The sequence below is a fragment of the Antechinus flavipes genome, chromosome 1 (genome assembly GCF_016432865.1).
Source record: "Antechinus flavipes isolate AdamAnt ecotype Samford, QLD, Australia chromosome 1, AdamAnt_v2, whole genome shotgun sequence".
NCBI classification, from domain to species: Eukaryota; Metazoa; Chordata; class Mammalia; order Dasyuromorphia; family Dasyuridae; genus Antechinus; species Antechinus flavipes.
In genome coordinates, this window is record NC_067398.1 from 162,207,219 (window position 1) to 162,464,326 (window position 257,108).

The 257,108-nt window shown below is 34.6% G+C and overlaps 1 protein-coding gene across 1 annotated transcript; it reads right to left on the reverse strand.

The window, feature by feature from the left end:
- Positions 1–1,472: 1,472 nt before the first annotated feature.
- Positions 1,473–189,933, reverse strand: LOC127558906 (rho guanine nucleotide exchange factor 28-like). The gene is made up of 11 exons (XM_051992288.1): positions 189,670–189,933; positions 188,556–188,642; positions 135,387–135,430; positions 73,653–73,800; positions 68,936–69,229; positions 41,233–41,416; positions 29,320–29,500; positions 21,816–21,888; positions 6,844–6,896; positions 6,223–6,274; positions 1,473–1,742 (listed from the first exon to the last, which is right to left on the reverse strand). Exons 3-11 carry the CDS (start codon positions 135,417–135,419, stop codon positions 1,645–1,647), a joined length of 1,116 nt encoding a protein of 371 aa, XP_051848248.1. The 5' UTR covers positions 135,420–135,430; positions 188,556–188,642; positions 189,670–189,933; the 3' UTR covers positions 1,473–1,644.
- Positions 189,934–257,108: the final 67,175 nt, after the last annotated feature.

The window sequence follows — 257,108 nt, forward strand, 5'->3', positions numbered from 1 at the left end:
TTCTAGCCCAGCCTGACCTGTGAAGTTTTATATGTTTATTTGATTCATCTACATCTGATATCCTTTCATATCATTGAGTAAATGTTTTCCAATATATCCCAAGCATCTAGTTCAAAGATGTTTTATAATTATTCCACAAGGAGGATTTTTCCCCAAACAATGAAGCCACAGTAACATAAAAAGGCAGTACACTTATGATAAGAGAACCAAATTATGTTTCATAATAACCAGAAAGATTCCAGTAAGTCAGCATGTTTTCGACCAAAAAAATTTTTTTAAGATCCTCACCAACCACAATAAGAAAATCAAATTAAAATGAACAAAAGGAAGAAAATTTGAGCAATAATTTACACATATTATACTGCATTTCCAGTGATCTTTAATGGGGAATCCCTCTTTTCACTTCAAAACTAGTTCTTGGTAAACTTTAATTTGCTAAATTGGGCAGACTGAAACCAAAAAATTAAGAATTCAGTGGAAGCTTCTATATAGCCTAGGGCACAAAGAAAAGATCTATGAACAATTCAAGATGAAAACATCTTCCAGGAAAATAAGATTTGAACCCTTGCTTTTTACACTGGACTTAAAATTTTTAAAATTAAAAAAAAAACCTATTAAGTGATGCTCTTTAGATTTCAGTCTTAGGTACATGGATAATTAAAGCCAAAACAGGGTGAATGGGACTTTGTCTCAGGACATCAATATAGATGAGTGAGTTCACCTTGAAATATTGTCACCACTATATATATATATATATATATATATATATATTTACTCCAAATGAAAAAACCCTAGTAATGTCTCTATGGGAAAGAGATAAAAACTAAAGCCTAAAACCCCAAGTCTTATAGGTTAAGGTTGAATAAGCTCCTAGGGTTCTGAATCATAATTAACAAAACAAAGAAACCAATATGGTTTTGAACCATGATAAAAGAAATAAGGAAGCCAATGTATGTGAGACACTTCAAAAGCTTCATTTTCACAGAAAATTGGAAAAAAAGACTTCTGTAGTCGTATAGTCTTCATTCCTTCTCCAAACATTATTTTGATACGAGGGGGGAAATAATGTTGTGACCTAATTAGGCTTGTTACTTGATTATATGCCAAATTATAAATTCTTTCAATTATCACCATTCCTCAGATTTTCTCTGAAGTTCATGCCCTTATATCACAACTGCAAGATAAATTTTATATAAATATATGTGTGTGTATGTGTGTGTGTATATATATATATAATTACTTGCTCAAACTTTCTCATATAGACCCAACATTCTAGACAGTGTGGGAGAAAATCGAATCACACTGGACCCTGAGTCAGGAGAAATATCAACCAAAATCTTAACTCTGACATTGATTAATCATGTGACCCTAAACAAGTAAAGTAAGTTCTCTGAATCTCAGTTTTCGCATCTGAAAATTGGAAGTAATAATATTACATGACTCTAACAGAATTATTAATAAAATTATTATGCTATAGAAATGTGAACTGTTTATTATTTTGTTGAATTTTTAAAGCATGTCCATATCATAGTATAATAAAGATTGCATTGAAGCTGCAAATCTCTTATTTACAAAGTGATTTGTTTATCATTATCATTATTTCTACTACCATTACTACATGGTCTTTTTCATTACATGGCTGTTTCACTTGGAGTTTTTCTTCCAATTATTTTCTACAAGCTTCCCTTTATTAAAAAAAAAAAATCCTTCCTGTTCAGAGGATATTTTTCTCTTGGTCTTACCTAAAACAAAAAAAAAGTTTGTATTTTTAAAATTATACAATCTGAAAAGCATCACATCCTGCTCTGTACTTCTGTCTCCTTTTCTTCCCTGTCAGTCTGGGAGCTTTTCTTGACAAGTGGTCAGGGTGTTTCCATCTCTCTAAATTTAGCTATATGTTCATCTTTGGCCTCAGTACCCCTAAAACCTAAACCCAAATAACTAAGAGAAGTTCTCTGCTTTATATTACCTATAATTAATTACATAAAGTTTCAGAGGCATAGGAAATAAAAAAGGAAGTTGGTGTGGTCTGATTCAAACCACATGTATAAACCAAAACACTCTATAAAATCCATTTATCATAAACATCATGAAAAAAAAATTTTTAATGTTAGATACTTGCAGTGATTCTCTGTAGATGGCGCTTTCATGTAACTTTAAAGCTTCAATTGGTACAATGCAATATGAGACATTTATAGTTTATGTATAGAGAACCCTATATGCCTCAGTTTATGAGGAGTTGTTTCAGGCATATTCATTTATGATAGTGTAATCTATCAAGGAATGAGACATTTGGAGTCAGGAACCCTGAGGTTGAAATTCTACCTCAGACACTAGCAATGTGACCCTAGACAAGTCACTACCCTGTAAAAACCTCAGTTTCCTCAGGTTTTTAACATGGTGACAATAATTAACCACCTCTTTCTCAGAGCTGTTATGAGGAAAGTATCTGTATTCACCAAGTATTCTAGAAATGTTATTATTACTTTAATCCCATATTGATGAATCATGTCATTTTTTCTCTTCTGGATCTAACTAAATACCCCTGGTATTGATCTCATTCAGCCCCAGTGGAAAAACTCAAACATATAAATGAGATTCTTCTGCTCTCCTTCTCTTTAGACCCCTACATGTTATCATGACTCATAATTCTTCTCCATCTTCAATTTTGCATACATTAAAGATGCCTGTGAGACAAACCAATGAACCAATAAAATTCATTCACGCAACAATTCTTACTTTACTGTATGTCTCTATTCTCCAGACCTCAGTAAATTAAAGACATTTTTTAGCCAATAAATTTGTGGCAGACAAATTATAATTGCAACAATTTTAGTTTATGCTTTCTAAAGTCAACTGTTCTACCTTGTTCTACCTACCCAAGATCCACTCTAAATAGCATTTCCTCATCATGTAGTAATTCAAATTGGCACACTATGATTATCTATGAGAACCACATTACACAAACTTTAGTTCACTCTAGATTTATTCTTCTTTATTCAATTAAATAAGTGCTTACTAATCAACTAATATGAGCATTGGACCTAGAGTCAGGAAGATCTAAGTTAAATAGTTAGATGACATTGGACATGTCACTTAACTTCTGTCTCAGATTAATTAGTTGAGTTGATCAGTTTATCAATTAGTTAAATATCAATTAGCTATCAGTTATCAATCAGTTTAATCAATATAATGGGGATAATAAAAGCAACTGACTACCATGTGGTAGATGCCTAAAAAAATGCCTAGTTCCTTCCTTTCTTCCTAAAAATGAAGAGTATCAGGAAAGGTTTCCCTTAAAAAATGGCACCTAAATTGGGACTTGAAGCTCAGGATTGCAAGGCATGGAGCCCAGGAAATAGAATGATGAGTTTATGGAACAAAGTAGGCTGTTTTCATTAGTTGGAACCAGCATGAAAGGACAATGCATACTTAGTCTAGAAAGGTAAACTTGAATCAGACTGTAAAGAATTTTAAATTCTCAATGCAGTATAGATTTTATCCTAGAGGTTACAGGAGTAAGAACACAATTAAGGTTAGATGACAAATTTATAGTGGACCAACTATAGCCCCAAGGTATGATTTCTCTAATGATCTTACTATATGAGTAAAAGGAGAAAAGGTGGGTAATAGGGTTAACTCAGGGGTGTGGTTTGGCACAGCATGAAGAGTGATAGAACAAGGGGACAAAAGATTCAAGGATGGAAGTTGGCATGTAATTAAACTAATTAAGAGAAGAAAACCATCACAATTATACTTCCTTTTATCTTTATTATTTTAAACCTCAAACCAAATATTAAGTTGGCTTTTTTAAGACTAAATATTTCAAAAGAAGAAATGATGTAATAGACACCTTCCTCCACAGAGATTGTTTACTTCAGAGATGAGGTATTTATCTTTGTTTACAACTAGGACTCGATTTGAATCAATAAGATTTCCAAATATTCCAATTAATTCCCTATGGCATATAGTGCTGTTTACTTTTTTTTTTTGAGTCTTAACCTTTGCCATACACTTTTTATCTTACTACCCTGTATTTTCTTCATTCATTATATCAGGTTGTCTCTTTACCTATTTAGGGGAGAGGGGGGAATTCTCAAAAATCAACAGTTTGAATTTGGCACCCCCAAAAAAGATGTCATCATAAGATATTGTACCTTTCTTATTGGAGACAGATAAATGGCACAGTGAATGGAGGCTACTCTTGGAGGCAAGAAATTCTGAGTTTAAATCTAGTCTCAGACAGTTTTGAGGTGTGTTACCCTGGATAAACCATTTAAATAATGTCTGCCTCAGTTTCCTCAACTGTAAAATGGGGGTAATGATAGTACCTACCTCCCAGAATTGCTGTGAGAATGAAATGAATTTAATATTTGTAAATCATAGCATAGTACCTGGCACATGGTATGTTCATTCTTGTTTCTTTCTTTTCCTTCCTTCTCTCACTAGTCAAAGGATTGATGTCTCATACATACACTATAGGCTCTTATCATCTCTCTTAAATCTTTCATTTCAGTTCTATCTTTGAGGTGCTGTTGCCAATGACAAAGAATCGAAAAATGAATAAGACAGCATTTTATTAGGCATTTACACTGTGGTAAGTACTGTGCTAAGTGTAGAACATCATAACAATTAGTTTCTAAAATATATCTCAGTTATTATTTAACATATGGAAACTTATGAAAACAACTTTTTAAGCCTTTTTTTAACAGATAAACATCACTCTCTCTCATATAACTTGGTAAACGCTCTATAAAATCAACATTCCTCAGCGCATGATGCAATTTATAGATTACCTATCTTGTATGTGTAAGAGTGATGCTTCAGGCACCAGTGACCCATGACAGACATATATGTTTGGGCTTCTTGTTTTCCTTGCCCTTTCTACTATATGCCCCCTATGAATAAATTATTTTTTTCATCCCAAAGAACAAAAATATTAAAATGCACTTTTTTTTTCTTTTGGTTTGTCTAATTTCTGTCATAGGAATTCTGCCTAATTCCTATGATACCTTAGGAAGAATGAAACATCCAGTCTACTTCTGGCTGAAGGCCAAGGACTAGCAGCTGACTGAACCACCACTGTGTGTACTTCCTTTCTGTTCTGTTTTGTACTTTATGATTTCCGAACACATTTTTTTACCAACACGTCTGCCAAATTCGCCAAGGGCCTTCACGCATTCATGTAGCTTGAAATGAACCTTCTTGTCTTGCTGTACTCTGAATGTTTCATCAGGGAGTTCCTCCAATCTTAGCTACTGACTCCTCCAGGTCACTACTCTCTACTCCCCTCTCTAGTTACTAGAAATGGACTGGAATAGGATGACTTTTGTTGTTTTTAATCAGCTCTTCATCTAGTCCAAATAAATTTATTGACTAAAAAAAGAAAGAATTTATCACATTTTTTCTTATTTATTTACAGATATTAGTCATATACAACCATATCTTCCAGGATTTGCTACTTTAAAGCTAACTATTCACACATTTTAGTACCCAAGCAATTAGGATTAGTTATTTGTCATTGCCTCCAATTCCTTAGACAGCTTCATAAGCCCTTTTCAGGCTCCTAAACAGAGCCCTGGCAAACAAGGGAAAAGAGTGGGGGAGAAAAACAGAAACTACTTTGAGGGAAGAAATAGCAACAAAAAGCCATGGGAAGTATTTAAACAGATTCTCCCGAACAGACTACAATCTGAGCAAGGACATGGCCCCAACCTTTAGGCATCATACCCATAGTGGCTCCAAATGTCCAATGTAGACATCTCAACTTATTTTGGAGTCCTTTGATGAAGGTCAGAGCATTTATGTCTCTGCTGCTTCTGCCTTCTGCTGTCAAAAAGAAGCACTAAACATACAGGAACTCAAGGAGAAAGCCCTGGCAATATTTCACTGCAAGTGAAAATAAACTAAGTTAGGGGTCAGAAGAAAAGATTATATGTTCCATAAGGAACCTATATCTACTCTACCTTCTTTTAATCTGATTTTCTGGATCGCAGACAAATCATTTAATCTTGTTTGCCTCAGTTTCCTCATCTGAAAAATGAATTGGAGAAAGAAATGGCAAACCAGTCCAGTATCTTTGCCAAGAAAATCTCAAATGGGTTATAAAAAGTCTGACATAACTGAAAAATTACCAAACAACAACAAAAATGGAATTATTATAATACAAAACTTCACGCCAACACTAGTTGAAACAATGGGAAATGATATTTAAATACCTACCAAAGTCGAGGTCTTCATTTTCAGTTGGCTGAACCACAGGATCTGTTAAGCACTAGGGAAAAAAAAAAGATTTTCCCCTATACCATTTACATATAAATTATTCCCATGTTGTATAACCTGGATAAGTCACTTTGGAAAATATTATTAGAGAACAGGTTACTAACATAACACAAAATCAGCCTGAAATACATTTGAATGGGTTAAATTTAAGGACTCGTGTTTAAAAGAAGAAAACATGAAAGGGATTGATTCCTAGGGGTGGTATTTTAAAGCTTCTCACAAATTATTGTGTTCTCAAAAAGGACTTTCATGATTTAAATTCATTTTCAATGATACTGCTAGCAATCATTTGCAAATAGCTAGTTTCAAGGGATAAATTTATTTGGGGATGATTTTCTGCATTATCTTCCATAGGAAACAATCTAGAAAGATAATTTGATTTGATCATGAAGGATCAAGATACCTATTTCCATGAAAAAAAAATTTCAAACCATTTTTAATGTAATTGTGGAAAGTTTCCAAATAATTGTTCATTATGACTGAGAATATTTTTCAAATGCCAATTTTCTTGTTTCAACTGTTCAGGCACTGGCAAAAGAGTACAAATGGAAAAATAATTACCTTCACATCTTCTCTTTCAGGTGGTGATTTGCCGGACACCAGATCCTCAGGCTCTGTAAAATGGATATTTCTCATTAGTGTCTGTTGAAAAATTATAATACGTGGCTGCTGATTTCTTGTCCTCTTTGAGAAAAAAGAAACTAAAAGGGAACTTAAATCAATTTCCTCCCAAAAATCTGACACTGAGTAGATTCTTAGTTTGTAATTTCTTGCAAGCCAACAAGCTAGAGAGCTGACTGACAAATAAACAGAGCTGCAGTGGTTATATTGTTAATACTGGGCAACCTGTAAACAAGCTCAAGAGCTTTCACAGGATATCCTGGAGGGAAAAATGAGCATTAAATAAATAAATGAACTTGATTCAGAAAGAAATCTTACAAAACAGTTTTCAAAATAATTCAGAATCAAAAGACATGACTCAGTACCCATAGAAGGAAATCCTAAATGTCCAGCTCCCCAGACACCAAAGATGTCATACATATATATGATAGATGATTCATTTTTAAAAATAGAGGTTTGTTCTCCCTGTGAATTACTTTATAATAATCTTCTTAGAATGAGCAATAAAGTCACAGGGAGAAGGAAAATACATTTAACCTTACTCCTAATGTTCAAATACCAAAAAGGTTCCAGTAGAACTCAGAAATTCAGATGCAGAATTCTGGGTATTAATAAGCAAGAGAACACACTCAGTATCTCCTTTCTGAGTACAGATTTTCCTAGAATTGTTGGTCATTTAGGATGTACAAACAGGGAGGAGCAGGTCCATTTCTTTTTTCCTCATTAAATTTATGACTTAGCTTGCTTCAGACTTGACCTGGTTCAAATCCTCATATCTGCCATTAATGCCATGGGATCATGAGTAAATCACCTCCCCCTCCAGGAACTCAGTTTCCTCATTTGTAAAATGAAGAAGTTGGGTGAAATGACCTCTAAGATTTCTTCTAGCTCCATAGTATTATTTTTGTTGTTCAATTGTTTTCAGCCAGGTCCAACTCTTTATGACTCTATTTGGGTGCTTTCTTGGCAGAGAGTCATTTCCTTCTCCAAATCATTTGCACATGAAGAAACTGAGGCAACTCAGGGTCACCCAGCCAGTAAGTGCCTGAAACCGGATTTGAACTCACAAGATGAGTCTTTCTCATTCTAATCTCAGTGCTTTATCCAATAGATTATGTAGCTGAGCTACAGAACTAGGATGATGATTATTTGTCTTATTTTGACCTGTCAAGACAACTGCTATATGTGATTATTGTTAAAACTAATTCATTGTTACATGTAAAGAACCATTGATCAAAATAATATGAGCAAAACATTCATTGCCTACTTTACTTTTCAACTATAGTCAGTATTAATTGACTTATATCTTAGATCTTAGCAAATGACTTTATTCATATATCCTTGTCTTCTGCCATGCTTAAGGTTTTTTTTTCCTAAATGAAAGTAGTTCTGCATTGTTCTATGATATATGGTAATTTGAATGCAAAGGTAATATAGATTGAAATAGTAAGAAATCTATTGAAAAGATGGGTCAAGGAAGAAGCAACGAGACAAAAATCTTATACCTTTATGTCATGAATACTTTCTTCACATATCAGTGTTTCACGATATGTGGCAAATTCAAAAAATTAAATTTACTATATTATAACAGACAGGAAAAGATGCATTATTGATGTGGAAGTCTCAAAATCAACTATCTGCATATACTCAGACCATGGCTTGTTAGAGTAAAGGTAAAAAAAAAAAAAAAAAAGTTTAAATGAATAATGAAAAAAGACTATGGCATGCAATTGAAACAAACCAATCCAGAATTTAACAAGTAATCATAAAAAATGGACAAAGGGCTAGCAAAAATGACATTGGCACTGATTACAAACTGTTATACAGAAATTTAACCAATGTGATTCAATTAATTACCATAGCTAAGAGATCAAAATAAGTATCACATTCAGCAAATACCTGACTTATTTGCTAAACAGAGAGATGGTAGCCAAAGGCAACACTGACTTATCTTATAAATTGATTTGTAAAATCTAACAAAAAAGCTGATGATTGCCTTAACAAGCAAAGCAGAAGAGTAGGAGGAAAAAAAACACATTTAAAGAAAAGTTATTATGATATTTATCTAGGCAATCCAACCCAAAAGCAATGAGGGTTAAAAAGGGAAAGATCCCAATAAACAAAGAAAAATGGAAAAAACTTACAAAGATTTTTGTTATAAACTATCCCTATCATCAAAGGACAACAAAGTCACCACCACTCTCAGGCTTGAATATCACAGTAGCAAATTTACTAAAAGATGGGATATAGATGGCATCAAAGACAACAATAACAATAAAAAACAAGAAAAATAACAGCACTGAACCAAATGTCCATAGAAGAAAGCACACTAAAGGTCAAATGACTTTTTATTTATGAGCTATCTAAAGGAAGTGAAGAAACCAAAGGCATGGGAAAAAAACATATCTCAAACTTTCTCAATTCCAATATCAATGACAACATCATATCAAGTACTGAAAGAACATCAACAACTATTTATATGTCTAATTTCCCATTTGTACAATATCCCTATATAATTTATTTTCACCTGCAACAAAATCATCCTTAGTAAGGTTATTAATAGGGAACAGAATAGCCATTTTTTTCATAAGCAATATTTTTAAATGGACAGCTTTATAAATTAGCAATTAACTAAAAGACATATAAAGAATACAAAATTATAGGATCACTGATTTGGCATTGGAAGGAAACCTTGGAAGTCATTGCTAGTTTCCTCATTTTTCAAAGAAGAAAACTGAGGCACAGGGAGGCAAAGTGATTTGCTCATATATCAGAGACAACATTTGAATTCAAGACTTTTAAGTCCTGAGGGAGTGTTCTTTCTACTGCACCATGCAGCTTCCCTTTTTTTGGCTTAATGCTTGTTATTAAAAAGCATGTGATTGTGTGTTCATGTACAATCCTAAAGGCTTCCTCCCACAAGGTATCTCCAGCTCATTACATCAGAATTATTTAAGATTCCTTGAAAGTCATAACAGAAATATAGCCTAGAGGCAGCTAAGTGAGCCTGGAGTCAGGCAAACCTAAATTCAGATTCTTACTTGCTGTATAACCTGGGGAAGTCATTTAAACTCCTATCTGGCTCAGTTTCTTTGATTGTAAAAGAGGAATGATAATAATCCTTTCAGAGCTGTTATGATGACTAAATGAAATAATATTTGTAAAGTACTTAGCACAATGCCTGGAACATGATAAATATTTAATAAATGCTTCTTTCCTTCCTTCCTTTCAGAAATAATCTTCAATGGTCCTCTTATTATAAACAACAGACACGTATAAAATAGGAAGATGCACATTCTCCAAAAGTACTTATCACTGTGATGGAAGAATTCTAGCACAGAGTTCAAGTTGAAAAGGGATTTCCAGTGAGTGTTGAGTTCCTTCTCCTCCAGATCAGAGGTGTCAAATTCATGTGCAGCCAACAACATTCCAAAGTGAAGCCTGAACCAGATTAAAAGGTGCTCGGGAAATATTTAACAAAATAAATAAAAATATAACAAAATATAAATAATGTTATTATATGGTCAAAATCCAGTCATGGGGTGGCTAATATGATTTAGTACTCCCTATTTCGTTTTGATTTGGGCACCACAGCTCCACACATTCTCCTTTGTGGATAACATTATATTGGCTACATTAAGCTCTAGAACTTGTCAGAAACTTCAAGAACTATTCAAAAGAATTTGGCCTGGCCATTCACATAGGAAAAATCAAGTGGGTGACCAACGTCCTAATTATGACATATGTACATTAATAGGTATTTCATGGACAGACAGTATAGAAGATAATGCTTTAGACCCAAAATTAGACAGAATGAGGCGGCTGCATTGAATTGCTTTTAGGAAATTGCAAAGTGTCTTTGTCACAAGCTTCACCCAGAAATAAAAGACCATCTTTTCAACCAATATTTTACCAGCATTTTTATATGGTAAACTCATTAGTCTTCAAAGAATTAAAAATGTCATATAATGGGCAATATAAAAGAACACAGTGAGTAAGATCAGGCTACAGTATAAAACCAATAAAGAACTTTGTTGAATATGAGTAAAAGATTTCCTGAGGGAAAGGTATGAAAGTATAGGCTAACTGAGTGACAGGGATGAGGGATGACCGGTGGAAAGCCCAAACATTACGCTGATATTCTTGGGATGTCCATAAGAAGAAGAAAGAGCCTCCAAAACCGTGGGGTAAACGTGACCCGCATTCACACAGCATGAGCAGGATGGATTTCAGTTTGTATTGTTGGAAAATTATATCCAAATTAAGGAGATCAAAGGTCCATTTGAGCCCTGTATTGTTGAATAAGGCAAGAAGCAGGCAAAACAATTACTGGTAGGTTGCAATTCTACTTAGTGTGTGCACGTTTGTTGACATTAACTTTAATGGATGCAATGTCTCAATTTTGTTACCAAAATTCACCAGAAGAATATACCAAGTATTCAACATCCATCCATAGATGCACATTATATAGAATGCCTCCAGATGGCGCCAAAGGGATGATATGAACTCCAATAGCATCAATAATTAGAGCTGGAAACTAGGTCAATATCAGACTTATAATGGCCACATAGGAAAAATTCTACAGCCTACAGAAGTTTGGAGAGACAGACAGACAGGCAGGCAAGCAGACAGATGGAGAGGCAGGAGTGCAGGCATTAAAAATGGTGGAATGTGGAGTAGAAATGAGAGAAACATCAAAGAAAAAGAGAAGAAATCAGAGTCTGGATAAATAATTCTGCATTTAACGTATACATAATCAGGGCAGATTTCTGCAGCAAGGGTTATGTAGAACACAAATTTCTTGAATTTGATAACCACAAAATTGAAATCATGATTTTAAATGATGAATTCCTCGAGGAACAGAGGCATCTTTTTTTTTTAAATAATATGATAGATAATATGCAGGATTATGTTCTATAATGGTACATGTTCTTGGGCATTGAGGAGAGAGATATCTCTTGTTAATTCAATATGCAAATACTGTCAAGAACAATAGCATAGGTAGCTCATGATTGAAAATAAGACTAATTTCTAGCCTTTCCCTACTCCCCCAAAATCGTTGTTTAGATAGTCTCTATAGTCATTTGTCCTCATGTGTTCCTTAGTGAAATGTTATTGACAATGGTGACTGATGGTTTCATCTAAGAAACCTACCAACTTAAAATAGCACTTTTGCTTTATTTTTGGTCACCACCTTTTCACAACATAGATATGTAAAATGATATATAAATGCTAACTATTAGCACAAAAACCTAAAATGTACTTTTTAAGCTGCACAAATTATTTTAAATTCAGTTCCAAAAACATTAAAAGCAATGATGTGTTATTAATTGAACCACCCTCTCCCCCCCCACTTGATTTTACAGGTTGGGAGATGTATTGTCTCTAAATAATCTGGTTCTCTTTCTACTGGAGCTTAATTAAATTACTCTAGCAGAGACTCTACTGAATTAACAGGATCCTTTTACACCAACCCACTGCACAACCTATTACAAAGTGCAACCAAACCACTTATTGCTATAGCAACCTTCTGGAGATAATGATATCAGTCACTCTGAGTTATTCAGTTTTAAAAGACCATTGATCTTGATTTCAAGAACAACCCAGCAAAAAAGATAATTCCCCTGAAACAAAATTTGTCAAACATGGTGAATATCTTATTGTGTAACCAAGGTTCTGTCAAACCCTAACAATTTATGTTAATAAATACTGGCAGCTAGGTGACGCAGTGGATACAGTGATGGGCTTGAAGTTAGGAAGACTCATCTTCATAAGGCTGAATCTAGCTTCCAACACTTATTAGCTGTATGACATTGGACAAGCCAGTTCACCCTGTTTGACTCAGTTTCCTCATCTGTAAAATGAGCTGGAGAAGGAAATGGAAAACTACTCTAGTATCCTTGCCAAGAAACTCCAAATGGGGTTATGAAGAATAGGACATGGCTAAAATGACTAAATAAAGGAGTAAATACAGTCCCTCAAAATCTAAAATCAGTAAAATATATATACATATATTAGATTAGATTAGAATCAAGTAGTCAATAAGAAAAAAAAGTTAAGCAAAGACCAATGATGTTCAACATCTTTCATTTCTGTAGGATTATGCTTTTCAGTTGCTCTGATGGAATAAAAAAGGATAACATATAGGCAGAACCAACAGGCTAACTTACAAGTTACACAGAACTGTCTTATTGATATTCAGTTTCGATTTTTGCCCATTCCTACTTGCATGCCTAGATCAAAATCCATGCACCCTTACATATTCATATCACCTTGAAATCACAACTGGAAATCCAATAGTTATAGGCCATTCATTCCTATCCCACAAAGTCTAAGTAATTGACTCCCCAAAATTTAAAAAGAAAATTTTAAAAAATCTTTGGACACAAAATGCAAGTCAGAATTATCAAGCTATGAGTTAAATTTATTCATGCATTTTATTTATGTATATATACATCACTAGTGTTATGTTTATCATAAGGAAAGAGATTAGACTGATTATATTAGTATAAGGAACTACCTCTCCCAGTGTAGGATAATAAACTTCTGAGAAACTTGCAGTCTTATAGAGTTGCCTAGGGCACTGCCCAGTCGTACCAACAAGAACATAAGATCTGAAAAGCCACTGCTGAATGGTCTTGAGTGCAGGGGCTAAGGACAAACAGTATATTTTGTTATCTAAGGATCGACCTAGATTTGAAGAGACTCAACCACAGCCTGGCCAACTTGGTGGATTGGGGGAGGGAAGGCACTGCAACTCTCAAAGATTACTTACTAAACCAAGGAGATACAGATTTAGGTTTCACTGGAAAAGGACACAGCTAGGCCCTGAATTATACAAATAATGAATCTTCTGAAGTGCTTACACACATTCAGATTGAAGTAATAATTACATAAAATATGATCATTAGTTCCAATTCAATGGAATAGGCAATACAAATTTGTAATGCAACCATTTCATGAGGATGTATTATTTGCACTAATCAGGACCTGGCAGTGCTCATTCCATCAAACTTGAAAAAGTCTTAAAATATTGAAAATGAAGCCATGTGATACAAAGGAAAGATCATTGGTTTTGTAGGCAGAAGTTTCTTTCACTTATGATCTGTGTCATCTTGGGAAAATCACTCAACCTCTCTCCACCTCAAGTTTTCTTGCCTATAAAATAAAAACATTTTTGGTATCTTCGATCCTTCCCATCTCTAAATCTATGAATCCTTAAGTATAATTTACCTCATTGTCTGCTTTTTTCTCTCCTCTTTAATGCTCAACCATGAAGCCCCAATCCTATGCTGCTCCAGCAACAAGCATTATTCCTACCTCTTACCCCATAAAATATAGTTTGAATTAAAATAACAAGCAGTCCTTTCAAAAATGGATTGTTTGCTTTTAATTTTTTGCTTAAAATCCCCAAATGACTCCCTTTTAAAACAAAGAAACAATAATAGGAAATGGCAATTCATCTTTGCTGTTATCACAGAACACCTTGTATTGTTTTACTTATCTGCGTACATGATGCATTCTCTCTGTTATTTTATAAGTTGCTAAAGGCCAATAATTCATTTTTTTGTATCTATCTCTCCACATTGTTAAGCTCAAGGTCTTGAACAAATTAAATGTTAATAAATATTTATTGGACTGTTTTTAAATATTCTAAAATTGAGATGAAGATAGGGAGATGCATATGATATTCAGTTTATTTTAGGTATTTATAAAAATATATCAAAGTTACCTAATAATTTTCATTTTATATATACAATCTTGATTCAGAAACTTGTTCTCTGAACGACTTAGAGAAGGTGGAAAGGGAAGACTCTGGGAACATAGTAGAGTAAGTCAGAAAACTTTCAAATTTCCTCCACAAAAAAAGAACAGAACAACAAAAACAACCAAAAAAAAAAACCCTTCAGAAGAATAGAAATAAATACAGTGTAAAGAAGTTGCCCTCCTAAGATAATTTGAGAAGATTCCAGGAAAAACCTAACTTGAGGAATGGAGGTGCAATGTACAGTGCAAATACCTCCAGACCAACTGCAGGATCAATAAACAACAAGGCTTGGGGGCAGCTAAGTGGAAAGGCAGCCTCAGCCTTAAAAATGTTCATCTCACAGTATGGAGGTCTGATGACTGAGTAGAAGATTGAAGGACTTTGTTCAACCATTCTGGAGGACAATTTGGAACTATGCCCAAAGGGCTATCAAACTGTATATGCCAAGTGCACCTCTGCTCCCTGGATGCATCCTGATCTGGGGCTAGCACATATATACTTAGTAAGTGCAGTAGCAGAGGATCAGGGAGTCTCCTGGCTCTGGGCACTTGCTGGAGAGCAGAGTACCTGGTTTCAGTTCCAGGGCAGAGAGGCCAGTTATAGTTTGCAGCCACTGGAGGGACAGGGAGGGCCCTAATTGTTGCTCAGGAGTAAAGAGAAGAACTCAAGACTGGGCCCTGAGACAAACCTCAGAAAATGATAGTAACAAGGACCTGAAGACTGAAGCATCATTGCCCATACCTCAGGACTAGAATTTGATTGTATTTATGGCTGCTAAAAACAAAATAAAGCCAATAAATAAATAAATCAAAATGAGTAAGCAAAGGGAAAGAACACAACCACTTATAGTTACTCTGGGAATAGAAAGGATCTGAGTTCATATGCTGAGGAAGATAATAGAGCTAATATAGCCACTCCTTTTTCAATGAGAAATGCCAAATGATTGCAAGAACAAGAGTTCTTGAAAGAACTTTAAAAGAACTTTTAAACACAAATAAGAGGCTAAGATGACAGGAAAAGATAATAACAATGTTGGAGGGGATGTAGGAAAACTGGGACACTGATACATTGTTGATGGACTGTGAATGGATCCAACCATTCTGGAGAACAATTTGGAACTATGCCCAAAGGGCTATCAAACTGTATATATCCTTTGCTCTAGCAGTGTTTCTACTTGGCTTGTATCTCAAAGAAATCATAAAGGAGGGAAAGGGACCCAGATGTGCAAAAATGTTTATGGCAGCCTTTTTTGTAGTGGCAAGAAACTTGAAACTGAGTGGATACCCATCAGTTGGGGAATGGCTGAATGAGTTATGACATATGAATGTTAGGGAATATTATTATATTAGAAGAAACAATCAGCAGGATGATTTCAGAGAGCCCTGAAGAGACTGACATGAACTGATGGTGAGTGAGAGAAGTGAGAAGAACCAGATCATTGTACATGGCAATATGATTATATGATGATCAGTACTGATGGCCCTGGCTCTTTTCAAATAACGAGATGATTCAGGCTAGTTTCAATGAAGTTGTGATAAAGAATCATCTATACCCAGAGAAAGGACTGGGAACTGAGTGTAGATCACAATATAGCATTTTCATTCTTTTTGTTGCTGTTTGCTCCAGCCTATTATTATTATTATTATATATTATTTGTACATACCTAGAATACAGTATGACTGCAACATTTTGGAGACCTTCATCTTGTCATGGACACAAAGTTAAAAGAAAAGTAGGTCCTTTCAATGTTAATCTCATAATCATAGAATGGTGCCATAATGGAGTCAAACAAGATTACCTTTGCCTAGGATTCTGCACTTCTAATTTTTGAATCATTTTTTAAATCTCCATTTTCATTTATCTTATGTAGCCCAAGCAGAGAATAAATCTTGTCATTTCACATCCCTTTCATTCCACTCACATGGCTATCATTACCTCTCACCCATTGCCTCCTTCATGGTCTCTCTGCCTCAAGTGTCTGTCTGTGTCTGTGTCTGTCTGTCTGTCTCTCTCTCTCTCTCTCTCTCTCTCTCTCTCTCTCTCTCTCTCTCTCTCTCTCTCTCTCTCTCTCTCTTCTCAAACAATTCTTCACACAGCCCTCAAAGTGATTTTTACTAAAGGGCAGATTTGACACTGTCATTCGCCTACTCAATAAACTCCACTGGCTCCCAAACAAACCTCTTTGTCTAGAATTCACTTTCTTCTTCTCATCACTGCTTTTTAGAATCACTAGTCTCTTTCTAATTTCTAAAGCCTTCTTGTTTCCCATCCATTCCACCTCTATTCCTATTTATTTCTTCTAAAAATCACTTTATCTCTAACTTTTATCTATCTTGTATATGCATATGTATATACCTGTTGTCTCCACTTCCTCATTATCTGACTTTTGTGTTGGTAGTCCCAGGACCTGACACAGTGCCTGCCACACAGAAGGAGCTTAATAAATGTTTATTGCTTAATTAAATGGAAAATTATTTCCATAATCAGAGGATGGCTTTAACAGTACATAGTAATCACAAGCTCTATATTCCTCTAGTTTGTTTAAGCTGAAAACCAAAAATCTCAATGCCTATTTTTAAATGGAAAATTCAGATCACAACTAGTTAATGCCACTAAATTGTATTATTATTCAAATATGGATGCTTACCAACTGAGTAATCTTCCCAGCAGAATGCCTTTCTTAATTACTAGTATAAATTATCATAATCTGGAGAAACGGCAACCCTTCAATTTATAAGAGCCTTTTGTATAGATGGAGCAGCTAAGTGGCACAGTATATATGTGCCAGGCCTAGGGTCAGAAAGACTCATCTTTCTAAGTTTGCATCTGACCTTAGACACTTACTATGTAATCCTGAGCAAGTCACTTCACCCAGTTTGCCTCCATTTCATCTCAATTGCAAAATAAACTAGAAACAAGCAAATTACTCAAGTATCTTTGCCAAGAAAACCCCAAATGGGTCATGAGGAGTTGGACATGACTGAAAAATGACTGAACAACAACTTGTGTAGATCAAACTCACTACATAGACTTGCATATCTGAAAATCCCTGGAGCCCTATATTTAAAGGAAAAAATTTTATAAAGATATCTTATGTGTATAAAAGCCCTTTCACCAAACATCTCATCATCCATTCTCAAAGAGAATCATTCTAATATACAACACACTACCCCCCAATTCACTCCTCTTCATTCCAACTGCTAGAGTATCCCTCTTCAACGTTTCCTCTATTTACTCTGAAGATAGTAGTTTTCTTGTATGTATGTACAAGAGAGTATGTACATAGTCTTCCCAACTATCTCTCCCCAACTTCCTTAAAGGCAAAGACTATTTTTGTTTTTTCTTTATATCTCTAGTGCTTAGTATAGTGTCTACGATATAGTGAATGTTTAATAAATGCTTTATTGATTGATTAACAATTTCTATTCAATTCTGGCCCACAATGCATACATGAGAACTGCTTTTTGTAACATAAAATATTCAACTTGATAGCAAAGAACTAAAAGAATCACTTAGGTGAAATGTGATAACAATATGAAGTTTGATTACTTAGAAAGTTGGTTCTATCAGTAATTCTGTATATACTCCTAATGCAATAGTCCACAAACCTCTCTGCTGTCGTACTTTCTATTAGCAATCAGTCATTAGGCACCATTAACTTTTTTAAGTCAGTCTAGGTAAAATGACTTGCCCAGGATCACCCAGATAATAAATGTTTAAGGCCATTTTTGAATTCAGGTCCTTATGATTATAGGGTTGGTATTTTATCCATTGTGCCACCTAGCTACCCAAAAATTAACTTTTAACAAAGGCATTTGCTAAGATGCCATAGTTAGAACAATAACTACAAGACAGTCCCTCATAACCCTAAAAAGCATGTCTACTTAATACACCCAAGGGCATGGCTTCTCTGCTTGAGATGAGCCTCAAACAGGCTCCCAAAGGCTTCTGTTCTTTATATTCCAACTCTTGATTGTCAGGATTAGATTTCTTGGAATTCACAATCAGCCTCCTCTGCTCCCAATTTCCACAAGTAATTGCCCCTCTGTATATGTGCCTGTGTCTAAATATAGTATGAGTTTCAACTGAAGGAGAGGGGTCTCCTAGGCAGCTCTTGGCTGTACTTCCCAGAACTACTAGAAGTACTACTTATGCAGGGCTTATCTATTTAAAGGTCTTCCAAAGGCATTTCCAATTTTTACTTGTCCAATGAAGTTGCTCCCTTTCATTCTAGCAGAAAAAGGTGTTTGCATTCATAAGAGAATCATTGTGTGCCAACACCTTGTTAACACATTAACACCTAATTATCTCTGTTATCTCCTCTTTGGTTACTGTGACATCAATTTTAGGAAAGACCAAATCCCAACTTCCTTATGTTTAAATATGCACATACTATATCCCAGCTTAATATATGCTAGAGGTGAGCCTGGAATGTTTCATTTCTGTCTGTGTGCCCCAGCATACAGCACTTACATTTAGTATATGGAGGGGCTTAACAAATGCTGATCAGTTGATTGGTTGCATACTAATCCCAAGAGATTGTTAGGTCATTTCTAAAATACTCAGTTTTTCAGGCTACAAAACAAGTGATGGTAGAAGAATTCAATGGTAAGATTTCACATAGTTCATCTAACAGTCTGAAGTAATATTACTCCTCCAATGGATTCCTCTCAGTTTCTGCCTCTGTCTCTCTGTCTCTGTCTCATTTTTTAATCTTTCTCCCTCTCCCTCTGACTCTCCTCCTTTTCCGTGTGTCTGTCTGTCTGTCTCTCTGTCTCTCTCTCTCTCTGTCCCTCCCTCCCTCTTTCTCTACTTCCCTCCTTTCCTTCCTTCCTTCCTTCCTTCCTCCCTTCCTCCCTCCCTCTCTCTCTCTTCTCTTCTCTTCTCTTCTCTCTCTCTCCTCATTTTTCTCTCCCCGCCCCCCTCACATCCATACATACACACAAACATAGAATGGATTATAAGAGACCGCAATAGCTAGACCGCAGCATCTTAAAGTTGAAAAAGACATTAGGATGCACACATTACCTCTACAATGTCTTCTGCAAGGGGCCAATGAGCCTTTGCTTAGACCTATTCAGTCTTCAACTGCTTCAATTGCTACACAAAGAGGTATTTATTCATTCAGACTCTGTAACCTCCCTAGGTGGCACAGTGGGCACTGGGCCTGGAGTCAGGAATAACTCAGTTCCAATCAGGCCTCAGATACTGTATGACCCTGGGCAAATAACTTAACCCTGTTTGCCTCTGTTTCTTCATCTGTAAAATGAGTTGAAAAAGGAAATGGCAAACTATTCCAGTATCTTTGCCAAGATTATCCCAAATGGGGTCATGAAGAGTTGGATATGGCAGAAACAAGTGAAAAACAATGTGCCTAATTACACAAAGGATTTGAATTGGCTATATGATGACTTTAAATAGAATAAGTCTAACCTGGTGGTCAAAAGAAACTCAATGAAACAATTCAGGCATAGTCTTCAGTATGAATAAGGGTGAGAGGTAGGGAGGGTGAAGGGGGAAAGAAATAAGCAACCAATCTAGTATGAAGCAATTAAGTCTTTCTTTTTAAGCAAAAGTCTTAAGTGGCAAATACAATCTACTTTGTATATGATGGCTGAAACAATAAACTTGAGGGTTTTATGGGTAGAAAGGTCTGCCAATTGCTACTAACTAGATCTATTTATTGCTTAACGCAATAGGTATTAGCTACACGATAGTCACCAGCCTATTAGGATGCAATTCAATCCCTCCCCCTTAAATACTCATAAAACCCTGAAAAGTATTATGGTGTTCTTTAATGGTTTTATGCATGCTCCCTAGCTAGCTTGTAGACTCATTGAAGGCAGAAATTATGTGCTATGTGTCTTCTTTCCCCCTCAATGCTAAGCACACTCTTTGGCACAAAGTAAATGTTTAACAGATAAATTAATTTTCCTTAACTGAAATAGTCTTTTTTCATAAGCAGAACTAACTCTCCCAAAACTTTGCCATCTTAAACTAATTGTGCCTCAGAAGAAGGATAGAAAGGCATAGCTCTCTCTCTTAATTGTGAATTCTTTATTTTCCTTAGAAGAAAGCTCTGAGTACAAAAACAAAAACAAAAAACCAATTCTTCCATCCTTCTCTCTCTCTTTCTTTTGTGATTACTGTTTAACCATCAGTTCCAACTTTCTATTTAAAAAATATATTTAAACACTTTTTAAAAATGAGAATAATGGTAGAGAAAAACCATATAGGATGTGTCAAAAGAAGAAATATGTACTTTAAAAGAAGGAGATAAGAGTGATAGTGAAAAAAAAAAAAGGGGGAAGATTAGGACAAAGCCAACCAGAGAGTAAAACATAGACTACAAGAAGAAAGACAAAATGAAAAATGGATCAATGCAAATGAGAGTCTGTGAGATCTTTATACAACAATTTGGAAAAGGGGGTTGGGGAGACAGGATAAATATCAGATGAAGGATGAGGACAAGTCAGGATGGAAGAGATGAGAACAGGGTAAAGACAAATATCAATGAGTGGGAGAAAGGGGAGGATGTTAGTCGGAGAAGCAGAGTTTAGTAATTAACTATATTTATAAATACACAGAGGGAGACCATTCCCTTGGCCACTTAATTCATTTGGGATAACCTGCTAGTATGTTAGGAATATAAATCAAACTACCGAAGCATGGATACAAGCCAGTTACTTCATGTACTACGGAGCCACTTCTTGACACAGTAACATAGACAGAAAAACCAATTACTGAAAGAGAGTTATAATTATATTATAATCAACAGCAGATGCAAATGAAAATTAGATCCAAGTTTTTCCCATCCCTCTTTTCCATCCCTACCCCTTAAAATACTCCTGAGCAATGCATCCTTGGCTGTTCTTTTGTTGTGAGGATTTTCTAATGTATCCCAAGGGCAATGTTTTCTTCCTGCTAAAAATGAGGGCTATTATCTCGTTTGTTTGGTTCTATGTTATTTTCCTCCTGTCTTTATAGGGGAAAAAAATGACCTTTAGGAATTATTTGAATGTTCCATTTTAGCTGAATGCTGCCCTCTGCTGGAAGACACAGAAAGTTTTCAACATTAGCCTCAGACTTTTTAACAATGTTCATAAAAATAGATGCCCTATACATTTCCTAAGTAAATCCTTACCTGCTTCAGTCGCCGTTACACTGGAGGGTACTGGTAATTGTTTCTCCATCTTGACTTCTTTTCTATTAAGAGTCTAAAAGTGAAAAATGCAAATCATTGAAACTTCTTTGAGACCTCAAACATAACAGAGAGTAAAAATCACAAACAAAATCATAAATGGAGTTAAGCTCTCACATTAGGATGTGAGCCTCTGGTAGTAGGGATGGTTTCATTTTTTGTATTTACATTACAGCACTTAGCACAATTGACTGACTGATTAGAGCTTTTACAAGTAAGTGATCAAAGGGGTTTTTAGCACAATTACTGGTATACTGTAAGCCCTTAATTTTTTTTTTGTTTTATTCATTAGCGGTGTCTTATCAAAGTCTACATTATTGAAAATGAAAGAAGAGTGTGAATAGCTAAAGATATTTGGGGGGTTATAGGATATAATGAAATGAACCTGCTCTATAGAAAATTACTAATATATTAGATTTTTTTGGCATCTAGGGGAGGGGGGAAGAAGGGGAAAATCTGAAACACAAGGCCATGCAAGGGTCAATGTTGAAAAATTACCCATGCATATGTTTTGAAAATAAAAAGCTTTTTTTTTTAAAGAAAATGACTGATATCATTATTGAATGCATAAATCAATAAATATTTATCACTCACTTATTATGTACTAGGCACGGTGCTAAGTGAAGGGTATAAAAAAAAAGACCCCCTACTCTCAAGGAGCTTATACTCTAAGGGTGAGACAACATACACATATATCCAAACAAACTATATACAGGAAAAATAAGAGGTAATTAATAGTAGGAAAGCAGTAGAATTAAGAGGAGTTGGGGAAAGCATACAATAAAAGGTGGGATTTTAGCTAAAACTTAAAGGAAGTCAGGGAGGAGAGCATTCCAAGCATAGGGGACAGGGCCCATACGCAGAGGATGGGATATCTTGTTTATAGAACTGCCAGGAAGCCAGTGTCTCTGGATCAAAGGACATGGAGTGGGAAGTAAGGAATAAGAAGACTGGAAAGGAAGGAAGGCTTTGAATGCTACAAAGAGGATTTTGTATCCATAGTATTGAAAATGGGTTTCTAAGTACAGTTGGCAGGGAGGCATTCAAAAAGGGAGAAGTATTCAGTGGATAACAGGTATAGAATGACGGATTCTGACAAATGATCATTATTTCATTTTAAGTTTTGTAATAGACAAGGGAGAGTTCTGTTGGAGTAGGTGATAGTCATTAGAAAGTAATAGTGACTTTTTTAAAAAAGAACATCAATACTTTTCAAAAAAAATATAAAAAAGCAGGTAAATGGAGCTAGTCAGACGAACCCTAGGAACAATGAGAATATTCATTGCGTATCTGCTGTCTCAGCTCTTCCAATAAGCTGGAAGGCAGAGACACGAGCAATGAATATATTGCTGGGGAGATTCCAGAGAGAGGCATTAATTTTAACACTAGAGAAGGTATTCAGGATTCCAAGTAGGTTGAGATTGTGGAACAGGAGGATTTAATCATAAGAAAGAAAGGTTCAGTGCTTTAAAATGGTACCCAAGTTAGAATGAAATATTAGCTAGTTCCTCAACTAAGAGAAAAAACACTCTCTGATCTTAAGAAATGTGCTATGCAATTTTCACCTTTTTTTGCTTGCTCTCCCTTTTCCCCTTTTGTTCTGATTTTTCTTTTACAATATGACAAATGTGAGAATATGTTTTAAATGACCATACATACATAACCTATATTGGATTGCTTGCTATTTTGAGGAAGGGGGGTGATAAGAGAGGGAAGGAGAAAAATTTGGAACTCAAAATCTTACAAAAATGAATGTTGAGAACTATCTTGACATGTAATTAACAAATAAAATACTATTAAGAAAAAATAGGAAATGTCTTAAGCTGCTGGCCTCAATGTCCAGTAGAAATTATTTAAATAATATAGGATATAGCTATATAGACAAACAAAATATTTATGGCAGCTGTTCTCTGGTGACAAAGAATTGGAAATTGAGGGGATGCCCATCTTTGGGGAATGGCTGATCAAGTTATAGTATATGATTACGATGGAATACTACTATGCTGTAAGAAATGATGAGCAGGCTCTCAGAAAAACCAGGAAGGACTTACATGAACTGATGCAAAGTAAAATGAGTAGAATCAGGAGAACATTGTACATAGTAGCAGTAAGACTTAGCAATTCTTAGGAATATAATGATCCAAAACAATTCTGAAATACTTATGATGAAAAATGTTAGCCATTCCCAGAGGAAAAATTGATTGATTCTAAATACAAATAGCAGCATTTTTTTTTACTTTATTTTTCTTGGGCTCTTTTTGGTCTGTTTTCTTTTACAACACAACTAATATGGAATTTTTTTATGATTACACATGTATAACCTAAATTATACCTAAATTAAATTGAATTGCTTGCCTTCTCAATTGGGGGGAGGAGAAGGATGAAGAAGGACTGAGAGAATTTGGACCTGAAATTTTTTAAAAGAACATTAAAAATTGTTTTTCCATGTAATTGAGGAAAATAAAATACAAAATAATTTTTAAAAGAATAACTTACATCATGTCTTCAATATTATAAAAATGAATAATTTTGAAGATACTGAATAAATTGATGAAGAATGGGGAGGGGGAACATCAAAAAATATGAGATAGTAGAAAAAGCCTAAGATGTGGAGTCAAAATATGAGATTCAAATCATGGTCCCACTACTTTCCATTTATATGATTTTGCCCTGGTTATTAAACCTCTTTGGGTCAATTTTCTTGGGCTCTTTTTGGTCTGTTTTCTTTTACAACACTGAAAGGACTGGGCCATTCCATCTCTAAATCATGTTTCTATGAACTCTGTTTCAGAGACAAAGTCAGCTGAGATTAGCTGAAGAATATTGCTAAACTTTTATAACTCAAGTTCTACATGTCTATCCCTTCTTTATTTTCTCCCTTAATTCCTTAGCAAAGCTTTAAGAAAAAAAATTAAACAAACAAACAAACAAAAAAAACCCACTCCTATCTCATGGGCAGCTACACTGTAGATAAAGTGGATAGAATAAGGAGGACTTGAGTTCAAATATGACCTCAGACACTTATACTTGTTAGCTGTGTGGCTCTGGGCAAGTCATTTAACCTCAATTGCCTCACCAAAAACAAACTATCTCAGATAGTAAGGAAAAATCTCCAGATTTCTGAAAGGTCACAGATCACAGTGTAGCAGGTAGAAGTTAGAAGAGGAAGTTAAAAACCATTTTGGGGAAGAGGGAACTTTAGGATTATTCTTTATTCCAGGGTCAATAGTAAAAACAGTAAAAGTTGAAAGAAAGTCCTTTGAGATGACAAAATTATCTGACTTTGACTTTACCATAGCTTTACATACTAGTTAAAACTAAAACCAAGAAAAATGTCCAGTGGAGGCACATTAAGAGAACAGGCTGTGACAGGTGCTTGAGGAGACAAGCTCAGGGAAATATATATACTGCTGCTCTATACATAGCTCTCGCTCTCTGTGTCTCTCTGTCTCTGTCTCTCTCTGTCTCTCTCTCTCTCTCTCTCTCTCTCTCTCTCTCTCTCTCTCTCTCTCTCTCTCTCTCTCTTTCTCCCTCTCTCCCTCCTCCCTCCTTCCCCTTCTCCCTTTCTTAGGGGTGAGGAAGACAGTTAGGGTTAAATGATTTGCCCAGTCACACACCTAACAAGAGTCTGAGGCTGGATTAGAATTCAAGTCCTCCTGATTTTAGAACAAGTCTTCTACCTACTGAATAATGTATCTGTCGCTTCCCTTACTTTCTCTAAACACTATCTCTTTCCTGAGATGAAACTAAGACAAAAGTTGTTTTACTTTTAGATCAAGAGCACTAGGTGAAATGAGTGCTCTGGTCCTATTATCTGAAATATGAAGTAAGGGGGTTAGAATAAGTTCTTGCTAAAAAAAAAAAAAAAAAACTTCCCATACATTACTAAATTCTATGAAATTACAAAATACTGACCTAAACTGGCTAAGGGCAGATCTTTCTGAACTGAAGACAAAGAGAGATTCAGTTGCCTTAACTATATTCTAATTAGTGATATTAGGTACATTCTAATGAAAATTAGCTATATTAGCTATATTCTAATGAAAAGAGATTCAAGAAATAAGAGTTGAGTTGTAAAAGATTACAAAATTAAGGCAATGCTGTTATTGAGGAAATAAAAGAAGACAGAAAAACACCCATATTACTTATATACCAACTAAATGACTCAAAAGTCATCAGGATGCTTTTACTGATTGTCATTAATAGAATAAAAGCATTTAAAACCACATAGACTCTGTCCTTGTGCCATTGTATATTTAATATTTAATAATCTCAGAACAAAGTGCCAAGAAGCAAGAAAAGTTACACAACTCACAATTAAATGAAATTGGTATCAACTTAGAGATTATTTTCATCTATAATGTTTTTCCAATGCCCTAATTTTAATGAGCTTGAATTCTTAGTTTGTTTCATCTTATTAGCAGAAAAGAAAAAGGGTAAGATTATAAATTTAGGAAAACATATGTATTACACTCAGCATTGTCAGAATAGCACCATGAAAACATGGGTTATGAAGTCAGAGGATGTCAAATCCAGGACTTAACATTTGTGTGATGTAAGGTGGGTCATTAACTTCCCTTAGCCTTAGTTTCCTCATCTGTAAAATGAAGGAGGTTGGCTCAAGGATTCCCAAGTTTCCTTCTAGCTCCAGTTATCATCCTGTACCTTATAGTTTCCCCAGGAGAGGCTTCATTATCATAGCGAGAACCAGTCAGAATGGGCAAGCTTTGACATGCTATCTTTTCAGGAATCCTAGCAGGTTCTATGTCCTTTAAAAAAAAAACTTTTCCTTGCACTGAGGGCTCAGATTCCATCTTCAGAATCTCATTCTTTATTTGAAGACTGACCTCTGTTAAAATATTATTTCTACCAGAGCCATTTACACTTCCAGAAGCTATTATTAGTCATTTATACCTTAGGGTGAATGAGAAATTAGAGCAGGTTTTAAGCAAAGAGAAAGAAAAGATAATTGTATACTTGAATATAAGGGAAGGACACATCAACAAGAAGAGAGAAAGATATAGAAAAGTGGAAAGAAGGAAGACTTGAAGGTAATTTTCTTTGGTTAATGGTTTCTCTGGTTAATGGAATTAAATAAGATCCATATAATCTTAAGAAGTCATGTGACTACTAATCATAATAGTAATTATGGTTGTTGTCATCTTGTTTTTAAATAGTATCTTTTGAAAGATACCCTGCGACATTGTAGGATATGATTCCATATATACATGCATGCATGTCTTGATGTAAAAATAATTGTGTGAATAGGTAAGAATGTTACTTTAGAGCCTGTGGAAAACCCTTCCCTAAATTGGCCAAAAAAATAAAGACTATTATTTTTCATGTAAAACAAGTGGAGATTCATTATAATCACAATAGTTCTAGATCTTTGTTCCTATAATCCTCTTATATTCATGATGCATCTCTCTTTTTTATAAATACAATGTTCTAGGATTTAAGCAATCTATTTCCATTTTTTGGTAAACTCTACAACATTCATAATGAATGAATCATTGGACAGAGTTTAAAGGAGAGCCAGAGAAGTCTAATATAAAAAATGCTGAATTTGGTACTTGGCTTTGCCATGTCCTAGCTTCAGGAACATAAAGAAGTCTCTTAAATTCCATTAGTTTCGAAGGAGCATTCTGGGAAAGTATTTTCTAAACCTTAGTGTTGCACAAAGTTTAGTTGTTGTTTTTTTCTTACAGAATTTTAAGTAAATAAATCATCAATATTCTATTAAACACAATATAAGACATCACAAGCATATAATAAATTTGAATGTTTTATAATGAAACAACATAATTTTTTTATCATAGCAGTAAATATGCAGTAACTTTTGATACAGAAGGCTTTTAAGGATTTTTAAAAAATATATTCTCATAATATATTGTTCCTTTTTTTCCCCTTCTTCTATTCTAAAAGATCTCATGGAGTTGAGCTATATCTCAATGAATCTTCAAATAACCAATAATATTGACAAAAAATGAATTGCTCAGTGGTCACACCCCTGTCATTCCAAAACAACCACTCAAAGAAACTCTGGAAGAAACCTAGAATGGCAAAGAACCACTAAAGTCTTTTACAAGATTAAATGTTCTCAACTAAGGACACAAGTCAAATAGGAAGAGGTTTGCGATTTAAAAATTATATGTCAACTTGCTACATCCCACATAAGATAAGGATATGTACGGATTTAACTATTTTAAAAAAACTATGTAGAATAAGGTAATAACATATCCTTTTTATATAAACAATTGTCTTAGGAATCTAACTTAAGTACAAGTTATATTCATAAATAAGATAAAAATAGAAATAAACTATAATCTCAAAGTCTGATTTTTCACTATAAATTCCATTGTGGTCACTGATTTCCTTAGTAAGATTCCCACAGATTAATGGAAACATGAAAGCTCAAATTGGGGTATCCATATAAATCTCTGGGCCTTGTAAGTCATTATTACTTAATTGCTCTTTACCAAAATCAGATTTCTGGTTAAGAATTGAATAGAAATTGAAAAGAAAAACATGCTTGCCACCTGTGATTTTCCAGATTCTCTGAGAAAAATAAACTATAAATAAAGTATTTTGTATAATCAAATCAACAAGCCCATATTAAGCATCTACTATGTGCCAGGCACTGTGCTAAGTGTTGGGTGTACAGTAGAGGTAAAACAAAATTCAAAATGTTTATTTGGTTTGAGCTTGAAAAAAAATCTGCTATAAAAAAGGACTAGATACATAAATAATCAATTAAGTTTTGAACAGTTTTTAGGATCATAGATTTGGTGATGAAAAGGACCTAAGATATCATTTAATTCAGACTTCTTTTTTATAGATGAATAAAAAGGAATTCAGAGATGATACTAATTTGCCTAAGTTCACACAGGAATTCTGTAGCATAGTTAGGTCCTCTAACTATAAATCGATTATGATGAATATATTTACATGTACTATAATTCTTATTATTCACTGCTAAGTCATGAGTCACCAGAAAATTGATATTGTATATTTGTGAGTATGTGTGTGTATACATACATATATACACTCACATAAAATATGTATATGTATATGTGAATGCATACACACATACAACAGGTTTTGGGTAAAGATAAAAGCATGCAGACAATGAGTTAATGGGAAATAAAGTCCAACTTAATAATTCTAGAGGTTTTTTTTTCTTTTTTAAAGAAGAAATGGTTCAGGAACTAATAAAAAGAAACAATAAAAGAGATGTTATGGTAGACTATTATTTTTCTATAGCTAAAATAACAATTCTTTATCTACTAGGCTAACATAATTCCTACTTAGCTACCCCTCTCAGGTTCACTTGAAGGAAAGTACCACCACTCCCTAGCCCCTAGGGTTACATTTTGCAAAAACACAGTATTGATGCATATCTCTTCATACACTATGCTACTGTTTACTAGAATAATCTGGCACTAACCTTGTGCAGAAGGGCTCTATCCAAAAAGTACTTCCTGAAGAGCTTAATGTCGGTCTCCAGTAAATGTTCTGCAGTGTGATTCAATGTCAGGGTCACTGTTTCTGATGAATGAACAAATCGTAAGAGGGCATGTTCATTGATCTGCACTCTGGAGAGGTCCGTCGAATGACTGCCCTGAAAACTGAAAGAGCACAAATCAAGACCCATAGATAGCTTTATAGAGAAGAGAGAGAAAAAGCACCAAGAGTCCTATGTTCCCATTGGTCCTTAGATTTTTTAAATGATTCAAGGGCAAAATTATGCTTTTAAAAGAGATCTACAATAAACATGATCTTGCCAGTATAATTACTAATAAAAATGGCTTTCTCTTTTCTCCTGGAGGTGGGGGTGGGGGGAGGCAGGGAATGCATTTCAAAGACATCTAGATACAAAACTACCACTTGTTTAAAAATACAACAGCTTTTAAAAAATAAAGCTTTACCTCAATGTTTAGTGCCTCATTCTTCTTTTTAATGTGAAATGGAAACCTCTCACTTTATCGTGGCCATATAGAGTAGATTGAGCAAGCTGGAGGCTAGCAGGTTTATTAAGCGGATTATAGTGGAAAACAGACACTGCCTCAAGGGAGCCTTGCACAGTTTAGATGTTGCAAACAAGTCAGACATTCATAACACACTGTACCATAGTTAGAAATCACTTTTCTAATGCAAATTAAAGTTATGCATAAATGTGGACAAAAATTGTATTCTTCTGTAGTCATAAACAAACAGAGAACATTCCCAAGACAAAGTATGACTGAATTCTTGCATATAATATATATTTTAGATTCATTTTTGGTAAAGAACAATTATACATTTTTAGTCACATAGTCTCCATAATCAATAGTACAATATTGCAGATTTGTCCTGTCACCAAGTGGACATTAAGGTGATGAGTTAAATATTAAATTATTATATATATACACATATATATGTGTGCATATATATAATATATATATAAATGTGGACAAATTATATATATAATAGGAATGCTGAGCTAACCCCATCTTGAGTCCAAAGAACTCACCTTTAAGTAAATCATGCCAATATAGTCATCACTTAAATTTCTTACATCGAATAAAGAAGGGAAAGGGTGAAAGTAATGATGAAAAGAAAAATTACTATTTAGTGCTCTTGGATCGGCCGAGCGAACATAATAAAGATGACAATACTCCCTAAACTAATCTATTTATTTAGTGCTATACCAATCAGACTTCCAAGAAAATATTTTATTGATCTACAAAAAATAACAACAAAATTCATATGGAACAATAAAAAGTCGAGAATCTCAAGGGAATTAATGAAAAAAAAAATCAAATGAAGGTGGCCTAGCTGTACCTGATCTAAAATTATATTATAAAGCAGCAGTCACCAAAACCATTTGGTATTGGCTAAGAAATAGATTAGTGGATCAGTGGAAAAGGCTAGGCTCACAAGACAGAATAGTCAATTATAGCAATCTAGTGTTTGACAAACCCAAAGCCCCTAACTTCTGGGAAAAGAATTCATTATTTGATAAAAACTGCTGGGATAATTGGAAATTAGTATGGCAGAAATTAGGCATGGACCCACACTTAACACCATATACCAAGATAAGATCAAAATGGGTCTATGACCTAGGCATAAAGAACGAGATTATAAATAAATTAGAGGAACATAGAATAGTTTATCTCTCAGACTTGTGGAGGAGAAAGAAATTTGTGACCAAAGATGAACTAGAGACCATTACTGATCACAGAATAGAAAATTTCGATTACATCAAATTAAAAAGCCTCTGTACAAATAAAACTAATGCAAACAAGATTAGAAGGGAAGCAACAAACTGGGAAAACATTTTCACAGTTAAAGGTTCTGATAAAGGCCTCATTTCCAAAATATATAGAGAACTGACTCAAATTTATAAGAAATCAAGCCATTCTCCAATTGATAAATGGTCAAAGGATATGAACAGACAATTTTCAGAGGATGAGATTGAAACTATTACCACTCATATGAAAGAGTGTTCCAAATCATTATTGATCAGAGAAATGCAAATTAAGACAACGCTGAGATACCACTACACACCTGTCAGATTGGCTAAGATGACAGGAAAAAATAATGATGAATGTTGGAGGGGATGCGGGAAAACTGGGACACTAATGCATTGTTGGTGGAGTTGTGAACGAATCCAACCATTCTGGAGAGCAATCTGGAATTATGCCCAAAAAATTATCAAATTATGCATACCCTTTGATCCAGCAGTGTTTCTATTGGGCTTATATCCCAAAGAAATACTAAAGAAGGGAAAGGGACCTGTATGTGCCAAAATGTTTGTAGCAGCCCTGTTTGTAGTGGCTAGAAACTGGAAAATGAATGGATGCCATCAATTGGAGAATGGCTGGGTAAATTGTGGTATATGAATGTTATGGAATATTATTGTTCTGTAAGAAATGACCAGCAGGATGAATACAGAGAGGACTGGCGAGACTTACATGAACTGATGCTAAGTGAAATGAGCAGAACCAGGAGATCATTATACACTTCGACAACGATGTTGTATGAGGACATATTTTGATGGAAGTGGATTTCTTTGACAAAGAGACCTGAGTTTCAATTGATAAATGATGGACAAAAGCAGCTACACCCAAAGAAAGAACACTGGGAAACGAATGTAAACTATCTGCATTTTTGTTTTTCTTCCCGGGTTATTTATACCTTCTGAATCCAATTCTCCCTAAGCAACAAGAGAACTGTTCGGTTCTGCAAACATATATTGTATCTAGGATATACTGCAACATATCCAACATATAAAGGACTGCTTGCCATCTAGGGGAGGGGGTGGAGGGAGGGAGAAGGAAAAAAAAAATCGGAACAGAAACTAGTGTCAATATAAAGTAATTATTAAATAAAAAAATTACTATTTCTCCTCCATCCCCCCAACTTCATTTTGCTAATCAATATTTATTTATGAAAATGAAATAAATTTTCTGAGAATTCTTATGTATAAAGGTAAGAAAAACATTTGTTTTAATGTAAAGATTTGGTCTAATACAATAATCATCAGTTTAGAACTGAAAGGGATCATCAAGTTCACCCAGTTTGACTACTTCATTAGACAGATGATAAAAGTAAGGAAAGCCAGAGAGATTAAATGACTTGTCCATAGCCACATAGGCAATAAATATAAGAACCTGGACTTGAACCCACTGGCTTTTCTGACTTCAAACAGCACTCATTCTCCTTTGCCCTAATACATCCACCATCAGTCAGGTATTAAGTTAGACCATCGATTTGTTATTGTTGTTGTTGTTGTTGTTGTTGTTGTTCAGTCATTTCAGAAGTTTCATAACTCCACCTGGGATTTTCTTGGTGAAGATACTAAAGTGGTTTGCCAGTTCCATCTCTAGCTTATTTTACAGATGAGGAAATGAGGAAAGGTTACATAATTTACCTAAGGTCAAATTTGAGACCAGATTTTTATAGGACCCTAGACATACAAACCAAACATTTACTGATAATAAATCATAAAAAAACATACTTTTAAACAATTCTTTGGCATACATATAATTTTACCATTTATTAAAGATGAAAACAAATTTGCCTCTTAATGTGTTTATTTAGATTAATATATCTGTTTATTTTTATATACAGATCTTAAATCTTGGCAGAATATTTGGTAGTGCAGGACACAGAAGGCTAAGAAAGCTTTTACTGTTTTCAAATTTTTCATGAACTGACGACAGCCTACTATTTAAGAAGCTTTGGTCTAAAAAAATTTTTTTTTACTTTTTTAAAGTAAATAAGTAATTTAAAAAGCAATATAAAAATCCAACTATGTAATCAATCCCCCTAACTCACAAGGAACATATCTTTTTATCTCTGTGTTCAATGTCAAAGTATTTATGATAGTACTCTTAAAAGATTTCTTTTTTGTTTGTTTGTTTTGCTTTGTTAGAAACCTACAGCTTCATAGGTCCATAGGACATTATATGACTCTGATATGAGGACCTCCTTCTACCCCTTCTGATCAGCAATTTATCACTAAAAGTCTTTAAATTATGTCAGAAGCTGATCTTTAAGGCAAACCTTCCCTATATTATATCATGATACTTCTGTTATGTATAATAAAAGTTTAATAAATATTTATTGAATTGAAATTGAAATTCATGCATCTATTGAAATTGCAAAATGACCAGATTATTATATCAATCACCAAATATGGGACATTTATTTATTATTGTCTAATATGTACAAGGCATTGTGCTAAGCCCTGGAGTTATAAAGAAAGGCATAAGAGAGAAAGGTATGAAAGAACTCCTGCCCTCAAGGAACTCACAGACCAATCAGGAAAAATAACACATTAAAAAAAAAAAAAACAACTAAGAAGAGGGGAAGGAGAGTGTAGTTCTCCATGTCCTAGTGGATAAGGAAGTCCTATAGCCAGGGTAGGAAATTACCTGAGAAGATAGAAATTAATTTCATTTTTCAGACTGGTGAATTTCTGGAGGTGTCAAAGTCCAGGAAAGCAGCCAGATAGGAAATTATATCATTGTCAGTCTGGCAATGTCATTTACTAGTTACTTTTTTCACTTAAGCTACAAAGTACAGGTATCACCTGATGGACTATTTACTGATTGTCTGCAATCTACTTCTTTGACTTACAGCTACTATCAAGCCTCTTCCTCATGGAAAAGAAGTCACAGCTCTTTTTCTACAATTAGCCCACAATCTAAGGGCTATCCTAGCTTGTTTATGACTTAGACTCACAACTGCAAATGGCAAAAACCTTAAATGAACCCTGATTTTGGAATTCCTTTATTTCCTCCCAGCTGCCACTCCTTTTGGTCTATCTGCTCTTTGCAATTAGGTAAAAAAATTATTATTCCCACCTTGCCCAAGACTGATACCACTAGGTTTACAGAAACTAGCAAAACTAGACAGATAGAGTAGACCTGATGACCATTGACCTACAATGCTGTTATCACTTAAATTATTGCTGTTCCTTTACTATAGTATACCACATCTTCACAGTCATACAACTGAATAAAAGATGCATAGAATACAAGAACCTATGGTATTTGTTTTTTGCTCAAATTTTAAAAGCATTTCACTTCATAGGGCAAGAAACAACTTTAAAGGCTTTCCTGCAACAAATTCTATCCCATGCATATGATTAAAATCAAATAGCATTTCTTGATGCCAATAAAAACCATTTTAAACATATTTCCTTATAAGTCATGTTGTGAATGAAAATTCAAAACAAAAGGCGAAAACTACAAGAAAAAAAAAGCAAGCAAATGAATGTTTAAATAATATGCTTTGATCCACATTGTCTCATAGTTCTTTCTCTGCATGCAGATGGCATTTTCCCTCCCAAATCTTTTGGAATCTTCTTGGATCAAAGTATTTCTGAGAAGAACTAGTTCTATCATAGTTGATCACCATATAATCTTGCTGTTCCTGTGTACAATGTTCTCCTGGTTCTGCTTACTTCACTCAGCATCAGTTCATTTAAGTCTTTTCAGGCTTTTCTGAAATCAGCCTGCTCATAAGATATATATTTTTTTAATGTCATTTAACTATGATGACAAGAAACTTAAAGTTTCTCAGTAAAAAATTACTCAAGAAATGCTTATTAAAATTATTGTGCATGTATAATTATATCAGATTGCTTGCTGTCTTCAGGAAAAGGAAGGCAAGGAAGGAAAGGAGAAAAAAATTTAGAATTCAAAATCTTACAAAAATGAATGTTAAAAATTATCTTTACATGTAATTGGAAAAATAAAATGTGTTGAATATACACACATACACACACACAGATACACATCAGCCACAAAATTATAGGGGCAAAATCTGGTAACTAAGTTAATATTTTATTCAATAAACAAAGAAGGAATCACCAAAATGTTTTGAACAGAGAATGATATAATCCAAATGATACTATAGGAAAATGAAACTAGAGACATTGAGCAGCATGGAGAAATGAGGAGCAAGGAGATCAGTAAAGAAGTTTAAAGAGTCCAAAATTGAGTTGATAAAGGGGCCTAAATTATAGTTGGAGGAAGAGAGATTGGACTAGATGAGGATTAGGCATTTAGGGAGCAAAAATATAAAGAGGGGCTGGAAAATAAAACAAAAAGAAGTGGTCCTGAAAATAAGAGGAACAGTGTGGAATAAGACACTAAGTAGAAAGCTTCAGACTTTATGAAGAATAAGGACTGAGAAAAGGGCAAAATATCTCAAATTTCATGTAAAGATGTAGTCTAATCTTCATACTTTAGTTGAAATGTCTTGTGCAAAATCATGCACTCAATCACCAAATATGTATTAAATATGCTACTATGTGCCAATGCTAAAGATTCGTTAAAATCTTGTGACTCTTGGTCTAGAGAGATTTCCATTATATACAGTACTGCTCGTTTGTTGCTGAATCATTTTTTCAGTTGTGGCAGATTCTTACTGACCCGATTTTTTGGGGGAGAGGAGAGGGGCAAGTCAAAGGACATTTTGTCAAAGGACAAAATGGAGTTGTTTGTTTTTTCCTTCTCCATCTTATTTCCACAGGAGGAACCCAAGACAAACAAAATTAAGTGATTTACCTAGAATCACACAGCTAATAAATGACTGAAGTCTGATTTGAACTTACAAAGATGAGTTTCTGACTCCAGGCCAGCCTTCTATTCACTGTGCCACCTCATTGTTCACTCCCTATTTAAAGTCAGCAAATTCTAACATTTCTTCCTTCATAGCATCTCACCCAATTTCTACTTCCTGACAATTCTTCCTCCAACTTCATAGCACGTTCGTAGAACAGTGCCAGGCACATTGTAGGTACTTAAATGCCTATTGATGGAGACTGAAGGAACAAAACAAAATCATGAAGACTGAAAATTTAAGCAAAATATGAGGATCAGATGAGTTTGTTTAAAAAAAACACACACACAAACAAGGAAAGAAGGAGAGAGAGAGAGAGAGAGAGAGAGAGAGAGAGAGAGAGAGAGAGAGAGAGAGAGAGAGAAACAGACAAAGACAGACACAGAAAGACAGAGACACACACACAGGAGGAGAGAGAAAGACAAACAGAGAGAGAAAAAGAGAGACAGAGAGAAAGAGAGAGACAGAGATAGACAGAGAGAGACAGAGACACAGAAAGAGAGAAGCAGAGAGAGACACACAGGAGGAGAGAAAGAGAAAGACAAACAGAGAGAAAAAGAGAGAGACAGAAAGAAAGACAGACAGAGATAGAGACAGAGAGGCAAAAACAAGATTGAGATTTGGCAAGCTGTTTAAGAGACAAAATGTATTGTTGCTCCAAACTAATGTGAATTTTTAACCTGTAATCAAGCCTGGCATTTTCATTTAATAACACTTTCCTGCCTCAGAAAAAAATCTGCCAGAGCTGAATGTTCTAGAGGTTGTCATTACAGAGTTCATTCATCTCCAGGCTATACTCTGCCATTAGCAGAAACTACCTGTGTGACCAATGTTGTTGTTCATTTCTATTAAATGTGACTACATTCTCTGTAATGTGATTTTTTTGTCCTAAAGCTTAAAAGGTTTTGTATGTGATCTTTGACAGCCAAATAAACATGTTTATATACTTACTTGGAAATAATCTATCTGGCACAGCATGAACCAGAAAGTATCCGACCTATTTCCAACCTCACTCTTTTAGATCTGCCCTGAGCTTAGAATCCTTCCTCAGTCAATATTTCATCAATAGGCATTTAAGTACCTACAATGTGCCTGGCACTGTGCTAATGATTAGAGAAACAAAGAAAGACCGCTCTCAACTAGTTCATTCTGGACCATCTTCAGTCATCTTGACCTTTGCCTTTTGTATTGCCATTTGTCTTTGATGACTCCGGAGGAGAAAGTAAAGTTAATAGCTTCCATCCTTCTGATATGAGTAGTTCTCTTCGAAAATGAAAGATTAAAATAACATCAGTCTAAACGAGGAGACAACATGTGGACAACCATTTACATACAAGCTACCTGCAGGATAAATTCAAAGTAATTAATGGAGGGAAGTCATTAGAATTAAGAGGGATTAGGAAAGGTTTCCTGTAGAAGGTGAGACTAGTTGGGACGTGCAGAAAATCAGAGAACATAGGAGACAGTGAAGATAGGAGACAAAGATTAGGAGGGAGCAAATTCCAGACATGAGAGACAGCTGATGAAAATGCTTACATTCAGGCACTGTCTCACTGAAGGAACAGCAAGGAGACCAGTATCACTAGATTGAAGAATACATGAGGGAGAAGAGAGAGAGAAGGTTATAAGAAGGCAGGAAGATATTCAAAAGTAGGGCAAAGTTATGAAGGAACTTGAATTCAAACACAGAATTTTATATTTGATTCTGGAGGAGATAGGGAGACAGTATAGTTTATTAAATAGGAAGGGGGGTGACATTGTTAGATCTACACTTTAAGAAAATCACTTTAGTTTAACATATATTGGATCACTTGTTGACTGAGGAGGGGGGAAGGGAAAGAAAAAAATTAGAACACAGAGTTTTGTAGGGATGAATGTCAAAAATTATCCACATATATATATTTTGAAAATAAAAAGTTATAATTTTAAAAATCACTTTATTGGATTTTTTCAAAGTTAATGGCTATAATTTCAAATAGTATTTTGGATAGCACAAGAAAGAACTCTTTCAGACATGAAAAAGTAAAGAATGAGTCTTGGTCAAGTATATTTTACATCTCAGATCAATTTCTATTCTCCCACCAAAAAATATGATTACTAATTTATATCATCTTCTCATCTCATATTATTGTTTTATCCAAACTCAAACTTTGTCAAATACCTTGCTGAGGTCCAAGAATACTATGTCCACAACTTTCAAAAAAGAAATGAAGCAAACTGGGTATGAATTGTTCTTGGCAAACTTGTGCTAGCTTCTGGGGATCACCATACTTCCTAAGAACTCACAAACCATCTGTTTAATGACTGAGGGAACAATGAAACAGTGTTTTCACTCTTCTTTGAAGAACTTTAAATTCATTCCATTGCTTACAAATGAATGAAAACTATTCCTTAACTACCCTCTGAACTGTTCCTCATTGCTTTGCTTCTTCCTCTCCTTCCCCACACTTCCCCTGGCTTGGTAGGATATGGGGAAAGAATTATTTATGTTATTTATTTATGTTCCTTTTTTTCCTTCCTTCTACCCACTTAAGTCAAACCACAAAGAAAGAAGTCTAGTAGTAGCAAATAGTTCATTCTTAAATTTTTTTCAAAGAACTGGCATAAAGCTCATTGGTCTTTATATTTTTGCTCATTTTAAAAATCTTTTTATGTATCTTTCTATGACCATGCTAATTATGTGTCATACCTCACCTTGCATAAAATTCAACTATTTCTTGAATATATCAAATCTTCCCAACTAGATTGGTAGAAAGGATTTCATTTTGCATGCCTTTTACTTTCCACCAATGCCTAAAACAGTAATCACCAAATTACTAGGTCAGAAGATGGCACTACCAGACCTGACATCAAGAAGATCTAAGTTCTAATCTGATCTCAGACACTGTATGAACCTGGGCAAGTAATTTCACTTCTCTTTGTCTTTTTCCTATAAAATGGCAATAATAATAGCACTTATATTGTGAAAATCAAATGAAATAAAAATTGTAAAGTATTTGGCATAGTGCCTGGCACATAATAGGTACTTAATAAATGCTTGCTTGCTTCCTTTCTACATACTTCATAGTAAGTATTTTCAATTAATGTAAATGAATGGATACTGAACATAAAAAGTAGATTAGAGATAAAAAAGTGGGTTTTGATTAGAAACAAATAGGATTGATATAAAAAAGTCTTTAATGATTTTAACTTTTAAGGTAGAAGATGATTCACTTAGAGGGGTAGAAAAAACAGAGATTGCCAATTTCTCTTAAAGAGAACAACATGCAAAATTACAAGAAGCAATTTATAGGAAATGGAATATTATCATTTATGATCTCTAGTGTTCATATACAAATGTATAGAATAGAATAATAAGCAAAATACAATGTGGTAAACAACTTATGAATATCACTGGGACTGGTGAGGTATGATACATAACTAGAACATGGTCATAAAAAGATACACCATATTTAAAAAGAGTATATTATATTTTTAAAACCACACAAATACATATGAATAAAATATACTCCTGTGTGGAAATCCATGAACCAACTAGGGAAAAGGCATAGTTGAGAATATTTAGATTAGAATTAGTGAAGGAAAAGCAGAAGAACTGCTATAGTGGAAGCATACCACAAACCACTTGGCCAGAAGGAAAAAAAAATATGAAATTATAGCAAACTGCACTGAAAGACAAACTGAAAAAAATTGGATTTAGTATGGTAAATAAGAGAAAGTATTGTTTGTATCTGAACAGAAGAGTAACATAGTGAAAGATCATTCTAGCAACTACATGTAGAATAAATAACACTAGAATAAAATTAAAGAGACAAAACAGTAGATTATAATAGTCAATGAGATAATAGATAGGAAGAAAGAGATTTTATGGACACTGGAGAGAAAATTAATGTGGCTTAATAATAGACAGTAGGAGGGGGAGATGAGAGGAAACCAAAAATGATTTTGCGCTCTGAAGTCCTGGGAACCATTCCTATAATAATAAAATAAGCCATACCCCAAATGAACAAACATAGTAACAGAGAAGACAGCAAGTGATATATGGTGAATATGAAAAGAATAAATAAAAAGTAGTTAGATGCAAGGTGGCTTGGAAAAAGGGTAATAGCAGTTGAGGAATCAGAAAAGGAACCTCAGTTTTATCTTGAAGAAAGAGAAGGATACTACAAAGTGGAGGTGAAGAAGGAATGAAAAAATTGGAAATGAATGCTTATTTGGAAGACAGGGAGCTAATTAACTTTTTGACATATTTCCTATCAGTGGAACTTGCAACTAGAAGTAACCTGTTAGTGAAATAAAAACTAGAGAGAAGTTGAAAGAACAAATCTGGAGATATAAAATTAACAATCATATAGATATAGATAATTTTTGTAATATATGATAGAGTGAACGTATCTAGAGAAGAAGTGACAGTCGGAGAATAGTGGAAGACCAAATCTACAGCTAAAGAGAAGTGGAAAGAAGAAAAAGGGAAGGAATCAGAAAAATAAAACATGAGAATTAGAAGAAAATAACATCATGAAAATCAAAGAAAGGTTTTGTGAATCATTTGGATTGGAGAGAATGGAAACCATATCACAGGTAATTGAGGAAGAAAGGTGTTTTCAATGTATAAACCATTAAAGATTTTATCCACCTCTATCACATTGAGAAGATAGTTTTTCCTCTACTCTGCTTTCCTCCCTTCCAATCTTCTACCATAGTGGCCACCATCAGTTTTTGTAACAAGGATTCAATAATTACTCTTGCTCCTCTATAGTAAAGATTTTTAAACTGTGGGTTGTGACCCTATATGGGGTAGTGTAACAGAATGTGGACATTGTGAAATTAGGATTATTATCAGTTAATGTTTAATTTGTATACCTATTATATAGATATAAATATACATATGTATATTTATTTTTATACCCTATATATATGTGGGGTTGCTCAAAAATTTCTTGGGCAAAAAGGGTCATGAGTAGAAAAAGTTTAAGACGTGTGCCCTACAATAGCAGCTAATAAATAGAATCAGGAAAAAGTAAAAACTAGAGAGATGAGGGCAACAGAATCACAAGCCCCTCTCCCTCCAAAAAGGCTTCCTATCAATAGCACCTTTGGTTGTTATTCCATAACATTGGCTCTTTGGCTGCCCAAATTAATGATAATATCAAACTCTGATTATATTAAAAGAATTTCATTTGTCAAGTACAATAATTAATGAATATTGAAAGAGAAAGTATCATTTCAAGCAGATACTCACTTGTTGATGATTTCTACCAATCTGCAGTGCCCAAGTTTCAAAGCCAAGTCTAATGGCATATCTCCCTCTTCATTACTCAAAGCTAGGGCCTGTCTTCCCCCCGGGAGACATAAGAGGAACTGTGAAAATTTAACCAAATCCCATCTCATCGCGATGTGAAGAAGAGACTCCTTATGTGCAATAACTAAAAAAGAAAAAGAAAATATTGGTTATTTTAGTGAAATATTTTTTCATACATTGGTTAGATATATGGTCAGATACCTTTGAAAAGGTATGGGAAAATACAATTTTTCCTTCAAGTTTTAATAAATGAGTAAAGATACTATCTCAAAATTTTATTCATTTGAGGAAGCCTTGTTTGGTCTCCTTTCCTTTAGCATTATTGCAGTGAAAAAGTAGGAATAAAATGAAGTTTTTCTGACAGCAAGTAAGACTAGAGTCTATCTCTAGCACCAGCTATATTGTTAACTTCCTTTTGGACTTGGGAAATAAATCCACAAATTTCCATGAAGCAAAAGTTGGTCTTGCTGGAAAGGGACATATGGTTCTCTATGCAGTCAATGACTGTATCAGCTCCTAGAGACAGGGAAAAGTTCTAGACCTGTGATTTTATTGGCAAAAAATTCCCAGAATAGTTAACTCCCTTTACTAATACAAGTTGGCACCTTCCCTGCAACTTCTAATTTTAAGGACTTGTCTGAAACATTAAGAAATTAAATGACTTGCCCAAGGTCACAGAGACAGAATGTGTCAGAGGATCCCTAGTCTTCATCATTTCAAGACCTAATTACTAGCCAGTATGCCTTTCTAGCCTTATTTTAGTACATTAAATATAAGAATATGAGTTTACCCATTAGCATTTTCTCCAAATATGATCATATATTTTAATAATTAAATTTCCACTTGGAAAATCACATACATATGTATTTATACTATATTGTAATATATACATGTATACATAAATTCACCCCAACAAACTAATTAAACAGGCATTTAATAAGCACCTACTAACTGCATGGCACTATAGAGCTTATATTCTGGAGCTGAGGATAAGGGAAAGACAGGGTTACAACATGTCATCAGATCAATCTAAACATGATTCTTTGAGAAAGGAAAGAACATTAACAAGTAGGGAGATCTGAAAAGATCTATGTACTAAGGTTTATATGATATGACATGAACTAAGCTTTAAAGGAAAATAAGGATTCTAAGAGACAGGAATGAGGAAGAAGTATGTCCCAGGTATGTGAGAAAATCTGTATAAATGCCAAGTTGGGGGAAGAGCAAGCTGGAAAATTAGATTAGAACATATAGTGTGTAAGAGAGAAAAGAATATTCAATGAACCTGGAGGCATTTCTGACAAGAGAGCTGAAAGAGATGAGTTTCCCAGCTCTTACCAATCTACTCCACCAAAACCTTGAAGTTCACATCAAAAAATAATAATAATAATAATGATGATGATGATCCAGAAATCCATCAAGAAGTATAGTAATTCATTTCTATCCATCCCAAAACTGCACAAAAAGTCATCCACAAGTCCAAGTGAAATGTGAAAGGCTTCCCACCCAGACAAAGTGAGTGCGAACAGGAGCACATAGAGCCAGAACACATGTCTGAAGTAACAAGAGCCAGCTTGTAGTTACATTTCCCTCCTCCAATCAAGAAATTACAAGCAAAAGGAGCAGAGACCTACTTTTCAGAGATGCTAACTATGAAGATTCATTTTGTTTGACTATGCTTGTTACAAGGAGTGTCCCCCTTTTCTCTTTATTAATGAAGGGAGAGGCTGGAAAAGGAGATTAGCAAAAGTGATGAAAACAAGAGATTAACACTTTTTTGTGCACAGAAAAGAACAGAAGAAAATTCAGAAGGAAATACAAATAAGTAAGGCAGTTTTGAAAGTAATGTGCAAAACAAATACATTTTTAATAAAAAACAAACACTCTGAAATGGGTATTCTGTTTCATATAAAATCCTTTTTTGGTTTTCTGATCTTTCTACAGAAATGCTCATTTTTTGGTATTTAGTTTAGAGGTTAAATAAAATAAACCTGGAGATATAGGATAAAACTAGACTAATAAAGGCTTTAAATGCCAACCTACATCTTCTAGATTAAGAGTTTAGGGAGTGACACAAAGACACATGCTTATGTATGTTATCTACCACATAATATGTAACTTATTTTATATACATATGGTATATTATAATGTACTTATAATCATAATCTAATATAATCATATAAAATATTTAATAACATGAATTAATATGTATAATATGTAATTTAGATATTGTCACAAAATACATATAATTATTTTATATAATTTAATAATATTGTTATTTATTACATACAATTTCATAACATTGTTACTTATTATCTATAGCAAATAGGTAACATAGTAAAGAAAGGCCTGGAATCAAAGAAGTCTGTATTTGAGTTTTCTCTCAAATATGCACTGGTTGTGGAAGCCTGGAAAAATTGTTTAACCTCTCTAAGACTGTTTAGTAATTATTAAAATGGAAAACTAATATATACAATTTACAGAGTTGTGAGAATCAACTGAGATAACTTGAAAAGTATTTTGCAAAACAAAGCACAGTATAAATGTCAGATATTATCTTATAGTTATTCATGAAAATTACTATTTTCACTGCATTCACTGTCCCTAGAACTGCTATTTGAGGAACTGTTTAATATTTTACTTCCATCGTATATTGGCTGGGGTTATGTGTATGCTATAGATATACACATTTATATCATAATGTTTGTAGTTGGACTTTTACCTAATCTCAAACCATTTTTTCCTGACTTCTCTGCTTGAAGTCGCTATGTTCAGTTTGTTGCCCAATAATGACCTCATTTCTTGCATTGGTCTAACACCATAGACCTCAGGGGTACTTGTTTTATGGCGTGGACTTTTCTGATATTCTGGGGACACCAAAGGACAATAGCTTGGGTTTTTTGTTTTGTTTTCTTTTTGATGAATAAAATAAAAGATACTGGATTACAAAGGAAACCAATTAATTATGTTAAAATAGTTATCAAAAAAATTCATGGAATTAAGAATCTTTGCCAAAGACTTGAGCTACAATGAGTATCTAGAGCAGCTAATTCTCAGAGTGAACACATCTAATCATAGAGTAACAGATATTTATAAACAGTGTTATTAATGCAAATGTCTCTAGTAAGATCTTTCAATTAATCTGTAATATAGATACAAGATTTCATGATCATATGGAAGGATTAGATAGTAACACTGTGCTATAGAGTAAAAATTAAAGATGGAACTTTCAGTCAACTAAATCACAACAGAACATGATTCCTTATGGAATTGATCAATTTTCAAATAAAGTTTGATATAAAATAATCAATTTGTATTTGTTCAATCAGGCAACAAGTTTTTATTAAGTAACTATTATTTGCTAGACATTATGCCAGGCATAGAAGATGCAAATGCAAACTGATCCAAAGTCCCCTATGCTCAAATGGACATACCAGGGAGGCTATAAGGACACAAATTCTATCATTCTTCTGGAAAAGATTAATATACATATAAATAAATATTTATATGAATACATATGCACCAAATAAATATAATAAAGTGATGGGGGAGGGGACATGAAGGAATATCAAATGGGAAAATCAAGAAAGTCTTTTGAAGGACTTGGCACTTGAGTCAAGCCTTGAAGGGAACAATAGTTCTAAGAGGTAGAGTTTTTTACCCATCTATTTTCCATCTTCTACTTCTACCTTTCTGCTATATATATTTAAAAATAGATATTCCATATCAAATGCTCACAGATAGGCTGAGCTAATATAATAAAAATGACAATTCTACTAAATTAATCTACTTATTCAGTGCCATACCAATCAAACTCCAAAGAAATTATTTTACAGGGCTAGAAAAAAATAACAAAGTTCATATGGAAGAACAAAAGGTCAAGAATTTCAAGGGGATTAAGGAAAAAAACATGCAAATTAAGGTAGCCTAACTGTAACAGACCTAAAACTATATTATAAAGGAGTAGTCATCAAAACTATTTGGTACTGGCTAAGAAATAGAGTAGTCAATCAGTGGAATAAGTTAGGTTCACAAGACACAATAGTCAATAACTATAGTAATCTATTGTTTGATAAACCCAAAGACCCCAGCTTCCGGGATAAAAAGTCACCATTTCACAAAAATTGCTGGGAAAATTGTAAATCAATATGGCAGAAACTAGGCATTGACCCGCACCTAACACCCTATACCAAGATAAGTTTGAGATGCATTCATGATTTAGACATAAAGAGTGATACTATAAGCAAAGTACAATATCTCGGATCTGTGTAGAAGGAAGGAATTTGTAGCCAAAATACATTGTAGCATGCAAAGTGGATCATTTTGATTGTATTAAGTTAAAAAGGTTTTGTGCAAATAAAACCAATGCAGAAAAGATTAGAAGGGAAGCAGTAAACTGGGAAAACATTTTTATATCCAAGGGTCCTGATAAAGGCCTCATTTCTAAAATATATAGAGAATTGAATCAAATTTATAAGAATATAAGCCATTCTCCAGTTGACAAATGGTCAAAGAATATGAATAGACAATTTTTAGATGAAGAAATTAAAACTATGTCTAGTCATATGAAAAATAATCTAAATCGCTATTGCTTAGAGAAATGCAAGTTAAGACAACTCCAGGTATCAATACCCTCTCAAATTGGTTAAAATGACAGGAAAAGATAATGATGAATGTTGGAGGGGAAGTGGGAAAATTGGGACACTGATACATTGTCGGTGGAATTGTAAACTGATAACAATTCTGGAGAGCAATCTGGAACTATGTGCAAATCCAACAGTATCTCTACTGGGCCTGTATCCCAAAGAGATCATAAAAAAGGGGAAAGGAGCCACATGTGCAAAAAATGTTTATACCAGCTTGTAGTGGCAAGAACTGGAAACTGAGTGGATGCCCATCAGTTGGGAAATGGCTAAATAACTTATGGTATGTGAGTGTTATTTAATATTATGAATATTGAATATATTCTATAAGAAATGATCAGCAAGATTCATTTCAGAAAGGCCTGGAGAGACTTACATAAACTGAATCTAAGTAAAGTGAGTAGAACCAAGAAAACATTGTACATAGCAACAAGAAGATGATTCAATGATCAATTCTGAGGGACTTGGTTCTTTTCAAACCGGTCATTCAGGTCAGTTTCAATGGACTTGTAATGGAGATAGCCAGGTGCACCCAGAGAGAAGACCATGGGGACTGAGTATGAATCACAACATAGTATTTTCACGTTTTTTAGTTATTGTTTGCTTGTTTCTTGTTTTCTTTCTCATTTTTTCCTTTTTGATCTGATTTTTCTTATGCAGCGTGATAACTGTGAAAATATGTATAGAAGAATTGCACATGTTTAACATATATTGGGCTATTTGCCATCTAAGGGAGGGGGGTAGGAAAAGAGGAAGAAAAAAATTGAATACAAGGTTTTACAAGGGTGAATGATGAAAACTATACATATGTTTAGAAAATAAAAAGCTGTTAAAAAAGAAAGAAAAAACAAAATCAACTCGTGGTATGGTGGTGGTGGTAGTAATGGTGATGGTGGTTTTCTAAGAACTGAGAAGAGAAAAAGTGGTGGAAGTGGGAGAAAAGAAAGAACTACAGGAAGAGAAGGAATCAGGATTTCTCGCTGAAAATCATCAAGCCTGCCACTCCAGCTCCAGGTTAGTCACAGGTACCACCATGTATGTTTCAAGGGACCCAGAGGAAGTGAACAGAATTCTGAGAAAGAATTCATTTTGCTTCCTTGGTCACCCCTAGTTTGTTCTGACATATTTGGAAGACAAGATTTTTGGGGATAGAGTACTGCTCTTGGCATCAGCCAGATTTCAGTATTGCCTCAGAGGCTGTAGCAGGCTGTGGAACTCAAGCAATTTGCTCAGCTTTTCCCAACTCCACATTGCCTTTTTCCCTCCTTGCTAAAGGATAGAATAGCACCTAGTTGAAAAGAGAGCTGTCCAATGCAAATGAAATCAGATGTTTCAAGGGTCATTAGCCAAACTGGGAATACTACATCTTTATGGATATAGGCCATTAGCAAAGGCAGACTATGTTTGGAGAAGCCTGAGAAAACTGAGGTGTGAATCTGGGAGAAGGGCTAGGAAGAACAAAATAATTTTTCTAGGGCTGACACTCATTAGGAAGATGTGAGTTCACCCCTTCTAAGATGTCCATGGGAATCCCTGCAGGGTGAAGGGCTGGGAGGAGGAAAGTTATAAAGGGCCAGCTCCAGCTCCTTTTCAGACATTCCTTCCTGGCAGCTAGGTTTGCCACAATCTCTGCCACAAACAAACGATGGAGAGAAGAGAAAAAGTGGTGGAAGTGGGAAAAAAGAAAGAACTACAGGAAGAGAAGGAATCAGGATTTCTGGCTGAAAATCATCAAGCCTGCCACTCCAGCTCTAGGTTAGTCACAGGTACCACCATGTATGTTTCAAGGGATCCAGAGGAAGTGAACAGAATTCTGAGAAAGAATTCATTTTGCTTCCTTGGTCACCCTTAGTTTGTTCTGGCATATTTGGAAGACTTAGAAGATGCCCTGCTATGTCCTGAACTCCTACCTACCCATCAGTCCAATGGCAGGAAAGGCAAGGGCAGTGATAACAAGGATGCAGACAGTTCTGATGACAGCAATAGTGAGCACCAAAGCAGCAGGGATCCCAGGGGCAATCACAGCCACAGTAATCATAGTAAGGATGCCTCCAGCAATAGTCATGTCCAACTGCAAGAACAAAGAATGCCCATTGGTTGTTGCCCTCTTCACAAGATGCAAAGGATATCGGAACACAACTGCAAAAAAGCTGTGAACTAGAAGGAGGTAGGAGGGCACTGAGAGTATGAAGCAAGATTTTCAAAGTTGGTGCGCCCATGTCAAGATCCAGTCACCCAGAGAGCAGTGGGCATGAAGTGATTTCTGAGGAAGCCTGTGTCTCTTTCCTCACCCCAATTGTCCCAAGACACTTGTAGTGGAAGATGCCCTTCTATGTCCAGAGCTCCCAGCTGACTGCGATGTAGAACATAAGGGATTCTAACTGGGCTGCATGAGTGGAGACAGCTGGGTCTCAGCTGCACTTCCTGTCCTTACCTTGGCCCTTATGGGTTGAGTTGGGGAACACCTGATGCCGAGCATACTGTAATCCGTCATTGTGCACTCAAATTCTAGAACCTGCCAGTGATCAAAGAGCACAGGGCAAAATTCTGCAGAACATCTTATTGTCCACAGAAGAGAGATAAGAGAAAACATGCCTACCCAAGAACTTGGGAGAAAAGGAAACTTTTTTGTTGATGATCTTTTGAGGTTTGCTTGAGAGATGGATCAGATTTTGTGACAATTCTCTTTCCCTTTCATGTTTTGCTTCACAAAAAAGTCATTGGTCATACGAGATGCTTTTTTGGAAGAGAGGGGAAGAATACTATGTGAAATTCTGATGATGGAAAAAAGCAACACCAATAAAATTTCATTTGAGAAAAAACACAGAAATTCTAATCTGCACTAGAAAGAAAAAATGATTTTTCCCCTGACGGAGAAAAATATTAATAGTAAGCATTTATATAACACTTTAAGGTTTGCAGAGTATTTTTACAAAAATATATTTGTTTGATCCTTACAAAAACTTTAGAGGTAGATGGTATTAATAGTTATTGTAATAAAGATTTGCAAAGTATTTTACAAACATAATCTCATTTGGTATTTCCAAGGACTTTGAGAGGCACTTGCTATTAATATCCTTATTTTACAGATGAAAAAACTGAGCTGGACAGAGGGGAACTGACTGGTTCAGGATCATAGTAAGTAGCAGAGGCTAGATTTGAATTCGGGTTTTCCTGGCTCCATTCCAGTGCTCTATCTATTTTGCTGCCTGCATGATCTTTTCAAAAGGAAATTGAATTTGTTTGTATGAATACCAAAAATTAACTAAAATCTTTTAAAATCACTTTCACTTTTATTTAAATTTGGGGGCAAATAAAGTCCATTTTGAAGTAGAATTTTTCATGTACCTCCATATAGCTGTGTGACCCTGGGCAAGTTTGAGTTTCCTCAACTATTAAATGAGGATTGAAAAGAATGGTGCTTATATGACTTTTGTTGTAGCTGCTTATGATTATAATCCATGTGTTTGCCACACAATAGACCCCTTCAAAATAAACAAACCCCTAAATTTCTAAAGAATATGAGCTGAACTAGTCAGTGTTCCAAAAAGTCAACTTGTACATCAAACACAATGATGCTTCGATTGAGTGTTTGCCCAAGATACCAAATTTCTTAATTTTCTCAGCAGAGTCCAAAGTTCTTTTAGCTATTAAAGCATTGACAAGGAATTATTATGTTTTTAAACCTGTAGTAGATTGATTTAGAGAACATTCTTTTCTGCATACCTTCCTACAGGGTATTTAAAATCATTCCCAAAACTTTTCTAGTTATAGACAACTGGTAAAATTCCAAGAAGAGGCTTTTATGGATTCAGTTAGAATTAGTGAATCCAATATCCATACAAACACAGAGGAGATACAACAAAGCAATGTTGTTACAGACTATAAATAATTCCCACATTTTGAGGCTGACTAAATATTTGGTGATGAAATACTTAGAAGCCATATACTTTCTCACAAGTCTGATCTTTTGCTACCTGCCACTGAACATAGTACACACCTTAACAAAACCTATATTATTGTTGACTGTCTCAGCAGAAGAGGAAGCTATACTGTATCCAAGTTTCCTATGGGGAGGATTCCTAACATTATTTATTCATATTTCACAAAATTGAAGCATCACTCAGAGCTGAAAAGTATCTTAAAGAGTACCATAGACTATTTTGGCAACTTGTGAATCTATGGACCCTTTCTCAGAATATGGGAAAAAAATTTCAGTTAGTTTTGTTAATGAGCAATGAACTCTCCCACCTTGTAAATGTTAGCTGGAATAGAATCAGCACCAGGTGCTTTGTCATACAAAAGTATCCTAGTAACTATTACTCTTCTTCAGAGGAAACTTCAGCTGGGAAGGTTTTGATTTCAACCTGAGGTAAATGGTCAGTGATTTCAGCACTGATTGATGATGGTCTGTTGAGAATATTATAGAAGACCATCTCCCTGGGATCATATCTTTATCACTAATCAACATGGCTCCATCAGCACTGAATGGTTGAGATGCATCGTTGGTCTTTGGCTCATAAATAGCTTTCAGTGAATCATAAAAAACACTTTAGATTGTTACATAAAACTTAATTTCATCTGCCTTCTTACCGAGCTAAGAATTCCACATGTCTCTAAGTTTCAATTGTACTTTACTTTTGATGGAATCGAATACTACTTTCTTAGATTCCTGCTGGTACACACTATGGAATTTTCATTTTTTATTTAACAGCTTCTGACTTTCCCCATCATTTTCATCAAACAAATTTTGATGTTTGCATATGTTCTGACCCAGATGAGCAAATGCAGTGCAGTTTACCAAATCTCTGAAAGCTTCCCATGCCTTTTCTGCTCCACTATTGCCAATTGTGTATTGTCTCATTTTACCCCCCAAGCTAATACAAACTGTCCCCTCTCAGAGAAGCACTCTAATCTGTAGACATTAATTTTTCTGATAGTCTTTTTGCCTTGGTTCCTCTGCTTTTGTTGAATGAGAATATTCAGTTAAGAGAAGGTAAGTCTACTATCGCCTTCATTACACTCACATTAAAATCACATAGTCTATTAAATGTCAATGTTTGCTGCAAGGATGAACTCATGAAGTTTTATTGTGTTGATTATACAAAGTTCACGAGATTCACAAGTTTTCAGTAGTAAGTGACCATTGCTGTTGCTGTTTCCAACTCAATTCCTTCCAAGGACTTCCTGTCATTTCTGCTAGTCTGAGCCTACTCTAGCATTAAAGTCACCCAGAGATATAAATAAGCTTGGACTCTTTTGGCACACTGATGAAAAGAGTTTCCAGGTCTTCCTAAAATTTTTTGTTGACTTCATCAAGGTTTTTTTAAATTTTGAGTTCCATATTTTCTCCCTTCCTTCAGCCCTTCCCTTCTGCATTGAGAAAACAAGCAATATGATGCCCATTATACATGTGAAATGTAGACATGTATAACGTACATTTATACATTTCCATATTTGAAAACTCATATTTGAAAAAATAAAGCAAGAAAAATAAGGAAAGTGAAAAATATAAGCTTCAATCTGTGTTAAGAGTTCATTGACTGTCCCTCTGGATAGCATTTTTCATTTGGCGCCCTTTGGAATTAATTGTCTTGGGTCATTGTCTTGATCAGAGTAGCCCCATATTTCACAGTTGATCATCATTATAATACTACTGTTACTATGTACAATATCCTCCTGGTTCTGCTCACTTCATTCTGTACCAGATCTTGTTTTTTCCAGTTTTTCTGAAACTATCTTTTCATCATTTCTTCCAGTACAATAATAGAATTATGTTTTAAAGGAATAAAATAATATAGAAGATAACAGGAAATCAAAGTTTAGAGAAATAAAAATATTTTTTTTCTTCTCCAAGGTCATAGACATGTAGATCTGCAGACTCTTACACTGTATCTGATAAGTGGCCATCTATTCTTTGCCTCAAAGCCTCCACCAAGGAAGTAGAAGCCAGGACTCAGAGGGAACTATTTCTCTCTGAGAGGATTCAATAAATAGGAAGGTATTCTTATATCAAGTTTAAACTTTCTTTTTTTATTACTCCCATTCACCATTCCTTTTACAATAGCTTCCTTAGCCTGTTCTAATTTATATCTTTGTTATACTTTCCATTTTCCCTCTCAAGTACCTTGATTAAAAAAAGAGGGCAACAAACACACTGAACTGAGTGACTTTCTCTTGACTCATCTTCTGGAATCTATCTATTTGTGAGAGAAGGGAGAGATTTAAGAAAAAATTAGACATTCTGATGTTTGAAGGAATAAAAATTCCAAGGAGGGGCAAAGTTTTCTTTTTTTTTCAAGTGAAAATTCAGGAAAGTGAACATGAATTAGACCACAGTGTGATGTTTGCTAAAAAGAATTCTGCTTATTAGATGCATTTCAAGTCCCTAACATGGTCAGGAGGGAGAAAAAAACAACAGAAGAGAAATCCAATTTGTTGCTGGTCATGCTTTCAAAATGAAATGTTTTCTCACTAACTAAATGTGCTTTTTTCTGTTTGGTTTGAGCTAAAAGTCATTCAGAACTCCTCTTACTGAAACAAAATTGCCAGTAATTGTTTTAAAGGCTACTGGGGAAAGGAAAGGTATGACCTGTTCAAGATCACCCAGACATAATTTCAAAAGATTAAACAAGCTATTATAATCATGAAATGATTTATATAAATGATTCAGATGCTGTAACTTTGGAACACTAAGAATCTCATTCTGCCTCAATTTCCTCATTTGAAAAAGCAAAGATAATTGTTACCTCAAAACCAGATTCAAGAATCTATCAAAAATGACCAACATCATCATTGTGACCCTATAGTAAGCACAGTTTAGCAAAATAAAATGCTCATTCTAATAAACTATAAAATTTGGGGATCATTTCACTTTCAACATAGAGGCATGAAAGAAGTAATTCATCAGATGGTACCTCAGTTACTAAGGAGAAGTCATTCTATTCACTAATTTGTGTAGTTTCAGGGCTGTTGGATTCCACCTACATCAAAAATACATTATGCTTCCAAATGAAATGCTAGGTATCCAAACATTCAGTTCTAACACTGGTTTACCAATTATATGTTCACATTGATCATCTATCTCTTTTTATGCATTAAATGAAATATTTTTAGTCATTTTTAGTAATGAAGAATAAAACAAAGAAATCCAATAAATATTCTCTGCAGTTTTTTTTTAACAATTTTGTCCTCTCCTTACTGTCCTATAACTATAAAAGAAAGGCTATGCCTTTAAAAATTGAACAAGATGTTATAGCCAAAATCTGGGAAATCTTTTGAACACATCAATTTCTCTCCAATACTTATTTATCTCAGATCTGTCTTCTTTTGTGAAAAATGTCATGACTTTTGGGTGGCTTTCTATCACCTCCAAAGAAATATTAAAAATTTTCTGTTTGGCATTCAAAGCCCTTCCTAACTTAGGTTCAGGAAGACCTGCATCCAATTGTAGTTTCTGACAAATTCTTGCCGTGTGACTATAGGCAAGTCATTAAATCTCTCCCAGCAGCTCTCAAATGGAGAGGATACTAAGGAGTTGCTGTTTTGCATGAGGAGTTTCTTCACAGAGATTTCCCTATACTAAATACAATAAACATTCAACCTATTCCACAGAAACCCCGATCTCAACTCCCAAAGGCTTTGAAAGTCGAGTAAATGTTCCCACTTTCATGTGATTTGGCTGATTTTTTTAAATATCAGACAACATTGAAAATCAAATATGTAGTGGAGATTTCACTGTTTCAATCAATCAAGTAACATTTATAAAGCACCTACTATGTCCCAGGCACTGTTAAGTCTTGGAGACGGTCCCTGCCCTCAATAAGCTCACAGCCTAATGGGAGAGACTGAAGACAAACAAATATGCAGAAATAGAGAGAAAGACAGAGGCAGACAGAGAGAGAAAATATTCAATTATTAATATCATTGAATCCCTACGTTACATTGTGATAAAACAGTGGTTTTAATAACTAATTAGGCTATTTAATTGCAGGTATATTGGTGCTCAACCTATGCCAATGACTCTTGATTTGGAGAGAACTACTTAATCATGATGATATGATAGTAATGATATTATTAAAGATTTATGCCATGTATAAGAAAGATATGTATTTGAGGATAACAGGATAGGATATGTTACATGAAAAGTTGTTAATATTTTGTAATACTGGAGAAAATGAGGCATGATAGAGATTAGGGAGTTTTTAATATTTTATTTAAGAGGGAGAGATTGTCTGGGACCAAAACAGGATCCATATTGACCCTAGCAGATTGAATGGGACTCGAGTCTCAAAGCATTCTGTAGTGAGTGAAGAATTCCAGGGGTTCTTTATAGGGCTCCAGCAATCAGGAGAGACAAAGAAGGGGATTAATGGTCCGGGGAGGCGAGAAATAGAACACTGGTGAGCAGACTATAAATTCGGTTCTGGCAGGTTGGGAGTGAGGACCATAAATTCTTGATAACTTAGGAGGACCTAGGAGCCAGGATATCTGATATAGAAGATCTCCCCCTTATCTGAGTTTAATCATTTACAATTTATGATCCTAGAATAGCCAGCTCTAAATTATATCAGTACTAATGGTGCAGAAGGGGGGGGGGGGGAGGGTTGCCACCAGGGGGGCTGAGGCAGAACAATTAAAGGAAACTGGCATAACAATTTCACTCTTCTTTCTTATTTCTATAAAAACCTTAATGAATATAATTTTAGCAATATATCAAGGTCATTCTTGGTGAAATTATGAGAGGGAAACAAGGAGGCTTTTTACACAGAAGATCTTCCAACAAACCATGTTTTTATATCCCTAGCACCTAACATAATGACTGGAACATAGGAGGTACTAAATAAATACCTATTGGTTGAGTTCCATCATCATACAATGGACTGCTAAAAAGTAAAAAGAGGCAGTTATGGGGTGAAATCCAGCTTTAGCCTGGAGTGATGAAGTCTCATTTACATGAGTTCAAATCCAGCCTCGGACACTTACTGATTGAGTGATTCTGGGCAAGTTATTTAATCCTCTTTACCTCATTTCCTCATCTTTAAAATGAGCTGGAAAAGAAAATGGCAAACCATTCCAGTATCTTTACCAAGAACATCCCAAACAGGGTCACAGAGAGTTGGACACAACAATAACAAAAGGTACAAATCTACTTCACTGTGCTTACTACTGATTTTTTTCCAAAAAAAAAAATTTCGGTTATTTACATTTAGTTTTAAAGAACCAAAATGGTGCTTCCCATACGTATGTGAAAACTATATAAGACTACACAAAAGACAGGACAAAAGATAAAACTGTCTCATTATAATATAAAGCAAGGCATAAAACATGTTTGCCATAAAGGTTTGCTGCTATCACAAATGCCTGAATAAATCAGCATCAAGTGCTGATTACTCTGTGCCAAAGACTTTGCTAATTATGGTGTAGCACAATATAGAAATTGATATAGATTGATATAGATAGATAGATATGTGTGTACATGAAATTTCCCAAATTTTCTTGTTTTCCCATAAAACTGTCCTGATTGTCTCAAGCCCCAGAACAATATAGAAGTTCCTAAATGTGATTCCCTATTAACTAAGAAGTTTTGTCCAATTATCCACACACAAAAAAAAAATCAAATAGATGAAGAAAGTCTGTTGCCCAAACTATGAAATAAAATTTGACAGAATGGTCACAGAGATGATCCATCACCAAATATATATAATGTATATAAATAGATAAAATCAACCTATCACAAAACACTATTAATGAACAATGAGATCAATGCAAAATTGAATAATTTTAGAATACTAGATTGTATTTGGGAAACTACAAAGTACTTTCAACAATTCCAAATCATTCCCCCAAATATAGACTTCTCTTTAACACCAATAACCTTTTGACAAAGCTACACATAACTATAAATCACAGAATATCACAGTTAATTAACTAACATTAATATTTTCTAAGTACTTGCTATGGCTCATGTTCTGTGCTAAAAGCTGGAGATAAAAGGACAAAAATTAAGCAATACTTCCACTTAAGAAATGGACAGCTAGATGGTGCAGTGGATAGAGCATTGGGCTTAGAATCAAGAAAATTGACCTGTACAAGTTCAATGAGTTATCTACATGAGTTCAAATTCATCTTTTAATTTTTATTAGCTATGTGATCCTGGACAAAATACACTCAAACTGTTTGCCTCAGTTTCTTCATCTGAAAAATGATCTGGAGAAGGAAATGGCAAACCACTCTGGTATCTTTGCCAAAAAAAAAGTCCCAATGGGGTCACAGAAAATTCCAAAGGGGGTCACAAAGGTTCAGACATAAATGGGTTTAGATTTCTAAATTAGATACAAAAGCTTTCATACATTAAGGAGTTTCTTTTGATAGAAATCAATTATTTGTCTTCATACCTCAAGTAATAATATCATTATTATAAGCATGCTATCAAAACATTTAAAAAATCTAGATCCAAATTCAAAGATGATAACCCAACTTTTCTGTTTTTATTCCAGGACATTTTGTTATGTTAACATAACATGACAGTAGGTAGTAGATGTCCTTGATATTTCTGGTTTAAAGGTTAAATTTTCTTTTTGTTACAAAGAACTACAAACTTAAGAATCATATTGTGCTGTAAGAATTTATGACTGGGGGAGAGGGGAAAAGAATAAAGTAAAAAGTACACAGCAGAGAACAAAAGAAAAACTACAAGAAAAAATGATGGACAGAGCTGGACCCAATGTATAATAATACTTATTATATAGTCTTTCTTGAAATGGAAATATATTGCTTTATATTTTTAATTCTCTCATGTTCTACTGTGCACATGGCAGTGTTTTTTTTTTTCTTTTTCTATTTTGTATTGAAGTTCTAAATTAATTAGCCAATTAATTTAGAATTTTTTTTAAAAAATACAGAAGGTCTTTTTACAGAAAGCTAAAACAAGCAGGAAATATTTGAAAACAATGAGTTGGATTTGTTACATATTTTTTTTAAAAGAAAGCAATAAGGGCCAAAAATTGATGGTTTCACATTTAATCTTTTTATGATCTATTTTGTATATGGAGATGCTCTTTTATTTTCTCTTTGTTAAGTTCATAACTTTAAAAAAAATTTAAAACAATGAAAATTTTTTTATGATCCAACATATGATAATTTTTTTTAAAGATTCCATAGAAAGAAGATAAATGTATGGATTTTTTTAATACTCCCGTTCAAAAGTAGCTTCAAGTGAATCAAATATACTTTTCCCAATAAACTGATCAGTCCCATACTTTCCATCTTGCTTAATTTTCCACTAGATTTATTTAACTCTAAAAAAGGAATATTAAAGTCTTCCTTTCTTATTGTGGTTTTAAAAAGAAAGAAATTATAAAAAGGATAGTTTTAAAAGACACTCTTTAAAAGACATGAGAAGATATAGACTAAGTGAAGAAAACCAGAACAATTCATACTATAACAACACTGTAAAAAATATACAACTTTTAGAGACTTCATATAATGATCAATCATAATTCCACAAGTGATGAACCATGCTACCCAACTCTTTACAGAAAGTTAATGATTTTAAGATGCATAATAAGACATGTCGTGTATGTTTTACCTATGGCCAACATGGGAATCTGTTTTTTCTTGATTCTGCATGTTTGAAATGAGGGTTTTGTTTTTCTTTTCCCCCTTCCACCCTCAATTAGGGAAGGAAGATAGCTAGAGGGAGAGAAAATATATTCTCATTAATTGAAAAAAATAAAATTTGACAAAACATAAAGGGTCACAGGTTCATTTATTATCAATCAGCCCTTTATGCTCATGATTTTTTTAATATTTGGATTGTCATCAACAAATATTAAGATAGGTGTCTACTACATTTAAACAATTTAGAAGCACCATTCTAGCTGCCTGCCTACAAGGTACTATAAATACTGTCATTGTAATTAAATCAATGTGGAGAAGCCAGATGTGCCAATTAAAACAAAAACAGCAACTGAAGCCTATGATTTCGGCAGCAGCCCAAACATTACAATACCATAATACCAGCAGTATTACTAGTCCCTCTTCCAAGTTATAGGTATGTAGGTTTATTTGTCTTACTTTGACATTTTCAAAGATCGTTTTCCTTCCTCACTCCCTACCTCTCCACACTGTCCACCACCTCCTTTCCCACATTGCACTATCCCTTGATTTTCTAGCAAAGTCACAGGAGCTAGGTAGCTTGGTAGGTAGAACACTGAGTCTGGAATTATGAAGTCCTGAGTTCAAATAAGTCCTTAAACACTTACTAGCTGTGTGACTCTGGACAAATCATTAAACCCAGTTTGCCTTAATTTATAGAAAAAAAAACAGAAAAACATTCCAATATTTTTCCCAAAAAAATCCCATAGATGGTGGCAGCATGTTATGCTATATGGGGATGTGAATTATTGGACAAGATGGAACAACCATGTAGTAACAAGTGAGCTGAGCTGCCATCCTTACCTATCCCTACAAAATAATCCTGGAGGAACTGATTTCACTTGTGAGACACAAGCGTACTTAGCACTATATAATCTGTTTTTATAATGCTGAGGAAGAAAAAAGATGTTTTCTTGACTTCTTAAAAATGACAAGAATTTTGAATTTAAGAACAACAAAAAAAGGTATCTTAGTGAACCACAGGCTCCATTAAATAGAAGCTGGCCAAGGGCAAGTAGTAAGTTTTATCCTGGTGTCACTGGATTGGGGAACATGGAGTTTTATAGGAATAATTTTTAGATGTTATAAGCTTCCTATTGCTCTTGTAAAGTTTAAAATGCTATGTAAACATGAATAATAATGATGATATGATAAATTAGTACTTCTATTATGTTAACATAAAAATGTTACAAATATTATTTGTAGTTAGGTATAAACCTATAATGATGTTCTAATATATTATGTTTATATTTATAATATATATTATCATGAACAATAACTTATGAACAATAATGATTCTTTTACCATTGTCCCTATCTTTAAGTAACAGAAAATGAGTAAGGTGAAGAAATTAAAATAACCAGAAAATGCAATTAACTAATATCCAAGTTCCAACTCATAACTAGTTTTCACTAATGGAAATTTTGGCTGCTTCCCTTTAGTTGGCCAATTGACATGTATTGAAACTGATTTCCCAGAAACTCTTCCAAAATACTGCAAAATGACCACCCCATTTTTTGCATTTAACACAAGTCACTAAGATAACTTCTAAGAAAGAATAATAGCCAGAGATTTTAATATTCTATATAAAGTAGTCAAGACTAACTTTAAAAAAATACAAGTAGAAATATTTGGCATGATCATGTATTTGAACTCAGGTCTTGTGAACTGTAGGGCCTCGAGGTCTATCTACTATATCACCAAGGTACCTCAAAGGCATAAGAAAAAAAAAACACAAAACACAAAAACCACAAAAACACAAAAAAAACACAAAACACACACAAAAAAAAAAAAAAGAAAAGAAAAGAAAAGAAAAGAAAGGGAGGGAAAAAAAAAAGAAGGGAAAGTATTGTGTTTTTTTTTCCTAAATTTCCCAAAGGCAACAAAAATGGAGAAGTTGGGCCTTATGCTGCTCAATGAAAAAGGAAGTAAGTCCAGAAATGTTCTAACACCCTTCAATTTACAACCTTAGCAGCTGAAGGAATATAGCACCAATATAATGTCAAGGTGGCAGAGGGGATGGGAAGGGGAAGAGGGATTGCCCTGACTGGTAAGATCATACCACAGCTTTTAAAATTCTAGAGAACTGTCACTTAAAGACCTATAACTGCTAGAAAAATGTGAAGGTTTCTAACAGAAACACACAAAATCTGAATCATTCTTTTCCTATAACTCATTAATTCAGTTCTAAACTCTCCAAACACGTCTGTCTTCTGTAAAATTCCTATCCCAGGGGTGTTTCAGATGGTGAGGTTTCAAGCTTGCTGTCTAGCAAGTGTCTGACTGCATTTAGATTAAATGAAGAAATGAAGCGGTAGGTTAGAAAAACAAAGATGACATTTAACACAGTCTGTGGGCTAGCCAGTAAACAGTATAATTTAATATGTCCACTGGCTAATAAGGTCTGGAACACAGATAAGGAAGGGAAAATGCACAGAAGGCCATGTTAAGCCTTCTTTTACCTTCTGTCTCAATTCAACAGCAGTAGAGTCTATTCAAGTGATAAAAATCTGAGCCAGGTCAATGCTACTTTAAATGTTAAGCAAATCTTACTTCTTTCTTGTAACTAATATCTCTACTTCATTCAAGATAAAGATAGATAAACTGCTCCTTCCCTCTCTCAAAAATTGCTGCTCCTCAGAAGGAAGGTAATAATTCTAGGTTTATAGCTGGAAGTACAAATGGAAATGTCACAAGGAGTCTGCAATTTATACTGAGTTTTTCTAACAGACTTTCAGTTTTCACTTGAACTATCTTTATAGTAGTTAAGAAGTAATAATAAAACTTCCACATAGTGAACTTTACCCAACCAGAATGGTCTTAAAATTTTCTGGAAAACTCCTATTCCTTTGAACTTTTTCTTATGAATTCCATTTCTAACCCCTTCATTTTTGTTATTTTTGAGTCCTCTTCATTTTTACCCTCTCCAACTGTAGAACACAAAATGCTAAAAAGCATCCTTAAAAAGAGAGACCTTACAAAATCTCTTTCCAGTCGTGATTTGCCATAATGGTAAATAGGAAGACTAAGAAGATATAGAACTGTTGTGTCAGGACTTTTGTAGATGGTAAATATGCATTATAAAGGCAGAAAATAGAACCTGCCAACTTTACGGAATCTCATTTGCATGCCACTCTAAGAGGATTCTGGGACTAGGGCTAATCTTAGAGCCTTAGCCAACACAGCATCTATGGGATTGCTGGGTGGGGAAGGCTACAGAGTTCCTGAATGGAATTTAAGAAACAAAGGTTAACAATCAAGAATTTAATGGGAGTTACAAAGAACTTCCTAACCCCAAGTCACACAGTTGTCTCTAGTCCAGGATCTCAGATTTGATACCAAACAAAAGCAGGCAAGAGAACAGATTTACTCTTGGGCTAAAGAAGTCTTCTGGTTTTTGTTACCCCCTAGATACATTGTCCAATAGCCTGAGTTATAGCTGCAGGAATATCAGTCTTCTCTTTTCAAAGAGGCTTTCTAGACACTGTACCTCAGAAGACTGAAAATAGAAAAAGCAAATTACTTTTAAGAGGTAAAGTCCAGCAGATGGAAGCAAAGAGCAGCTTGATGACCATGAAAACAACAGAGAAGCTGGGCAAAGAAAAGCTGAGTGGAGACTTGATGTCCTACTGAGATACCACGATGTAGAGTTGAGAATGTAGTTAAAACATTGAGGTGAACACAAATAGAAGAGTATAGCATCCCCAGAGGACAACAGCAACTTGGCAAAAGTACAATGCTCTGGCCACATGTGACCTCCATGTTCCTTGATCATATATGATGCTGAACATATAGTCTTCTCCACTGATGGCATGACAGAATAAAAAAGTATACCCAATATATGAATCTGAAGAGCTTTTCTTGTCATTTTATTTGATTAAGATATTGAATAATTGTCCTTTTTTGCTGTTTGAATTAATGTTTTCTCTGGTTGTCTGATAAAAGTAAAAATATCTGTGAAAGATAACGGTGGATGGTTTTGAATGGGCATTCACTCGCAAACTAGGGTAGATGTTTATACCTGAAGCCCCAATGTGTAAATTGTTGCCCTGGAGCTATAATTATAATAAATAAAGGGTGTACCGGGAGGAACCTTAATAGGCAGTCTAGAATCCTTCTTATCTCTCCTTAACAAGGTGTTAATCCTTTGACAAGATAAGCTCTTAAGAGGCTCCAGGATATCCTTTTGTCCCTTTAATGCTACATTAAGGATAATTGATTAAACTTGGCTACTTATACACCTGAGCTAACCCCTTCAACTTGATCTTTAAAAAAAAAGAGAGATTAAAGTGCTAAAACGAATGACTAAAAGCAGAGCTGAGAAAGACTTGTAGATAAAAGCCCTCCAAAGACCTGAACTTGAGCCATTCAAAATTTGACCTAGCAATGCTGTCCCATTCCTAACACATAGAGAACCTCATAGCTAGCAAGTCAGCTATGTTGCCTTTTCTATCATTAACTAACATTTTTTTCTTTCTTAGGATGCTACTTTGCCCTTATCTCTGCTGAATTTTAATCCATATTTTCTTCATGATTTCTCTAATTTTATAAGACATATTCTAGCGCTGACAAACTCATTCCACATGATAATCTGAAAATGTAATTGATATGTTCACAATCCCATCATTCAAACAGACGATTAAATAAAATTTAATAATTCCAGGATGGGAATTATCCCAGATAATTAATCAGATACCATCCAGTATGCCCTGCAATTTCAAGTTCCTTTTTTTAAAATAGTATTTTATTTTTTCAAATTCATACAAAAATAGTTTTCAACATTCATTTTCGCAAAACTTTGTGTTTTAAATTTTTCCTGATCTGACTCACCTCCCCTCTCCTCAAGACAACAAGCAATCTGATATAGGTTAAATATGGATAGTCCTTTCAAACATTTCTATATTTGTCATATTGTGCAAGAAAAAAAAGGGATAAAATGAGAAAGGAAAAAAACAATAAGATGAAAATACTATGCTTCAATAGTTCTCTCTCTGAATGCAGTTGACATTTTCCATCCCAAATCTATTGGGATTGTTCAAGTTGAATATTCTTACTTCCTTCAACAACAACAACAACACGAATGAGATGTATAATTCAAAGAGAAAGAACTTTGACTTAATGGCATTTTAGGAGTGAACCTGCTCGTTTTAAAATATATAGTTTTTTGTTTTGTTTTGTTTTGGTTTTTTACTGTAATTTTACTGGTAGAGGAGATTTCCAGGTAGAAAACTAACAATGTTGATCTCTAGTTGCTCACCGATTTTAGGTCTTAGAAAGTTCAATGAGGTAGTAGATGTTAAGAGAGATGACTGGTCATCGCAAGGATAAGAAAAAAGATAGAAATGAGTGCAGCTAATTCATCCTTCCATTTAGAACAAAAGTGTCAAACCAGAGTCTACTGATCTTGGAGCAAATCAAAATGTAATGGAAAATATTTAACAAAATAAATAAAAATACAATTAAAAAAAGATAACATTACACTTTAAAACTAAGTCAATATATGTGGCAGCATAGATCTTTACTTAGAGATTAGAGGCATGTTTTTACTTGAGTTTGACACTTATTGCATTACACAACTCTCCCTCTCAAGCACCTAATTTAGAAACACTATCTCTCTAAAATGAATACTTAGATGTAATATAGAGTAAAAACTGCAAAAACTTTATTATTTTTGAAGTAGCCTAATTAGGATATATTTTTTTCCTACTCAGAGGATTTTCCCTCTTCACACCCTGGTTTGCCAATTGGCTACTATATCAGTTCCTTCTCCGTCTCCCTTTCCCTCTCCTTCATTCTCTCTCACCTAGCTCACTAGCTCACCAGGCACTCAGTCCAGCTGGCACCTTAATTCTAGGGTTCAAATTTCAATTTTCTTATTAAGAGGCTGGCTTCTACTGTCTCTTCCTAGAGTCCCTAGGAGTAAAAAAATACAACTCAGATTTAGGTTCTGAAAAAAAAAAAGAGGTTTTTTTTTTTTTAAATCAAAAAGTCTATTAGAATAATCAAAATGAGAATTAATAGATTGTTTTTAACCTGAGCTTTCTAAATAGCTAAAAGGAATGCAGGATTGGATAACAGGATGAATTTCAATCTCTGAAAGCCAAAGTTATATTTACTGAAAAACAGCACAAATAATTTCAACGTTGCTAAAAAGACTAGTTCAAATCTGAAGGCTCTGGATTCCTAAGACAGCCTCTATTGCAAAAGCTGCTGCAAAGAGATTAATGTCATCTTTATGAAATAGAAATCCAATTTTACTTATGGCACAAAATTAAATAAAGACATAGATTATTTCCTTTCCTACAGTCTATAATTAAGTTTCATTTCTGAGTAATGATCTCTTCGATCCAGAGCCCAGCAAAGAAGGCTCTGTTTTTCTTATTGCCACAGAACCCCATTTTCCTTGGCTCTCTGAAGCTCTCCAGTATCTGATGCCTTCCTGATAAAACTGATCAAAAGACTAGATGTGAATTTTATTAAGACATCAAATGAAATACAATTCGGGTTTTACAGTAAGTCCTTAAGAATAAATCTCTCTTTTCCCAGAAAGTAATTCCTATTACTGTTTAATTAAATTAATTTCTATGACTACTTACTGAGCACCAACAAACATAAAGGACAAGTGAATAAACTGACAGAAGTAATAATCATTTTATCAGAACATTGGGGATTCTGAAACAATAGATATCATTCACAGAAATAATGAGTTATGATTCAAGACACTAATTTCCACTTGTCTTTTGTTGGCCAGTTGGCTGGTTGAAAGGTTGAGTCTGCCTATTACCAAGCTGGGACACAGGTTATTCACAGTCTAATCCCACTGTGTATGGCATGGGAACTTTGACCTGGTCAGAGAAGACAACTTGTTTCCAAGGGCTCACTATACGAATACCAAGTGTGGTGCAAACATTCAACTAGCATAACCCCTTACAAGCTCAGAACTTCCAAGCTCAACAGATGACTAGTATTAGTCATCTCAGAAACTTGGCTCACACTCCCATATCCAGTCTGTTTTTCATTTATCCTACCTCTGACAAATTTTGGTCCCTATGGCAGGTTCTACACGCCTTCTTTTATGTGTATATTTTTGATTCCTATTTGCCTCAAAAATAGGCAATCTTCAATACAAATGCTAGGTAATAAATGTATGGAGCACCTAAAATATTTTTAACTTCTTGGAATGAAAGCTCTCTTAAAAAAAAAAAAAACTAGATAAATATAATATTGAAACAATGGAGTATAGGTTATTAGAGTTGGAAGTGATATTTTAGAAGTTAATAAATGCATCTTAATTCCACAGATAAGTAAAAAGAAGCAGAAAGAAATTAAATAACATAGCCAAGGTTATATACTAGTTAGGAACAAAAATGGGAACAGAGCTCAGGTTGTCCTGTCACCCAGAAAATATTCTCTGAGAGCTATAACTAGCAATTGGAATACCAGGGCAAAAAGCACAAAGGGTAAACTCAAATTAATTTTAAGACAGATTAATTAAGCCAAAAATTGTCTTATGTCTATAATATTTCCTGTATACGATCATTAGTTTTAAAGATCTCTAGGTAAAGGGAAATATGACTCCCAGGACAACAGTCTAATGCTTTGGAATAATTCTATTAGAAAGTTATTTAGTATGTTTAACCTAAATCTGTCTCTTGTGAACTTTCAAGCAAAAAGTCATTGGCTTGATGGATTAAAAATAAATTAAAATTAAGATGCACCTATCTACAAATAAGCCACATTCTAGATTTAGACCAAAACATACAGATACAACAAAATTCTAGGAGATAGATTATTATATGGATATGCTGTGGATAAAAATTATATTCCCTGAAAAATAAAAAGAAAGTATGGCAAAAACTTGACAACTTCTTCCAACTACCAGTACTAATATTAGCTCCATCCCTCAAAAGTGACATTGTAAAAGATTTTCATGTTATGTGTTTATAGAATAAAATCTATAAATAAAATCATTTCAGCTAAAATAAAGTATATTTATATTATACTTTATATTGTGCAAATAATATAAAGTATAATATGTCTACAAAGAAATATGAATGTATAGGGCTCTGATAGAGAGAAAGAGAAATTCACTTACACATATTTCGATATCTCACTGTGTAGGCAGACCTATGTAGCACCTTTCTCATGTAAATATATATACTTCTATACTCAACCTCTGAGTGCATGAAGATGGGTTCTTTCTCCAATGGTGAACAGAACAACCTATCCATACTTCCTCCTTTTGTTTGTCTTTAGTAAATTCTCATCTCAGAGTTCACCTACTATTCTGTAAGTCTTTTTTAAAGTCTCAGAATTAATAGAAGTAGCTTTGCACCATATTGGATATCCAAATATTAAATTTGTTCCTATTACATGACTAACCCATCTCCTCTTCTGATTATAACATCTTAAAGTAAATCTCTTTTTCCACTGACTACTAGAAGACCAAAATTTTTATTATTTAGAAATTGTGGTATTCCATCTAAATGTCATTGTCTGAATAATAGTTGTACTTCATCTTCTTGGGTTGGGGGTTTTTATGTGAAAATAATTAAAATGAATTTTTGAATGTTATTCTAATTTAGGAAACTGAAATATTTTGGAGTTTGATACAAATAGGATGATATTATCTAAAAATAGGTACACCTTACAATTTCTAGGAATTCCTCATATAATTTAACTTTGTGATAAAACAGTTTTCACAACAGTAGAATTTTCCCACTTCTAGCATTAGAAATGCTTAGATTTTTTTGCTCCCTCTCCTTTCCAATTTTGCTTCAAATCTGAACTAAAATCCACTTCTTACTAATACATAATTGTTTGTATATGATTTATTTCATATTATTTCCCACTCCCCAACCCCAATCCCATTTAGAGTGTGAACTCCTCCAGAATAGCAGATTAGTTTTTGCTTTTCTTTGTATCTTTAGTGCTTAATACAATTCTTGGAACAAAAGAGGTGCTTAATAAATGCTTGTTGATTGGCTATATGAAATATTTAGACAGAGTCACAGATAGAGACTTGTGAATTAATGCTGAAGGAATTCATCCTTCAGTTAGTGGTTAGGGTAGATGAACATAAGAGTTCATAACTCTGAAACAGTTTTTTGCTTGTTTTCTTCCTGTCTAGAGTTACACTGATTTGCATAGTCCTTCTCCTTCTTATTCTATTATAAAAATTTTGTTAAAAGGACCGTGTTTTTTATTCAACAGTGAATAACTCAAAGGTGTGGACATATAAGATTGCACATTATAATAGCCAAGACAAATCACAGTGGATATAGGCAAAGGGACTGGGTAAGTATAATTTTATTTACTAAGGATGACTAATTTCATTTCTATTATATTATAAATGAAAATATATTGGATATATCCTGAGACTAGAAAAAAAGAAGCTATGAATCATGGTCTTTCAGCACATAATAAATACATAAGATACCAAGTTTCCAGTTTATACATATATTTTTGAAATCAAACATTTATTAACTCCCAATAATATTCTGCCACATTAATATAGCACAACTTTTTATGTGTAATAATAAATAGTTTTCTAGGATGGTTGTACCAATTCATGGGTCCACCTACAGTGTCTGTTTTTCTACACTCCTTCCAACATTGATTTCCTTTTTCTGTCATTTTTGCCACTCTGATGGGTATGAAGTAAAATCTCAAAATTCTTTTTAATGTGCATTGTTCTGGTAGTCATTTGGAGTATTTTTTTTCAAATAGCTATAGATAGCTTGAGTTTCTTCCCTTGAGAACTTACTGTTCACATTCTTAGACAAAAAGTTACTAAACAGTACATGCCCTTTGACCCAGTTTTGCTAAAGTTAGTCTTACAGCTAAAAGAGATCAAAGAAAAAAGAAAAGATCCTTTATGTGTAAAAATATTTATAGCAACTTTTTGTTGTAGCAACAAAACTGAAACTAAAAATGGAGAAATTATTAAATAAGTTGTGGTATATAAATATGATGGAATACTGTTACAAAGAAATAGATGATTTTAAAAGGACATGAAAAGATTTATATGAACTGATGCTTAATATAGTAAGCAGAATCAGAACAATTTCACTTCAACATCAATGTTATAAAAAACCACAATTTTGAGGACTTTTATAAACTGATTTAGAATGAAATTAGCAAAACCAGAAGAATAATTAATATACTAACAGTTCTGTAAAAAAACAAATAACTATGAAAGCTATAAGAACTAGGATGCTAGAATGACCCTTCATGATGGTCCAATAAAGTATAGTACTGATTATAGCAATGTAACAAATTTAAGGTGCAAAATAAAATTTTAATTTGTCTACAACCACTGAGGGAATTGGTTTTGACTAATAGTGCATATTTGGTACCAAAAAACTATATTTTTCTTTTTTTCCTGAAGGAGTAGGGAATGGGAGGGAGAGGGGAAAAAAGGCTTATTTAAACAAATTTTTAATGGAGAGGTGAAGAGTTTGCTACAGATGTGAAATGTTACGTGCACTTTCAGATGAGGTCATTATATTATTGGTTTTACTTAACCATTTTATTTTGCTCCAAGTCCTCTTATGAAGAGGATTTAATCTATAAATGTGGGTAATATAAAAACAAGACATAAATAAAACTTAGTTTTTGAAAAAAAAAAAAGATCTATGCTTTTAGTGGACATTAGGCTCAATATAAGGCAACCGTGTGACACAGCAGCCAAAAATGCTTGAGTTCATGTATGGCATTAAGAATGTGAGAACTTCCAGAAAAAAAAGGCAAGGCTCCCTCTTTATTCTCCCCCCTCAGACCACAGTTGGAGTACTGGGCTCAGTTCTAGTACCATAGTTTAAGAAAGCTATTGAGAAGATGGAAAGCTTATAGTAGTGGGCAAACAGGATGGTCAATTCCAGGAGTCTATGCCATGAGAACTGGTTGCATGAACTGGAGAGAAGACTCAAGGATACAGGACAAGTATGTTCACATATTTGAAGGGTTATTATGTAGAAAGATTAGACTGCCTCACTTTTTTTTACCCCAAAGGACAGAATCAGCAAGAAACAAAAGGGGGAAGATGTAGATATTAATACTTTGTGTGATTTACTAATATCAGCATATAAAGATCCATTCAAAAGAATATACAACTTTACGCTAAGGATAACTGAAATTGTAAAAGTTAACTTATGCTTGTCATAAGAAAAACAACATCCCAAGAATCAGTGCTGTCCAAAAGTGGAAGAATTTAAGCAAGGCTAAATGACCACTTAATAATCATCACTAGATATATATTTTCCAGGTCTCAAATTCTGTGATTCTGTGATGGTTTTGAACTCTTGCTTGGAGAGGCAAATATTCTTCCAGTGAAAACTTACCTTCTTCTGAAGAATTTCCCAAGACATTCCAACCAAGTGGCAACTCCAAGTGAGCCATAGCCAATACAAGGTCTTCATCCAAAGCATGAAGCTCTTTCACTTTGAGACCAAATTGATCAAGTAGAGTCTGATGACTGCTACAAGTGAAAGCGCCAACTTGGCTAACAAGACAACGGGAGAGTCTGCAAGCCACATTGTCCATGTACATAATAGAACAACAGCCCATGGTTACTGGGGAATAACCTTCCGAGTACAGACATGTGGACACCGACACGGTTTCTTCAAATCCATGGCCTGGAATGCAAAAGAAGAATCAATGTACCTTGAATCTTTAAAAAAGCTGTAAGAAGACATTTTCCACTTCCATAAGGAAAACTTGATTATGATTTAAGAAAATTTATTAAGAATGTATCTGAAATTGCATGACCTTTCCAAAGTTCCAGTAAGTTCCAGCTTCATTACAAAGGCCAACAATGCCCTTGGAATAGCTCCAGGAGATTACATATTAGCCCAATAAAGAAGAGCAAGCTAGGAATTTGGCTGGCTATCTTTCTAACTGTTCTTAAGGAGATTTGATAGAGCCAGTGAGACCAAATTTAAAATGGCATCTCCTTTGAGTTCTTCATGGTTTTTTAAATTATTTTTTTTTGCATAGGAGTCAAGGACCCTCCTTTTCCGTGGACCCTAGCATGATCTGAACCAGATTGAAATGTAATTGGGAAATGTTTAACAAAAGATATAAAAACATACAGCATTGATCATGTTAATTTGTAGCTTTCTAATATAGAGGTCCATTTCTTTTTGAGTTTGAAACAATCACTTTTCAGTACTTAAGTTCAGTCTTCACTTAATATTATTCTATCAGTGTTATTATTTTGAACAGATATTTGAAATTTATTCAATTAATGTTTGAAAAACATACAATCATCATCACATTATGATTACAATTATAAATGTCCATCAAAATAAATAAATGACCTCTGCTACTTTCCTGTCTGCCATGTGTTACTGAGTACAGTTATTATTTTCATACATTAATTTTCTTATCTTTATGTGGACATTTAATCACTTATGCAAAAATAAATAAATAAGGTTTCCCACAATGGCATGTCCCTATAAACTGCCCCTTTCTCACCCAAACTGAGGCTTAATATTAAAGAGGAAAAAGGAGGCACAAACTTACTAGGCATATGTAGGTCTTGTCATTTCTCTGGCATTCCTGACACTAATTACCTATAATCTCAAAAGTATCTTCACAAGGTTACAGAATCCCCAATTTGAATGGGATAACTCAGTGATCAGGATAACTCGGCCTATGCCCAAATAGGAACCCCCTACTGTGCCATCTAATTTAAGTATTATAAATAATATAAATACCCAAATTAGCTACAAAGGACATCTGAAGGAAGATATTATCTGTATATAGAGAAAGAACTGATAAAAAAGTATGCATAATATGATTTTACTATCGAGTTAGATAGACATATATACACATATACATATTTGTGTCTAATGGTAGCCATTTCTAGAAAAGGGAGGAGGGAAAATCAGAGGAACAAAAGAAATATACATGATGATTATATATTAAATTGTCCATTTGCAATCATCTTTTTAAATTATATATTATAGAAATGATTGTTTTGTTCTAGAAATTAAAAATAAAATAAATAAAACTTAAAAAAAAAAGTGGTCATCCAGCTTTTGATTGAAGAATTCCAGCGATAGGACTAACTATTTCATGAAGTAGCTTATTTCACTTTGCAAAAGCTCTTAATTATTGGGAAGTTTTTCCTTATATTAAATAAAACCTGCCTTTGTCATTTCTATCCACTGTTCTTAGTTCTTCCCTCTGGAGCCAAACAAAACAAGCCTAAACCAGCTTCCCCATGACAGCCCTTCAAATAACTGAATAAAGAACCTGTCTCTCCTACCCCATCTCCAAGTTTTCTCTTCTTGGCCTTTCTGCCTTTTGTAATAGTAGAATCCCTAGGGAGGATATTTTCCTTCTTACATTTTCTAGCTCTACCTTCATTTTGACACCCCAACATATCATTTCTCCAAGGTAAAACTATATCTGCCCAGCAATACAAGTAATTTTTTAAAGGACAATAGGATGGAGAATTATAGATGCTCTCTGTGAATATCTTGGTTAATTCCCTTTTTTTACAGAGGAGGAAATGGAGATCAGAAAAGCTGTGACTTACTAAAGCTCAAAATACCTATAATAAATAGCTGAGATAGGATTTGAATTCATATCTTAGGACTCCAAATTCAGTATTTCTTCCTCTATGCCAGCCTGTCTTTCTTCTTAATTCATAACCACTTAGCTTTAAACATTCAGAGACTGCAGAATTTCTAGAAATTAATAATATACTATACAAATGTACAGAATGAGAGTAAGAGTAAGAAATGAACTTCTCCAATCTCTATAGGATTCCTTCTACCCTCCAGCAAAGGATTAGAACTATTGGGCAATATACAAATAAATTCTGAAGAACTTCACCACCATTTCTATCCAGGGTTTACTCACTAAAGGTTAAACAACGGACACCCTAAGAACCCTAACGAAAGAACCCAGAGGTAAGTATTCAATGAACTTATTAAGAAAGGATGTGACACAATTGCTCATATTGTCTTTTTGGAAGGTTGTTCCTCCTAGAAAGTGGGTATAGTATACAGGACACAGCAAATATCCTGCATCTGAGAAATGGAATAACTGCTGATCACACATCTGGGATCAACAGTGAGCCAAACAAAATGGTCTCTCCTCTCAAAGTCTGCGACATAATGAATGGTGTTTCTATTGAAGCACCAAGCAGGGAAAGAGGAGAAAAGAAGGAGAAAAGCAAAATCATAAAAATGAAACAAAAATTCAGAATTTTTGCTAATTTGCTGTTTTCTTTTGTTTTCTTTCTCATAGAAGATTATCAGGAGACATAAGATAGGACACTATAGAGCAGAAAGGAAATTAAAAATGCTGGGGGATGGGAGAATAAAAGGGAAAGAAGGACAAGAGAAGACAGTTAACAAAGATAGAAAGGGAAAAGCCAATAGAGTACAGAGAAAATATCATTTTGGAATCATCCATTTATTTAGATTCTATTTAAGGAACTCTGAAGCCAGGCAGGAAAGAGTTAAGAGTTGCTTTAAGTTACAACAAAAATCCTAAAAGAATCAGATAACAAGTTTCAGATCACTAAACCCAAATGGAGTTGTGAGCTTCCTATGAATCTCTTTACAATGGTCAGAGTCACTGCACAATGCCATGTTTATGTTCTGCTCTCCTTCTAGGTAACACAGGTTGCCAAAAAAAATTTGGCAATGAACATGTTTTCAGAAGGTGAGTCAGTTGGTTTATAGACTGAAAAGGTGGACACATATATGGTGTGATTTAAAGAGCTGTCCAAAAATATCACAGAATCACGGAATCTCCAATTTAGAAAGGAACAGAGTGTATATAGGTCTGGCCCATTGGGAGAGCTTAATAATTCCTAATTGACTGAGTGACTTAAATCTGTCCCTAATCCAAATGCCCTCTGTAACATTCCTGACAAGTGAGCTTCCATCTTTTGCTGGAAGACTGTGCTCATCCTTTGTTTTTTAAAAAAAAAAGGACCAATAAGATCATGGGTGATGTCTTGACTTGCACATGAATTGGATTTCAGTGAGGCAGAATTGTGCAAAGTGGTTAGCTTTACTCTCCTAGAACCATCAAAGTCCAGTGAAAAGACAAAAGTCCAGGCATCTTTAGGGAGGTAAATATCTTCACTAAACTTTGCATATATCAAGTATATTCCAATGTCTGACAAAGTTATAGGCACTCCACAGGGTCCACTTCAGCTGCCTTTATGGCCACCAGAACAAATTGTTCTCATCCCCCCATTCTGCTAGGGGAAGTCTTTGTATGCTTATGGTAGACATCCACCTACCTCCCAAAATAGGAAATCTGGGGGATTTTTTTAAGGAAATTTGTTCTTGTCTCAAATCTAAATCTGCTTTTCCCCCACCATACCAGATTTACTATTTTGGACAAATGCCATAACTGTCCTCTTAAAATGCAAAAAAAAAAAAAATGTCAACTGAGAAGAATAATACTTTAAGCCATTAGCAGCCACTTGCATATTAGAATGGATTAAATTCTCAGCTTAACTAACTAGCTGTCACCTTGAAAAGGGGAGAACAGGTCCATGAGGAATGGGACACAGGCCATATGCAATGTGATGAAAAGCAGGAAGAGGAGAAAGGTCTAAAGCATATTACCCTGCCCAGAGAACATAAACTCAAATATGATGTCAACAGTGGAAAGCCCTGGGCAACTGAGGGTCAGCATTTGATGGAAGTGGGGCTAAAAGAGCTGCTAAACAGAAAAATAGGAGGTCACAAAAGACAAACTATTTCATAGTCTTGTCTTCTCTGTCATGAAACTCTGAAAAGGTAGCATTTTTGTTGCATATTCTGGCAATACCACAAAAAACTAAATTCTGGTATAGTGATCTCAGACACTATGGTAATTCTAAAAGAAAAAGTCCCATAGTGTTTGAAAGCAATCTGGCTTTTCCAAAGTTATACCTGCCTCTCACTCAGGACACTTTGTTTTCCTTTTCTCCTAGTTTGCTTCCTGTTTAAAATGCTGCACAGCAAATAATAATAATAATAAAATAAAATAAAATGTACAAACACATTTCCCAAGGGGATACTCAAAAAAAGAAATGCTTACCTGGGATGTTAGACTGGAGAATATTATCTCCAATGCGTTGGGCAAATGTCACATGTCTTTGATGAGATCCATTATAAATGAAATAAAATTCAGCATCTTTAGGGAGATAAACATTTTCATCAAACTTTGCATATACCATCACCTGCCCCTGGAAAATGAACAAGACAAACCATAAGCTTTGATTTTCATAAAGAAGAACAAAATGTTCTCAAGTAAAAATATATCATATTAACAATATATTATATGCTGTTAATTAATTGCATGTAGTTTACCTCAAATGCCCATAATAAACTAAAAATAATATATATTTTTTAAATTGGCAAAAGATATTCATGTATTATACGCATATCCACATACATGGTAACAACTATCTATATGGATGCATGACACTTTGTTTCTATTCCTTACCATGAAATTTCCTGGATGGCAAACACATTTTTGTCTACCATTTATACTGTAGATCCAATATTATCCTGAACATGAATGTTCCTTAACTAATACTTGATGATGGTATTGGTAAACTTTTGCCCTATACTGGACTCTAACAGAATTTTTCTAAGCACCTTAAGTGCTTACAAGGCCATCAAATGAATTAACTTTCTCTTCCTCACTTCATCTTTCCCATATCATTTCCAAGAATTGCACACACCATAAATGTTCTCTTTCTTTGAATTGCTAAAGTTCCCTCATACCTTCTTCACTGTTGAATCTGAAGACTGCTAAATATTCAAGATTCTTAACCTGGAGCCCTATAGACAAAGTTTTTTTGTTTTTGTTTTTTGATAAATGGACTCCAATGTAATTAGTTTCCTTTATAATTCTATCCATTTAAAATATTATTGTGAGAATGGCTCCATATACATTCACCAAAAGAGTCTAGGACACAAAAAAAGTGAAGAATATTAAAATAGAAGCTACCATCCTAGAAAATTCATAGACATTATAGAAATGACTATGAAAAAAACCTCTCTCTTTTCTAATAAATGTCACTAAGATAACTCATTTGGCAGGTGGGAGGGAGAGGGGGAAAGAGGGTGATTAGTAATAAAATTAAACTACACCTTAAAAAAAGTAAAGACATGGATTAGCCTTCCCAGATGGCTCCCAGAAGAAACACTAAAAAGACATCATGTTTTCTGGATACTCCCTAACCCAAGAACAAAACACAATACAAATAGGGCATTGAAAGAGTGGGAGAAGACTCTAGGGGCCTAGGGGAGTGTCAAGGAAAGGGAAACCTGGAGGTGGAAAGGGTCACACGTTTCTGGAGAGCCTCCAAAACTTAGTCTATGCTTTAACAAGGCGTCTAAGCACTTGGATACTTGCCTGGACCAAGTACAAGCTAGCATTCAGAGAGATTTCCTCATCTCTCAATACCATTTTTTGGGGGGGAGGGGGGAGAATAAAACAAAAGGGAAAAATGTAGGCATTATTTTAAATTGTGATTTACTAATATCATCATATATAGATTCATTCAAAAGGATATGCAAACTTTATACTAAGGATAACAGTATTCATAGGATGAAAAAAATAAAATTAAATTCAAAATTTCTGTTTACAAAAGACAAGTAGCAATTAATCCTCTAAAACAAAGCATTTTACCAGCATAAAAATAGTACATATTCTATTTTGCTTTATAATTCTATACTCAAAATTATTTGCTTTAAAAACACCATATATCACAATAATTTAATTCTGGTTGTAGCATTCTAAAGAAACCCTAGTTTCCAATGAAATCATGTAAATATATTTCTATATGAAAATATATAATATACTTTTTCATACAAATGTACATGCACATGCATTTATATAAACATGTGTACATATATGTATATGTATGCATGTGGGTATCTACATAAAATCTATAGGCAGTAGCATGCCAAGAAAAAATCATCATGCAATAGCTTCAAAACCACAGGAAAATGACCTGAAAATTAAAAAAAAAAGTCCAACATAACTGAAAAATTTAAATGAAATTCCATTTCTAAGAAAAAAAGAACAGCTTGCTTTAGTCAAGTTCCTGGTTGCTGAGTGAATTAATTATCTACAGAGAGAATTGTCCTGACCTGCTGCTGAATGGTTTTGTATTTTTCTATGGAAAACAAATTGTACAAAAAGATCACAGTCTTTCAGAGTCCACAAGGATATCTAATCTGCATCTATTCAAAATACCTATCATATTACTGTTTTACTTGATCGGGTGAACAAGGACTATGGCTTACAAAAGAGTTTAATTACAGCCTACTTTGAAAAAAATACAACACACACAGCACAACTCAATTCTTTCAAAAGCCCTACCACATTTTACAATCACTAGTAAAAGAAGACACTGGGATGTCCTTTTTTAGAAACATAAGGATGGTACTGAAAAGCAGGCCCAGAAATCCAAGCAAGTAAGAATAATTAGTAGAGAAATGATATTCACCAATGACTAGTAGTCTCTGATTAGACAAATCACAAGAGGCACCTGAAAACTGATCTTCTGAGAGGAAAGGAAGAGGAAGGGAGCTTCTCCACTTGAAAAATACCATAATTGTTCAGATAAGACCGTAAGAGGAAGAAAAATTAACATCTCTAAGAAACAGGGAAAATGGCTTTGGAACCACAAAGAATTGAGTATATATTCTAAAAAGAAAAACCGTATAGAAGAGAGATTTAAATTTCATAAGAAATTCTCTTTTTTCTATTCCTTGTATATAGAAATGTTCATGTTTGCTAATATTAGTAATGTTTACAATAACAGAAAATTAAACATTTTTATAAGTAAGAACGAATATCATTCAGGCAGCTTTCACCTGTATCATCATAAACTTATTTTATCATCCATTTAGGAAATAAAAAACCAAAAACAATAATTTAAGCTTTTCAAAATTATAGGATTTTCGGTCCAGACTCTAGAATCTTGCTGGAGCTGAATCATTCTTGCAAACAAATGCCAAAGCTGCATCAACCCACTTGCTTCTTTTTTTTCATAAATGGTTACAATTTTTTAATGTTCTAGTAGAAACCTAATTTTGAGTATTCTAATCTGCCTACATCCCCATATGGATTCAAGTGGCTATTTTGTTTAAGTTCAAAACTTTGCTGAGTAAATCTTTTAAAATCTGCATCAAAATCTCTTCTTCTAATCACAAATATCTTTTCCCCTTAACTGTGATTTACAAAATAGAAAACACTCATATATATTCCACTGGCCCTCCTAGAAGGCTAGTATTACCTACAAATAGACAAAAGAAAAGAAAGGAAAGAAAATTAAATTAAACATAAACTAAGAAAGGCAAAAGCAGTAAGTGAAATAAATATTTTTACTATCAATCATTTTAGGTGAGCTCCCTCACTGAGGGAAAATCCTATTTATAAAGTTGAGCTAAGATTCCTCAGGACAAAGCCTTCTTCTTAGACATTATTTCATTCAACTCAATTGATTTAAATAATCATTAATGAAACAATTAGATGCCAGCTACTGTGCTAAATCCTGGGAATAGACATAGACAAAAGTGAGGTATTTCCTGCCCTCTAGAAGCTTACATTCACTTGGGGAAACACATTATGCGTCCAGACAATAAAAATATAAATGTAGAGTAATAGGGAGAGAAGAAATGGAAAGCCTTGGAAAGAGGAAGGATTGGGAGACTGTTCCTCAGAGACAGTTTAGGGATTCCAAGAAGCAGTGAAAAGGAAAGAAAATATCTGAGAAATTGTGGGGAGAATCTATCAAACAGAAGAGGAGACAAATAGAATAAGTTTTTGTGAAATGAGAGTAGAGAAGGAGACTAAAGTCAGATTATGAAGTGCTTTGAATATCAGAGGAATTATTAAGAGTATTTAGGTCTTCTCAAAGAACCAATGAATTATGGTAACCTCTGCTCATGACTTCCACTGACATGTTGAATGAAAACAATTTGCACATTACCTATCAAAGATAATCAGTGGAACTGAGATATCTAATCCCTCCAGCAATTCAGTTGGCTTAGCCACATTTTATTTCAGTGGTATATGATGTCTTTTACTTACATCATTTTATGTATTTAATTACACCTTGCTACTAGTGCATGACTGCAACATGCTCATCTGTTGGGCTAAAGTCATTTGAATTTAATAAGCTTCATTTAGTATCTAAACTATGACTGTATAAAGGCAGGTAATTGAAATTTTAACTTTGATTATGAAAGCACAATATTACATATGGAGAGATACAGCATGGATAGTTAGGGGCCAGCCTTAGAGTCAGGAAGCCTTAAGATCATAGATGACAGTTTTAGAGCTGGAAGGAATTTTAGAGTTCATCTAATCCAACTCATTCATTTTACAGCTGAGGAAAAATGTTAAACACTGTAATGAAATTATATTAGCAAGTATCACTGACTACATAGTGCTAATATAAATAAGGTGTCCTCTTAGAAAACAGCCACGTGAGATTTTCTTTCTCATAGCATATAAACAATCTATATTGAAAGAATCTTGAATATTGCAATGCAAAGACTTCTTTCAGTTTATTTCATCAACAAATATTTAGCACCTAACTCAGTAAAAACCACCATTAATACTAAAGATATAATGACAGAAGTCAAGAATTCTTAGTTAAGTTCTCAGTAGCACAAGATATAGATAGAATCTCATTGAGGCTTTCAACATTTCTGTGAAAGAGATGGATTATGGGTTGTTATTTTTTCTTACAAACTCAGAAATTAAGAGATTTGTCTGATATCATAAAGCCAAATAGATAGTATCAATACTAACGTCTAGTTTTCTCAACTTATTTCTAGGGCTTAACTCACAAAGGTAGGGTATCCTTTTAACCTTCTTAAAGATTATGATTATATTCTGTCAAGCAAAATAACACATCCTCAATGGCACTGGTATATTATTTGATTGGGTGGTCATTTTATATAATAGGAACTGTTTTGGAAAGATCAACATTATAGATAATAGCACATCTAGACTAGATTAGATATATCTGTTTCTTAGTTACTTTCATTTTCACTCTCACAATTAATTAGCAGCTTATAAGCCCAAGGCATTATCTTTAAAATTTTGATTCAGGGTTACTTAAACTCAATATCATCCCAAGCAAAACTTCCAGACTGGTAAATCCACAAAACAACGAGGGATACAATAATTTACACTAAAATAGTCATTTTTACATACATTTTCTTATGTGATAAAAATAAATGACATCAAGGAAAAAGATCAAAATATCATTAAAGGAAGGAAATCAATTAAAATGGGGAATCTGCATACGAGTAATTGTGATAATATAACCTTGAAATAACTTGCATATTAATAAAATGTTTTCAATAAACACATATTTTAACATTAATTTTAGATACCATGTAAACTTTTGCATTCAACTTACTGTTGCTCTCAAATAAATAACAGAAGTGCATATCATAAATACTCTGTGACTTTAATGTTTGGTAGAATGATTAACCATAACAAAATCTTTATTATATAACTGACCTGAATAATAAAGCATTGCAAATTATTTACAATACAATAGCAGGAGCAAGATTAAAGAAAGTTTTTTAAATTTACTGCTCAGTTACTAACTTGATTTAGAGAATCCATAAATATGCAGTACTCCTAAAAAAATGACACTTTTTCCTTTGGTCACAATAGTGTAGTGGAAAGGGCTCAGAACAGGCAATTGATTTTTAGATTTTATCCTATTTTTGCTATTTTCTTCATGTATGACAATGAAGCCATTTAATTTCTCTGGGCCTCCAATTCCTCTTTGGCAAAAAGACTGAAATTGGCTAAATAACTTCCAAGGTCCCTGTTGTCTTTCAAAATTTATGTTCTAAGATTATTTTAGAAAGGCCTGGAAAGATTTATATGAACTGATGCAGAGTGAAACAAGCAGAACAAGGAATACATTGTACACAATAACAGAAAGAATGTGTGATGATCAACTATGATGCTTGGTTCTTCTCAGTAGTTCAGTGATCCAAAGCAATCCCAATAGACTTTGGACAGAAAATGCCATCTGCATCCAGGAAAAAGAACTAAGGAGACTAACTATAAAACATGCTATGTTCACTTCTTTTTTTCTGTTTTTTTTTCTCTTCCACGGTTTTTCCTTTTGCTCTCACTTTTCTCTCCCAACAGGATTCGTAAAACAATGTGTATTAAAAATTAATTAGAAAAATAAATAAAATAAAATACAATTTTATATTCTATAAATTTATTTGTGATTTTGTATATGAGACTATAATAAGTCAGATAGGAAAGTAGGTAAGAGCACCAGGCCTGGAGTTAGGAAGATTCATCTTCTGGAGTTCAAATTTAGCCTCAGAAACTTACTAACTATGTAACTCTAGGCAAGTCACTTACCCTAGTTATCTCATCTGTAAAATGGGGATAATAATGACATCTACTTTCCACAGTTCTTTTGAGTATAAACTGAGATAATATCTGTAAAGTGCTTTGCAAATCCCATATCACTATAAAAGCTATCTTTTCATTTATATTGTGAGCTCCATAAGGGCAGAGGCTATCTTTTGCCTCTTTTTATATCTCCAGTGCCTGGCACTTAATAGGTGCTTAGAAAAAAATTGATAGACTGATTCTTTTTGTCATCCTAGATATTTCATGTTATGGATTTGAGGGCATTATTGTGAGCAGTGGTCCATAGGTTTGACTAGACTATCAAAAAGATCCATGATAGCAAAAAAAAGTGAAGAACCTTTAGTCTTAAGTAGCTTAGTGGCTGGGATAATGAGGAAAAGAAGGAAGTAAACATAAAAACAGGTAGCAATGCAGTTTTCTCACTTGTAAAAAGAGGGAGTTGGAATAAATTGTCTTTAAGGTCTTTTCCACCTTAGCTCTAAACCGAAGGAATCATTTTGTTTCAGGAATCAGACATCCAGAGGTCTCTGGGCCAAGAGAGAGAATTCAGTCATCAGTGGAGTTTTAGAAAATAGAAGGCAATAGCCCTCAGGCCAAATGCCAAGAGCCTCTGAACTGATTCCAAAAAAAAAAGGAATCAGGATCCTAAACCTTTTTTTTTTTCCATCTTCTTTGCCAGTACTTTTTGACACCTCAATGGGGCTTCATTTTTTCTTTCTTCCCAGGATGCCTAACGCCTGGGACAGCAGAGATTCTGAATACGTAAGAACATAAGCCTGGGTTTTCAGAAAGAACACTGGGAAAAAGAAGAAGAGGAGGTTATCCTCCAAGAAGAATAACATTGCAACCCACACCGTGCAATACAATCTATTTGGGATTCATCTATGGAATGTCTCATACACTATCTCTGGTCATAATTGTCTAGGACCAAAATTTTGCTAGTCATATGATAGAAGACAGTGTGCTGAAATAGTGACAATCTTATACTGATTATGAATGACACTTGATATTGCCATGATTTTCAATTTTGTTTTCCATCATGTTGAAAAGTCTAACTGGTTTGTAGCAATGGTTAACTGGATTTAGAAAGTAGGAATTTCCTGAAGTGAGATGATGACTGAGTCAATGAGTTAATTAAGGTAATAAGCTGGGAAAAGCACAGTCCCTAAGATCATATAACATGCTTATTACATGGCCTAAGAATAAGGTTTGCATTTTTCATGAAGGCAGCATAGTCCTATCATCTACCAAAATTATTAATATAATCCATAAAAAAATTTTCCACATATTTATTTTAAATGTCTTGTCCCAGACAAGTTTTATATTTATAATATTTTAGTGAAATATTTAAACAACTGACTCAAAAGAGGCAAAGAAATTTTCAACTTTAAGCCACTAGTTCAAATTTAATACATTGTTGGTCCTACAACAGGTTTATATAAAACTAGTTGTCATTCTGGACCATTCATGAACAGCAGACAATGGTGTGAATAACTACAACCAAAAGAAAAAAGAGGGACTGCTCATTTTACAGATGGGGAAACTGAGGCCAAATGGGTGAAGTAACTTGCCCAGGGTCACCCAGATAGTGTCTGAGTCCAGATTTAAGCTCAGAAAACTTGAGTTTCCCTGACTCTAGACTCAATGCTCAATTATCCACTGTGTTTCCTCGATGTCCTCTGGTCTCACTACATCAGTTTCTTAAACTGTTCATCATGACTCCATGTGGGTTCACATAATGAATGTGAAGATCGCAAAAAATTTGGTAACAATAATAGGTATCAAGAATTTTGCCAAGATTCAATTCTTTATGTAAAAAGAAACACATCCATCTCATTAGAAAACGTAAGTTTCTTTTCATTTTTAACAAATGGTAAAATTATGTGTATGTATGTTAAAGAATTTTTTAAATACATTTATGATTTTTGATTTATGATTTATGACTTTGTGATGTATCTGATTTGTATGCTTATTATACGTATTTATGTGCCTGGATCATGGAAAAATTTCTTAGGAGAAAAAGGGTTACACATGGAAAAAATTTAAGAAGCCTTGGGTTACATGATCTTAGGCATATCTTATAAAATTGCTAGACCTGTTGCCTATCTATAAAAGGAAGGCACTGGACAAGATAAGGACTAGATAAGTCCTTTTTAGCTCTCAAATTCTATAATCATGTTTTGTCATTAAGAGATGAGTCCCAAACATATGGCAATGAGTAGAATGACAAGCAAGAAGAGCGTGATGCAAATAAAAATTGAGATATAAGGAGAAAAATAAAAGAGTTGACAAAGAGGAAACAGACATAGAGGGGAGGGTTAAGTAGAAGAAATGTGTCATAATGACAGGTAACCAGACTGAAGAGTGATGGCAGTGATAAGAGAATGTGAAAACAAAACAAAGCAACATATGGTTAATTGAAGAAGAATAATTCATATTTATTTGGTGTTAAAGCATTTCTCACACAAACCCCCTACGATATAAGTGCTATCATTTCTGTGCTACAAATGAGGAAAATTAAAGTGCAGAAGGGTTAAATAATTTCCCCAAGATCACATGGCTGGTAAATAACAAACCTAAGTCTCCTACCTCCAAATCATTCATCCCATGATACCAGCAATCCAGGAAAACAATACGAGAAAAACACAGAAGAGACTAAAATATAAAAATGCAAAACATGATAAGGACTGAAGGGTGGGGGAGAGCCAACAAACAAGAAATTGTCATTGCTATTTAGAAAAGAAAAAAAAAAAACAACATGAATTCAGGTCCTGAGAAAGGATATAATTTATTTTATACAAATTGAGGGGGAAAAAAAAGGACAAGAAGTGTGTGAAAGATGCAACACCATGATGGACTTTTCATTCCTCACTATACTGGTTACATTGAAGGGCCTTCATGAAACAAATTTATTGAACACTCCTGATCTTTTTTTTCCTGATTCTCATTCTTAATCCTTCCCTTCTTCATCTCACTTCAGTCTGACCTGTTCTCAGAATAGGATGCACAGGAGCATTTTTCCCTAGCAAGTCCCCAAAACTTCTTTACAATGTCTTTTGCTTCCTTTTATCAAAGGCCCATCCTGTGCATTCAAATGACTCATGGACATCCTGTTTTGGGCCTAAGGCCAGCTGGAAGCTGGAAACTGATCCCAATAGAGGTGCCAGTTTTTGGCTTTCCTAAAGGCACTGTTTGGTCTCAAATCAGTTTTGGTTCATTCCCCTTTCCTAGTTCTCCACAAAGCCAACTGGTCACAGAACAATGCTTGTAGCAACAAATAGAGGTAGCCAAGACCAAAAGCCTAATGAGTATTTTGTTCTCCAGAGCTAGGCAGACACTTCACCTTCAATTTGATGTTCTCTCTTCCAAAATGGGGAGGGATTAAAAGTGGGGATCATGAGGCTTAGATCCTTCTTCCAAGTCTGTTACTCATTGGTTACATAAGCTTATATGGGTTATTTTCTCCAATAAGATTATATCTTAGCGACGTGTTTTATTATGGAGAAAACAAGGCAGTTTCATGAGAATGGTCCTCCACACACAAATGTACACAGAGAACCAGAAGATCATAAAGGAAAGGCCTTATTTTCTTTGTTTGTTGGTTTTTCAAGGCAAATATATGTTTATCTGGCTCAGCAACAAATGACAAATTCAAATGATCAAACCCAGTGTTCACAGGGCTTGATAATAATATTTGAAAAACTTTTTTTTAGCACAGAAATCTGTCTGTAATGGCCATAAATTGATCTGGCAAACAATCTTTTTCCCCACAATGAAATTAATCAAAAATTTGCATGACACAAACAAAATCCCTTAAATCCCTCAGATCCTTCTATAATAAATGCTAATTATATCAGCCTAATTATTCTTGAATGACAATGGAGATTTAATATAAATATTTATTAATATAAATATCATAGTGCATGTGTTTTTTTTATATAATAATACCATACAGAAAAACAAAAAGGAGCCCTTAGCTAAAATAAAAAATAAAATAAAATAAAATAAAAGGCTGTCTAAGATCCCACTGATGAGTAAGACAGCTCTAAAAGGGGCCACAAGGACCATATCATGCTAATTTAATCAACTTATAATTTACTGAGCACCTATTCTGCACAAGGAGTTTTATATTATCAGAGAAATTGAATTCAGACACTACTTCTTCCTTTTACTATTTGCATATCAAGTCATTAAACCTCCTTGGGTTTCTGTTCCTTCATATGAAAAAAAAGAAGATTTTATTAAATGGTATTTGAGGTCCCTTCCAAATCTCAACAGATGATTCCACAATGTTATGATTGCTATGAAAACAGATTCCTGAGTAAATATCAACTGACTAAACGGTATATCCCCAAGATGCATAAAACAAATGTTACAACATATATGCCTATGCATGTATAAGGGGCTTGTTAAAGATAAATATGGGAGTATTCTGAGTACTCTGGGTGAGAATGTCAAGTATCTACATCAAGAATTTTTATCATTTTTCTCTTTTCTTCATGTTTTCACTTTTTTCTTCCCTTCTTTGGATTAACGCCTCTGAGATTCTGGAAGTATTGCCAAGAAGAATAAACATCTATTCTTGGAAGGTGGGAAAACAGAGGTCATGGTGAAAAAGCTGAAATACAGCAGCTGGTACCTGGGAAGTGGAGAATAATGAAGGTGTTCTCCCAAGTTCATGTATGACTAACTTTCCCCCAAAGTGGTGTTCAATTAGAACAACTGAGACAAAATCTAAAGCACATAGAAGATGAAAGGATCATTTTTACATTAAAACAGGTTTCTTCAAACTGTTCCAAATTCCTGCAGAAGATACAGTCAAAGGTCCTATTTTTACTACTCATTAGCACACCATTGCTAAGAGAGAATTTTCACTTTCAGGATGTTATTCTACCTCAACTGTACATCCAAAAGAAAAAATTTATTTGGAGAAATGGTTGGAGAGGAAATTATGCCATGTGTCACAGGGGAAAACAACATCTGTCTATACCACTGTCTAAATTTTTTTTCCCCAAGATCACAACTGACTCCATGCTTTCTCATTTAAATGTGTCATACTGTAAAAAGAAAATAATCTCATCTAAAGATTGGGATATAAAAGATTCAGGCTTTTTCCCTTCATTTTCCTTATTAAGCACTTAAGACCAACAGTTCTCAAATTGGTTAGTAGACAGTTCCCCAACTGTTTTCAAGAAGTCCACTAGATCAAAACTATTTTCATATTAATATTAAGACATTGTCTAATAAAAATATTCCTTTTTTCTATCTACACATCTGTGTGAAACCAAATTTTCTTCATATAATTATACCAAAACAGCACTACAACAGATTAAATGAAGAAACAGATTGGAAAATTCCCCTCTCTTTTATTAAAGCAAAAATTAAAAAGATTTGCAAAAAAATGTACAACTGCCACTCTTTTATAAGTTTTTTTTAATTTGGAAAAAATAGTTATTTTCATTAAAATATGTGCTTTTTAACATAAGATGCATTTTTGTTGTAAATATTTTAAGTGAAAAAATTTTTAATTTCAAATATGGCAAATATCAATAGATATAACCTAAAATTTCCTTGAGGTGCTCAATAATTTTTAAATTATATAAAGGATGCTAAGACCTAGCTTCTTTAAAGGTTACATAAGGTGGCCTTGCTGTTACTGCATTTCTGATTCATTTATGTGTATAAATGTTTTATTTCCCAAGAAAAAAATAAAATCCTTAAAGAGTAAGGACTATTTTTTCTTGTTTTCCTTTTGTCCTCTATGCCTTAAATAATCGTTTATAGGCACTTCATAAAAGCTTACTGAATGGAATTGAATTGTCAAGCAAAAAACAAAAATAATTTCACATTTAGTGATATTCTGGGTCCCTTGCATTAAAAACAATAAATTATCTTAACTCATATTTTAAAAGAATGAGTAATACAGACTTGCAATTGCTTTTACCTGAATCTTAAAGCCTTCTATATTCTTTTTTTAAAAAATTCTGTACACATAATCAGAGCATATATAACATTCTCAAAGCCAATAAAACCATTCTTCCAATAACCCTGAAAACTCAGACATACTGTACCATGCTGGTACCAAAGTCATCTTTGCCAAGCAGACTAAAAATTGATTTTTCCCAAAGAGTACATCAAGGGCTTCCTCAATTCTGAACAAACGATTTACATAGTTTAAGCTGGAAAAACTCAAAAGAAACATTATGTTCCCTGAAAATAAATTTAAAATTGAACCAACAAATAACAATAGTCTAGCTTACAGGACACACACTGTCCTGAAGACTTAATACATGTTGAATTTTGGCTATTTAATCCAAAACTTGTCACTACAGTTCAAGCAGATTGTCAGAGAGAAATGAGGAGGGCAATCAACAATGTCAACAGATGGCTTAGAGAAACAAAGAAACTAAAAACTTCTAATAGGACGCTTTATTTTTAAGATAAACTCTATCTCACCCAAATTAAACCTCAATAGCAGAGGTTTTTATCCCTTCCAAAATAAATTTTAAAACATTTAGATTTCATTAAACAAATGTAACATGTTTTGTGTTTATGTTTTAGTATTCTTTTTACAGCACACCTTTTCATATATATTAATATACAGATCACTAATGCCTATTTAGTAGATGTCTAAACCTGAAGTTTATAGGTTGGAAACATATAGGACTCACAATCTCTTCTCCCTATTCTTGCCTGATTCCACTTCTTCCTACTCTTTCAGAAAACTTCCATGATCCTTGCTCAGGTACTTAGCTGTGTGGCCATGGGCAAATCATCTAATTCTTTTTGCTTGAAGTTTCTCATCTTCAAATAAATTGCTAAAGGAAATGGCCAATCATTCCAGTATTTTTGCCAAAAAAATTCAAAAAATGGGTCATGAAGAGTCAGATCTGACTGAAAAATAGCTAACAACAACAAATATTCCCTATTTGCTTCAAACAGTCCTCTCTGATAGAAATGTATTATCTCTTTACCTGCATCATACTCTCACTTAAACTACATATCAATAAAAAGAGTAAGCCTATAAAGTCTTATAAAAAATAGCATAACTACCATATACCATGCCTTCTTCTATCACCTATCACCCATCACTAATCAATAAAAAGGTTCCAAACTTAAGTCAACATCATTAACTAAGCACCTAGTAGGGGCCAACCAATTGCCAGATATCTGACACATACCTCCACAACACGTCTCAGATATAACATTCTCTCTCCTGACTGAACCCCAACATTTGTGAGGGTCTTATCCTGGACCACTGCAATAACCTCCTAATTATCCTCCGTGGCTCATTTCCATCAATTCCAATCTATCCTTCACATTCTTGCCAAAGTGATTTTCTTAAAGTACAAGTTTAATCATGTTACTCCCCTATTCAATAAACTCTGTTGGCTCCCTGTTATCTCTGGAATCAAATATAAATTCCTCTTTTAGTATTTTAAAGCACTTTACAACCTATCCTCAACCTATCTTTCCAGATTTATTGCACTATCTTCTTCTACATTTACACTTTGGTCCAACCAAACTGGCTTTCTAGCTGTGCTTCATATACAGCACTCTATCTCCTGTCTGTGCCTTTGTAAAGGTTGTCATGAGAGATTCCCATGATGAATATACCTCACATGTACATCTTAGAACTCCTACTTTCTTTCCAAGATTTGCTCAAGAACTGCCTTATACATTAAGCTATTCTTAATGCATCCCACTCCATGTACCTATTCCTTAAAATTACTTTGAATTTCTGCATATTCATATATGGATACAGATAGATAGATAGATAGATGTGTGTGTGTGTGTGTATACACACACACATATATATAAACATGTGTGTATATATAATTATGTGTTTATGCATGTATGTGTATATTTATATATGTGTATATATTCATATTAGATTGTGAGCTCCTCAAAGTCTAGAATTGTTTCCTTTTTATCTCTGTATCCCTATAAGCCTTGCCAGATTGCTAAAAGGGGCTATGATACATATTAAAAAAAGGCTAAAGACCCCTGAAAATGTAGCTATTTCACTATCTGATACACAGTATCTGGACACACAATATGCATTAATAAATATTTATTAATCAGGCAATTAATTGGTTCATTTAGATATTCATTGAGTTTTACTGAGTGTAAGTCTTTTCAAGAAGGAAAATCTATTTGGGAAACCAAATCCAGAAACTTATTTGTTGAGGACAAAATTCAAGCAAAGGGTATTAGATAATTTAACTGATGCTGTTATTGAACTGTATTGTTCTGATGCCCCATATCTTAACAGGTATCTCCCTAAAGTGGAGGGAACATGTCTGCCAAGCAGAGTGGACTACTCAGCACCTTGACTGGTCACCATTGTCTCTGGTTGGCACAGCACCTAGCACTATATCTGACTTAACAGATGTATGTTGATTGATGGACTGATGGGAGGGAGAAAATTATCCCTGAAGGGGAACCTGTCCCAGCTGATATAACTCATGACTTTCCGTCATCTAAATGAACTTCCCTGGTATGAAGGTGAGTGCAAGTCAGGAATATTACCAATCAAATAAGTAGGGGTGACCTTAACTCAGCTGGGAGTACCCAGTCAATGTATCACCTCTCTCAAGGACCATTACCATCCATCTTTTTCCTCCTGACAGACTGTCTCTCCAGGGACTCCAGCAATCAATCCCTCTTAATATTCTTTGCCCTAAATGCTTCTCCCCACCCTCCATCCCATTCTTCTGCAACGAAGTGTGGTGTTTTTTTTTTTTTTGGTTTTATGTCCTCAGCCTCTCCTTTTACATGTTAAAAAAGCACCATAATAAAGCACTATTACTTAATGCATTATTAGTTTAATTTTATTGCAAAACTTTCCTTAAAGTGCCATATTTGTAGTTAAGAAAGGACTAAGATAGCAGATCACTACATAAAGTTTTTAGAGAAAATATTTTCAGTGCCATGATTTGATCCTGAGAGTTCCTGTGTGGCTTAGTGATCATGGGTTGAGGAACAATGGGGCAGGACCTCTGTCAATCATTCTTCTAGCCAGGGCAAGCCAGGCTCTCCCTCATCTCACTAGCACATGGTGTGAGCAGGAGGCAGATGCATGTTCCATGCTGGCACCTACTCTGAGTCTGCCTGGGTGACATTTACTGCTTTAAAAATACTGAGCTTGAATACTATTTTAGCAGGCTGAACCAATTAACTGACTTTGCTTTACTTTGCATATTTAGAGTTAAAGCCTCAGGGGGTTAACATAACATATAAAGCTACTCAGAATAATACTCGTGTTGGTGTTTCATTTTTGAGCCAAAACTCTTGGCCCATTTTATGTTTAAACAAGAATACAGCACACTGCCTTACACCCACTATTTCAAGAGAAAAGAAGTAGTGGAGACTAGTAAATATAAACAATATAAACCATGTAAATAAAAATATAAAAATATAAAAGATTAAGCTAAATCCCCAAACCCATGGTCAAAATTTTATATTACCAGAGGAAGATCATTGAACCTCTTCTAAATCTCTCAGGTGTTCATCTATAAATGAAGTGGTTGAATTAAAGACATCTAAGGGCTGTCCTTTATCAGAATGCTATTTTTAAATGAATAAAAGAAAATAACATACAATTACAAAGGAAAACTATTATTTTGAGATAGTTATAAAAAAAAAAAAACTTTACAAAGGTCCAGTTTAGGAGCCCTTAATCTAAATAAATTATAGGAAAATCAGACTGCTAGAAAAGTGAAATTTCTGGATAGAAATCTGAGTTGTGATCTTTTATGCCGAGGTGATGAATGATATAAATTATAGTAGTCCACAGGATAAAACATTTAGCTCTGGAAGGGTCATTAGAAATCATTACTCAAACATTTTCTTTGTAAACATGAGTAAACTAAGGCAAAAAGAGATGATGATAACCAAATACTCGAAAGAGTACTAGAAGCAATATTCAAACTTAGGTCTTCTGATTTTAAATCTCACCATCTCATTTTATTCACTGTTCCACATTTCCCATGTGGATTAATTTCATTAAGGCTATGACTAACTAGGATAAGTATTGCGTATATTTTGAAATTTTTCACTATTTAGCACAACCAGTCTAAACTATAAAAACAGCATTGCTGTTCAGTAATTTTTTCAACTGTGTCCATGTAGTTTTCTTGGCAAAAGAATTGTTTGCCATTTCCTTTTTTAGCTCATTTTACAGGTGAGAAAACTGAGACAAACAGAGTTAACTCTTTTACCAAGGGTCACAGAGCTAGGAAGTATCTGAGGTAAGATTTGAACTCAGCTCCTCCTGAGTCAAGGTCCAGTGCTCTATCCACTGAACCATCTAGCTGCTCCATAATAAGGGTAGCTAGTACCTAATAATTGGAGCAGCCAAGTAATTTGATAAAGCACTGACTCTGAAATCAAAAAGACTTTTCTTCAAGATAATCTTCAAAGCTAGCCTCAGATGCTTCCTAGATGTGTGATCTTCCTATCTGGCAAGTCACTTAACCCAGTTTGCCTTGATTTCCTTATCTGTCTGGTGAGCTGGAGAAGGAAATGGCAAAACCCTCCAGTATCTTTGTCAAGAAAATCCCAAATAGGATAACAAAGAATCAGAGATGACTAAACAACAACAACACAATAAAAGCTACTATTATAAAACACCTGTTCTGTGCTAGGCACTATGCTAAGCATTTTACAATTATTATCTCACAACAACCCAAGGAAGCTATTATTATCCCCATTTTATAGATCGGGCCACTGAGACAAACTGAGTTAAGTGACTTGCCCAAGGTCACACATCTAGTCAGTATCTGAGAATTTTTAAATTTAATTTCTTGTCTCTCTGACTCCAGGCCTGGCCTTCTCAAAATAATAATAATAATAATTTAATTAATTAAATTAAAATAAAGACTGCCGGCTACAACTATAAGAACCAAAGAAGACTGAGAGATATTTTATTTCCTCCAAGTTACGCCTCCTCAGGCATGTTTGTGCTATATAAAAATATAACAACTGAAACTCAATAACTAAGGACAAATGCCCCCAAATTATTCTACAGTTTAAAAAGGCTAACACTATTTCTGGAAAGTCTTTTTAATCTATTGTGATTCAAGAGTACTCTTCCTTTGTAAAAGTACCAGACACCAAACTCAATAAAACATGCTGATCTCTGTTCTCTGTAAGAACTGGACACACTGCCCAAATACAAAACACCCTCAGAACACTGAGAGAGCCCAGAACATTGCTTGGCCTTTTTTCAGGGAACTTACATAGTGCTTATTAGTAAATTGATCACATACTCTGTTGATATCCTTTTTTAGCAAATCAACTTGCCTATTGTTGATTCAACCTATTTCCCTTTAAACATGTCCTATTTCTCATTAACTAAAAAGACTAGGCTAAATTTTCATCAAGAAAGTTCTCTAGCGAGGAAAAAACAAAACCATGAACCAAAGCACTTCGTGTAAAAGTCTGACAGCTCTGTGTATGTATGTGCTTTAATGCCACAGTATTAATGACATTACATATATTGACATTTTCAAAAACTCTTCTGCCAACTAGGACCATGAAAACAAGAGTGCTGAGAAATGTACTTTGTTCCTCAGAACTGAGTTTAAATTTCTTCCTATGATGACAATTCATTTTATCTTTCTGTTTATGAGATGAACCTCTTCTCTCATATTTTAAAAATGTGCTTTAAAATAGAAACACTTTAAAAATACTCAGCAACAGATTCTGTGGCTTCTATCCCCTTGTTACCAAGCTGACTGGTCCAAACACTATGGCCCATTAATAAAAGTTATTCACTTCTACCATAAATCCAATTATTCTTCTTACCACTTACCAACAGATTCTCAGTCTAATTATATTTTGCATTTTGATAATTAAGAAATTATCTGTACTTAAACCACAAGGATCTTGAAGTGGGAAAATAGTGACCTAATTATATATTAGGAAGGACTACTACTCTCCTTCAAAAGGTAGCTATATAAAAAAAATTTTTTCTCATCCTCTTCAAACATGTTCTTTCTAAATAAAAATAATCTGGTCAAATTTTGTTAGATTATTCAACACTAAAGAACCAAATGAACTACTAAGAAAAAATGAAGTTGACATGAAAGAAAAGAGAATAACCAAAAATTTATGAGGGATAAATAAAGAAATAAAATAATAAATTTATCTGCTCCCCTAAGCTTTCTTGATAAAGCTTGTTATCAAGAGGTAACAAACTTTTTGGCAGCTTCATAGAACAAAACTCACTTTACTTCCTGAATTCTCTATAGCCTTAAGAACAGAGACTGCCTTTTCTCTTTCTCTATATTCTAAGTGCTTAACAAAGTATGGGCACAAAGTAGGTGTTTAATAAATAATTATTTATTGACTGATCAATCAATAAACTGACTGATCAATCAAGTTGGGTATCCACTTGGAAAAAAATTACACAAAGAATGAAAAGAGAGTTAGAGCAGTTGTCTAGACATTTAATAAAGAAAAATATGGCTAATAAATTTGTATCTGAAAAAAAAATCTAATTACCTTGCCAGGACTATTTGAGTAGTAGTTAAGAGCTATTCAACTTTCCCAATGGACAAAATTAATTCAGATTAAGTAGTCTAAAATTCCAACTCCATCTACGTGCCACAAATCTGAAGGGCACATTCAGACAAACACTCAGAAAAGTCAATCAAAGGAAGCTCCATTAGCTTCCAAATTTTTAAAAAATGTACATTTAGGCAAAGGTCAATCTCATGCAGTTACAACAAATGGCCACTTTCAGGTTGTCTCAAGAACTCCTGGCCCATTTTCACTAGTCTATCTTTTCAAGGGCCTGAAATTCCCCAATAAAGTATTTACTAAATACTTAGTAGAGCAAGGGGACAGCTAAGTGGATAAAGCACCTGGCCTAGGGGCAAGAGACTCATCTTCCTGAGTTCTACTGCAGCCTCCGACATTTACTAGCTTGTGATCCTGGGCAAGGCATTTGCCCTGTTTGCCTCAGTGTCCTTAGCTGTAAAACGAAATGGAGAAATGCCAAAAAAAACTCCAGTATTTTTGAAAAACAAAACAAAACAAACAATAACAACAACAAAGACAAACACAAGAAAGGGCCATAAAAGTCAGACACAACTGAAAAATGAGTATACAACAGAGTAATAATGAGATTGTTTTGGATCACTAAAGGCTAGACTGATATGTCCTACATAGAAAAGGCATCCATAATCTAGAATTGTTTTTCAGATTGACTACCTGTCACTTAAAACTCACCCATTCATATAACATGACTAATGTGTGTATAAAGAACTATGCTAGTGACTGGAGAAGATCTAATTTTAAATAAAATAGTCCCTGCCTTCAAATAATTTACATTCTAGTAAAGGAATATGACAAAGGCACCTGACATGAAAATAGCATCGAAGAATTCTCAAATAAGTTTCTCTAAGGATCAGACCAACCTTAAATCCAGGAGAGAGCGAGCAGGTAGGGAGAGATTGGGCAGTAGTTGGACACCACTAGAAGTAATTTTCCTTGTGCCTTCAGGATAGTAAGAGCAAAAGATAGCTAGAGAGACAGACAGACAAAATGACAGATAGAGAAATGTGTGTGTGTGTGTGTGTGTGTGTGTGTGTGTACACGCATTTGTAGAGCTACTAAATGCATGACTGAGTAATCACCAGACCAATTTGATTTGCTCAATTTTGAGCTTAAGCTCTGCACACCTTTGTGACGCTAGAGAGTGTCTCTTAGAGCTGGTTCAAGAGATTTAGAGCAACTGAGCTTCTTAACTGGATTTGCAGAGCAAGACCTTCAAATTGTTGGAGGAACAGGTTTTGCACTAGACAGACTTTATAAATAAAGTTTATCTGATCCTTGTGAGGAGCTTAATAGGGTGTAGTTAGAGCAGGGAAGGGCAAACTGGTTTTTTATAGAGTAAAACATTGCTTGATACAGAGACCTATTTCTCAAGTGAATGGTCGCTTTCACCACATAGAAGATATTGATCTCTGACTTGTTCTTCATGTCATCAGAAGAAAGGAAATGGGATAGACAAAGGAAGAATTTCTTTATAATGACTACTGTTGCAGCCAGGTGATGCAGTAGATAAAGCCAGTTGGTAAACCTGAAATCAGGAAAACTAGAGTTCAAATGTGACCTCAGACACTTATTAGCTGTGTGACCCTGGACAAGTCCCTTCATGTCTGCCTACCTTTGTTTCCTCACCTGTAAAAAACTTATAATAGTATGCAGGTAATAATAGCACCTACTTCCCAGGGCTGTCAGGATTAAATGAGATAACATTTTTTGCTTTGCAAACTATAAATGCTCACTATTAGAAATGGGTATTACTAAGAAAGATTCTTTTTATTACTTTTTTAAACAAAGAATCCTATTTTTATTAAGATCTCTTGTTTTTATGCCACTTTAAATTCTGAATATATATATATCCCTTAAAAAATATCTAATATGTTTTACAAATATTACCTTAGTTTGTCCTCACAACAATCCTGGGAGGTAATAGCACTTACCTCCCATCTTATAGAATCCTACAGACTCCAAAGTCTTTTTTTATAAAAAGCATATTTAAAATACACAGATTTAAAATGAGAAGTTGAAATAAAATTTACCATATCTCAGTTCATTCAACCAAATTAAGTCACAATGTCAGAAAATGATAAATTTGAATCAGAAATAAGTGAGATAAATATTTTTTGTCACAAGCTTAAAAATGATATCAATAGTCAAATAATAGCAATATTATTTATTAATGTAAATTCAGCCATCAATAAATCATTCAAATAAACACAAAATAAAGGGTAAAATATTATCCCATATCCCTAAATCTTAACACTGGAGAACCAAATTAATTAAATAATAAAAGTAAGGAAAATTGTTTATCCCTTTGGCTTTTTGTCAGTCAATAAATATTTTAATTAAATTCCTACTTATAATGTGCTGGGCACTTGTCTAAGTACTAGTGATACAAAAACATGTAAACAACATGTAAATGACTATATAAACAAACCATATACGGGATAAATTGGAAAAATAGCAGAGAAATAAATGAATGTAAAGAAATCTGGAAAAAGGTCCCCATAAGTGACATTTTTACCTTGGGGTCTAAATGGAGCCAAGGAAACTAGAGGATGAAGATAAGGAATGAGAGTTCTCCATACATGGGGGACAGCCAGAAATAAGGCCAAGAGTCAGAAAAAAAGGTAAGTAAATTGTCACTAGGATCGTGAATGGGGGAGCAGAGCAATAAAATGTATAAGAAGATTAAAAAAGTAGAAGGGCCTTGGATGCTAAAAAGAGAATTTTAGTCTTCTTTTAGCACCTGAATATCTACCACATTTGCATCTATTTTCGTGTGTGTATATGTGTGCGCGTGCGCATGTGTGTATGTGTATGTGATAGGGTGAATGGACCCCAGCAAAATACTATCCAGAGTCTGAGTGGGCCCCAGTGAGGAGTAATCTAACCTCATAGAATTATCTTTCACTGACATTATCATGTACAAATAGAGCTAGTCTATACTGATCCCCAATATTGTGCCCTGGTAACCAACACCCTACAAGTTACCAAACATTGACCTGAGTTTCTCCCTGATTCTTGTAATATTTCTTCCCCACTGTCCACTGTATTCCACTTCTAGATTCTAGAATCTAGATTTGGCATTAAAGCATTCTCCAAGACCCCTTCCTATTTAGGGACAACCCCCACCCACTTTCTGAAAGATTTATTTAACAGTTAAAAGAGAAGGAAATGATGTTGTATAGTCATTGTCAGGAATGATGTGAACTCAACTGAGTCTATCCTGTTTCCAATGACAACCTTATCATACATTTAAAGGAAGGCCAAATTCCTGGAACTGTTATCTTGTCAGCATGACCAAGGCTTGCTCAGCCCAAAGGATCCTGTAGATAAGGGACCCTTCCTTCCTTGAGCAGGTGCACTAGAGACATTTTCACCCTACAAATAATTTTTTGTGACCAAAGCACCTTCATTATCCTGTATTAACATATCCCCACTTCCTGGTATCTATCCCATCAAACAATTGCTGACATAGACAGACCCCACCTTAACCCTTTCATTCACAGCCTGCTGCTAAATCATTTTGATTAGCCTTGCACTTTTTTTATAACAATAAAGGGCTCCTTGTGATTATGATAATATTTTTTGTGAATTTTTCACATTCCAAATCACCCTCCCAGAATGAGGGGTTAGTCATGTGTGTGTAATACACAAAACATATACATTTATATACATATATGCATATTGTATATGTAGTCAGTATATATAAAGTTGTGGTCCTGCTTATTTGCTTCTATCACTTAAATAGATCTTTTCATATTTCTTTATACACTTCGTAGATATCACTTCTGGTGGCCACACAATATACCATTACATTAGTTTGCCATACTGAATGTAGCAATTCTCTAACTACTGGATACAAAGGTAGCATGCTACTTTTTCCTATAAAAATGTAGCAGCTATGAATATTTTTTGTAAAATATGTCCCTTTCCCCTTGGTATTGTATTTTTAGAATGGAGTCCTAGAAAAGTTGAATTGAAATTTGCCAAACAGATTTAAGGTGGCAATTTAAGATTTATCTTGCTTTGAATTTGATTATTGTTGATTTTACTGAATAATATAATAGATTTAGAACTGGAAAAGAGTTTCAAAGTTCTAGTCCAACCCTTTCATCTTTTAAATGAAGAAACTGAGGTCCAGAGAGGTTAAAGTTCAAGGTCCTATAATTAATAGAGTTAAAAATCAAAATCAAACTGAGAAGTCAGCTTCCAACCCAATAATCCATCTTTTCACATGATTAACAACAGTTTGCATTTCCTCCTTTGCAAATAGAGTGTTCCGATTCTTTGACTTTTAATCCACTAGGGAATGTATTTCATCTTACAAATATGTGTTAGTTCCTAATAGAGACTCAATGTTAGAATGTAATCTGAGAGATTTACTTCAAATATATTTCCACAGTCTATTTCTTTTCTTTTAATCTTTGAGGAGTTGCTTTTGGTTCTGCAAAAAAATCCTTTAATCATTATATAATCATATTTCCCATAGCAGATCAAAGAATGTGATATTAAAATCCATATCTAGTATAATTTATGAAAAAAAAGTTTATTATAAAAATCTTTACAACTCTTACAATTTTCTTTTTTTTGTCTTTCACAATTTTCATCTATTATCATCATTCCTGTCACATTAATAAACACAAAAACTTTTTGTATGGTAGTTCACCTTGTTATTTTACAAAACAAAGCTGTTCTTAATTTTCCATCATTTTCTTTCATAAGAATTTACAAGTAAGAATTTAATTCCAGCATTGTCTTCATAGCTGCCATATATCTTTGAAAGGGAGACAAATCTTGGATTGTATTATTATAGTAGGAGATAAATTTTTTTTAAAAGCATTTCAGTAAATCCAATGTTCATTTGATAAAACATTAAAATTCACAAAAATGGAAGTATTTTTTTCCCTTAGGAAGATGAAAAGCATTCATCTGAATCTAACATCCAATATTACATGGAATTTAAAAATATTAAAAATTCTCATTAAAAACAAGTTTGTAAAATAAAATTTTGTTTTCTAACTTATTGTTCATTAAAATCCCATAAATTCTGTGTGTAGCAACAAAGCAAAAAAAAAAAAAAAGTAAAGGAACAAGCATTTGAAGTTAAGATATCTCCATTTTGAGTTGATATTATATTTAGAACATTTTAAAATAATAGCAAAAATTTGTAATGAACATTAAAATGCTTTTGAAAAAAATGATTTAATATAAAGCAAATCCATAAATAATTTAGCATTAAGCTTATAGAAAGAAATATAATTTAAAAGAATGACATTAATGTATTAAACATGGGAATTAGACTACTGAAACTACATAGTACTTATACAAAGACAAATATAAGAAATTTTTATATAAAGAAGAAGCAAAATAACTGGAAAGCTATTCAGTATTAATGATTACATTAAGCTAACATAGCAAAGATCATTTGGTCTTTGTTGTTCAGTTGTGTCTGATTTTTCATGAGAGATACCATTTGAGGTTATGTTAGCTATACTAAAGTAGTTTGCTATTTCCTTCTCCAGTTCATTTTCATAAATGGGGAAACATAGGCACACAAGGTTAAGTGACTTGTCCAAGGTCACACAGTTAGGAAGTGTCTGAGGCCAGATCTGAACTTAAGACAATGAGTTTTTCTGACTCCAGATCCAGCACTCTATCCACTGGGCCATCTAGCTACACAGTAAAGATCATGCCATTCTCAAAATTAATCTATAGAGCAAAACAAATCAAATATACAAGTTAGGTTCATAGAGTCAGATAAATAACTAGAAAATTCATTATAGGAAAAGAAAAACATGAGAACATAAAGAGAAAGTATGTAAGAAGGAAGCAGGGAAGATTTTGTACCACTAGATCTCAAATTATACTATAAAATATTAATTATTTGACAAACATCTTTTTTATCTCATGTTGATTAAAAAGAGAAAAATAAGATAAACAAAAAAATTAAATAATCATGATGTAAAACAAAATGTATGTTGTTCAACAGAACAAAATTCACAAAAATTATAAAGAAACAAAATACTCAATTTAAAAAATAGGATAAATGGGATAGCAGCATCAAGACTAATGGAATAGAGTCTAAATTTCATGCCACAATAAATTAAAAATGGATTGTCAGCTTTAATATAAATATATATATTTATATAAAATATATAATATAAATATAAAATACAATATAAACATATATATTCAATATAAAATATATAAATTTTCAATATAAAAACAAGACATTGAGAAAAATTAGAAGAGTATATACTAGAGGAGAGCATTCTTAACCTATATCTTAGAAGAAATTATAATGAGTGTGGTAGAACTATGAAATAAAGTAAATGATTCAATTGTAAAAAATATCTTTACACAGCAAAAAGAAAAAAAAATCAATGTAAAGGAAAGATACAAATGGCAGCAAGGAAGAAGAAAATCCCAATAAACATTCTTTTAAAAAATCTGATATCCAAAATCTATATGCAATGTAATTCAAGAAAAAAAGAAGTGCCTACTACATTCAGGGCACACATTTATTTATAAACATAAAGTCAATGACTCAGTTCACTGGAGGAAAACTGCAAATAGTTTTTAAAAGAAAGAATCATAATTTATTGCTAGATCCAGGAAAAAAGCGTTCAAAGCAATGAATCAAAAAATATTTATTAAGCACCTACTGTGTTAGATAGTGGAGACAGAAATACAAAGAATAAAACATCACTGCCAAGAAGCTTATATTCTAATGGTTGAGTCAATAGGTACACATACAAGTATACACAACATAAATATAAAGAGGATAAATGAGTATAAACTAAGGAGGGAGGATATTAGCAGTTGTAGAGGTGAGGAGCATGAAGAGTGGGAGGCAGAAAAACCTTCATTTGGAAAGTAGTGCTTAAGCTGAAAATGATAGATTCTTTCTTTGAGGCTGAGGATGCCAAAATAAAGTCACTGAGATTGCAGTATGGTGTTTTCACTTTATGTATGTTTCCATTTTCTCTTCCAGGCAATCCAAACCACTAGAGTTATTAAGAGGGGAGTGAAATACTCAGTAATGGAGTCAAAGAAGCACAAATTAGAATAACTTTTAGATAAATGACCTTAGTCCTGCTATGTTGGCAAAGAAAATAAAATTAAATGCCAGCAAAACAGAAATTTCTCAAATACACTGCCCGTTTTCTTTTTGACTTTGTAGCCCCATAGTGACTATATATATATATATATGTATGTATGTATGTAAGAAAGTCCTTAATAAATATTGAATTGAAAGGAATGCTGGTAGGAAAAATAGGGATGTTATTGCTAGTAGAGCTGTGAAGTCAGAATTCTTGGAAAGCAATGGGGAACCCTGCAACGAGAGTTATAAATATACTTATGCCTAGTGTTCCCACTACTAGATTCCCACTACTAAGATAATGTAGGTTGTTATGTGTAGACCAAAGAAGGAGACTTACTTAAACAAAAACATTGTGAGCAGAATTATTACTAAAGAAAATAAAATGAAAATAATAGAAACAAAAGATACACCCCAAAATGAGAAAACGGCTGGATAAATTATTGTTTAAAAATAATTTAAAAATATTATTATTATAAATCTATAATATATAAATATTATTATATTGTTAATATAATTAGTCAATACTAATGAACATATTATTATAAATACATAATATATAAATATAATAAAATATTATCACACCAAGAGAAATTGCAGAGAGGAGGTTAATTGAAATAATACAGATTGGGGGCGGGGGGAAGGAACTAAAATAACAGTATACACACTTGTTACAACTATTTAAAAACAACCAGAATAGCAACAAAAGCTAATTCTATACACAGAAAAGAAATTGAAATTGAGACAGAAGATTTGGAACCAATAGGATTACTTTGTTACTAACTTTGTTAAAATTAATATATACACTTGGAGAAGGGGAAGGGAGGGATGTGATGGTTTGTTGATCTGTATAATCATTGCTTTCAATCTCTTTAAATAATTTTGCAAATCTTTATACATATATATACACTATATTTTTTAGTGTACAACTTGGACAGAGCATGTATCTCTTTTCAGCAGAATGTAAACTGTCTGACAGTGTACAGAACAGGCACTTTTAAAACTGTTAAACTGAATACACTGTGTAAGTAATATAAATTTATGGTTTCATGTACAACAATTCATATTCAACTTTTCAACTTGGTTTTCAATTTTTTCTTTTTCTTTTGTTCTGTTTATATATCTCAATACTTACATTTGTCAATGGAAATCAAAACAAAATATACTTTAAGAGAAAAATTAAAATAAAGTTCTATGACAGACTTGATGCATAATTTTAATACCTTAGGTAATTATACAGTTTTATAATTAAATGTCTGCCTTGTCTACATGTTGTTGGCCAATATATGATTTATGTTGAGTTCTTCGTCAGGAATGTAACCTTCAATTATAAAACTCTTTTGATGAAAAAATACAGCTTTACTTTCACAGTGATACTTTTATGCCTATCTGGGTTATAACATGATTTCCAAGAATGCCCCAAGGCTTGGAGATGGCTTGTGTGTACATGTTCACACTAAAGAAAACATCGGAGAACCTGTCCCTACTCATTTCGTAGACCCACTCACATGACTACATAGCACAGTGGGAAGTACAATGTTCTGCTTTTGGCAGTAGTGTCTTTGATTCTAAAAGACAAATGGTATATTAATTGTATAGTGGTTTTTATCCAGGATAATCTCTTTATCTTATTCAACTGTGCTTCTAAACAGTTACATTAGCAGTGTTCCCTCCCTCATATGCTCACAGTTCTTCAGAGAAAAGTTTTTTTAAGAGAAATTAATATTTTACCTACAGGTAGATCAGTATTTTAATGAATGGCTTTATAACATTTTCCTATAAAACTGAAGTTTCATTTCTCCACAGATGTTTGATAACAAGATGGCTTTGCCATCAAAAATTTCTAAATAAGATTTCTGCACTAGACTATGTACATATAGGAATTAAACACTATAATAAAGGCTTAACTCTTCTAGCAATTGACCATAGTGGCACAGCCCAACTCTAAAATATTCTGATAATTTTATACACAAAATGTATTGGCACATTTCTAGTTTTGTTCTGTGGTATGTTCTGCTACTGTTGGAAAAAAGCAGTGGCTATTAGAAAATTGAAGGGTCCTAAGGGAGTTGTCTCTTTCTAGTATTGGTAGTTGCCAATGAAGAAGAGAAGTTGAGGGAATAAAAATAAAATTCTGGTTAAGGTTCTGAACCAGAGAATCAATGTCTGGAAAGGATGATCTGTATATTGTGGGCAGCAAGGATAAAGAGAAAAGGAATGGTGAAAGGGAGACAAGTCTGATATAAGCAAAAGAAAATGGACAAAAAGAAGACTAACAAAATCAAGAAAGAAGACAGAGATAGAAAAATATATTGAGGTCTTGAGTGAGGTCTGCTAGAAAACAAACCAATTAATTTACCCCATTAGTAATTATCATACCAATCCTCAAGTAAAATGAAATTCAAGTATAATAAGAACAATCTTGGTGACCCATCATATATGTTCCTTAAAGCAGAATTCTAAGCATAGGTTATATACTAGCAGCTAGGTGACTCAGTGGATAGAACATTAGACTTAGAGCATCTTTGTTTGAATGTAACCTCTGACATATCCCAGCTGGGTGATCCTGGGCAAGTCACTTAATTCTGTCTGCCTCAGTTTTTCATCTATAAAATGAAATGGAGAAGGAAATAGCAAACTACTATAGTATCTTTGCCAAGAAAACCCCAACGTGGGGTCACAGAAAGTCAGACCCAACTTAAAAAGAAAAAAACAAACAACTCAACAAAAACAAAAGCATGTATTTTGGCTAAAATTTTAAGGGTCCTGATTTTATAAGCAAAAAAATTTCTTTACAATACTTTTATCTCCATAAATGTTCTATTCACCAAATAGGTAACTCATTACCTAATTAAAAAATAACTTTTATGTCAAATGTAGTTATCAAATACCTTTGCAATGAAGAGGCCTGGTTAATTGACCCAAAAAAAAAGGAATTTTTCAGCAATAAACATCAATAGTCTGAGCTTTAGATTTTTTTTAAATCTATGTAAATGATGAACCATATGTTTTCTAAAAAATCATATACAAGTGTTTTATCTATAGATTTTAAAGCCAAATTCATTCAGTTAAATAATTGTTTCAAAGAATATGCTTTTAAGTATACACAAAAATGTGTCCTTTAGGAGCAAAAAGCTTTTCAAATGACTTTTATAATCCCTAGAGTAACTTATCTGTTACTATAGATGACACTGAACCTTCTGAAAAGATGTCCTCTGCAAAAGTCTTAAAAAGGTAAGGAATAACCTGATTTGGGTGAGAGGAAGAAAAGAATGTCACTGACAATAGTTGGCCAGACACAAAAGATTAGTGATGTTTCCATAACAAGCTCTCATAAATGAAACAAACAGAAGCCAATCACTCTGCATTTGCACTTCGTAGAGAATGCTCTGCTTAGTACCAGAACTGTCCAGTTAACACCTGTTGATGTTTTCCTCCCCAAACACATGATGATACTTGGTGTGAATAGTTTGAAACTGGATATATCAAGACAAAGCAAGGATTGGTATAGGACTGTTCCTATACACAATGTGTGTATGTGTTTATGTGTATGTGCACGAGAGAAAAAGAGAGAATACTTAAGACTTCTTTCACACAAACACTACCTGAAAAGAGTGTTTGTCAGAAACTTCTTTACAAAAACTAATATTAACATACAAAATAGACTGACATATTGAGAAGGTATAGCACCTAGGAATCAAAGGAGGATTGGGTTCAAATCCTGTTCTGACACTTGATCTAGCATGAGCTAGTGAGGCACTACCCTTATCTGGACTTTAGTTTCTTTATACTTCAACTGAGGATATTGGATTTCAAAGTCTCTCTTCAGCTCCAGATTCAGAGATCTGATCAAAGTTTTCCACCTTTAAACTACAGCCCATGGGCAAAGGTATTACCGAACATCCACATCAACTATCATGCCCTCTCCAGATAAAAAAAGCAGCAAGATTGGGGTTTGGAGAATCATAATTTGCAAAATCGTTAGTTGGAGGGTAAATGCAAGGATTTGCTGCAACTCTTGACACTGTCCCATGACTTTTGAAAAGCAAATTGTTCAGATAAAGACTAATTTGGTTCCAAAACAGCCTGGAGTTCAAATGAAAAGAGGCTATTATCCCCTTTGTTCTAATGTGCATCAGCCTTTTTTAAATAATTTAAGCACTGTAATTAATAAATATATTAATAGGGAAAATTTATTGACACTATTGTTAATGCAATGCAATATGGGATAAGGTCACTGTGCTTTGAAATGTCAATATCTTTATGTGGAAAATGATCACTAGCACTATGCTTTTAAAAAACATTTTTGCTTATGAAACAAAGGCAGCTGACTTTGACCAATTGACTGGGATTTTTACTATGAGACACAATAGCAGATAAAGGAAGGGTGCTAGGTCATTGCATAACACAAAAGTGTATTTGGGAATATTGAACAGCCAACATTATCAACTTCTAATAGTTGGTATATATTATATATTACATTTGATATATTGATATAATATTGATATATTATAGTTGATAATAACTCCAAGACAACATTAAAATATGTATTTTTATGGTACAATGTGTCTGTGTGTTAAGTGGCCAATAAACTAGTGAATCATTACTCATTTTCTATGAGCAGTACTGACAGATGTGTTGGTGAAAACATCACAAACTTCTTACTATTAACTCATTTTATTTTCTATCTTTCAAACACTCATGTAAAAATCATCATCATCTTTTGAACATAAACTTTTCCAGTGAGATGTTACATATGCTCTTATTTGCCTTTAGGAATAGGGACTATACCTTTAATTGCATTAGTATCAGAAACTCTAGGATGAGGAAAGTCTTTTCACCAACGTAGGCTTGGTACCTTCTTTGCAATTTAGCAACTTTAAGAGAGTAGTCCAGAGTAAAGAAAAGTTTAGTAACAACCAATATATTCCAGGGATAAAACTTGAATCCAGGTCTTCATGACTAAGAGATTGGCTCTCTATCCACTCACTACACCATATTGTTAGTCTTTTCAGACTGTTCTTATTAATAATAAAATATTCTTTATACTATTCCTACAAAAGAGTCGCTGACTGCCAGATGGAAAAGAATAGTTTGTGGCTAATAAAAACAAGGTACAATAGAAGAAAATATAAAACATTGCTATACAAATACAAACACATTCCTTGACTAATTCTTTTCTTAGGCTAATATGAACTGATTTGTATTATTTAAATATACACTAGTTACAAAGCAAAGGACAACTTTTATAAAATAACTAGGCTGAAATGAGGGAGGACTATATATATATATATGTATATATATATACACACATATATTCAGAGAGAGAAATGCAAATTAAAACATTTCTTTAGTTCTACATTATGACAATAAAATTGGCAGAGTTTTTTAAAAGGGACAATGACAAGTTCTGTAAGGGTTGTGGTAAAAACAAGTTCATGTAACTTCAAAACAAGTTCGTGTAACTGCAAACTGGTTTAGCCATTCTGAAAAGCAATTAGAAATTATACATCTCAAATTATTAAACTATGACTTTTTGAGCCTGTAAATACTACTTCCAGATCAATAACCCCAAAGATCCAAAAAAAAAAAAGGACATGTATATAAATATACTTGTAGCTATTTTTTTTGTAAAAGAATAGAACTGGAAAATGAAAGACTGACCATCAATTGGGGAATAGTTGAACATATTATGTATATAAATGTGATCGAATTCTATCATGATGTTAGAAATGATGAAGAGAAAACTGGAAAGATTTGTTATCAACTGATGAAGAATGAAGTGAGCAGAATCAGAAGAACTTATATATTAACAACAGTATTGTGTAAACAACTTTGAAAGATTTAATAACTCTGATCAAAGCAATAATCAACTGCCATTTTAGAGATAAAAATAGGTTTCCTATTCCTAACCTGACATAGAGATGAATTCATAGCATAAATTGAGATATATACAGCCTTGAGATATTGAGAAATTGAGATACACACACACACACACACACACACACACACACACACACACATATATACATATATTCGTATATGAGTGTGTGTATGTGATGGCTAATATGCGAATCTGTTTTTGTTTATCTAGGTGGAAGAGTACATAGAATGCTGAGCCTGGAGTCAGAAAGATTCATCTTCCTGAGCTCAAATCTGGCCTTAGACATAGCTATGTGATCCTGATCAAGTCATTTAACTCTGTTTGCCTCAGTTCTTCATCTATCAAATGAGCTGAAGAAGGAAATGCCAAATTACAACAGTATTTTTGCCTAGAATACTCCAAATGGACACTAAAGAGGTGGACGCAACTTAAAAAACAACTAACAAACAAAATACACATTTAGTATAAAGTCTTTGTTTTTCTTTCTTTTGAAATGGAGAGATAGTAGGAAGAAAAAAATAAGTAAATTTTGATTGACTTTTTAAAAGAGAAAATAAACAATGCTTAACAAGATAAGGAAAAGAAGGAATAGTTGGATGAGAACACAGATTGCAAAGTTCACAAGGAACATGAGTACTTTGAGTGGAAACTTGTTCATTTTTGCCTTGAATCCCAAGCACCTAACACAATGCCTGGCACATCTTAGGCACTTTATGAGTACTTAGTGATTGTCTGGCTTATCTAGCTATGTACAGAATCCTCTGTAAGCCCCTTGTAAGAAACTTCTGGAGATTATAGGATCATATATTTGGAGCCCTGAAGGAACCTAGACATAATCTTGTTCAGCTGTACAATTATTCAAACTTAGGTCCCTAGAATCTAAGACCAGAACATTTTCCCCTGGATACTACAGACCAACACTAGGGTAGGAATTCAAAGAAGAAAAATAAAAGACCATTTCTCCCACCATACCACATACATTCTCTTTTCTTACCTGTAGGCAAAGTAGGAGCTATTGCTTCCTAATTTTCTTTGTCCAGACCCTATTCTTCAGAGGAAATTGTATCTATGAAGCTCAATTCAATAAGCATGAAAATGCTGGAAGTTCTTCCATCTCTCAGCAATACCCACCCCTCTGAAAGCCTCTTACCTGAGATAACATCACTGCTACATCCTTTTCAACCACTAGCACCACAGGGGCCAATGTTGAGAAGATCAGAACTTCCCAGCCCCTTCCTTGTCCCTGTGGACTTTGCAAGAAGGAGTCGATTTATTTGCCAGAGAAGTTTTTTTAAACTGAGTATCACTACATTGATAATGACAGAAATGATATCATCAATGATGGTATTAATGATGGATGAGACAAGGAAAAAAAAGTGCTGGTCACAGCATCTGATATATAGCAGGCACTTAACTTAATAAACATTTACTAATGGAGAGACATTGGATGAGCAGGCCAAGTAGGATATAGGTACCTTCTAGAGATTGAAAAACTAACAAGTTATGTAGGAGTTCATTCTGAGAATAAGAATCAGTGTGTAATTAATTCACAGAGATAGGGAAAAAAATAAGATCAGATTGATGGGGAAGTAAAGGATGAATAGTGCAACTACACCAAACTGTCATGAAGGGAAATAGCATGAAAGAAGGCTGGAAAGATAAATAGGGACCAAATTATAAAAAGGTTTGAATGTTAAGGCAAGGAGTTTGAACTTTATTCATTAGACAAAGGGAGGGAAAGAAGGAAAGAGGCGGGGGAAAGAGAAAAGGATGGAGAAAAGAAAGAATAGGAGAAGGGAAGAGAAGGAGAGAAGAAAATAAGCAATTTAAGGTCAGGGAATCCCATGTTTCATTTAATTCTCTAACATCTGTTGTCTCCAAATCTTGGGTACACTTCAAACTATATCCAGCTTTCCCTTTCTTATCAGTCCATCATTAACTCTCAAATGGCATGATTCTTCCCAATATATCTGTCAAATTTATTTCAACAACCACATCCTACTTATTAGCCTGAATCAGGTCCAGCATAGGAATTTCCCTGTCTCTTCCTCTATGTTTTAAAGAAGAAAATCATCAACAAGAAAAGGAAAGAATGCATGTGCTACTCTATTTTTGGCAGAAAGAAGTTCAAGAGATATTCAGATATTTAAATCCCTTCTCACTACTTTCTCTTCCCTTCCCTTCCTTTCCTTTCTCTTTTCTTTCTCAATAAATAGATACAAATATAGATATTTGAGGGAAAGAGAAAGAGAGAATCATAGTCATACACCTACATACATGCATATCAAATCTACAGTGCTTTTCTGACTCATTATTCCTTTCCATTTTTTCTATTCAGATTTACTTCTATCACAATTTCACTTCTATTACTTCTTCCATCGATTTTCAATCAAATCTCTTCACCATGTTCTTTCTCCCTACCTCCCCACTTCGCCTGCCATATGACTATCCTTACATGAGTGAGCAGAAAGAAACTGGACCTGTGGTCCATTGGTACAGAGTACACCCACATGAGGAAATGTCCTCCACTAATGCAATCTGTAAAATGAGCTGAAAAAGGCAATGGCAGACCACTACAGTACCTTTAACAAAAAAATACAAAAAGACAAAAAAAAAAACCCACAAACCAAACTCAAATGAGGGCCTGAAAAATCAGATGCAATCTAAACAAACTTTAAAGTCCTATATGAATGCCAAGTTGGTACTAAATTTATCATGGATATGGTGAAGGAGGAAATAAATAGTGCAGAAGATAGAGCTCCAAGTCTAGAATCAGGAAAACATGACTTCAAATACCAGTTGTGACCCTGGGCAAATCACTTACTACCTCTGTCTCACTTTCCTTGTCTATAAAATGAACTGGAGAAGGAAATGGCAAATCACTCCAGTATCTTAGCCAAGAAAACCTCAAATGAGACAACAAAAAGTCAACAACAACAACAGCTGAATACATGGAATATTTAAGGAGAGAAATATAATAATACTACCTAATGTCTAATATTTGCCATCTTTGTGTTGATTTGGATCATCCCTCATTGGGCAAGGTATCAGCTCAGGTAGTGCATGGGAGGAAGATTGCACCATTCCAATGGGAATACAGTCCTTGAGAGGGCATCTAACTGTTAAATCCTTGAATGGAAAACATGGCTCCATTCTTCCTTTCACTCCTAGCATGCTCATTATTACATAAGCAGAACAGAAAAAACCTTACCACTCAATCTTATAACATAAGGGATCTCTCATTTCAAGGAGCCCATCTCCTAACTAGGGAGCTAGGAAGGCAACTAGGTGATACGGAGGATAGGATACTCATCTTCCTGAATTCAAAACTGGCCTCAGACATTTACTAGCTATGTTACCCTGGGCAAGTCATTTAACTCTATCTGCCTCAAATTTCAAATTTCTAATACAAACTGGAGAAGGAAATGGCATATCATTCCAGTATCTTTGCCAAGAAAACCTTTAATGGGGTCACAGAGAGTAGGAAATGAGTGAACAACAACAAAAAGCTCCTAGCTATTCAAATTCCTCCCTATTATTTGTTCCTGTTCTTTGCTTGTTAGTTTATAAGTTCAAGTCTAGGTCCTTATTGAGGAATAATAAGAAAAACTTTGAAATTTAGATAATTTTCTGTTTTTCAGCCTGCAAATATGTTAAAATTGGGATCTGGATAAATTTTGATGATCCATATGCAGATTATTCACTCTGTAGTGTTTGAAATTTTATCTACAATAAAACTGGGGAGATGGTTGTGTCCCAGATAAGAAAATGGCTTAGAGAGAGATAACAAAGGGGATGACTAAATGAACACATCTTTGAAGTCCCCTAGAGCTGGAGTTCTTAACCTTTTTTATATGTCATGGACTTCTTTAGTAGTCTACTGAAACCTATGAACCTCTTCTCAGAAATATTTTTATATTGTTATTGTTGAGTCATTTTTCTTAAAAGCTATTGTCTATCAAGAAGGTAATAATATTAAAGACTTTAAATGTCTATGAATAATGGCTAGAATATGACAAGTAAAAAAAAAAAAAAACTAGATTCACTCTTAGTGAGGAATAGCTGGAACTTTTCCAGATGCCAATATTGAGTGAAGGGAACACACATCTCTTGCCACCCTCATTAGAGCACAGCCATCCTTTCCCAGGATCCCATAGCTATTATATTGCATTCTCAGGTCTGGTATTCCTTTTGGAACAATGTAGCCTTCCTTTTCCCTCCTTCCCATGCACCACCTGGCCTAATAACTTCTCCCATAGGGGATTCTCTGAATCAGCACAAAGATGGCAAATGCTAGATACTAGCAAGTGCTACTACATTTCTCACCTTAAATATTCCATGTATTCAGTTGTAGTTGACTTTTTGTGACCTCATTTGAAGTTTCCTTGGCAGAAATACTGGAATGGTTTGCCATTTCCTTCTCCAGCTCATTTTAGAGATAAGGAAATTGAGGTATACGGGGTTAAGTGACTTGCCCATGGTAATACAACTAGTTAGTGTCTGAGGTCACATTTGAACTCAGGAAGATGAATCTTCTATTCTATCCTCTGCACAACCTAGCTCCCCTTCTAGCTCCCTAGTTAAGAGATAAGCTCCTTGAAATGAGAGGTCCTTGATGCTATAAGATTGAGTGGTAGGATCTTTTCTCTTCTGCTTATGCAACAGTGAGCATGCTAGGAATGAAAGGAATAATGGAGCCATGTTTCCAGTTCAGGGACTTAACAACCAGTTAGATTTCCCTGTCATCACCTTTAGAATAGTGAAACAAAACATCAGGATGACAACCCAGGGTTTCTAGAATAGTAGCACAAAGTTGGACAGGTCCCCCTCTCAAGCTTGAAAGACTTCAAATACATGAGCCCTATATGCCTGTTCTGTGAGGTCCAGCAGCTTAGTCATAAGCTGATGAGTACTTTGGCTCCAGAAACCCTTCTAGACTATCTATCAAATCATAAAGAAGTTGTGATATGTCAGTTATGGTAACTCATAGCCTTGACTCATATCCCTACTCTGCATTTAATAGCCATAGCACACATTAAGGAAAAACTGATATCTAAATGTCCAAATGTAAAAGAAAGGGGGAAAAGTGCATTAGGATACCATGATTCACCTACTACTCTTAATTACAGGAGCTAATTAAATGCTTGTAATGGTAAAGTATGAGAAATATGGATTATTGTTAAAACATACAACTTTTAAAATTTGACTTACACAAAAATTTTCATGGATATAGCAATAATACAGAGTGAGGTAAACCTATTACTTCACAGTTAATGAATTAAATATTAGCAAATAGTGGCTAACATTTAACAGCAAATGCAAATTCTGCATTGCCTTAAAGCAATTAGTAAAACTGCTTTATTAAAAGTAATGCATTTGTTGTAAAGTTAATTTAGCTTACTCTAATATAATTTAGTTTACATCTAGAAATGTGTTCCTAAGAATTAGTGGATGAATGGTTTTTGTATTGAACATGACATTGACTTTGCCTTCTATTTTAATTTCAAAATACCTTTACCTTTATTTTTAATTAGCAATAGCTGCTTACAGTTTAGTTAGAAGTGTGTCCGTATTTACTTATTAACTACTGTTCCCAGATTTTCAGAGGTTTTAATCTTTAAAGCCTCAGAAGTGAACAGCTAGTACAAAACAGTGTCCCTTGGAAAACCTTTGGTATGTAATAGCAGGAAGAAAGGTATAACCTTAATTCAAGCATGCTAACGGCCAGCTTTGCCCAAATCTAATTGAATTCAACAAATATTCTCAAAATAATGTGAAAGAACCTTTTTAGAAAGGTCAAGAAAATTTCTATAATGAGAATCAGCACTCATTTATCTCTTTATAAATTTTCATTCCATTCCCTTAGGGTTATCCCATTTCTCCTTTTCCCCACCTCATCCCAAATTGAAATTATAGCTTTGAGAGAAAATAATAAGTGAATAGTCATTGAAATACTTATCATGTTTCTGCAAAAAAATCACACTCAGTATAACAGTAAGTAAATAATAGTTTCCAGATAAAGAATACAGCTTACATTTCTTTACAAATCATTTCTTTCTCTCCTTTTTACTTCTAAAGAAGACTTAAAAAAAAAAAGGCATTTCATAAACCAAGCTAAAAGTCTGGAAAACAAAGCCATGAGAATTTGCTCATGTTCTCTGAGCTTAATGAGGGCTTTTCCATTGTTCTCAGTATATAATAGAAACATGCTGATTATTTCCAGGGAAAAGTTCAGTGAACTTTGTCATCATTGTCGACTTTTGTTTTAAGCTATCTCCTCACTTCGAAACATGCCCGCAGCATGTGTGTAAAATTCAATGCAAATTGTATTTGCTTTGCTAGGTCTTTTCAGATTCCAATCTCTGGGGTCACTGTGCAACCTTCCAACCACAGCAATGCACTCCCACCCCAAACATGGACAGGTTGGCATGAGGCCAGCAGAAAACAAAAACTGGCAAGATTGTCAGTCTGACATAAGGTACTGCCAAGATGTATAACACCAACAAGCTCTGAACAAGCCATGACTGATGAAAAGTCAGTTACTCTCTCATCCAAAAGGACTGCTGGTAATACACTATCATTGTCTCCCATCCCATTTCACATGCATAAAAAAATAATCTTTGCATGTTTTAAGTTTCATAGTGCTATTTCTTTGCAGCTGCAAAATGTTGAACTTGGAAATCTGAAAGCCCTGAATTCAAATTCTACTCCAAGCCTTTATTAGCTGTGTAAATCATTCAACCTCAGTTTCCTCAATTGTAAAACAGAGATATTAATAATGCCTATTTTTCACAGGATTATTGTGAGGATCAGACATTCCACATAGGCAAAGTGCTTGGCAAACCTTAAGATGCTATGTAAATGTTAGCTACTTTTTTTAAGCACAAAAGGTTTGCTACATTCTGATAAAAAGAATCCCATATGAAAACCACACTACCTAATGTTTCATTTTGGGGTAAAGGGGATTCTGGGTTCTCAAACACAAGCTGACAAACTGAAAAGGCTTAGAGGAAAGGATAGGCAAGCCTCCAAATGTCTGCTGACTAAGAACCAGCCCTGCTAAATTAGGTAAACCCTTAAGGAACGAATTTTGGAGCCCTAGCATATTTAGAGTTAGAAAAGACCTTCACAGCAGGGAACCCTTTCATTTTACAAATGAGGAAATTGAGATCCCTGGAGACTCGGGATCATAAAATTATAGATATGGAGTTTGTAAGAACCTCAAAAAACCATCTTGTTCAACCCCCTATTTTTACAGGTAATGAAACTGAGGTCCAAAGAAGGTGTATCTTTTCCAAAATCACACAGATAGTGTCAAAAGTGATTCTTGAACCCAGATCCTCTGAGTCAGAGATGATATTTTTTCTACTGTCCCTTGGCTTTTATTATCAACTTCTAAGTCATAAAGGTATTAGGTGTCCATGGAGGCAGTACCTACCTATATTGACAGAGTCACAGATTCTTGAAATAAGGAAAAGAAAAGAAAGTGAACAAACAAATATTCCAGGCATTGTGTTAAGCACTTTAAAAATATTATCTCATTTGATTCTCATAACAACCCTGGAAAACAGGTGCTATTATTACTACTATTTGACATTTGAAGAAACTGAAGCAGACAGAAGTTAAAAGATTTGCCCACAGTCACATAGCTAATAGTGAGGTTAAATCTGAACACAGATCTTCCTGACTCCAAATCTATCCAATACTCCATCTACTGTGTCAAATAATTGCTTCTAGGAGTTAAAATAATTAAGATATATGGTACCATCAAAAGAATACAAGTTAGTAAGTCAGAGTTCAAGTCCTGATTCTTACTATCTTATATGTTTTGGGGCAAGTCATTTGACCTGCCTAGTCCTCAGTTTTCCCATCTGTAAAATGCATTAGCCTAAATAGCCTCTGAGCCTCTTCAAGCTCTTGACCTCCTGTATTGCTATAAATTATATGTGACAGACTCATCCTACAAAATTAATCTGGTCTACTGCAAAACTAATGTAATAGGGAGAACTTTTTTTAGATTATACATGTATAATCATATAAACATGTTTCCATATTAGTCATAGTATGAAATAAGAATCAGAACAAAAGAGAAAAAACATGAAAAAGAAAAAAACAACAAAAAAGATGAACATAGCATGTTCATCTGCTTTCAGATTCTATAGTTCTTTCTCTGGATATGGATAGCATTTTCCATCATGAGTCTTTTAGAATCATCTTAGATTACTGAATTGGTAAGAGCTAAATCTATCAAAGTTGATCATCACACAATATTGCTGTTACTATACACAATCTTCTCCTGGTTCTACTCACTTCACTCAGCATCAGTTCATATAAGTCTCCAGGTTTTTTTCTGAAATCTGCCTGCTTATCATTTCTTATAAAACAATATTCTCAGTAATATTAAGAAGACTTCCCAAAATGGAGTATGCATCCCAAAGAATGTAACTTGGTTCTCCCCTTCAAGTACATAGCTCTCAAGGAAGAGCAGAGCTGAAGTAATAACAATAATAATAATAATAATCATTATTATTATGAGTGTTTTTCTTTCAGCCAAACTTTGCATAATGCTTTAAGGTTTGTAAAGCATTGTCTCTTGTTGTCTCTTGATCCTCAAAAGCACAGAGCTATTATTATTTTTATTTATAAATGAGGAAACTGAGGCACACCAGTTGTGCAGGGACACAAAGCTAGTATTTGCCTTATGTAAAGTAATTGTTGCCCTAAGTTCTCTTACCACCTGCTACAAAGACAACTTCTAGAGCAGGAAGATGAGGGTCCAGGAAATATGCTCTGCTTTTAAGGCAGTAATTCCTAAACCTGATCTTACAACGACATCACAACTAATTCACTTGGAGAGGTGTTCTCAAATCTTCAAATTAAAATAAATTTTAATAGGCTTTAACTGAAAAGTAAATGTACCTTGGTACATTTGGAAGAAAGAAACCCCTAAAGAAAAAGGGAAGGAAGGGCTTCAGGAATTTATGTTTAAATTGAAAACTATGGAATGGAAAAATATAATAATATTATGAAGATTATGATAAAATCAATGGTTTCAATAAAAGTAATATGGGTGCTAAAAATACTGAAAAAGTTAAAATTTGGAGAATTTTTTTCAGAGAAAAGACAGAACAATACTCTTCAGAGGTATAAAATCAATAAGGGTCATATTTCTTTAAAAGCAAATGAGTTTGGAAATTTTTCATTGTTCTATACTTGTTTTCTATTGGATACTGTTGAAATAAAAATTGTCATTAATTCAGACTTGGAAATTTTCTTGTTATAATATTTTGATTGAGTGGTAGGTGTTTTGACAGGATTTGGTCTGAATACACATACAAACATTCGTATACTCACTCACTCAATCATACCAGCTCTCCTTTCTACTTCACTAGGGATAGAATAGGAAATGGGTTTATTCTGCAGCATGAGAAATGTAGACTAGGTTTTAATAAAATAAAATTTAAATGAACTTTCCTTCTCTGGAAGTCTATAACAACAATAATAATATTTGAAGATTTAGAAAGCACTTTAAGCATGCCATTTTATTTTATACTCAAAACAATCATGGGAGACAGGTGCTTATTTTATAAATGAGGTAAACTGAGACTGATAGAGATTGTGACTTGCCAAGAGATAGTAAATGTCTAGTATTTATTAAATATAGTTGTGTTTACTTCTCGATTCTTATTTTTTATAAAGAGTGAATGGGACTTTTCCCTTAATATTCTATTTAATTCTCCCCTTTTCCCACACTGTAAAAAAAATCATGAAAAATAAATTGCCAAGAGACCCTAAATAAAAAAGGAATCCATGAGCAGAATTTAAACTCAGGGCTTCCTAACTTCAACTCCTACACTCTATCTACTGTACCACCTAGTTGCCTCATCTATCCAAAATGCTTTAACTCTTTGCCTACAGGGCAGAAGGATGACTTTTGTTAAGCCAGTGACTATTACTTAATGCACTGTATGACTACTGAAGCAGGACAGAGTCAGGCCTAGTCAGAAAGACTTGGGTTCAACTCTTGCTTCTGATATATCCTGCCTGTGAGATTCTGGACAAATCACCAAACTTCTCTGTGCCCTAGACAACTCTTTAAGACTAGACATTTTAGAGTAGTTGCTGATCTGTATTGGTAGAAGGAGTTTTCTCTTGAAGAATTCCCTATATCAATGAAATCAGAGGTCTAATCAAAATAAATTCACAACTATTGCAACAGTCCTTAACTAATTTAGGTTTTTAAAAATCTTTCATTCTGTACAAACAAGGGCAAATTGTTTTTCATTTGGAACCCCTGTGTCGGTCTCCCCCAGATGATGATGTGCATAACGTACTCGAGTAAGTAGATTGCAGAAGCATGATTTCTTTTTCTATTTAGGATCACTTCAGTTTATTTGTATTATTTTACAATGGGAGAAAAGTTAAGATTAAAGGAAAATATCATTCACTCTTTTAAAAAATTAAGAATAGAGAAGGAAACAAAACAAAACAAAAATAAATACATCTATAAATAGTTAAGATTTGCAGGTTTTAAATGATCTGTTATGGTCAGTTAAAAAAGAGATTATTAAAGAGAGGGAGGAATGGGAAAAAATAATAAGAATGAAATGTAGAATAAGAAAGGGAGGAAGCCTGATACATGAGAGGAAGAAAATCAAGGGGGAAAGCTATTCTAGTCCTTCGACATTGCACAAAAATCTCTGCTATTTTAACCTTGAAGGCCTTCTCACAATCATCCATGCCAAATCCAAATCCTGGGCACCCAAGCTCTAATTATTTCCTCCCTAGCCTTGTCCAGTGACATTATTCCATGGAGAATCTATCAGCCCCACAAACTCTGATTTCCTTTTCTTAAATCTCAAGTCAACTCACTATGACTTCAGATCTCTGGTGTGAGGCCTATCCCAAAGCACATCTGGCAACTCTTTCCTATCAGCTCCTCCACACACTCTCTTCCTGCCAGTCCCATTCTATCTGATAATCCAGGAAAAACCAGCTCTGGAAACCTCAAAAGTTGGTCATAGCTATTACTGTGCTACATGTGCTTCTTAAATCGAATAAAACTATGAGCTAGACCAAAGATTTTCAAAATGTGGTCTGATAGCCACTGGAGGTTTCTGAGATCCTTTCAAGAGATCCCAGAGTTCAAAACTCTTTTCATTATAATACTAAGATGTTTTAATTTTTAATGTAGTAAATATCACTCTATTTAACCCATGTAAATAAAAATCCTTTACACACACACACACACACACACACCCTCTTCTTTCTGTAGAACTTTGGAATTGATTGTGAAACATGGGAGACACTGGCACAGGACCTCCCAATATGGTGTACCCCCATCAGAGAAGGCGTTGTGTTATATGAACATAGTAGAGTTGTGGTGGCTCAAAAGTAAAATGAGATTAGCAAATTTAGAGCCATTTCCACTCTAACTGTCCATAAGGACTATTTGTGCCCATTTTATGGTCTCATATTGGTCTGATCTACCATAGTTGGACACACTAACCACAACACAATGACGTCATTTTGGTCTTTTTTGAGCGGGAAGAACAATAACTAATAATTTCTAAAAATGTAAAGAGATCTGGAGACCAAAAAGTTTGAGAACTAGTGTGCTGGTCAATTTTTAGGATCATATTATTTGGAGCTGGAAAGAAACTTAGTGACAATTTAGTCTTAAACTATGGTTCTCAATCCCAAATGGGATCTCTAACTGAATGTGGATGTTGCAAAATTATGATTTATTATCAGTATTTGTGTGATTTGTATACCTTTTTTATATCCCTATATACCCAGAGTCACATAAAAATTTCTCAGGAGAAAAGGGATCACAAGTGGAAAAAGCTTAAGAAGCCCTGATCTAATCCAGCCCTCTCATTTTACAGCCAAGGAGAACAGATTACCAGAGATGTGCCATTTGTCCAAAGCCACAATTTGAACCCAGGACCTCTGGCTTTTCAATCCAGACCTCTGTGCCTTACAGCATGCTGCCTCTTCTGAGCTGACACCTTTAAAGCACAGATAGCCACAAAGCTGGACTGGCCAGGAATCAGATTCTTTTTTTTTTTTTTAATTAATTAATTTATTTTTTTAAAATAACTTTTTATTGATAGAACCCATGCCAAGGTAATTTTTTACAGCATTATCCCTTGCATTCACTTCTGTTCCGATTTTTCCCCTCCCTCCCTCCACCCTCTCCCCCAGATGGCAAGCAGTCCTTTACATGTTGAGTAGGTTACAGTATATCCTAGATACAATATGTGTGCAGAACTGAACAGTTTTCTTGTTGCACAGGGAGAATTTGAATTCAGAAGGTATAAATAACCCGGGAAGAAAAACAAAAATGCAAGCAATTTACATTCATTTCCCAGTGTAGCTGCTTCTGTCCATCTTTGATCAACTGAAACTGAGTTATATCTCTTTATCGAAGAGATCCACTTCCATCAGAATACATCCTCAAACAGTATCATTGTTGAGGTATATAATGATCTCCTGGTTCTGCTCATTTCACTTAGCATCAGTTCATGTAAGTCTCACCAGTCCTCTCTGTATTCATCCCACTGGTCATTCCAGGAATCAGATTCTCCCAGTGCTCCAACTAGGTTAAGAGCATGGGTAGTCTATGGATGACCAGTCTTGTGGTATCCACTACCAAGTGTCCAAAGAGAAATGCATACAAATTTGGCTGCTGGATTCACCATCCTAAACCTGCACTAAGAGATACTCATATTTTAAATATAACACCTGAAGGTATGATACAGGCAAAGGGGTCTCTCCCAGCAAGTTGAGTTACTATAAAAAGGGATGGGTATGAAAATATATGCAACTGGTCAAGAACCAAGAGAAAGGAAATTAAAAGTAAACAAGTAAGGATCAGGCCAGTCAGACAGAAGTTGCTGGGAAAGGGAGAAAGTTCATGACTAGGAGTCCAGGGAGAGTGTCCCAGGTCTAGCCCCAATAAGCAGGACTGCCATAGAGTTAGGATATCTGACGCCAAGGGATCTGCTGGCAGAGACTAGCTGGACACTGCCATGGCTTTGTAGGAATGGCTGGGTGTGAGATGGGCAGATCTGGGTGGGAACCAGAGCAAGGGAAGGCTGATTTGGCTGTGGCCCAGTGGTCAGCTCAGCCGACGGCTGCAAAGGAGCTGGACTTACCAAACACTACCAGCCTTTCAATAAAGTGCTGAACAAGGCGGAGGTGACATATCACATAACCCTGCATATGCTGGTGTGTGCATGGGGGATGGGGAGATGCAACAAAGAGCAAGGAAAGCAAACAAAAGATGTTTTTTAAGAAAACAGATTAGACCTAGTGGCTCCCTGTCTCTGGCTTTCACCTCTTATGAGTTATATAATGAGTTACATTATAAAAGGCCTTTTTCTATATATTCTCCTTTTAGTAAAAGCACACTTGTAGCTCCAGTTTTTTTATGTGTAAAGTCTGTGTCCAAAACAAGATATGCTAACATATTTTGTACCTTTGTATCAATCAAGGAAATTGCAATATTAACTTTGGGAGGCCATGAACTAACAGAGACTCTTCCTCTTTTAAAATAATTTCCCCATTTTTTCTCCTGAGATTCTCAGATCTGTCTAGCATTTGAGAACTGCAACAGTGATGTGTTTGCAGAAACAGCTACAACAACAGCAGAGAGGATCATTTCAGTCACCTTTTAGCTGTGATGGCATTCATGTGCTTTTTATCCTGGATACTTTAGGATCTGATCAAGGCCTCTGCTCTCTTAGTGGCTTGCCAGAGTATATTTGAGAGGAACCAGATACATAGAGACCACATCTTCTCAGAGCTTTGCTTCTGACAGCAACCTTTTGCTGAACCACAAATGGATAAATAACTTGTTCTTAAAAGTCAAGTTAGTCATCAGCAGGAAAGTAGCAATTCACATCTCAATTCAGAAAAACACAATAATAGACTGGTTTTTGATTAGTGTGAACAGCTCCACATGGCCTCAGCTCCACATGGCCTCACCTGGCAATTTGGAGCTGGAGTAGTCTATCAATAATCAATCGTGTCCACTCATTAATCTATTAATGTCACTCCATTCCACCAGAAGTCATCTATATAATTGCAGTTGATGGATTTGAGCACCTGGGTTTTTAAGAAAGTTAGAAAATCCATCTTTAATCTAGAAGCTATAAAGAAAGGGGCAGGATGTAGAAATGACGTAAATTAAAGATAAGAAATTGAGGGCCCAACAGCAGGATTGAGTAGATTCATTTCACCAGCTCACTAAGACTTCTAAAAATGCATCTCTCTCAACTGCCCTCATCTCCCTCCCTCCCTATCTCTTCAGGAGAATACAATATACTTTTTAAAATAACATAAATGTGTGCTCAGTTTTTCTTTCAGAGAAGGACCAACTGAGAAAATAGAGGAAAGGAGAGGAAGAGAAGCTAGAAAATAGCTTGACAAACCTATGTCACTGATCTGTTATTTATGCTCCTATTACAGACAAGTAGTTGAATCTATCTTTCTTTCTTTCTTTTTTCTTTCTTTCTTTTTTTCTCTCTTTATTTCTTCCCTTTCTTTCTTTTTACTCTATCTATAGTAGATAGAGGATGACTTCTGGGACCTAAGTTCAAGTCTGAGCTCAAACATTTACTAGCTGTGTGATCCTTAAAAGTCTATTCATTCTATTTGCCTCTGTTCCTCATCTGTGAAATGAGCTAGAGAAGAACAGCAAACCACTTTGGTATCTTTGCCAAGAAAACCCAAAATGGAGTCACAAAGTTGGACAAGACAGAAATGACTATGCAACAACAAAAGGAATTAAGTTCACAGTACATGCTTATTTATTTGAAGGAAAGGGGAGACATTGGAGAGGAATGTTTTAAAAATAAAAATAATGATCAGACACAAATTGCAAAAAGTTGGTAAAAATATTGTACCTACCATATTCAAAACACAGGGAGTGTAGATCAGAGTTATTAAGCAGGGAAAATAAGGGGGAAATCAGCAGAGCAGAAGGAAAAAGCAAAAGCTAAGATCTGGTGGTATTCGATTTGAGGTGCCATTTTAAGCATCTTGTCTGAACATCCAACTACCAACTTTGAGCCATTGTCTGGTTCAGCATTTTCCTGACTTTAAATGGCACTCCTGGAGTCTGACCTTCTCCTTGACATAATCTTTATCATCTATGGTACCCAGATTTCTGCTTGGCCTGGTCTGGCCAATTTCTGAAGTTTCTTTGCCTGAGTTCTTAATCCTTGCCCATTAGGCCTTCCAGGATTCGATTCTTTTGTCTTTGCCATCTGGTTGATCCCTCACTTGGCACTAATTCTAACCCGGGCTACCAATCTCCTAACTACTTTCAGTTATTAATTTTCATATATCCTCCCATCCTTCATTTTTGTTAGAAGTCTATCATGGCTCTTATCCAAAAAGAGCCAGACAAGAGTAACTATGATCAGGGGTCTAATTCAGTGGAGAAACAGAATGAATAACAAGATCAGCAAGAAATGGACTTCAGGCCAAAAAGTCAATAAGCCCAGGGACAGATGTAGATACTGCAAATCCAAGCAGTGAGGAGACCCTACTCCAAGTCCAGGCATTTTGTGGCAACAGGAATGGGGCAAAGTATAAATAAGAAGTTTGGGGTCTGGATCAGGATATCCATTCTGAATGGGAAGGGACCAGAAATAAAGGCTAAGTAGGCAGAATGATTTAAATTAAATGTAGAAAGGATGTTAGCAAGTGTGGAACAATTCAAGGAATCAACACCATACCACCATCAGAACAAGGTTATATCTATGATTCAAGGACAAAAGTTAAGCTATCCTCTAACCTCATCTCATATTCTTTAGACTTAATGGGAAATAAGCTATCACATGCAAACTATGAGCCACAAAGCTGCCCATGTAGTCAAAACAAACAATTATGGCAAAGAAGCTAAGCTGGCTAAAGCATCCAGCCAATGTGGCACAGTGGATCAAGTGCTGGATTTGAAGTCAGGAAATTCTGAATTCAAATACTATCTGGAATGTGGAAATATGTTTGGAAGAATTGTACATGTTTAATCTATATTGTATTACTAGTAGTCTAGGGTGGAATACAAGATTTTGCAAGAATGATGTTGAAAACTATCCTTGCATGTATTTTTGAAAAATAAAAAGCTATTATTAAAAAAAATATTATCTGGCTTTGTGACCCTGGGTAAGACCCTTAGCTTCTCATCCTTAGTTTCCTTATCTGTGAAATTAGCATCTACCTCCCAGGATTGTGATGAGGATCAAATGAGAATACATATGTAAAGTACTTGACAAATCATAAAAGTGTTATATTAAGTGCTAGCTATTACTATAATACATATACATATTAGTATGATATGTACTATGATATACATATGATATACTTATGATATCAGAAGCTGATTTTAAGCTTCTCGGTCACACCTCTTCACAACAAACCTCCAGAAAAATCGCAGAATCCAGCCCTTTTCTATGTTTCCCCACCATTCTGCCTTTTCAAACTTGTCTTAGCCTTTCTAGTACAAATCTATGTCACTGATCTGTTATTTGTGCTCCTATTACAGACAAATAGTTGAATCTTTCTCTTTTCTTTCTTCCTTTCTTTCTTTTTTCTTTCTTCCTTCCTTCCTTCCTTCCTTTGCTTCTTTTTACTTTTCCTTTTTTGTTTGCTTGACACTGGCCACATATGGTACACATATTAAAAAGGCAGGAATGTAACTATGCAGAAGACAATAACCTAGACCTTTCTTTGGACTTAGCTTTTGTGATAACTCAAATTTATTTATGTGGCAGACCTAAGGCATTTTAGGATTCTAAGAAGCACAGAGGCAGCATGGGCCAATAGATAGAATGATAGCCTCAGTTCTAAAGACATGCATTCTATCCCATCTGTAACATATTCTGGCTGGGTGACCTTGTTGTTGTTTAGTCATTTTTAAGCTGTGTCCAACTCTTCATGACCCTATTTGAGTTTTTCCTCAGCAAAGATATTGGAATGATTTGCCATTTCCTTTGCCATCTCATTTTACAGATCAGGAAACTGAAGCAGAGTTGAGTGACTCACCCAGGGTCATATAGCTAGTAAGTATCTGAAGCCAGATTTGAGCTCAGGAAGATGATTCTTCCTGACTTCAGGCCTGGCACTCTGTCTACTGTGTCACTTAGCTGCCCTTATGTGACTTTAGGGAAGTCACTTAACTTCTCAATGTCCCAGGCAATTCACTAAGACCATAAATTTAGCAGAGTAGGTACTCACTGATCAATATTGGTGTAGGACATTTTAGCAATGTGAGTTCCAAAAGCAACTGAAATCAGAGTTCAAGTACCAAAAAAAAATCCATGATGTTGCAGTAAGTCAGATTCACATAGGCCTGCAGAGTGTCTTTCAAAGAATCCCCATGAAATGGGTTTGAGAGCATAGGCTCCCTCTAAGGAAATGAAACTGCAAATTGTAAGGATTTTCTGACTTTAAGGTAGACAAAAACTTATGATAGATTCCCTGCCCTTAGTGATGTACAACTCAGGTAGAAAAAGAGATGGAGAGAAAGAGATGGAGACAGAGACAAAGAGAGACAGAGGGAAAAAGAGACAGAGACAGACAGACAGAAAGACAGAGAGAGATGGAAAGACAGAGACAGACAGAGAAGAGAGGAGAGGAGAAAGGAAGAGACAGATACAGAGACAGAGAGAAACTTCCAGATACTCATTAACTGGAACTGATTTGTGTTCTAAAGAACTAGGGAAAGAGAGAAAGGGAAGAAACTTCTTTCAGAGGGGAAATGTCTTTTATTAGGGAAGACTATGAAAACTGATAAACTTTCCTCATGAAAAGAACAGCTACTAGTTGTTGACTTTTTTCTCCTAGTCCAGTTTGAAACACTTACCTTTCTATAAGAACTATAAGAAAACAAACAAAACCTCAGAGTTTTAAGCTAAAAGAAAAATAGCAAAACCATTGCTTCCTATATGGAGGAGAGGCACCTCATCAATCTCAGGACACCAGCTGCAGCCCTAAGCTGGAAGCTGAGAAAAAGTTCTTAAAGTTGTTTTCAAGCTTGAGTTACTGACTTTCAGTAACTAAAGAGACGAGACAAACATCATGAAATAGTGGTCGTGGAAAACCAACAGAGAGCAAGCTCCATCAGAGAACCATTATTCTAGCCTTTTGTACTTACAAAAACACTTATTAAGCTACAGTCACTGTATTAAAGGATATGGATTTTAAAAAGAAGGCAAAAGAATGTTCCTGCCCTCAAGGAGCTTCCACTCTAATTGGAGAAACAATTTATTTTTATTTTTATTTTTAATAGCTTTTTATTTACAAGTTATATGCAAGAGTAATTTTACAGCATTGACAATTGCTAAACCTTTTGTTCCAATTTTTCCCCTCCTTCCCTCCACCCCCTCTCCTAGATGGCAGGATGACTAATACATGTTAAATAAAAGTATAAATTAAATACAAAATAAGTATACATGACCAAACCGTTATTTTGCTGTACAAAAAGAATCGGACTCTGAAATATTGTACAATTAGCCTATGAAGGAAATAAAAAATGCATCAGGCAAAAATATAGGGATTGGGAATTCAATGTAATGGGTTGGAGAGACAATTTCAATGAAGTTCTTATATACAACATATATAGAGTGTAAATGCAGGTTTATACCTGAGGGAAGGCACTGGGTCGGGGCAGCTGAAGAGACCGAAGGGGAATAGGAAAGGTCATTTGCAGAAACTGGAATTTGAGCTGAGACTTAAAGGAAGTTAAGGAAGCCACGAGATGAAGAGAGAGAACATTCTAGGTTTGAGAGACCATCAGTAAAAAAACAAGGAGTTGAGATTTGGAGTACCGTATCCAAGGAGCACCCAAAAAGCTTGTGTTGCTCAATCATAAAATTCATGAACAGGAGCAAAGTGTAAGATGATCGGAAAGGCAGAAAAGGGCAGGGATGTGAAGGTTCTTTAGATGCTAGGCAGATTTTCTAGAAGTAATAAGGCACCCTTTAAAGTTTATTCTACAAGCAGTGTGGCTTTGGTGAATTGGAGGATTGAGGATGAACACTTAAACAAACCAGTGTTTGTTTTGCTTAGGATTTGTATACATGCTGACAGAAAAATAAAAGGTTTACATTTTAATTCTTTTTTTTGTAAATGCTTAATTTACTTTGATATTTAGACACAATGCAGAGATAGATAACATGATAAATAGGGAAATCAAGGAATTTCCATTTTATTAGTTTAGTATAATCCTTTACTCAGTCTAAGGGTCCCTGGATAGTACATTGAATAGCATGCACCAGGCCAAAAGTAAGAATTCATCTTTCTGAGTTCAAATCTAGCCTCAAACACTTACTCTATGATCCTGGACAAGTCACTTAATCCTGTTTACCTCAGTTTCCTCATCTGTAAAATGAACTGGAGAAGGAAATGGCAAATTATTCTACTATCTTTGTCAAGATAACCTTAAACAGATCACAAATATAACTGAAAAAGAACCAAACAGCAAATTATCTAATCTGAAGTGCTCAACTGACTCAGCATTTCCAGGGCATGTCCTGTCTACCACACATCAAAACTTCTGAAAAGCAAGAGGGGATTAAATTCTTTTCCTGGGGTGGTATCAAAGTATCCCCTTTCCTTTCAGGAAAAGAAAGAAAGGAAATAGCCTGAATGGAACAGACAGACATCAGGAGAGAGAAAGTGGTAATGAGGAAGAGAGGCCCAACCCCCAGACACCATACAGCTGCATAAATAAAGAAATGTTCCCTAGGATTTGAATGGGTAGCTACAGCCCAACAGAGTTCATGGATCATAAGATACAGCATCAATTGTTCAATCTAAAATCTAAAATGTTTTAGGAATTCATTGATTGTGGGTGGGCTGGGGGGAGAACCTCATAGCATTAAATGCATCACAGACCCCTGATTTATTAGATTAGATCTCTATATAATTGTTTTTTGAAGAGTCATACTTATCTCAATGTCCATATTTTATAGATATTAAAGAAAGGCTTCCTGAGAAACAGACAGCATAATACATAGAAAGTTCATCTGACAGTCTGCAACGTCTGGGGTCAGATACTCTATTGTCTACTACCTGTTTCACTACAGGCAAATTACTTGACTGTTCTGAACTCTAATAAGCTTTCAGGGACTCTAAGTCACAGTTGAAATTTCCACACCAGGAGTTCCTACCACAAAACACTCAGAGATTCAGATAATAATAATAATGATGATCGTAACATGATTGGGGTACTCTACCATTCATTTCTCTTTGACAAGTACAACAGCAATTTCATCAAAACTTCACTGACAATAAATTCATGTATACTATATAATTTATAATTTAACAGTTTTCCCTCTCACCTTTAACTAGGGGAAAAATTGCTCCAATATCCAAGCATTGGTTTTAATATAATGTACCCAATTTTCCTATTTATTTTTAAACCACCAGTGAAAGGGAGTTACTTGGAGTTATGAAAATCTTTTTTATATATATATTAAGAAAGAAAAGCATACACTTTTGACCCAGCAATTTTCAAATAGTAGATAAATAACTCTAAGGAAATCAATGACGAAAAGATCCAATTTATGCTGAAACATTCAGAGCAGCACTCTTGTGGCAGCAAAGGACTGAAAACAAAGTGGGGAAAAACCCATGGTATATTAATGGCATGGAAAGAAATTACAATTATGAGGGATTCAGAGAAATTTAATGAGCTCTGCATGGAGTGCTGGAGAGTAAAATAAGTAGAATCAAGAGAACAATATACACAGTGACTATAACAATGTAAATGAAATAATCACTAAGGGGAAGTTTAACTGTGTAATGGAAAACCAATGAAGGTCGCAGAAAAGAAAAAATGAAACATATCCCCTAATTCAGAGAGATAGGGGCCACTCTGACATGGTTTCTGTTTGATGTTCTACTTGTTTTCCTTTATCACAAGGAAGGGTTCAACCTGGTGAGGGATAGGAAATGCCTTTGATTTAAAGACAAAAGACATCAATAAAAAAGTTTTAAAATAAACTGATAAACAAAACACACCTTTGAAGCAAAAGGGAGAGGGGGAAAATAGAAAAAAATAGGAAAAAACCCACAAAAATCCAGATAGCCATAAACAATAAAATTGACACAGGAAAATTCATATTTACCAAACAAGCAACTCAGGTAATGATGACTCACTTTAAAAGACAATTCTTTAAATAGTGAGTTCCCAAAAATGATTGGATTAGCACATAGCTCTTCAGAAATACATTTACTGCACAAAGAGATGGCACCCTGGAAATCTAACAACAAACAAAACCAGGATGTCAACATCCCAAAGAGTGAATGGTTTAGTTAATGTCTTTTTTAGTCTATGAAATGCATATATTTTAAACTCTGTCAATTAGGGTGGGGATGGGGGTTGGAAATTTACAACTTTAAGGATATTTAAAACAATTCATCATTCCTAACTTCTACTTAGCTTCTGGGTGTTTCTAGACAAAAGTACAGTATCTTCAAATATATGTAAATGCTATTGTTGTTTGTTTTAGGTTCTTGAAGAGGAGCAATTACGACAGGAGGATGATGTCTTAACTTTCAAGCGAACTGGATTTAAGTGAGGCGGGAATGTGCAAAATCATCAGCTTCACTCTTTCTTTTGGCGTTATTAGAGTCCAGTGGAAGAGAGAGGTTAAGATGACTGGAGATGACCCAAGATGTAGTGGGAGACTTTGTCTTTTTTAAGCTAAGATCTTTCCCGGGTTAGTTTGTCTGAGTCAAAGCCCATTCAGTAATTCAGTAATTAAAAAGAATTAAGACAAAACATGGTCTAATTTGCCTTCACAAAAAAATCAGTCTGGGAATGAAAGATCCTCAGAGTTCCTTACCATAATACTTAAGTGAATTAACACTTTTATGATGCAGCTTTATTAAGGAATCTCATTGTTGCTGCGAGCAAATGCTGGTGTGATTTCTCTCTCTTTTTCTATGTACAACATGTACTTATATTCTCCTGAGACCCAAGAAAGGGTTCTTTCCCTCTCTGACAACCCAGGTTCAGTATCAAGAGCCTTGTTTTAAACAAAAAATGTTTGTGATGGCTGCTAAAATATCTTGCCTCTATCACCCAGTTTCAATTACTGCAATAATGAGTAAATATCCTCAGCCCATGCCTCTTCAACTGGAGTCAAGATTTTGGCAAAATGGCACAGGAAAGCTTGGTAGACCCATGGATCTGGAGGTAGAAAGTACTTCAAAGGCCATCTAAGTATTTTTTCAAAGCAGGAAATATCGAGACCAAGGACAGGGGAGTTGTCCAAATTCTTTCCAAAAATCCAACAAATAAATATATATTTAATTGAGAATATAATTTCTCCGTTGTTGTGGATATCACTGAAGAAGTTTTGAGTACTTTATGACAGCCTTTGAGTAGCATGATATTTTCTAACAATATGGACATTTGAAGAACCATACGATCAACATTTGTATGAAAAACCATATGATCAACAAAATATTAGTTTTGACCTTATGTGGAACATCTTGCAGAACACTTTATTGTTTTACCCACAGTAATACAAGAGATTGAGGTACCTTAGAATTACTTTCCACATTGGGACAATGACAAGAAACAAAAATACGCACTGCCCAGATTATGATAGGTAATTTAATAAAGAAATCCATCAAATTAAAAAAAAAATAATAACATATAAGTACTTCAAATGGATAATGAACTGAAGACGACATTAAGTAGGTCAAAGCCAGAGCATATTTGGAAAATATTACAGTGTATTCTATTCAATGCTTCCAAGTTGTTCACTGCTATAATTTGTGGGCATCATTTTTTCCTTAGCTACTGGCTACTTTCAAAAAAAAAAAAGTGCTGCTATCAGTATTTTGATGTTGCTGGGATTTTTTCTCTTTGACCTTCTTAAGGTACATGTCTAATCAGTGGGATTTCTGGATCAAAGTAGTTCTTTTTAGTTACTTTCTTAGCATATTTCCAAATTGCTTTCCAAAATAATTATACCAATTACAATGAGCAATTCTCCTTGAAAATTTTTCTTTTGGGGGAAGTTAGGTGGTGCAGTGGATAGAGCACCAGGCCTGAAGTCAAGAGGACCTGAGTTCAAATGTGTCCTCAGACACTTAATACTTCCTAGCTGTGTGACCCTGGGCAAGTCACTTAACTCCAATTCCCTCAGCAAAAAAAAAAAAAAAAAAAAAAAAAAAAAAATCTTTTTGGTAGTTTTATTTTCTCCTCCCTTACTTAAAAGTTTAGTTAAAAGTTTCTCCAAAGAATCAGCTTTTAGTTTTGTCAGTTTTATAATCTTGATAATATACTTTTAAAAAAAGAATCTACTACATGCCTACCAACTGGTAGCCTGACAATTCCAATTGAAAATAGAAGAGAAATATAGGAAAAAGAGGTTGCTTTAAATGAACTTATAATCTCACAGGAGTAAAACCTCATTCTATGCATGCAACTCTCAGAGAATACAAAAATATATGTATACAAATGCCAAAATATGTAGAATTAAGTTCATGGAGAGGGTAGAATTTGAAGTGGGCATTGAAAAAGGGCAAGGATTTGGAAAAACTACTACAGGCCAATCTAGGTAGAGGTGAATTCAAAAAGAGAAAATACTATAGCTATTCCTCCCAACTTCAGAAACAGAGATGGGACCAAAATTGGTTCAATACTTATTTTTGATAGTTTATCTGTGCTACCATAGAATAGTGACTTAACACCTCACCTTTACCTACGACCTTCTAGCACATATATATAAGTTATACATGTACATAAGGTATATACAGTGTTTTGTAAATGTTGGTTATTGTCATTATTTATATGACCTAAAATTTGCACAAACATGTTATGTTCCACATCTAATTTTGCACAACAGATTCTAGTGAAATTAAAATAGCTAAATTTGAACTCTGAATTCTGGCTCTAGCACTAACTGACTGCATAATCAGAGACAAGTCACTTAACTGAGTCTCAGTATTTTCCAATTGTAAAAAAGTGAATAAGTATTACCTACTGCCTAGGATGATTGTGAAGAAAGCGTTTTGTAAAGAATCATGAAAATCATCTACTATAATACCAGAAAGTATTTTAGTCAAAAAAAGAAAGCAAATTATTTGGGTATGATTTATTCTTTGGTGCTAAATGAATCTCCTTTCCAAGTGCCCAGGAACCACCATTTTAACAGTATATTCTAGAATCAACAAATATATTTTTGAGCTGTGAAGAGTAGATTTAATTTTTACAAATCATTTGAAATAATAGTATGAGCCAATGAAGCCTGATTCAACTAATCAGTCTTACGCCCCCCACCCATTTAGCATGTATGTGTGTTGTGCTTTAACTGACCCAGGAAGCATAGTGTCTCCCTTTTACAGTCACTTTCTCACTGTGACACAAGTAGCGTTCAGTTTCTTAGATCCCTGCCCCTCATTCCTTATTGGGTGATTTGGAGATCACCATCATTTTAGTGTTTTATCTCACTAGTGACAGCTTAGTCCCCTATTCATGCCATGTCAATTCTTTGTCTAAAAACTCTATTTAAACTTGAGCTCTGGATAATTCTTGGGGTGCCTAGGATCAGAATGTCTATTCTACAGCCCAGATGATCAATTAGCCTATCTGTGGAACTTTGAACAGTGGGGGCCGCAAACCAATCCTACTCCCCATCAATATCTGTTTTCATTCCATAAGTGTCCTCCACCGACAGTAGTGTTTAAAAACAGCTCCCTCCCCTTTTACACTGTACATATTTAACTGAAAAATATTAATTTAAAGAAATTTTAGCTAAATATTAAAAATATAGATTATTAAATACTACCCCCCCAAAAAAATTTCATAATATCCAAAACTATAGCCTGTTATAGAATTAGGAAGTGAAAACTCATTTTGCTGAAAGAATATATGCACATACATACTCATATTATGTATATTTATCCTATATACTTGAGTATTTGCGTATGTATCCAATAAATCCTCACACATTCAAAGATAGATTTTTTTTCTCCTTATCCAAATCCTTAACACTATAAATATCTTTTACTGATCTCTTTTCAGACATCTTTTAATTCAGGTTGTGAAAAAATAGTGGAAATAAAATGACCTCCATTGGTACTGGCAGCAAATAACGTACTATTTCAGAGCTTAGGCAAAGACAGAATTAGCAAAGAATTTTTGAAGTTTGTACACATGCCAGAATTTTGTTGTTTAGTCATGTTCAATTCTTCATGATTTGTGATTTTTCTTGGTAAAGATGCCAAAACAGTTTGACGTTTCCTTCTCCAGCTCATTTTACAGATAAGGAAGCTGAGGCAAAAAGGGTTATGTGATTTGTTCAAGTTATATGACTCACAGAGGTAGTAAATATCTGAGGCCAGATTTGAATTCATGAAGATGAGAGATTCCAGGCTCCATCTACTGTACTCTATGGACGCACCACCTACCAGAATCACAGGATGAATTTTTATAGAACATAGGGTCAGGAATTAGCTCATTTTTTGTCTTTATCCCCAGCCCCTGACACATAGTATTCACTTTATAAATGCTTGTTGATAACTGAGTATAGGAACTGCTTTAGCAAAAGTGTTAATCTTTTGATTGCTGGCCAGGAAGATTAAACAGCCAATTGTTTCTCTTTGTTCTATTTGACTTAATAACTGTTGCTTATAAGAGAAAAGGGAAACAAGAAAGAGAAGAGAAAGATAGGACTAACATCAAAACTTGAAGATAGGACTCAAAATGTTTTTCTAAACAATCGGCTGAATCAAAGCCTGCTCAAAACGAATCGTATCAGGCAGGATTGATTCCAGTGGATATTGAGAATTTTCTGTAAATCAAGACACATTAAGCATATGCTAAGGGTATCACGAAAGATGTTTCTATTCTTAGTGGTTAATTACAAAATTCAGAATTGGAAGGGATCTTCAAGGTGACCTACCAGGACTTTTTACACTTTTCTACTCATGATACCATTTTGTCCAAGAAATTTTATGTGACACCAGGTATATGGGTGTATAAAATAGGTATATACATCAAACATTTACTGATAACAGATCATAATTTTAAATTGTTATGCAACCCCATATGGAGTCAAGACTTAGAGTTTAAGAAGTTTTGACCTAGTCCAAATTCATACCATATAACTTATTCAACATCTCTGATCCTCCAAGTCATGCACTATGTGGAAAGGCTTTGGCAGATTTTCTATTCATTAACACTTCACAGGATATTCTATAACTTTCTTTAGGCAGATAGAAATTTTCATTAATGAAAGATGATTTCCATCCCACGCTCTATTAATGTGACTCATATATCTAAAATCCAATAAAGTTTCTAATTTGTACATCATTTGGTCCCCCAAACTACCACATCTAGCTCTTTAACTACACCTGGGGGCCTCACCTATTAGCATATTTCTGATGCCCAGCATCTGTTACTGCAAGAACAAAGGACAGCATGCTAAGAGAAACTCTTCACCAGAAAGAAGATGGTCCTGAGTTCCAGTCACAGGGCATAAACATCTCTCCTTAATGAAAGACTAATGTGGGGTACAATTGGGGATTTGGAAGAATATGGGGAGAAAACAGTTTCTCCTTTTTTCTTTCTCTGAATGAACACAGAAGCAGAAATTGGACCAAATGCAGGTTATATTACGGCTATCCCCTATGCACTCCTTCTTTATCATCACTCCTAAAGTCTTTCTCTTCTTTTAAAATGCATCTCAAGTACCACTTTGTGAATGAAACTTTCTCTAATATTAGTCTGTCAACAAAATGTAGGATACCAGATCCTGAGTTGCAGTAAGAAGAGATGGAGGTAAGGAAGCTCATGAGCAATAGTAAAGGTAAATTAGAATAAAAGGAAATTATTGGTACTGAAATCAAAAGAGTTCTCACTGTGACTCTGTCTCTGACAGACTAATTATATAGCTTCAAGAAAGCTACAATTTCTCAATCACAAATTAATCTCTCAAATGGGCTTAATAATAACTGTACTATCTGACTCAGCACAAGGCCAGCAGTGAGGAAAATAATCTTTCTGAGTTCAAATCTGGCCCAAACACTTATTAGCTGGGTGACCACTTGACCTAGGTTTCCGCATTTGTAAATATCAATATTTTTGAAATCACTGAAAATCAAAAGAATGTTGAGTTGAATTAATAATTAATTCAAAATTAGAGATACACTTTGGCAGTCCTTCTACTCTGAAACCTGAAAAGCACAAAATTTCAGAACCCAACTCCGTAAACTGATGGATCATTGTTTGTACAACAAACAAACCAAAGGCACCTTGTACATTCAATTTCAGTGTCTAGTAAATTACCTCTACTATGATGACTCTGTTAATATACAAATAAACAAAGTATCTACTTTATGGACTTAGCCATCCTTTTCCCCCCTTGGTTCCAGGCAGATTCCCTGCTGTTTCCCATTGCTTAATTCTCTTTATTAAAAAATGTGTAAGTAGCTCATTCAATAAAGTAGACAAAAAGAAACTATTTTAGATCTCATAAGAAAACAGGCGCTCTTATTCCTGAAAACTCTTTTTTCAAAAGACCAAACTCTGTTGATTTAAGGTAAACAAATTTGCATTGGAGAAAACTACATTTTTTAACCATAGCAGTCAGTTATTACGTTGATGAACAAGAGAATTGAAAGAACAACCTGAGCTCCAACCTCAGCTAGTACAGAAAATATCAAAGGCAGAGATGACTAAGCCTGAAATACTTTGTTGAGCCCACAGAGTCCAGTGGCTATAATAGTAGTTCACATTTGATTCACATATTTTATTTAATTTGAGCCTAAGAAAACAACTTTGTGACATAAGGAGGCAGAATTGTAAATGAGAAATCAGAAAGGCTGACAGACATCCAAGTTCCCATGGGTAATCAGTGGAAAGACCAAGATGAAAAAAAAAAAAAATAGTGATAGATAGGCAAGTAGACACATACATATGCACACATACACACATTCACAGGTGTGTACAGGTGTGTACATGTATGTACACATGCACGTGCATGTGTTCTTTAAAAGATAATGGAGAACTACACTTCCACAAAGAACAGAATAGAAAGAAACTGTTTAAACTAACTTAGGTTCCAAAGACCTTGTGTACCATTTCAGGGATAATAAAAAGGGGCTCTTCCACATAAACCAATCTCTTCTTCCATTAATGCCTCAAGTTCTTCTAAGAAAGACAAACAAAACCTTTCAGGTTAGAACTAAGGCAAAGTACCAGTTCCAGAGCAGATGTAAGCAAATTGAAATTGATTTCAAGGTGAAATCTCTATGTCCTTACAGTGGGGAAAATATCTAATAGAAAAGTGAGCACAGGTAACTTATAAAGCAGAGTTTTAAAAGTACAGAAAATTTACATTTCATTAGGGTGACATAAGACAAACGAACACTACAATAATTTTGGATTTTCTTAGCAAATATACTGGAGTGTTTTGCCATTTCCTTCTCTGACTTTTCAGATGAATAAACTAAAGCAGAGTTAAGTGACCTGTCCAGGGTCACACAACAAAGAAGTATCTGAGGCTGGATTTAAACTTGTCAAGTTAAATCTTTCTGATTCCAAGCCCTGTGCTCTATCCACTGTACCACCCAGCTGCCCAAGGCTTAGGCTACACTCCTCCATTTAACATAAGGTGAAGAATGTTATGGACAAAGAACAAAATATTCTATGAAATTTTGATGTGTGTTATATTTAGAATAAATAGTTGAGGTGAGGGCAGTGTTATGATATGATTCCTACATCTCCCAAACAAGGTATTAAAAAAGTGAAAGGTGAAGAGAGGTTAAAAAAAAAAAGGACAAAATTTTAAGAATACTACTGATAAGTGGTAGAGGGAAGTGGGGAGACATAAATGAATTACGACTTAATCAGTGAAAAGCAATGAATATTATCTGGCCACCAAAATGTGCTTATATAGAGATGCTGTCTATGCATGAAAAGTAGAGAGAGCAAGCCCACGTTTATGTTCTATTATTTAGCCCTCTCAGTGAGACCTGTGAGAATAGATTGGGGCCTGCTTTTCCTAGAAGTTTCTTCTCATACTATCAAATACTCTCCTGGAATACATTTTTCATGGGCTAGATCCACAGCTATCATAGGCAGATATTCATTGGTCTACAAACCACCCCACCTCCATCAGCTGTCAAATAACTACAGCCTATCCCTTAGCAAAACAGTTAAGCCTTTTGAGTAAAACATATTTTCAGATTTCTTGAACTCTTAAGGAACCTTTATATTTTGCTTATCTCCAATACCCATAAATTACCTATATGTGTCAAGAAGACATGTCAAAATATTAGTCTAGTTATACATCTTAAATTACCTAAACTCCCACTTTGTTTTGTCTGTTTCACCAAAACCTTTCTTTGGATGTTTTACAAATAAAATAAGGTTCAATAAGCCCTAAGCCTTACACACACACACACACACACACACACACACACACACACACACACACACACAGAGTTCTCTTATTAGCAATGTGTTGCACCTTGAAGATAAATACAGGATCAATCTTATATATCTTAAAACAAACTTTTAGAAAATTCATACACATCATGTTTTTTTAATTGACTTAAAATTACACTGACAGGGATAAATAGTTAAAACTCAGCACCTAATACTAGGCATCATACACTAAAAAGTGTATGTAAGTACGTGAATTAGATGGTTGATGATGGCTTAGTGTTTTTTTAAGGATCTCAATTCACCAGACAAAAAGACCTTTTATTTTTCCAGTTTCATTCATCAAGATTTTGAATATACTGTTAGGAGAGAGAAAAGGCCCCTTAGGCCGAGGCTTACTGCTGGAAGACTTACATAAAGAGGCACTTCACGGGAGCTCAACTCCATTATTTCAGCATCTGCAACAAAAACAAGTCAAAGGAATTACTTAACAAGGTATCATAGAACAGGTCAGCAAAGTCTCTTTCAATTTACTCCCTTAAAATATTACAGTTGTATATATTGGATTATTTACTGTCTAGGGAAGGAGATGGAGGTTTTACAAGGATGAATGTTGAAAATTATCTTTGCATATATTTTGAAAATAAAAAGCTATTATTTTGATAAGAAATGAATTTGATAAGAAAAGAAATTATGATAAGAAAAGGCAAAGCATTAAATAAGCAATAGGCAGAAAGTAATGTAAATGAGAATTTATTTAGAATTTGTTGAAAATTTACTAAAAGATAATAATTTACTATTAGAATTTGTTAAGAAATGACGCAAATATTTGGAACTATGCCCAAAGGGCTATCAAACTCTGCACACCTTTTGATCCAGCAGTGTCTCTACTGGGTCTGTACCCCAAAGAGATCATAAAAAGGGAAAAAAAAACACATGTGCAAAAATGCTTGTAGCAGCCCTTTTTGTAGTGGCAAGGAACTAGAATTGTGTGGATGCTTAATGAGGAATGGCTGAATAAGTACATTCACAGCTTGCAGAAGCTTGACAAAAAGAACAAGGAGAGCCCAGCTGTTACTGGGGTTGAGCTTGGCTACAGCTTCATCCTATAGAAGAAGCATCAAGTTTGATGGTAGCCAAGGAGACCTCAGAAACAGTATAGAAACTGAGGGCTTTTATACAGAAACAAGTACCAACTCAAATTCAGAACCCAAAGGCAGAGGCCCCAAAACTCTCATTAAAAGAATTAGGAAGGCAGGAACATGACCACATATGAAAAAATGACTTAAATCTCTACCTAGCAGGAAAGTTTCTTCTCACTTCCTATATTATTCCAACTTTCCTTTAGGATTCCAAGTAATTATGTCCATTGCTAAGTAAAAAGATTATTGTTCATTCAGTTGTGTCTGACTCTCCATGATCTTATGGACCATAACATGCCAATACTATCCATTGGGTTTTTCTCAGCAAAAACACTAGAGTGGTTTGGCATTTCCTTCTCCAGTGAATTAAAAAGATACATGAATGCTTTTTATTATTTGCTAAAAAGAATTACTTCTCTGAAGAGAGGAAACTGAGTCCCCCAAAAATAAAGTAGGTGATTTATCCAGAGATTTTAAATGTCTGAGGTGGTTTCTTATTCATTTCTTCTGTCTCCAAATCCAGGGTCTTCTCCATTATATCAAACTCCCTTTCTTATTACAAAACAATAATGACTTTCTGTTTTTTTCCTTTCACTAAGAAATTTAACTACATATAGAAATTTCTTGTCCCTAAAAGAGTTGTGGAGAAAATTCAAAGAAGAAAGATTCACTCACAGTATTTTTTCTCTTTACTTTTTTCATATGAATTCCCCTTTTACCACAGAGAGCAACAAGTTCTGAATTCATGTGTAGAACTGAATGACTAATCCAAGAAATTTTTACTTCAAGCTTAAGAATAAAAGAGAATTTTATATTTGCTAGACAAGTTACAACTAGCTGCTCCTTGTGCATTATCTCTCTGCCCTAAATACCAGGCAGAGAGGCCCCATTGCACTTCATTATTTTGTAATAATAAATTTTCCATTGAGATTTATGAAACATTTTTTAATGTAGAAGGTGACACTGAAAATATTTAGGATACTCTAGAAAGGCTTCATGCTGGTATAGCTTTTTTTAAAAAAATAACACTAAAGTTAAACTTATATTTTCCTAAACAGTTTTCTTTCCAAAAGTTGTCTGGCTGGTCCTGAGAAAATGTTTCTGGTATAAAACTTTGGATTTAGCCATATTTTTGATTTACAAAATTTTGTTGTTTCTTAATTTGGTACCCACAACCAAATTTTGACAAATTCTGAAATATAGGATATGATATACAACAGTATATAGTAGTTGTTGCCAGTTTATAATACCACTCATATTGAACATTTATTCATGTCTTTGTTACAACATAAAAAATGAAATATTAGAACATGTTTGACAATAAGTATGAAAAGGAATAATATAAAATAATCACTACAAAGTAAGAAGGAAGGAAGGAATTTAGACATTTTAATGTCCAGACATAGTGCTAAGCACTATATGTGTGTGTGTGTGTGTGTGTGTGTGTATGTGTGTGTGTATGTATGTATATACACATCACTAGTCAGTCACATCACTAGTAAGTGCCTCAGGTCACATTTGAATCCATGTCTTCTGATTTCAGGCCCATACTTCTATCTCCTGCATCACCTAGCTATCTCCAACTAGATCTGACATAAAACTGGCCAGAACAAACCATTTCTTTGTTTTTTGAAAGGCAAAGTTTTTCACATTTCAACATTCAAATAAAAATACAACAAATGATCCTTAAGAAGGGGAAAAAAATTATGACCTCAACTTTGTGGATCCTTGTGCATCCTAATCATTCTTTGTGCTTAATAACATGCTCTTATAAAAACCAGCAAATTGGAGGTCAAAAACAAGCAAACAAATAAAAATTCCTGGATTTGCATGCCAGTGCTGCTAAGCTTACCAGTTCTTTGGCCCTGAACAAGTAAATTCACCCTTTTCACCATCTTAGGTTCCTCATACAGGGAAGGAGTTAGGCTAAGAGATCCTTGAGATTTCTTCCTACTAATATAGGAAATAATGTTAGCCTGATCAAGTCATATTTCACATGCTCAGAAAGATATTCTCTTGTCCAGATAAAATAACAATCTAGGACAAGCAAAATGATAAGAATTTTGGATTTCTTTTACTTATACTATCGAAGGAGAAAGAGTAGGCCAAAAAAATTAGATAAAATGGTCAAATGTTTGCTTAAAAATAAAAATGAGACATTCATAAAGTAGAATAAAAAAGACAAAAGATTTTTGTAAATAAACAAGCTGATGAATATAACAACAGTCTGCAAAAAACATTCTTCTTAGAGCGACTAAACTATTCAGACACACAGAGCTTAAGACAAAATGAACAACTGAACTATGTAATGAACTCTGATTATGAGGAGTTGCTTCAAGATTAAAAAAAAATAAAATAAAATCAACTGTACAATAAAGCCTCACTAATTAAAATTGGTCATGAGGAATTAGTGCCTGGTCTAAATTAGAGATCGTAAATTTTAACAGAAACTCCACATTTTAGTTCACAGAATCATAAACTACTAAAAAACAAACAAACAACAACAACAACAACAAAAAAAAAAACCTTCTACCAAATCCAATAAGTAAATAAGTCAAATGTAATTATCAAATTATTTATATGGGAATATTGTGCCAAAAGCTTATGGTCTTGAAGTAGATTAAATATGCTCCCACTGCAATCTGGTGCATTATTGTCTTCCTTGTCATTATCTTCCTCATAGTTGGTACGAAAATCAATCAACAAATACTTTCTGAGTTAATATTGTATACATGCACATATGAAAAGTTCAACAGCAATGTAAAAAAACTTCACAAGTTTATAGGGTAGAGACTAAATATGTAATTTCATTCTTGTAGGGAATACTTGTCTAAGAAAACTTCCTCTACCAATAATAGTTGACATTTACATAGTAGTTTTAGAGTTTACAAAATGCTGCATCAACCTTTATCTCATGTTATCATGATTAATTAGCAGGTGATATAAAAGAAGGAAGGACACTGGAATGCTTGGAAATAGTTTGAACAAAGACAACCTATGGTATGAGGTTTGAGAATTAATATGGTAAATTCAGGATTCATAATATCAATTAATTTAGATGCAAGTGTGGGAATTATAGAGAAGTAGGGTGAGAGAAGGTTATAGCCAGATAAGAGAAGGCCTTGAATGTTGGTCTAAAGAGTTGATTATTCTACAGTCAAAAAAGGGGAACCAATACTGTATGGTTTCACAAAAGACAGAGGAAGAAAAAAATCCCTAGATAGAATCACCAACCTGATTAAATATAAAAATAATAAAAGATTGGTTCTAAGAAAAAGTCATTAGAACATAGTCAAAAAAATTGATAATTTTCCAAAAAGCACTTTCAATACATCTGAGAGAAAAGAAGCCAGATTTCAAGGGGTTAAGGAAAGAATAGGTGATGAAGGAGTAGAAGTATAAGCCACTCCTTCAAGAAATCTGGCAATGAAGTAGAAATATAAGACTATAGCTGAGGGCAGCTCAGAGGGGGAGGGGAAATTAGAACAGTAGAGTTAAACAAAAGGCATTGTCATTTTTTTCCCTGAAGTTAAAAGAGCCCTCGGTATATTTAGAAGAAAAATAAAAGTGAAATATGTCAGAGAGAACAGAATTTTGTTTTAGATAGGCTTTTTAAAATATAGGTAAGACCATTTAATGACACTTATAATAGGGTAGGTGTATTCCAGCTTGGAGAGAGAAACAAGATGAATGTGTCTTAAAAACAATCTTCCAGTTTATGATTCTTTGATTTTTAACCCCACTTCAAGAGAATGCTAAGCACAAGTTAATTATGTTCTCTGGAGAACTTCAAACAATTACGTTCATTATTTTCAAATTTCTAATTCAAATCATTTGTTTTTAAGATAGTTAAATTAACAAAATTTTAAATTTTATTTTAATTAACCTATTAACTAAAAGACATAATTTATGAGAATCTTGCATGTTCCTTTTTATTGATAGGCCTGTCATGAATATGTTTACCTCCTTGAGGGCAGGCCCAATTTTTGTGCTTTCACTTTTCTCTATATCTGATTTCCTCTGTATCTGGTATGTTGGTAAATGATTAAATAATGTTCTTCTTGAGAGAAGCTGAGTAGACAAAAATGAAACAAGACCTGCTGTCCAAGAGTTTATAATACAATAGCAGCAGTGATGTTATAGAGAGTCAAGAGACCTGAGTTGAATCCCAGATTTGGCATTTCCTATCTGGGTGATAGTAGGAAAGTCCCTTAATCCTTCCCAATTATCTTATCTCCAAAACTAGAATCACACCTTCACTGTCTATCAGTCAGAGTTATTTTAAGGCAGGTGTTCTCAATTGGATCCATGAACTTTAAACAAAAATTCTGATAACTATATTTCAATAAAATTGTTTTCCTTGGTGATCCTATTGTTTTATTTTACACAATTAAAAACATTATTCTGAAGAGAGACCGCTGGGCTTCCCCAGATTATCAAAAGGGTCCATTTGCAAAAAAAGGTTAAGAAACCTTGTTTTAAGGAAAACACTCAGTAAAGGTCAGAGACCACAACTACCTCTCAGTGGAGAGGTCAAAGAACAAAACTAACTCTTAGTCTCCTTGTATCATCATCATCCTCTCACATGAAAAGATCCATTCTACAGGTCTGAGTTAGACCTACAGCATATACTGGCAGGTGGCTCCCAAATCACAAAATATGAATGGGGGGGGAAATATTACCATGGGAGGATAAGGCATATACTACAAGTTTGTACATGATAAGTGTATAAGATTCAGAGGGGAATTTCAGACAGGAAGACATGACTTTCAGTTGGAAAACTAAGGACAAATGAAGACAGGGACATCTGAGCTGGGTCTAGGTGGGTCTGGATGAAAAGAATTTCAAGAGACCATCATATGGGAGGGTGCTCATTCTAGGCAGAGGGTATAGCTTACACAAACATACAAAGGTGCACCTGCCAGATAGGGGAGAGGTGGGAGGAAAAAGGGGAAAATTTGCAACAGAAGGTTATGCAAAGATCAATGTTGGAAAAATTACTCATGCATATGCTTTATAAATAAAAAGCTTTAATTTTTAAAAAAGCATACAAAGGTGGGAGAGGTCAGAATATCATGCATTTTGACTGGAAAATAGAGTGCATGAAAGGGAAAGTTGAGAAATAAGGTTGGAAATGTAGACTGGAAATAGGTAATATAAGGTCTTGAATGCCAGGCTAAGTTTAATGCTTTATTCTTATTGTAACTAGAAAGTTACAATCTAGTTTTGAGAAAAAGGACATGATTAGACCTGTGCAATAGGAAAAAATATATAACATTTATATGAAGGAGGAATGTGTAAGAAAGATTAGAAGGAAGAAAATAAATTAAGATACTATTAGGATAGTCCAGGCAAGAAGTGAGGAAGCTAAACATGATTCCAGACTTGAATGATGTTTTAGATTGTTTTGCTGAAAGTTTTTTTCTTCTCTTTTTCATTCTTCATTATAAATCATTGTTCTCTGGATAGAACCAAAGGGAAAGATAAATTGGGAATTGGAGCTAATATAAAAACAAAAACAAAAAAATCAGTAAAATATTTAACCTAAAATGAAGATAATAATATGAGGGTTCTTTATAAATCTTAAAGCAAACTATATAGGTGAATTAGTATTACTAAGTTGATTACTAAGTGAAGCAACGTAAATAGAAAAGTGGGATCAGATACCAGATATATTAAAGAAATAAAATATAAAAACTTGGCAATTAACCAAACATAGAAGTAAGAGAAAGAAGAAATGGAAAGAACATGATTAAACAACAGCTTCTGAGTAAAAGCTCTGGAGTTTTAGTGGACCATAAAATCAAAATAATTCAACCATGTGACATGGCAGACCACAAATGAAAGTAGTTTTAATCTGAACTGTGTCTGGATTAAAGGAGGTGAAAATTCCATTATACTCCTGCCCTGGTCAAATCTGATCTATTTTACATTGTTTTCATCAACACATTTTAATAAAGACATTAACTAACTGGAAGAACTGGAAAACATATCATAAATGTATCATATGAAGATCTATTGAAAGAAATGAAAAAAAAATTAGTTTGAAAAAGAAAAAAGTATATAGGGAGCTTGAACGTGACTGCTTTGAAAGGTATGCATGGCTGTAATGTGGCAATAGAATTCAATTTGATCTTCTTGGCATTCAAGAGCAGAATTAGGAAAGGAAAGAAAAAAATCAGTTTAATATAATAACTACACTAGTACCTTAGTACTCATACCTAACTGGTTCCAAAAGGCATGAGAAGTGGTAAAAATGACGAGGACTGAACAATTTTTTCATGAAGAATACATCTCCAGACTTACACGAACTGATGCTGAGTGAAACAAGCAGGGCCAGGAGATTATTATATACTTCAACAACAATACTATATGATGACCAATTCTGATGGACCTGCCCATCTCCAGCAATGAGATGAACCAAATCAGTTCCAATGGAGCAGTGATGAATTGAACCAGCTACACCCAGCGAAAGAACTCTGGGAGATGACTAAGAACCATTACATTGAATTCCCAATCCCTATACTTTTGCCCACCTGCATTTTTTATTTCCTTCACAGGCTAATTGTATAATATTTCAGAATCCGATTCTTTTTGTACAGCAAAATAACGGTTTGGTCATGTATACTTATTGTGTATCTAATTTATACTTTAATGTATTTAACATCTACTGGTCATCCTGCCTTCGGGGAAAGGGGGGAGGGGAAAGGAGGGGAAAAATTGGAACAAGAAGTTTGGCAATTGTCAATGCTATAAAGTTACCTATACATATAACCTGTAAATAAAAGGCTATTAAAATAAAATTTTTTAAAAAAAGAAGAAGAATACATCTCCAGTCTGCAGCCTAACCATCCCTCCCACTCAATTTCCCAAAGGGGAAAGTAGGGCTTCTAGCTGTGGAGAAACACGCCTAACCCAACCAGATTCTCCCTTCTTGAACCAACTCACTTTCTGGTAGGAGTAACCTTAATACTCTCCCTCCACCCCTCATTGTCTATCTAAGCTTTCTGGGATGAGGGGAGAGAGAGGATACTGAATGTGGGGGCAGAAGCAAGGGTCCTCTATCCTCCGTGGTCTAGGGTTCTGGCTGCTGCCAGGGTTGCCAAGAGTTCTGGATCCTCCATCACCACCTCTGCCTCAGACTGGACTCCTACCACTGTTGCTGTCACCACAGTTATTATTTCTGCTCTTGTTGCTTCTCCTCCTGTTAAGCATGCTGGCTTCTTCATGCTCCTTATGAGCACTGCTCCTTCCAGTTTACTATTTTAGGAGGTGGGAGACTATACACTGCAGCTACACCATCCTGCAGGAAATGCCTACCAATATGCCTACCAAAACACACAACCTCAGCATCTTAAACTCCAATCTGATAGTCCAGACCAAAGCTTTTGCTGCAGAGGAGCTGTCCACAGCCAAAGGTAGCAGCAGCCTGGCCAACCTCCCATCCCTACTGTTCAACCAAGATAACAACCATGTACAATGGGTACTGAGCAAGGATCAAGTGCTGAAACATTTTGTTCCTCGTTGAAATGCCTCAAATGCCAAATTCTACAAGTTTTGAAGCAGATGAGTCCCAAGGTATCCCCATATCTAACAATGAACATTATCAAAAGTATAGAAAGAGAGGCAAAGTTAAGATGATGGAGAAAAGGCTACCTGCCTGAACTCTCCCCTAAACCCTTCCAAATACCTTTAAATAATGCCATAAAACCATTCCTGAAACAGGAAAACCCCAAAAGGATAGGGCAAAATAACTTTCCAGCCAAAGACAACTTAGGTCAGCAGGAAAAGTCTGTCAAACCAGGGTGAGAGTGGAGCACAATCCAGCACAGACTCAGATCCAGCAAACCATGAGCAGGCTTAGGAAACCACTGAATCAGTAACTCTCAGCTCACAAGTGGTAAGGGAATTGAACAACTAGTCAGAAGAATATTATAGAGGTCTCTTTGCTGGCACTAAGGTAGGATTCTGTTGCTTTATCAAGACTAAGATCAGGATCACAGTCCAGGATGGCAGTCCCAGAGTGAGGAGGAGCAGTAGCGCACCAGAGATTGCAGCCACAAAGGACTGGGGACCTTTCTCACAGTTCCAGGACAGAAAAGAGTACTTGTGGTCATTTATAGACCAAAACACAGACCAGGAGAAAAGTAAAAACCACTCCTCAGATCATATCAGAAGAACTGAATACTTATTGGTAGCCAGAAGTATCTCTGAAAATAATAGTACAAAACATCTGACATGTGGGACAATGCACCCTCCATCCTGGAAGTTGAGCCCTACTCTAGAAAAAGTTAAAAATCAAGAAATAAGCTAGAAAAGTGAGCAAACAGAAAAAATCTGACAATAAAGTTACTATAGTGACAAGATCAAAAAATACACTCAAAAGAAGACAGCAAAATCAAAACTCCTACATCCAAAGTCAATAATAAATATGAATTGATTGAAGACCATGACAGAGTTCAAAAAGTATTTTGAAAATCAAGTCAGAGAGGCAGCAGAAAAATGGGAAGAGAAATGAGAACAGTGCAAGAAAATAAAGAAAAACAACTCAATAGCTTGATGAAGGAGACAAAAAAATACTGAAGAAAATAACACCTTAAAAATAGACTAGGACAAATGGTAAATGAAGTACACAAAGTAAATGAAGAGAAGAATGCCTTAAAACATGAAATTGACCAAATGGAAAAATAGGCCTAAAAATTCACTCAAGAAAAAAACTCCTTAAAAAGCAGAATTAACTAAATGCAAAAGAAGGTATATAAGTTCACTCAAAAAAAATTCCATAAAAAATATAAATTATAAATTAACAAATGAAGCTAATGACTGTGAGAAATCAAGTAATAAAACAAAACTCAACGTATGAAAAAACAGAAGACATTGTGAAATATCTTATTAGAAAAACAACTGACTTGGAAAATAAATCCAGAAGATATGACTTTTAAATTATTCAATTACCTAAATGCCATGATCAAGGAATATTTCCCTGTTATTCTAGAACCAGAGGATAAAATAGAAATTAAAAGAATCAATCACTTCCTGAAGTTCTCAAAATGAAAATTCCCAGTAATATTGTAGTCAAATTCTGGAGCTCCCAGGTGAAGGAAAAAATATTGCATGCAGCCAGAAAGAAACAATTCAAGTATCATGGAGCAAGAGTCAGTATAAAACAAGATTTAGCAGTTTCTACATTAAAGAATCAGAAGATTTGAAATATTATAATCTGGAGGACAAAGGAACTAGTATTACAACCAAGAATCACCTACCCAGCAAAATTGAGTATAATCCTTCAGAGAGAAATGGACATTCAATCAATTAGAAGATTTTCAAGCATTCTTGTGAAAAAACCAGAGCTGAATAAAAAAAATTTGACTTTCAAATGTAAGACTCAAGAGAAGCATAAAAAAGTAAACAGACAAATAAAATCATAAGGAACTCAATAAGATGTTTACATTCCTACAGGGAAAGATGATACTTCTTAATTCATAAGATTTTTCTCATTATTAGAACAATTAGAAGGATTCTATACAGACAGGACACAAGTATAAATTTAATATGAAGGGATGATATCTAAAAAATAAAATTGAGAGATGAGAGAAGAATGCAATGGAAGAGGGGGAAGAAAGAGATAGAATGGGATAAAATCTCTCGCACAAAAAAGAAGCAAGAAAAAGTTTTTATAGTAAAGGGAAAGAAGGGGAGATTGATGAGAAGAGAGAGAGATAGATACAGGGAGACAGAGAGACAGACAGAGGGGGGAGGGGGGAGGAAAAGAGGGAGGGAGGAAGAGAGAGAGAGAGAGAGAGAGAAAATAAACAAGTAAGAGGGAAATACTCCAAAACATTCACACTATGAAAAAAATTTTTGAAGCAAGTTTCTCTGTTAAAGGTCTCATTTTGCAAACATAAAGTACCTAGTCAAATTTATAAAGATAAGAACTATACTCTAATTGATAAATGATTAGCATATGTGAATGGTTTTCAGATGAGATAATCAAAACTATCTATAGGTATATGAAAAAAAGTTCTAATTTTCTATTAATTGGAGCAATACAAATTAAAATAATCTGAGGTACTATAAGATAGAAAAGGGAAATGACAAATGTTGGAAGGGATGTGAGAAAAATGAAACATTAATGCATTGTTGGTAAAGTTGTGAACTGATTTAATCATTCTATATAAAATTGGAACTATGCCCAAATAGCTATAAAACCATGCATATACTTTGACCTAGTAATAGTCTCCAAAAGAAATTTTTTTAAAATGACCTATATGTACAAAAATATGTATAGCAGCTCTTTTCTGGTGGCAAAGAATTGGAAAAAATTGAAGGGATCCTCAATGACTTAGAAGTGGCTAAACAAATTTTGGTATATGATTATGATGGAATGTGCTATAAAAATTATGAGCAAGATACTCTTAGAAAAACCTGGAAAGACTTACATGAGCTGATACAAAGTAAAATATACTGTGTAAAAAGTAATAGCAATATTGTAAGATGATCAGCCATGAATGACTTAAATTATTCTCAGTAATCCAATGATCCAAAACAATTCTGAAAGACTTAAAGAGGAAAAAATGTTACCCATTCTCAGAGAAAGAACTGATGGTGTCTGAATATAAAATGAAACATACTTTTTAACTTTATTTTTCTTGAGGGCTTTTTTTGGTCTATGTTTTCTTTCATAACATGACTAATATGGAAACGTTTTACATGACTACACATGTATAACCTATATTGAATTGTTTGCCTTCTCAGTGAGAACAGGGTGGGGGAGGGAGGATAGGAGAGAATTTAGAACTAAAAATTTTTAAATGAATATTAAAAATTGTTTTTACATATAACTGAGGAAAAATAAAATGCAAATAAATTCTAAAAAAAAGTAGAAAGACTGATGCAAAAGGTAATGAATTCCTTATTACTGGAAGTCTTAGAACAGAAGCTGGACCACAGATGCAACAGACTACTTATCATAGATATAGAGAAGATTCACTTTCAAGTAGAGAGCATGACTTATATAGTTCTTTCCAAGTTAGATGCTATGATTCTATGAAATAAGATCCTGAGGTTACGATATATTTCACTTACTAGATAATGTAATCCACTCTTTTTAAAAAGGAAAGTTGCGATTGCTACATAAACAACTAGTTTTTCATAATCCTCATTAGCAAGTGCTTTTAAATAACATGTTTCATTTGCAAATTTGAAATAGTCCTTTTTTATTATTTTAAAATTATTACCTTGGGGATAGGGGTGGGCAAAAATCTCTAAACTACACAAATTTAGCTGGAATAAATAATTCTAATTAACTATATATAAATTCCTCATTGACATTAGCCAAGAGGCCCCAAATTTGTCTTTTAAAGCAACATTAAGATGTTCTACTAGTCAAATTGAATACTTTCCAAAACATTCACACATTTGCCATTAGTCCGATGTAATCTGGGTATTTACCTTCTTCACAGTATTTACTTATACTCAGATCTTCATGAAAACTAAAAAAGTCTTCTTATCATTTTATGTGTTTTATGATTCTCTCCTACGAATCACTTCCTAAAGCAACACAAAACTCAATATTCTAACATGTTCATACACACTATTACAAAAGAATTTTATCCTAAGAAGAACCTAAGGCAACAAATGCCAAATTAAAGCATATCTATATTGCACACACTACTTTCTACTTGTTTTAGGAAAGGAATTCAAACTGAAGAATGCCATTAGCAGACAGAGGATAGGCAGATGTATAGGTATTCAATATGTGATCAATTTTTAATTAGAGATTAATCACACAAATATATATATATTTTCACACAGCTAGACAGTGTCTGAGACCAGATTTGAACTCGGGTCCTCCTGACTTCAGGGCTGGTGCTCTATCCACTGCGCCACCTAGCTGCCCCACACAAATAATTTTTAGCTATTGAATTCTAAAAAAAATTTTTTTTTAATTTGTCTGCCCTCTTCCCAATTTCCTCAGGACACTAACTTTCTGGTATGTGGTAATTAGTTAATTTGATGAAATATTTTGGAATACTGGATGATAATGTGCATGATGGGATTATGTCATTAAAACAAAAGCTTTGTGGAGACAGTCTTAATCAGAAGAAGTGATCTAATTATAGGAATTTCAGGTACCATAGAAAAGAGATAAGACACTCTAGAAGAATTAGGTCTATTGATCAAATGTTACCATGTTTGTTGTTTTTGTTTGGCCTTCATTTTCAAAGGGGATCAATGACATCACATAATTGTCTTGACTCATGGATTTTCTGGATTTAAGTGAAGCAGAGTTGCACAAAGTTAACAGTCTCTCCTCCAAGGATGGGTGATGACCCAGATGCAGCAGATAACCTTAACATCTTTGATGTCTGGCCAACTCTAAGTTAACTGTATGCAACAATTAGACCTGTATGTATACATTTGTATGCACAGAAGATGTGTGCATCACATATTCGTTTGGGTATGTAGCTGATAATTTTATATTTAAGAAATATTTAAGATACCAGCATGGTATCTTTAAAATGAAATTTGACATAGAACTTTGCATAACAATACCAGACGCAACATAGTGGAAAGAGAATGGACTTCAAATCTGGTAATATATGGCTTTATTGTCTTGCCTCTGATACAAACTGATAATGAGATCTTGGACAGAGTTCCAAATAGTACTCTAGGACTATAAATTGTGCAACAGGTACAACCTGTATTGGTCTCCTTACTAGAAGCTGCTTATACCAATTACCTCACTGGTCTGATTTAAAAAACAAAACTTGATGATGATGATGATGATGATGATGATGTTGATGATCTCATATTCATTCTTCTCAATGGAATGCAGAAAATAGTGCTGGAATAAGTTGCTATCCTGCTATTATTCTTTTGTATTCAGTGTTCTGCAAACTATTGCACAAGTGGATAAAATAACTCTTTGATAATTAAAATATTTAGAAATAAACTCCTTTTCTGTAGGCTTACTATATAAAATAAGCTTTCTCCAGGATATTGTCAATAAAAAGAGAACAATGAGGATAATATTCTCTGATTTTATTCCCACGTGGGTTTTATCTTCTCTGCAAGATCTTTGTATTTTGAAAGCTTTTTTTTTTTTACATATTAATTGGAGGTCATAAGTATTTGGTATGGCAATGTATATTAAAAACATTGTTCTTAATTTTTATGGATCATTGCTATATCTGTGTAATAATTTTATCTGAGATAATATTCCAGGTCTGGTATCATTTATCTGTTAAATTTTCAAAAGTATTTTGAGATCTCTCTAGTTCTGTCTCCCCAGCTATTCTGTAGATGCTAAATTTATCTTTCAATGATGTGTTATAGATTTCCTATCATTTCCTTGTGTAATCTGCACTGGTCAATATGTCTGAATTCCTTAAGGAAAATCTATAGCTAATTTTTGGTGGCAAGGACATCATTTTGAATTCCCATAATGAACCCTCTGTCTATAAACAAAACCAGATGACTCAGACATTTGATTGACACTTCTTTATCAACACGTTGTTGGTTGTGTTGACATAAATGTCACTCACAAAGAGCCTTTTAATTCTTCTCTAAGCTTTTAACCATTTCATAGGCTACATCTAAAGGTAACCACTTAGAGTAACATTCAACAAGTCTAGGGGTATGTATCTATTGCTAGCTTTTGTCTGCTTGTAGCAAAAGCATTTCTGTAAGTTTTCAACCTACCATATGCTTTCATGATATGAAAAGATCATAGGAGCATAAATTTCAGGCTAAAAAGGAAGGGGAAAATGAATAAACACAGAAATAAAAATGGAAAAGGGGTTGAATTTGCTATTTCATATAATAAATGTGTGAAGGGGTATTCATGTAAATAGCTTGATCCCAAAGAAAAACTACGAAAAAAATGCCTTCATGATCAGAGTGTAGATGTTTTTTCATTAAAAACATCGGGTTTTTTGATGTAATGATAGATTTTCCTGAATTTTTTTTGTTTTTTTCCTTCCTCTTTCTAAAAATTCTTTGTTAATATGACAAAAATATTAGAAAGGATGAAGAAAATTGAAACAATAATACATTGTTGGTGGAGTTCTACACTTATCCAACCATTTTGGAAAGCAATTTGGAACTATGTCCCAAAGGCCATAAAACTGTGCATAATTTTTGACCCAACAATATCTCTATTCAGTCTGTATCTCAAAGATATCATAAAAAATGGGAAAGAACTCACATGAACAAAAATATTTATATCAGCTCTCTTTATCATGGGAAAGAATTAGAAATTGAGGAGATGCCGATCAATTGGGGAATAGCTGAACAAATTGTGCTATGTAATTGTGCTTTAAGAAATGATGAGTTCTGTGATTTTAGGAAAACATGGAAAGACTTGCATGAAATGATGAAGAGTGAAATGAGCAGAACCAGGAGAATATTGTACATAGTAACAGTAATCTTATGGGAATGATCAACCTTGATAAAACTTTGCTCTTCTTAGCAATGCAATGATCTAACACAATTCTAAAAGACTTAATGAAAGAAAATGTTATCCATGTCCAGAGGAAGAATTATGGAGTCTGGATACAGAATGAAGCATATTATTTTTACCTTTTTTTTATTTCTCATGATAAGGATTCACTCTTCAACAAAAACTTCTGGGACAATTGGAAAGTAATCTGGAAAATGTTGAGTTTAGGCCATCTTACACCAAATATCCCAATAAACTAAAAATAGATACATAACCTGGTAGAAAAGGACACATCTCTTGTAAAAAAAAAAATTACAAGATCAGTAAAGAAGATACCTCTCACAATTATGGTGAAAAGAATAGTTCATAACCTAATGAGAGATAAAGAAAATTACAAAAGATTAAAATATTTTGAACACATAAAATTTAAAAACTTAAACACAAATAAAATGCAAACAGTTGAAATTAGAAGGAAGCCAATTAATTCAGAAAAATATTTGCAGAAAGTTTTCCTAATAAGATCTGATATCCACAATATATAGATAATTGATATAAATAAACATATAAAAATGAGAGGCAATCCCCCAAATAGATGTGTTGAAACTATGAACAGGCAGTTCTCTAAAGAAGAAAGACAAGCTATCAAAAACCACATGAAAAAATGTTCCATATCACTAAAAAAATAATTGTGACAACTTTGGGTTTTCACCTTATTCCCATGAGATTGGCAAAGATGACAAAAATGGAAAATGACAATTGTTGGAAGAATTCTAACCACTCTGGAAAACAATTTGAAGTATGTTCAAAATGTCACTAAACTATCTATGATATTCTTTTACTCACTGTCACCATTATTTAGCATATGTCCCAAAGAAGTCACAAAGAAAGCAAAAGAACCCATATGTACAAACATTTTTTAACAACAAAGAACTAGAAAATAAGAGTATTCATAAATTTGAAAACGAGTGAACAAACTATAATATAAATATCATATCATAGTCTAGAATGTTATATTATAATATATTGTAATATAATATTACATTGCTAGGAGAAATTATGAAGGGATGGATTCAGAGAAACATAAGAAGATTTATATGATGCTATCAGAACCAATAATGAAACAAGTTTCCTGTCTTCTATCAGAGGCAAAATGGACTTGCAATTTAGAATGAGATATAGATTTTCAAGACATAAATAACTTGTAAATTTATTTGCTTTAAAATCCTTACTTGACATAAGGGAGGATTTAATGTCTTAATAGATGATATTGGTTTTTATCAAGTAATGAAAAAAATGTTAACTTAAAACTTAAAAAAAAAATTACATCTCCCAGTAACTTGGAAGACATATCCCTACTACCCACCAACTTCTCCTGCCAAAGATAAAACTTCCAATAATTTGAAAGACATATTTAAGTTTCATTTAGGAAAAGTACTAAGTCTAAAGTTAAACAGAACTACAAGGAATTTACACACTCCCAGAATTTGGCACATGTGATACTAATTATTCCTGATATTACTGTATTAGAAGAAGCTTTAAAAAAAGACTTTCCACATGGACATCAAATACCCTAGTGCTCTTATTATTACTTGGGGATATTTTACATTTTTGTAATAAAAAAACAAGCTATGAATGTAGAAATGTGCAAAAGAATTTAAAGTAGGCTAAATGGCATATGGTAACTTCAGGAGCATTATCCAAAGATTATCAAAACAATAAAATGTTCTTTACATTCCTGGAATTTTCTTCCAAATCTTCCTTGCTCTTCAGACAATTTGTTGCTTTCTTGTAAATATTTATAGATTACATACTGTGAAAGCAAAGTATATAAATGTGAATGTAAGGTGCATAAATGTAATTGGTCTATATGTGGAGAGTCATTGGTATTTCCATATTTTTTGGTAGTCTATACATGATACATTTGCTAAGGAAGGTGAGATCATGCTTCAGTCTGTCAGGAAGTTGGTATGATACTTTCCTATTCATTCATGTGCCACTGTTAAGCAACTGAGCCAATGTATCTAATTCATCACTTTCCATTTTTGCAAGGAAATGATTTACTACTTTCCTTGACATAACCATTATGTTATGTTAAAATGTTATATATATCCTTTGACTCAGCAATACCATTATTTGGTTCATTTCCAAAGATGATTAGGAAAAAATAAAAGAATCTATAAACTATTTATAGCAGCTCTCTTTGAGGTGGCAAAGAACTGGAAATTTCAAGGATACCCATCGACTGAGGAATGGTTGAACAAATTGTGGTATGTAATTGTGATAGAATATTACTATGCTACAAGAAATGATTAGCTCAGTGATTTTAGAGAAACATGGAAAGACTTAACATGAAATGATGAAGAGTGAAATGAGCAGAATCAAGAGAACATTGTATACAATAAAAGTAATATTGTTTTAAGAATGACTTTGAACAAATAAGTTAGTTTATCTGTTAAAAAATACCCAAATTAACTCTAAAGGACACATGAAGAAAGATGCTATCTGGATCCAGAGAAAGAACTGAGAAACAGAAGAATGTATAATGATATATATATATATATATGTATATGTATATGTATGTATATATATATATATACACACATATACACACACACACATATGTGTGTGTGTTTGTGTGTGTGTGTGAGCATTTATATGTATGCATGTATTCTTATGTATCTAGGTATTCTTTGCCTCAATTGCTACCTACCCTTAATCACTGAATGGATGGGGCCTCAGTCAAACTGAAATCTGTTAAAGATCTTAGCTTAAAAAAACCTAAGTCTCCCACTGCATCCAGGACCATCTCCAGTTGTCCTAATCTATATCTGACCACACAGTTTGCCCTCATTTCAATACAATTCATTTGCATGCCATGTCAACACCTCCCTGATGTCATGATCCTCTTCAAGAATGAAGGATAAACATCAATAATAATATATATACTATACACAGCTACATATATCTAATATATATATACATATATATATATATATACACACACATATATATATATATATACCTATTTGTAGCCAATAGTAGTTATCTCTAGGGTGAAGGGAAGAAAAAAATTAATATGATAATTTTGTTATATATTTGAAAGGAATAGCAAGTTTTGCATAGAAGACTTATGGTTTCATGTATAATCATCTTTTTATTGTATTTTGAATGGAAATTCTTGTTTTATGCCATAAGTTAAAATTTTTAAAATAAAAAACAAGCCACAAATTATTTTGTATTTAATCCAGCTTGCATTTTCTTTCATTTAGACTTTTTGTAATTTTACAAATAGCTATTTTTCTCCTCTTCCTCAGGAGTTTTCTCTCTTCTCTAATTTCTGAAGTTTTCATGCTTCTGTAGCAAAGTATTAGAGAGATGTTAAACTGATTATTTTGTTCTTTGTGTAGCTTTGATTCCTTGCAAAATATAGATCCATGTTTTTGTCTTATGTAATTCTCTGGCAGTCGGTGACTACCCCTTTTCAGAATAATGTTTTTAAATGCATAAAATAAAATATACAGGATTATAAAAGAAACTGATTTTATACACACACACATTTGTGATAAGAGATCCTAAATCTACTAGTAAAAGGAAATGAAGTTGAATCATATTTGGTAAACTGCACAAAGAGGTGCTAGACCAATCTTCCTAAAAACATTATTTTCTTTGCATCATTACCCTTCTCAAAAATCTTCATTGGCTGCCCAATGCCAAACTTTTCTTTGGGGCTGTCAGTACTCTACACAAATTAGCCTACCCTATCTTCTACTGTTCCTTAATACAAATCCTTCCATCCAGTGGACCTGGGCTCCACACTCTTTCATGCCTATGTGATCCTTCTACATATTTCTACTTCTACAACCTTGATCATGAGGCTATTCTTCCTATTGTACCTACCTCTCTAAATCCTATCCTTATCAAGACCTATCTCCTCCAAGTATTCCAGCTTACACTGACCAATCTCTTCCCTTCTGAATTCCCTTCCCTTCACTTCTTCAACATTGTCTAGACCTCATAACCTAATACTGTGTGATCTATTATAGATTTTTCTGCATTTCATTGTCTTGTCTCCCTACTAGACTATAAATTGTTTTATGGCAGGATTTTTTCTATATTATTTTTGTATCATCCAAGAACATGAGTAATCAGTCAAAAAGTATTTTTAAGAACCTACTATGTGCCAGATACTAGGCTAGATCTAGGGACACAAGTATGAAAAGTAAAATAATCCCTTCTCAATAAGAGCTTACATTCTAATGGAGAAGGTGATGAGTACATCTGTAGGTATTTATACTATAAATACAAATATTTGCAAAGTCATGAAATAAGGGAAGTCAATACATGAACTGAATCATGGGAGTAGGTTTAAGCATAATTGTTCTTCATCAGGAAAAGGGGGAGGGGGGTGGAGCAAGGTGAACACTGTAAACACATAGTGTTCCTTTGTCAGTCAACAGTATTTCCCTGAATGATTACGCTTTGTTTAATGCCACACTTGCTTCTTGAAGGCTGTTGGAGTACAAAGAAAATACAATTGTCCTTTCTACAATGTAGGGGTTAGGGGCACCAGTGATCTGGAAAATCCATGTAAAATTGTTTGGCCTTTTCTTTGTACCAGAAGTCTGAGTTTTTTTTTTCCTTTTCTTTTTCTTTAATGGGGTATTTATAGTAACTTATTATAAAATTTGGGTTGATATATATACATATATCTTATACATTTCTGAGTTTCTAAACATTTTCTGTGTCATCTGCTGGCTTTTGCATGTCATGTGGTTTCCACAAAATTCCCCCAAAATTCCCACTAAGTTTCCTTTGCTGACCTGCAAGATATCAAAACTCCATTGGGGAAAGGAGATGTGGAAGGGATAACATAGAAGAAATTGCCTCTGCCTGTAGGATTATAGCAGCATTAAACCTAGAGCTGATAGGGACTTCAGAAGCCACGAAAGCCAATTCTCTTATTTTACAGATGGGGAAACTGAGGACCAGAAAGGTAGCATGACTAATGTAGAGCCTCACAGGTATTAAGTGGCAGCAGTTGGATTTCAATTCACATCTTCTGGTTCCAAAGGCAATGCCACAGTATCCAAGTCCTGAAATCTAGGAAGGTGTTTTTCACACCTTCCCTTCCATGGCAAATGCTGGAAACACCAGGTACTTGCTTCTGGAACTGAAACTTGGAACCATACCCAGCAGCTCAGAAGAGAAGGGTACATTCAAAAAATTAACTTTTCAAAACAAAAATACATGCCCCCATGCTCACCCTCTGGCCACAACAGGAAAACTACAGGGCAGCCGCAACAAGAAAAGAAGCCACATGAACCATTTGGCAAGGAAGCGTTTGTTGTGGTCATGGTCTCCAGAATGACTCCCCCTTTAAAGCTGAGAGCTCCAGACAGAATTTGGCCAAGAGTGTAAGGTGCCTTGTTTTGTTGTCTGAGGATCATGATGTTTTTTAAGAAAAATAATTTGGTTTTTGAAAGTCAATGAGAAATATAACTCCCCAGAGGAAGAAGCTAGACAAGCTTTGGAAGCCCAAGTTGGATCGCTGGTGGCCGTCAACAGACTATCTCTTCTTTCTAAGCCTGAGTTTTTTAGTGTAAATACTAGGGTGGGGATGGCAGGAGGCTATTTTCCACTGCCTACACACAAGCCTGTTGTGAGTGTTAATGAATTAATGCTTATAAAACACAGTGAAGTCAAGTGAAAACACAATGCAACTTTGTCCTGTACCCTTTTAGACCAACTTATAAATCCCACTGAAATTCTAAATTCTCTCAGCCTGGGCCCAAGGGAATTAAGTTCTCTACCTGTTAATATTTATCTCATACCTGCAGATAAATGATATACATCTATACCTAGAAACTTGATAATTCAAGTTATAGGCAAGTAGGTGATGCAGTGAATGGGGTGCTAGACTTGGAGACAGGAAGACCTGAATTCAAAACCTGCCCCAGACACTTACTAGCTGTGTGATTCTGGGCAAATCACTTAACTTCTCTATGCCTCAGTTTCCTCATTTGTAAAACGGGGATAATAATGACCTCTACCTACCAGGGTTGTTGTGAGATTCAAATGAAATAACATGTGTGAAGTGCTTAACAAACCCTTAAGTGCTATACAAAGACTAGCCATCTTCATCATCATCATTAATAATGTACTTATTATGTGCACATCACTATGTATATACTAGAAAACAAAAAAAAAGGTGAGATAAGATGGAATCCTTGATGTCACAAAATTTGTTGTTAATAGCAATTAATTAACAGTAAATATTAATAATAGCTATACTTATATAGTACTTTAAAGTTTTTAATGTGTATTATACACATTATTTCATATATATAATATTTTGTTAGTCCTTATAGCACATAGTTAATATAGACATATAATCCACTTTTTATGATGAGGAAACTGGCTCAGAGAGGTTGGATGACTTGTCCTAATTCACACTGCTACTAAGTATTTAAAGTAGGATTAAAATCAAGATCTTCTTGGCTCTGTGCTGTTCTACAATTACTGCCTGAGGTAACCAGAGAAGGCTTCATGGAAGAGATGGCTTTTGAGGTGGGTTTTAAAATATAGTGTTTCAAAATGCTGAAGGGGCAGAGGATTGGCCAAATTTAAGAAACAACATGAATAAAGGTACAAAGCCTAAGATTAGTATAGGGTAATAGTATATAATGGGATCATATGATCATAAATATAAAAGTCTTTTATATTTGGAGGTAGCTAAGTGGTACACTGGTCTCAGGGTCTAAAAGAGCTGAGTTCAAATCTGCCTCAAATACTTAAAACATGTGTGTCTTTAAGCAAATTTCTTAATATCTATTGGTCTCAGTTTTCCCATTTCTAAAATGAGTTATAATACTACATATTTCCTAGCGTTATTGTGAATATCAAATAACATTATTTAAAGTGTTTTGAAGATCTTAAAAAGCATTATATAAATGCTAGCTAGTGATGATGATGATGATGATGATGATGATAATGATGTCCAAATCTCTCATTCTGCAGATAAGGAAACTGAGGTTTAGTTGACTTTCTAGATCCTGACTCTACAAATCTAACTCAGTTTTTCCACTACAGAATGTCTCATCTTAGTCTTATGGATTGCAAAGAGCTTCCCTCCTAACAATCTACCTACAAATCAGGTAACAATAGTACCATTATCCCCATTTGGCAGAAAAATCAGAATGGTTAAATAATTTGCTGGTAGTAACAGCTATTAAGTAGTAAAATCGAAATTTGACTAAAACAGAAAATAAGGCTGAAAAGATAGAGTTCCAATTTATAAGAAGCCTTGAATGACATATGGAGGAATTCAAACTTTTTAAGTATTTAACCCAGAAAAACCTTTATTATACACATCACTTGCTATATATAAGGAGGTAGCTGCTAGTTGTTATTATTATTATTATTACAGCTAAGTGGATAGAATGCAAGCCTGGAGTCAGGAAGATTCATCTTCTTGAATTCAAATCCAATCTCAGACTCTTATCCTTAACTATTTGCTTCAGTTTCTTTGTCTGTGAAAAATGAGCTGGTTAAAGAAATGTCAAATCGGTCCAATATCTTTGCCAAGAAAACCCCAAGCAGAATCACAAAGAACTGGACACAACTGAAAAATGACTGCACAGCAGCAATAAATGTACAAGGAGCTATTCTCCAAGCTTGAATATAAAGAAATTAGTTCTTGACGTTAAGAAGCTTATATTCTATTGAAAAGTCAAAAGTTATATATTTGTTGAATGAATGAAAGAAATGTCCCAAAAAGCATAGATGATAGATTTTTCTCCTTTGTCTTGTTACAAAAAAAGTTTATCTCCCTCAGCAAGCAAGCAAAAGTTAGCCCTGAAGTCCAAATGTAATAATGAACACTTGAAACTCCATATTTTCCCCCAGTATTTTTGAATTATTATGAGCCACAAAATAACATTTTTCTTAGGAGAGTAAAAAATATATTTTAATCTTTTCAAGAATACTAATTTTTTTCTGATCAACAAATATATTTGTTTAAGGGGGAAAGAAGGGATTATTTCATATATATGTGTACATATACATTTATAGTGTATATTTATGTATGTCTGTATGTATATATATAAAATATAGACATATATTACATCTATGTCTGTATGTATATATATAAAATATAGACATATATACATCTATATATATACACATGCACACGTGTGTGTGTGTGTGTGTGCATGCAGATGCGCATGCATGCCCCCTCTGAAAAGACAAGGAAGCCCTGGAAACATTGCTTGAAATTAGTTATATAGGTTGGTCTGCAGGCCCTACTACTTAGGCAAATCTCTCTATTATTGCCCAGACTGGTAACATAGTAGATCTGGAGCCCCAGGGAGTAAATATGGAGCTCAGTCTAAGTGAGGGCCATAGAATTGAGCTCATTGTAAGAAAGAATCATGAAAAGAGCTTTGTTGAGGACGTTTTCTCTCTGTTTTTTAATGCTCTTCAGGCTTCACTGAAATGGTCACAATTAACATTTAACTGAATAGGCCAGTGTACAGATTCCTTTCACAATCCAAAAAAGAGTTTCCCGTGCCCAATTTGTTCTTACCTCAATATTCAAGCTTCTTTTTCCTTTGTCTAAATCCTACCACTACTGGTGGGTGCCAAAGACAAGATGAACTCACAATCTAGAACTGAAATCTTTCACCTAACAAAGCAAAGGAGGATTCTGATTACCAGAACCATCAGGCTGTACACAGACGGTCTTTTCACTCCAGATAAATTATGTGGTGCTTGGAAAGCTGGGAAGACAGAGTTCGGCACCTCGGAGCAGAATTAGTCATGTCATGAAACTAAAACATAGAAGTTATTATGAAGTAAAATAGTTTCCAATGATTTTAATAAGCTAATCTTCACAATGGTCCCATGAAGTAGGTGGCCAGAGGGATTTATGAACAGATGCCTGAAGCACTGAGATGGTCACTGACTTCTAATCCCCCCTCTAAGAACAATACTTTAGATTCCTAATTCCCAGTTCCGTATTTATCTCAAATCACACCAGTCTGAATTGTTTTCTCCTTTCTTCAATTTTGCCATTCCTATAAAACTATATTAACCTTCCTAATATATGATTTTGATCGTGCTCTCCTTACCTTGACATACTTTCATTCAGAAGCAATTGCCTTAACTTCTCATTCTGTTATTGTAAAACCAACCAAACCTCTCTCAAACCTCATTTTCCACTCTTTTCACAAAACATCCATTGCTGCTCAACAGTTGGGGAATGGCTGAATAAGTTGTGATACATGAAAGTAATGGAATATTATTGTTCTGTAAGAAATGATGAGCAGGCTGATTTCAGAAAGGCTGGAAAGACAACATAAACTGATGCTGAGTGAAGTGACCAAGAGAACATTGTACACAGAAATAACAAGATATGTGATGATCAACTGTGATGAACTTTACTCTTTTCAACAATGAGGTGATTCAAGGCAATTCCAATAGACTTGTGATGGAAAGAGCAGATAGAACTGTGGAGATTGAATATGAATCAAAGAATAGTATTTTCACCTTTCTTGTTATACGTTTGCTTGGTTTTTTTCTTTCGATCTGATTTTTCTTGTACAGCATGACTGGAAATATTTTAGAAGAATTGCATATTTAATCTACTTTGAATTGCTTGCTGTTGTGGGGGGGAGAAGGAAAAAATTTGGAACACAAGGTTTTGTAAAGATGAATGTTGAAAACTATCTTTGCAAGTATTTGAAAAATAAAATACTATTTTTAAAAACTCCATTCCATTCAGATTAAACTACTCATGCTTCCCCAAAGACACTGGACAATATCCAGGCTTCAACATTTCTGCCCATGGCATTTACTTTACTCAAGCTATCTTCCTGTATCCACTGTTACCTGAATCCTATCCTATATCAAGTGCCACTTTCTCTATAATTCTGCCATGACCCCCTCAGACCATACTGCTAGTTTTTGCTCTGATCACCTCATTTCTTGAATTTCTTTGCTACATCACTAATACTATGAAGAAGTATATGCAATCAGAGCACATGGATCAAGATTCAAACTGAGATTCAGGGTTCAAATCAAGCTCTGCTACTTACTACTTGAATGACCTTAGATAAATTATTTAACCTCTCCAGGCCTCAATTTCCCAACTGTGAGATAAAAGAATTAGACTAGATGACAGTGAAGGGCCCTCCCAGTTCCAAATCTATTAACTTGTACCTAAGTGAATTAAAGAACTGGCTAATGACATTCAAAAAATCCATATAATTGAAATTGGATTTCAAAATGGCAAAATTTTCCTGTTTTCTAAAATATTTTTATAGCTGAGATTTTTCAAATTCTTAAAACATAATTTCTTCTGAAGAAAATCTTAATCATCATTCAAATCACAAGCCCCATGAAAACCCAAAAAATCATTTACAAAGGCATGACTGACAAATGCAATAAAATAAGAACTATTCCCATCACTTTCCTGAGACAAATTGGACAGTGGTAGAGGTCACAAACAGTGATTTAAGCAGCAGCTATCAAAGCCACCAATTATAAACATCATGATATGTGTTATACATTTTAAACTTCGTTCTTCGCAAACCCAAGTACCTAAGAGGAAAGGGAATAAACATTTATTAGGCCCCTATTATTGCCAGGCACTGTGTTAAAAAAAATTGCAAATATTAGCTCATCTTCATGAAAACTTTGGGAGATAGGTGCTGTTATTATCCCCATTTTACAGAGCAGGAAGCATATCAAGGTGAAGTGATCTATCTAGGGTGATATAACTAGTAAATGTCTGAAGCTGAATATAAATTTACATTTTCCCCATTTCAAGTCTGGCCTTCTATCTATTTGCCACTTCTTGTGAGGTACTCTTATGAGCTCTTCAGAAGTATTTACTGGAACGAGCTGCTCCTTTCCACCACATTTACCCACTTAGTGAAAAACTCACAAAGACTCCCTATTGGCTGTTGAATCACCCAAAACTCTCCAAAGCCAAGAGAGCCTCCACAGTCTGGCTTCAACCTGTCCAATATTTCCCAGAAATCGCAGCTTAAAAGTTCTGCTTTAGTCAAATCTCACAATATGCCATGTTTGTTCCCATGAGTCTCAGGATGGTTTTTCTCTTCTCTGAACAGTGACACTGATTCCCTACTACAATAATTTTATAGTTTGTTTTTCTCTAAAAAACATCACCCAAACCCATTTTCCATCTATTCCCTCTAATCCAACATTAATCATAAATCAAATGAGGTTACTCCTGCACTCAAAAAACTTTAAACCTCCCTCTTGCCTACTGAATATAATTAAACTCCTTACTCTGGCAATTAGAGTGCATTATAAGCTGCCATTATCTTTCCTTATTTGCTTCCACATACTTTTTACTTCAAAATGAAATATATTTTGCCCTCTCTTGACTTTGTGCCTTTGTCCTGTCCATTCTCTATGTCTAGAATGCTCTCCCCTAATATTAGAAATGTCACCTATCTTTCATTAAGGATTAAATCCTTGAAACTAAAAATCTTTCTCTCTTCACATCTCCCTCAGCACTTTCTTTTTCCATTTATTATGCACTTCCCCACTTGATGCATATCACAATTATTTGTGTACATGTGTTATCTCCTCCTAGATTGTAAAGTCCAGGTGAAAAAAGGCTAGGTGCTATTTACCTTTTAAGTCTCCTTAGGAGACTAGCACAGAATGGCTCTGCAGTGAAGATTAATCATTTAACCATTTGTTGAACTGAAGCCACCCTGGGAACTGTTTGGCAGTTCTATGGATAGAGTACTTAATCTTGTTCGCCTCAGCTTCCTCATCTGAAAAATGAGCTGGGAAGGAATGGTAAAGTACTCCAGTATCTCCACCAAAAAACACCCCAAATGGAGTCATGAAGAGTTGGACATGATTAAACAATAATAATTTTTAAAAACTGGGGATAACTTACAGTAGCTAAAATAGAAGTTCTTAATGGGCATCCACAGATATTCAAGGAATTCATAGATTTCAGGGGTTCTATGAACTTGGATAGAAGAAAATTATATCTTTATTTTCACTAATCTCTAAATGAAATGTAGCATTTTCTTCCATTAAGAATTTTAAAAACATTCTCCTTTAAATATTTTAATAACATTTTAATAACAATAAATGTTAAAATAAAATTTTAAACAACATTTTCCCCATAATGCCAAATAATCAAAAAAGGTTAAGAAATCATATCCCAAGATTAAAGTTACTTACTGACTAGCAAACCTTTCAGTTTGTTAAGCAAAAATTCATGTTCAACATAATTCTAGGAGATATACATAAGCACAATCATTTGCAAATGTCCAAACATTGTGCCTAGGAGCTTCTGGCAATACTGCTTTTCCCATATAAGAATGTTTTCTTTTACTCCAGTCTTGAGATAGCAACAAATTTATAGCAATATTTCCTGGGAATGAAACATTTCCATTGATCTCTTTTTATTCCCTCTTACAAAGGAACTTGTTAACATCAACATTAAATGCAAGTGTTCTAAATAAATAACTCTGTGCCTTTTTTGGTTATTTAAAGTCTGTTCTAAGATAACAAGAATTTACTGTTTTGTGGAGAGGGGAGGAATTCACAATTCTGAATTCTGTATCCCTTAAGTCAGAGTAAATTTAAGAGAGAATATTATTCTAGAAAAAACTAGAGAAACCATTATTAATCAGATTGAGAAAGTCAAGTTTTGAACCAGTTTTTGAATAAGCAGCCAATTTAGCAAGAACTGGTGAAATAAAAACTTGTTTTAAAGTAAAAGAAAAGTATTGATGATCCTGCCTGATGCCTCTATTTGGCTAAGCATGTTGGAAAAATATTTTGAGAAATCCTTGTTGATGTCTCTGAGATAACTTCTCCTTATTCAAATGATATGACAACTATTGGGGTACAAAGCTCAATAAAGGTAAGATTAGTGATTCATCTAAACTATGCATTTACTAGTGAGTAAACAGTAAGTATTTAACAGTAACTAGTTCACCTAGTTAGTTGAGTTGAATTTCATTGAGGCATGGGGTGGGGAGGGGGATTATGCTGTAGGAGCAGCACACACTTCCTGACACTTCATCTGGCTCCACTCTCAGGAAACCAGGAAGGGAAACAGGAAATACAGAAGGCTGTTGTTGGGGGGCAAATGGGGAATATTTTTTTAGCTGTCTAAGGCTTTACAAAAAATAAATAAATAAAAATTTTCCCCTGAAGGTATCAAATACAACTTTGAAAGCACCACTGCTTCTAAGCATCCCAAAGAGTCTATCAGTCAATGGACATTTATTAAGAACTTACTACCGTGTGCCAGACAGTGAGCTAAATACTTCAAAGTTAAAAACATATTTTCCTCCATTACCACATCCAGAGGAGGAAGGAGGAAGGCAAACATTAGAATATCTCTATTTTACAATTTTGGTAGACTTAGTCTGAGAGTAAAAAACATGACTAGTCATAGCTTAAGGAAAATTCAAGATTCCTAATTTTCCTTTCATTGTTCTGAATTATAAGAGGGTATTGGTTTTCCTAAAGAATTCAAAGTAGAATACTGTTTTTTTCCAAAAAAAAATTGTCACATGTAATCAACTATTCTTCATGAAATATAGCTTTGAAAGGGAAAAGGTGACTTCTATAACTCATAAATTATGAGGGGGACTGACAAATGTGAACCTAGTTCTAACAAGAATGAGCAATATGCCTTACTGATACCAATTCACAAGGAGTAAGATTGCTTCTGGAAATGCATGACAGAGAAGGTTTCTCCCTTCCTACTTCAGAGCACACACAACTATCCTGTTTCCTGCTTTGAATACAAAATTAGTGATAGTAATAGTAGCAGAAACAGCAGCAGCTGGCATTTTATATAGCACTATAAAGCATTTTACCTATATCTCATTCTTTCCCTCATAATAACCTTATGTAGGAAGTAAACATGTATAATTCCCATTTTACAGATAGGAAAACTAAAGTCCAAAGGAAACGCCCATGGTCATACATCTCCAATGTTGAAGGGAGAACTCAAACTTAAATCTTTCCTAACTTCAACTGGCATTCTTTTCATTATAACAGTTTGCTGCTCATGAATAGTTATCTCAGAGAATGTCATAGTATTAAAGTAATACACATGAAAATTGGGAGTTAAACTAGAGGAAAGTAAGCCTGTTTTCCTGTTTTATGCTTAAAAGTTGCCATGTATAATATGCATTTTTCATTCATAAATAATTGCTTTTTCAATCTGTGCATGATGAAGATCTTTGCTAAGTCCTTTTTAGGAATAAGCCCACTATAAATCTCTCTCTCTGTGTCTCTCTCTGTGTATGTCTCTGTCTCTCTCTATGTGTGTCTGTGTCTGTCTGTCTGTCTCTGTCTCTCTTTCTCTTCTCTTCTCTTCTCTTCTCTTCTCTTCTCTTCTCTCTCGCTCTCTCTCTCTCTCCTCCCCACCCCCATAGTCTCTTTCTTTTAATGGCATCTTTCTCCTTATTAGAGCTTACTTTTATTAGTGTGCTAAACTCCCCTATGGATTTAACTTGCCAGTCAATAGAATACTCCCACCTTTAATGGATTCTTTCAAACTCTTTCCTATTCTAACCCTATTAGTCTCCCAAATTTATTTCATATTTGCCACTCCTGGTGCCTATTTTACCTCTTTATTTTGTCTATAACCTCTTATTTAGGAGAATAATAATAATAATTGACAAAGAATAATAATAATAATTTCTTTTTCTCTCTATCCTCCCTCACCAGCTTTCACAAGTTTAATTAACATCTCTCTTGAGTTGATACATAGAGATACAAGTATAAAAGATACTTAGAGGTACAAATATAAACATATTGATATCTTCAATATAGATATGTCTATGGGTATGGAGATAGATGAGAGAGACAGAGAGAGAACTACCTCTCCAACTCCAGTCTCTTCCTTCACTCCACATCACTAACTACCCATTGAACATTTCATGGTACAGCTAAGTGGCACAAAGTCAGACTCTGTTACAAGCTATATGACCCTAGGCAAGTCATTTAAAGCCTATTAGCCTCAGTTTACTCATCTGTAAAATGAACTGGAAAGGAAATGGCAAAACACTCCAGTATCTTTTCCAACAAAACCCCAAAAGAGGTTACAAAGAGTCAAGAGTGACAATTAAGAATTAACAACAATTAGATATCCCATATTCCACAGACACATCAAATTCAACATCTCTAAAACAAACCAAACTCCCTATCATTCCCCAAAACCCATTCTTCTACTAAACTTCATTATTTAGGCAAGAGCACTAAAATCCTTCTAGTCTATCAGATTTATAACCTTGGACCCTTACTCTCTCTTTTCCCAACACATTTTTGTATCTTCCCCATACCTTGAAGTGTTTTGTGCATAGGAAAAAAATAATCAAGGACTGTGGCAAGAATGATAACATGTGCAGCCCTTTTTGTGGTGGCAAGGAACTAGAAACTGAGTGGATGCCCATCAATTGAAGAATGGCTGAATAAGTTGTGGTATATGAATGTTTGGAATATTATTGTTCTGTAAGAAATGACCAGCAGGATGACTTCAGAGAGGCCTGGAGAGACTTACATGATCTGATGTTGAGTGAAGTGAGCAGATCATTGTACACAGCAACAAGATAATGTAATGATCAATTTTGGTGAATGAGGCTCTTTTCAACAATGAGATGATTTAAGCCAATTCCAATAGACTTGTGATAGAGCCATTTGCATCTAGAGAGAGAACCATGAGGACTGAATATGGATTACATCATAATATTTTTACCTTTTTGATGTTTGCTTTATTTTCTTTCTCATTTTTTCTTTTTGATCTGATTTTTCTTATGCAGAATGTGGCAATATATACATATTTCTTCTATACAGAAGAATTGCAAACAAATAAATAAGACAGAATAGCTTATCTTTAACCTATCTTGGATTACTTGCTGTCTAGGGGAGGAGGAGAGGGGAAAGGGAGGGAGAAAAATTTGGAACACAAAGTTGTATAAAGGTGAATTTTGAAAACTATTTTTGTAATTAGAAACTAAAAAAATATTATTTTTAAAAATTTAAAGAAACATAAATGCAAGGGACAAGAGTTTGTCCTGGATCTGGTGTTTAAAAAACTTTATCTATAAAGTTGGATGTATATTGAATTTGCAGGTAATACCAAACTAGAACAGGTAGCAGGATAAGAATTAAAAGTCACCTTGCTAACTTGGAGAAGTATAGACAAACAGAAGGAATGTTGGTAAGTTAAAGTGTGGAGACTTACAGTAAGAGAGAAAAAGCAAACGCTGTGGAAGGACAAAAGGGTCATGGTAGAAAACTATCTGAATTGGGAACAGAACATGAAAGATTTAGGTACAAGTGTATACTGAAATGAATAATGGGAGCACAAAATGTCATCATAAAGTCAAAGTATTGAATGCTAAATTGTCTTCTGAGTTTCATGACTACAAAGAAAAAACACCAATATATTCAAATGACTGAAAACCTGGCAAATAAGGCCTTAGAGAAATTTAAAGACATTAGTATTATTCAGTATGGAGAAACTGAAAGACAGGAACAATTTAAAATCAGGTTTTTAAACACATAAGTGACCCAAGGAAAGGACAAGACAACATATTTAAAGGGGAGAAATTTGAGATTAAATGCAATTTTAAAAATTCCTAAAAAGTGAAAGATAATTACATTGAGACCTTTGAGGTTCAATCGGTATTATTACCAAATTAGTCCCCAATTGAAGGGAGAAAGGGAAAAAAAATGAGAGTGAGATTCTAATACCTTTGGAATGTCTTACATAGAATGGTGTCTCCAGATACTAGAATAAAATGAATTTGAAAACATATGGATAGCTCTTCTATGTTTATGTTGAAATCTAAGTTTAAATTCCAGACCTTCCAACAAAATTTAGCCCATTAGATTCAAAAACATCTTCAGCAAGTTCCATTGGATAGGAGAGAGAGGGGCACAGTTTTCTTAGGTTTAGGATTTCTTTTGAAGGTAAGGATTAAGTGACTTGTCTGGGTCACACAGCTAAGAAGTATATAAGGCTGAGTTTGAACTCAGGTTCTTCTGACTTCAGAGCCAGTATTTTATTCACTTCACCAACTAGCTGCCCCTATAAGGTACATGTTTTGCTAATCCTCCATAAATCACAGGATTTGCCCTGGTAATTGTCTTATCTATATTCATAGAACTGTTATACCCAAACTTAACTCAGAGAAAGGAAAAATTTTCCAATTTATTTCACGAAAGCTATGATACATATTTCTACATCCACAGTTCATATTGTTTTGGGGGGTTTTTGTTATTGTTTTTTTTGGCTGAGGCAATTGGGGTTATGTGACTTGCCCAGGAAGTATCAGGTGTCTGAGGTCAGATTTGAACTCAGGTCCTCCTGACTTCAGGACTGATTCTCTATCCACTGCACCAACTAGCTGCCCCCACAGTTCATATTAATTTTATAAAGAAAATTGAGACAGGGCAGCTGGGTGGTAAGTGGATGAGTGCCAGGTCAGACATTAGCTATGGGACCTTGTGCTTAAGGAACTTCACTCTCTTTGCTTCAGTTTCTTCATCTGTGAAACGAAATGGCAAACAATTCTAGTATCATTGCTAAGAAAACCCCAAATGACTCTCACAGTTATATGTGACTGAAAAATAACTGAAGCACAAATCTTCCCAGAACATAAATCCAAAATTGCCACATCCCTGTGAAATCCTTCAGTGATTCCCTATTTCTTCTAGGATAAAATGCAAAGTCATTTAAAACTCCTCACCATATGGCTCAAACCTACCTCGTTAGGATTTCCCCCATAACTTCCATCATACATTTTGTGTTTGGGATATTAGAATCTCACTCTCATTTTTCCCCATTCTCCCTTTGACTGGGGACTAATTTGGTAATAATACCCATTGAACAACCTCAAAAGTCTCAATGTAATCTTTCACTTTTTAGGAATTTTTAAAATTGCATTTAAATCTCAAATTTCTCCCCTTTAAATATATTGTCTTGTCCTTTCCTTGGGTCACTTATGTGTTTAAAAACCTGATTTTAAATTGTTCCTGTCTTTCAGTTTCTTCATACTGAACAATACTAATGTCTTTAAATTTCTCTACCTTCCCTTACCTTCCCCAAATTCATCATTTCACCTCCTTTCCCCAGACCTTTGCCCACACTGACCCAAATCTCTGGAATACATTCCCCTCTGTCTCTTAGAACCTCAGACATGCTTCAAAGCTCAGCTCATTTGCCAGTGGCTGCAAGAATTCTTTTCCAAGCCAACACCCTCTGATTCTTATAAGCTGTCATGTCTCTTTTTCCTCAAATAGTCACCTATATCTTTATCTGACTACACGTTTTGTACTCTTGCCATTCTTGTCAAATGCAAACTCCTTATAGAGCCAATTTCCATTTTCATTCTCCACAACTAGCATAGTACTTTGCACATAGTAGGTACTTAATACATGCCTTTTGGATTCGTTTCTCAAAGAGGGCCGTTGACATCTAAACAAAAGACATATCCATTGTCAGCCTAGGTTTGAAGTCTTTCATTTGAATCATAAGACATAATAAAAGGGATGGAGTCAGAGATAATTCCAGAAATTTTGTACAAACTGATATAAAGCAAATTGAACCAGGAGAATTTTTGAGACTGACTTCAATAAAAGAAAACCACTTAAAAAATATAAAAAATCTGATCAACATAGTAATTAATGATTCCAAAAAGCAAATGATAAATCATACAAGCTTCTCATTTAAGAGTGGTGACAAACTAGAGGTACAGAATGAGATGTGTTTTCAGACCTAGCCAACGTTTGTACTTACTTTGCTTAATCATGTTTATTTGTTACTAGTTATTTTTCATTTGTGTACTATTTTTCATGGTTACATTTTGGGGTCTTCTTAGTAAATATATTAGAGAATTTTCCTTTTCCAGCTCATTTTATAGGTGAGGAAATTGAGGCAAACAAAATTACTTGGTATGGGTCACACAACTAATATCTGCAGCTGAATTTGGAATCTGGAACATAAGTCTTCACCATCCATTGTGCTACCCAGATGCCCAGCTTTTAATTCAAGAGGAAAGTATAGGGAGGGGATTGTGTTAACTCTTCCCTCAAAAAGGAAGAAAATAAAGAAAAAGGCATCAACAAAATTTTTAATTGGTTTGTAGAGAACAAAAGGAAGTTCAGAATAAGTAGAGACAAATAATATAGTTTTGGAACTATCATATTGAATTTATTACATATTTCAAAAGAATACCTAATTGAGATGTATGGTTTCATAAACAATTCTTTTTCTGCCTTTGGTATATAAAAATGAATATAGTTGTTTTGACTTGTTATTTAATACTAAGAAAAGAAAATTTGGGGGCGGGGAGGAGTTAAGGGGAATGGGGGACAAAACTGCTTTAAAAAAAGAGAAGAAGCCATTCCATTCAGCTTGATAGGACCTGACAAAATTTGAGCTTTCCTGGCTCAGTCATCAAGAAGCCTGAGGCCCCTAAACATTACAGAAAGGGAACTTTACTTACTTTTCTTATAATCTAATTCCTCTGTCAACAAACTGCTGGTCTCTCTGAATAGGTACTATTCCAAGTTTTTGTAATTTCCATTCAAATTAGAAGCAAAATCTGTTTGCTCTGAGGAGTTGGTAAGCAAAATTATTAGCCAAGAGAAGTCAATGCTTGAAAGGAATTAATCAGTTCTGATTTTTAAAGGAAAAAAGTGAAGCTTGTGTTTACAATCTTTTAAATTTATATAGGCCTATCAGTTTCCAAGAACTACACATAAAACCTCCATTAATGTTACACTTAGATTGCTTCAAAGAGTCATTTTCTGGTCAATAAACTATCTCATTAATTCCTTTCTTCAAATGTCTAAAATTCTGGACCAAAACTACAGAAAAAAATAACATTATTTTTGAGAATATAAAAATAAAATCATAAGTGCCATAATCAGTCATTTTAATGGGCAGGGCAAGCTTCATAAAATATACTGGGGATCAAGGGAAAGTAGATAGGAAATAAGCCTTAAAAATAAATTTAAGAAAAATTCATTTAGGTGTGGGACAAAAAGCAGAGGAGGAGAAGGAGGAGGAAGAAGAAGAGAAGGAAGAGGAAGAGGAGAACGAGGAAGACGAGGAGGAGGAGGAAAGGCCACAAGGATCCAGGAGAAAATAGAAGACCATAAAAATCATTAATCCTTGATCACCACAATGCCACCTCTGCTGGTAGGCAAATTGATAGTTTCCAATTTTAATGAATTGTTCTTTCTTTCTCAGTTCTAAATTTAGATACTCAAGGTGTACTCTAAATTTCTGGTATAAAACCCAAGTCCCCTTGCCCACCTATTTTCTGTTCTGATAAGGAATTTCAAATAAGATTTTGACTCTTGATTCATTTTTTTCTTAAAGGTAGCATCTTAAAGAGCTTCTTAAACTTTTCCCACTAGATCCCCTTTTGCCTGAAAAAAATTTATAGGATCCCAGGTATACAAATAAAACATTTACTGATAATAAATCATAAAGAAATTTATTTTAAAATAATTCTTTGGTATATACATGTGTATATATAATTTTACCATCTATTAAAGATGAAAGCAAATTTGTATACCAATGAGATGGATGTGCTTATTTATTTTTACAAAAGAATTAAATCTTGTAATGATAAATACTGGAGGGAATGTGAGAAAACTGGGACACTAATACATTGTTGGTGAAGTTGTGGACTGATCCAACCATGCTGGAGAGCAATTTGAAACTATACCCTAAGGAATATCAAATTGTATATCCCTTCAATGAAGCAAGGTTTCTACTGGGCCTGTATTCCAAAGAAATCATAAAAAGGGGAAAGGATCCACATGTGCAAAAATGTTTGTAACAGCCCTTTTTGTAGTAGCAAAGAAATGTAAACAGTAGATGCCCATCAGTTGGGGAATGGCTAAGTTATAGTATATGAATGTTATGGAATATTATTATTGTTCTATAAGAAACGATCAGTAGGATGATTTCAAAAACACCTGGAAAGACTTATATGAATTGATGCTAAGTAAAAAGAGTAGAACCGAGAAAACATTGTACACAGCAATAAGATTTTGTGATGATCAATTTTGATGGACATGGCTCTTTTCAACAATATGATGATTCAGACCAATTCTAATAGACTTGTGATGAAGAGAGCCATCTACATCCAAAAAGAGGAATATGGGAACTGAATGTGGATTACAACATAATAATTTTCACTTTTTTGTTTATTTGCTTGTTTTTTGTATTTTTCTTATTTTTTTCTCCTTTTTGATCTGATTTTTCTTTTGCAGCATGATAATTATGGAAATATGTATAGAAGAATTGCACATGTTTAACATATATTGTATTACTTGTAATTGTATTGTACTTGTACTCTATCTGTTAAACATGTGCAATTCTTCTATACATATTTCCACAATTATCATTGCTGTCTAGGAGAGTGCATCAGAGGAAGGGAGGGAAAAAATTTGGAACATAAGGTTTTGCAAGGGTGAATGTTGAAAACTATCTTTGCATATATTTTGAAAATAAAAAACTGTTATTTTAAAACAAGAGCTCAATCTTGGTGGAATATTTGATAATGCAGGACATTGAGCATTCAGAAACCTTTTATTGTGGCCAAATTTTTTGCAACTCTCAAACAATCCTATTTGGAGTTAAATTTGATAAGCTTTGGAATAGAGGACAGAAAACCAGCCTCGAAGACCTGGATTGAAGAACTATCTCTGACACATGTTGACTGTATGACCCTCAGCAATTCACTTACACTCTCAATGTGACAAACACTTCAAATAATAAGTTTTAAAGATGTTACTGACCTACATTGGAAGATGGAGTTTCATCACTAGAGAGTTTAATGATAATGATAATAATCACATATATAATGATAATATAATGATAAAATCACAGATCCATTCCCTATCCTTAATCTTTTCTTACACAACAGTTGTTTTTATATTCACTTCTTTTCCAGACAAATGTGTAATTATTTTACTTTTACCATGCACAAACTACTTACATCCTAAATTCCAAATAACAAATTAGCTTATTAACAAATAGCTTTGCACTATGTTTTACAATTATATGTGACCAAAATGAACACAATAACTTCCTACAGAAAGTACCATTATCTCAAGCAAACATTCTTTCTCTTTCTAATTTTGATGATTCTCCTTTGTTCATATGGCACTTGAGGTTTTCAAAATATTTTTCTCACAACTACATGATCGGGCAGGCAAGTAAGCATGTTAGAGATGATAGTGTATATTTCTACAGCACTCAGACCTTCCCGAAGGGTTTCATGTCTATTGTCCCATTTGATCTTCAAAATCTTTTCAAACAAACAAGAGTTGTTATTTTCTCCATTTTACAGATAAGGAAACTAGGACATGGTCCATTTAGGTGACTTGCTCTGTCTCACAGAAAGTCTTGAAAATTCACTTGACATGTACTTACTGGGTCTGCAACCCCAATCTTAAGTTTATTTGCAGCCTAAAAATACAACCACTTTGACTTAGAGATAAGGAAAAAGTTGTCATTTGCAAAGGCTAGGGTAACCAAGCTTTCTATTAATCCTATCTTCTCTTAATATCATTTTCACTTTCTGCTTTTTCTCTAGGAAAGCCTCACTAATTCAGATCCTTTCTTCATTAGATTAAGGTTTATTTTTATATTACTACCCATAAAGAAAGAACTTGCTAAACAAGCCAATAGCTTCTAGAAAACAAGGGAAGGTATGGGGGACAGTGGAGAAAGAGAAAACAGAATGTTTAAACTATTAAATAAAATCCATTTTTATGTACTTAAGTTTTTTACCTGGTTGTTTATATGACATAAGATACTACTACTTACAAATAAATCTTCTCCATTCCAAAAAGCAACAAAGTAATTCATTTTAGTTGCCCTAAATAGAGAAGGATATAAAAGGAAAATTTTAGGTGCCCTCTCAGTTCTTAATCAGTCAAAAGGCATTTATTAAATGCCTCTAGTATTTGGTAGGCAGCTAGGTGGCCCAGTGGATAGAGCACTGGGTTTGCAGTCAGGAAGACTATTCCTCTTCATGAGTCCAAATCCAGCCTCAGACACTGTGTGTTCCTAGGCAAAAAGCTTAACATTATTTGCCTCAGTTTTTCCATCTATAAAATGAGCTAGAGAAAGAAATGGCAAAGCAATGCTGTATCTCTGCCAAGAAAACCCTAAATGAAGTCACAGAGTCAGACACAACTAATCAATTTAACAATAGTATTAAGGGGAATCAGAAAAAACTTTTTTTTTATAAATGGTAGGATTTTATTTGGGACTTGAAAGAAGACAGGACTCAAGGATGACATAATAGAACTTTTTTTCCCTAAAAGCATTCTATTATAAATGCTGAATATTTTACCAGTTCCAAGAAATCTATTATTTGGCTAGGATCATAGAATCTAGTGCTAAAAGTTACCTTAAAGTCCATCAAATACCATCCTCCCATTACCAGAAAATTCTGAGGTTCAGAAAATTTAAATCATTTGCCTAAAATCACACAGTTGTTAAGTAGCTGTGACAGAATTTGAACCTTAGTCATCTAATTCCAAATTCTTTTTCCCAATACCCTAAGCGGTCTCATTGTTCTAAGAATGAGATCCTTATTTGTCGAAATATAGGAAAGCTAAAGCCATCTGGGGAGGATTGTATCGTTACATCCAATCAAATTATACTGATTGTTATTCTCTCCCCCCAGTTTGAAAAATTACATTTGAAAATTAGATTTCACCTGGAGTTCAGTGGCTAATAATCTATCTGACATTTAGCTGGAGAAGTTACTCTCTCAGTAAGAGATTTCATACATGAATGTACCAGTAAAGGGAAGCCAGATAGAAAGACCAGTTTTTTAAGTGAGTAGACTAGGCTCTGATATAATCTGACAGGCATTGGGAAGCCTGATTCACTGAAAAACATTTTTCCCAAAACTTATCTTGGTACTACAAACTGGAACTTCTGATGATTTGTCCCTATGTCTTAAAGGATTTTTTCTTCTATTTTTAAAAATTCAGGATTTAATATCCAATCAATAATAATGAGCAAGTATTAAATGTTTACTCTGTGAATATTCTGTGAATATGATGAAAGGAAGTTGTTTTTTTTTGGGAGGGATGGTAGTGGGAGAGAAGCCTTCAAGACTCCATGAAATAAATCTCTGCCAGCAGTGATTACTTCTATCATTTAATTCCATGGGTAAGAAAAGCAAATTGGAAAATGATGATAAAAAGAATTTTAAAAAATGAGTTTTTGATTAATCAGATTGCTTTCTGAACCAGAATTTTATCTCTGAAAGTATTTAACCCATCATTTTTAGACAAATTATCTTATTAGAATCGAAAAGTATTGAATCTTAAAGGAAACTTTAGAACAATGGAATTTTAAACAATATTCCCAAATGCTGCCCAAATCAAAATAAAATGTAATTGGGAAATGTTTAACAAAAAATAAATAAAAATACAATATAACATAGATAATATCATACTTTAAAACTAAGTAAATATGCAGTCCACAGGGTTGCTTATGTATCTACTAATTAGTGGTCCCCATCTTCATATGAATTAAACATCAGTGCTTCAGAACAAGGGTTCTAACCTGGGAAGCCCAAGAAAACAGCAAGTATTCTGCATCTTGAAAGAAAATGAGCTTATGTGTACTTTTCACTTAATTGCACTTTGTCATTTCAGCTCTGACTCTTCATGACCCCATTTGGGGTTTTCTTGACAAAGATATTAGAGTGGTTTACCATTTCCTTCTCTGTCTCATTTTACAGATGAGAAAACTAAGACAGGTTTAAGTGACTTGCCCACAATCATACAGCTAGTGTTAGAATCCAGATTTGAACTCAGGAAGATGAGTTTTCCCAACTCCAGAGCTAGTGCTCTATCCACTGCACTACCTAGTGCTAAAATTTATTTATCAAACTTCTAAAAGTTTATAAGAGAAAAAATATTAGGAAAAATTAATTAAAATCAAATAATGAAAATGATTGTTAAGCACCATATAAATATTTCAAAGTGTTAGATACTAAATAACACTTCAGTCATTCAATGGATCTATTATTTTGTTGATGTGATGTGAGCACCCTCTGCAAGAGAACAAATCACAAATGATCCCTCCATCCTTCATCCTGGGCACAATGAAGCCTACTTAATGAGTTGGGGGCATTCCACTAGATCTCTTAACAATATATGGGCACCAATCTCACACACACACACAGACACACACATTGTCCTTGCTATCTCTTGTTCTCCTTTATGATCAGTCACCTCCTTTTCTTGTAATACATGCCTGTGATGATGTGCCACCTGACACTTAAGTATTGTCCTTCAAGTCACCTACAACTAATTCTTCAGACACTGTGGCATTTCATGACTTCAGACATATGGCATCACTAGGAGAAAACTGTTATTTTAATGATGACTCTTAGTCTTAAAATACCCATGATGAAATTTCCTTCCTCTCACTATGCAAGTAGGGGGCTATAGCTACTATCAAATATGATCTTTATGTCAGTTTTGGAAAAAATGTTTTTCTTTGTCACAAGGAAGAGTTCAGCAAAATGGGATATACTGAAAAAGAATGTGATTCCCCCCCCAAAAAAAACACCCAAAAAGCATCCACTCTTTTTTTAAGATAGAACTTTGTTTCAGGGAAGTTCTTGGAGTAATCAAAACCCTTTGCATCTTTCTCACTTGCAAACCAACCTGATTTCTTCTTTCTAATCAATTTTAGACTTAGTTTGTCTATTTGCAGTGACCTTAACTCTTTGCACTATCCAATAACTTATCTTACTCTAAATAACAGATAACCTTCATCCATTTGATTTTTTCTGCTTGGAAAGTCATGCCAAAGTGTTTAAAATAAATCTAGATCAGAACTATATCTCATCCACGAATATGATCATCTGGAGAATTTTAAAATCTTTAGAAAATCCCTCTTCCTTTACATTCTGCACTGAACAGTCTCCATGAAAATGTCAGACACCTTTGGTAAGCATATTCCTCCCTGGTTTATGCCTTATTTGATATTTATAATGAGAGAGTTTTTAAAAATTTTCTCTATTATTGCATCTATTAAAGTCTTATATGGTTTTAACTTCTGTGAAGGAGATATCTTATTAGAGGGAGAACTTTTAAGATGGCACTTTGTTTTCTCAAAATGTTTTGACAGTCAACAAACAATAAACACAATAGATTCTTGTATAGTCTTTTTTTTTCAAGTGATTATATGATTGTTAGAGAATACACTGAAAGTCTGCTTTTTCCCTTATCATCAAGAATGTTTTTTTTACCTATATAGAATATTTCTGTGACATGTTTTTTTAAAAAGGCATACAAGTCAGCAGCTCTTAATGTTTTTCCCCATTATCATTTCATGTAGTGATGATATCTGTGATTTTTTTCCCAGAATTTTGAATCCTCCCCTATCTCAGATATCTTCACAGCTGATCCCTCAACATACTCAAAACTATATCACCACCAATGAAAACTGAATTCTTACTTGCTTTAGTTCACTATCTTTTCTCCTACTCTTCTTTAGTCCCTTTTCTATTTACTCATGGACACATCAGGGAAGGAGATATTAGCAGTTCAAATTTGGTGGCTCTGCCATCAATAATAATGAAAAGAGTTGGTTATGAAAATATTAATTTATATTTTTCATTTTTCATCTTTGTTCTCCACCATATAATTTTATTCTAAGTGTTCTCAGGATTATAATTAACTGAGAATCTGGCCACACTATTTCTAAACTATTTTTTCCCTCCACTGCTTCTCACTGTTTTATACCATAGTACTGCTCATAATATTTTATCATCATCTTCCGTATGATTTTACAAACAGTTAAAAATATACTCATGTTGACTTTGGTTGCAATATATTTTGAAATTTCGGAGGCTAAAGTATGTGGGTTCTTCATAATGATGATTTTTTTTTTCTTCTAATTAAACTTGCTTAGAAAATGATCCGGTCAGGGTTTATGTCTGTTCTTGCATCCATTTGTCAAAATAGGTTAAGTTTCTCAATTGTATACTATGCATTCTTCTCATTTTTATTATCTTAGCCTAGGAATGAATTCTATCATTGTTCTTCTAGATGTATAGATATAGATAGATAAATGATTTGAAAATAGCTTTCACATTGCAAAATTCAGATATTTTCTGTATATTTCTGCTAAAATATAATCAACTTCATTTTATTAAATTATTTGTTTTTATTTTGTACAGTAGTTCCAACCCTCTTCTCAAAGAAACTATGTTATATAGAAGTGAAATTTCTATGTATTTTTTGACTTCCTTTGTTGCTCACTTCTGAACTATATTTTACAGTATATTTTCTATCATTCATCGCATGCTCATTGTTGCATTTAAGCCACCAGATATTCAAGTAACACTAAATAAGTATTTAATTTAGAGTTCTTATCAAGTTATTCATAGAATTTCCATTCCTCTTCATCCTCTGCAACAGATGTTGGATCATATGCTGTAATTATCGTCATGGTGATATTTTCGCAAATGTTAATCCTAAATGCTGTAATACAAGATAACCAAATGTCCCATGAAATGATGTCTCTGACAAGACATACAATAAAACCAAGTCATTTATTTGCCTCTCCATGAGCCATATTTCCATTTAACTATAGCTTTCTTTTGTCTTTTGATTTTATTTACAAAACTTTGTTATCAAAATTTAAATAATAATAGTGAAGCCCTCAGAAATATTCTCTATTTTGACTTAAACAAGCAGAAAATATGCAAGGTTTTGAACCCAACAATCCTCACACAATTCACTGAATTTATCATAAATGCCTATTCAATATAATCTTTCATTTTCACGCAAAGATCTTAATACCCATATCTAGTAAAAGATTCATTAAATAATGACTAGAAGTCCTTCTACTTTTAGATTCTGCTGGTTTCTTAACAATGATAACAATGGCTATTTTTCAGAGTCTTTTGTATTACAAGTAATTAGCTCATGACCTTGTACATAGTGTTGTTCAATCGTTTCAGTTGGGTCAAATTTTTTGTAACACCATTTTGGATTTTCTTAGCAGAGATACTGTATGGTTTGTCCTTTCCTTTTTTAGTTCATTTTACAGATATGGAAACTAAGACAAATCAGGTTGAGTGACTTTCCTAGGGTCACACAGCTAGTAAGTGTCTAAGGCTAGATTTGAACTCGGGAAACTGAGTCTTCCTAATGCAGGTCCACTGCACTAGGGCATCACTAGCTGCCCTTACATATAGTAGGTGATGAATAAATATTTGAAAGGAGAAATAGATACCTAAGTTTGCCATGAGCCCTAGTTAATTAATAAACTCAGAAGAATACTTGAAGCACCATTGATAAATCCACTAAGAAATGAAAAGCAGGAGTCTCAGAAATGATAGTCCACTCCTCTTGAATGTAATGAGTTATTAACTAATCAGTCATTTCATAGAAACTAAAATGTTTATTCAAATTCAAATTAACTACTGAAAACCCACTGGCTACTAGGATATTGAGGGTATAAGGGGAGGTTGGGAGTAGAAAATTACATTTTAAGAAGGTTAGATGAAAAAGTGTAAGGACAGGAAATCAACAACATATTTGGAATTCTATGGGAACAAATTAACAGCAAGAAGAAAACATGCACCTGGCAGGAAAAAATCCTTCAAGGAAATTATTGAGACATGATACATTTCCTGCTACAGCAACACGAACTAGTTCATTCAACTAGTATCTCCCAAATTGCGAGTAGCTTTAAATATCTCAAGCTAAATGTTAGATTTAAGACATGGAATAGTTTAAAACACCTCACAGCACTATTCAAATTACACCATATCCAGCAACAAATGTAGTGACATCCAGCATAAATTTTGTGGCTTCTCTGGAGCATTGATGTTTACAAAACATGATAAACAAAATTATATAGGGTAGATCTCACTTCAAATCTCTAATTGGATCTACAAAAAAAAAAAAAAAAAAGCATTTCGTGAAAAATTAGATATCCACAGTTCCTGTAAAACCCCATAGAAACAAAAGGATGAATAATCAAATGATGTTCCAATGGGATTTCCAGACCTTAAGGCACTTTGTTTATACTGCCATAACAATGTTAGCGTGAAGTATTTTTGTTGGGGCAACCTCATGTGAAATATGTTTGTACTATAATCCAGCTTCCCCATCCTATTTTTAGTTCCAAGAGACATATCTTTAACTTAACCATCTTTGTATTCTCAACAATTGGCATAGTACTTTGCACAGAGTATATAGTCAAAAGATAATTGAATATATTTATATATTTTAATATATATATGTATACATATATATACACATGTGTTTTATATACATATATTGTGTCTGTACATATACATACACACATAAACATTTACATATATATATATATTTGCTACAAACCCTAATTAATCCCAAAGAATACTGTAGGCATTATTGAGAAATTCACTGATGAATAAAAAGCAATAGTCCTTCAAAATCAGGAATCATAAACATAGTGCTTAATAGAGCTAGACAGTTTTCTATCCTTCCTTTCTGACACATAACCAGGTTAAACTTTCCATTGACAAGTAAAACAGAAAATGAACACTATAATCAATTACTGTTAGAATTATCTGGAAAATTGCTTCAATTTTTGATTGGGAAAGAAAATAACCACATTCGTTTAACTTTATTTTTGTCCTCACAAAGCCAGGACATGAGGCTATTATGAATCAACTGGCAATTGGAATAAAAAATTTTTGTATTTGAAAATATCCAGGTTCCAGGAAGCCATGATAATATTACAAATATTCATTAATTTATTTTTAAACCTGATTTTGCAAGATGAGCTGCAATTTTTTATACCAAATACAGGAAATTTTAGATGAAGCGTAAACAGAGTAAATTTGATTTACTTAAATCAAGTAAAACAGTTTGCCTTTGAGCAAAAATTCATAGTCACCTCTAATCCATATAGGAACAGAAACTAAATATACTATCCTGACATTATCTCCACAGTTTCTGAAATTCAGTTTTACAGAATGTTACAAAAATTAATAGAATGGTATCATTAAGTACACATATATTAATTTACAGAGAAAGTAGCTTGAGCCAAAACCAAACAAAATGAAGATATAATGAGAGGTTTAAAAAAACACTTGTTAAATTTAATTGAACAACAATCGCAACACACCTTACAGTCCTCTGATCATAAAAAATACAAACATTTTTGATTTACTGAGACCAATTGTAGTGTAGAGAATTTCAGCCACTAAGCCTTAAAAAGACTTTGAGCAAAGTTATCCCAAGCTATGCAAGTAAAATAATTCCCTGAAGGCCTCCACCAGCAATATAATCTAACAGCATTATATACCATACATCTTTCCCCTACATACACACACTCCACCTTTTGATCAAAAACTACCAAATTAGATGTAATAAAAATTCTTAAATTGATTTTTAAATAACCTCATAAATGAAATCCTTACTTTAGCTTAAACTTTGACATTTATCAAGGATGCTACATTCCAGGGAATAATCTTATCTCAATACATAAGTAATTGGGTACATTAACTTTCCTCTGCTAAAATGAAACTAATACTAATTTTCCATTATCTTGAAATACAATTAAAAATAATTACTGGATTATTACAGGCTTCTTATATTTGATGCCCATAGAGAACAATAAAATTAATTGCCTAGACATGGCAAACATTGGATATCTAGGATTCAATCCAATTCAATCTAACAAACATTTAAGTATCTCTATTCAAGTGACTGAGGCTACTAAGACAAAATATGAGATAGTCTCTGACCTCAAGGAGTCTCTATTCTATTGGTAAAGTAACTGATACAATCACCTTCTCTTATAAAAATGAAACACTTAAGGACCATCAATCATGCCAACTTCCTAAACAATTTATAAGTTATCAATCAATTATTTATTGTGTGCCTGCTGTGCAAGGCACATTTACAGTTGGTCAAGTTTTTGTGGAATATATAAGAGAAATATAAAAACCAGTCCCTACAAATTAGAAAATCAGTGATTTCAACTAGTAAATCTCTAAAGATCATATAAAGGCAAACACTTAGAACTTCAAAGGATAAGTTTCTTAATTCATGTAAAAATATAACAAAAAACTATTGTCTACCCCCCAACAACTTCTTTGTTGGCAATGTCACTTTAAAGTGTTAATACTCCCAAAGGATGATTGGCTGACAAATAGAATGCAAGACTTTCATTTAACCAATGAAAAGTCAAAAAAAATTCAGTACTTGTTCCATAAACTCAAGAGGTAAAAAACTTCCTGATAAACCAAAATCCCATTTATATCCAGAAAACATTGCAAAAATACAAATTTCCCTTGATTGTTTCAAAATGACATTCCCTATATAAGGGATCAAGAAAATGATGCTTAAGCATTTTAGATCCAATCACTCATATTCATTTAACATTTTCAGCATCACCCTGAACACACTGAGTTCATCAGTAGATGCTTCTGAAATATTTTCTTTTTATTTTCCTTTTTCTTCTCATTTCCACTAAAGGGAACTAAAAACAGGGGGACCAAGAAATTTCTCCCAAGTGCTGTCCTAAAGAAACAAATTTGTAACTGCAGGACCTTCGTTAGAGTCATTCTCCAATTTGACCTAGCAATTCCCCTTAACAATCAGTGAGTAGACTCAATTAATTTTTAGAAATAGCATAGGGCCAACAGTAATTACAAAATATCAAGGGAAAAAACCCCTAAGGCACACTGTCCTATAAAAACACAGAATCTAAGATAGAAAGGAAAAGTGGACATAACTTAAAAGTATAATGGTAATGAGGTACATATGTAAAAAGTACTGTATTTATTCAGAGAAGCTCAGTGAATTTCATTGTAGGTTAAAACATCTGTATTGGTGATATTCTCTATACACTACACCACTATCCATTCTTACAGCCACTGTTTCCTTGGTTGCTACTATTTCAAAACAATTTAAGTTAATTAAAGAATATATTTTCTATATTGTCCTTATATATGATGAGTGGCTAGGAAAAGTGTTAGACAGTAGAAAGCTAATAGTTTTAAATGATACTTAAATTAGATGAGTAATAAAGGCTTACAGACACACTTTCATAAAACTGACAAATGCAGGTCCTGAGGAATTCCCCATAATTCTTCCCCTCTAAAAAAAAAAAATCTATATTTACATTTTAACCCAGAACTCCATGAACTTTCCCAGATCCAGTTTCCTGACCTTTCTGTTATGCTATGGCAAATTCCCTAAAAGGCATTCACTCAAAGAATAGTATAGAATTAAATGTCATAATATCTCTAAGGAGTTCTATAGATTTCCACATCTGGTAGGATGCTAACTATGTGCCCTTCTAGACCCAGAAGAGAGAAAAGCATTCTTCTCACCCAGCCCCCACTCCCAGTTTTCTCTGGAGCAGGACACTTCCTCCTGGATATCCTCCACTGTTCCTTGCAATCATGCTTTAAGATAGATAGAGAAAGGGAGCTTTTTTTTTTTTATTTTGAAAGAAAAGGTACTTATGATAAAAGGAGCAGCAAGTCAACCAACCAACATTTATTGAACACCTACTATGAGTTAGAAATTATAGAAATACAAAGAATAAAATAATCTCTGCCTTCAAAGAGTTTATAATCTAGTTGGGATTTACAAAGCAAGAAAGAAGGATCAAATGAGCAGTTTGAATTATGAGTGATCTACTAATTCAAAAGAGAAAATTTTCTTACACTTGGAATTATCAGGAAAAATTATCATGGAAGATTGTGTGACTTGAATTGGGTCTTGAAAATAAGATTTGAATGGGGGAGGATGGGTAGAATCCTAGACGGAAAACAGTGAACATGAAATCATAGAAGCAGGAAGGCACAAAGCATATTTAGTAAACAGTGAACAGACCAGTTTGGTTAGAATAAAGGGTGTGTATAAGAATATTGGGTAATGAATATTATCCTTGTGGCAGAACTAGTACTATAAGGCGGGAACAACTGGAGCTGTCCATTTACAGTATATTTTAGAAAGAAAGATACCAAAGGCTTGGAGAATAAGAGTAGAGACTTGAAAATTCATTTAGGAGGCTTTTTTTTTTGAAGTGCAAGAATTATATTAAAGTTTCAAAGAAAAAAATGAAAACCCTATACAACTGATATACTACCTTCTAAAATTCTAAGATTTGGTGTACATGAGGAAGAACTGGGGAACACCTGAATTGATAGAACCTCATGATCCTAATAATAAGACAAACACTATTCACAAATATAATCTAATAATAAAAGATAGAAAGGTGCCCCCAAGGGACTTAGTAAGTATCATCCATCCTAAACCAAATAAAATGGTTCTTCTTCTCTGTTTGCATTAAATTCTTTCTGAAGCTTCTTTGCCTACATATAAAATGTTCTTGCTGCAAAGCTTCTAAGATAGGAGCACTTAATCTTCTGCATATGAATTTGATTTTATTACACATTTTGATAATTGTATTTCAGTTTAACTAATTCCTTTTGTAAGCCTTTTTTATTATATACATTTAATATTATTCTGAGAAGGGCTATGTAATCTTTACTATACTAACAGAGAAGTCTCAGTCTCTCTTCTCTCTGTCTCTCTGTCTCTCTCTCTCTCTCACACACACACACACACACTCAAGAATCCCTTTCTAAATAAACTAGTTGTCATTTTCTATTCTCTAATGTCTCTAAGCGTTGGAATTTCTTATTTAAGAAAGAATAATCATACAGTGACTGTACATATGGAACGCAACATCTTTCATTTCTATGAAATCTTTTAGGATCAAATCCAGAGAAGTAATTCAGCAACAATATGTTGAGCTCATGGCTGATACTCAAGAGAATACAAACTAATAATATTAATTTATTTAACCATCTAAACACCTGATATTGGCTTTATCTTGGCTGTAGACTCTATATCCCAACAATATTAACCAATTCAACTTGCTGACAGTATGAAGGAAGAAACTAAAGGCTGAAACTGAAGAAGATAGACTCTTACCAGAAAAGATGTCAACAATGTTACCCTCTCCCTATTTCTGAAACACAGCATTTTCACTTCCCTCTGAAATCAGGAAAATTTGCAGCTCTGAAATGAAGGGGGAGATAAAAACAACTTTGCTGCTTTTTTTAAAAACAGCATGTTTTCAAAAGATAAAAGTTGTCTTAGAGATCAGGCAAAGCACTGTTTACATATAGTAGCAGTTGATTTGTCTTTAAAAGGTTAGCTCAGGTTAGCTTATTAGAAAAGGAAAGGACCAATGGCATTCTATACCCATGCTAGTCTGCAATAAAGACAGTAATAATTCATATCTCCATGTCACCTTAAAATTTCCTAAGGACAACCTGATAAGATAAGCAGTGCAAGTATGATTATCTCCACTTTACATTCATGGAAATTGAGAGCACAAGAATCTTGTCCAATATCACAGAGCTAGTAGGTCTCAGTCATCACTTAATTCAAGGTTTAACATCCCTTTCTCCGAAATATGTCACAGTAAGAATAATATCCTATCTCCATTATATAATCATCAAGAAACAAATTTTATTGTTTATCCTAATTTCTTATACTCAAGAAAGAAAACTGTAAGATGTAGACCAATAATTGATCTGTATTGATGGAGGAAATTTACTGAAAAGAGTTTCCCTAAACAGATCTGAACCTACCCTTCGATCCCCTCTGTTTGAAATACAAACATACACACAAAATTGGTAGAAAGAAAGGGCATCATAGCACTATGGATAGAATCATATTTGATTTCAGGAAGACCCAGTTTTCAAGCTCTGCTTCTGACAAATATTGGCTGGGTGATCTTCTGCAAATCACTTAATATCTCAAAGCTCTCGTGTACATAAGATGCTGGACAGCAATTAAAAAGGGGATTTCCTCACTGGAAGTTGTCTACATCAATCAGGTCACAGGTCTGAACCAAAATAAAGGATGAGATAAAGAATATAGTGATAATGATGTAGAAAAAGGACCCTATTTAGGTTTGTCATACATAAAATGAAGTTGGGCTACATGGTCAGTTCTTGGTCTATGATCCTATGAATATTAATGATATACCTGTAAAGGTGAACATTTGTAAAAATATCACAAAAATAACAACCAAAAAAACATATAACCACTCAGCTTTAACAATTTTTCTGGACAAGAAATATTAACTCTAATTTATTATTCCAAAATTTTTTAAAAATGTTCTGTTTATAATAAGATATTAAACATGATCTTGGTTATCCAGAAGCAAAAATAAGAAAAAAAAGAAAAAAAATGTCATGTATACTAATATGATTGTGCACAAACACACAATTTTTATTGTAGCAACCAAATTCCTAAATGGTTTCACTGGCTTCCTTCAGGTCTCAGCCAAAACTTCCACCTTCTACAAGTAGCCTTTCCTAAAATCCCTTAACGTTAGCACCTTTCCTAGTTGATTATTTCCATCTGGCCATATAAATGAGTGTGTATGTTTGTGTTGTTTACATGAAGTTGTTTCCATGTTCTCTCCCACATTAGACTGTGAACTTCTTGAGATCAGGGATTATTATTGTCTTTCTTTATAATCCAATTGGCACAGTGCCTGGACACTTAGTAAGTGCTCAATAAATGCTTGCTGATGTGATTTATTGAGGAGTATGACGTGTGTATATTATAATTCACACTAAAAATAGTAATAGATACTGGAAAATCCAGAAGTAACGAGATGCTTCTTAAGGCAACTAGGGCATTGGGATTAAAGCAAAGAAAGGAAAAGATTCTGTTCACAAAACAAGAATAATGGAAATCTTAAGGTCAACAATGGGGTCAATGGCAGAAGAATAATTCTGATTTGAATGTTTAAATATACCCTCTTTCTATTGCCAGATGATAACAAATGAGCTATTGGTTCTGAAGATTCAGCAATAGGACAAAAGACAGTATATATACTCTAACACAGGATCCAGACTATCCAACCTTATGAGAAAAACATCTTAAAAACTCAGCTTTGTCTAAGAAAGGAATCTGGAATCAGGTCCTCAAAAGAAGTACAATATCTAGAATACAAGTCCAATATGGCAAAATTTCCTGAATTTGGTGCTTTTCAAATGCAACACTGTTTTTAGTTTAGTATTCTCAATGGGACCTGCCCAGCTGGACTCATCCCTTTCATAAAAAATTTGACTTGAAGTCACATGTGCACACACAAAAAAAGTTTTCTGAAGTTTTCTGTATTATGCTGAAAGCAACATGAATACAACTGTAAGTAGACAGTTACATAAACCAGAAGGTCTATCATATCTGATAAATTAAATAAAGCATCCGATAAAAGTGAGCATAGGCCTAGAAGGTTCTGAGTAACCAGAGTTCAGTGTTAAAACTATTCCATAATAGTAGAGGCTCTTTCAAAATTCCCGGCATAAAACTATTTTCACGACTTCATTACTTGAATGTAAACATTTGGCATGCATTAAAGTTGCAGAATAAGTACTAAGAAATTACCATTGTCATTGTCAAAACAAAACAAAAAAAAAATCTAGTTTAGAAAGCTGAAAAGAGGGATGGACTTAAGAGTCCAAAGGAAAACCTAAGTTGAAATTCTACTTCCAACAGTCATTGGCAGTAACTGATGGGTGAATCACTTAACCTTTCTGAGATGAGTTTCTTTCTTTCTTTCTTTTTTCTTTCTTCCTTTTTTAGTTTCTTCATCTATAAAATAAAGAGGTTCAACTAGATGACCTTTACAGTCCCTTAAGATCTAAATCTATGGTCCAATTATCAAAGTTCATAAATTCTGAATGACATATTTGTATATAGAACTTTTCAAACACACACACACACACACACACACACACACACACACACACACAACTCTCTTTATTTAAGCAGATTACATTCCTCTACTCTTTTCTTCCCCAGTCATAGATAACAGATTTGAGATCATATGAAAATTCTGCTTGGTTCTGGCCACACAAAGTGGCTCAGTAGATAAACCCAGAGCCAGGAATCAGGAAGAACTCAGTCCAAACTGGCCTCAGACATTTATAAGCTTTGTGACCCTGCACAAGTCACTTAACCCTGTTTGCCTCAGTTTCCTCTTCTGGAAATGAGTAGAGAAGGAAATGGTAAACCACTGCAGTATGTCTGTCAAAAAAAAATCTTAAATTGCACTCCACTGAAATAACTCAACAGCAACGACAACTTATACGCTGTATAAGGAACAGCTCAGGAACAACAGCTAAGAATCCAACTAAAAAGTCTGTTATGTTTCACCATTTGTCTTTTGTTTTATGTTAAGGAGTTCAGGTACCTTCTTTTTTTTTTTAAACTAACATCTTCTTTTTTAATCATTACCTTCTTTTTTTTTTTAAATACTAACATTGTGTAAACTGTTTAAACTTAAATAAAATACAACACCTGTTACATAATCTATCCTATGATGGATATAGTTTTTACAAGAAAGAAAATGAAAAAAAAAATTAAGAGAAAATGACCCTAAAACATGAGTAAACCCCTTAGGAATTTTACACTGTTTCTAATTCTGCCATTAACTCACTTATTTCAGAAACTCACTTAATAGCACTATGTCTCGGTTTCTTTATTTACCAGATTAAGAGCACAATGTGAATTTAAAGCTTTCCTTGACAAGAGTCACTAAATAAATAAACCTCATAATAATCATTTATGAATCTTACTGTTTAACATTAAGTGAAATGTTAAATTGGTTTAAACAATCCATTGCTTTTACAGGTTGTTACGATTTTCTCTCCTCACTTCTAGGAATTAATTTTTCCAGAAGTCAAGGAGAATGTAAAACTGTGTATGTTCGTAACACATATAAGCCCCCAAACCCAAGCTTGTCTTTTAGCTGGCATCATTTTTCCTGGAACTGTCCCTAGTGGCTCAAGCCACTGAATCTAACAAGAATTAGCCCTTTCACTTTCTTTGCATTTGCTATGAATGCTACATTTCACTTACCAAGTGCATTCAAAGTGAGTCCCCTGAAATGAATGCTCAGTGTGGGAGGACCTTCTTAATTCTAAAGCTGGAATACCACCTAGGAACCTAGGAGAACGAGATAAAAGGCCATAAGCAAATATGGCTTTGATGAGACACCCATCTTCCCTCTTCTCCTCTCAACCTCAAATCCATCCTTTCTCAGTATCTTTCACCTTTTTTGGATTTCCCCCAATTGTTGCAGATCTGAGTTCTGGGGCAGGGACCAAAGCATAGTAAGAGGGAGAACACCAAAGACGCTGATACTGTGGCTCTTCCTTCTGCCCCACCCCACTTGGAGCCGGTAGTGGGGTGGGGGTGGTGGACTAGGAGCTAGACTGATTCTCGGAACGGTAATTCAATTGTTGCCTGCAAAGCCCAGCACCCGGTTTCCAAGGCGCCTCGGGACCACTATTAGACCTACTGACCGGCACTTGACAGCTGAGGGCTTCTTCTACTCCCCCTTTACCTTCAGCACTGGAGCCCGGGCTCCCACGAGTGAAAGGGAAAGGGGATCCGGGGGAGAAAAGGATACCCAAAGCTTCCTCCTTTCCCAAAGGACGAGGCGGGGGATGGGGGTGGGGATGGCTAGAAGGCTCCACTTCGTTCAGGTGTGTGGTTTCCTTAGCACTCTAAAGCGGTCTTGGTCGGGCAGTTACCCATTCCAGCCGCCCCATCTCATCCCATCCCTCGTCATCCCATCCCCCATCCGAGAGCGAGCTACCAGGCAAGAGAAGGCAGCAGCAGTGGCCGGCTCCCAGCGGAGCGAAGCGGAGCAGCCTGCCAGCCTCTGCGCTCGTTCCCGCTCTGCAGCTGCTGCAGCCCAGTACACTTGTTGCTCTCCAGGGGAATCGGATCGGGATAAGGGGCTGGAGGAAAAGCATGAAAAGAAGAGAGCGAGCCAATTTCCCTGTACTTTGAACCTGTTCTTCGCCCACCTTCCTTCTCCCATGCCATCACCCCCCAGAAAGCAGCCAAGCCAACAGATGGAAACGCAGGTGAAGAAACTTTTTCTAGCCAAGGAAACAGTGCAATTTTCACAGCCCTCTCCAGGAACCTGTGGAGAGAGAAGCTGCCCGAAAAGTCAACACTTTACCTGTGAAGAGTCGGGGTCCGGCTCACTCCGTCCCTTTGTCCCTCCCTAATCCCGACGGGAGGGCCCCGGGGCCGGAGGCTCGGATGTGCTGAGGCCGCCCAGAGCAAACAGGATCTCCCGGGAGCTGACAGAGCCCGGCCGCGGCTGGGGCATCGGAGGGAGGAGCCGAGAGCCCCGCAGCCCAGGCAGGCAGCGCCTGAGCCACGCCGCCAGCTGCTCACGAAACTGGTGCCGCCCCCAGCCCCGCTCCCCCCGCACTCCCCGCTCCCCGCTCCCCCGGGCCCGGGATCCCCGGGAGACTCTCCCCACCTCCAGGACCGCGGCTAGCCAGCCGCGGCATCACATGGCCCGGCCCGGCCCGCCCTCACTGGCTTTCTCTCTCCCTCCCGACACCGGCTCCAAAATGAAACCTGAACCTGCCCCCAACGGAGGGAGCTGCGGAGCCACTGTTCCAGTGGCGACCACTGTGGGAGGAGGGCGGACACGGCCAAGCTCCCAGGCCTGCTGCTGAGGGAAGGAGTAGTCCCCAGCAGCTGGGAGGAGGGAGGGGTTCAGCTGCAGCCCAGGAGCCCTGGACCCTCCCCCATCCCCCTCAGGCAGCCAGACCCAAAAGACTGGTGCTTCTCCTTCCTGGTGAAAGTTATTTAGAAAGTTTCGTTTGTCGGGTGGTGGGAGAATGGAGGGGGGTTGGCAAGAAACCAGGATTCCTTCTGGTGTCGCGTGGGATAAATCCAAAGCACCTTCCTTTTTCAGACCCACACTTTTCGCATCACTCTCCCTCCAAAATTAGTGTTTTAGGGTCAAACCGAGCTGGACCTGACCTTAAACGCCATCTTATCCACTTTTGTAGTTGAAAAACTGAAGTAGAATGGTTGGTTATTTATCCAAGGTCACACAGGTAACAAGTACCAGAGCTGGGACTGGCATCCAAATTGTCTGCCTCCTACTCCAGGGTTCATTCCTTTGTAAATCTTAGTCGAATGTTTGCCAGTTTAGACACAATCTTACGCAAACAAAAAGCTAATCTTTGGTTCCATTTAAACCAAATTCTGCACCATTTAAGTGAGATGATAAAAATTTAATGCGCTGGTCACCCTCTCAAGCCATATAGATAATATATACCCTCCTGGTCTAGGTTTTTCATTATATGTACTTCTTTCGCTTCTGCACAGAAGTAATTGTCATCAATAGTAATGAATATAATCATCAATAAGTAACTCCGACGAAAACTCTGAAACCTTGTTCTAGCTAACAGGCATAGTAACTGTAAGTAGATCTAATCTCAGGCTCAGTGTCAACCGTAAACCCAACTGCGGGAATCTTTCGGTCGGGTCTTTTCCAAGACAAAAGAACTAAGGCAATAATCCCACTATTTCCGGCAAAGGGCTCTGCTTTACCTTTGCATGTGGTTACCTCTGTTCTCTTTTGTTTTATTATCAGACCTGGCCTCTGTATAGTGCCAATTCCCTGAACTGGGCCAAGGGTGTGGCAAACACTAGAGCTGCCATCAGGCAGAGAGGGCCTCATTTAATGCTGCTCCCATCACCACCTGCCTCATCATTTTATTAACCCCCACTAACTTCTTTAGCCCATCCCATAGATGTGGAGGTAAACTGCCAGCTATCAGGTGTTGTAAAGAAACAGGAAATGAAAGGGAGGAAGGAAAAAAATATATATGACAACTCAGTTACATATACCCCTTCGAGACTTGTAAACGTGTTACCTTCACCAACCCTGTGAGGTAGACAAAAAAAGTGTTAATGTCTCCATGTTACAAATGAGGCTTTGAGGCTCAGATATATGGCTTTGAAGCATCAGAGCCACAATTCAAACCCAGAGCTCCCGACCCAAAACCCTTTACAGGTCTCCTTTCCGAGCCTACTTCTCTCTCTTTGTGACCAGTCCCCAGACTCAACCCTAAGATAAAAGTAATTTTGATGAAGCCCCAGAAAAAGGCCTCCTTGTTACTTTAAACCCTTACGCTCCAATCCTGCCCAACACTAGGTGGCTAAAGCAGCACTTCAAAGAAAATAATACACTATTTCAAAAGTGGCCCCAGGCAACCTCTTTAGCATAAGCTTCCAAGGGCTACAAAGAAGCGGTTCGGCATAAGGACTTTTTTAAAATAAAAATTTAGTTCCAATTCCCCAAAGACATCTGGGATCAGATTAGCCAGTTGAAATAAAAAGCCAGGGGTGTTAAAGGTCTTCATCTTTATTCACCCTTTTCAGATAACAAATGTTTGTTGAGTTGAATAACTTCTCAAAGCACAAAGCCACTTTTTTTTTTTTTTCCTTTCCTCACAGTATCTGCGAGGTTGGTAAATAAAGAACAGGAAAAAGAGTGAAGGAGAATTCAGAGAGAAAGTCCTATACAATTGACTCATTGAGCAACATTATCTTGTACATAATAACCTTCGATAAGTAGTTGTTGAATTGAATTGAATTCTGGAGAGGGCAAAATCACTCCAAAATGAAAAACTGTCATATCCCAGAAATTTAGCGTTTTACTTTCTTATAATCTTCACACTACTTTTAACTTATGTTGAACTTGATTGCTGTTTAGATAAGAACTTGGCTTCAATTGCTCCCCATTCCCAGATCCAAAGTGTACTTTGGGAATCCTTTAAAGTAACCAAGGCAAAATATAGATTCAAAAGCTTAAAGAATATTTATCCTCCGTTAGCTACAAAGCCAAATTAAGGCTATTCCTAATAATAATGAGTTTATATTAGACTTGAATGGTAGAGTTTTGTTTCATAGTCAAACTAGGATAATTCATTCACAGCAGACACCTGAAGGTTAATCAGCAGAAAGTCAAGTTGGTAATTTAGTTGAAGGAAATTTGTTCTTCATAATAAACAAATCTTAGCATCACTTTGGAAAGCACTGTATATCTACAGCTGCCCAGATCTTACCCATGGTCCTTCAAAGCTTAGCTTCTCTCCCTGACTCATTTATAAACCTTAATGGGACATTTCAGGTCAGTTTGATATCTCCCATGAACTTCCCCTGGAAGTTTGGCTATTCCTTGAAATTTAGCAACTGAAGAGATACAGTCATATATTGTTTTCTTAAGGGCATAATCTTATTAACTTAAAACAAGATGATTAATTCTTCAAGGGTAGAAACTGGATCTTTACAAGTTTCTTACTTACTATTGCTTTAGAGCATGCTTTCTCTAACCTTTGTTGAAGCAAATGATCACAACCACATAGGAAAGTTTTTATATGTGCAACCAATTCTATCATCTCACTCATTCCTGCCAGTCTCTTCTTATTTCCTTCCACCAAAAATGAGCAATTATAAATTTTATTTTTGAATCTATGAATTCACAACTTTCAGAATGAAAAATGACTGGGAGCACTTTCTGGACACAAATATTCTAATATTGAATAGAGAAAAGAAAAATAAAAGCATGACTATAACAGTAATGAGGCTTATAAAATATGTTTTATCTCCCTCCACATACGCTGCCTTCCAATGACATTGGCCTCTTTACTATTCCTCCAACAAGACACTAATAAGTGTCAAAAGCAAGATGTGCTTTGGCCATTTCTTCTATATCCACCTGTCTCTACAGACAAATTTCACCAAAGGTCAAAGACATCAGATCAGAGACATTTGTTGGCAGGGAACCATGGATTCCTGACTCTTGTTCCAACCAACTGACCCTCTTCACTGTAACACCAAAATAGAATTTAATTGAATTTGTTGAAACATGCAATATGTAAACTTGGGTAAGTATTACAGCTGTGCTTTGAGACAATGCTTAAGTGAAATTACAAGGGTAGTCCCTTTTGTTCAGTTCTTTGACCTATAGGCTAAATATTTGAAATCTTTACTTACTGAAGCCACTGCAAACATGGCTGAGAAATCTTTGAAAATTAGTCGGAAAGGATCAGTTATATAATAAAAATAATAAGAACAACAATAATAACTGCTTACATTGAGACAATATTTTAAGGCTTTACAAATACCAGGAGGCATTGTGCCAAAAACTTCAAGTTGCCCTATGATCTTCACAAGTTGGGATAGCTAGATGTTGCAATGGATAGAGTGGGGATATGAGTTCAAATCCAAGCTCAGACACTTAACATTGCCTAGCTGTGTGATCCTGGGCAAATCACCAAAAAAGAAAAAAAAAGAAAAGAAAAAAAAAGAAAAAGAAAAGAAAAGAAAAAAAGAAAGAACATCACACATGAATTTTTAGAAAACAATGTACTAGTTCCAGGTTCATAAATATTAAAGTTTCTCCAATTCCATTTTGTAGTAAGCCTCCCTTAAATTTACCAGATCATCTCTATGATGAAAAGAATTCACAATGAAGGAATAAGCATCATGGCTTTCTGTGACTAGAATGCACTAAATTAGTTTCAAAATGAATTTCACTAAAAAAAAAAAAAAAATCCTAAGATTACTGAACTTCCCTTATAGCTTTGTATTATTTTTCTGGGATTTCCTCAGAATTTTTGATTTATGTCCTGAGGACTATAAAAGTTTTACTAAAGCTTAAAGTGATCTTAGAGGTCATTAAGTCCAAGCTCTGTATTTTTGAGTGAAGAAACTGAGTCCAAAGCTGTTGTGACTTGCCTAAAATTACACAGGAAGCCTCAAAGATGGGATTTGCACTCAAGTCAATGGACTTTCCACAGTAGAGAAGGTCTATTCTTTTGAAAATATGTGTTTTGGGTTCCAGTTAGATAGGGGTTACAAAATTGGTATCAAATTTTTAAAAATCACTTTTTATTAATCATATAGTCAAGAGGTCTCAAATCCTTGAGATCAAAGACTATTGAAGTTTTTCATCTCTGAATACTCAACATCTAACAGAACATCTTGAGTTTAGTATATATTTGATTAGTATTTGTCTAATTTAATCATATGTAATTGTCATTCCTCCTCATCTTTCCCCACCCTACCCCAAACCCCTCCAACATGCAAGCTCCTTGAGTGCCAACTTTTGTTGGGATTCATTTCATTCCATGCACCAAAACTTCAGCCAACTGTACTGTAAGGCCAACCGGTTGCTACAGGTTTATTTATTTTCTAAACTTCCCCATACCAAAATTTCTAGCAAACCAACTTTGCTTGCCAATACCACCCTGCCCTTTGGGGAAAACAGAACTTTATGACTACTACTTGTTAGCAAGCCAATATCCCAACCTTGATCCACCCAAAGAACTCTCAGTTAGGGAAGTTTCCCCCCCAAAGATCAAGAGTAACGTTCATCCTAGGATATGTTTACCTATCTGCTTCAGTCAATTACTCAGCTCCTTTCCAAAATGGCTACAGGTGCCTTCTGACTGTAGCCAACTACCTGGTATTTAAGCTAGCTCAAAGGCCCCTTTTTGATCCCTAGGGCACGACTCTTTTGAGGCAGGCCAGCTGGATGGCACACAAAAACAAATTTGAGTCTTTCATTATTCGATCTCCCTTTCCAGAACAGCCACCCAGTGTTCTGACACTGGTACCCTGCATCTTTATCCAACCTGCCACCAATGTACTGCATACCTGTTAAATAGTCACATCTCCTTAGCTAGGAGCTCAATTCTTCTCCACTCCCTCCAGGCAACTTTTCACAGTCACATTAGAAAGGCCTTGAAAAGCAGAGTTTATGATGGAGATACTGACACAATTTTAATTAGCATGGTGTGGAGTTGTCACTGATAATACCTACACGGAACAGTATTAAGGGAGGTGACTTACAGACTGTAATTATATTCAGGGCTCCTGATGAAATGACAAATGGTGAGAATGAAGCCTCAGTGTTCTGTACATGATGTCACTGGGAAGTTTTGAAAAGCACGTATACTCTTGGGCACTTGTGAGTAGAGACCTTGTTTTTGTTTTGGTTTGGTTTTTCACAAGGGGTAGAATGTCCCTGGCAAGGGGGGAAGAGGAGAGGAATGGACGAAGAAGACAGACAAAAACCCATAATAAAAATGTATATGAAAAATACTTAAAAATATGTACTGTATTCTTTTGTTTGCTTGAAAAACAAAATAAATCAACGCTCTGGATTTCTTTGAGATTGTTATATTCAAAGGACATTAAGATTTTAAGATAATAATAATAATTGCTTACATCTAGATAAAATGTTACCATTCACAATGCTTTCCTAAAGAAAATAATCAGTTGTAATTATTATTATTCCCATTTTACAGATGAGAAAACTGAGATTAAAAGAGCTAAAGTGACTTGTCCAAGATTGTTAGTGGGTGGCTGTGAGATTGTAGGAAAGGGCAAATGACAAATCTATTGCGTGACACATGACACTTTGTAACCAATATACACCACAATTTCTGAATCTATTGTCAAGAATGTCAGTATTTTTAAGTGCTAGATGTTATGTAAAGTCAGATCTATTTTTTCCCTTAATGATCTCACATCAACTCCCAAAAGCTACAAATGTAACAAAAATTGTATTAGAAGAGTGGTTTTCAAACTTTTTGGTTTTAGGATCCCTTTAAACTCTTGAAAATGATTGAGAACTCCAAAGAGCTTATGTTTATTTACTATGTTAGAAGTTAAAATGGATGATATTTAAAATGTTTATTCACTTAAAATAACTATAAATCATGCTAATAATACTGAATTATGATACACAGTTGTATATAATAATAATAGAAGAGTAACAATTATAAGCAGCAACTAAGTACATAATGGATAGAAAAGTTAGGATCTGAAGTCAGGAGGATCTGAGTTCACCCTCAGACACTTACTAGTTGTGTGACTCTGAGTAAGTCACTTAATCCTCCTTGCCTCAGTTTCCTCCACTATCTCTGCCCCAAAAAAACAAAAAACAAATGGGACACAACTATTTGATTAATAATAATAACAACAATAACATATTGATATATTTTGTGAAAAAGAACTACATTTTCAAAAATAAAAAAGTAGTGAGGAGTAGCGGTAGCATTGGTTTACATATTTTTGCAAATGTATTTAAGATCTGATTTAATAGAAGATAGCCAGATTCTCATATCTGCTTCTGTAGTCAATCTGTTTTGTATGTTTTTTGGTTGAGCAATACAAAAATTATCTGGCCCCATACAGATACAATATATAGTTGGAAAAGGGAGGCCTTAGTATTTTTATGAAAATGATTTTGACTTCTCAGATCCCCTAACAGAGTCTTAGAGAACCAGAGGAGTCCTCAGATCTCACTTTGAGAATCAGTGCAATTGAATGTGTCTCATTCATCATGTACTAATCTGCCTTTGATGCTTTGATCAAGCCACATGTGACTAATTGCTGAAGGTCTTGAGTGCTTTGAGAAGACAACGATCGTCTTATAGGTCCCTTGATCCTGTGATGGTGGTAAGGGGTCTGCATTAAGATCAGTCACTCAACCTAAAAGAACTAGTCACAGAGTAGACCATAAACAGGGGAAATCCTATCAGCAAACCATAAAGGAAGAAACTTTCCTCTCTTGGTTTCTTTTCCTTTTTGCTTCTGGAATGTGTGGCGAGTAGTCTCTTCTTCCTGGATTTTCCATGAAGTGTGAGGAAGAGATGAGTACCCTTCTCCACACTCCCAAAAAATGGCAAACAGCTCTGCTTACATATGACATCCTGCACATGTGTTGACTTAGACAAGATTGAGACTGGGCCTCTGGTTTCCTCTTCTGCTTGTTTTTCTTTCTCTGAGGATAGGTGACCACACAACAACACTAAGATGGACATTTCTAATCTTATAGGCAATGTTGCAAGTTCAAGAAATTGGGAGTTCCAACAGCAAGAGATACAAAGAGAAATTCCATTCAGAATAACTGTTGATACCATAAAATATTTGGGAATCTATCTACCAAAGGAAAGTCAGGAATTATATGAGCAAAATTATAAAAAAGTCTCCACACAAATAAAGTCAGACTTAAATAATTGGAAAAATATTAAGTGCTCTTGGATCGGCCGAGCGAACATAATAAAGATGACAATACTCCCTAAACTAATCTATTTATTTAGTGCTATACCAATCAGACTTCCAAGAAAATATTTTATTGATCTAGAAAAAATAACAACAAAATTCATATGGAACAATAAAAAGTCGAGAATCTCAAGGGAATTAATGAAAAAAATTCTGTACCTGATCTAAAATTATATTATAAGCAGCAGTCACCAAAACCATTTGGTATTGGCTAAGAAATAGATTAGTGGATCAGTGGAAAAGGCTAGGCTCACAAGACAGAATAGTCAATTATAGCAATCTAGTGTTTGACAAACCCAAAGCCCCTAACTTCTGGGAAAAGAATTCATTATTTGATAAAAACTGCTGGGATAATTGGAAATTAGTATGGCAGAAATTAGGCATGGACCCACACTTAACACCATATACCAAGATAAGATCAAAATGGGTCTATGACCTAGGCATAAAGAACGAGATTATAAATAAATTAGAGGAACATAGAATAGTTTATCTCTCAGACTTGTGGAGGAGAAAGAAATTTGTGACCAAAGATGAACTAGAGACCATTACTGATTACAGAATAGAAAATTTCGATTACATCAAATTAAAAAGCCTTTGTACAAATAAAACTAATGCAAACAAGATTAGAAGGGAAGCAACAAACTGGGAAAACATTTTCACAGTTAAAGGTTCTGATAAAGGCCTCATTTCCAAAATATATAGAGAACTGACTCAAATTTATAAGAAATCAAGCCATTCTCCAATTGATAAATGGTCAAAGGATATGAACAGACAATTTTCAGAGGATGAGATTGAAACTATTACCACTCATATGAAAGAGTGTTCCAAATCATTACTGATCAGAGAAATGCAAATTAAGACAACTCTGAGATACCACTACACACCTGTCAGATTGGCTAAGATGACAGGAAAAAATAATGATGAATGTTGGAAGGGATGTGGGAAAACTGGGACACTAATGCATTGTTGGTGGAGTTGTGAACGAATCCAACCATTCTGGAGAGCAATCTGGAATTATGCCCAAAAAATTATCAAATTGTGCATACCCTTTGATCCAGCAGTGTTTCTATTGGGCTTATATCCCAAAGAAATACTAAAGAAGGGAAAGGGACCTGTATGTGCCAAAATGTTTGTAGCAGCCCTGTTTGTAGTGGCTAGAAACTGGAAAATGAATGGATGCCCATCAATTGGAGAATGGCTGGGTAAATTGTGGTATATGAATGTTATGGAATATTATTGTTCTGTAAGAAATGACCAGCAGGATGAATACAGAGAGGACTGGCGAGACTTACATGAACTGATGCTAAGTGAAATGAGCAGAACCAGGAGATCATTATACACTTCGACAACGATATTGTATGAGGACATATTTTGATGGAAGTGGATTTCTTTGACAAAGAGACCTGAGTTTCAATTGATAAATGGTCAAAGGATATGAACAGACAATTTTCAGAGGATGAGATTGAAACTATTACCACTCATATGAAAGAGTGTTCCAAATCATTACTGATCAGAGAAATGCAAATTAAGACAACTCTGAGATACCACTACACACCTGTCAGATTGGCTAAGATGACAGGAAAAAATAATGATGAATGTTGGAAGGGATGTGGGAAAACTGGGACACTAATGCATTGTTGGTGGAGTTGTGAACGAATCCAACCATTCTGGAGAGCAATCTGGAATTATGCCCAAAAAATTATCAAATTGTGCATACCCTTTGATCCAGCAGTGTTTCTATTGGGCTTATATCCCAAAGAAATACTAAAGAAGGGAAAGGGACCTGTATGTGCCAAAATGTTTGTAGCAGCCCTGTTTGTAGTGGCTAGAAACTGGAAAATGAATGGATGCCCATCAATTGGAGAATGGCTGGGTAAATTGTGGTATATGAATGTTATGGAATATTATTGTTCTGTAAGAAATGACCAGCAGGATGAATACAGAGAGGACTGGCGAGACTTACATGAACTGATGCTAAGTGAAATGAGCAGAACCAGGAGATCATTATACACTTCGACAACGATATTGTATGAGGACATATTTTGATGGAAGTGGATTTCTTTGACAAAGAGACCTGAGTTTCAATTGATAAATGACGGACAAAAGCAGCTACACCCAAAGAAAGAACACTGGGAAACGAATGTAAACTATCTGCATTTTTGTTTTTCTTCCCGGATTATTTATACCTTCTGAATCCAATTCTCCCTACGCAACAAGAGAACTGTTCGGTTCTGCAAACATATATTGTATCTAGGATATACTGCAACATATCCAACATATAAAGGACTGCTTGCCATCTAGGGGAGGGGTGGAGGGAGGGAGGGAAAAAAAAATCGGAACAGAAACGAGTGTCAATATAATGTAATTATTAAATAAAAAATTAAAAAAAAAAAAAGAAATTGGGAGTTCCAACAGCAAGAGATACAAAGAGAAATTCCATTCAGAATAACTGTTGATACCATAAAATATTTGGGAATCTATCTACCAAAGGAAAGTCACTTAATCCTCCTTGCCTCAGTTTCCTCCACTATCTCTGCCCCCAAAAAAACAAAAAACAAATGGGACACAACTATTTGATTAATAATAATAACAACAATAACATATTGATATATTTTGTGAAAAAGAACTACATTTTCAAAAATAAAAAAGTAGTGAGGAGTAGCGGTAGCATTGGTTTACATATTTTTGCAAATGTATTTAAGATCTGATTTAATAGAAGATAGCCAGATTCTCATATATGCTTCTGTAGTCAATCTGTTTTATATGTTTTTTGGTTGAGCAATACAAAAATTATCTGGCCCCATACAGATACAATATATAGTTGGAAAAGGGAGGCCTTAGTATTTTTATGAAAATGATTTTGACTTCTCAGATCCCCTAACAGAGTCTTAGAGAACCAGAGGAGTCCTCAGATCTCACTTTGAGAATCAGTGCAATTGAATGTGTCTCATTCATCATGTACTAATCTGCCTTTCACGCTTTGATCAAGCCACATGTGACTAATTGCTGAAGGTCTTGAGTGCTTTGAGAAGACAACGATCGTCTTATAGGTCCCTTGATCCTGTGATGGCGGCAAGGGGTCTGCATTAAGATCAGTCACTCAACCTAAAAGAACTAGTCACAGAGTAGACCATAAACAGGGGAAACCCTATCAGCAAACCATAAAGGAAGAAACTTTCCTCTCTTGGTTTCTTTTCCTTTTTGCTTCTGGAATGTGTGGCGAGTAGTCTCTTCTTCCTGGATTTTCCATGAAGTGTAAGGAAGAGATGAGTACCCTTCTCCACACTCCCAAAAAATGGCAAACAGCTCTGCTTACATATGACATCCTGCACATGTGTTGACTTAGACAAGATTGAGACTGGGCCTCTGGTTTCCTCTTCTGCTTGTTTTTCTTTCTCTGAGGATAGGTGACCACACAACAACACTAAGATGGACATTTCTAATCTTATAGGCAATGTTGCAAGTTCAAGAAATTGGGAGTTAAAGGACCAGCAACTATGATGCAGTAGATGAAGTGGATTAGACCAGCCCTCTTCACTATTCCAACAAAGATCTAAGAAGAAAACTAGATGAAATAGTAGCAGAAAAATCCAAGAAACCATGGTATTTTTCTAGCCCAAGATCACAAAGATAAGTGACTTGAACAGGAACTGTGGAATAGACTTACAATTCAATTTTATTTTTATTATTATTATTGCTGTTATTAATTATCATTATTATTGTTAATCAATAATAAATTAATAAATATTTATTAAACACGTACTATGTGTCAAGCACTAAAGTTCTGACAAGAGAAGGAGATCTCAGATTTAACCCCTTGAGATAAGACCAAGTGTTGGCTAAGGGCCACTCTGAACCTGCTGAGACTTCCAACTAGTTGACAGGGACTGAGGTCAACAATTTTATAGCTGTTGCAAGAGCTAGGGCAAGTCTGCAGTTGTGTTGTCTAGATCCAGAGTGAAAACCCAAATGAATTCTCCTAGAATTTCCAGTCTAGGAGGGTAGCAATCAAACTGGTTAGAGCCTATTGAAAGTTTTTAGCTCCCTGAACTAAGCTATCTCTATTAACCTCGAAGAGCATAATACTCAGTATTAAAAGAATGTAGCAGTACAATCTGAAATAATACAAACATCATAAAGTGCCCTTATATTTCCTCCAAAAGACTCTAGCCTTAACATGAAATTTCAATTTGCAAAGTAAAGCTGGAAGAATAATTTTTAAAAAAAAAAAAAGAAAAGTAGAAATCCACTAAATAGCTCTTATAGTGCTAATAATACCCAAAACATAAATGGTTCAGTTGTCCTTTGTTTTTGAAAAGGACCAAAATGACATCTTTATGAGTCAAGTTAACAGTGTCTGACTGTGGCTGATCAGACCAATATAAACTTAGAATACTCTGCCACAGATCAGACACCCAATAGTCCATATGAACATTTGAGATAGCTTCTCTAATTCTGCATATTTCGCATTTCCTTAGGACTAATTCAATTCTACTTTGCTCATAGAGCACAGCTACCTTCTCTGATAAGGGGATGCTATGCTGGACAGTGCATGAGTGTTTCTCATGTTATACAATCAATTCTAAAGTTCTTAAGAGATACCTTGAGAAGGTCCCTGTATTGCTTTGTCTGAAGACCTTGTGAGTGCTTGCCCTGTGTGAGTTCTTCATAAACACAAACCCAGAGAAGAGAATAATACCAAAACATATACAAAGCCTCAAAGAAAAATCACAGCTTGTACAAAAAAGTCAATAGAAAAAATAAATCAAGAGATTTTTCTTTAAAGAGTTAAAATGACATTTTATAAATGAAATTAGAGCTATAAAGAGTTAGAAAGGACATGACACCTTGGGAGTAAAGAATTAGACAAAGAATTATTAGTTGAACACAAGAGATATAAAAAGAAACAAACCCCATGAAAACAGGATGTAAAAAACAGAAAGTAATTACGACATGAGACAACAATAAAAATCAAAATAGTCAAATGACTGAAAAATAGAGGAAAATATGATATTTTATATTAAAAAACTGACCTGAAAAACAGATCAAGAAGAACTCATTAAGAATCACTAGAACATCTGAAAACCACAACCCAAAAAATTAACCTATCATAGTTCAAGAAATTTTTTTTTAATTTTTAAGTTTTTTGCAAAGCAATTTGAATTAAATTACTTGCCATTGTCTCACAGATAGTAAGTATTAAGTATCTGAGGTTGGATTTGAACTCAGGTCCTCCTGACTTCAGGGCCAGTGCTTTATCTTGTGTGTCATCCAGTTGCCCCCAAGAAATTATTTTTTTTAAATTTCAGATCTCTTACAATCAGAGAGCAAAGCAAAAATAATAATAATAAATTCACTCCACTTCCTTAAAGAAATTTCCAAATGAAAACTCTCAATAATATAATAGGCAAAATCTAGAGTTTTCAAATCAAATAAGAGGTTGGAAGTTTCAGGATTTGCTGTTCTTCATGAGGATCTCCTAATATTTACTGCAGTGCTTCTTGGAGGAGAAAGTGAATAGCAAAATGCTGAATCCAAGACTTGGAATGGCTTGCCAAAGGTATGTACCTAGAGGGAATGTTTTGTCTAGTACACAGCTGAAGTGAAGATGAAATGCTGATTCAGCAGTCCCATAAAACATTTCATGTTCTGATGTTTTAAATCTCACTTGCAGAAGAGTCTAACAGTAGTTTATAAGTTGCTGCTGCTGCTTGTTTAAATATTTGTCAGTTTGTACTTGTATGTTCAATGTGTTAAGCATTTCTCTTACATAGAGGATATAAACAGCTTTTCCCCTTTAACCCAATATACTGAGTACACTCTCAGAATTTAGCCATTAGACAAAGAGACCTTAAATATTAACCTTAAACATCAGCAAAACCCAAGTTTCAAATGATTTTATCTAGAGTGGGAAATTGGAAGATGAGGGATAAAGAAATATTATAGCAACATAAAAAAATAGCAAAAAAGAAATTCAGAGAAACCTGAGAAGAAGCAAAAAGTGATGCAGAATGAAGAAAGCAGAACTAGAAGAACTATCTATACAAAAATTACAACATTGTAAAACAACCTTGAAAGGGTCAGGAACTCTGAGCAGGTCAATAAGCAATCATGATTCCATAAGCAATGATGAAATACAGTATACCAACCACTTCTAAATAGAGAAGCAATGGTAAGTAAGAAGTAAGGGTGAAATGAGAAAACTTTTTCAGGTAGAACTAATACAACACACACTTGTTTTTACTAGACTAAGCTAATTTGCTTATCACTAAATTACTAATTTTTACTAATTAATTATACAGTTAATAATACAATAAATATACAAAAATATATTAATAATCTATAATTAATTAATAATTCATTGGTAATTTGCTTATTATTAAATTATTTCTAAAATAATTTAGAAAGGAAGAATTAGGAGGAGAAAGGAGGGATAGTAATAGTTAGACAAAGAAAAAAAAGGATCATATGAAACAATTTTAAGAGATTGGACAGAAGGAGACCTGGAAAAGCAGGACAATATAAACACATACACATATATAAATATGTACATACACACATATACATACAGAGGTGGATAGATACATAGATACATAGATAGACAGATCCTGCACAAAAGATTCATGGTGTCATAAGTATCATCTTTTTCTAATTATAGTTAAATATGGAAACATTCATATATATGGATGATTTTATGGTTTATAATTTTTAAAAATATTTTTTTAAAAATAAGCAGTTCTCTAATGAAAAAAAAATCAAATGAAGGTAGCCTAGCTGCACCAGATCTAAAATTATATTATAAAGTAGCAGTTACCAAAAATATTTGGTATTGGCTAAGAAATAGACAAGTTGATCAATGGAATAGCATAGGTTCAAAGGACAAAATAGTCAATAACTTTAATTATCTAGTGTTTGACAAACCCAAAGACCCCAGCTTTTGGGATAAGAATTCACTGTTTGACAAAAACTGCTGGGAAAATTAGAAATTAGTGTGGCAGAAACTAGGCATTGACCCACACTTAACACCGTACACCAAGATAAGGTTAAAATGAGTTCATGACCTAGGCATAAAGAATGAGAATATAAATAAATTAGAAGAACAGAGGATAATTTATCTCTCAGACCTGTGGAGGAGGAAGGAATTTATGACCAAAGAAGAACTAAAGATCATTATTGATCACAAAATAGAAAATTGTGATTAAATCAAATTGAAAAGTTTTTGAACAAACAAAACTAAGCAGATAAGATTAGAAGAGAAGCAATAAACTGGGAAAACATTTTTACAATCAAAGGTTCTGATAAAGGCCTCATTTCCAAAATATATAGAGAATTGACTCTAATTTATAAGAAATTAAACCATTCTCCAATTGATAAATGGTCAAAAGATATGAACAGACAATTCTCAGATGAAGAAATTGAAACTATTTCTAACTATATGAAAAGATGCTCCACATCATTATTAATCAGAGAAATGCAAATTAAAACAACTCTAAGATGCCACTACACACCTGTCAGATTGGCTAGAATGACAGGGAAAGATAATGTGGAATGTTGGAGGGGATGTGGGAAAACAGGGACACTGATCCATTGTTGGTAGAATTGTGAACACATCCAGCCATTCTGGAGAGCAATTTGGAACTATGCTCAAAAAGTTATCAAACTGTGCATACCCTTTGATCCAGCAGTGTTACTACTGGGCTTATATTCCGAAGAGATCTTAAAGAAGGGAAAGGGACCTGTATATGCAAGAATGTTTGTGGCAGCCCTGTTTGTAGTGGCCAGAAACTGGAAACTGACTGGATGCCCATCAATTGGAGAATGGCTGAAAAAATTGTGGTATATGAATGTTTTGGAATATTATTGTTCTATAAGAAATGACCAGCAGGATGATTTCAGAAAGGCCTGGAAAGACTTACATGAACTGATGCTGAATGAAATGAGCAGGACCAAGAGATCATTATACTCTTGAACAATAATACTCTATAATGATAAATTCTGATGGATGTGGCCCTCTTCAACAATGAGAAGAACCAAATCAGTTCCAATAGAGCAGTAATGAATTGAACCAGCTACACCCAGTGAAAGAACTCTGGGAAATGAGAGTGAACCACTACATAGAATTCCCAATCCCTCTATTTTTGTCCACCTAAATTTTTGATTTCCTTCACAGGCTAATAGCACACTATTTCAAAGTCTGATTCTTTTTGTGCAGCAAAATAACTGTATGGATATGTATACCTATATTGTATTTAACATTTACTTTAACATATTTAACATGTATTGGACTGCCTGCTAGCTAGGGGAGGGGGTGGGGGGAAGAAGGGGAAAAATAGGAACAAAAGGTTTTGCAATTGTCAATGCTGAAAAATTTCCCATACATATAACTTGTAAGTAAAAAGCTATAATAATAATACTAATAAAATAACCAGTTCTCTTTCTCCAGGAGCCTGGTTCACCCTAGACTGAAGCTGGGTCCCATGTAATCAGTCAATAGTCAATCACTAAGTAGGTATGAAGTACCTACTATGAGCCAAACTCTTGCTTAATTCTGGGGATTAAAAAAAAGAGAGAGGCAAAAAACAGTCCCTCCATCAAAGAGTCTACAATTAAGTGGATACTAAATTAAAGGAGCCTTTAAAGGAAAAAAGCAAATGCCTCAGCCCCTTGGGTGTTTCAATAACTGTCATAACCTAGAAACTTCAAAGTGAAGAAAAACATTCAGGATTTCCTAAAATTCTTAACTTCCTAAATTTCCTAAAAGAGGGAACAGTTATGCTCACTGAGACAATAATATTTAGATGCAAAAAAAACAAACAAAAAAAAAAATGAGCACCAGCCCCGAATTCAGGAGGATCTGAGTTCAAATTTGGTCTCAGACACTTAATACTTCCTAGCTGTGTGACTCTGGGCAAGTCACTTAACCCCAATTGCCTCAGCAAAAGAGAGCGAGAGAGAGAGAGAGAGAGAGAGAGAGAGAGAGAGAGAGAGAGAGAGAGTGTGTTAAGTAATATCCTAGATTTTTTTTTTAATGTAACATTTAGAGATGTCTCAAATCACATGTTTTCATTCTTTTTCCTATAACAAAGCACTCAGGAATGGCACCCAACCGCAGGCAACTATCATATCCAACCAAAGGGCACATAAAGCCATCTAATGTTATACCAAGATCATAACTGTCAAAGGAAGTAGCAATCTGCTAGATGAAGTACATCACATATGTTCCCATGTAAGCCATTTCTTTTGTTATAAAGGACATAATTTCAGAACTGCCATCTTAAACATAAATTCTGACATATTCTTCAGTATGGAAATAATAGCTTGGTCAACTATAAAAAAGGATTTTCTCTCAACAACTCTTGAGTTAAGTATAAGAGCAAATATTATTCCCATTTTAAAAAGGAAAAAAACTTAGGAGTGAATAGGTGATTTGCACAAAATCATGTAACATAAATAAATAGTAAAGCATAGGTCTTCTGATTTCTAAACACAGTGGTCTTTCCACTGAGTTTAGTCTCTCTCTAATGTACATGTGTTAGAAATAAATCAATTATATGATAATTTTTGTTATTGAATTTTAATTCAATAACTAATAATTTTGTTTTAATATATATTATATATCTTTTTTAATTTTTCAATTTAATTTCCAGTTCCAAATTCTCACTCTCCTTCCACTCTTGTCACTACCCATTGAGAAGAATATATATACTCTTCCAAAAGGAAAATATAGTGTAATAGAGATCAGTCACCAAAGTCAAAAAAATTCTAGCTTAAATTTTTTCTTAGATCCATTCTGGATATGTAACCCTAGTCACATATTTAACTCTTCAGTGTTTTGGTTACTCCCCATGATTATAAATTGCATAGCAAGTATTGATGTGCATTGGTAAAAGAAGTTTCCTCACCTAGAAGTTCCATTTAACAAATGAAATCATAGATCTAGTTCCCATCTCTATGAATTAAAAAAAATCAAATGTAGCACTTCAAAAGCTATGTAAAATTTATTATATAATTTGCACAAGTATAAATAATGCTTTTCATTTTAATAGCTTTATACTTTGTTTCCTAATTATAAAGTATAGAAGCTCAGAGTTTCCCTGGGATTTTCTTCACAGTAGATATGATCATAATGAACATATGAACATAATGAACATAATGAACAAGTATAAGTCCTATGACTAGGCTGCACAAGAATTATAATCTTGGACATGAAAAGTAATGCAGATGTGCTCCAAAATTTTAAAGAGAATTAGAAAATCACTATTCCAGATAGTTAAAGTAATAATCATACCTTGGACTTAGGGTTTTTACTCAGGAATTCAAAATCCAAATATGTATCAAGAAATATGATTGAAAATTATTTCTTCTATTCTTTGTTTTTAATTTTTTTTATTTTTGTAATACATTTATACACATTTGTTATAAAGCAAAAATAAATTTTTTCCATAGGCAAAAAACAGATAAAGAGGACTGAATAGTATATCCCCAAATTTCTATTCAGACAGCCTTTTCAATGCATATGCTAAAGTTAATACAATATTTACAACGTTGCTTGTCATGTCTCCTCAGGAAGTCTAAGAATCTCCTTCTGTTCACTTTTATGTGTTTTTTGCATTTCATTAATTTTTTTCTTTCTTTTCTTTTTAAAAATTATTGCTATCATATATTTCCCCAAAATAAAAGCTCTCCCAAAATTCTAATAAGAATAGTCAAGATAAACCAAAAGATGTCCATGCCTGAAACTACATTTAATTCTTCACCTTTAGTCTATAACCTCACCATCAAAAGTTGGGGGACATTCTACTTGTATTATTCTGGGCAGATCATGTAATCTCTTATTAAACTTGTAGCCAACTCTCTAAGACTTTAAGTTGCAAGGAAATTGGCTATCTGTGTTGGTCATTGAAATTTCCTCATTTGAGAATTTCTTGTACCAGTGAAATTATATTGGATCTCATCTATGAAATAACTTTTTAGTATGTTGCTATAGCACCAACTCTGAAAATTAATTTAGATAGTGTTGTCATCATTATTTTGTGGACATAGCCTGACTAGGAATAATTATTATATTATTGTTACAAATTATGATATTACATGCTCTAATACTATTGTATGTTATTATTAATTAATATTAATGTATCTTATACCATTCTGACCTTATTTCTGTAAAGAATGCTTTATGTATAATTCTCATGTATATAGATTTCCAGATACTTTATAATGCCATAATTATTTGCAAAGGAATTTCTTCTTCTTTAAACTCCTGCTATATTTTATTGGTAATATTCAGAAAGTACCCGACTTTTGTGGGTTTATTTTATATTATGTTACTTTAATGAAGTTGTTCATTGTTTCTGTAACATGCCTTACTCCCCCAACTTGCAGTAGCACTGGCAGATTGGGTTTCGAGAGGGGTGACCATTATCACTACTACTAGGGTCTGTAGCTAATTCTGTGAGTGGTTATCCTTTTCATATAAGCTCATGAGCTTCCAGCAGAGTGCTTCCAATTCACAGTAGACTAATTTCCTTCTTTGGAATTGGATTTAGCCACTTCCAAGCTAGGTGGTACAGGGTATTCAACCTCTGACTGGCAGCTGGACCAGACCAGGAAGGTTACTCAGCTGCTAAGTGGCTTCTGTTGGATTTGACCTGGCAGGCCACTTGGCTGCTAGACCATGGCTTCCAGACAGGACTTGGCAGTCTCTTTGCTGCTGAACAATTGCTTCCAGATAATGTCAGATGGAACTATCTGTTTAATGTTTCTTCATTGCAAATACCACATAGTTGGTTTGTTCATTTGTTTTAAAGAGATATTATTTATGATTTTTAAAAATAAAAGGGAATGGCACATTCATATTTATACTTTTTAATATTTTAACACAAATAGGTATATTTTGTCAGAAGTTGTTTCGGCCTCTATTGTTATATTCATGTAGTTTTTATTGTCTTTATTAGTAGTATGTTTACTTTTGTCCTAACATTGAACCAACCACAATACTAGTATAAGTACAACTTCGTGATGTTATATAATAATTTTATATGTTGTTATGGTGTCTGCATTTAATATTTTATTCACTATTTTTTAAAATTCCCCATTACTGAAGATATTTATTTTTTAAAGTATTTTATTTTTCCAAATATATGCAAAGATAGTTTTCAACATTCACTTTGCAAAACCTTGTATTCCAGATTTGTCTCTCTCCTTCCTCCCTTCCTCCTCCTCAAGACAGCAAGCAATACAATATAGGCTAAACATGTGCAATTCTTTTAAACATATTTCCATAATCATCATGTTGCAAAAGAAAACTCAGATGAAAAGGGGGAAAAAAAACAGGAGAAAAAGCAAACAAGCAAACAAACAACAAAGACTATGCTTTGATCCAAAGTCAATCTTTATAGTTCTCTCTAGATGTAGATGGCTCCATCCCAAGTCTATTAGAATCGTCTTGTTATTCATTATTTTTTTTTGCAGTAATGTCCCTTAGAGATATTGTTTGGTAGTTTTCTTTATCTCTTTAGTATATGTATCAGAATCTTATTGGTCTCTTTAAAGGAGTTTGGAAAATTCCTTCTTTCTGCATTTTAACAAATAAATTACATAATATTGGAATTAAGTTTTTTTTGCAGATTTGGTAGAATTATCCTGAAAACCCATCCCACTATAACTTATGGTGCCATATAATTGAGCAAAATAATTCCTAAATAGTTTTTTTCATGTTTCATTTTGATGGGTTTGATTTACCTCTCTTTTTTTGTTAGATTAGCCAATAATCTTTCCATTGTTCCTTTCAAAAAATTATTTTTTACTTATCAGTTTTTTTTATTTATTCTATACTTTAACAAATTCAACTCTGAATGAGATTCTTGTGACTCACATCTCAACCCCTTATTCCATTTATTTATAGTCTTCTCATGTCCACTGATTATGGGCAATAGCAAGTTCCTCTGTTATCTTTTCCTCTACCATCTTTCCCTTCCCTTTTATTTCCTATCTTAAAATCAGCAAAACATGCAATGCTTGTATTTGTTTGATACCTCAATTGACCCTTGGAGATAATGAGATAAATGACATTTGCCTCTCTTTCCCTATTAGAATATATAGCACACATAAGTTCTGGACTCACATTCCCATACTTCTGTCCCCTCATGTCAGATTGGGTTCCTAGAGCAAAGTTATTATTCTATTTTCCTTCAAGTTTCTTGAGGCTACTCCTAAAGGCCATGAAGTTCTTTTAATACTTATTAAGCTCATGAGCTACCATTCCAATATCAATTGACTAGTGCTAGTTAATATCTCCCCTTACGGTAAGCAGTTATCATTCTAACCAATTTATATCTCCTGAACACCATTGATAACTAATTAACATAAATTAGCATTTACAAACTTCTTCCCACCAAGTTCACTTCTAGGTGTAGCCTAGACTGGATAAGTTGCTGCCTTCCTTGCAGTGACTCAGCTGCCAGGTTGAATCACTGCTGGGATGGGTCATGCAGGTCACTCCTTAAGGTTAGCTCCTTCCCAGATTTGTCATCTGTTACTACTGGCTGGCTCAGTCAGATTTCTATTGTTGGACTTCAGTGGCACTTCCAACCTTTCAAAACATAAAAGATCACAACCCCATTTATTCGCTCTCCACTATTATTCATCTAAGAGCAGACACAATATGGCCAAAATTTCCATAAGAATCATATTTTCACAACCACATGGCAGCCTGCATAAGGAGAGTACATAGATAATTTTATCTCTCTTCCCCTCATACCCAAAGACTTAAAGCAATTGTTACCATACTCACCACTAGGGAAGAGGAAAAGTTTTCATTTATCTGTCTTAATATATGTGCTATCAATTTCAGCTCAGGAGTCAAATTTTAAAAATTTTCATCACTATTCAATAAGCCAATAAGAGTTTAAAAAACTTGTAGATGCTCTGAATCATGAGGCAAAACCTCTCAATTTTATATATATATAAAAAACATTTCTGGAAGCAGGCTCAGAAGCCTCTATATGGAGAATGCAATTCCACCACTTCTCATTATATAAATATAAGCACTCTAACATGATTTAACCCCTTACAATTATTCATATGTAGTTTACCTTTCTAACTTTCTCTTAATGCTTGGGTTTTCACTTCAAACTTCCAGATTAGTTCCTCTCTTTTTATGAGAAACATTTAAAAGTCCTTTGTTCTTTTTTTAAAAAATCTACTTTTTCCTCATTGGATATTACTATTAAATAATACTGAGTTTTCGAAATACATTATTCTTGATTGAAAACTTTTCTTTTTTTTTTCCTTTGGAATATTCTATTCCAAAATTTCTCTTCTTTAAAGTAGATGCAGACTAATCTTGTACAATCCTAACTGTAATTTGTTAATTTTTTTATGTGCCCCGAGTATTTTTTCTTACTTTGGAAATTATATTTTGGTTTTAATATTCAGAATGTTTTAGTGTTTGAGTTTCTTTTAGGAGAATCCTAAATCCTAAAAATCTTTAAGGATTTTAGGATAATCAGTGGATCCTTTCTGTTTTCAATTTGCCTTCTGTAGCTAATAGATCTGGGCAATTTTCTTTTAGTTTTCATGAAGTATGATTTCCAGAGTTTTTGTTTGGTGATGGTTTTTAGAGAGTCTAATGATTTTTTTTAAATCTCCCACCTAGTCTGGTTTTCCAGGTTCTTAAAAAAATAAGTAATATATTTGCTTATATTTTTCCAATCTTTTGACTTTGACAATTTCTTGTCTCATAGATACATTGAAGTCTAATTGTTTCATTTTATTTTTCAGGGAGTTCATTACTTGAGTAAGGTTTTCTACCTTTTCTTCCAAGTTATTTATCCTCCTTCAATTTTTCTTCCTCTCTCCCTCTCCAACTCTTATTTTAATTCTAATTTCATTTTCATTTATAATGCTTCATTTTTGAGCCATTCTTATAGTCCTTATGGTAATTTTTTTTCCTGTGGCTTTACTCATTTTTGTTATGAAGTTACTCTCTTTGTCTCTAAAGTTCACCTCTTGAGTTTCTCTTAACCCATACTATTCCTTAAATGTGTTTGACTTTTTTTCCCCCATGTACTTCTTTCCCCTATTGCAGCTGTATGCCCTTCTCTTGGATGTTTCAGGCCATTATTCTGGAGTTTGAGCTGATTTCCCTCCTATATCTCTCTCCTACCACCATGAGCTTTTGGCTGCCTGGTTGTTTGAGCTTTTGGTTTTTTCCTTTCTTTCTGCAGTTCTGGACTGGGTGGAGGCATTTATTTCTGCTACTTTTTTTTATCCTTATTTCATGTGGGGACTTCCTCAGATTTTGACAGTGTTGTAGAATAGCTGGTCTCCTCCACAACTTTCCATGCTGTTGTCAGGTCCAGGTTTAGGTCTGGGTAGTGAGAGTTAGGCAGAGACAGGAAGTGGGTGCTTTTAGGCAAGTCCCCAGGGCCATTTCCTCATCAAGCTGTGTGGTATGATTTCCTTTATTTTAGAGGGGTTGGACAAATGTGTGTGGGAAATAGCAGCTAGGGTCACAAAGGACAGCCAGGATAGAAATAACAAGTGAATCAATGAACCGTGGTACATATCCTCCTATTTTCCTACAAGAGATTCAGAACATGAGTGGGAAAACTTTGTAAGTGCTCTTTCCCTCCTCAAATTGTCTTATAGACTTTCAGAGACAAACCCAAAACTTTGACTGTCAGTGCAAACAGTACTCAAGACACCCTCAAATCAATTATATAATGTACAATTTAAAAATAATACAAGTGTGATGGGGGAGGGGTCTGACTCATGCCCAGAGTACCTCAGGATGATGTTTCCATGTCAAGGATGCTAGGGATTTGTTTTCCAGGAGAATCATGATGACCCAGAAGGAAATAGCAAACCACTCCAGTGTCTTTACCAAGAAAACCCCAAATGAGGTCAATAAATCAGATACAACTGAGAAACAACTAAATGCATTATGTGCCAAACACTGGGTATACAAATCCAAAAAAGGAAAGAGAGTTTCTATCTTCAAAGAGCTTACATTATAATTTCAGTGCCTTGGTTGTCTTCACCTTAGAATTAATTAATTAGAATTCTGTATGATTTTTCTGCTTTTCTCTTTGGCCATTTAAACTTTTTATCCTTATGTAGAAAGCTCTTTGAAGGCAAGAATTAGGCTGTATTGTATCTTAGTATCTGCATTGTCCAGAATGGTGTGTACTGTACTTAACTAATGTTTATTAAATTGAAAATGGCAAAAACGAGCACAATTCAATTCATAGAAATGTAGAAAAGACTGTGAATTCAGCTTTCTGTTTTAATAATATTAGACAATGATAATATTCAGAACTACCTAGTTTGTCAAATCAAAATATAATTCCTTTTTCACACACTTGGAAATGTTCACACTTAAGCAAAATCACTCAAATGATTTGTGCCACAGTTTCTGATTCGATTAAATCTGGAGAATAACAAGCTAAGCTCTACTTTGTTTACTGAAATATCATGAAGACTAATGAAATGTTATTTTGAACTACTCCAAAGGATTAACATATACCATATTGTTGGCATGTATTTTATAGTTAATTAGGGACAGACTATTCAAATATAAAAATAAAGTAGAAAAAAATCCCCAAAAGTGCCCAAGCAAGAACAAATGTCTTTTAATTGTGGTAGAAGTAATTAAATTTAAAATATATACCAGTTAATTTATTTTGTCACAACTTTCAACTTATGGACAACTAAGGAAAAACACAAAAACTCTGTGAAAAATTAAATGTGTATATTTAGGTAGCTCTAACTATTAAAATTGTAAAAGTAAAAAGAATAGAACAGAGAGAAGAGCAGGGCTATGGAGTCAAATTCTACTTCTGATGCTTACTACTTGTGTGACTTTGAAGGAACCATTTCATCTTCTATTTCCTAATCTGTAAAATGAAGAGATTAGTCAAGAATCCCAGCTTTTTACACTGTGATTTGTGACCCCATAAGGTATCTTATAACTAAATGTGGGGGCTTGCAAAATTATGATTTATTATCAGTAAATTTTTGATTCCTTGTCATCAAGCCAAAAAAAAAAAATCCAAGGAAAAAGGAAAAGCAGAGGAATATATGAATATAGCTAGGGTAATCTAAAGATTTCTCTGGTGAAAAGGGGTCACAAGTGGAAAAAGTTTAAGAAGCCCTAGTCTAGATGGTTTTTGAGCTCCTTTCTAGAGTTCTGATGCAGAGGAATTTACTGAGCTGCAAGGTTAATCCTGCAATAAAGATATTCTTTATAAACAGTTTAAAGGAGCCCAGACGGTAGAGTGTTATTCATTCCATTATATCCATTACAAATGTATTTTAAAAGAATAAGTAAAAACTGAAGATATTTTGACTCTTGCCAAAAGCAATAAATTTGAGAAATAGTACAGAGTGTTTACTGAATGTGTTTCAGTGCTACAATCCTCAATTTGAAGTATAAATCATCTTAATATGCTATTGTTGCCACTCCTTCCTTCTCATCAAGCCAAAAAAATCCAAGGAAGAAGGAAAAGCAGAGGAGAGTGTCAGATTACTTCATAGGGAAAACTGAAAGAGACCCTCTGGACTGCCAAACAGTTCTAAAGTCCCAGGAGGTCTCAGTTTCCTCTTCATTCTCTTTTTTTTTTAAAACCCAGAATAGCAGCACTGACATTGTATGAAGCACAATAGGTCATGAGACTTTTGTTGTTGTTGTTGTCAGGGAGTGCCAACAATGGGATTAGAAAATCCTTATAGGAGCCCCTGCAATTTTTCCAAGTCCATAAAAAATTATCAGACATGTTAGAAGAGAGTAAAAGATTTCACTGGCATTCTTGACTATGGAAGTCAGGTGTGGACGGAGACATTTGAATGCAAGCAGGTAAAAGTGAAAGTGGAAGAGTTCTTTTTTGGACAATCTTGAAGATGGACAGTGTGGCATAATGAGAGCAGGACCATTTAGGAGAAATTTATCAGAAACCCCAGATCCAAATCACAGTAGGTGTCCTGCAGCTGACACCTACTGTGATTTGGACCTGGGGTTTCTGATAAATTCAAATCTTAAAAGTCATATATATGAGAGAGGGAAATAGGCACATATACACCATTGTAGTCCAGACTTGTAAGGAGTGTCAAGAAAACTAAAACCCAGAATTTACTGAGGCTTGCAAAAAAAAAGTTAAAAAATGAGAAAGGGGGCTTTTTTAAAGCAGAGTCCAAAGTAAGAGGAATAAAGGAGGGGCTCACTACTTAGGGAAGATAGGGTGATATGAACAGATGACCCAGAAAAAGCAGAACTACTTAATTCCTATTTTGCTGCAGCTGTGGAAAGAGCACAGGATTGGGTGCTTGAGCCTCATTTCTTCCAAGTACTCGCTGAGAAATCTTGGCAAGTCATTTAAGCTTCTTTGAGTTTTAGATTCTTCATCTGCAAAATAGGGTTAATCCCTTGTATACTCCCTAACTCACAGTTTTGTTGTAAAGGTCAAGTGAAGTGCTACAATAATAACTTACATCTAAAGTTTATAGTGACAATAATCCCAGAGAGTAGGGAGTGACAGTATTGTTATCCCCACATTACAGATGAGAAAAAATGATGATCAGGGAAATGATTTGCTACATCTAAAAGATATTAGTCAGTATGTAACCTAGGGCTTCTGAGCCCAAGATCAATGTTCTTACCACAATACTTTACTGTTGTGAAAATGAAAACTTTTGTTATTGTTATTCATGGTAACAAAATTAATTATGATGATAATTTTGTCAAAAGATGAGAGAACAATAAAAATTATTATTAGATGATATAATCACAAGACAAGGAAGGGAGTATTTGGAGGATGCTCAGTAACTCTCAATCAGCAGATGATTCTATGTGATTAATGAATTGCCACCAGTGACATCTAATGAATCACAAGAGGAAGAAAAATTGAAGAAGTAATTGGAGATGTACAAACATTGTTCTTATTTTCAAAAAGAAAAAAGGGAGGAGGATTATTTATAGGATTATAAATCTGGGGCTATAAAGAATGCAGAGGCCATCTAGTCCAATCTCCTCAACTGATTGAAAAGGAAACTGAGAATGTTTAAGGGATATGGCCAATCTCCCATAAGTATGAAAAAACCACAATTCTAACCCCACTTCTCTGACTCAAAATCCAGGGCCCTTTCCACTACACCACTATAACTCAAATTATAAGCTAGTAAATTAGAAATCTGATACCCAGCCTACTGATAGACATCTGATGGCACTGATAGCTACTCCCTCAGGAGTCCCATGGTCACCCTGGTTGTTTGCGTGCCATGGCAGAAAGGCTGAGTCAGTGCTGTGATCTCTGTGATTACCAGGAAGCCAACAACTTTCCATCCTTCAGTTCCACCTCCTTCTACAAGCAATGATAGGTGTGTGAATCTATAGCTCTTAATTATAAGCCCCCATATACTGGCTAAATCCATCTCCTTTTGAACATACTAGTTATAATACTCCAACAATATAATAAAATTACTTCCTTAAGGAAGCAGACACACATTGAATGGACCATTTTTTTTTCAACATAGAATTAATAAGCAAATAAGTAGTACTTAATAACCAGGAAACAGTACATAATAAAATAAATAAACATCTACCACATAGCTATGAGTTTGCTGCTCTTCTAGACTCTAGAAGGTCTCCTACCCCCAAACATAGAATCAATGGGGAGCAGGAGCTCTAAGACATATACAGTCGGAGTCCTCCCTGGAGCAGACAAAAGAATGTAGCCATAATTTCCTCAGGATATGCTTGAGTCACACTTCCCCAAGGACTGGTCATTCCGTACAGATGCAGAAACTCTGAAATCGGGGATCTGGTTCATTCCTGGGCACAGAGGATTGGAACATGATGCAAAGACAAGGACAGAGCTTGTCTTATTGCTCGAGGGAATCTCTGTCTGGAAGTATGGCTAGTGGACTTGCCAGCTCAGGCAAGAATGTCATCACCATTGTCCACACAGTGCTTTCATGTGTTGTATTAAATTTACAAAAATGTGACTGTGAGTTTGTTACTGGTATACAATTATCAAGCCAACACATTTTTTCCCAAAATAAAGATTTTATTTATTTTTATTAAAGCTTTTTATTTTCAAAACATATGCATAGATAATTTTTAACATTCACCCATGCAAAACCTCGTGTTCAAAATTTTTTTCTCCCTCCTTTTCCCCATCCCTTCCCCTAAATGGCAATTAAATTTGCAATTCTTCTATACAAATTTCCACAATTATTATGCTACACAAGAATAATCAAATCAAAAAGGAAAAAAATGAGAAAGAAAATAAAGTGTAAGCAAACAACAACAAAAAGAATGAAAATGTTATGTTGTGGTCCGCCCTCAGTTCCCACAATCCTCTTTCTGAGTGTCAATGGCTCTCTTCATCATAAGATCATTGGAACCAGCATGAATCACCTCGTTATGAATTCCATAACATTCACATACCATAATTTATTCAGCCATTCTCCAAAGCAAAGCAGGGACCCCTTCTTGGAGGCTTGTTCATAAATGCTTAGACTAAGGTCCTTCAGATTTGGAAGGAAATCAATTATGTTAAAATACAGTTATCTAAAGTATTCAAGAGGGAAAAATAGGTCTCAGGCTCCAGGGCCACATCCATAAGAATTGATCATCATATAATATTGATGTTGTCATGTATAATGATCTCCTAGTTCTGCTCCTTTCACTTAGCATCAGTTCCTGTAAGTCTCTCCAAGTCTCTCTGTATTCATCCTGCTGGTTGTTTCTTATAAAACAATAATATTCCATAATATTCACATACCATAATTTATTCAGCCATTCTCAACTGATGGGTATCCACTCAGTTTCCAGTTCCTTGCCACTACAAAAAGGAGCCACATTTTTTTATGCATTCTTAATTCAGCATTTGGGATAGCATAGGAGTGACCAGTCCTGTCAAACTCCAGAGCTTGTAATGAATGGCTTAGCTGTGGTGGCCAGATATTCCTTCTTGCTTCATTCTTTATTGTCTGAAGACATTGACTACTGATTTTCTGGGAGAGATATTTCTAGGTTCTGTGTGTGATTTATAACTCTGTTACTATATGGCCTTGTATGCCATTTAAACTTCCTGGGTCTCAGTTTCCCTATTCATAAAAACAGCATATTTATACTATCTTGCAATATTTGCAAGTTATGGTGAATAAAGTACAGGATTTGGAGACATAAAGACCTGAGTTCAATACTTCTGCAGCTATTTATTAACTTTGTGACTCTAGGTCAGCACACATTTATTTGACTGAGTTTTCTCATCTGTAAAAATGAAAATTGTATGTGTAAAGATTATGGCAAGGAGCAAATGAATTAACAGGTGTAAAGAATTTTGTAAACTTTAAAGAGCAGTATAAAGGCTATTATTTTTATTATTATCATTAGTTACTTCCCAAAGTTGAGAGAAAAATATTTTACACTTGGAGAGACAATGTGAAATAGGATATAGACATTGGCACTTAATTGTGTTACCAAGGGCCAATCACTTAATCTTTCTGAGTTCAGTTTCTCTTCTATAAAAAAGGATAATAATATATATAATGCAAAGCTCATAGAACCATCTCTCCCATAAAAGCCCTGGAATCAAGAAAAACTATCAATACAAACTCTTAGAACTATGCTATGTGGATAGAAATGAGAAAAGCAAAAACTAAACTGATAATTGAGAGATTGGTTTTGGAAGATTGCCTATGTGAAATAGAACTACTATTTGCCCTTCATTTTTCTTTCTCTTGGGGAGTAGGAGGATTTTTAAAAATTAAATATTATCTGGTTCCCATCTCTTGTAAAATAATTTATTCAGTTTCCAGCTTCTTTTCTTAAAGTAATGGAATATTATTGGTCTATAAAAAAATAATGAACAAGCTGATTTTAGAAAGGCCTGGAAAGATTTATATGAACTGATGCTGAGCAAAGCAAACAGAATCAGGAAAACATTATACCTAGCAACAGGACTGTGTAATCATCAGCTATAATAAATTTGGTTCTTCTAAGCAGCAACCCCTATAAACTTTAGATAGAAAATACCATCCACATCCAGAGAAAGAACTATGGAGACTGAATGAAGGCCAACACATACTATTTTCACCTTTTTTTTTTCATGGTTTTTACCTTTTTTTCTGATTTTTCTCTTCCAACATGATTCATAGGAAAATATGTAAAAAAGTGAATGAACATGTATAGCAAAAAAAGTTTTTACATGTAACTGGAGAAAATAAAAATAATTTTTAAAAAATTTTTAAAGAAACAATGAGAGTTAGTGGGTCCTCTCTATTGTACCATAGCTGTTGTAGAAGGTATTTCTCTTCAAGTAGTTTTCTCTAGAGTAAAGCTTCTTAAACTGTGGGTCACAAAACAATATAGGGTCATGTAACTGAATGTGGAGGATGGAAAAAATTTTGACAACAATAAAAGGTTTATGAATGTTCTTTATCCTGTAATATGAATTAATTTTATGTCAAAATAAACAAGCACATTTGTCTCATTAGTATGCAAATTTTCTTTCATCCTTAATAAATGATAAAAGTATATGTATACCAAAGAGTTGTTGTAAAATAAGTTTCTTTATTCTTTATTGTCAGTTCATGTTTGATTTATACACCTATTTTATACACCTATATCGCCAGAGTCATCTAAAAATCTCTCCCGTAAAAAGAGGTTGGGAGTAAAAAAAGTTTAAGAAGTCTTGTCCCAAAAGACCCATGAGATCTCTTCAGACTTAAAAGTTCTGTAATACTGTGACTCTTTGCTGCCTTAACATCACCATCATCATCCATCAAAAGGTAAAAAAAAAACTAAGAGAAAAAAAGATTGTTAATTTTATTTAATAAATAGTCAGTAGGTAAACTTTAAAAATGTTCTGGAAAAATGTCTCTGGGAAGAAATTGAAGAGGAGAGTGTCAAACTCAATCAGCATGAGTTAAGCTTCTAGGGCACCTAAGTGGTATAGTGGATAGAACACTAAGCCTGGAGTCAGGAAGAATCAATTTTCTGTGTTCAAATCTGACCTCGGATACTTAGAACTGGTGTGACCACAAGCAAGTCATTTAACCCTATTGCTCAATTTCTTGATCTATAAAATGAACTGATGAAGGAAATGGCAAATCATACCAGTACCTTTGCCAAGAAAATACCAACTAGGGTTATGAAACATGACTTTAACAATAACAAGGCTGAAAATGAGGGATTAGAATGGGTACATTTCAGGAATGGAGACACTACCTGTGCAAAAGCACTAAGATAGGAACAAGAGCTTTATATAGGAGAAGTAGCTAGTAGTCCAATTTAACCAGAATGGAAAATGTCTAGAGTGGAGTAATATGACTGGAAAGTTAAATATGGGCAAAACTGTGGAAAACTCCAAAGACCAGGTGGAAGATTTTGTGGTTTTAGCATCTCAGATCCTCCTTCACATATGAATTCTCAGAAAACTGAGGTTCCCAGAACTCTATGGATAAGCATCAGCTCAATACAATATGCCATGAGCCCCCACCAAAAGTTCTTTTTTTTTGAGTAAGTCAATCAGTTCTTGTTCTATGTGGGTACTGACTCTTTCTGATCTGGTGAATTAAAACACAAATGGTTCCAGCATTTGTTTAGGGCAATTATTTTACTGAGCCTGGCTTCACTCAGTTTTTTAAAGCCCCCTTAATAATCCTAAAAAGTATTAAAGGGTAAAAGTCACCTCCCAAGTTCTTCTGTTGGTCTGAGGAGAAAGGATCTCTGAGGGGAAATGGGCAGTATCTATAGATATTTAACTAAACAAAATAGTAAAAAAATAACTAACTAGAAAAATCCCATCTGTAAATATAATTTCTATGATTTCCTTTCATGGTTGATCACAATGTAGTGGGAAATAGAATATTTTTTGGAAATAGGAAATATGTTTGGTCATTGAATATATGTGGGAAAGAGCACACACATAGGGGATCTACATGAGCAGAGCAAAATTATAAACACCTCTGACACTGCAGTACTATCTATATCCTCTGGTGATCATCACCCTTCTTTAGCAAGCACTTGTATTGCTCTCTGTTTCCATCTGTTGGCCTTTGCTGGAATAAGTTCTTTTCTAACTGCTCTTTCAACTGCTACTATCTCAGCTCAAAAAAATTCCTGACCTTTTGACAGTTCAGTTCTTTTGAGTTGCAATCTCCAGCCAACCACACCTAGTCAGCTAGCTATAAAAGTTCTTAAGCATTTATGTCTTTGAATTGCTTTTTTTCCCTACTGCTAATCAGACTTGAAGAGCAAACTCTTACCTGATTTAAGATCCTAAAATTCCTTTTAACTGTTGTAACCCTTGGGTCATTTCCAACTATCACAGGGACTCCTTTTAGCAAAAGTGCAGTTTCTGGGTTTAGATGTGGTGAGGGAAGAGTTTTCAATCCTATCCTCAACTCCTCATTTCTAAAAACAGCAATGTGGATGTATGGATATGAAAACTTTACCCTCACTTTCTACCAGCAACAAAAATTATAATGTTCCTTATACATTTCATCCTTGAGTTAACAGGAAGGCACTAAAGAATTTTTAGTAAGGGAGTGACAATGTCAGATCTGTGTTTTAATTTTAAGGCTTAAATTTCCTAAAGCCAAGCATTTTGACTTCATATAATAGGAAATAAAAATTTAAAAATTTTTCTAATCAAAAGAAACAATAGATATATGGAAAGGAATACAAAATAGATACATTTAGAAATTAATTTGAGGTAGCACTAGTAACCATTTAGTTTTAAATATAGATTAATAGTGCAAATATATCTAATTTGTTCCATCACATGTACATAATTACGCAAAAATACTCCAGTAACATAAAATGTTACTTTCTACTATTTTATACACAAATAAGTAATAGACAAATAGAAAACTATAATGAGATGCAATCTCCGAAAAATAAGTTTAGGATAATTTGGGGGGTTGGTAGGATGTTGGAAGTAAGGGGAGCAGATTTGTTCACAGTATATGAAGACGCATAATAAGATGGAGGTGGCCTTGAGAAAAGCTCTAATGTTTTAAAGTGATGATTGTATCAATTTAATTTTATCTAATGCCAATACTAGAATATGGTACCATGTGTTAAAAAAAAAAAAGCTAACTAATAATGTACTTAAAAAAAAAACATATACTTCTGATGGAAGTAGATATCTTCGCCAAAGAGAAGATCTAATTCAGTTCCAGTTGATCAATGATGGACAGAAGCAGCTACACCCGAGAAGGAACACTGAGAAATGAGCATAAATTGTTTGCATTTTTGTTTTTCTTCCCGGGCTATTTTTACCTTCTGAATCCAATTCTTCCTGTGCAACAAGAGAATTGTTCAGTTCTGCACACATACATTGTATCTAGGATATACTGTAATATATTTAACATGTATAAGACTGCTGGCCATCTAGGGGAGGGAGTAGAGGTAGGAAAGGGAAAAATCGGAACAGAAGTGAGTGCAAGGGATAATGTTATAATTACCCTGGTATATGTTTGTCAATAAAAAGTTACAACTTAGAAAAAAAAACTATATACTTTTATTACAACAATGGCTTAGCATCAACTTAATTGGCAACAGTTCCAAATACGGAGTTTAAAGAGAATGGACAAGAATAGAGTCCCAAGTCTTTATTGTCTCTTAAACAGTCTGTGTGTGTCATAGTCTGACCCAGTCTCCTCCAGCAGTCTGCCAGTCTGACTTCCTCTCCCCCGTTCTTATATACCCTATTACAATTACATCACACATACTGAATATGTATGAACTAGAGAACTATTACATTACCACACTAAGTACTAAGTATATGTAAACTAGATAGCCATTGTCTCATCAATGCCTCTGAGTTAACATCTTGTTTCAAGTATACTTCTTTGAAGTATATTTCTCCAGAGTTCTGGCTCTAAGTGCAGAATACAAACTGAGGTCCTGTCCCTAAATTTAGGGCTCCTGGCACCAAACCCACTGTGAAGAAGAAAAACTCAATGAATCAACAAGTAGTTATTAAGTACCTACTACTAGAATGTCAGATACTGTGCTGAGCAAAGGAAAAGCCAAAAATGGTTAGTTAGTATACAGAAGGAGTCATTAATCACTCAGGGGGTGTTTATTAAATACCTACTATGTACCAAGTATTAAGCATTAAGTACTGGGAATAAAAGAAAGGCAAAAGCACAGTCAGGAGACAGAAATATTTTCACTTCAGAGAAACATTTCTTATACAACTGGCATCTAATGACATGTTCTCTCTTGCTGTCAAATATAATTAATAATTTTTAAATCTAATTCTTCAAGAAAAGCCATAAAGCTTGTTTGCAAATCCATCCCAAAGCTCCCTTTACAGATGGAGGTCACTCCCATGCCATAGGCTATGTTTTGCTAACCTAAAAAAAATCAGTAGAACATGAAATATTCACAGGTATATGGCAAACAAGTCGGGCACCTCATAACAAGTAGAGTTCAAAGGATAAAAACCATTTTTTATTATGGTTTTTGATATGAAACAGAGACTGTATATGGGGAATCTCTGGTTTTTGAGGGGGGGAAGTATAATACTATATCCTGAGAAAATAATATATGGGGAGGGGGCAGTATCATCCATTCCAACAAATGGTTTATAATGTTCTTTCTAGTCATATTTTTATTTTCAATTAAGTAGTCTTTATTGTTGTTGTTGTTGTTCAGTTGTATCCAATGCTTTGTAATCCCATTTGGGATTTTCTTGATGAAGATACTGGTTGATTTGCCTTTTTCTTCTCTATCTCTTTTTTCAGATAAGGAAACTGAGGTAAACTAACTTAAGTGATTTGCCCAGAATCATACAGCTGATAAATATCTGAGGTCACATTTAAACTCCAAAAAATGAATCTTCCTGAGTCCAGGTCCTGCACTCCCTCCAATGTGCCACTTAATTGATCAGCATTTATTAGATACTTCTTATATGCTAAGGCACTAGGGATACAAAGATAAAATTGATTTATAGCATGCCTTCAAGAGGCTTAGATTCAATCAAGGGAGACAACATGCAAATATGTGTTTACATACAAATGTATAAAGAATGATCTGGGGTATGTGTGGGGTACAGGAGTAGCAGGGAAATCAGTAAGGTTTTATGTATACATGAAAGTGACACTTGAATCAAAAGAACCAGGGATTCTAAGAAGCAGAAAAGAGGAGACAACAGAGTAAAGACATCGAACTATGTAGAAGAACAGCAAAAAGGTCAGTTTGGCTAGACTGTGGTAAGCATTAAAGGGAAGAAGTGTGTCATACGGCAAGAAAGGGAAGTTGGGACCAGTTTAGGAAGGCTTTAAGTTCCAACCTCAGAAGTTTGTCTTAGATTCTAGAAGTCATAGAAAGCTATGGAAGTTTGAATAGGGCAGCTAAGTGGCAAAGCAAATAGAATGCCAGGCTTCTCCTTCTTGAGTTCAAATCTGGCTGTGTGACACCGGTCAAGTCAACTAAATTCTTTTTGCCTCAATTTCCTCAATTGTAAAATGAACTGGAGAAGAAAAAAGAAACCCATTCCAGTATCTTCACTAAGAAAACCCCAAATTAGGTCATTAAAAAGTAGGACATGATTGAAACAACTGGGCAACATTAACAAGAATTTGAATAGGGAGCAATATTTAGATCTGAACTTACAGAAATTCAGTTTGGCAGCAAAATAGAAGGAGGCTTGGAAGAGAATATGAGGCAGAAAGACCAGTTAGATGGCTATGCAATTAGTTAGATGACTGTTGCAATAGTCCAACTATGTGATGGGGGCTTGAACTAGAGAAGGTGGTGTGAGTGGAAAGAAAGGAGCAGAGGGAAAAAAAAGATGTAGAGACAGAAGCAGTAGGATTTGGCACTAGATTGGATACTGCAGCACAAAGTTTCAGGTAATAGAATTAGATGGCAGATGAGAGCTGAAAACAGATGCAGATTTAGCTGATGGATATGGTCCTCAATTATAACCTAACTGAACTGAAGATCATAGACAATTTAGGAGATGGAATAAAGAATACTGCAAAAAGGCATGGGCATGGAACACTCTCTCTCTCTCTCTCTCTCTTTCTCTCTCTCTTTCTCTCTCTGTGTGTATGTGTGTATGTGTCCATCTGTCTGTCTGTCTCTTTCTCTCTCACACAAAACCCAAAATTTTGGCATGCTTCTATTGTTGAGTAAAAAGTACCCTTTAATAATGAAAATTGGTCTTTGTTAGATGTGAGATTCTTAAGAACAGGTACCAACTTTTTGCCCTTTCTTTATATTTTCAGCCCTTAGCACAGTTCCTGGCACAAAGTAAGCATTTAATAAATGCTTGTTGATTGAGCTCCCTTTTTAAATACATTATTTGAAGAACTTGGAACATTATCAAAGAAAATGAGCCAAAAATTGTAAAAGGTCAAAGAGCATATGTGGGTAATGCAAGAGTTACAATAATTATTTTTGTTCTTACACTAGAACCCATACATTCAATTGAATTTCCAATGTCATACTGGATTAAAGGATTTCTGTTATGCCAGCCATTTTGAAAATATTCCAGGACTTTCCTCCAACTCTTGTCTTCTCTCTCTCTTCCCTTTCAAAAATCTGGAAAAAGCTGTCTATACAAAGTTTTACCTCCCACGCACTTCTCATTCCCTTGCGATCTGGCTACTTGCCACATCATTCAGCTGAAAATTCTCTCCAGGATTCCCAATGATCTTTTAATTGCTCAATCTGTTTTCAGTTCTTTATCCTTCTTGCCCCTTCTCTAGCATTTGATGTTGCTACCATTCTCTTCTTTCTCAAAACTCTCCTTTCTGTGTTTTGATTATCCTGCTCCCCCTTGATTCTCTTCCATTCTGTCTGGCCCCTTCTAGTTCTTATTCTCCTTCATTAGCTCATCTTTATCCCATCCTCCTATTTGTAAGGGTGGTTCCAAAGCTGGGCAGCCAGGTGGTGCACTGGACACAACACTTGGCCTGGAGTCAGAAAGACATATTCCTGAGTTCAAAAAAACTAGAATAAATAATGATACAATGAGTAAAAGACAAAGGTTTGTGTGGAGAAATTTTTAAATTATTTACTAAACACCATTTAGATGAAAAAAGAAAAAGACAATAGATTACATTAAAGATAAATAGTATATATAATTTCAATCAAAGCAATATTTAAGAGAAATACATATCACTCCATATCATATAGTAAATGACTATACCAATAAATGGGAAACTTAATGACAGTAGTTTATAGTTTAAAATATTATGGAAAGAACAATAAGAAAAGAGAAATAACCATCATTGTAGCAACTGAAAATAAAATATTAGCTTCTTTCCACAGTCTTTTTCTCTCTTCATGTATCTTTCCCTAAAAAAATCTGGAACTATCATCTTCTCTCCCAAATACTTAAACCAGGAGATCCAAGATGTCACTTGCCGCCAGTCTTGTCAACTGTATAGGCATGAAACATTGAGTAATCAATTTCCACCAATAAGGAAAATCCTATGCAAAGAGGCTTTGGATACCTAGTAGCAAAGAAAAAAATTAAAATGATAAATAAATCTAAAAGCTTATTTTTAAATGACAAGTAAATTTGATTAAAAAAAATAAATCTAATAAAAAAAAAGAAAGAGGAGCAAATCCAAATCACTAAAATGAAAATAGAGCACAATGACAAAGAAAATTGAAATAGATGATCCTACAGAACTCTATGCTAAAAAGTGTGAGATTATAAAATAGATTTACAAAAATAAAATTTAGATTGTAGACTCAAATATATCAATCTCAGAAAGAAAAATCATACAGAATCATTAAGGAATTGTTTAAAAATAAGCTACAGCACAGTTGGGTTTATCAGTTAATACAGCAGAAATTTTAAAGACAAATAATTTATATTGCATAGATTATTTCAAAATATAAAGTTGATTGGCCACTTCATTCCTTTTAGGATATAAGCATGAGGTTTAACTCTAAATGAATGAAATTTGAGAAAGAAAATTTAAACTTATCACTGATAAATACTGATACAAAAATTCTTTGATGCTCCAATATGCCTATGGTGCAATAATGTGCAATATACCTATTCATATCATTCTACATGCTGTAGTATAGAAAACTGTTTTCCTCTAATCTTTCTCTGCCCCGACTTCTACCAGGTAGAAGAAAAATAGTCTGGACAGAGAAAGATTAGGGGAAAACTGAGCTTTCTAGCAGTTTATACTTTTTTTCTCTAATTCCATTTATTTGAAGTTAAAACTCTTTAAAATTTTTGTAGTATTAACTTGTAACTACAACTGAAAATGAGAAACTGAGGCAGACTAATTTGTCCAACTCATACAACTAGCAAGTGTTTGAAGCAGGATTTAAGGTAAAATCTTCCTGACACAGAACTCACTCAGCAGCTTAGTTGCTATAAATTGCTATGATTTCTAGGATTTTGGATGATCTTTGAGTTGAACAAACTCCCATGCCCTCCAAGCTTCCTGAGCTGTCCTAAAATCCAGTCCCAGGCATCCTGGAACATTGTGGACTCCCAATTATTGCCTTGTTTTGAGGATCATTATGTCCAAGAATTCCTGGAAATATCCCTAATTGTCTCCCTTCCTTGACCTTCCCAGTTCTTTAGAACTGTTAGTCTCCATCCCAGGGGGAAGAACCAGTTCTGGTCCTAAACTGAGAGGCACTGAAGGCTACTCAACATTATATATGTCAGTCTTGCTCCCACCCCAGAGGTGGCTGCCTTAACATTTCTCTTTTGTTTCCCTTGCCTCTCACTCCCCTTGATGCCACAGGTAAAGCAAGTGGTTTTTCTTTTGTGGCATAAATAATAAAAATGATAATTTAGTATCCTCTGAATTCCAGATCTTTATATGTAGAATTTTCTGTCTCCCTTGTCTTGTACCATCTCTATCTCTTCTAGCCATGGCTACTTAGATACAATATTTAAATTTCATTGTTTTTTGCTTTTTGTTTTTACTTTAATCTAGGCTTGTAGCCTTTTAAAACATTTTAAAATTCACTTTGAACTTGAATACAAAAGACACAAAAAAGAACATGAACACAGCACAACACAAAAAGATGATTCAGTATAAACCATGAATTTCCATTTCACAATGGTTATTTTTAACTATGTAAAAAATACTAAATTCTTTTCAAAGCTACCTTGCTTTTTTATGCTTTCTTTTAAGTTCTCTTATGTTCTCTGCTATGTACTTTTTTCTCGCTTCCTCCCCACCAAGAGAAGGGTACCATTATTATATATGTATATATGTAAACTATACTATACATACTCCTATAGCATCTTCCTTCAGAGATTCTTTGTGGTTTGAGTATTTATAATACTCAAAATTACTTATATCACTTAAAGTTATTCTTAGAACAATAATGCTGTCACAAGATACAGGGTGCTCTTGGTTCTACTCATTTCATTCTTTGGGTTTGATTTTTCAAAACACTAGGACTAACCCCATTCTAGGGCAGGGAGATAGCTACTAGTTCAGTGATGAGAAAGAGTACTTCATTTCTATTTGGAAAAATATTAATTGCTCATAAGTAGACTTAGTCAATCTGATAAAAATGACAATTCTGTCTAAACTAATTTACTTATTCAGTGTCATATCAATATAACTACCAAAATCCTATCTGAAAAAAGTAATAACAAAATTCATCTGCAAGAACAAAACATTAACAATATCAAGAGTTAATGGGAAAAATACAAAGGAAAGTGACCTAGCAATACCAGATATCAAACTATATAAGAAAGCAGTAATCTGGGGCAGCAACGTGGTGCAGTGGATAGAGCACCAGCCCTGAAGTCAGGAGGACCTAAGTTCAAATCTGTTCTCAGACACTTAACACTTCCTAGCTATGTGATCCTAGGCAAGTCATTTAACCCCAATTGCCTCAGCATATCACTTTATTACTTAACTCTGATATTTCACATTGCCAGTCACTCCTAATTCCCAGGATGTCAGGGTATTTCTGGCCACTGACCTTTGCAGTATCAATTAATTCTATCTAGCTCACCTCCTCTGAGGTCTTCAGAGATCTCTGGCTACAATTTCTTGAATAATAATTTAATAACTGATAGCGTGCTCAAGAACAATCATGTGCAGACTTAAAGCTTTTATTATACTTGCTCGCATATTGTCCTGACTTGTTAACTCTCTAGTAAACACGTGATCTGGAGACATATGTGTTCACTATCAAGCTCCTTACCTCTCTTGGCTATCCATCCACTTGGCTCAGCTACCCCAGGATAAAGAGAGTGAAGTGCTACTTACAGTGGGCTTAAAAAGGGACTGTGACACACACAGCCAATCAGTGAAGGAGCCTTCTCCCATTAAGAAGCTATCTCGATATGGCTGGGATCCCACCCATGGGGCAGTCCCTAGCCACAGAAATTACCTGCAGGCCACTCAAATCTTCTGTTGCACTGTGCTGGCCCATTTTAAAGAAAGAAAGAAAGAAGTAATCTTCAAAATTATCTGATACTAGCTAAAAATAGAGTAGTGGGCCTCTAAACAGAGTCTATTAGAATGAAACCATTCTCCACCTCAAGATAGATTAGAAGGATTTCAGTTTCACCAGGGTGAAAGGAGTATTCATCCCAGCTTGGACAGTGTCCAAGAAAGCCTGTGAGAGGGTCTTAATTACAGCAGATCAGTAACTGAGACCCTTAGTTCTGACTCAGTTGCAGAGCAGACCGGTGAGGCAGCCTCTAGTTCCAGCACAGAAGGCAAAGTGCCAGCCTGGGGAAAGCCCAGGCAGGGCTACCCACTGCTGTGAGCAAGACACCAAACACAGGGAGCCCCTGTGCTCAAAGCTAAGGCTCAGAGAGGCACAAGAAACTTGGGTCAGCAACCCCTATACCCCTATACCCTATACTTTAAAAATCACAAAATAGAAAAAAAGAAAGAAGGAAAGAAAATGAGCAAGAAACAGAAAAGAATCCTAACCATAGAAAACTATTATGATGACAGGAAAAATCAAAGGACAAAATGCCCCCATGGGAAATCACAAAATATATGAATTGGTCTCATGCCAAAAGAGGCTTCTTGGAAGTGCTCATAAAAGATTTTAAAAGGCAAATAAGACAGATAAAAGAAAAACTGAGGAAAGAATGATAGGTATGCAAGAGAGAGTCAACAGCTTGAAACAGGAAAACAATTACTTAAAAAATACAATTGATCAAATGCATTAAAAAACACTGAAGAAATCAATTCCTTTAAAAACACAATTAGCCAAATGCAAAAAAAAAATTCACTGAAATACCTTGAAAAGTAGGATTAATCAAATGGAAAAAGAGCTACAAAAGCTAACTAAAGAAAATCATACATTAAAAACTAGAACTGGGCAAATAAAAGCTAATGAGCTACTCAGTCAAACAAACTAAAAAAAAAAAATTTAAAAATAGGAAAAAATGTAAAATATCTCATTGGAAAAACAGTCTAGCTGAAAAAATAGATCCAAGAGAGACAAATTAAATTTTTTTTCATAAATTTCATAAAACTGAAGGCCATGACCAAAAAAAAAGAGCCTAGATGGCATTCTTCAAGCGATCATCAAGGAAAACTGTCCTGATATTCTAGAACCAGGGGGCAAAATCATCATTGAAAGAATCCATCAATCACATCCAGAAAAAGATTCCACAAGGAAAACCCCAACAGACATTGTTGCAAAATTCTAGAACTATAATCTCAAGGAAAAAAATCCCACAAGTTGTAGGAAAAAACAATTCAGGTAACAAGGAACAACAGTCAGGATTGCCCAAGATCTGGCAGCTTCTACATAAAGGATCAAAAGGCCTAAAAAAGCATATTCTGTCAGGCAAAGGACCTGGGGTTTACAACCAAAAATTAACTACTGAGCATCATAGTTCAGGGGAGATGGATCTTTAATGAAATAAGAAACTTTCAATTATTTCTAGTAAAAAACAAAAACAAAAACAAAAAACAGGACAAAACAGAAAATTTGATTTTCAAAGACAAGACTCAAGAGAATCATAGAAAACACTTAATTTGAAAGCATAAATCCTTGCAGACATATTCACATTTCATATCCATCCTGTGATAGACTAGGAGCACTGGATCTAGTTTCAGAAAACTTGAATTACTCTTTGGATCAGAAACTTATTAGACATGACACTGTAGATGATGGCACTTAACTTTATGAAGCTGAATGTCTGCCTCTATAAAAAGGAGAGACTTTACCTCATCAGGCGATTAAGAAAAAAAAAACAAAAACAAAAATATACAAATAAACAAAAGATAATGACAAAAAAAAAAGAAATAGAGGGGTAGATCAGTGAAATAGACTTTGTATACAAGACACTTATTATTCATAACTAGAATACCCTAGTATTTGATAAACCCAAAGACCCCAGCTTTTGGGATAAGAACTTTGACAAAAACCTGTTAGGGAAACTGGAAAAAAAAAAAGGATACAAACTAGGTATGCATCAGCATTTCACAAGAACAAGTAATAGTATACTTTCAGATCTGTGGGAAAAGGAAAAATTCATGACCAAACAAGAAATAGAGAGCATTATAAAATATAAAATAGATAATTTTGAGTATATTAAATTAAAAAGCTTTTATACAAACAACATCAATGCAACCAACATTAGAAGAAAAGTAGAAAGCTGGAAAACAATCTTTACAGCAAATGTGTCTGATAAAGATGTCGTTTCTCAAATGTAGAGAGAACTGAGTCAAATTTATAAGAATACAAGCCATTTCCTAATTAATAAATGATTAAAGGATGAATAGGCAATTTTCAGATGAAGACATCAAAGCTACCCATTAGCACATGAAGAAGTGCTTTAAATAACTTTTGAATAGAGAAATACAAATTAAAACAACTCTAAGATACCACTTCATATCTATTGAATTGACCAGTATGACATAAAAGGAAAGGGATAAATATTGGAAAGAATGTGGGAAAATTGGGACACTAATGCATTAATTGATTCAACCTTTCTGGAGAGTGATTTGTAACTATGCCCAAAGGGCAACCAAACTATGCTTAATTTTTGATCCAACTATGTAATGATCGCGTATTTAAAATCAGCCGGAGTCAGGAACTCAGGTTAAGGGAAAAATCTTCAATCTTTATTGAAGTGAAGAGGTGAAAAAAGATTGCGATAGCAATATGGACAAGAAGAATTGCTATAGCAATATGGGCAGCTGCGATAGGAAGCCAGCTAGCAGAGCAAGTGGGGCCTGAGCTCTCCTCCCCTTCCTTTTTCACTCCCCTGCCTCCACCCACCAGAATCGTCATTTCCTATACAACACATCAGGACTTGCACAAAGAGTGGGTGGGGGCCATTCTTTCTCCAAGCTTATATATTAATAGAGTATGATCCAATTACTATTTAGCCTCATGTGCTTGGGACCTCAGTGCATCAACTCAAGCCTCAGCCCATTACACAACTATATCATTATTAGGTCTATACCTGAAAGAGATCATTTTTATAAAAAGGAAAAAGGACCTAAAAGTACAAAAGCATTTATAGCAATCCTTTTGATGGTGACAAAATATTAGAAACTGAGGGGATGCCCATCAACTGGAGAATGGCTGAAAAAGTTGTGGATATAAATATAATGGAATATTATTGTGAAATAGGAAATGATGAAAAAGCAAATTTCAAAAAAACCTGAAAATATTTGTATAAAGTAATGCAAAATAAAATAAACAGAACCAGGAAAACATTGTACACAGTATCAGCAACATTGTGTGATGGGATGATTCAGTTTTTTTCAGCAACACAATGATGCAAGACGAATAAACGATTCATAATCCATATCTTTTCACTAACTTTTCTTTCTTGCATTTTTCTCTTTTGATCTCCTTTTTTCACAACTGTGACTAATATAGAAATATGTTTTACATGATATCACATTATGAACTATATCAAACTGTCTACCATCTTCAGAAAAGTGAAGAAGAAGGAGGGAGGGAGAAAATTTGGATTCAAAATCTTTTAAAAATAAATGTTAAAATTTTTCTTGACATGTAACTGGGGGGGAGAGAAATAAAATAATATTTTTTTTAAAACAGAGAGCAAAGTGATCATAGAAAGAATTCTTTTGAAAGAAATTCCAAACTGGAAACACCCAAGAATGTCTGCCAACTTCTAGAGCTTCCAGGTCAAGGAAAAAGCACATTGCAAGAAAATTAATGCCATCTGACAAAGGCTCTTACAACACTTCTTCATTTTTTCAAGCTTCTCAATACCATCAATATCATCACCCACTGTCTCTTTTCCTTCTCTTTTCTCCCAGAAGTAGAGGTTACTCCATTCCTAGCAAAGACTCCATCTACCAATGCCTGTAAAACCATCTCCTCCCAATTCTTAAAGAACACTCCTCTAGAAAAGTCTTCCATGTTTTGGTCTCCATTGGGCTTCCTCTTGTATGCCTATAAATATGCTCAACTCTCCTCAATCATAAAAATGTCTTCTCAATTTGGAACAAAAGGCTTTGCAAGAGTCAATGTTGTAAAAATTACCCATGCATATGCTTTGTACATAAATAAATAACTAAAGTTCTTTTTAAAAAATAAATTAAAATGCCCTCCCTTTACCTTCCTATCCTATTCAGCATCTATCCCATGTCTTCTTTCTTTTATTGCCAAATTTCTTTTTTTTTTAAAGTTGTCTATAGCTACTCATGCTTCAAGATGAAAAATACATGACTAGATGATGATGGCTGAAAAAATGGTTTAAATAAGTGAATTTAATGAATAAATATGAATGAAAGCATTATTAAATACTATGTGACAAGTTTTATGCAAACCATTGATGACTCAAATATAAAGGCAAAATAGACCTACCCTCAAAGGGCTTACATTGTAATGGGGGAGATAATATATTCTGGATAACATAGAGGGGATGCTAAGTAGCCAGAAGGGTGTTTTGGTTTGAAGCTGAAAATGCAATCATGTCACATTTAACCCAAAAAGAGGTTGAAATTTCAGATTCCATTAAGAAAAGCATTAATGTCCAGAGCTACTGAAGTAGTAGACCCACTATACTCTGCCCTCATCAAATTATATCTAGATTCTTTTAAGTCCTAGGTGTCACATTTTACAGAAAATATGGAAAAGCTGGACTATCAAGAAGATGGCAACAATGATGAGGAACATCAAGATTATGTACTATGAGAATTGGTTAAAAAGAACTGGAGATATTTAGCCTGTAGGACACTTGTCGGAAGAGTTATGAGAGGACATGCCAGTTGTATTTAAGTGTTTAAATAATTATGTACAAGAGGGATTAGATTTGGTTTTTAGATATCAGACTAATGAATTCTCCCTCATGGGAGTTTTTTAAAGCAAAGACTGGATAACCATTTGTTGAGATGACTAACAGCTCTAGGGGATCTTGTTTAGACATTTATCCCCCTCACCCAGGATTATGAAGTTTATTTAAAGATCCACAAAACAAAGTTTTTGTTTTTACTATAGTCTGGCCCTCCAACAGTGTGAGGGACAGTGAATTGGCCCCTTATTTAAAAAGTTTGAAGACCCGTGGTATAGATCCTCCCAGCCTATCTTTTGCTCCCTACATTCTCATATCTTCAGATGGACATCTTTACATGACTATCCTTTGAGTAACTAATTTCAGGTCTTATCCTTCGCCATCTCTGCCTGTTTTTCGTTTTTATTTTGTATCTTCAGTGCCTTGTAAATAATTAGCACTTAATCAGAACTTGCTGGAATAAAATGGATTTTGACTTAAAGTTACAGATTTCTTGGAAGGATTTTCCATGGCAATTTTTGCCATCCAGTTCACATTCAGTTCACATGCATTGCATAAGATAGAAATGCCTGTGGCAACGTCTGAGCTGCACTGAATTATCTACTCTTCTAAAAACTGGCATGCACTTGACAGGATTCCTACTTAGTTGGAGAGAGCAGCGATTGGGTAGACTCCAAAATGGAGAACTTAGTATTATTTTATAAATCCTGGAACATTATGACTCAATGCAACTGAACCAACTTTTATCAATTACTTACTACTACTACTTGTTTTCAGGGAGGCCTGGTCCCTCTTATGAGAGGACTGTTGAGCCCTTTTCAGGGATGTTCATGCATCTTTAGTGTCTACCTTCACCCAGTTGTCACCTGTGGCTCCAAGAAGCTATAGGTTACGCAGTAGCCACCACAGTGAAACCATTTTGGCAGATGGGCTAACCCAGTTTAAGGGCAATGGACACATTGGCGAGTGTAGGGGGGTATCTCCCTCAAGCATGTGAAGAATTCCCCTGGTAGAATGGCTGGATGTTCCAATGGCCATGAAGGTAACTGAAGCAGGTACTGTGGAGTGTTGAGTAGTGGTTCTCAAACCTTTGTTCTCAGTATCTTCATGTTGTTAAAAAAAAACTATCCAGGATCTATTCAAAGAGTTTTTGTTCACATGGGTTATATTTATAGCTATTTACTATATTAGAAATAAAAAATAATTTTGAATTTGTAGACCCTCTGAAAGGGTTTCAGAGACCCCAACAATTCTTTGGACTACACTTTGAGGACTACTGGTTTAGAGTTTGGTCACGCATCAAAGACACTGTAGTTATCCTATGCATCCTGTGCCATCGTCATTCATCTTGACTTTTTTTCTTATCAGTGAACTGGGATGATTCTAGGAAAAAAAATAAACATTCTGACTTTTTGCAACTTCACCTTATTTAAACCAGTTCACATACAAGTCATCAACCTGTGATGTCATTGGTCCTTTTTTAAAATGAAGGATGAACTGTTTATGATATTACTATTTCTACCACTTCATTACCATGATTAATTAATTACTATTAATTAATACCACTATTAATAGTATTAATAATAATTAACATTTATATAATACTGAGTGTCAGACACTGTGCTAAATGCTTTAGAATTATTACCTCATTTGATCCTCATAACAATCCTTTATTATTCCAATTTTATAGATAAGGAAACTGAGGCAAATAGGTTAAGTGACTTGCCAAAGATCACAGTGCTATCAAATATATTTGAGGTCAGTACTTGTTGGGTTCTGTGGTGCTCTATTCATTGTGCTACCTACTCTGTGCAATACACTTGATTTAATCCCTCAAAAATGTAAAATGAAAGAGTAACTTTATCTTCAAGGAGCATTCACTCTAGTAGAGGAAGGCACAATGTGTGCAATAGATAAGTATAACACAAGAAAGAATATGATGGGACAAAAGGAGAGGAAGAGGAGAACAAAAAACCAGAAGAACAAGGGATATTGTAAGACTTAAGTGAGATAGTGGAAGTACTTTGAAAACTTGATGTATAAATGCCAGCTATTATTATGATTAGTATATAGTCACCAGACATTTAATCAAGTGATGAGCCTTCTGCTGCATTTCCACTGAGTTTAGACAATATTTTTAATGTTATAGTGTGATAAAGTTGTGCTAATAAAGGCTTAACAACTGGGTTCTATGAGGGGGGAAAGATATTATACATCCTTAAGTTTAATTTGCATTAGTAACATTTTCTTAAATCGAGATAATCAATAAGACAATAAATCAAGCCCTGATTAGTAGCAATTTCTGAAATGGAAATGCTCACACTGAAAATTTAATAATCAGCTTTTGGTTAGAACTGGTTCTAATACCCCTAGAGGTATTTCTAAGCTTTCAGTGATATACCAACAATGCATAAAGAAAGCTGCAGATATTACAAGGAACTCTGGAGGCTTCAATGGCTCAGGTAATGTTTAGAATCACAAAAAGGGTAACACCAGAAGTGATGTGTGGGAGGATCACAATATGGAGATTCATGGCCAGGACTGACTTCAGGAAGCAATTGGCAATGCTGCACATCTTACTGGAATAATTCTGGCAGAACACCTCGGCTTCCAGAGACTGTTGAATTGTGCACTTCTCTGTACTAACACTATCATCTTGTAAATATAGTGTATGTCTATATGATAGATGGATAAAAGGTAAAACAGGGACTATACACTGTGGGACACTGGACTGCTGTGTAGAGAGTTGTTGTGACATTTCAATCACATCCAACTCTTTGGAACCTCATTTGGGATTTTCTTGGCAAAAATACTGGAGCAGTTTGTCATTTCCTTCTTCAGTTCATTTTACAGATGAGAAAACTGAGGTAAACAACTTAAGTGATTTGTCCAGTGTCACAAAGCTGGGTAAGTGCTGAATCTGGATTTGAACTCATGAAGAGGAAGAGTCCTGGTTCTAAGCACAGTGCTTTATCAACTATTCCACCTCAATGCTCCATTGTACAGAGAGACCAGAGGAAAAGTTTCTGGGGAAAAGTAAGAAAAATGTCACCATTTTTTTTTTCCTTCAGACTTCTACAGCCAGCTCAGCCCTCGTATTTGCATAGGAAAGTAGGGTGTGATGGAAAAAAGCTAAAAAGTCTCCTCACCACAGTTTCATTCTTTATTATTTTTTTGTGTGTGTGTGTGGGAGAGGTTACTGGGGTTAATTAACTTGCCTAGGGTCACATATCTAGTAAGTGTCAAGTGTCCAAGAACAGGTCCTCCTGACTCTAGGGTCAGTGCTCTGGCCATTAAGACCACAGTTTCATTCAATTGTTTTTCTATTTGAGGAAGTGGTGAGTTTACTTGCCCCATCCAGGGAATCAGCCAAAAAGAATTTGTTAAGTGCTTGCTGTGTGCTGGACACTAAGAATACAAAGAGAAACAAAAACAGTTATTGCTCTTTTTAGAGCTCATTTTAGTGGGGAAGACAAATGTAAAAATATCTAAGTACATAATGGAAAGCAATTTTAGAGGGGAAGACATTAGCAGCTGGAACTAGGAAAGGACTTCTGCAGTAGGTGGGATCTGAGTTAAATCTACAAGGAAGTTAAGTTACTGAGTTAAATCTACAAGGAAGCAAAGAAACCAGGAGGCAGAAATGAGAAGCAGGAGCATGGAGACATGGAAAACAGTCCATTCACAGAGAATGGAGAGGGAGCTTAACATTCAAAGAACACTAATTTGACCAATGTTGGAGGATCATAAAGTAGGTGAAGAGGAAAGGAAATATGGTGTAGGTATAAAAAGGTAGAGAGTTTGTTGAAAAATGTAGAACTCTGAAAAGAACTGATAGATTTTTGATCATAACTGAGAAGAGGACTGAACTAAGGAAGAGGGAGGAGATAGGAAAAAAGCAGGTTTAAGTAGCCTTGCTAAAGGGAAAAGCTTCATCAATCCTGGCTAGAAAAGATGGCTGAAGAGCTTTTAGTCCTTCCCTGCTCAAGAAAGGTTTATGTGACCCAACACATCCTTTTCCCTTTCCTAGGTTCCTCCCTTCCCAGAATGGATGATCAACAGAGTAAGAAGGTGACTCTCTTCTCTCCCTGACAGTGTAACTAAGGCTCAGGAAAAGAGTGAAGAGCTTTTGCTTTCTTCTACAGGGTAGCTGCTTTCTAAGCACAGCCCCCTGATAAAAGTCCCTGAGAGACCTGACTGACCTCTGTCAGCTTAAGCTTAGAGAAGGAAATTGCAAACCCCTCTAATATTTTTGCCAAGAAAACCCCAAATAGAATCTCAAAGAGTTGGACACAACTAAAAATGATTGAACAACAACAATCAGTGATGCAAGAGTTTCACATATAAATATTCTTTTCTCTTTCTTTATAAATCTGAGAGCCTGAGTATACTTGCAGATACAGCCAAACTATTTCATCTTTAAAACAAAAACCTAAGAAAAATAAGGAGGCAAATACAAGCTTTCTTCTTCAGTCAGAATTCCCTAATGTGATTATAATCACCATTCCATGAGCTAAAGAGAATAAAAGCCCAGCAAGATGAAACAGAGCATTATTTGCCTTCGATGCTTTCTGAATACTTGGTATTCTGCATTGTAAGTGCTAAATATTCCTTTATGATTCCCATTAATCAAACATAGCACTCAAAATGTCACTGAATATTTTAAAATCAAATCACACAAAAACACCCTAGTTACAGAGTCCAGTTTCTATTTGTTTTTTTCCCAGACAGTATTTTTAGTATTATCTAATTCTGTTGTTGAAATGACTGAGATGATCAATCAAAGGTTTAAAAATGCCTCCTCCCTCCAGGTTAAAGTCTTTGAAACATCCTTTTGTAGAAAACTTTCAGAAATAGGGCCATTTTCTTACACAAAATAGAGCTTACAATGAGAAAAGAAGGCAATAGCAAATGAATTAAAGAAGGAAGAGTTTTGTGGCAGATTGGACAAGCTGAGGTTTGAGTTTTGCCTTTGATACTAACTGCATGACAAATTGTGCAAACTTTAAGCAAATCCCACGGTGCCTGATGAAAGCAGAAAGTAACATTTATCAGACCAAACACATATTTGCTTTTCCCTTGGCAGCCAAACTTGATTATTCTTCCACAAGGTAAGCATAACCAACCTGTAGTACAATGCTGGTCAAATGGATCCAGTGAGTTTTATTCTGCACCATAAAAGGTAGGTTGATGATATTCATCTGTAAGATGAAAGAGAATTTTTTTCCAAGCAAAAAAATATTTCAAGCATGCATAAAAAGCAACAATCTTAAGGTAGATTTAATCGACTTCCTCACCTCAAAGATCTTCGATTTCATCAGCATGGGTGGTCCCTTCACCCATCCATTAGGACTGAGTAGAGGTCTTTTAAGGCTGCCATGGCTGAAGAACTTGTCATTTGGTTGGTGACCGAGTCAGGTGCCTTCTGAGACTTAGGCTGCTTTCAAACCAAAGCATCCCAGGATCCCAGATTTAGAAAAGATTTTAGGGGAGGTAGCTAGGTGGTGCAGTGGATATCCAGACTTCCCTTAAAATTTCTAGGGAAGACCCCACTACCTGTAAGACATCTCATTCAACCCTTTTGTACTTAGGGTGGCTGGATGTCCTAGGGGTTAATGGACTAAGTTGGAAAGACCTGAAGTCAAATCTAACACTTATTAGTTGTGTGACTCTGGACAAAACACTTAACCTGTGTCTGCCTCAGTTTCTTCATCTGTAAAGTGGGAGATAATAATAGTACTTATCTTCCAGAGTTGTTGTGATGGTCCAAGAAATAATGTTTATAAAGAACGTAGCACAATGCCTGCTACATAGTGGGTCTTATATAAATGATGATGATGATGATGATGCAGTTTCCCACACATCAACCTGGAGTATTCCTCCTTAGATATTCCATTCCTTGCTCCTAGTTCAGCCCTCTGGGGCCAAGAAGAATAAGTTTCATCCCTCCTTTACAAAAATTGTCAATTTGAAGACAATGATCATTTCTTCTCCAACTAACCGTAACTAATTCTTTCCACCATTCCTCATTACTGTACTTAAGTATTTGACAAATGCCTTTTCATTCATTTAAATGACATATATCTCTCTCCTGGATGCTCTTTAGCTTGTCAAAGTTTTTTGTTTTTTTTTATGATGACTTTTTTAAAAAGACAACAAAAAGAACTGGCCATACTATTTATTCCCAGTGTAATCTGATCAGGGAAGAGTATTACTTTCCTAGTCCTGTCTTTTCTTAATGAAGCTTAAGATTGACTTAGCTTTTATGGCTGCCATATTATACCATGGAGTCTACTAAGATCCTGGGATCTTCATTTAGAAGGATTGCTGCCATTTAATCCCACTTCACCCATCTTATACTGCTAAAGCTGATTTTTGGAACTCCAGAGTAGAATTTGAAATTTAGCCCTACTAAATTTCATATTATTATATTTGGCCCAGTGTTCTAGCCTGATGGGGGCATTTGGACCTTGCTCTGCCATCCAATATGTTAAGTGATTCCTGCCAGTTTTGTGTTGGTTGCAAATTTGATGAGCATGCCATCTATGCTTCCATCCAAATCATTGATAAAAGGTGTCAGTTAATCAGTCAGGGCCAAGGACATTCCATTAAAGACTTCTAAGTTGAGATCTACTTATTAACAGCCATTCATTCTTCTTTGATTCTAAGAAGATTTATCTATTGCTATTTTTCCTTTGTTATAACTACTCTTAATGAACATCCACCCATCACTATATTCTGATTAGAAGCCTTGTCAACTCAGCAGGATCTTCCAGAGTCATAGAATCATCCATCTGGAATTAGAAAAAATTAAAGACCATCTAATCTACCTCCATTGGTCTTCTATTTTTGGCATACCCAGGAGCTAAAGTTTTGGTCTGTTCACAGTTCAAACCATTTACCCCAATAGAAACCTCACAAAATTCTATTTTCTCATACACAAAAAAGCAATAGAACTTTCCTAGGTTGTTTATTGCATCATAGAATTTGGCGTGTTTGGTCAAACATGCCAAAAGTCAAAAACTCTCTTGAGTGTTGCAAGAACCAGATTAAAATGTTATTGGGGGAAAAATTAACAAAGTAAATCAAAATACAATAAATCACAGATAACCTTACCTTTCACCACCAAATCAACATGGCACCTGCAGGGATCTTTATGTATGGATTAATGGCCCCCATTTCTATTTTTTAGTTTGATTTCACTGTTCTAAAATACTCTATAAGTTCAACCCACTTTTTTAACAGATGAGATTCAAAGAGTCATTACAAATGGGCCCAATGACTTGCCTAAGATCATATCAAATAGCAAGTGATAAAGATTCAACTCAGCTTTTTTGGCTCCAAACCCAATAGTCTTTCCATTATATTACAATCTAGATGGGATCAACAACCACATAGAGTATTCCTGGAGGGGATTTTTTTTTTTAATTAAGAACTCAAGAGCTGTTAAGCCTTTGTGCCTTTTGATAATGTTATCATTTCCAGAAAGCAGGAATTAGGGAATCACCCTGAGATAGGGGAAAGTACACCCAACTACCATGTTTCCCCAATAATAAGACTTATCCCGAAAATAAGCCCTCCCCTTACTGTGTAGGATTCCTCTAAAATAAGCCCTTCCCCGAAAATAAGCCCTATTGAGATTGCTACTGTAGTGAAGGTGATCCCCTGCACCACACGCTACATTATGGTACCCTCTGTATGCACCGTCCTCCCTCCCCATCCCACCCCCCGCCCCGGGTGAAACGCACACCACGCTCCGAGCTGCATCCAATCAGAGTTGCAGCAGTGAGCGCGTCATCCTGTTCTTCCGCAGTGATTTGCTTGCTGGCGCCATTGAGAGCAGTGCCGCGGAGGAGAGCTGAGGCAGGACAACCTAAAAACCCGATATGTAAACGGGAGTGAGGGGGTATGATGGAGGATAAAAGGGGCATGATGGAGGATAAAAGAAGAACTCAGGGGGCATGATGGAGGATAAAAAAAGAACTCAGCCAGCACTCACCGCGCTAAAGAAATGAAGAACTTCCTTGCAGAGAGAAGAATAGATCAAGTAATGATTCCTGCAGGAATGACTGCCTATCTCCAGACCCTTGATATTGCAATAAACAAGCCATTCAAGGACCATTTGCGCATGGAAGTCAATGACTACACTGAAAATAGAATGGAAAGAAATCAGCGTGGAAACTTTGTGAAGCCCTGTCTGCAAGAAGTCGTGACTTGGGTGAAGAAGTCATGGGATAAAATTACTGACAGCTGTGTCGCCAAGGCACTACGAGCAGGTTACGTGGACAAGACATGTTCATTTAAAGAGAGCTATATTGCTGGACATGACAGATTGGGTCCACTTCTTCTGAAGGAAATAGAGGCACAAGACATCCAGGACAGAATTCAGGGTATGGACACTTATGACGATGTTGTTGAAGAAGATGACATGATCATTATTGAATAAAGGTACTTTTTTTTGTTCACATTTACCTGTTTATTAAAATTGCTTCAATGTTCATTAAAATAAGCCCTCCCCTGAAAATAAGCCCTCTGGTGTTTTTCTGTCTAAAAAAAAATAATAAGACAGTGTCTTATTATCGGGGAAACACGGTAGGAGTTAAAAGAGTTGGATTTGAATTCCATCTGTGATGGAATTGTCTTGTATGACTTTAGGCAATTCACTAGTGCCTTAATTTCTTTATCTGTAAAATAAAAGAATTGAAATAGATGTCTCAATGGCTTGCTTCCACTATTAAATTGTAGATAAGGTATCTCTGATATCTTGTTACCAGATAAAGTAGTCTGCAGCCAGGCTGGGCTGAGTTGTGATAGGCATTATGGTCATACTAAGATCTAATCCTGGCTCCTTTCAGAGACCCCAGCCCAGATAATGTGGTATTGTGGAAAAACCACTGAATTTGGAGCATTTTACCCTAGTTCTGCCAATTGCTGTCTGTATGACCATAAGCAAATGATCTAAACTTTTTCAGCCTCAGTTTCCTTATCTATAAAAGGAAGGGGTTAAATTACCTCTAAACTCTTTCCATCCTAATTCTAATTCTGCAGATGTATTAATGCATTGTAAGAGGATTTTTAAAAAATTAAAGATTTTTTTAACTTGTTGGGTAATATTGTCTTCAATCCTAATGCTCCAAGATGGACCTGAATGACTCAAACATTGACTTTATATATTGCCAACACCCTGAGTCACCCACTAAGTAACCAGTGTTTGTTCAAAACAATATTGAGATCTTATGACCTAAGAACAGAAAAACCTACATTGGTTGAAGTGAGTATCAAATTACTCTTATTCTAACTAGCAAACAATCAGTAGGCCCTGTTTTCTGAGATAGGCAGCAAGAAAACCTGTTAAAATATTTTAATGCTCACCAAACATGAACAGTGGTTGATGGACTCATATTTAAATGGGAGTTGCTATAGCATTTATACCAGCAAAGGTCCAACAAAAGCAGCATTTTGTTTATGGTACATTCTGCCATCATATTATTGGAGGCATTTGAATTTTATAACTCCTGAAGTCTTTCAAAGACCAGAAATTATTTGACTAGTTTAGCTTTAAGGACTCCACACCAAATAATAGTGCATTTTCACTAGAAACAAAGTAACCAAGGATATTACCAGGGGAAATAAGATCCTTTTTAACTCTAAATATATGATCTAAGAAGGGAATACATACACATAAAGAGAAAAGGAGAGAAGGAATATATACGATATATAATACATGTATATATGTGTCTGTATTTATGTGGAGAGAGAATTAAAGAGAGAAGGAGTAAGGAAAAAGAAAGGAGAGGAAAGAAAAAAAGAGAAGAGAGAAGAGAATTCTATTTATAGTATATTTTGAACATCTTCATTGTTGCCAGAATGTTGGGCTTTGGACTTTATTTTATATGTACACATTTACATATACATATATGTATAAAGTATACAATGCAATATATGTACATATATTATAAATTATAAAGATATGGCTGGACTTTTATATACTATAGATGCTGCATGTATATTTTATATATTTATGTATGTAAAATAAAGTTCAAAGCCCAATATTTTGGCAACAATGAAGGAAACCTAAAATATACTGTAGTACGTATATTTATAGTATATTTGGGGGTAAACCTATTATTTCATATATACTATAGTACACATATTTATAGTATATTTGGGGTTAGTCCTATTATTTCATGTAGAACTCCAGGTGTGGAAACTTCCTCTATTGTTGCCTATTATAATTTATAATCTCAGATTATAAATACCTGGGGCATTGAGCAATTAAGTAACTTGTCCACACAGCTAGTATAGAACAAGAACTGCATATTAAGCCATGTCTTGCTGATTCCAAGCTTGGTTTCCATTTTATACCATGCTGTTTTTCCTAGGCAGTATAAAATTGTAAATATCAGAAAGAGCCAAGAATCTATCAAAGGAAGAGCACTAGATGAAGAGTCAAGAGATCAGTGTTCTAATTCCACCTTTGTTATTGATGATTTCAGTTTCTCCATTTGCAAAATGGGTGTGATGACCACTTGCCTATAAACTTCATAGAAATGTAGGATTTGTAGCTTTATTTTAAAAGAACATGAGCTCCCAAGTATCTTTTCATAAGTATATGTTAATATCATTTCCACATCTGGTCCTATGTTTAAACTCCAAGAAATTCTTCCCTAATATGTGCCTGCTACTCAGTTTTCAGTGACAATTCAGTTTTCACTTCCTTATACCTTCTTGACATAAACAAACATATGAGATATACAGAAACAATAGTATTGACCTTAGATAAATTGGTTCCTGTTACATTTTCTTAATTTTCTATTTTTGACCTCAAGGTATAAGCCTATCAGTGGGACTTCTGGGTCAAAGTATATGGAAATTTTCATGATTTTCTTTTTTTTTTATTTTAGTAGTTATTTTATTTTTCCAAATACAAGCAAGGATAGTTTTCAACATTCCTTTGGCAAAATCTTATGTTCCAAAGTTTTCTCCCTCTCTTCCTCTCCTCCTTCTTCCCAAGACAGCAAGCAATCCGATATACATTAAATGTGCAGTTCTTTTAAATATATTTTCATATTCATCATTTTGCACACACACAAAAAAAATCAGATCAAAAGAGGAAAAAAAAAAAACATGAGAAAAGGGAAAATAAGCAAATAAATAACAACAAAAAGGTATATTACTATGCTTTGATCCACATTCAGTCTCCATAGTTCCCTCTCTGGATGCAGATGGCACTTTTCATCACAACTGAAATCATCTCACTGTTGTAAAGAGCAAAGTCCATCACAGTTGATCATCACATAATCTTGTTACAGAATATAATGTCCTCTTGGTTCCGATCACTTCACTTAAAGCTAATTCATATAAGTCTTTCCAGGCTTTTTTGAAATCTCATCATTTCTTATAGAACAATAATATTCCATCACATTCAAATACATATGCCATTCCCCAACTGAAAGGCAATTTTAGTGATTTTCTTAGCCCAAATATCAATTGTTTTCCAGAAAGGTTGACCAATTCACAGCTCTACCAATGGCATTTTATGTGTCTTGTCTCTCTACAACCTCTCAAACACAAACTATTCCCATCTTTTGTCATTATTAGCTAAATTGCTTGGTGTGAGGTGAAACCTCAGGTAGTTTTGAACTACACATTTTTGAGACTCAGATCAAATGTTGTTTCCTTCTAGTTAGCCTCCTCTGATCAAGCCATGTCAGGAATGATGTTTCCCTTCCCAGGGATGTAACAGCACTTGTGCATCTCTTATTTCCTGAGGTGGGATGTTCTGGATATAGTAGGTACCTAATTGTTGAATGTAAGTAGAAAAGTGAAAGGGCTGATTCTCAGTTACTGATGTTACTGTGACAATATTTCTGCTCTTCTCACATCTCCAGTGAAATAACTAGTGACGAAACTCTGTTGGTGATAGCCAATTTAGTTTGTGCAGTGGCTAAAAGGTTGTTTTATATATGGGCAGTAAATGTAGATAAGCAAGTGTTGGGAGTTTAGCCCTTGTATACTAAATTCTCTCAGTTCCAGATTGTCCCTAGGACACTGCTGGCAGGCAGCCACAATAAACCTGAGCAGCCTTGAAACAGCAGCAAAAACCTCCAAATCATAAGGGGGTGGGTGAGGTGGGGAGTCTAGCTTAACCAGTTGTATTCAGGTGTGATTCAGGAGATGAAGGTATCTGGTCATGGCAGGGGCCACCTGCCACCAGCGGTCTGAGTCTTTGAGTTTAAGAGCAGGGCAAGAGGTCAGGATATCAAAGAAAAACCCCTTTGAAGGCACTCCAATGGAGTTACTGGGTTGGGCTTATTTGCAGACTTCTTAGGGATGCCAGAAGAAGCAGTAGATTTTAATTATTGATACTTTATTCCTAGGTCCTCAGCTGTCACTGGTTTAAAAAAAATAAACTGGAAGATAGGAAGAATATGGACCTTTGGAAACCTTAATTGTTTTCAGAGTCTTTGAAAATCAAACAATTTCCATGGGATCAAGCCACAAGGCAGACAGATGGGACATGATTTACCCAACATAAAAAAAAAATGAAATAAAATTTAAGACTGCTAGAGATGGCTCCCCAACCAGGATTCTCAGGCTTCATTCTCTATTGGATACCTACTATAGAGAGCACGGTATTAGTCACTCAATTAATAAATAAAAGGTACAGATGGGAAAGATTACTCTTGATAAGGGCATAGATGTAGAGATGAGAAGAGGCTTTCTGGAGGAGGAAGCATTTGAGCTGAGTTTTAAAAGATGAATATGTTAGGATAACTCTGAAGTTTCCCTTCATATTCAAATCATATTTCACTTTATGGGCAATGTTCTACCCAATATTCTTCCCAACAGGGCCATCCAATTTTTGGGAACCTCCCTCTTTCTCTTGCTATCTCAAGAGTATCAGTACCTTCTGTCATTCCTCATTCTTTCCACATTTGACCTCAGACACTTACTAGCTGTGCAACCCTGGACAATTCACTGAACCCTGTTTGCCTTACTTTCTCACCTGTAAAATAAACTGAAGAAATGGCCAACTGCTCCAGTATGTTTGCCAAGAAAATTCCAATGGGGTTATAAAGAGTTGGACTTGACTAAAATGACTGAACAAAAGATATAGAAAAATAGGCAGATAGTTGGGTATTTATTGATATTGTCACTCTCCTTTGGCAGGAGGGTGGCTTAATAAGGTCTGATATTTTTTCCATAACCTTGACATCTTTTTCTCATTTCTATATGCTGTATCTGAATGTATCATGTTTCTTCACAATTGCCTCATTTCCAACACTGATCTCTTCAAGGTCCAATTTGTCTGATTTTCCCATCTTTTTTCTCTTCAGTGCTATTTCTGTTTTCTATATAAACACGTGCTTAATCACTTATGGGTGGATGCTTCAGTCAACCTGAGACCTATTAAAGACCTTAATTTAAAAAGATCAAGGTCTCCTGTTGCAACCAGGGCTGTCTCCATTCCTCCTGATCTATGTCTTGCCACTGGACCCAGATGGTTCTGGAGGAGAAAGTGAGGCGCATTACCTTACATAGCCTCCATCACTTAAATCCAATTCACTTGCATGTCATAGCATCTGCTTCCTGATGTCATGATCCTCTTCAAGAATGAAGGGCAATGAACAACAACAAGAAGTACATCCAGAACTATGATGATGAAGACAGGTTTAGTGGAGCCATTGTCCTTGTTAGAGAAAAAATTATCAAGAGATTTTATGCATCTCCTGTACTCTTCTTGTTTGTTCTCCTTACATTTTCATCCTTGAATGCCCCTGAGATGGCTTGATCAGTTGGATGTCTTGCCAAATTTTCTATGAATGGATTTTATCACCCCACTGCTTCTCAGTACTTTATGAGATTGACATTGTTCAAATATTAATCTCCTTTCATGAGATTTTTATAGACAGGTTTATTTTGACCCAGTGTTGTCTTTGGCAGCTAATGCTGTAATCAACGAGATATTTGCTAACTGAGTCTCTTTCTGGGCACTACAAGAGAGACTACAAGTCTCTTTATTGTGACTCAATAAATTACCAGATAAAATTGTGATAGTTATTATCAATATCATTTCTGTTGTCCACTTCCCATTTTAATTGTCAATTAATTGTTAAGATACTAGAGAATTGAGTTGTTTCAATTATAAGCTTTATATTTTTCTCATTGAAATTCTTGTTTTTCACAAATTCTGATTTTAATTCTGACAAGCTGATGGTCTGATTATATAGACAGCTGACTCAGGAATTACTCCCACATCAATAACATATCCTGTCTTTTAAAATGTAATACATTTTGTTCTTTTTTGGTGCTCCCCATATCCAGTTCCTACAAACTTTCCCTAAAATTTTCATGATTTAGATTCATGAAGCTTCTGTGCAACCTAAAAGTTTTTTGCTTCATTCCTTCTTGCTGAACCACATTTTCCCATATAGTTCTCCCTACACTCATCTTTACGCACCTTTGCTCACCTTTGTATTGAAATCACCAAGTACCAGAATATATGTTAACTTAATTTAGCCTTGTTGAGTCCTTCCCTGAATTTCTCTTGCCACTTCATCTTCAGCACAAGATGTTGGTACATGAGCTATAATTATTTTCATAGTTGCCCTTTTGTAAATAATATTGAGTAAGTTGTTGTCCTTCATCCTTGAATAGGATCAAAATGATATCATTATGTCAGAGCCAATGTACAATTTGTCTAGCTGTGGCTAATCATATCAATTTGAGCTTGGAAGACTACAACAGGTTGAGCACAAATAGTCCAGTCCATATGAGAATGACTGGAAGAAATTTTCACATTAAAAGGTCTGGACCTGAAAAAAAAGAAATTATTAGAAAGGTGACTCAGTCTATCTTAAAAGGACAACCAATAATAAATTAGTGGGTAAGATTTATTATAGGCAAGTCTCTTAATTTCCCTAAAATATAATCCAGGTATTTTATAACCTTTGAACAATGTTGAATAGCTGATCTTTTGGGCAACATTTTGTAGAGTTAAAAAAAAAATTATTTGAGTTCTTTCTACTTTGTTTGTACTTCTTTCTACTTTTCTACCCTCTTACATGGTTCATCCTCTTCTAATTCTTCTCTAGGGCAAGCATTATATCTCCAAACTCTTTTACTCATGTGTTTATTTACTTTGAATACCCAATGAGGTTGGACTTTATTGCAATGGATAAAGCCAGTCCTGGAATCAGAAGAGCCTGAGTTCAAATGTGACCTCAGACACTTCCTAACTGTGGGATCTCGGATAAATCACTTAACCTGACTTCTTTTAGCTCTTCATCTGTAAAATGAGCTGGAGAAGGGAATGGCCAACTACTCTAGTAGCTTTCCCAAGAAATCCCCAAATGGGCTCACAGAGAATCAGATGCAATTGAAATGACGTAACAACAATGAAAACAAAATCCTTTCTCTGAAAGAAGCTTCAATGTCTCTGAAGTTGATGGAATATCTTGTTAAAAAAAAAAATCTTTTTTCTACTTAGCTTCCATGTTCATTTATTATAATAACAAAACCTTTTGCATACATGTTCAGTGCCTATCAGCGACCTTCTTCCACAAGGTGGTGATTCAATCAATATTCACTGATTAAAAGAATGAATGATAACAGAGATAGTTTCTAACAAAGCTCCTGGAACCACTAGGGAACACCAATTAGAACTAGATAAAGAAGAAAAAGGCCCTCAGATCTTGTAAATATACTGCCATCTTGTGGACATAGACACTTACAAAGTTTGTTATTAAAATGAGGTTTTCTGTTCAATAGTTTGAATTTTTATTTCAATTTTGAGTTATAAAAGGCAGTGTGTCTAGTATTGGAGAACATTTTCTACTTGAGCTGCCTAATTATCTTATTCCTGGCAACCAACTTCAGCTGACATGTAAATTAACCATTTTTTCAATAAATATTTGTTAATTCAATTCTGTAAATATTTATTAAGCACTTTTGATACAGGTGGGCCTGGGGATACAGGTTAAATATCCAATTATTTTTGCTCTCAACCAGTCCAGGGGACCTCAGGATAGGAAGAAGGGAATTTATTCCTGAGAAGTGACCCCATCCAATAAAGGAATTTACAATATAATTGTACCTACCGTGTACAAGGTAATTTTTTTCATAGAGGTTGGAAGACAGTAACATTGGTTTCACTCTCAAAGAGTTTCCCATATCACGATAGACATAAAACATGTATTCAAAGTTCAGTAAATCCTATCACATAAAGAAGGATTAGTGACATAAAGACAGAAACAGTATAGTAGAAATGAATTCAAAGGAGGGAGAATTTATTCGTAGCTGGGGTTATCAGGGAAGATGAAGGAAACAGCATTTGGGGTATAGTAATAGCTAGCATTTATACAGAAATTACTATTTTCCAGGCATGATGCTGGATGAGTATTCAATACTCAACCCTGAGAGGTAAGGGCTGTTATTAGCTCCACTCTACAGCTGAGGAAAATGAGGCAAATAGATTAAGGGATTTATCCAGGGTCACATAGCTAGTAAATATCTGAGACTAAATTTGAATTCATGTGTCCCTGATTTCAGGATCAGAGTTTTTTCACCAACTGACCCTTAACCAATGAGTAGAATTTTAATAGGAAAAGATGAGGAGGTAAAGATGTACAAGGAGGAAACATGGAACAAAAGAGGTACAGAGTTGGAAAGGCATGGGCTAAGTGTTTTAAGGAAGGGCAGTTTGGCTCGAGTGTCAGGTACTTAGAGGGAAGTAATTGGCATTTCTTAATTAAAGATGCTAGTATAGATGTCAGAGGCACTGAATATTAACCGACTTTGGCAGGCAATATGGAATGATTAAAGGTTGGGGGTGAATTAAAGGTGTTATTTAGTTATGGTTGTTTTTTGCGGGGGTCACAAGGCAATTGGGGTTAAATGACTTGCCCAGAATCACACCTAGAAAGTGTTAAGTGTCTGAGGTTGAATTCTGGTCCTCCTGACTCCAGGGCCAGTTATCTATTCAATGTGCTATCTAGCTACCCCAACACAAGGGTGTTTTCGAAAGATTAACCAAAAAATAGAGTAAATGATAGGTCAAATGAGACCAGAGGCAAAGGGAATATTTAGGAGATGATTGCACATTATTTATATGTCACTAGGTAAGGAATAAATCATTTAATAGCCTAATCAGGTTGAGATTATGACAAAAATGCCTAATTTCCTCTCTCTCAAAAGTCATTTTGGAGATCCATGGAACAGCTAAGTGGCACATGGATAGGAAACAAGGCTTGGAATCAGGACTTGAATTAAAATTTGACCTCAGACTCTATTAGCTGTGACCTTGGACAAGTCTTTTTAACTGTTTGCCTCAGTTTCCCCATCTGTAAAATGAGCTGGAGAAAGAAATAGTGAACTATTTCAGTATCTCTGACAAGAAAACTCAGAATTGGGTAAGGAAGTCACACTGAAAAATGACCAAACAATAATAGAGCTAGACAAGGATAAAAATGAATGTGATATATCAAGCACTTATTGCTAAGTTCTAGGCACTGTTGTGGGATGGGAATACAAAGAAAGGCAAAAAAATGGTCTCTCTCATCAAAGAGCTCACTTCCTAATGAAGGAGACAAAATGTAAATAACTAGGGGCATATAAGCTATAAACTGACTATATGGAAAATCTTAAGCAATATCCTCTCCAGTTTCTTTGTGTTGTGAGTAAATGACTATGATTTATGACCAAGTACCCCTACTATGACAACTACGAACCACAGAAATCAAACATGCATAAGTGGCCTTTTAAAAATTTAATTGAATGACTATGTATGACCATGATCGGCAAGGAAAGAAATGAACACACAGAAGAGGTTCTGGATCTCCAAGATCTAAGTCTTAAACTTAGTTTTAAAAGTTTTAAAAACAAAAACAAACAAACAACAAAAAAACTTAGTCTTAAAAAAAAAAAAAAAACCTTAGTGTAATGGGCCAAAACTCTGGAGAAAGGTATTAACTAAGTGGAATTGATAAGACAACGGTTATCTAGTTTAGCTTAGTGATTAATAGTTCTCTAATTCAGTATGATTGAAGCTCATTGGTAACTTTATCCATAAACTGAACCTAATAGGACTCATTTACATGCTACATTATGTGGGCTTTCCTACTTCCAGAATCCCTTAGAAACTAGATGCCACAGTGGATATAGCATAGGACTTTAAATCAGGAACACCCAAGTTCACAATTAGCTTCACTTACAAGTGTAAGTGTCCCTACATAAATCACTTAACTGCTGGTCTGTCTCAGTCACCTGTAAAAGAGATGCTAATAGTACCTAATTCCCAGGGTTATTGCAAGGGTAAAATGAGATATTTGTAAGGCATTTTGCAAATATTAAAGCACTATCTAAATGCTAGCTATTGAAATATTAGAGATCATTAGGGCAGATGGATTCAGCCCCGCAGTCACCTGGAGTCCAGATGACCCTTATACTTCCTAAAATATGGCACCCAAAGTATAGTAGTTCAACTGTGGCCAGATCTGTTAGAATCCAAGATTAACTATTTTACTTTCAACATTGTATATCTTTTAGGTGATATCTTTTCTATACTTTACCATAAGACTATTCCACATAAATGTTTTTTATTTATTTTTATCAATTTTCAAATTAAATGTATTAAATGATGTGAATATTTTTTAAATTTCAGAAAATTAATTTCTTAACCCACTAAGAAATGAACTTATTCAGAAAGACCAGATACTTGTTATGTCTAAGTTGTATGTAATCTAAAAAAGTAACAAGATAACAAACACAAACTATTTTTTTCCTGTTTCTCCGTGTTTCTATTTCTTCCTGTTAAACATGTAGGAGAAATTCCCTTCAATTATCAAGAGAATAGATATTTTGCTTAGCAGACTTGGAATTCATGTAACATTGTTGAAGGAATTCTGTTGCGTAGCTGTTTCCTTTTGTACATCCAGATTGCTTAGAAATTACTCAAGCCTCACACATACAAAAAGATGAATCAGACGATTCATTTAATGAGCAAAATCTTTCGTGAGGTGCCTGGAATTTCCTTTAGTTTGGGGTGTTTATGCAGCAGACAGTTCCCATTAGAACTGGCTGCTGAGATAGACAGTTAAATGTGTACACTTAGGTTCTCAAATTCTAGAAAACATGTTGTTGTGAAAAGAAAATTTTCTTTTAGAGGAGAGAAAAAAAAAGTTACACTTGTAATTCCACCTGTGCTTTTAGACAAAACATCCATCTTTCCATTTTTATTGTTTTGAACAGTTAAGAGTGCACAAAAATATTTTAGGTCAAATGGAAAGTGACTTAGATAAATACTAATATTTTAAAATAGCACTTCCTAAGAAGAAGTATAATAGCTAGAAAGTTAACCTTGAGTCTGGAAGACTTGAGCAAGTCCCAGCTTTGCCACATTTTGGTAAAGCAAGCTCCTACCCACTCAGTGCCTATAGATGGCAGACCAGATGCAATCAGCTTTGGTGGAGGGAATTTTCTCACTAAGAGTTCACTACACCTAGTTCAAATTTAGCCTCAGACATTTATTAGCTGTTTGCCTCAGTATCCTCATCTTAAAATGGATTGGAGAAAGAAATGAATAACAAACTATTCCCATATTTTTGCCAAGAAAACCTCAAATGGGGTCATAAAGAGTTGGGCACAACTAAAACAACCAAATGACAACAAAAACTTTAAGCATCTATAAATTCTGTACCCTTAAGAGCATCAATGAGCATTTACTTCTCACACATCAATTTTTACAGGAAAAGCCCTATATAATCATATATTTATGATGCAAGACCTTTACTGAAAACTATGTACCGTTTTCAGAGATTTACAAAATATAAAGCTAGAAAGAAAAAACACAATAAAAAGCCTTCTAAAAGTTAGATGAATCTACATTGAAAACAAGCTCTCTGAAAGGAAAACATAGGTATATACTAAAAATGATACTGTTTATAGATCCTCTTCAATTTTATGTAAAATTTGAGAGAGAGAAAGGAATAACATGAATAGAATCATAAATTTGGAAACAGGGATAATTTTAATTATAGCCATGCTGCATTATAATTTAAAGAACTCTCTTACCCTCTCTGTTCTTCCAATTCTTCATGTGTAAAATGAAACAACTAGACTAGATCACCTCTTAAGATTATTTTTTATTTCACATCCCATCATTCCCTAAGTGAGGCCTAAACTTAAATATTTTCAGCATTTAAGATATATTCCTGGGAGAAAAGGAATTATAGACCTAGATTTCACTGGGATATAGAATTCCCAATATAGAAACTCTCCCCTGAACCTCAACAACTAGTCTGTAATTTACAATCCTAGAGATTCACCTACAGTGGAAAAATGACTTGCCCACAATCACACACCTACTATATGTCAAAAACAAAACTTGCTTCCAAATTCTCCTGAGTTGAAGATCAGCCTTCTAGCTACCAAAGGCTTATCTACTTAAACGGAGCCTGGTCTGGAAAAATATGGTTGCAGAAGAAATGAGTAAGATCAAATAAAGAAGATTCACAGTTCTTTATCACATCCGTTCAAGCAAAAGTAGCATTACCCAATTTCAGATTTCCAGGATCTCAAGGGGATAGCTTTCTCTAGTAGTTCATTAGCTTCAATATGATCCTGGCTGTCTTCTTTGAGAGGCAAGCTATTAAGGAAATTTCCTCCTTCTGGCCAAATGATGTCCAACTCCAGAATTCAGTGTCTTTTAAATTATGAGGTAAGCACCAAGGCTGGAAATGTGCATTTTTTCAAGATCACTTGTCACTGATTTATGCTCAGAGAAGGAAATATAACACACACACACACACACACACACACACACACACACACACACATGTACATATATAGTAAACATAACAAGCAACAAATAAAGAACAAAATAAGTGTCTGTCTAATTGTCAGAGCTAAGATTAGAATTAATAAAATAATAGAGAAAAAATTGGAATATATTTAAACAACTCAATCTTGAATGATTTAAACAAGTAATTAACAATCAAAATGGGAAATGGACAATGGAAATTAAATTGACAACAATTCAATAAATCTATCCAGAAGTTAAATCAAAGCAAATTAACTTGCTTACAAAGCAATTAATTTGCCACAAGCCTGAGAGTTCAGTAAGTATCTTAGTCAGCTAACATTTGACTTAATTACACAAGAGATAGCTACTAAAGACAATACTGGGTTAAAACAAATTTGTCTGCAAAAATCTTACAAAGGGAAATTATATATAGTATCATCTCATAAAGCAAAGAGAAGCAGTAGAGGGTAAAACAAGTTTAAAGGCAAAATATCTGGCAAAACATCAAACTAAGCAAAGTCATTTAAATGATACTTGATGAAAATAAAAGGGCAACAAATTAAAATTGAAGAAATATATAAAAATTTCTATATCAGCCAATATCAAGGGGTTTATCAAGAAGGTAAAAATGGCACTAAAAAGAGGACACAATTGGGAAGACATTCCCAATTGAGAGATTGATATTTAAGGTATCTGAAGACATTCTTAAAGGATCAAAAAAAAAAAAAAAATGACCAAGAGATCAAAAACTAACAATCTAAATCATATATGCAGGTTGAGGATATTCCCAATAAAAGCATTGAGAAAGTGGAAAGTTTTTACAAATGATATTTGACAAAGGACCATGTTTACCATGCCACAATTGAATGATTTTAGAAAATTAAATATCCCACTATGCTTATTACTATGAAAAAAACAGTTGATGAGAGCAAAATACACTCTTTCTCCACATTTCCCATTTACCTATCAAAAGAGATTCCTTGAAAAACTTGCCATAACAATGCTAACATAAAATCTAAATAATGATATCATTTCTCTGATAATAAAAATAATGTGAGACACAAAAGAAGATATATGCTTTAAATTGGATTACTTGCTCTATAGGTAGGGGGGTAAAGGAAAGGTAGGGATAAAAAAAATTGGAACACATTTTGCAAGGGTGAATGTTGAAAATTATACATGTTTTGAAAATAAAAAGCTTTAATAATAAAAAAATTAGGAAAAAAAAAAGATATTTGCTTGCCAAAGTTATTTGCCACATGCAGACATCAAGTTGAAGATGGAGCCCCTATAGATGGTGAGGTCTTCCAAATGTTATTTGCAAGTGACATTCTACTTGATTACCTCAATCCCCACCTTACTGAGCTTCCTGGTAGAAATCTATCATCACTCAAAAGAATTAGGTTAATGATCCACACAAAACAAAAAGGATGAGGAATGTCTACTCACAAAATTTCATTATGCATTTAAATGGACAATTTGGGACTA

Coding starts and splice junctions, on each gene's coding strand:
- LOC127558906 (XM_051992288.1), bottom strand. CDS start 135,419: ATGGAGTTGAGCTCCCGTGAAGTGCCTCTTTAT. Junction 6,275..6,843: donor CTGAAAGAGAAGATGTGAAG/GTAATTATTTTT, acceptor TTTTTTCCCTAG/TGCTTAACAGATCCTGTGGT. Junction 1,743..6,222: donor AAATGAAGACCTCGACTTTG/GTAGGTATTTAA, acceptor TTTTTGTTTTAG/GTAAGACCAAGAGAAAAATA.